The sequence below is a fragment of the Callionymus lyra genome, chromosome 1, assembly GCF_982586985.1.
Source record: "Callionymus lyra chromosome 1, fCalLyr1.hap1.1, whole genome shotgun sequence".
Lineage (NCBI taxonomy): Eukaryota > Metazoa > Chordata > Actinopteri > Syngnathiformes > Callionymidae > Callionymus > Callionymus lyra.
Window position 1 is genome coordinate 11,774,035 of NC_141818.1, and position 268,351 is coordinate 12,042,385.

Here is a 268,351-nt window from a genome sequence, read left to right on the forward strand (position 1 = left end):
TATTTACCCGTATTTAAAAAAGTTGGTATCATTGGGAAGCTTACTTAACAAAGAAACTGGAAAAATAATTCATAATTATGTCAATCAATTGGTTCACGTTGAATTTGAAAATGTGGCACTCAAAATGCATAGAATAAAACAAACTAATAATCCAGATTGAACAAATACACCATAGGTTGTTTAAATATACAGTTGAGGAAACATAAAGCACAGTTATGGTGTATTATTGATTTAATTGGTGATATTATTTAGAAATTTTAGTAAACATGGCTTGACCGTGCATTTGGCGGGTCCAAAAAACGATGTTCATGTATTTAAAATTGTATTAAAGCAAAAGCACATTTATGCCTGAAATATTACGTTTTAAAAAACAACACTTTTATTATCTTATTCTGAACATCACAAGGGACTTTCCCAGATGAAAGTTCTTAGATTTAGAGAGTTGTGAGTAATTCTAACTATTTTGCAACTCTGCTGTCCAAAGATCTTTTTGTAATGATACGACAGTTTCTCTGTGTTTTAAGTTTTATGAGCTTCATGATACTTTAAGGATGTTATTACAAGTGTAAACAACCATACACTGTACAAGTAGAGCTTTAAAGAGAGAGTTATTGAATTGGAATTGATGTGTGAGGTTTCTTAAGTGACATATTTGAAGATTGATGCAGACCACAGTATATGTACTATTACTATAAGTGTGACGCATTTATTAAATAAGAATTAAGATCTTGTTTTTGAGACAAATTACAAAAATAGCAGTATTTTCTTCTGTAAAAATATACAAGAGCACTACCTTTTATCTTCCCTTCCTTCACGGTACATTCTGGTGTGATTGTTGCGTGAATCAATTGCCGGTGTGACTCATCCCACAGGCCAAGTATTTTTGGAACATAGCTGTAAAAAGGTTCTGTACTTTCTACCTGCAATTACAAACGGTCTCTCAGTGATTCGGCCGTTTATATAAAGTTAAAAAACGTTACCACTATGTCTTGTAGCAGTTTGTTTATGAACGCGTCGTTTGTATTGACCTTGTAAAACAAACCAATTAATCATGAACTCTGGAGATAAAATTCATGAAGGCTATTTAACCGTTGTTGTACTTTGCAGGACAACCCATGAGTTCTTATTTGGAGCTCTGGCAGAGCTTGTGGACAATTCTAGGTAAATCATTGCAACAATTGAAATCAGTTATGCTTATTTAAAACTTCTCTAAATGATGGCAGCCTTCTCTTTCTTTCACAGGGATGCCAACGCCACACGTATTGACATTTACACAGGTGAGCTGTCCCACTGAAACCATGTTCCCAAGTAACCATTTTCCACATCCAAAAAATGTCTTGTCTTTCTGATAGAAAAAAGGCCCGAGCTGAGGGGCGGATACATGCTCTGTTTTCTTGATGATGGCACAGGAATGGACCCCAGTGAGTAACAGCCACATCTCAGTATAATAAGCCTTACGTTATCCCAAATTTCTAATGCTAATATGCTTATTTTAGATGAGGCAACCCATGTAATTCAATTTGGAAAGTCGAGCAAACGATCACACGAGTCGACCCAAATCGGCCAGTACGGGAATGGATTAAAATCGTAAGTTTATATTACCAAACTCTACATCGTTTCCCTTTTTTGGTTGATTTTTAAAAACGGTGTGTTTCCACAGCGGCTCCATGCGTATTGGAAAAGACTTCATCCTGTTCACGAAAAAAGACAACACGCTAACTTGCCTTTTTCTGTCAAGAACTTTCCATGAGGAGGAAGGACTGGATGAGGTGAGATTCAAAATATCACAATAACATTTTTCTATTTATCAAGGAAAGTTCATATTTTGTTGATTGTCCAACTTTACATTAAACAATGTTCTTCTGTTGCTCCTGGTGGAAAAAACAAGTGTTCATTGCATTAACTCACTATTTCTCTTCAGGTAATTGTGCCTTTACCTTCCTGGGATTTGAAAACCAAGGAACCACTGACGTCTGATCCAGAAAAATACGCCATTGAGACAGAGCTGATCTTCAAATACTCTCCCTTCAAAAATGAACAGCAGTTGATGGATCAGTTTAAAAAGATTGAGAGCAACAGTGGTGAGTGTTCCCACGTTACTTCTTGGGATGAAGCTGGAATTGGTTGTGATGCTCACAAGTTTGTTGTCTGTGCATGGCAGGCACGCTGGTGATCGTCTACAACCTGAAGCTGATGGACAACAGAGAACCAGAACTTGACGCTGAGACGGATCACCAGGACATTCTGATGGCTGGGACTCCTGCCGAAGGCGTGTAAGTAGAGCTGCGTAAAAGAATAATGAATTATTACTGAAGCAACTTCTTTTATCACTTTGCTGTGTCCTCCTAGGAAACCTGAAAGAAGGTCGTTCAGAGCCTACGCGGCTGTTTTGTACATCGACCCACGCATGAGGATTTTTATTCAGGGTCATAAAGTTCGAACCAAGAGACTTTCCTGCTGTCTTTATAAACCAAGGTGAGCATTCTGCGAGTGCTTGCACTGCTTCAGATTCTCATCGTCTAATGTGTTTGGCTAGAGTTTACAAGTATTCATCGACGCGTTTCAAAACACGGGCTGAACAAGAGGTTAAGAAAGCGGATCACCTCGCCAAGATTGGTAAGAAATTATTGTAAATGTCAATTCTGAGACTTTATTTCAATTTTTACATGAGGTTTTTAAACACATTTTTCAGCGGGGGAAAAGGCCAGAGAAGCAGACAGTAAGAGAGTAGCACTGGAGGCCAAGTTAGGAGATGATATTTCTAAAGAGTCACGGGTAAGACCTCATTTTTACTTTTGTAAAGTCGCGCTTTGATTCTTGTTCTGACATTTCTTGCACATCAGACATTATGAAACTGTTCATGGACGTACAATAATGGGAAACCATCCTCAGTCACATGCGTGAAGTGTTTTAAAGTTTTCTTTGGAATTTTAGGCAATTCTCAGAAAAGTCCAGGATTCAGCAATGATGCTTCGACGAGATGCTGAAATGAAGAAAAGGATATTGGAAGCTAAACAAAAGTATGACTCTCTTTATCAATGTTTAATGTGTTGTAAATATCCATTATTATTTCACAGTATATCCTCATCATTAAGCATTGTATTTCTAACACATGTCTTTGTTTTTTTAGAGCATTAAAGGAGCCAAAAGAGCTGAACTTTATATTCGGTGTAAACATTGAGCAGAGGGACCTGGACGGCATGTTTGTATACAACTGTTCTCGTCTCATCAAGATGTATGAAAAGACGGGGCCTCAGCTGGAGGGCGGCATGTGAGTATCTTGAACATTTGATTCAAACAATAATTATGTACTAAAGTTAAACATGAACGTCTTGTGTGTGTGTGTGGGGTTCAGGGCCTGTGGAGGTGTGGTAGGAGTAGTGGATGTTCCTTATTTAGTTTTGGAGCCGACGCACAACAAACAGGACTTTGCAGACGCTAAGGAGTACAGACACTTGCTGAAGTCGATGGGCGAGCATCTCGCACAGTATTGGAAAGACGGCAACATCGGTAAGTCCACATCCTTTTATATAAATGTGTTCGTTTTTTCTTACTTATATGTTTTTCTATTTACCCTCTGTGCACAAAAATGCAAATTCCTTTAAGAGACACCAACAATATTGTTGATTTACTTGGCGAATAAAGCTTTTTCTGATTTCTAATTATTTACTATATCCAACTTTATTGACAAACAGATTAAGACACCCGATTTAAGTATTAATCCATTTTAAGTCTCTAAACAACTGTTTTGTTTATATTAGATCTCTTCATTTTACTGACATTTTCAAATGAAAATACAGTTAAAGATTCTTGATTTTTTATATATATATATATATATATATATTTTTTTTTTTTCTTTTTTAATTTATCATAACCTCACTGATGGATACTGGCTGAAATTAAATCTTCATCCTGCTTCATCATAATTTGGTTTATTTGATTAATAATTAGTTTAAAATGTAAAATAATCTAGATGATTTCAGATGTGTTGTTGTTTTATGTGTCCATTCATGATGGTATTGGTGAAGAAAAACTAATCGTATGATCTCTTTTGAAATCTCTGTGGTGCAGCTCAGAAAGGCATTGTCAAGTTTTGGGACGAGTTTGGATATCTGTCGGCCAGCTGGTCTGCTCCTCCGTCGGCAGAGATGAGATACAAACGACGCCGTGCCATGGAAATCCCGCTCACGATTCAGTGTGGTCAGTTCACATTTTCATCCACGACTTTCTTAAATTAGGTTACGTTAGGTAGAACTTTATTGATTTGAAATTGTTTTTTTCCAATTAGCCACAGCAATACAGCAATTATTCATAAAAATAAAATAAGAACAAGAACAAAGAGAAATAAAGAGAAATAACAAGATGATACAATCCAATTCTAAAGATAAAGAACATAGATCAAAGAAAAATAACAAAGACAAAGGATACAAAGATTAACATAAAACAGAATGTCATGATACTTTCTCTCCACTCCTGCCCCCAAACTCAGAATTGTACAATCTAATAGCCAGAGGAATGAATGAGTCCTTGAGTCTATTTGTTTTGCATCTGGGAAGGAGCATCCGTGCTCCATCTGCTTCTCTCTGCTTGATTGATTTCTGATTGAAGGTCAATTTTTTTTTTCTTTCCTCCAGACAAATGTTTAAAGTGGAGGACGCTGCCGTTCCAGATGGATGCTGTAGACAAGCGTTACCCAGACAGTTGGGTTTGTCTCATGAACCCTGACAGTGGCCAGGACAGGTACTCGCACCTATAATCACATTTGGTTGAAGCAATCCTTCATTCTGGCTCTGATTGTTTGGTTTTTGCCTAGATGTGACGCTCCTGAGCAGAAACAAAACTTCCCCAGTGGTGTTCTAAAGAAGGAAAAACAGTCGAGTGAAGACAAACAGAAAGAACTATCGGAGAAAATAAAGCAGCAGCAGGAGAAACTCGAATCTCTGCAGGTATGTTTCCATTACGATTGTCTTCCTTCTTCTGTTTGATTTTAACACTATTGTTCCTCTTCAATAGAAAACCACGACTGTCAAATCAGCAGCGGACATAAAAAAGTTACCACTAGATGTCAGCACCAGACCATCGGAAAGCTCGTCCTCTCAGGTTCGAACCCTTTTTTCAGTCTTGGTGATGGTTTTTATGATCTCGTCTTTCATGGGTCATCTTAATTGATTCTGATTCGTCTGTGGCTGTAGGCACCAAGGTCCTCTGTGAGGTCCACGACACGCCCACGCTCGCCTCCTCTACCCGCCCACTTGAAAAATGCGCCCGCCGCTCCCCCGCCTCGCACTGCTTCTCAACGTCCCTCGCGGACCCCTGCCACTCCACCCGCCAAGGCTGAACCCTCCAAGTCCAGAAGTGCCGGCAAGCCGACTCCATCTTCAGCCAAAACAGCATCGAAGCCTTCGGCCAAAGCGGCACCGCCAACCCGGAGCTCACGCGTGAGTTGACCTCCCGACCATCAGCACCTCCAGTGGATATGTTTGTATGTTTAACTTCCATGTTTGTCTGCAGGCGTCCGCTAAAGCCTCGTCTGCTAAATCACCCTCTTCCTCACGACTCCACAAGAGATCGATTATAGAAGACAGTGATGAAGACGAGGATGAAGAGGAGGAGGAGGAGGAAGAGGAAGAAGAAGAGAAGACGGGAGACAGCGAGCGAAGTGAAGATGAGGAGCCTCAAACTAAGAAGTCCAAGATGGCTTCAGCTGCAAGTAGTCGTGGGAAAGTAACAGAAAAGGTCAACGCTGCCAAACGTGGACGACTGGAAGAGGTATTGCACCGACGACTCTTTGACTTGTTGAAACGAAATCCTCGTGTCTGCTCAATGAATTAACCTTTAAAGAGTTTAATTTCTAAAATCAAAACATGTTTTATACACGTCCAACAGATTCCATACCACCTCGTAACACTAGCGGCTTTTACAATGACTCGGTTTCTTTTAAGATTCCAGACATTTTATATTTTACTTTAACTTTATATTTTTATTGTACTTTTTTCTCCAACCATAACGTTGAGTCAAGTCCATTCTAAACTGAATGGTATATTTTGATAACTGCAGTCCTTCTCTTCTTGTATATGTTGGGGCTTTAGAATGTAAATTAAATGCCAAATGTGCAATAATATATATATAAAAGAATATGAAACTGAGGACAATTTTCTTGAGAATAAAATGACAAACCAGAACATTGAAAATATTCTATGGTACGATCGAGAAAATATGTTTATTCAATAAAGTCTAAAGAACATTATTTTCCTTTTGGGTGGAAAAAGGATCCAGTTCTGTAAACGGACTCAACCTTTTTTGCTTGTGAATGTTATGATTATTTCTATCAAGGTCTTGTGAAAGTTTCTCTTCTCTCCTGCTTGTTGCTCTCACCTGCCTTCCCCGTCTAAAACCAAACGAAGCCAACAGAGATCTAAGAAAAGTAATGAAAACCTCATCAAATGATAACGATGGATTCAGCTTAACTCAATGGTGTCATTGATTGAACTGATAATTCAAACTTCACTCGTTTTCTACTCGCCCTCATGCGACTAATGGTTGGGATTATTATCAGAGTAATTGTTGTGTTTTTTCTTTAAAAAGTAATTTCTTCTCTAAACTGCATCAACAATCTTGCAACATGTGTCTTTGAACTCATTGAATCAGTTTCCCCTCACTAGAGAACACAAATCATTTATCGTAAACGTGAACATTTTAAGAACCTCAGTTGACCTCGCAGGTTAACAAACTCTCCCCGGCCCAGAAGAAAGTTGTCCCTGCTCCCGCAGGACCGTCCCCGTCTCTTCCTCAACCCAAGGTAGCTTCATCCACCGTTACGTCTGCTGTCCTCTCACGGTCGCTCTGCAGCGACACCTAGAGTTTTCACAGGTGTGGTGTCAAACTTCTGCCTCTCGGGTTTCTAAGGATTTGTGGAAGAACTCTCCTGTCAGACTTTTTCTTTCCCTTCACTCGTCTTTTGTCTAAATGATCAGAAACTGATGAAGAATAAAATGATGTTGTTGTTGCAGGCGTCTGAGAAGCAAGATGCAGAGAGTGACGGCAAAAATGCCCAGAAAGGTAAATGATTTGTAATGTATTTAAAAGCATAGGAATCACTCCAACCTCGAATTCCACAGAAAAAGGGTTGCTGGTTGAAGTCCGTGTTAACAAGGAATGGTTCACTGGAAAGGTTATCGCCGTGGAGGCCAACAATCAGTCGGTCCGCTGGAAAGTGAAGTTCGACTACGTCCCTCGAGCGACGCCTAAAGACCGCTGGTGAGACACGAGTGTGTGGATCTCGCCGCTCTCGTCCGTCTCCGCTCTTAAACTCTCGTTTCTCTTCAAGGGTCGTGAAGGGAGGCGACGATGTCCGGTTGATGCGTCCGCCGTCTCCAAACTCTCCAGACACGCAGGAGACGGACAAGAGAGCCGCCCCGATGGAGCCGGACACGACGCAACCGGGCACCAGTCGAGAGGTGACGGACAGCCTGGTGACCATGCTGAGGTGAGTGGAGCCCAACTGTAAAACTCTTCATGAAGGATTCTACTATTCTACTATTCATTACTAGCTTCACTCTACTTGTATTTAGGTCTTATTTTATCATGATTCTATTTTTAGTCAGTTTTTCTTACTTTAAATCAAATTATGTTCATAGTTATTTTGTAATTTTGATTTAGATATAATGTAGACATCAAGTAATAGTCAATTGTTTACACTAATATATACAGTATACTTGTTTTTTCATGTATTCTTATTAAATTTAGCTTGACGGCCCCTCACACCAGTCTATGTAATGTAGCCCCCTGTAGAATTGTCATTGCCCACCCAGGGATGGTGTATTGTGTGTTCCCTTATTTTAATGTTTTTTTAATGTTTCTTCTCAGGACGATGCTTCGGTACTTCTTTCCACCAGCTTTTCGGATTCAGAAGGATGACGTCAACGGCATGACGGCAGAGGAATTGGTGTCTTTTCCTCTGGTAAATACTCTTCGGTTTAATTTGACACGAAGCTGGTGTTGTAGAAGAATTAGGAGAAAGTTTTAACACTGTCGTTTGATTTTTATTTTGTGTGTGTTTTTCCAACTCTCCAGAAAGAGTATTTCCAGCAGTACGAGTCGGGCCTGCAGTCGCTGTGTAACTCGTACCAGAGCAGAGCCGACGCCAGAGCCAAAGCGGTGGAAGAGAAGAGCAACAACAACGAGCTCAAGCTGAAGGAGGCGGACGAGAAGCTGCAAAAGCTGCGCACGAACATTGTTGCTCTTCTGCAGAAAGTACAGGAGGTGAGACGACAAGAAGCAGCGACACTGATGCATGCTCCTGGTCTAACTATCATAACTTTAGCTGATCAGCCCTTGTTATCTCAGGGTCAAGGTGACCCAAAGGCCCCGAAAACAAATGTTATATTAGGGGCCTCCACCACTGCATATGTATTTATGGCCAGGGAGGTCCTTCACCTAGACCCAGAAACGACACAAGGGATACCACAAACACATTTGTTTTCGGCCTCCGGGTCACCTTACCCTGAGATGACACAACGGGTAGTCATTAAAATGTAGGAGTCTCCCAAAGAGAAGCATCATTTTCGATTTTTTTCAGTTTAAAATGTAAAAAGTATTGAGAAGAACACTTGGAGGTTTGTTAAATTTGTGTTGAACAAATAGAACGACATTAACAACACGTTGTCTCTGAGAATTAACTTCCACTCCTCGCTCTCAGGACATCGACATCAACACGGACGACGAGCTGGACGCCTACATCGAGGACCTCCTCACGAAAGGAGATTAAAGAGAGTTGAGGACGGAGGACGGAAGTTTCTTGTGGTTTCTAAACGACTCACTTTACATCTTTAGTCTTTCTTAAAGGATCTGTTTTTTCTAGTTCATGATGTTCTCCCAGCTTTAGCTCTGAGACGCCTCTGGCCGCCTCTCCGTGTAGTTATTCTGGTACATTGTCAGCTAGTTTTTGTTTTTAGTTGTTTTTATATACATGCTTATATATGATTATCCGTGTTTATCTTCGCATACTACTGGACTTCTGTCGGCTCCATATTCGACGCCTTCAGCTGATGATACCGAGGCTGTGTTGAGTCAGTATTGACTTTTATTTTTGTACACTAAAACACTTCAGTGTTGACCTTCGTCCCATCGGCTCCGGAACCAACAAGTCTATGGATTCACCTCGCGTCTGGTGTCGAGAACTTCTGTTCTGATCTTCTCCATGCTTCAGTGCAGAAACGAATGTTCTGATTTTAGTGTTACGAGACAAACCAAGTGTGTGTGATGCCAGTTGAGTAAGTGTCGCCACATCCTTCTGTTTGAAAAAGAGCTTTTATCAAGTCCTGGAATTGTTTTATGAAACTGTTGCATGCCTTCTGTTTTAATTAGAACCGAGCTTTCTGTATTTTTGACTAAATCATTACTTGGAACAATAAACCTGGTTCAGCAACACTTTAAATAATGTGTATTGACTCCAGCACACCAGTAACTCCGTCACTTGAAACTAAAAATCACATTTATTGTTCTAAAATTGGTATAAAAACCGATGTGGTTTTGTGAATTAAGTATGTTTATATCAATTTTGCGATACATTCCTCTTGATATCTTCCCAAACACACTTTCCAGAATGAAGAGTGAAATCCAGCTTTGATATTTGTATTTGTTTAAGCTGTAAAAAGGATGAAGAGACAGCAGAGGGTTGAATACACTTTTCTTTAAGAATATGAATGAATAAGAAGAAAACGTAACATCACAAGTTACCGTCTCTTCTCACGTGTTACTTGTACTCACTGTGTACTGCCATCTAGTGGCATAAAGTAGAAGTGCTTCACTGAGCGACCAACATGAACGGAAATGGATCTTTCGATAATTCTCCATTGCAACGTTAAAAAAAAGATGACGATAAAACCACACACAAGCACGCACAGTTAGCTAAGCATCCCCGGCCTGGCGACTGAATGTTGCCTCGACAACTATTTAACTGTTTTCGAGACCTTTTTAATAAAGACGCCTTTATTTTGAAAGTCCCGTTATTCTTTGCAGAACAACAACCACCGCTTGCAGATCCGTCTGGCTGGTCAGTTGTTGTCGTAAACAAAAGAGAAAAACCTTAATATAACCCTTTAAAAATGATTTTTCTTAGGTTTCTTAACTGTCGCAAACGTTTAGCAGCTAGCCGCCTAGCTAGTTATCTGATAGTGACGACTTTTCTGTTACTTTTCCAAATCAAAATAAGCTGCAGATCCTTTTTCAATTCACCGTAATATACATTTGATCTTAGCGAGTCCGATTGAAAAACAACTAAAAATGTTTTTTGAAATTTGGTGAAAACATCGACATTGGCCTCAACTGAACTTTAACCTACTTCCATGTTCGAGACGCCATTATCACTTAAAACTCCCCTTTTTACACGTTTATGAATCGAGTTTGAATTGCATTTATTTATTATATAATTTATATAACTGTGTAGCGTTTACATTTCTCTAATGTACTTGTTTTTAAGAATAAATAGTTAAAATATTTTCATATTTGTTTAGGTATTGTAGCTTAATTTAGTTTACATATCTGTTTTATTTAAAGCAAAACAAACTTAATTCACAACTTAAATCTTTGCTATTTGTTTTTATTCAAAGATAATGTATCTTGTCTTCAAAGTATAAATAACAAAATTGCTCTGAGGAAATATACATTGTTTGTGTGTGTTTTTCATCTGTTCCTCCTGGTCTTGTGTCAGCCATGAAGCGTGGTGCAGCAGGAGGATGCGTCCAGATGCTGCGAGGAGCCTTCAAACCATGGACCTCCATCAGACCATGGACCTCCATCAGAGCAGCGAGCACCGCCGAGCTCGGCTCGCGAGAAGACCACGTGACGGAACCTTCAGCTCCTCCACCTTTCTCCGGGGCCAAGATAGGGACCTTCTTTCAGGATCGCCCCGTACTGAAGAACCCGTTTCTGGAGGACGGTCTGCTGAGAGGATACCTGAGGAGGCACCTGCCCGAGGAGGTGAGGACAGAAAAGTGAGTCTTCCACCTTCTCGTTCCTTCATGTTCGATGATGGTGTTTCAGGCAGCGATCTCAGACCTGCGGGCCTTCGGGGAGCGAGTGGCCAAGGAAGTGGACGCGTGGGGGAGAGAGTGCGAGCTTTCCCCGCCGCGTCTGGTGCACTTTGACCCCTGGGGCTGCAGAGTGGATCGCATTGAGACGTCTCCGGCTTGGAAGCGCATGAAAGATCTGTCGGCTCAGGAAGGACTGGTCGCCATTGGCTACGAGCGACAGTTTGGAGAATGGAGGTCATTGGATTTCTCTTTTCTTCACTGATTATGTACATGAAATCCATATTATTAATTATTATTCATAATTATTATATATTATTAATGTTCCAGTCGCGTCTACCAGATGATGAAACTCTATCTCTACTCTCCGTCCTCCGGTCTCTACACGTGTCCTCTGGCCATGACGGATGGAGCTGCCAAGGTCATTGAGGTGTGTTTACTTTCAGATGCTCTTCTCTCTTGTTTCGACAAGTACATCAAACAAAGAACAACAGTACATTATTAAACACATTCTAGCTGTCACGAAAAGCTATTGATTACTAGTTATTATTTTAAAACGACATGCACACATTTCTAGTTACATATGATAAATTGACAGCTTCTAAATTAGCTTAGAACAATTGTTATGACCTTCTTTTTAACTCAAGTTTCATCACTGGAAACTGTCAGCACTTTGCACTGCTGTGATCTTGAATAAACAGGTGTGTGAAAAGATGTTTCCGTGTGTGAAGGCTGAGAAATACTCTCTAATTACTGTTATTATTACCTACTCCGAGCAGGTCATGTGATCACCAGCGTCGGCCAGATGATTCAAAAATGAAATCCATAAACTTTCCGTTAATGTTGAAAGTATAACAAAGAACAGATTTTGGTTGTGTTCTGAAGTACCATCTGGATCCTCGAATAAGTTGAAGATTTGTCACTCTAATATTTGGGGCTGCTTGGCTGAGGTCTGCACTCCCTTTGTGCTTCTTTAGTGGATATTTTAAAGGCATTGAATTGATCAATGCGAGTGTTTTTGTTGATTAGTAACACATGGATTGTACTTGTATTTGTGTTTGCAGTCTCTAGGTATTTCGTGGCCAGTCGATGAAGCCTTCAGTCGTCTGACCTCCCGTCTTCCAGAGAGGTTCTGGACCTCTGGACAGTGGATGACCGAGCGTCAGGGCGGCTCAGATGTGGGTCAGTAAGAGGAAGTGACACTTTGATGCTCGAAGAGACGCACAAGACGGTCTTTTGATTCCAGGAAGTGGCACCGAGACGGTCGCCGTCCCTCAGTCCGATGGATCGTACGCACTTCACGGCTTCAAGTGGTTCACGTCGGCGACGGATGCCGACGTGACGCTCACGCTGGCTCGGGTTCAGGATGAAAACGGGGCGACGGCACCGGTACTGCCGCCTCCTCAAACTCGTACAAACTCTCCTCCCGCCTGACCCCGGGTTGTCGTCTTGGGCTCCACAGGGCAGCAGAGGTCTGTCCCTGTTCTACGCCGAAGTGGGTCGCGGCGAGGACGGCCGGCTCAGAGGCATCGAGGTCCAGAGGCTGAAGGACAAACTGGGGACGAGACAGATGCCGACGGCGGAGCTACTGCTTGACGGGCTTCCGGCGCACAAGGTTCGGTGCAACGTTTTCTTTCCATTTTTTTGTGAGCGTTTGAAGGACTCTCTGTGTACAGCTGTCGGTGGAGGGCAGAGGCGTGGCCTCCATCGCCAACATGCTGACCATCACCAGGATCCACAACAGCGTCGCAGCCGCGGCGGCCATGAGAAGGCGAGTCTCACTCTTACGACACCGGCGTCTCCGTACTGACGTGTGTTCTCCAGGGTGATCCAGCTCGCTCGGGATTACGCTTCCCGCCGCTCCGCCTTCGGAAAGCTCCTCAAAGACCACCCCTTACACATGCAGACTCTGGCCAGAATGGAGGTAACTTGGACATTTCCCAGCATGCCTCACTCTTATGCTGTGTCTCAAATCGCATACTAGCATACTCAAAGTTAGTATTTTTAGTGCGTAAGTGCATCTCAATTCATAGCATGCGATATTTAGTGCGCCATGCACACTAAATTGTCGTACTAACACGCCCACAAAATGAGTATGGTTCGATGGACACTATCCACCCTAAACGGCTGCCATCTTAGTGACGTTGTAAACGGAAGTTACATCATATATATGCATATATATATATATATATATACAGTATATATATACTTACAGGTGCATTTTCCGCAGCAGTAGAAGGATGACACGTCTTCGGTGCTGATACCGGTGTAAATATCTCGCGAATATTTAGTTTCTCATATTTTTTCTTTATTTCTTCTTCCAAACTAACAAAACGTGCTGCCAGCAGGTGGCGATAGTGTTCCAACAGCTGGTTGCAACCATCATTAAATAGTAGTAGAAGAAGAAGCTGTCACGTCATTTCCTGTTAGTGCGTAGCGGCAGTTTTTGATTTGAGACATACTATCTGTTGAGAATTTGCGTACTAGTTAGTATGTACACTATCCTGATGCATACTAACTTCTAGTGTACTAAGAGAAGTATGCGATTTGAGACACAGCATTAGTCTCATCCGCTTCCCCTCAGGTGGAGACTCGCGGAGCTTTCCTGCTGCTGATGGACGTCTGCAGACTGCTGGGTCGAGAGGAAGTGGGCGTGGCAACCCAGGTCGAGCAACACCTGTTACGTCTGCTCACCCCCGTGCTCAAGCTGTACACTGGGAAACAGGTGCGCGGACACACACCTGGAGGGTCATGTGGGGGTCTCACTCTGATTTGACGTCAGGCGGTCGCTGTGGTGTCCGAGGGCCTGGAGAGCTTTGGAGGTCAAGGCTACATCGAGGACACTGGCCTTCCTGGACTCCTGCGGGACGCACAAGTGAGACCTCTTGTTGGGGGGGCGGGGGACGGGGGGGGGGGATCCACCCAAATACCCAGAATCCAATCAAATGTTCTCTCAGGTGCTCAGCATTTGGGAAGGAACGACTAATGTTCTCTCGCTGGACGTGCTGCGTTCTGTTGCTCGAAGCTCCGGACTGGTTCTTCACGCTTACTTCAGTCACGTCCAGGTAAGAGGTTAAGAATCTTACGATGAGCATCAGAATACAGGGGAAAAAATTGTGTGATATATTAGGATACTGGACATATTTTTAATATTGTTGAGTACTTGACTCTAGTGTTGCAGAATTTATAGACCACATGACTTTTGACAAAGTCGTAACTGATTTATTTCATATTTCATTCATATTTCATGATATTTATTTTCAAACCAAAATATGTCCAAATATCAACTTACGTTGACTGTATCCTCTCGTCCTCAGACATCGCTGGGATCTTGCGGGATTTTATTGTTCCTTTACATTCGTAGGACATAATGACTGTCTAGTGACCAGAAGTTAAATTGCAACACAAAATGAACAAATGCCATGAATATTTGCATCTTAATTGTAAAATAAAAATCTAATTATTTGATTTTATAAACACTGTATTGAAGTACGATAAATATTGATATAATATTGAGAAAAATATGTCGGGATATTTAAGTATATCAATATGTTTTTACAACCCTACCCCCTACAGTTGTAAAGAGTTAAATCCCTTTGTGTTTCAAATTGATCTTAAATTAATATTTAATAAAGTATTTACATTATTATGGCTCTAGAAAAGAGTAACCTATGGTTTATTTTGTTAAATAAAAAAACAAAAATTAACATTTTTTAATCTCTGGTAGATTTTTTAACCGGATTGTGTGTTTGGGATTTTCTAGTTGCTAGTACATTGCTGCTTAATGAACGTGCACCACTTTAGACGTGATCTATCATTTCCTCTCTCAGGCTCTCCTGGCAGCAGCTGCAGATGTTCCTGCTCTGACTCCGGCTGTCAAAGCCGTGGAAGCTTCTCTCACGGACCTGGAGAGCTTCATGAAGACAGCAGCAACTAGATCACCTGGTTATCTTCAACTAGCTGCCCGAGACTTGGCTTACAGCCTGGCCCGTGTTTACACCGGTGGGTCCCGCACTAACTCAAGCACAACAAAAGTAAAACTCTTATCTTGTGTGTCGACAGGAGCTCTTCTGATCGACCACGCATGTTGGAATAAATCCTCTGAAAGCGACGCCTACGCAGCGCTCAGGTTAGCATCACCAGATGAGACACGCAGCCTCTGAATAAACCCTCATAGGTTTGATCTCCTGTGCAGGTGGGTTGAACAAGATCTGTGCCCTGTAGCAACACAACAGTCGAGAGGCAGCTACGACGACGACACTCCTGGACTAGACGCTGCTCTGTTGTACTCGCGGGAACATTGAAGACGACCTCCTATAGACTCTCTGACTGCGCCGTCATGATTGTTATTGGTGCTGAAGCGATGATGTCGGCTCTGAGCGTGATGACGCACGAAGGACAAAAATTATGATTGAGTTCTGTTTAAGTTCAACTAAACACCAACACTTTTTAAAATGAGATTTTGATTCAATCAAATGAAAATATTACGATGTGAAGATAGAAACTGTATTTGTTTTGTTTTTTAGTATTGATGTAATTAATGGTTACATCAATACTTGGTTGTTGTGACTGACTAGGCTTTTGGTGTCTTTCATCAGTTTTTTTATGAACGTCTTTGACAAATGTTATTTATGTTTTGTCATTTAACGTTTCATATTAGTGTAATTTCACTGTGAATCCGGTCTTTTTTTAATCAATTGGAATCTTTTCCATCGTAACTGTATAATAAAAGCTGCTAATCATTTACGTTCCTTATAGTCTTATCACAAGAAACATGTAGTCATGCTTGCTGCGGCTCAATGAGCTGGAAGGAATGTGCCCAGTTAAGAATTTAGTTTCCCGAGAAATGATAGTTCGTGCATTAAGATCTCCCCAAAGATAAGCAAGTTAGTCTGCCCAAGCAGGATCTTATGCCAGAAAACCAGTCTTTGTTGGTTGTGTCCATTAACAAATGAACACAGTGTTTGTATTCAAGTGTGTCATCCTCTGAGCTATGGAATAAAAAGCCAGCAAGGAGAGAGGAACATCAGTGGTTTGGGACGAGCCGTGAGAAGCGCCTCCACTCCTTGCTGGTGGTAAAAACTGGACACAATGATTAAATGGAATCTGTTGATCTTTATCTCTTGACCACACTCTTATAACTTTAAATGGAGGGCCGCAGAATAGCATGTCAATGGCCACAATTCAGAACTCTGCAGCGAGAATTCTGACCCGCTCCACTAGAGGAACTCACATTTCTCTGATCCTTAAAACTCTTCACTGGCTTCCAGTTTCTTTCAGGATCAACTTTAAAATTCTGGTTCTTACTTTCAGATCTATTCATGGTCAGACTCCTCCTTACATCAGTGATCTGATCCAGACTTACACCCCAGCTCGGGCTCTGAGGTCTGTGGATCAGAATCTACTGATGGTTCCTGGACACGCTTCAGGACCAGAGGAGAGAAATCCTTCCAGACTGTTGCTCCTAAGCTTTGGAACGATCTAAGAAACATCTTAAGATATTTTAATTTGTTCAGGCTTTTCCTTGATTTTCTGGAACTAAAAGTATAAAGTATATACTTTATTGAATATTGTTTTGATTGTTTAAGCGCTTTGTGACCCTGGTCTGGAAAAGCGCTATATAAATAAATATTACTTAGTTACTTACAACTGGTCCGCGGACCCCAAGTCTAAGGTGTACAGAAAGTCGGTGGAACCATCATAATAATTAAAATGGAGTATTTCATCTCTGTATTTTTTTTATTTATTATTATTAATATATTTAAAATTAAATAATAATCGAAATAATTTCTCGTTTACTTTTTTTTTATTCTTGACCATTTCCCATGTTATGAATTCTCTCGTATTTATTTTATTTAATATAAAATATTATAAATAATTAAAAAAGTCTTCTGTAACATTTAGTAAACGAGTTTATATGTATTTAATGATTTATTAATTATTATTTAAGATTCGATATAAGTATTTGTAACATAAAACAGACGGATTGTCCCTCAACGCAGCACGTGTTTGTAAAGCAGTGGGCGGGGCTTCGACTGTCAGTAGCTTCAAGTCCAGCTTCACGTTCTGTTGCTTCTCGTCGTCAGTTCGACCCAAAAAATGTTCCTCCAGCCACTGGACCCCGAGGCGTCTCCGTGCTGAGCCCCGGCATGGACGCCGCCGTTGCGGGTTCGACTCTGACATGACTTCCGCCGCGGTCCTCTCGACGGTTCTCCTCCTACTTCTCCCGCCACTCACCGCCGCCGTCGGGTCACTGGTCCTCGGAACCGGGACAGGTGTCGTCATGGCGGCCGGCGTGGACCCGAACTCCTCGCTGACTACCATGACGTACCGGAGCAGCAGCGACGCGGTGAGTGAAGCCAGAACCTGATCTAAGACCAGCAGGTTGTTTACTGGTGTCTACAGGTGTGTTCATGGACCCTCGTTTCGTAATGAGCTCAAAAGTTACTTGATCACATGATCGATTCCTTTTTAACTTCCACATTGTCTTGGATCAATACTCTGTCGTTCCCAGTAATGTGACAATATGTCTCAAATAATCCTGCTATAATTCAAGATTAATTTAATATAATATTTATTTTTTATTTGAATTGTTTTATTCTCCAGTGCGACACCGTGATGAGCCTGAACGCCTCTTCTCGCTGTGACTTCGTGAAGACCACCCCTGACTGTCAGATGGAGGACAGCTTCATCAACTACCTGTGCCAGGCCTTCTGCCTGCTGCCGCCCCGGTACACCCCCCTGACCATCACCCTGAGCGTGAGTCCGTCATCATCATCATCATCCTCCTCCTGGGGTCACCCTCCCACATGACCCCTGACCCCTGGCTCTTCCTTCCCTCAGATCATCTGGCTGCTCGTTCTCTTCATGCTCCTCGGACTCACCGCCTCCAAGTTGTAAGTTTTATCTGAACATGCATGATCCAGGCGTGACTAGTCGAGCTCATGTGTCCGTCATATTGAGCGTCGAGTGAAAGTTTAGTTCCGCTTTTCTATTCTAGCCCACATGCGACGATGAAGATAAGTTCCGTTCAGAGACGAAGAACATAACAAGAAATGAGGAACAATAGAAAAAAGTTCTCAGCTCAGAGCTTGATTATATTCTTATAAAGAATCTTCGACGCATCAGACATGACTAATGGATCTGATCCAAGAGCCTGAGATGCTACAATAAATGATCATCTTTATAATGTCGTTATAATAATAAGTATGTTTTAATTGTAATGTATAATAAAATAATTAAAGTTAAAGTAAAGTAAATGTTACCACCTTCTCATATTATTTAAGTCATACTTAAGATCTAATGATTAGACGACGACAAAATAGACCACAATATCGGGCGAATACAATCTAATGCTTGGCAGAGGTCTGCGCTCGCTGAGTGCTCACCTCGTGTTTTGAGTCGATGTTCACGTCGTACTTTTTCCTTGATTTTCTGGAACTCCTGTTGTGTTATCAGTTTTATCTTGACCTTTAAAGTATATATTTTATTGAATATTGTTTTGATTGTTTAAGCGCTTTGAGACCCTGGTCTGGAAAAGTGCTATAAAAATAAGAATGACTTACTTACTTAATTAAAATTTTTTGTTTTTTCAGTTTCTGTCCGAACCTGTCGGCCATCTCCACCAGCCTGCGCCTCACGCACAACGTGGCCGTATCCTTATTATTATTATTATTATTATTATTATTATTATTATCCTTTCGCCCGCGTCGCTTCGCTCTTTGACCCCCGTCGCTGTTGTCGCTCTTTGACCCCCGTCGATTCCAGGGCGTGACCTTCCTGGCGCTCGGCAACGGGGCCCCGGACATCTTCAGCGCCATGGTGGCGTTCTCTCGCCCGCACACCGCCGGCCTGGCCGTGGGCGCTCTCTTCGGTACTAAACCACGTGAAGAAGGTAAAAAACGTTTTAATTATTTAACGTATTCGTCGTCCCTCCAGGCGCCGGGATCTTCGTGACCACGGTGGTGGCGGGCAGCGTGGCGCTGGTCCAGCCGTTCACCGTGGCCTCGCGCCCGTTTCTGCGAGACCTCGTCTTCTACATGGCGGCCGTGTTTTGGACCTTCGTCATCCTGTACCGAGGAACCGTGACGCTCGCGGAGACGCTGGGTTTGTAGACTTGAGTCGTACACGGGGGTCAGGGTTGGTGGTGGTGGGCCCACAGATCCAGGCGAGTCCTGGATGGTCTGATTCTGTCGTGGTCTGAGGCAGATCTGGTGTTTCTCAGATGGTTGACCAGGTTTAGATGATACTAGTAAGGAAGTGGAATACCTTTTGAAATGCTGACTGAACGACCTTTGACTCTGATTATGTCATCACTATATAAAAGTATATGATTTTTTATTATCTATATTTTTTATTCAAATGTTGTTGTTTTACATTGAATATATTTTTTAATAACCAAATTCAAAAATGTCTATGAATAAATAGTTTTTTAAAATAATTAAATTAAAAAATATATGTTTTATAAATTTCCTTTTTTTTTTATACACAGTTTAATATTGTCATTCAAAATTATTCATAACATGTTTTCAAAATACAATAGTTTTTTTTATAGTTTTAAATCCATTTCAATTCAATATATAGTGTTGATACAGTTAAAGGTCGCACAATTGTATCAACATTTTTATGTTGAATTTAAAAGGCTACAAAATAAAAACTAATGAACTTAGAAAACTAATTTTTGAATTATTGAAATTATAATATTAAACACTACGTGTAAAATGAATAACATTAATTTTGAAAATATTTGAATTTTATAATTTGATCACAAAAGTCAACCTGTCTGTATCAAAATGATGGAATTTAATAATTAAAAAGAAAATGTAATTCTTAAAAACCAACAGCATTAAATCCTTGAGTCACAGCTGTTACACCTGCAGCACCTGTACCTTCAGGTTACCTGGGTCTGTACGTGGTCTACGTGTTGACCGTCATCATCAGCGCCTACATCTACCGCTGCCAGAAGAACTCCCGCCTGAACACGGCAGACGTTTCAGGTGAGTGTTGCTCAAAGGTGGACCTTAAGACTCGACTAATGACTCGTCTCCTCAGGAGTGTCTCACGCCGGCGAAGAAGAGGACGAGGACGTGGCCTGCCTGATCCCAGGGACCATCTCAGAAGAGTACGGTACGTATGGATCAGAACCTTCGGCGAGCGTCGGGTCCAAACGTGCGGCGTGTTCTAGAGACAGAATACCAGCCGCTGACCTCCGTGTCCACCAGTCACATCCTGCTCAGCTCCCTCAACCCTGTGGACAGCATGAAGTGGAGGAGGAAGTCCTGGAGCTGGAGGCTCCTGAAGGTGGTGAAGGTGAGACGCTTGGAAGTCGTGGTCGTCTCCGGAGGCTGTTTTAAGTGACGGTGACCCCTCGCCTGCTATTCTGGGGAGACTTTATTGGAAAAACTTTGATTCATAGTCACTCCCAGATTCAGACAAAGTAAAAAAACATGTGTCCGGTGAGTCACTGATTTTGCTTAAACTTATGCAACGACATTTCAGAAGAAATGTGTGGCAAGAACTTTACTGTTCGACGAGCGATCGGGAAATACTGAGAAAATGTATTATAATTTATATTTATGCTTTATCTATAATACAAATACAACCAGACCTTGAACAATATAGTTTTTATATACCTGCTATTAACATTAACACAAAGAGTGAAATTGTTTAAAAAAACCTTAGGATTTATAATGATATATAGAATAATATACTTTCCTCAGATGGTCGACTGGGTCAAGAATATATCAGTGATGACCTTGATGCTGACTGAACAACCTTTGACTCTGACAACGTCATCAATTTATAGAAGTTTATGATTAAAAAAAACAAAAACTTTATTGTTTATTAAAAGGTTTTTATTTTTGATTATGTATTGATTTTTTAAAAATTATTTTGTTTAATTTTTATAAATGAATGATTTTCTTTACACATAGTTTGATCATGTGATTCAAATTATTAAAAAAAATGCAATAGTTTTTCATACAAAGCCATTTCAATTAAAAAATAAAAAAGGCTCCAAAATAAAAACTGATGAACTTCAAATTTAAAATTAACTTTTAATTTATTGAAATTATAATTCCAACCTTTATTTGTAAAATAATAAAAATAAAAAAAAGATTTTGATTTGAAACTATTACAAAAGAAAATAACCCTGTCGTTATTAAAGTTATTATTAAAAAGAAAATTTCCTTAAACTTCACAAATATACTTGCATAAAAGTTCGGGCGTCACCAGTAGGATGCTGAAGAGTTTGATGGGAATCAGGGTTCAAACCACATGAAGGACAACAATGACCTCATTGGTCTTTTTTTTCTCCTGGAAAGTTCTCCACATGATGGGAAGGTTCTGTTGTCCTCAGACTCCTCTGGAGGTCCTGCTGCTGCTCACCGTCCCCGTCGTGGACCTGGACAAGAGCGACAGGAACTGGAGACGTCCTCTCAACTGCCTGCACCTGGTCACGACTCCGCTGCTGTGTGTGTTGTGCTTCCAGTCCGGAGCCTGTGAGTGTTGTCACGACATCGATCCTCGTCCTGGTTCTGGTTCTGATCCGTGTCCTGGTGGTCCAGATGCCACCTACATGATCCACCAGCAGTTCCCCGTCTGGCTGCTGACGCTGCTGCTGGGACTCTTCCTCTCCGCCATCGTCTTCTTCTCCACCACCAACGAGCAGCCGCCCAGATATCACCCGGTGCGTTCTTCGAGGTCCATCAAGACTTGAGGTCATCAAGTTTTTCCCCCTCTCTCTCTGTCCAGATCTTCTCCGTCCTGGGCTTCCTGGTGAGCGCGGTGGTCATCAGCGCGGCCGCCACGGAGGTGGTGGGTCTGCTGCACATGCTGGGGGTGGTGCTGAGCCTCAGCAACACGGTGCTGGGTCTCACCCTGCTGGCCTGGGGCAACAGCATCGGAGGTGAGGCTCCGCCGGGAGGTTCTTGAACGTGTCGTGAAGGGCGACTACAGGAGTTTTACCGAGGCCCTGAACGCAACACGACCTCCGTTTTAAAACTGTGCCACCAGAATATTGAATGGTTGAATTGAACTTTTCAAATGTTGAAACTTGAGCATTTTATTATTTATTCTAATAATTAAATCAATTCTACAGTAAAAAGTAATATATATTTTTTAAACAATTGACTATAAAAATGTAACTAAATTTTTTTTTTTTTTTACACAAAGTTTGATATTTTAATTAGAATAATTAAAAAGTTTTTTTTTTTTTTACCGAGCTACTTAATCTTGTGTTTCTACATCATCACATGGTCGTCTGCGCGTCTCATGATTGGCTGGAAGTTTGCTCATGTAGCTCAGTGGTATTTATACAGTATTTTCTGGAGCCAAAATTATACCAACAGTTTTATATTAAATGTAAAAGGCTACTAATTAAAAATTATACTGAATTTGGAACATTTATTTGTTTTATTATTGGATTTATTATGGAATTAGAAAATTAAAAAAAAACGTAATTTATATAAAAAATATACACATTTTTATATTAAAAAAAAACTAAATTTTTCGGAAAAAATATTTCAAAGTTCTTAAATTTGAAATGACAATATTCTGGTTGCACTGACAAAGAAAAAAAAGGCTTAAATATTCCTCTAACCACTCATACCAGGACCCACAATGCACTACAAGCTGAATACAAAGAGTTTTCCTGATCAGTCACAAAATAAACCATATTCTCTGTGGAAAATAAGGTGAAGATATTCTGACTCTGTTGTAAAATGTTCAACTTCCTTTCTCAGATTGTTTCTCCGACATCACGATCGCACGCCAGGGTTACCCTCAGATGGCCATCTCCGCCTGCTTCGGAGGAATCATCTTCAGTATCCTTAGAAAACCCAGTTTGAATGAGAAGTCTTCAGTTTCATGAAGATCCAAAAGCAGCTCAACCATGGAACCATCCTTGACCCGCGGGTCAGACATGCTGCTGGGCGTAGGTCTGGGGTGTTTGACGCAGATGATCAAGACTCAGTCGGGGGTGGAGGTGACTCTCGATGCTGCACTTGACCTTCTTACCGCAGCAGCTTCAACGTGTTCTTCGTTCCTCCTCAGTTCCAGACCGAGGGACAGATCACCTGGATCCTGGCGGGCGCTCTGGGTTCTTCTCTGGTTCTGTCCTTCGTGGTGGTCCCGCTCTGTCGCTTCAAGATGACCAAGGTCTACGGGTCGTTCCTGCTGGTCTTCTACGCCGTCTTCCTCCTGGTGGCCATGTTGAACGAGTTTGTGTTGGACAGATGACGCCGAAGCAAGAACCAGGTTTCATGGTTTACGTCCACAAAAGACTCATTTTTAACCTTCTCAGGACGAGATCTGGACTCGCGTGCCTTTCTTTGTTTGAATCCAAGTTTAAACAGAATCATGTAAATAAAATTCTCTAAACCAATCCTTGTTTGGACATGAAATCAGAAAGAGTTCCAGTCGTGAAGCAACAGATCAAAGATGATGTATAAAAGAAACTCAACGGTTTATTAAAACTCCTTCAAGTTGTTAAATACGGAATATAAAAGTAGAATATTCAGAGACGTGAGGAGCTACAGGAAGAGAAGACGTTACGCTGATGAGTGTCTACACTAAGGCCTCTGGTTTCATTTACAAATGTACAGCAACTGTGCTCGTGAGCAGCTTCACACTCTGGTTTGGTCCCCGTGACATCAGCTGACGAGGCTCGGTCCCGTCTGAGAGCCCAGCTGAGGCACCGAGGTGGGGCTGTCCGGGTCCAGACCCATGCTCTGGTCCAGCTGGTTCTCCCTGGAGTACTCGGAGTACCACTCCTGAGCACACAGTTGATGATTTAAAAATCAAAACAACACAACTTTCCTCCAGATATCAGGGTCACGCTCGTACCTCCATCTCCTCCTCGTACATCTTCATGCTGAGGTCACCCTTCGTCCTTGACCTCCGACCCTGATAGACCATCGACAAGTGCTGGACAGAAAGACAGGATGAAGACTGGAATATATCAATAAAATAAAGTTTTAAATGCAGATAAATAAGATAAACTAGTAAAATATCTTTTTTTTTTGTGGTTTTGACTACAGAATACAGTGAAATAAATACACATAAATTAATTAAATTCAATGGATAAAATACAATAAATGATTTGTAGATTAAAGTGAAAAAATAAAAAATGTATAATAAAAACAAAAGTTAATGATTAAAAATAAGATACAAAAGCATTAAGAAAAAAACATTATTTCGAACACAAGTACAGAATAATTGTGTTATTTGGCATTTTAGGGTTTTACTTTGACCTCATGGGGGCCGCATTAATAGTCTTGACAGTTCCAGGTCTAGATCTGTAGTACCTGACTTCGGTCCATGGCCAGCAGGACTTTGTGCAGAGAGCTGACGGAGGACGGACTGCTCTGCTTGTAGAAGTCCAGCGTGGCCAGGACGTCCTCTCGACTCACCTCCACCTCGTAGATGATGCCGTTCTCCTCTGGGGGAGCGAAGAACCGTGAGAACACGTGGAGTCCGCTGACCTTGACCTTCACTCACCCTCGGACTTCTCTAGAGCTTCACGGTTCTTGCGGCTGTAGTTCATGCGGAAGACGAATGCGTCCAAGATGAAGGCCACGATGATGGTCATCACCACCTGCGCGGGTGAAAGACAGAAAATTTCGAATTACTTGTTTGAATAATTTAATTCCATTTATTTATTTTATATTAATTATTCGTATATTGAGAGGTTACATTATGTTTTATTGAATAATTTCATTAAAAAATTAAAGTAAAGTGAATTAATTTTTCCTGAAAACAAAACGTGTTTGTCATATCCCTTGTGTTGTCTCTGGGTCAAGGTGACCCGAAGTCCTGGAAACAAATGTGTTGTGGTATCCCTTGTGTGTTGTCTCTGGGTCAATATGACCCAAAGTTCTAAAAGTAAATGTGTTGGTTGTGACCCGAAGTGCAGAAAAACGCACATGTTGTGGTATCCCTTTGTTTGTTGTCCCTGGGTCAAGGTGACCCGATGTCCTAAAAGTAAATGTGTTTGTTGTGACCCGAAGTGCAGAAAAATGCACGTGTTTAATGTATCCTTTGTGTTGTCTCTGGGTCAAGGTGACCCGAAGTCCTGGAAACAAATGTGTTTGTGGTATCCCTTGTGTGTTGTCTCTGGGTCAAGATGACCCAAAGTCCTAAAAATAGATGCGTTTGTTGTATCCCTTGTGTTGTCTCTGGGTCAAGGTGACCCAAAGGAGTGAAAATAAATGTGTGTTATCACCTTGATCCTGAGATAACAAAAGGGTTAAAAACATTTGCAATGTTCAGTCAATCAATAATCCTGATGGTTCTGATCTACTCAACTCACCATGGTGACGATGTAGAAGGTCATGAAGTAAAGTCGGCTCCAGTGGCTGGTCATGGAGGTCACGCCCTCCTGCAGCAGAGAGAGCAGATGAAGCACAGGAGGACACATGACGGTGGAGATGGTCTCACCATGGTGATGTACCAGTTGTTGACCACCGTCAGCTCGAACAGCGTCACTGCAGGACGGAGAGAAAGAACATGAACGTGGAGGCGGAGGAGAGAGCAGGGAGCAGACGTACCGAAGCTGCGGAGGATGTTGTTGAAGTTGTTGAGATAGTAGTAACCCTCCTCCAGCACCGTCGTGTTGCCATAGGTGACGTTGATCTGCCTGTAGGAGTCGGCCACCGTGCTGGTGCTGAGGAGAGACGCCACGTTTAACACGAGGACGGATGGAAGGGGCGCAGGAGAGCTCACTTGCAGCAGTTGGGGTACAACACGTCTGCGAAGAACTCCATCCCCACGATGGCGAAGGAGTAGTAGAAGATGATGAGGGTCAGGCCCAGACTGGCCATTCTAGGGAAGAGCTCGAACATGGTGTCCAGGACGTTCCTGTATCTCTGCTTGATCTTGAACAACCTGCAGAGTCAAGCGGGTGTCAGATGTCGCACGTGAAGGTGGAGGAGCACGATATATCACCGCAGCAGCTGGAGCGGCCGCAGCACCACGATGAAGTAGAACGGCTTCATGTCGATGGCCAGAGCGATCAGACCCAGGAAGGCGAACACGGTCACGGAGAAGTCGAACCTGGACACACGAGCACAGCTTCAGTATCAAAGTACATCAGTGTCTTTGGAATATTGTATGTTTGAATTGACATTTCAAATGTTGAAACTTACATTCCCATAGTTTGCAAATGAAAAGGCAGATTTATTTTTTAATAATATAATATTTTCAAAGATAAAATATATATATATATATATATATACACGTAGAGTTTGATATTCTAATTCCAATAATGCAAATAAATGTTTTCTTTAATCCATAGCTTCTCAAATTCAACATAAAAATGTTGGTATAATTTAGAAAATGTATTTTTAGATTATCAAACTTCTAAATGTAAATTTATATATATATATATATATATATATATATATATATATATATATATATACACTGTATATATATGTATATTAAAGAAAAATCATCATTTCAAAATACAAATGATTGAATTACCTAAAATTCTAAACCATAATTCAATGCTTTTAAAAAATTAAATGAAACATTGAAGATCCTGATGGCACAGATATACTTTCATACTCCTTGAGACGTTTTATAAGTCAATAAAAAAGGAATCACTCACAGATTCCAGCCCGAGCTGAAATATGCCACTGGTCCTAATCCGCCCAACTTCAGCAAGACCTCCACTCCATAAACTAGAGGTGACACAGAAACACTTTGTAAGAGATGTGACCATGAACACAGAAGTCATATGATCACCACAGAAAGTAAAATAATTCTCGACTCAAACTCGACTCAGATGAAGTTATTATGCTAACACCTTTCAAATATAAGAATATTTAGATGTTATCTTTAAATACCTGTAATCTAGAAATGATAGATTTCTGAATAGTTGAAGCATCTTCGATCAACTCAACCAGAGGCCTTTTTTTTCTTTAAAAAAAGAAAGAAACATGTGGAAAACATGTTCCTCTCTTGATGTCCTTGTTGTTGGTTTGATTTCTTGTTTAAATGTGTAAACCAGCTGCAACAATGAAGAAGCAAAGGGGGATTTTCTTATACAAGACACATTTGCTTTAGCTCAAAAGTCTTTCAACTTGAATTGAAAACGTTTTTTAAAACATGCTTGGATGACAGTTTGAACAAGTCAAACCTTGCGAAATGTTCTTGTCTGGACTATAGGACCTGTAGTCAACACAGTGTTTTTTAACAATCATTGTACTTTATAAATCATCAACTTGGCTTCTATGACATAATCAGGAGAAGATTCTTGATGGATCTACTGACTCCTTTAAGAAACATCTTAAGACGTTTCTATTTGTTCGGGCTTTTCCTTGATTTCTGGAACTCCTGTGTTGTTCTCAGTATTATCTTGATCTTTAAAGTATATACTTTTTTGAGTATTGTTTTGATTGTTTAAGCGCTTTGTGACCCTGGTCTGGAAAAGCGCTATATAAATAAATATTACTTACTTACTTACTTACTTATAGCTCAGTAGAAAAGAAACAGATTCTACTGACGAATGAGCAGGAAACCAATTAGAGACTTGGAATATGAAGTAAAGTCGCAATACATTAATTTAAATTATCTTACAAGGTTACACCAATATTCTTTGTGTTCAACAAAATGAAGCAACTCACTGGTGAGGAAGACGATGTAACTCCAAGGGACAAACTTGGACTCGGAGAATCCTCCTGTGTGAGCAAAGGCATGAGAACTAGTTCAACGGTCTGAGCAGTGATGGAGGATCATACCGCTGAGCGTGTACGTCTCGACGAGGATCCACACTCCGTTGACGGCGACCACGACATCTGGACAAACAGGAAGTTAGTGTGAGGTCTCTGTGAGCCTCTCTGAGCCGCGTCACCTACACATGGTGTACTGGAAGGCCTTGGATTTCACCAGCAGGTTGATGCCTGGAAGATGTAGAACTTTGAGTCACTTTAAGAGGTTGAAGATTTTATCGTCAATGTATTTTTTTTTTACCTTTGAAAATGATCAATGTTGTGTGAGGAAGCTCGTCGAACCAGTGCTCTCCACTGCGGCGCGCCTGAGAACACACGTGTGTGTGTGTGTGAGGAGCAGTAAAGATGCACAAGATGAGTGTGTGTTAAAAGTTACCTTCCATTTCAGGCCGGTCACCTCGTAGAACTTGTAGAAGTCCTGCAGACTGCAGCACGAAGTTAAAAAACACTTCATATCAAACCATCTTCACTTGACTTGACTCACCTGAGCATGGCAGCCCCCGACGTGTTCAGAGCCTTGTAGGTGAGGAAGCGGTCTCTGGCCGACATGCGCGGGCGATAGAATCTCATCAGGCCGTCGAACTGCTTCAGTGACACGCCCGTCGGTCTCTGAGGAACAGTTCACAGGAGTCATGGTGGACCCGAAGACAGTGCAGGAACATCCACCTACCTGTCGGCTGACCAGCAGCTGGAAGGCGTGGTCGACGGCACAGCGCTTGTGAAGCAGGAGGGATTTGAACTTGACCTTCTCCACGCCGTTGAATGTGTCAAACACCACAGCCAGAAGCTGCAGAGGAGAGAGATTCAAGGACGAAGAAAAGACAGAAAATGATCAATAAATTTAATCAGATTAATCTAACAATCTGCTCTTTGTCTGGTCAGATCTTAACTTATCAGTGTTAACTTTTTTTTTTAAACCAGACAAGTTTATGAGAGTCAAAGTCGTCCAGAACTCAAAGAAGGTTACATGTCTAAATGTCAAAATTGTGGCCCACGAGCCATTTGCAGAATGTGAAATTACACTTTGGTCCTTTCATTCATAGGTTTATACGTTTTTATGAGTGCAGGCAGAGAGAGGGACTTTATTTTTGTTCAGACGGCTAAGAAATAAAGGTCATAACGGCAAAAACTTTCAAGTTTGGTTATATAGTAAAGATTAAACAGATTTATAAAACAACACGTAACAGTAAACAAAAATATCTGCAAATTTACATTGAAAATCCATATAAATAAACAAGAAAATGACTGCTGCTCACTATTTCATCTGTGCACAGACAAAGGGTTAATTTAAAAATGTATACATTTACTTAGCTCATCCTTAGTTTAATATTCATTAGAATCAAATACTTATCCACATGCATAAATTGTAGCTTCAGCGCTGCACTGTACTCTTGTGACTGAAACTGATATGAAATGTCCTTCAATGTCAGCTAAATTTAAACTGTTATGTAACTTTAGAGTCACTTGTCCGGAGCTTGTGACCTTCTGATGCTTCAGTTTACCGATTGTAACCCTAACCCCCCCCCAAAAATGATAATTATACATATATTATTATTATATTATTATATTTTTATTCCTTAAATATATCCAAAACATTTTAATTTCATTTTAATTTGAATTCAACGTATTATAAACATAACCATAACCCTTACTCTTACCCACAAAAAACATTATTATTTATTCATATACACATATTTGAAAAGTATTTATTTGTTATTTGTAATTCTGTCTCTGTTATTAATTTTTTTTATTTCATGTGTTTGTACTTTTGAATTAAAATGTTGTTTGCTTTACTCATCCTAACCTGTTCTTCCACATTTATCCTGCTGACACTGATGCTTGTTCATAAATTGTCTAATTCAAATCTTCAGTCAAACATAAAACAAGGTTGTACCAGGTTCATGATGAAGTAGAGCTCGATGGAGAGGTACACGATGAAGAACACGCAGGACCAGCTGTTCTTGGAGTAGGACGGCATCATGACATCGGGAAAACTAGAGAGAAAGTTTTTGCACTCATGTAGGACATTTATTCAACTCATCAGTTTTAAAAAGTTTAACAATAAATCAGTCGGCATGAGAAGAGGCTTCACTGAAGGAAGTGCACGTTCATGTCATGTGATCAGAGATAAGTGGAGAACCTACTTTGCTGTGGTCAGCAGAACAAACAGACTGACGATGCTGTTCTCTAGAGTGTTGAAGTACTGCGGTCGGAAGACAAAACCCTTGTTAACTTTTATACCTCACACTGACTAGTCATCATTAGGGGAACTTACAGGGTCCAGTTTGTTTGAGGAGAAGAGACAGAAACCTGCAGAGAAGAAAGGGTGAAAGTTTAAAAGGACAAATCAATATAAATATATATTTTATTTAGTAACAAGAGGTACCCAATATAGCAAAGATAACCATGAAGAAGAGAAGCAGCAGGAGGATGTCGATGAACGAAGGGAGCGACTGGAAGATCTGACGCAAGTTTCTGTCCAACAGAAAACACAACTGTTTACATTGAGAGAAACGATGCCTCCTAGCGGTGGAAATAAAAATAGCCTAAAAGAAAAACGTACCTTCGTACAGCACCACAGTACCGACAGTCGACTAGAAATATTGGCCGAAGTGCTCTGGTGACTCTCATGTGCGACGTCTGCCGGATCAGTACAACGATAGCTTCAACAAACTGGAGCAACAACACGGACGTCTGTTGAGAAACAGAAGTAGGAATGAGATCATGTGTATGTAGCGACATCAAAACGCCTTGATACCTTGACCATGGTCCTCTTGTGTTGGATGAAGGTGTGGAAGCCGAGCCAGCGGAGTTTCATGCACAGCTCGAACGCCACCATCAACAAAGCGAACAGCTCCAGTGTGGCGTGAATCTGAGGAAGTTCAGACATTGTTGAGGAAACTGCAGCAAAAGTTTACTTGAGGCTTAAAGAAGCTTCACTCACGTAGACGTCCAGACGCAGTGAAGGCACGGCGGGAGCTTCACACAGAGACAGCATCAGCAGCATCAAGCCGGTCAGCAGCTCCATCATGTAGAACACATGGTTGTGGGCAAACAAATAAGCCGCCAGGGCCTTTGGGTTCCTCGGGTGAGAAAAGAACTTGTCGTTGTTTTCACCTTCCTGTGCGAGAGTTTGGACAGAATTGTTTTGAGGCAACTCAGGAGCGGCAAGAATGAAAGGATGTTGAGGAGACCTGATGATAAAAACTGGGGTTGGGACTGTTTATTAAAGCAGCACATCAAAATATTTAGACGTTTCAAAAAATAAATATTTTCTGCAATGATTCGCTTCATTTTTAAACAGGCACGTTGGCAGTTGAACTCTTTACAACTCTAGTTTAAAGAGGCTTTTCACTGTACAACTCATCAGTATGTCTGATTATTTCAAGTTACTAGGAAGAGCAAATGGAAAAGTGACCCAACAACAGACTTTTGTAACTAATTTTGTTGACAAAAAATGCACATAAAGAGCAACAACATAGCAGTTACACTGTTCTGACATTTGGGGGAGCCAGAAACAAATCTGTTCAATCTTACATATTCAAATTAAAATATTTAAATCACTAGAAAATGCTTTTTTTGTGAAAGAGTAATTGTTTGAATAAACTGTGTTATTTTATCAACACTATAATCATACACAAGAAAGTATTATCCTGCTGTGATAATATGTGTGGACCAGGCACTTATTTGTCATTTTCAACACATGGATGCAACATCATAACCTATGGTCACATGTTTGGTACTTTCACCAATAATCTGCTATAACTAATGACATGTCATTCAACAATGTACTTATGGATGACAGAGCTATGCGACATATTTCTACAGAACTGGGAAAACAGTCGCCAATAAAGTCCCGTTCTTTCCACTTATGAAACAAGTTGCAAAAGGTAGATTTCGGCATGAGGCACTTGTGTTTGTGTGTTCTGCTTGTGTGTACCTGCAGGTAGATGGCGGCCTCTTGGTAATTCATCTCCCAGCTTTGACGTAAAGAAACATTCTGCGACCTTTGGTTTTGAGGTCCAGGTGTTGAGATCACAGCACTGTTTACTATGTCATAGTTTCCTGCACCTCCATCTAAAGAAGAAGAAGAAACACACCCTCTTAGATATGAACGTTTGGACGATTGTTAGGAGTGAGGATCTCGTACCAGTGGAGTCGAGTTCTACCTCGAACACATATGAGGAGAACACCACTGGGGTCTCTTGACAGCTCCCAACTTCAGAAAAAGTTGTGCGTTTATATAAACCATCCATTGAAAGCTTTGGACTGTCCTCGTTTTATAAGAAAGAATGCCTTTTTTTTTGTCACAGCAAAGACGCCAGTGTCATTCGCTGCTTCCAATCACGCCCAGCTTATGCAGCTGCACACACATCTGGAGATACAGACATCCAAACATTCCAATGGCCGGAAGTAGAAAGACTTAGTTGGTGTCGAACACAACAGAAATCATTGTGCACTGAAGAAAACGCTGGAGATTCTCCATAAAGGCTGAAGTCCACTGCAAAATAAATGATGAATGCGTCTGATGTTCCACAACCTTTGGACGTCTTTTACAGTCATGTGATGTGTCGAGGATTGTTATAGCTCACCAAACTGCCTCAGCACAGTCCATGCAGAGCATTTGGCTTGAGTGTACAGTTCAGATCTTTTCCATATAATTCTAGGATTGAAGATTCAAGAATCAGCTCATAGAACTTTCAGATAGGGCAGCATCTCTGAGGGACATTCCATTAGGTCACCCCTCTTCAAGCAGGACATCAAAAGGCTGCAAGGGCACCGGATCAAATTCCATCTTGGCTGAACAATATCCTGACACAAGGACACCATGTGACGAGCCATGCGAGTGGAAAACGGCAACACATTTCAAAGGTCTGTTCTCAAATATATAAATCCAGTTTACAGGCGTTCGATAACATCCCAGCCATGAATGACGTGAGTGATGATCTTCTTCTTGAATCCAGGAAAACGTATTATTCCTTAGCCGTCCTCCAGAACTCTTCCTCTTTTCCGACAGCACCAGATATACTGATTAAAGCCCCTCTCCTCTTCCTGCTCAACCTTGGGGCCAGAGATCCGGGAAGGTTCACAAACACACCCACACACTACAGCGCCCCACCAGGGAGGGGCAGAGGCGTGCACGTTACAATCCGCAGATGCAGCACTTTCTGGGATCCGTCAGTGAAGGAATTTCAAGTATATACTTTAACTGTGTATTGTTTTTGATTGTTTAAAGCCCTTTGTGACCCTGGTCTGGAAAAGCGCTATACAAATAAAAATGACTTACTTACTTACTTAATTATATTCATATCAGTTTTATCTTGCCCTTTAAAGTATATAATTTATTGAGTATTGTTTTGATTGTTTAAGCGCTTTGTGACCCTGGTCTGGAAAAGCGTTATACAAATAAAAATTACTTACTTACTTAATTATATTCTTAAAACTGCACTTTCATCTCAGTTCAATTTATTTCAGTCCTATTACACACTTCAAAGTAACACACCCCCATTTTGTAGTGAGTTTGTGCTTTAAAGATGATTTGCATCGTTCTAGAATAAAACAATTCTCGTAACTTCCGAACTATTAATAATGGATCAATATGATCACGATATATGCCGGCTTTGTTTACGATGCAAATGGATCATTTTTCATGTACGTTTCATTAGCTGTGGTTTTAAATGTAGATTCCCTATAATTCTACACAGTATGTTAAAACCTTATCTCTCTCTAATGCTTAACATACATTTTTACCTTTTGATGGCAAATTTTGAATCATGCATTTATTCATTTTAACGTTTTGTATGCATTTATGCACGTATATATGGATGGATGCGTTATTGCTGCTGGATATAATTTCTCCTTCGAGGGATCAATAGAATCCATCTATATATATTAAGTATCAGTGATCACTAAACGTATACGTTGACATGTCTTTGGTATGATATAGGTTTGCTATTGATTTTGCTTTATTTGTACTACATGTTCCCTGATAACATTTGACAGGTGACATGGAAAAACAAATACTTTGGCCGGACATCCTATCCTAAACCACTATAGACATATAACAGATGTTTTACTGACAACTGGAGCTTTAAGGACTTTAGCGTGTGACCCAATAATCTCCCATTATGGCAGTTTAGAAGAGATTGAACTTTTCTCTCTGGATCAGGTCATAGTTTTTAAATCAAATTTTCTCATTTAGAAGCAACTTGTCAAATCAAAGTCATAGTCAAATGTTACACTCATTATGTATTTCAAGTTTTCTTTAGTCAGTTATTTTACTGTGTCGAATCTCCGTTTGTACTAGAGTATTATCTATACATGTCGTTCATGGCCATGTATGTATATATCGAGACCTTTCAAGTGACAAATAGTCTGTGCAATATCCGGTAAAATGGGGAAGTTAGGAATATTACAAGCAGTTTGGTGGTAATATTCAAGATGTAATGGAGTTAAACATCAAAATAGTGGTGTCCATCTTCATAAGGGAGCAAAAAGGGTGATAAATACCAAGCAGTTTAGAAATGGATGAGGATTAAAAGTACTTGACATTCTACTACCCTTATCTTTGAATATGACTTCAAAACCAACACCCAGACTCTCTACGAACCAGACATTGATATTCTCTGTACGAATAAAAGGAGTTATTGCACTAAATTCATTGCAAAATGAAAAAAACGTGATTCTCTCCCAACAATAACATGATAAACACCAGCAAGCTAGTAGTACTTACTCTCGTCTGTCCTCTCTGGTTCCTCGCTGAACAAACCGCTATTTGCCTCGTCCCAGGTCAAAATAAAAGGCACGTCGTCGTCCACATCCATTTTTATCTAAAAAATAAAAACAGTTCCCTTCTTTCCGAGACTAAACGATTCCCCTTTTTCTTCGGTGAGCTCCGGCTAACTGTCAGATGACATAGCTGCTCATCCCATTAGCTCGCAAGCTAACACCCGTTAGCCAACACGTCGTGAACATTTAGGGAAGGAGTTTTCCTGCAAATAACCATTACAACGAAATGAATGCTAAGTGTTCGCAACCTTTAAAACATTTTTTAAAACGCCTCTAATAAAAAAAAAACACTGGACGCTGCTGGAGAACAAACTTCTTCACGACAGTCTGGGTCGCATGACGGCAGGCGGAGTGACGCACATTTCAAAATAAAATTGAACGAATATTATTTACCCTATATTTAAAAAAAAAATTAATGTAAGAAAATTCAAAATTTCACCGGGAAACAGAAGACAATTTTTAATTGTCTAAACCGTTACACTTTTCTTAAGACGTATTATAATTGTGTGCCGTTATTTGTTGTATCCTAGCAACATGCAACAACAAGTTGCCAAGTCGTCTTGGAAGAACATAAGAGGACAGAGAAGTAAGTTTCATTCTTCGTTATTAACTAAAAAAAAAATAGATGCTATTGAACAGAACAAACTGGTTAATATTTGTGCTTTTTAGTGTTTCACTCTTTTTTACATGCAATAAAAAAACATTAAATTGCTTGGATTTAATGATATAAATTAAAAAAAAAGGTAATTTTATGCAAGGGAATATTGATCGGGGTAAATTCTGGACACAATGGACTAAAAATAATAAATAAGGATAATAATGATAACATAGAAATAACCATTACTTACTTACTATCAATCAATCGCATACTCACAATATGCATCTCTGACGTTGCAACACACATTTGTGTTTGTTTAAAAATGACACAGGAGAGTTATTTGTGATTCTTTTTGTGTGTTATGAGCTCTTAAAAGTGGCTTTCACATGGATTAAACACACACGTCTCACTTTAGATTCATATTTGCAGGGGTTTTTTTTACACCTAGAAGTGCCTAGGTAGGATAAAACGTAAGGATGCAGCATCCCATCAACAAAATGAATAAAATACATGTTTTTATGTTATTATACGTGTATTTTAAAAACGTTTAACTTGCCATTAAAACTCTAATTCAATTTTATTTGGAATATCATTTTTGTTTTTTTCAGTATGAATGTGTCTACGGAGCAAATCCAAGTTGCAGCAGAGAAGATTTCTCGCCAGGTTGTCCTTCTGCGGAAGAGAAATGATCAACAAGGGGATGACAGCAACAAACTTCCATGCAGTTTCCTGCTCTCAGTGGAGGCTCAGCAGATCTCCGACACACTGCAAAGCTTCATCACTGACATTGAGTTAGCAGTGAGTCGTTTTGCTTTCTTACATGCAGATGATGCTCTGAAAATGGACGATGAAGAAATGAAAAAATCCCTTCAAGAGCATCAGGTGTTGGTTAAAAGACTAGATTTAGAAAGAACACAGAGAGACGTTGGAAAAGAAGCTCAGCTGGAGAAAGACTTGATGAAATCCGTTAGGACTTTGTTCAAGCATTTCAGAGCTAATCCAGGAGATATTTTTGATTTGAAAAGAACAGAAGGTAGTCTCGTGTTAGGGAGAGGGGAAGTGCTGACTGGAGCGCTCAAAAGTTTTCACAAGCACACTGTTGAGAGATTGAAGACCAACCCGGACGAAGGACTTCATCAGTTGCTGCATGTGCCGCAACCGTCGTCCACAGCACAGAAGCTCAGAGATGTCAACAAACTTGAAGAAGAGATGTCTGCTCTTATCAAGACGGTGGACTTGAAGGTGAGAAATCCACTGCTGCAGGGCGTCAATGAAAAGTTCAACATGTCAACATGTCATGTGCAATTAAAATGTTGTATCACAGGCCGAAGAAACAAATGAAGAGATCAATATCCTGGAGAGTCAACTGCAGGAGGACGACACAAAGGAACTGCCCGTGATATCAGACGATCATTGCCAGTCACACATCAAGTCTTCAGACATACGGCGAGCGGCGACACAGAAGGAAACAGACGAGCTCGGCGTTCAGCTCAAGAGTTTGATCCTCAAAAACAAAGATGAAGAAAGAGAACTTCAAGAGGTAAATCTTTTCTTACAGACATTCAAATAAACTCACACATTTTTTTAACTGTTTTATATACATATAGTCTTATATAGTTGATGAATTGTGATGTTGATATGGTCGTGGGAGGTGAAGACGTGTGACAAGAGAGGTTTGGAGCGTCAACAGCTTAAAGGATGTGGCAGATTCATCACAGTGAGGCAAGCAGGGAATTATATTTAAAATAGAGACAAAAGAAACACACATCAAACACAAAAATATGATGTTATATAGGAACTATTTCATATTTAATCACACAGGGGCCCAAATTCTTTTCACAAACTAGGGCCGAATTTTTTAAAACTAACTATAAGCATGATCTCTGAAGAGTAGCTTATCTTTAACACTAGCATATATAACATTTATCTACTTTGATTTTGAGAAACTCATCTTGTGGGCCATATATAATGACTTTGACATATTGTCAAATGCTCTTTAGTGTGTGTTTACAAAGCCACTATTAAAAGCGTTAATCTCTTTCAGAAAAATGAAAGAATTGAACTGGAAATAGAAGAATTTCTTCATGACTTTGATGAGAAGATTGAAGAAAATCAGGTAACCATCTATTATTTTCTATTTTTTATGAATATTTATTTACTATGGATGAGCAATTTGAGCATTTTTAACCCAGACTTTCAGATGCTGCTATCATCTTGGGTCATTAGCTAACTGTAAACCGTTTCTATAACAGTATTCTGATATAGTTTACCAACGTAAAAGTATATTATCTCGCTGGTTTCTCAGCTCTGGACTTAAAGCTTTTTCTTAAAAGTGTTAATCGCCTTCTTAACTCTCTCAGGCTAAACTGGAGAAAGTTCAAACTCTGTTGAGACAAGAGGAAGGAGAGATCCAGCGGCTGGAGAAACCGTACGCTGTCCTGGAGAAAGAGTACGATCTGGTGATGGAGCGCCGTCGACAGTCGGAACAACGGCGACAGGAGGAATTGAAGGAGCTGAAGTTGAAGTCAAAGGCAGCGGTTGTGATCCAGGCCCACTGGAGAGGACTCTCCACGCGCAACACGTTGAAGAGGAAGTCAAAAGTCAAAAAGAGCAAGACGAAAAAGAAAGAAAGGAAGACCAGGGTGTTGCACAAACAAAGATAAGATTTTAAAAAGTAAGCAGAAAAATGGACATTTAGTAAAAACCCTTTAATTCTCATCCACCCTAACTGCACTCTTTTCTTCACCTTCCCATCTTTACTCTTCTCTAGCTCACCTCCACCATACTGTACAGATTACTATCTCATCGGCAAACATCATGGTCCACTTCTTGTGACTAACCTCATCTCTCAGTCTGTCAATCAATAATAACAAAAAGGGCCGAGAGCTACCTTTATCATTTGCTCTCTACTGTACACAAAAGTAATAAAATCAGATGCTTAAGAGCCCTCTTATGACTCTCACTGACTTCTATTTCAAATAAATTGTGTCTGTAACTAATACAGGTTGTGCCAGTTGTTCACTTTAATTATGTAAGAATAAAGCTTTATTGTGTCTTAATTACTCCTGACTAGTTGACTTTACCCTTTGTTTGGTTTCATAGACGAGCTCTTTGTTGCTCCATTCTCCAGATTTCAATAATAGCTCAACATCAGTCACCGCGAGTCAATATACAGTTGTGTCAATAAACATGTTTAACTCTGTAACTGTAGAAATATCAGCACATTGATACAATGTTGGCAGTGAGCAGGAAGAAATACAATTGTTAAAAAAACATTCACACTACTTCACTGAAAAGGACTTAATCCAGCGATCATGCCAACAAATAAAAAGAAGAAGCCCAAGAAGAAAGGCGAACTAGAGACACAAGATGAAGAGAAGAAGGAGGAGATGTAAGTGTGACATTGTCAATCAAACCTAAACATCTCTTATTTTATTTACCAATAATTGAACATTTGTGTTTGTTTCTCCCACCATCAGCATGGTTCTGTCCATGGAGGAGATCGAGATGCTCTCCGAGAAGATGACCCGTCAGGTGTCCCTCCTGCAGAAGTCAAGGAGTAACTTCAAGGACGGTGGGAGCAAGTTACCGCGCAACCTTCTGCTCTCAGTGGAGGCCCAACAAATCTCAAACACGCTCCATAGCTTCATCACCAACATTGAGATCGCCGTGACTCGTGTGTCTTTCATGCACCTGGACACTGTTCCGAGCGTGGACGACAAAGATTTAATGGCGTTGCTTGACTCGCATCAGACGGTGGCGGAAAGACTTGAAGCCCAGGATGGATTCAAGGGATATTCTGGGGTGGAGATATTTGAAGGATATGGGGAAGGAGACGGCATCAGGCTGGACAGAGACTTCATGGACTCCATCAGAAATATCTTTAAATGTTTCCAAGCTAATCCTGAAGCCATTTTTGGTTTAAAAACAAAGACATGTACGGGACAGGAAGGCCTGTTCCTCGCGGGGCTCAGGAAGTTTCACAAGCAGATGATCGAAAGATTGAAGAACAGCCCAGATGAAGAGCTTCAGTTCCTTTTACGCAAACAAGCGCCCTCGTGCACACTTAAAGCCATGGAGGACATTGTTAAGCTGGAGTCAGAGATGACCGATATCATCAAAAAAGTAGACTCACAGGTGAGGATTCAAACCAAAGCTTCTGCTGGTCTAACTTGTAAAATCTGGAATTTTCATTGTGTTTTCAGATTTCCGAAAAAAGTGATGAAATCAAACTTTTGGACAGTCGACTCCAGGATGATGGCAAAAAGGACATGGGTCTGCCGCCTCCATCCGACGAGCATTGTCAGACGTGCATTAAAACATCGGAAGTAAAGCAGGCGGGAACGAAGAAGGAAAACGACGGGCTCACCGTGCAGCTCAACAAATTGATTGCTGAGAACAAAAAGACCATAAAGGAACTTCAAGAGGTCACTAGATCAAATTAAATATTGATTCAAATGTTGTTAATATCAAAACAATATTTCCCCCATTCTTTTTTATAGAACATTGAAAGAAAAGAGGTGGAAATTGAAGAATTCCTCAATGATTTTGATGAAAGAATGGAGGAGAATCAGGTAAAAACTACATTTCTTGATACTATGAGATTTCCTTTACACTTAATTCATATCGTGTCTAAAGATTACAGACCTTCTGGACATGGTCCAGGTGACAGGACTTTACATGTACCTATTCCAACATTAATCCTATCCTATCATAATAGCTCAGAAGTGGGAAAAGTGTGGCCTTTTGTCTGTATTTATATGGCCCAGATATCAGAGTAAAACTGATCCTCGTAGAACATGTAGTTTATAGATAATGTTTCTGACAGTGATACCTAAAAAAAAATCCACTTTGTATTTATTATCATAATTAACTCTTAATACAACTTGCTTACGTTTTTTGTTCCCCATTTGTTCTTTGTCCTTTTGGTGAATATTTCTTGCCTCTCAGAAAACTTTTTGAAAAATATTGAGATTATATTGAAATAAAAAAGTAATGATGTTGCACGGTTATATTGTATTTAAATGGCATAGTTATTTTAGTTTTTTTTTCAATGCATTTAATTTTGGACGGACGGACAGACAGACAGATGGATTATAAATCCCTCTGTTGCCCACTTCTGTAACAGCCACAAAAAGCACCTAAAAACTACATTTCAATTCTAATTTTTTAATTTTTATATGAGGAAATTCAATAAAATTCAAAACACTTGTGGTTTTTTACCATTAGCTGTATACATGGGTGTCAATGATATATGGCTTTTTCCTGTCTATTTACCACCTAATTATGACGCTCCTGGCATTCCACCCCTGCCATATCCAGCCACACCACTAGGAGACAGCATTTCCCCTTTTAACAAGAAGTCACTCGACTGTAGAGGACAATGTTGTTTGACTCATAAATAAATAAATCAAATCCCTATAACTGACCAAACTTGAGTTGAAGCACGTGGACTTAACTTGTCTTTCGATGCCTCTTGCTCTGACCTCAAGCCTTCCAATGGTAAAGTCTCCTGCCAACCAATGTGCCATCTTTCAAAACAGGCCGAACTGGAAAAATGTGAAAAACAGTATCAAAACGAGGAAGAGGAGCTGGGGATGCTGGCGGAGCCGTTCGCGGTCCTGGAGGTGGAGTACAACATGATCATGGAGAGGAAGCGACAGTTGGAAGAGAAGCGACAGGCGGAGCTGAAGGAGCTGGAGAGGAAGACGAAGGCTGCTCTCTTGATCCAGGCCTACTGGAGAGACTACCGCGCTCGCCATGCTGCGAAGAACCCCAAACAGAAGGGGAAGGGGAAAGGCAAGGGGAAAGGGAAGAAAGGAAAGAAATGATAACTTAAGCAGATGTTTTTTCTTTTCGATGTTTCATTACAACGTGATTTTCAGTTGTGTTGTTGAGGACAAATAAGTGTACAGGTTTCCAACTACACCAGAGCGGATAATAAAATGTGTGGATTAACAAAACTGTTGCTTTCGTACATAAAAAGATGATGTCAAAGTGAAAGTTTGTTTGGTTTCAATCAAGCAAAAGGCACCAAATCAAGACGTACTGTATCAACAGACAATTTGAGGTCATAATGAACATGTTTTAGGAAGGAAACACTCACGATCAGTGTGAGAAAATCCAAACTCCACAAAGACAAATTCAGATTTGTCTTAAATTGGATTACAACACAGCCCTTTTTGACTATGGTCCCTACAAAGAAGAATTAAAACCTCTATATCTGGCAGGTGCTGTATTTATTAAGTATATCCAGGGAATCACAAAGGATCAATCTATAAATAAAATAAACTAGCAGTTATCATGTGCAATTCTTTTCCCGCTTCACAATGTCATCATGGTCCTGGATGAAAATGCTAATCTGTGAAAGAGAAACAGAAGTTTTTCTTCATTTTCAGTCACTTTTCTAATGGCTGTAATGCTCCCAAACCTTGTCCAGCTGTGACCCGGTGTCGCTCATGGCTACAGCTCCGTCTCCTCCGACCTCCACTACTCCATACGTCAACTCGTAAAGATTCAAGGTCGCCATTTTAATTTGACCCAGTAGAAGTGTTTCATTTGTCGCACTTTCCTGGATACGACTCCACTCCCGGTCCTGTGTATGAAAGACACAATTGTTCGACTAACGTTCCAACGCGTGATCTCAACGGTGGCGTCTCGTACCCAGGATTCCGCCTCGGCAAACGTCTTCTCTAGTTCGGTCTGGAGCTGCAACAGCTGGTTGTTCCTGCTCAGAACGGTCAGGCGATGCTGCTCCTCTTGCATCAGGAGAACTTTTCTCTGCTGGTTCACCTGCTCGTCCGCCTCACTGAACCTCACACTGAAGTGCTCTCTGGTGTGAAGAAGATTCTCGAGACAATCCGTGACGGCCTGGACATTTTCAAACTTAAAAAAGAAAACAGGTACATATTAACTTCATGTCTTTTTGTGTAATTATAACAATTTATTTGAAATATTCATTGAAATTCGAGGTCAAATTGATTTTAAGGGTTTTAGGTTAACCTACATTTTGCAAATCATCAGAAAATAAACTTTGCGAATTAACATTTTTTTTTTTTTAGTTGGAAAAAATGAAGTAAATGTAACCTTTGTTGTTTGGATGACCTGTTGCAGAAAGTCATGAAACAGAGAATATCTCTGGAGCTCACGCAGCTGCTGCTCGATTCTCTTCTCCAGTTCAGTTCGCTCTTCCTGAAGGTTCTCCAGCTCTGCCTCCAAGCCGACCAGCTCCCTCCTCTGCTTCTCCACTTTTACAACCGTACGCTTCGTCTCATTATCCTTGTTGAGGAAAACATGCTTTAGTTTTTTTAACAGCGCCTTTAAATGTGGAAAAAGGAAACATTTTCCTCGATACTTTGATATGGGTCATTAGTTTGTATTTTTTTTCTTCATTAATCTAAACAAAATAAAAAATAACTTATTGTCTTGGGGCAGGAGCCTGTCCCAGCTACACAGGGTGAGACCTAGGGACACCCTGGAGAGGCCACAAAATACCTTCACACTCATGAACATTTTAGTCAACAATACATATAAATTATCTAAATAAAGTATCTAATTTATAATCAACTTAAAATATAAGTATTTAAAAACAATAAATAGAATGAAGATAAATCAAACTAACAATACTTATTCACTCTTTTTTTTTTTGCTTATTACCATTATGTTATCATAAGTGCAGGAGCCTGTCCCAGCTACATAGGGTAAGACCTGGGGAGAAAGTTATTCAACTACAAACTTTTCTTTTAATTTTTTTATTCATCGATAAATACTTTTTTATTCTTTAAATAAAACAATGTATTAAATAAAGTATATAAAAAAATAATACATGTATTCTATTTCCAAGTAATAAAAAATTATAACTATGAATCAATTAAGGGAGAATTTGTAACTCGAAATTTGGATGGTACAAAATTAAGCCTCATTTGTAAACCTAGCAAGGAAAGGGTAGTAAGTAAACTTACTTTTTGTGATATATCTCTGCTCAGGCTCAATCCTTTTGTTCTCCCAGCATCTCTTCGCAGCTCATCTTTGAGACGTCCCAAACGTTCTGTTTTCTGACAAAGAAACAAGAGAGAGAGAAACTGTATATTTAACTTCTAAAACGAACTTTTCCCATGTTTAGTGGATTATAAACAGTTATAATCACAAGTGAACCAAAAAAAAAACAACCATCTTGTGGTGCTGTAGTCTTTTGGCCTCTTTAAAAGAACCAGCTCTGAGTCTACTCTCGTAAAGACAGGCCGACACAGCTGGAGAAAAACACTCATTAAACATGAAGGAAATATGATGTTTTTTCATAAGCAAAGTCCACCGCTTTGTAATGAACAACAATTAAAAATAAAGCTAGTTTTTCTTTAAAAGTGCAATAGTTATTAAAAGAAAACAATATCTCGAGTCTATTATTTTAAAGCTAATGTCCTCTGGTGTAGCTATATTAGAATTAAAACCAAATTTAGAGTAACTTTAAATCAAAAATATATAAGGAAAAGAGCAGTGTCAATAAAAAACAGGCCTCCAGCATATGTGCAGTTATGTAACAAGTGTGTATGCTAACTTGAGACCCCTAAAGGCTACATTTAGCCTCCCAGACATATTAAAACACCCACTATGTAAGACGAGAAGCATTTGAAATAATATTTAAACACATTTTTTCCTCGTTGGAGACTCAAACGTCAATCATTTGTGGTGTTAGCCCGTTAGCATATGTTAGCATATGTTAGCATGAGTTAGCTCGTCACCTGTCTGCTCGCCTCAATCACCGCTGACAGGCTCTCCTGCTCGCGGCGCTTCCTCCGTGAATGAATCAAAGCATCGGTCCAGTCGCACATCCAGCTTCCGGTCATCGCGAAGCTGCCAAAACACAGACAGAACAAGTTTAAATTAACACACTTTCAAGTTTACAACATTAATTGCTAGGATTGGATTGGATTTTTTTTTTTTTTTTTTACGAACTCACTGGGAAGTCTCGGGCTGTCTGGAGTCCATGTCTGGAGGACGTCTCCAGCTTTCACACGCTATATATTTCAAGGTCCAGCTTTTCGGTCCGAGTTTATTTCAGAAACTTTTTTTTTTTTGCTCTCTCTTTGTGCAGCTCTGGTTACCATGGAAACGGACGCGTTCGGAGGCAGCGCCACCAGCAGCTATAAAATAAATCTGTCCTGGTTACCACGACACGTGATGTTCAGCGTTTTATTCCTAGACATCTTGTGTCTTCTGCATCCGATTGTTGATTTATTCCTGCTGTTTTCACCAGTTTAAAATGTAAAAAATAATAAAATAAAGTCTAATATGCATAATTCTATAGAGAATATTTACTTCCGGGTTTCTAGTGTCCATATATTTTTGGAAGAATCTTGCGTTAATATGCGTATCACGATACAGGGTCAACGTTACGATGTATTGCGATATATTGCAAATTGGTAAAAATAATCCCTTATGTGTGATTCCTGAATTTTCAAAATTAAGCGTATCATTACTAATGGTGTGAATTGACAACACGATATGTATCACGATACGATATATTGTGATACAGTATGAACAAGTATATATTTGTAGTATTATCCAAGTACTCTGGTGTTGCAGAATTTACAGACCACGTGGCTCTTGACAAATTCGTAACTGCTTTGATTCGTTTTGAAACCAAAAATTGTTTTCAATCAGCTTGAAAGGCTGCTGGAGTCGACTGTATCCACTCGTCCTCAGTCATCTCGGGCATCTTGCAAGATTTCATTGATTCTTTAGCTGGGAAGAAAGTGACTGCTGCCATCTAGCGGCGAGAGATTTAATTGCGACACTAAAATGAACAAAAGCTGAGAATATTTGCATGTTAATTGTTAAATAAAAAATAAATAAAAATGATACAAATGCTTATACTGTATGATATCATGAAATATCGCGATATTTAAGTGTATCAATATTTTCTTACATCCCCAATTTGTAGTACTATCTTTTTTTTCTAAACTCAGTTTGACTTTTTGATTGTAGATAAATGCACCATAACATTATGACCACTTGCTTTATCAGAGGGAGAAATAATTCCACAATAATAAATGTAAAATGATTATTTAACTAACAATAACCAGTACAGTGTAATTTATCTGTTCTTGAGGCGACCTCAACCTATACTCAGTTCCATAGTACCAACATATATCAATATATATCACTATAAAATTATATTTTGTTTTACTATAAGGAAGCTCTTTCGCTCTTGGCGGTTCAATATTTTAACAGTCGTCTCCAGAACGCCACTAGGAACCACCGGAGAGCCCAGGCGTGTTATTTCTTTTCCCCAGGAATGTGTGATGTTTTCTCGTCGAGCACAAAAGTCACAGTGTATCACACCTCGCCCTCGCTGATGTTCAGAGCGCACGAGCCTCACACACATCACGTTGCCCGGCGTGAACCATGGCCGACACACGGTGACACTCGCAGACATCCCGGATAAAGGACGTGTGAAATCATTGCGACTGGTTATGAATCTCTTCCTTATCCATCATGATATGTGACTCGCGCGTTTTTCTTGCAAGATATTATTGGTAGTAAACTTATCCTAGGAAGTACATTCAAGTGTATTCATTTATTGGAGAGGGGAGAAGATGATGGACATGAGGTGATGATGATAAGTATCCAGAAACATGAGTGAAAGAAGGAGGAGGAGGAAATGAGTCATCGGTGTAACTCTGTAGAGAGAAAAATTGCATCCAAATGTCTCTGATGATGATGGTATTCAATAGTCCATCCGTCAGGTTATGGAAAAACATTAGGAGAAGCGGGTTTTTTAATGTGGTGGCGATGATTACGTCCCTCTAGAACAGACCTGGGCAAATTGCGGCCCGGGGGCCACATGCGGCCCTTTGACTTTATTAATGCGGCCCTCGTAATGTCAAAGTATGATCATGTATAAATGGTTCTAATGCATTAACAAATGAATTTTGTATTTATTATTAATTTACATTTTCACATAACTCTTCCCTCCTTATTATGTGTAATTTTTTTGTGTATATATTAATCCCTCAAAACATTTGTTTCAAGTTAATTGAAGAAATGTTTTGAAAAAAACAAATCTATACAAGAATAAAATAGCAGCTAATTTAGCTTAATAAATGTCACGGCCTAATGACGAATGTCCTTTTTGGGGGGGGATTTTTTCGTCTTTTCTTTTTGCTTGACGGCCCCTAACAACAATCACAGAATTTAATGTGGCCCCTTGAAGAATTTTAATTGCCCACCCCTGCTCTAGAATGAAGGGCAATACAGCCTCCATGATCACTTGGATATAGATGACAGTGTGTCCCGAGACACCACCACAAAACTTGTTATCACCTTTGAGCGGCAGGTGTGTCCACAGACATCACATGTTTATGTAATAGCCGACGAAGGAAGGATGAGAGGAGGTTGGAAAGGAAAGGTGACATTAGCGTAGATAATGGAATTATTATGTGCTGTTATTTTTTTTGAATAATCATCTCCAGGTGGGGGCAAAGAGGTGACACCAGATCAGGAGAGTGCATAAGTGTGTTTCCTCAAGAATCCCCCCCCCCCACACACACACACACCGACACACAAATAGACTAATACAAGCAGAAAATGATTGGGAGAAGTGGAAGCTTAACCTAAATGCAGTGAAGGGGAAAACAACAACACCGATGACTGCAGGCAGAGATGCAGCTGTATTCATTTTTGATGAATGAAGGACTTGACACACACACATACACACACACACACAGCCAGTACTCTATTAATACTAATGCAAGGATGCTATTATAATAAAAGCATGTTGTGTCAGTTGGCAGCTGCAGTGTGAGGCTGAGGATATGGGGACATCACACCCATGTAAACACCAGCAGACCTTTTAACAGCCAAGAAGGTGGTGGGTGAATATGTCAGGATCTGCTGCACACATGCAAAGAGCAGCGAGCAGCCCAACTATTACCTGGTTCAGTGGCTTTCTATTTAAAAAAAGTTTATTTTCAGCTCATTTAATAAAACCGGCTATGACTTGCTAAAGAGCACAAGGAATAGGTGGATAGAGAGATATTAAGAGAGGCATTATAGGAGGTAAAGAAGAGAGTGCAGGCAGGTTGGGATGGATATTGAGAATGTGCAATACCAAGAAAGGAACATATTACCATTTCTACTGCTATGGAAAGCCTTATGAAGGCACTAGAACGCATTTTAACCTGTCGGTACTTATTGCCTTCCAGTACTTACTGACCCGCTTAAATCTATATACTAAAATGAAGTGAAAGTGCAAATTATGAAAATGCTAATCACACCAACCTTGAATTATGTTTTTTGTATCTGACATAGCTCAGACTGTAGAGCAAAGCTATTAAGTATGACCCTATAGAAATATCTCTGATAGCTAAGTAAATATATATATATATATTTTGTTTGGTTATTCCTTTTTAAAATCAATAAACACCATAAAACAAGTCAAGGCCTTTTTTCCTCCTTTTTATTTGTCATTTTTGCGAGTACTTATTTTACGTGAAGTACATTTTGAAGTACATTGAATAAATGTTTAGAAAGGAAAATTCCTATGGCGACATCTTTTTAATTTGAAATCTTTAGGTTTTGTTCCTTTCTATAGGCATGCTGGCCCCTGAGAACAGTCACTGTATATAATGTGGCCCAAGAGGAAATTGAATTGCACACCTCTGCTGTAGAGTTATTGGCTTGTGGCCGAAGAAGTTGCGGGTTCGATCCCAACTCTGGATATTAATTTGTCATTGTGTTCCTGATCAAGACACTTGACCACGATTGCTCCTGAGAGAAATAATAATAATCATTTTATTTATATATCACTTTTTAACGGTAGTTACAAAGTGCTTTACATAAAAGCAAACAACTACAGTGAAAAATGACACAATACATTAAAACAGAACAGTAATAAAACAAGATAAAACAACACACGTTCCATTAAATAAAATGATAAAAACACTGAAAATAAAGGAGAGTAAAAGCCCATTGATGAAACCAGTTAAGCGTTAAAAGGCGACATTACAGAAAAGCCAGTCTGTTAAAGTGTGTTTTTAAAAGAGATTTTAAAAGAAGGCACAGACTCAGCCAGTCTTATCTCCTTTGCGTCACAGCCTACTGCCATCAGTGAGTGAATGTGTGTAAATGGACAAAAAATAAGTAAGTGGTAAGTTGCTTTGAAGAATGCCTTCTCATGCATAAATATCTCACATAAACATATGTATATGGCCATAGTTGAGCTCTGACAGGAGGCTGAGTTTTTTTTAATAGTTTATGTATACATCATACAGACCAAATCTATAAAAAGGGATGGAATATTTTACTATAGACATGTCTATTTTACTATCTTTTCGTCATATTTTCATTTGACTGAATCAAAATCTCATTTTAAAAAGTGCTAGTTTAAATTTTTAAATGCTTTTGAGTTAATAGTTGTAACTTGATTGGTTTCATATGAAACAGCCAATATCGTTGGCAATCGAGGTAGCAGAAAATAATAGTATATAAATAAATAAATAAAATGTTTTAATTCAAGTTAATGGATCATCTAAATATAGAATATTTGCTTTGATAATAAGCAAAATGTGAGTTAATGTCTTAACCAAGATTCATTGAGACATTAAGACAATTTTCCCTTTCCACACACACCAACACACACACACACACACACACACACACACACACACACACACACACACACACACACACCGCACACTAGAGTGGTGCAGTAACAAACATTTTGGTATCCATAATTAAAGGTCAACATTGTGGTGCAAACCGATATTGAGAGGAAGTCTGTGTAAATGCAAATGCCTTGTCAGACGGAGAGGACGGCGACTCTCTGACACCATCCATTAATAATGAGACACGATCACAAAATTGCGGCGAGCATGAAGCAAACAATGCTGCTGCCGCCGCCAAACAAAGGGCTCTGACAGGAGGCTGACTGAGTGCTTCATGTGGGCGCAGTGTTTAGAGCAACTGATGTGTATGAAAGGATTTGTTTATGTATTGATGTTTGTGTTTGTCTCACAGCAGTGGTCTTGTCGGGACTGTTTGCAGACATGACGGTACACGGCGAGCTACATGCCTCCAGAGAGTGCAGGGTAACAAACAGGAGAGAGGCTGACAGAGGATGCTGAGCTCCAGGGGACTTTGAAAATGAATAAAATTAATTAGACCTCATTTCTCACGCACGCTATAATGAGCCGTGGTGGAGCATTTGTTGCATTTTAATCCAACTTTAAAAGTCAAAACATATATTTAACAGCATTACATACGAGGTCGAGTACTGGGAACCTAAGTTAAATAAAAATTAAATACATTTGTTAAAGAAAATCATTCAAAAAAAGACAATATATCAATATCTAAAATGTGTTTGGAAAGTAGTTGTTCCAAGTAATGGAAAGGATCATTAAAGGTCATTCAAATCTTGTGGATTAGAAAAACAGGTTTTCACTATCAATATCTCTTTGTTACTTGAAGTGTATCAATAAAAACTTGCTGAGGCTTGTTTTTGGAAACATTTGATGGACAAAGCCATGAGAGCAGCTATCGGGTTAAATAAGTGATAAACATTTACTACTTACTGTATACTCACTTGTGTTTGCCAGTGAAGGAATACTTTGGTTTTGCAATTATTGATTTTCTTTTAAAATTATTCCGATGAAAAGAAAAATCATTATCTTAAAGCATTGAAAAGTTTTTTTGGGCTCCCCCCAGTGTGAGGAAAGTGTAACTTCAACGTTGTGGCTCCTTCATTGGACTGTTGCCCAGCACCACATGTGAATCTGTGTACAAAACAAGACAAAAGCTCTTTTTGCATCACTTTTTTGTTTTATCTTTTCCTGTAACTCATTCATTCATATGAAAATGTGTCTAATCCACTTATGACTAATGCGTAATTCATGAATTTTCAAAATGTATCGTATCAATACTACGGGTATGTTTTGGCAAAAATCTGGCGATACGATATGCATCACGGTACCGGGGCATCGATACGTTATATTGCGATACTGCAGGAACAAGGATATGTTTATAGTATTGTCGAGTACTTAACTCTGGTGTTGCAGAATTAACAGACCACATGACTGTTGATAGAAGTCGTAACTGCTTTGATTCGCTTTGTAACCAAAAATTGTCCACACATCAGGTTGAAAAGCTGCTGGAGTCGACTGTATCCTCTCGTCCTCAGTCATAGCGGGCATCTTGCAGGATTCAATCGATTCTTTAGCTGGGAAGGAAGTGGTGACTTCTGCCATCTAGCAGCCAGAGATATAATTGCGACACACAAATGAACAAAGCTCAGAATATTTGAATGTTGCGATACTGTGGGAACAAGAATATATTTGTGGTATATTCAAGTACTTGATTCTAGGGTATTCGGTATCCCCTAGTCCTAAATCACCGCCGCGTTCTCGTGGTTAATAAAGTTAATTATGTTAATTTTAGACTATATATCATTATTTTATTTATTACACACTATTGCGATCTATCTATATAAAGTGGTAACACATGAAATATAATTGTGAAGCCAAAATTAAAAAAAATCGATACAGAGTTGTCGAATATCGATACAGCAAAAGAACATCGCAATATATCGCCATATTGATATTTTTATAATCCCTAATCATTAAAGAAAAGATGTATTCTAAACCAAAAATATGTTACATTGCACTTCTTTAATATAAATAAAGCAAAGAGAACAATTCTCGCTCTGGAAAAGAAAATCAAGTTTATCCTAATATTTCTGTTAAGTAGTTTTTCTTGTCCAATAAGAAACTGTGTGTGTGTTTCTGCTGGTGTGCAGTCAGTGCTGGCAGCGATATCATTATGTTGTGAGTCGTGCCTGAGCGAGGGGTCCGGACTGAGGTCAGGGACCCGGGATGTAATCTTTTCATTGAACAGGACTTTCCAGAATGCATGTGTGTGTGTGTGTGTGTGTGTGTGTGTGTGTGTGTTTCTACGGTAGCGCTTCTTTGTCCCTTGAAGGTTTTTCCTGCGACCCCCCGCCCCGCCTCCCTCTCTCTCTCCCTGTGTTTCGGGGTTGAGATTAGCGTGCCTCTCTGGTCCTCCGGCTGTAATCGGACGGGACATTGGCTCCATGACGGCCCGCTGCCCCCACCACCACCCACTGAGGGAGCGCCTCTACCCCTTTTCACCCAGTCATGTGTGTGTGGCGGCCGGTCGTGGGACCATCGCGGCGTGTGAGGAGTTAAAACAATTATTCTGGCTCACATCACAAACATTTTGCGTGGAAGGGGGCGGCGAAGGAGATGGTCCTCACGTTACCAAAATACCTTCCTCGTGAGTTTCCCTGAAAGTGAAAGTCAGAGATAAGCTCGATGGGGGATCGGGGTGCTCTCGGATAAACAGAGACCGCTGATCAGGTTAGTCTGAGCCCTCTGACCCGGGACTGGCCTGTCTGCTGTTAGTTTGACCTTTGCCCCCGTCCCTTTGTCTTTAAGATAGAGCCCACAAACTAACCGCACACACAAGTACACACTCTCCTCTTTGGCCTCTTATCTTTGACAGCACTCATCCTCATATTAAGATCTACATCAGTGATTTCAGGGCGGTTTCGGCCATAAACTCTCATTTAGGGGCGAATTAGCCCCGGTCGCGCTCTTGTTACTTCACTGTGCTTAACAACATTAGCTTGTTCTCGTGGCTTTTAAATAACAGCAAGGATGGATCGTATTGTGTAAATAAACCTCGGTTTCCTCCTATCATATGTAACGGTCCTCGCAGCTGTGATGTCATAGTGTTATTGATCCTCGCTGGAGCGATATAAAGCATCCATCCCACTCATAAGCTTAACAACGGCTCAGACAAACGTGTGTGGAGAGGCAGAGGAACAAAGAAATACTCTGACTTTAATGCCTCTCTCCAACATTGAAACATGATCACAGCCCGGGTGGAAATATTCCTGCCTCGAATGACACAAGCTGTCGGCTTTTACTGCCACGGAGATAAAGCACCGTCGGCCCAATAGACATGAACCATAATCAACTTTTCCCAATTACACTCCATCTCGGACCACTTATTCCACACGAAATGGCATCACTAATGATGGACATCTCGCAAGCATTTCTCAGTGTCTCGCCACAATCTCCAAATACACATTTATATGTTCAAATCAATGTTTTAGTCCGTGGTAAGAGAAGCTTTATATACGTCTTTGTCTCTTAATAATGCTCGTCCTGATGAGAGAAATGGTTTTGTGTTGCTGGGCAGAGCAGGGCCGGATCTACCGTGCTGCCACCCTAAAAAGAAAGCCTTGCCACCCCTGCTTAATACCCAATTCGAAGCGACTAATAGAACAATTTACGATCTTGCGACTCAAATGTCCGACTGCAGTGAATGCAGCACGACCCTTTGGCTGTGTTTGACCACATTGAGGTCAAAGATCATGTAGAAACTAACAATTTTATCTTGTGTTTACTTCAATTATTTAATACTAGTCCCTATGATTTCATATTTTGTTTTTCTTGGCATGTTTGTTAGAATGTATTGCCCCTTAAAAAGCATTAAAGTGAATATAAAAATTAATGACATCAAAAATAAATAAAAGTTATGAAATATATCTCTTTTTTACGTCTTTTTAAGATTAGACGTGTTTTAGACGCATCTATTATGGAGTGCGAACATACAATTGCTCATCAAACTGATTACATTCAGTTTATATATACACAATTTAGAAATATAAGTTAAAAGGCCAAGAAAACATAAGATAAACACAGAAGTCCCAGAAAATCAGGGAAAAGCCTGCACAAATAAGAATGTCTTAAGATGTTTGACCCCCACCATCGAAGGTTTCTGGCCCCTCATGACACCCCATAAATATTTTTCTAGACCCGGCCATGGGGCAGAGGATAAAGAACAATTCCTGAGACCCGGTTGTTTCTTACTTTGATCTTACATTACAATAAACAGGCAAAAACATTACGACAAATGGAACATTCTGTGATATTTTAATCCATTTTCCTTGGCCTCCACCCAAGACTGGTGCCTATCCTAGCCACTTAGATTGAGAAGTGGACACAATCTAACCAGGCAGATTAAGTATAGATCTACTAATCCGAAACAATTTCAGACTTTATAGCTGTTTTAAGAATGTGGGAGGAAGCCTGAGGTACTCAGCCCACCAGTAAATGGGGATTGTAAGAGACCATAAGAGTACAACGTGGTAGAAAAAAACTAGGATGGCCATTAACACTTTTGTTAAAGAGGAACATCCACAGTTAAACTTGCAATACAAATGAAAGAATATTCACAGGTCAGGACTGAGAATATGTGAAATATTCTTGTTTTGCATGCATATCCCTGGTTGTTTAAAGGCGAAACCTATGCATAGACTTGGATATTATTGTTATTTACATTATCTGGTTAAAAGATACAGTATATGAAAAGCCTGTGGAACACATGAAATCTGATTAAGGGCCGCAAATGGCCCCTAGGCTGCACTAAGCGTGTGCTATCACGTCTTCTGACCCTTCAGATCACATGACACAGGACATCGTTAGGACTTCCTCATACTGGACATTCAATAAATCTCCTGGTTCCCCCATCCAAGCTCACACACACCTAATGACCATCCTACCTCTAACCCCATTTGTCTGACACCTTTCCCTCATGTCATGCTTAAAGCTGTGATGATGGTTTGCCAGAAAGTAGAATTAAACATACCTTTATTCGCTTGCAGTTAATACAAAACTCTGCAGTGAGAATTCTGACCTGCTCTAGTAGAAGAACTCACATTTCTCCGATCCTTAAAACTCTTCACTGGCTTCCAGTTTCTTTCAGGATCAAATTTAAAATTCTGGTTCTTACTTTCAGATCTATTCATGGTCAGACTCCTCCTTACATCACTGATCTGATCCAGCCTTAGACCCCAGCTTGGGCTCTGAGGTCGATCAGAATCTACTGATGGTTCCTGAACACGGTTCAGGACCAGAGGAGAGAAATCCTTCCAGACTGTTGCTCCTAAGCTTTGAAACTATCTTCCTCTCTCTGTGTGTTTGATGATCTACTGACTCCTTTAAGAAACATCTTAAGACATTTTTAGTGGTGCAGGCTTTTCCCTGATATTCTAGGACTCCTGTGTTTGTCTTATGTGTCTTGACCTTTTAAAGTATATATTTTAACTGTGTATTGTTTTTGATTGTTCAAGCGCTTTGTGACCCTGGTCTAGAAACCTGCTTATATGTTAAGCAATAAATATTTGAAGGATTAAAATGTGACAGATAAAACAAAACAGTTGAAAGAACTTAATTGAAACTGTGTGTATGTGTGTGTGTGGGGGTGGGTGGTACGCACGTGTGTGTGTGTGTGTGTGTGTGTGTGTGTGTGTGTGCGAGTTCTCAGGCATATATGTTGAGATAACGATAAGCACCACTTAAGCCCTTTGATCATCAACGTTCCATCAATTCACTGGTCAACCAGTGTGTCTGAGACAGAGTGTATAGATCACACACACACACAGATACACACACACAGACACAAGTAAACACACACACGGTCGTGGCGATGTTATATAATTGGGTATAATCAGGGGCTTCGTACAGCCCAGTTCGAAACCTCAAAGGATTCAAGCGAGAGCCTCAACTGTCGTGAAGACTGAGGAGGGACAGACCATTCGTCAGAGCCGGGGGGCCCCTTCTGACACCCACCGCCCCCCTCGCCTTGGCCTGATTTAGTCTAGTGATGTGGGGTTAAGCAGGAACAGTACCTCTGAAGAGCTGCCTGCTTAACCTCTGACCCCCGGCAAAAGAAAGAGAGAGCGGGACCGATGTACTGTACAAGAGCCGCTGGAACAACAGATACCTGTCGCTGCAGCAAGTGAAGCCGTGAAGCTCAGTGAGCAGGTGTAGCCGTGACACGTATCCGTCTGCACCCCCACACTTTCACAGTCCGACGGCCGCGGAGACCCCCTTCCACACCGCCGGTCAGCGCGTTGTCAGTGAGGCGGTCCAGCTGCTGGAGACTCGTGATGCCAAACAACCTGTCAGAGATAAGAAGAGGAGGACGAGGTATGCTCAGCACCCTCGGCGCATGGGGGGCAGGGTGGAGTGGAAACGTGGGGAGGGTCTCGCACTCGAAACCTCTTACGCGTGATAAGGAAACATGGTAACGCTGTTGCATTGTTGCACTCACTTCATGGCTGTCAGCTGCTTCCACTTATGACATGCTGGACGACTTAAAATATCTCGACCTTCTTTTTCCCTTCTTGAAAAGCATCCGAGAAAATAAAAGCACCTGATGGATTGTTTTGACAATTAGAATAAAGCTATAAAATATGACACAAAGCACCTTCAAAAAACATAAAATGACTTTTTATCGTCTTGGTCCTTCTCAGTGAACTCATAACTGAGTCTGTGTGTATTGAGGGGATTTCTGCCGTCGTCATTCATGTACTTGCCTCCTTTGAGAACTTGTTCTCTGCCTCCTGGATCTATAAGAATTGACTAAATGGATTCTGATCTTTAAGGAGTAGCAGTGAGAAGCCTGCGCGACTCTTGACTCACGTGCATGATGACCCTGTTCCAGGTTTAGGTCGGCAAACAAAAGAAGTTGTAGGAGTTACCTAGTGCATCAACTCGTTGACATCGGTGTCAAAGTAAATCCCGTGAAGGGGCCAAAATCCTTGAACTATCCAAGCCACAAGTACTAACAAACTCTAACAAACGTAACCAAATGTAACAAGAAGTATGAGTTAAATTGAAATATTGACTTTGGATTTTGAAGGCTTGAACACCCATAACTACTTGGATTTAGAACCAATCATCCAGGGGCCACAGATAATGACTTGGCGGACAGAATTTTGAGTTTGACACATAAACGTTAAGGTAAATTAAAATGTGCAAGTCAAATTCTGTCAGCAGAAAGGGTAGTCTGGTAAAAGTACTAACAGTAAATAGGAAGTTTCTTTCTTCTTTACTGCAAATTCTCTTGCTCAACTTTGTAAGCATTGACATTTCAGTGCATGTTTTTATATTTGTGGTCCCCAACCATGGGATCAGAGGTCCAGGATCAGACTCTAAGCCATTTCCTGGCCTCATATGAGGAAAGTATTATAATTTGATAAATGTTGTATTTATTATTAGTGTCTAAAAAAAAGTATTTTATTTTGAATAAAGACCAGAATTCTTCTAAAGGAAACATACATCTGTGACTCTTGAAGATCCATTACTCTTAAAATACAGCTGTAAACTAGCAAAAAAGAGAAAAAACTATTATTTATAAAATTATATATGGGATCATTAACTTGCAGACGTATTACGAGTATTATATTGTTTGACATTTAATTTTTATGATCTGAAGTTTGGCCTTTTTTTTGGGGGGGGGAGGGGTGGTTGGGTCCTAGTTTTAAATGATGTGGTTAAATATTCTTGCTAGCCTCCAGCATATCATCTTATGATAAAGGCAAGTAAGCAATTAAATAACGGGATGTTTCTTGACCCTCATCTGGACCTTTGGCAATCCTGACCTGACATTTAGTGGCAGAGACTTGGGTTTTCATCTGCTTAAAGCACCAAGTTTAAATAAAGCAAGAGTGTTACCCACATAGAGAGAAGTGAGAATTAAGATAAAAATGATAAAATTCCAGTCTACGCGTGAGAAAGAACATGTTTAATAAACCTTATAATCTGATTTAAAATCGTTGTATCAACAGATTAATACTGGAGTTATAACACAAATGTTACCATCTATGGCAGCGTTCACACAAATAAAGTGATTCTCTATGAAAATCCTCTGAAATTTATTCCATATTTCATATATACATCTGTCTTTATTTTTCCATAGAACAGAACAGTTTCGATGCCACGACTATGTATCACCGGATGAAAATCGGGGGCTGAAGACAAACTGGGAACAATAGCGTCTTGTTTCACAAGTTACCACCAACTAGTCTTTTTACAAATCTAGAGTCATAAATACTATGAGCAGGGACAATTCTATAAAACACAATTAAAAAAAAAAGAAAACTCTCACAGGCACACACTGATATTCACACACACACACACACACACAAACAAATGCATATTAGGGAATCAAACAGTTGGGTTAAATTGACTTGTTACTGCATATAAAACATTTTCAACCAAATACAAAAACTAAAAAAAATCTCACAATGCTTTTTTAAAAATTTTAAGTCACACACTTTCGCTGGATCAAACATCCTTTACTTGCCCTTTTTTTTCTCACAATTTTTGCTGAGCAACCCTCGCATGTCGACTCGTACGCCGGACTCATGAATTATTCATGGCCGACACGCACACGCTATACATGTGGCCGGTCAGCTGGGACTAAATGAAAGTCAGGTGCTCATTCGCCGGCCCTTCCGCGGACGGGTCGAGCCGATTGGTCGAACGTGGGGGGGGTGACCGAGAGGACAACGGTGACAGATGCGTGACGCTGAGTTGAGCATTTACCCAGAATGCAGTTGAATCAGTGTTTACAGGTCCTTCAGCCTGTAGCGTGGTCTAAACAAACTGTTTATCTCGACGCTCCAGCGCCTGCAGCTACTACCGTCTCAGTGGAAATTAACTCATAGCGTTCTTGAGCCGAGCTGACGTGGGCCACTCACACACATTCACAAGAGCGCACACAAACTCATGCTTTAATTCGGAGCTGAGACTCAGCTTAGTTTCCCTAAAGAGAGAGGGGAAAAAAAAAAACGTCTCCCAAGGGGTCCTCTCGGAGAGATTATTTTTGGGCATCAAATGTGAGCTGTGTGACTTTACATCCTTCATAATTCTGGAGTCACAGAGAGAGAAAAATAAATTCTCAGCTGGTCAGATGGAAGTGCAAAGAAAACAAGGATCATCTCGCGATTGTGCAGTTTTTTTTTTTTAAATCTTTTGATTTCCATGTTCAGTTTTTTTTTTCTGCAGAAGGGAGGGACGTTAAAAAGAGAGGAGACCACTTGACCGCACAAATGGATCACATATACTGTATGAAAGTCTGCGTCTCAGTCGTGTCCGGTTAAGACGCCGCGCTCCATTCGGGGACCCCGCATCTGATCTGGGTGTGCGACTCTAGCGTGTGGTACAGAGGCGGAGACACGTTGGAGGCGAACCGAGGAAACTCCCGGACGGGTGGGCTCAGCTGTCGGCCGTGGACCTGTTCGGAGCTCTGGCTCTGGTAGGGGTCGTGAGCGACGGGCTCCCCCAGAGGTGACGGACTCTGGTGGGCGATGGTGCTGAGACGTGAGCCCTGGGGGCTGGAGCTGTAGGCCGGGTGGGTGGCGAAGGCCGGGTAAGGCTCCATGGGGGTCATGGCGGAGGGGAGCGGGCAGGAGTATGACCAGGACGCGCAGCTGAGTTCCTCCAGTCGGCTCTCCGACGCGGCAAACATGCAGGCCTGCCGCTGTCCCATGTCTGAGCTGTAGGGGGAGTCAGAGAGGCCCAGGGCTGGATTGTTGAGGCTGGGCGGTGGTGGGGGAGGATAGTGGGAGGGATGGTAGTACGGTTCGCCTTCACTCGGAGAACTTCCAGAGAAGGCTTTCTTGTAAGGATGCTGCTGGTTCACTGACGGACAGTTGTCTGACACTGAGGAGCAGAGAGGAGGAATCTGGTTAATCCTTATTTTCAATTTGACTAACAGAAAGTTGTAAAACCACGAGGCTTCGTTCTTAATGTTAAAATGCATTTTAAATGTTTTTTAAAGAATCAAAATGGTTTAAACAAAAATATTATTTTGGCCTGGAACCATTATTTCCTATACAGTGGTCCCTCAATCATTGCAGGGGTTAAGTTATGAAATCCCCCCACAGTAAATGAAATAAGGTAGTAGTGACAATTACATTTTTCACTTCTTTTTAAATAACAAAATGGACTAATTTGAATGTACAAACTCAACATTGCCTATGAGGCACCATTCCTCTCAACAAACCTCTTAGTAACATTGAACGGATAGCTCCGGTAATGCTTTGCCGCCCAGCCAACCAATCACAGCTGTCGATCACTTTTAACGAAGCAACATAGACGTGTCATTTAAATACAGCACTGAAGGGACCGATGAGCCGTCACTCAATAGAGCGTTGTGTAGAAAGGTTTTATGGGAGTTCACTGTTTTGTCGGCACCATGAGTAAAGTTGTTATGGTAATTACTGCATTCCATTGTTTGTGGTTATGTTTAATATGATCTGTTGGTAACATATACACAACTTTATAATAGAAGTCATATAATGGCGAGGGTTCACTGTGCTGCTAAAAATCCCTTCTTGCCTCGATGACTTCCAATCTCAATCAGATTATGGCAAAATTATGAATAGACAGGGCTGGATTAAAAATGCAACGTTTTGAAGATCACCTACCACAAATTGAATTGTTTTTGTTACGAAAATCCATATGTCAATGTAAATGTAAATCTACACTTTTAACCTATATTCAAAATTACTATCACTTTTATTAAAATGATGCCTGTGATAAAATACATTTTCTTTCAAAAATAAAAGTATTTTTTCTTAGTTAAAAGAAAAATAACGAATTATACCCATCCCTGTTCTGACTATTATCAGCTATTTTTAAATCCTTATAGGGTTTAAATGGGTTGACATCTGACCCCTGAGTCACAATAAAAAGGTGAAAAATCTGTATTGAACTCAAGTTTTATTATTTTTAATGCAATGCAGGAATATTAGTGCGTCCTTAAAATGACATGGTTGTCATATTTGTTTCTAGATACGAATTTGAATATGAATATGATATTTCTTGTGACAGTTTTTAATTTAGAATTGTTTTCACCAAACAATCCAAGCTTTGATGTTTTCAACTCATTTCAACTTTTGCATGCGCACGGCAAACTAAACACATTAGCGTTGACGACCGTCGTACATATTTACAGCTCTTTAATTACATTTATTACACTCATGACAGTGCGACTAAATCGTGGCTACGCTTCTCACGTTTGCGAGCCAAGATTTTAGCTCAACGCTGCATCTTAATGAAAAAATTGTCACGGAGAAACTTTTGTGACCTAGAACCCTTGAACAATAACTTAGACGCACACAAGAGTCGTACCTTTCCTCCTGCTGCAGTGGTAGAGCTGTGGCTGCTGGCCGTGCTGCAGGTGAAGCGAGGGAAGGTTGTAGTGGACCGAGGCGCCCAGGACCTCCTGAGGGCTGCTCAGACCATTATCGCAGCTGTAGGGTGACCCGGCGGTCTCGGGGGATCCCTGAAGGCCGTGAATCTCGCTGTTAAACGGACTCCCGGTGGAGCAGGTTCTCTGGCGGACGTTGCTCCGGGGCACCACCGGATAATCCTTACTGCAGAAAAGGGTTGTTTACAAATAATACCACCGGCTCGAGTACGAGCGACGTAAACAGACGCGTTTAACTAAATAGCTCGTGTTTTTTCGTCGGCCCTCGTTTCAAGTGTGCCCGCCCGCCCTCCATGCCTTCAGCTCTGATCTAGCTCTGTGCACACTGGCCTCTTGGTGAACTCTTTGCTAGTGCAGGGGACAGCAGGCCACATCTCCCCAGCTCGCGCCGAGATGGTGACACACACATGCGGCCGCACACACACACACACAAGCGCGGTGGCTGTGAGATAATTTGCCTCTCTAAAAATAAACATCTATCCATGTGTCACTTTGGATCCACTCCTCTCCTTTTCTCTCCTGTCTACAAGCACAATAACACAAGGCTGCTGTGTTCATATCTCCCCCCTCTCCCTCCTCGCTCGCCGCCTCGTCTTCTTCTGTACGATTTACAGTGAGAGAGAAAAAATGATGTACGACCACTTTTCGCGACTACAGTGCCACACTTTTCACGACACCGTCAGATCGACGGATGATGAGCGGTTATTGCAACGACTTTGAAAAGCTCCAGTGATTCTTCAACCATATTTCTATCTACAGTAAAACAATGATAGTTTTTATTAGTAGGTAGATAATAACAATTTAAATATCCAAATGACCACTTCCTGACACTATTATTATGAGTTTAAATACAAATATCTTATGTAAAACTTAAGTGCTAAAAAAAAAAAATTGGATTAAAATTAAGAAAAAAAATTGTTTTAATTGTTAGCAAATACATGATAAACCTAAAGTTATAAATGTAATGATTAAAAAAAAAATTGTGAATTTATGGAATTTAAATTTGACAAAAAATATATACGTATAAACACAAACAATATTTGAAAAATGTTTAAAACACACCAATCAGGAATAATATATAGTTTTAAACAAGTACGAGATATAAGCTTTAATATTTATATTTTAATGTATTCCCCTCATTTTATTCCATTTATATTTATTGAATTTCACTTTACTTTACACTGTCAAAGAACCAGATATGGCCCACAAGCCAGTTCATGAAAATCTAACACTAGTGAAGGAACTTTTTGAAAGAACATTCATTTTTAGATGGTTTTATCTTGAAGTTGGACGTCACATTTAAAGTAAACCCATCTTTTTATTTATACTCTTTTAAATATTATGATTGAACTCAACGTGGGAAAAAAGACCACCAGTATTTTTATTTTTAAGTAAAAACAAGCTGGACAAACATAGCTAGCTTAAAATTAGCTTTAACTGCTTTGCTATTAAGATTTTCAAGTTTAAAATGTAAAAGGGAAACTATATTAAAAATTTAATTTGATTATTATTTGATATTTACATGATTTTTCTACACATTCCCATGCATTTTAAATCTGTAAAAATCAACATCAAGAAATGGCTTTAATTTGAAAAACTGTGACCACATGAACACTTCTTGAGTGAAAAAAATGTCCAAATAAAGTCTTGAAATGTCATATTTAACTCAACAAATAGCCAAAGTCCAAATGGTGCAGATGGTGACAGATGATGATGAGAGGGGACTGAGACGTAGTTTGGGGGGATGCTCAGCTTGTATGCTTCAGGTGACAGTGTCTGAGACCCTTCAGCACTTGTCTCACACACACACACATGTGCACGCTCATGGACACGCACACACTTGGCCATGTCGTCTACCATATGCGCACCATCATAGAGTGGAAGGAGACACTAGGGGCAGCAGCGAGTAGGTTTTATAAAGGGGCTCACCTTTGTAACTTGGCCATTCGATGAAGCTCATTATCGTCGCTGCCTCTGAAGCCTTTGGCGAACGGGTTGTTCTCGATCTTCAGCTGCGTGATCTGGAAAAGATTGAACGCAACGGTCACGCTTTCACATTCACTGACAGAGTGGAGTGTCTTCTCGCCAGCTGACTCCAAGTAAACTGTTTACCCAAACAGTCACCAGGTTTAAGGGTTCCAGGCCAAAGCTTTTAGAAGTCTGGCTTTGATCTCCGGGTTCCCAAGTTCTTCCCGGTGATGTCATGGAGAGGGAAACCTTTTGTGTGTTTTGAAAGAATTAACATTCTGCTTAAGGGCGTGTCCATCACACAGCTGGTGAGGAGACTGCAGATGTGACATCGGGTCAGGATTAAACAAACTTTGAAGAGCCGGCCCCGAGACCGATAACGTCCACAGTGAACATGCGTTATTGCTCCTTATAAACAAGCGGACATCTTTTATTAACATCACTTTGACTAATATTTCTCTCTCTAGTGACTGATTTACTAGTTCTAGTACTTTTAGTGTATTTCGGTACACAGATGTTAGTTGCAATCCTGGCTCTAAACAAATTGTTTTAACTTTAATTGGTTGTGCTGCTAAGCTAAAAAGCTAGCTAAATTGCTAATAGCTAAAGCTAGCTAGTTTAAATGATGATACAGTACATATTTTTTGCAATTGATTTTAAATTTTAAAACAATTTAAATCCCAGGCGATATGGCAAAGTGGTTAAAACTATCAAATAAAATGTATCAATTGCATCAAAGCAACATGATTTAATTTTTAATCTTCTAACCTAAAATGTAAAGGTTTCTCACAAGGATCGACTTTCATATTAAATATGTAAAAGACGATTGAAAAATGAAGTGAGACGTCACTACATTTCAGGGGGGGCTGAGCCTGCATTATTGATCACACACTGAATGAGAAGATCTCTAGTTCTCTGTGACAGTTTCACCAGCTTTAAGTCATGTCTCCCTTTTTTTTTTACAGCCAAATAACCAGTGGCAACACATGCATCCACGCGTGTCATTAAACACAACCTCGGTGATCCCGAAAGCTGTATTTTAAACTGTCAACTCAAAACATTTCAATCTTTGCTTTGCTCAGGGAAAAAATAAATTAGCCTAAAGATCTGTCGCTTTAATCAAGCACTTGAGAAAAAAATCCCCAATTTTCATTTTGTTAGAAATTACGTTAACAGCTACTTTTTTTTAGTAAATAATCTGATGTTTATCTTTACATTAGTTACACCTTTGAAACTTTTTTTTTAAATTTGAATACACTTTCAAGTTGTTAAACGATATCTTGATCTTCTCGTATAAACAAACATTTAGTCTGTTTCTTATTTGATGCACCAAAAAAAAAAACTCGGAACATTCCGGCAGTCATCCTTCTTGGGTGTCATCAACAAGATCAAGGGAAGGAGACAGATCATTACACACAGATGCACATTCACCCCCGAAAAACACCCACGTTGATTCTCTCATTGCAAACTGGGATTTGTAACCCGAAAAAAAGGCCAATTTGCATCTTATTTGCTTTTCGTGTCCTTCGCCCCAATGAACCAAATATTTGTAAACATGTCAAATATTATAAAAACTGCAGGCTTTTCCTTGATTTTCTGGAACTCCTGTTGTGTTATCAGTTTTATCTTGATCTTTAAAATGTATACTTTATTGAATATTGTTTTGATTGTTTGAGCGCTTTGTGACCCTGGTCTGGAAAAGCGCTATACAAATAAAAATGACTTACTAAATTACTTACACGTTTTTTAAGGGTGTGCATGTGCAACTAAAGGCATCTCTTAACACGTTAGCAATTATAGAGTAATTGAATCAAGGGGGGGGTCGTCCTTCAACATGAACATCTCAGGATACTTCAGGGTGTCCATGACAATGTGTAATTGTCACCTTGTGGTTCTGGTAGGACGTGACGGCGATGAAGGCCGTCTCCGGGAAGACGTGAGTGCAGAAGGCCGTGTTCTTGGAGCCGAACCCGTTGTTCTCGTCCGCCTTGACGATGTGGAGTCGGGGTTGGTATTTGTGCATGGAGTTCAGTATTATCTGTTGCGAGAGGGGAGGGAGGGGGAGGACGGGGGAGATTGAGAGGGTGAGACTGACAGACCTGTCATGTTCCCACCAGCGGAGCTGATCTGGACTGGAGGTCAGACTCTTGAGAGGGTTTTGAGAAAGATGTGCGATCTACACATGAGAAAGATTTTAAATGATTTATGTCATGCGAAGAAGTAACGATGGCGATAACACCTGGTATTACTTGTTTTTACTCAAGCCCTGTTCAGGGATATATATTCACGTGTGGTCACAGATAATGAGTCGGCCATGTTGCTTCGTATTTCCTCAGATATTATGGAACATTCATGAGATCTTTGAGTTAATGTTGAATTTTAGAAAAAAAAAATCTTCCCTATAAAGTCTTGAGCTTGTAATTAAATCACTGACCTTTCTAGAGAAAACACTAGTTTATCCACGGGGGGGATGAGTTTTTAAATGTGACCACTGTTGATATCCTTCAGTGTCTGGAGTGTCGTGTGGGTTGATGTTTGGCCGGAGACAACAGTGGTGCAGTGTGGAGGCTGTTATGGTGATTTAGAGGGACTTTTAATTCAGGACAGTGAGCTTTATGAGCTCCAGGGTTTTCCTCTCTCTCTTTGAACCTGTGGCTATGGTGAGTGTGATCACTCTTGTTGAATTAAAAACAACCACTCAAAATTCGCCCACTTTGTATTTTAAACGACCAAAAGAGGACAGTTTGATGGGGTTTCATACTTTACAGTCAGTCAAGAGTTATGACAAACAATCCGACATTATATAGGAGTTTAAGGAGTAGGGTGGTGTAGTCTTACATGTCCGAATGGATCCAGGTGGTTATTGGTGAGTTTGAGCTTCTGGAAAGAGACGAGCTGGCGGCTCCAGTGAGCGCCGGTGGCCGGTGAGTCCGGGTGAACGTAGAGCCTGCCGGGCATCGCTGGTTCCGCTTTCCCCGTCACCGACCTGGACCACAAGAGAGGAAGAATAGGTGATATTTCTGATGGACTACGTTAACATTTCGTGGCTCTTCTGTGTCGAATTGTAGTTTTAGGGTTCTCCCAAAAGTTTGTGTCGCTCGATATTTATATATATATAATATAATAATAAACCGGAAGTCAAAAGTGCAGCGAGATCACACACATGCTAGGTTTCATGCTAGCGACCGGATGACAAGTTTTATTTATTTATTTATTTTTTGCCGATTTTAGTGCTCTTGTTTTTTTGTTTTTAATGCTTATCAATATTTACTTATGTTTACCCTATATTTATTCGATCCTAATATTCGTGAATTGATTCATTTTTGTTTCGATATCAAATTTAAATCCGTGTTTTCCACCAATAAATTATATTTAACTGAAAAGAAAAACAAAACAATTATCCAATCGTTTAAACAACGTTTTTAAACGTTTGAGTTTAAAAGCTATGATGTAATTATAGCAAAACAAACACGTTCCAAATTTGCATAATAAAAGTATGACTCAAATTAAAAACGTTTAAGAGATCTTTAAGTTTTGAGTGGAGGTGCGTTCAAAGTTCTTTGTAAAAAAAAAAAGAAAATGTTTCCTAAACTTTATTTTATAATTACGAAAACGCAATTCAGCCGGATTTTTCTAATTAATAGTATGTTTGTTTAGATTCTTAAGTAAAATATATTTATTGATTTATGATTTGGAAATAGTTCATAGCAACAGTTTACTTGTTACGTTAATATTGGGTTGTTTACGCTTTTTATTTTAAATCCAAATAATTCAAAATAGTCACTAGTAGAGATAGTAGTACGGGTTAGTGAAATATTATAGAACCGAGAGGATTTAAAATAATGACTATAAATGTCAGTATAGCGCATGCGCGTGTTACTTTCCCAAAACATTTACATTGAGTTTTTGTCTAACTTTGTCCCAACAGAAACGTCAGCGTTATAATGGTGTCTATATCTATCACGTTGTGTTATTTTAGAAATGTATTTTAACTAATTTGTTGACATTCTAACAAGAAATAAAAGATTCTCGATTTTTTTTTAACTGAAATTGATAATGTTTTCTTATATATAATCCAAGTAGTTTTTTTCTTTACTAATGATTCTCTTGAATTTGAATCGGAAAAACAAGATGACAGCAGCGTTATAGCTTTGTGGACGATAATAAAATGTATTGGTTACCATTTTAATAAATTATTAAGAGTGGACCATCCATGCGAATATTATGTTTCTTTTACACTTTAAAATACTCATTAATGTATATTAAATTTAAAAAAAATCAACTCATTATTCATATCTTATAAAACATAATGTTATCTAGTAACAACAAATAATAAGCGTATAACAACAATACTTAATTATTGAATTATCGATAAAATCGAGCGTTTAAGATCAATATTCTAGTGTTATTTTTAGTTTAAAATCTATTTCTGATCTTTGTGAATTATATTATATATTTCATGTATATATTATATTTCAGTTTTAGGTGCATACGTGGCAGCTACACGTCTCTATGTCACTCCACACACACACACACACACACACACACAGATCGTCGTGAATCGGTGCACAGATTTGTAATCGTCGTGTGTTCGGATCCCCCCCCCCACCCCCCTGTAGCACAACATGGAGCTGAATGAAAGACTCTAATCCGCTCTGTCCGCCCGGTGAACCCTTCATTCTGAGATGTAACCGGCGGGCAGACACGGGGGGAAACACGGGGAAGTAGGCCAGCCGTCTACACGAGGGACGCGACCTTTCCGCGCAGCAGCGCGGAGGCTTGACCGCCATCATGACCCGCGATAGCTTTGTTTGGATCCGCAGCTTGTTTTTCACAATCATATTGAAAATCTTTTTTCTGTTCGTATGTTCGGATTGAGGCCTTCCGATGGATTTGTGGAACGCGATGTATCAATATAGCTATTATTCCCCCTTTATTCCATCTTTACAATTCAATCAGTTTGTTTGAGAATAACGAATGCCACTTTTAATATATAATATTTTAATTAAAACTTCAATGTTAATGTGTTGTTATTTTTTTTTACAAACGCCTTGAACATCGGAAATTAACAATGCAAAAATATAATTAGAACCTAAATGGTATTTCATAATTTAAATAATAAATGAACAAACTATGCACTCGCTGTTTACCGTTAATACTGCTGGCGTTAAAAATAGTTGGTTAATTAAACAGAATGTGGCAATTTTCTTGATATTCAAATGTATATTGTTATGGTGTGAATAAATGTATTATTTGAATTGTAATTTTAATAAAATATTATTCAATATCTTTCAAATGAATGGAGAAAAATACATTCAAGGGGAGTTATTTTATTTTTTAATTAAAAAAAACGACATTACAAAATATATGATGAACGAAAAGGTCGCACTGCTAAATGATCCAACCCTGAAACAGATCCCATCTCTAATGATAAAAATGACATTTATTTAGCTGTATTTTATTAGCAAACATTTTAGTTAATAAAAATGAAATACCGACCATTTGTTGTCCGCAAATTTGTAACGGTGGTCATCTGCAGGCACAATATCCATCAACAGGATGTATTTTGTTTTGGGGTTGAGTCCTGTCACCTTCACTTTATAACTGGGGAACATCCTCCTGCACAATAAAAAGTCAATCCGAGTTATGATCAAAAGCATTTCATCCAAAATAAATTATATTACATAGCTTGGGACCATTAAACAATGAATATTAAATTGTTATTTTTGGCTTTTACCTTCCAGCTTTTGTGATAATCATCTCAGTCCCCACTTCGTCAAACTTGGTCCAAAGTTCTCTATCGTGGAGAAAAACTTTAATTCCTTCCATCCCCTACAGCAGAAACACAAGCATGAAGAACACACAAAATGACAACAACAATCTCATCAATCACCTAAAAAAAAAGCTTCCACCATTCAAAACTGCGCTTCGGGAACGAGACAAAATGTCAAATTTGGGGAGCAGATGATCCTCCAATCATTCCCAATAACGTCATATATTCTGCGTTTCCTTTTGATACCAGTGTAATCTTTTTCAATTCTTCAATTTGTTTGTACAATTTAAAATGATTAAGTACACATTGATACATAAAAAATAATGCATGTAATGTATTCAACCAACTTATATATATTGTCTCTATTTAATAAAACATACAATGAATTGTAGATTGAATACGTTTGGATTGAAAATAAGTCCCCTGGGGCTGTGATGTGGCAACAATTACCCGGATTTACTCACTTTTTACATTTAAAAATATAAAACCGAGTGAAGCTCTGACCTGGTGTGTGGAGCCAGCCTGGGCAGAAGAGGGTGAGTTAAGAGCAAAGGCGTTGATCTCCTGTTTCTCTTTTGGGGAATCCACACAGTCCGAGTCTGGACGATCTGGAAGACCGAACTGGTCTCCACCGTTAGCCATGTTCCACTGACGGACACAAACACACACATTTTAAGACACGATTTTAAAATGTGTATCTGCTCTATTTTTCGAAATAAAATACACAATTTAATTTAGTTAAATTACAAATAATTAATATCACTTGTGGCAATATTCAAATTGTCTTTTTCTATGGTTTTAAGATATTTTCTTTTGCTTTATAAAAAAATGATTCTCGTGTTAAAGATTGTTTGGAACCAAATGCGTTCAACAGTTCAAATGACAGCAAGAGTGTTGTCCTCATGGCCTTTACCTCAAGCGCACTGCTCTGCCCTCCTCGCAGAAAACTCGCACATCCTGCAACCAGATCACGAAATTGTGGAGCTTTTTTTTTCAGCCTCCTCTGATGACAGGAATATCCACGCGATCCCACGCAACAAAAAAACAAAAACAAGAAGGTATCAAAATCCCAGCATGTGTCCAGATGAGGTGAGTTACTCCTCTTCTAAGATCAGATCAGAGATGCGCTGATGTCTCCCTCGTTTATCTCGCTGCTCTTCTTCGTGCCCTCTCGGTCCCAGAGACAGCCCCGATTTGAACCCACACATCACATCCTTCATTACAAATGGAGTCAGCGCTTAGACCCGCCCACTCCTGCCTCTCCTGCTCTGCCATTGGTTGGTTCTCAGCATCGGTATCTGCTGCACACAAACCATCACCGTGGCTCTGGTCCTTCGTTCTTACACACACTTATTCATAGGAAATAGATTTATCTTCAATCAATGCCACAATATGATCCCTGCTTTTTTTTGAAAAATGTTGTCTGAATGGATAACGTTTCCCAATAATGACGCAATAGTTGATTAATAAAAAAAGAGGGGGAATAAGCGAATAAATACATTGGTATATCCCAATCTACAAAACAGAGACAGATTATAATTCATTTAAAAAAATACATATTCTCAAATTTTCAAAATATGCAATATAACTCAAAAATAATGAATGGATACAGAAAATCAGATTATAAATTGTTTCAATTACATTATTGTGACTCGTAATAATTTCATCAACAGTGCACTCGAATCCACGATCTAAAACATTGAATTTGCCAGGATTTACACGCGCATTTTGACACTCCGAATTATCGTAAAATCAGTCAAAAACGCGCAACATAACAGTGAAACTATTGCAAGTTTGTCAAATTTTTTGTCAGCTAGGAACGTTCTTTGATTTTATGTTTCTGATGGGACATTTTATTTATGTAACCTTTCATAACTATTTAGCGGCAAAGGCGCTGTTTTTCATAATATGTGAAAAGCGTATTTCACGAATAAATGCAGGAATTACGGTTTTATTATGAAGCGATAATAAAGTATTTTTGTATATTTCGAATATGTGCAACAGTTTTTGAAGCGCGCGTGGATCTTATCAGGTACTGATAAAAAGATGACTTCTTAAAACACACATTTAGAGATAAACTGTTTTAAAAAATCATGCTCGGAAAAAATATGGACGGGGGATTGCTAATCTACAGGCCCTAATCTCGCAGACGTCATCTGATCGTGGAGATTATGGTCTGGCCGGAGGAGTGTGTGTCCAGCGGGGCAGCAGCGTCCCCCTGAGTGGATTAGTCCTGATGAGGGACCGGGACTGAGGGTGAGTGGGAGGTCAGTGTTTCCACGGGAATGACGCAAAAAAAACATGTGATCGTGGGTGATAGTAAAACAAAATATATATATATTTGCAACAGTGTTTGGACGTAAATTTCAACACCATGACGAGATGAGCAGCGCGTGGGTGTCTGCGCATGCGCAGGGCGCCCAGAACGCGGCAATCAACTTTCTCACATTAGCTAATTAATTGAATCACATGTCGCGCTCTGTAAACGTCATCATTTATGTGACTCATCCATTCCGTCTGCTTCAACACGTCAGTCCCGTGTCAACTTCTCAGAGCAATATGATCCTGATTCTCTGTGATTTACCACCAACGCTCGTGTTAATGCTGTTTGTGGATGTTTCGAGTTGGTTTTTAATTTAGATCGTTTTAGTGTTTGCTTTGATACTTTCACTTTTTCAGACTTTAAATAATTAATCTGTCATATTTGAGTGAGTGCGTTGTTTTCTTCTTTTGCGTATACTACACAAATATTTGCAAGGTCATTGTTATTATTATTATTATTATTATGAATCCTCCAGATTTGACCACGTAACAAATAAATACATTTTTAATAATAGTTTAAATGAAAAACGTGTTTTTGAATAAGATTGATTGACAACCAAGCAAAAGTTTGCACCAAAAAGTGTTAATAAATAAATAAAATATTAAAAATTCACGCAAAGTTGAACAATTATTAGCATAACTTAAATTTAGTTTTATCTACTTATATGCAGTTGAGATAATATATTTAAAAACACATATAAACCTTTGCAAATATTACCTGAAGCAAAAATAAAATGTAAAAAATAAATCAACAAATTGACATAATTTGTAGGAAACAATTTAAATGTTAATATACTGTCATATTGTTTTAATGTCCTTCACAAAAACTCGTGCAAATTTCTACTGAAAAAAAAAGTTGTTTTAATTTTTAAAAACTAGGAATACTACTTGAAATAATGCAAATAAGAATTATTTGCATTATGTTATATTTAATTATTATTAACTAGTAGCAGTAGAAGTAATAGTAGCATTTAAAGTATTTTATTAAGTCAAAGTTTATTTTTTATTTAAGTTTTGATCTTGTCATGTTTTAATAGTAATAATTATCTGAAGATGCATCTGCATAGAAAAGTAGTTTGATTTGATTGTATGTATTTTATATTTGGTTTAAAATGAGAAGTGGCCTGACAAATGTGAGAAACGCATCTGGAATAAGACTTAATAACACTTGACTTCTTTCGCTGTGTTGCAACTTTTGATGTCAATAAATCAGAAACAGGATCTTTTGCAAATATTGAACATCTTCTCAGAATGAATTACCCCGACACTCCGACTGCACCAAGTTTGAGAGTCGATATTTATCACGGTCGGAGCGTGCAGCTGCAAACTTCAGGATGTTTTCACAGCGAGCGAGGAATAATATCAAATCTGTGCTGAGCAGCTGTCAGGCCTGTGAGCAGGAGTGAGACGAGAGGGTTTCAATAATTCCTGAAATGAGGTGACGCTGGCGGCTGCGCTGCTCATTATTGTCCCATCCTGCCTTCAGCTGACTGGGCCCTCTGTTCTCTGTCTGGAGGAAGTGGTGAGGGGGTCCCAGACCTCCTGCACTCAGCAGGTCTGTCTCACACACCTTGGGCCTGGCCATTGTGTGCGTGTGTGTGTGGCATAAGAGGGCAAGGTCAACCCATTCCTCTGCAAACAATCACATCACACAGGGCAAAATACATTCCAACCCCCCTGACTTTGGTGTGTAAGGTGGTCTGATGTGGGAACTGCAGTGGATGGGGGTTTGGCCCTGGTCCAGATGGGGCCTCGGGGTCCAGATGAAGGAAAAACCTGGTCCATATTAATAAGTCTTCATAATCCACATGTTAGCTTTGACTTTGTTTGCCACAGGCTGACTTGACTCACGTTTCTATTTTAATGGCTCAAAAAAAATCATAATAATGTATTAATAAATAAATGACAACGGTTAACTGACGTGATGCTTTAGTTGTCATTAATTCACCGCAACCCATGCACCCTAAACTGCAGTGAACCTATAGACAGCATGGTGTTCCAGGTCTGCAGTGGTCAGTAGTATCACATGTGTGGAGGGAAGACAGAAACACAAGCTGGCCCTGTGAGGAGATGAATGATACAATCCTAACCATTACAAAGAGGTCAAGAGTGTGGACTTAAGTGAGAGTTAACACACATGGAGGAGCAAGTTTAAGTGTATATTTACTTAAATATCTTGTTCGCTCAACACTACAGTCCATGCACTGACACCAGACCTGGTCAAAGTTACCACATATGGCCCTTCAACTGTATTTATGTATTGTATGGAAGCTAACAATTGTATTTTATCATCAGTTTTTTGTCCATTTTGTGAATATTATCTGACCCCCAAAATATTTCAGTAAATATTTAAAATGATACGTAAATAATTTAAATATAACAAAATGTAATAATGTAAATAATGTACTTAAATATCAGATTTATTTTGAATGGAAAAAATATTTATATAATAATATTTGTAGCATATTAAGCCTGGTTAGTAACAGTTTTTCCCCTATTATATTAAGGATCTTTGCTCCTTTATTTATTTATTTATTTGCTTAATGGCCCCTCACAACAGTCTGTATAAAATGTGGCCCCTGAGGAAATTGCCCGCCACTGACCCTAAACCCTACATGAGTTGCTCACAGCGACTGTAATTATTCCATGTGGTGTTTGAGGAGATAAACGCTGATGAGTTTTGTCTCATGATGACTATTCTGACAAATAAAAGTGGAGAGTTGTTTGTGTTGTCACTTGTCACTATGTTGTTGTGATGACCTGGCGACCTGCCATGTTGAACCAGTTCCCCCCAATGTCAAAGCTGCCTGCCGGAACCACGAGCCTGCTCAAAACCACCTCGGAAGTCCCGTAAAAAAACCTCCGAGTCCAGGTCTAAACTTGAGTTCTGTACCTTCGAGCATCGGTTGAGGATGTGTGTGTGTATGTGGTTGAAGCGCGCCGAGGATAAGCGGGTTTATCCTGTGGCGCCCTCTGGTGGCGTTTAACGTCACAAAACAGCTGTCACGGAAAACAAAAAGGAAAACAAAATAAATCATTTTTGACAGAAACAAAACAAACAAAGCACTCTGACCTCATCATACACTCTGAGAGAGTCTAGCGCGGCAGCAGCAACACAAACATCTCATCTCTGCAGTTTGTAAGTCACTTCTAAAGTCAGCCACTGTGAAAACATCCAAAAAGTGTGGAGTTAGTCAAGTGGGAAGATTAACATTTAAAATAGTAAAGTGTTTGTCTGCCCTGAGTCACGTCTGTCAATCACATGTGGGACCAAAGTGCCAAGTGACCTTTACGTCACGCTTGAGTCCAAAAACTCTGCCCCGAGGCTTCTACTCTTTTGATTCGATGTCAAGATGTTTGCCTTCTTCCCAGAGTATGCATTGAGGTGAGACATGAAAGTGGCTACACAATGGCTTTAGAAGCATATAAGAGAAGGTAGAGGAATCTCACTGACATCCAGTGGTACAACTATATACAGTATAGTAGCAAGTTGTATTAAAACCTATAGCAGTTACTGGTTTAAAGATACTAGCAGCAGCTTCACTGGTTAGTGTATCAGACGTGGAATCGTAGGTTGTATCAGGAGTCCATGAGCGTGTCTTCCGGCTTTTAGATTTAAGAAGTGTAACTAGGCACAGACAAGACTGTATATTTGCTAAATAATATTACAGTATTTGTCGTAACACACCTCACAACAAAAATAATCAAATAATAATTTAAATCAGGTTCTGGAGTAAACATTTCCTCTTTCCTTTGCTTACCTGCTTATTCTACAATCCAGAAACATACAGAGGTTAAACTCTGTGAAGGATTGTTGACATAGGTGTCTCCAGCCTTTCTGGGCTGGATGGGAATGATTAGTAGATTAAAAAGAATAATAAAAAAAATATGGGATGTGATTTTAGGACGAGACCATTAAACATATTGTCTGTGTGTTTGGAGTGACCCTTGGCTTATTCAGTCAATTACAATTCATGGTTTAATCAACAAGCCCATGAAACTTTAGTTTTGCAGTTCGCACCACTTTTCGCCAAAAGCCACATTTTTGGCAAAGCAGTGTAGATGAAACTACATGGCTCCTCTCAAAGAAACAAAGTTGACAAAGAAAAAAGATTTAACAACGACTAGACAGAAAAAGATCTCCTCAAAGCAAAAGACAGAGCCATCCCCATGTGCCTTAATGTCTAGTATATTTCTGGACTGAGGGAGGAAAGTGGAGTGCCAAGAAGAAACCCATGAAAGCATTAAATAAACATAGAAGGGAGGACCCAGGTTCTTGCTGTGAGGTAACCATGCTAGGAAATGTTGATGACAAGTAACTAATACTGACTTCTCACTTTAGCAATTCAAACACATTTTCCTAAATGAATAAAATGTTGAGTTTGTCAGAGAACTAGATATAAATTCAAGTCCCCACACCTTAAGAATGGTTACATTTTTTAAGGTTTAATTCAAGATTTTTTATTAATGAAATTAAATTAAAGACCAACTTGATGATATTCCGAAACTTGTTTCTTTCTTACATTTAAAGTATAATTTAACCCAAATTTCTATCGTGACATAAAACTTTACTCGACCGTGCTGATTAAAAGAAAACACTATACAAAACCATAGTGCTTTCAGCCTTGAACGGTCAATTGTCTTTTAATTAATTTAGCTCAAGAAAACATCCCTTCTCAGAAGTTGCTTCATGAACCACGTTGTAGAAGTAGAAACGTGACATGCATTTGCCGTTTATTAGTTCTGTTGTAATTGAGCTTCAATCTATAAAGTATTCCTCTTAATCTTTGTGTTATAATTAGATTCAAGGTGGCCAAAAACAAATGTGTTTGTGGTATCCCTTGTGTCTCTACGTCGAGGTGAACAACCTTCCTGGCTTCCAGAAATACATATGCAGTGGTGGAGGCTGCAAACACATGTTTTTGGACCCTTTGATAACACAATAAATAAATGGTAACAAATACTTTGAGATTTGAAACCAACTTTATTAATGCAGACACAGGTCTTAGCTTAAGATGGACTGCCTTTAAAACAAAAATGTGAAGGGTGAGTGATGCCTTTTATCATTACAATCCTCCGACGGCAGAAGACCGGTAGAGGTTGCTGGTTTCAGCACTTCCTCTCATTCAAAGTAAATAGAAATTAGACTTAAACTCATTTTGTCTTGAACTTGTTGTGCATCAACTCTCACATCAGTTAGCAGCTTTATCTAAGGAGCTTAACTGATCGTCTTCCTGAACAGTTATCAATGTTCAGCATAACCAGCCAGTGACGCATGTGCACGTTTCTGCTTGAATCTCCTCGCATCACCTGCAGGACTTCCCAAATCACTTTAACACAGTTGACATTTCACAGAGTCTGCAGGCTTCACGACTGAGTTTGAACTGTTTTTGGCGGAGGAAGAGGAGAAGAGAGGTCAGGACACTGTTTGGGGCGTTCCACCCAACGGACTCGAGCGCTGGACGTGTGAAACTCATCATTTATCACGACCCCTGGACATGTTTGCAGCCGCAGCTGTGTTGGAATAGACGGTGGAAAAGGGCAAGTGATTGACCTCTCCATGACCCGACCTTTCAAAAGCAAACGTGGACATGTGCGCTCTGGAAACTTTAGTAGACGATGTGTAGAACATGGACCAACACTAAAAAATCCTGAACTTAAATCACTCATCAGGGACAAGAAAAATAAAAAAAACGTTATTTTTAATGAACAGGAAATCAAATTAAGAGCATGTTCAGGCAGACAGGTGAACAAAACAAAATATTATGAAAGAGTTGTAACATTTACAGATACCTTTTGTAAGTTACAAGACATGTTAAAATGATTAGGAGAGTGCAAAGTTTTTTTTAACAGAAGGTGAAACACATTTTAGGTTAAATTAATTAACCAGCTTAAAAAAGTACCGATACAAGAGCTTTTGTGTTATAAAAATTAGCATTTGCTGTATAATTAATCATTTTAAAAATAACTTGAAATTGAAATCTTAACCAACACAAGTACTGTGCCAAAAAAAGCTCCATAGTTTGTACCTTTTAACACCTGAAAGCCACCGAATAATTTCACTGGATAAGACTGGTGGTGAAATGCTTGTTAATAAAAGCAAATGCAAGCTGGAAAACATTTTTAAATACTGTGAATAGTTTTTAAATGAATGGAAAAGTGCAAAAGATTAAAAGATGTGCCATACATTTTAAGATTACCTTCAAAATGATTCAAGTTTCTTAAGGAGGCGACGCTAAAAAAAAACAAAACAACAACAACTATTCCTCCATCATCCTCATTCACAGTGACGTGAACGTCTAATACTGGTCCCATTTCATCCATTCAATACTGCCTCACGACCTGCAGGGGGCGCCAAAAAACAGGCACTTGTACTAGAAGGCGATCACAGTATTAGTTCACTAGTTGACGACTATCTTAAAACAAGTACCGACCGGTCGAACGACCCGGAGTCAGACGTCGGTCGTCCGGATGCCGTCGTCGTCCAGGCTGAAGGGGAAAGTGTGAGGCTGCGGCTGCGAGCGGTGCCGACGCCGCGCTCTGGCCGCGTCGCTGGCGCCCGACAGCATCCCCAGTCCGGCGGGCGACGTGATAGGAGGCGCGCTGACAGGAGCCGACAGGGAGTTGGAGGAGGAGGAGGTGGAGGAGGAGGTGGAAGAGGAGGAGTGGGAAGGTGCGGGAGCGCAGCTGAAAGCGCAGTCGTCGTCGTCTCCGTCCAGGATGAACGTGTCGGCCGGAGGCACCGGCGTCCACGGCTGCCAGCCCGGCGCCACGGACACGGACTTGCTCAGAGTGGGTCGTCGGTCCTCGCCCTGGTGACCACGGTGGTCGGAGGAAGCGTTTTGGCTTCCATAGGCAGACGGCGCTCTCTTGAATGGATGGCCCTGCAAAATGTGGGAACACAAATTCTCGGTTAAACAGCCTGAAGTCAGAGGAAAATGTTCTGATCTTACCTTCGGTGGACCTCTGAAGTCCTGAATCTTCAGCTCAATGTCTCTGATCCAGGCGTGCATCTCTTCAGGAGAGTCGGTCTGTGGAGAAACACCATCAGCCTCCAACTTTAGATCCTCCATTCTACCTCCACAATGCTAGCTAGATTCTAAACCATCAGATCCCCCGTTTTACACCAAAGAAGGAGAAGATATACATTTACCAAATTAAAGTTTGAGCTGTACTGTTATAATACTGTAGAATCCTTGGATGTGTAGTTAAATATCAACTACTTAATATACAAATAAAAACTATTAAAACTGTGCAGTGTTACACATCAACAACAATCCATCTCCATCTATCTCCTTGGTTCATTTATGTAAATAAAGTGGTCCAGATTAGGTTATTCTTCTATCAAGACTAAGCATCATATTTTAAATAACCAGCTGTTCTCCCATGGGCAAGAACATAGTGCTGCTGTTGTTGTTGTTGTTCAGGTAGCAGATGGCCCGGTCCACAAAAACAAATGTGTTCTTAAATTAATAAAGAGTGTCACACATCAGCAGCAGAGCATTTAGAGAGAATGTTGCATACAGTACAATTTTTCAACAAAAAAACAACCTGTGTAAGTGCAGAAATTGACCCATCATTAAATATTCTTTGATAACACAACGTACTTTGTTACGTTTCCATGTTACAACTTATGAACCTACATTTAGTTCTTCATTGTAAACATTCTGGGATAAAGCCAAACTATTATGTTCTAGCTCTTGGCTAAATACTTGATTTGTGTTCCAAATATATTCAAATAATGTAAATATATACTATGTAATTACCTGGATGTAGAACGTTCTCGAGCCTGTGATGATTTCAAACAGGTTGTCTCTGAGCAGCAGATCACTGAGGGACACAATTGAACAACAAAACCCTTTAACAAAAGCAAAATATGTTGTCAAATATAATTGTTGCATATTTAGAATTATTGTACAAGATTCAAAACACCAAAATGACATCCAAACTAATTAAGTTATTTGCTACGAACTGCACAGCAACGTGGGTCAGAGACCAGCTAGCCTGGAGTTTGAAAGCAAGGTTAGCGAACAGTTAGCTCGCTGGCTAACTGAGTAGCTAGTCAGGTAAACGCTTCCTAACTAGCTTTCCAGCTAGAGTTGTATTTGACATATTTGTGTAAATTTACTTATTCTTTTTTTGTTTCCCCCCCAATCATATCAACTGTAGAAGTTAGAGGTTTGCGATCTACGAGAAGTTGGTTAGCATTGTTTAGTATTCTGAGAAGTCTAGTGTGTCGAGATGTTAAATAAGCCTTTTGTCAGCAACATTTGTTACATCAATATCACCAACACACTGCGAACAAAAAGACGATCAAAGTAAATGAAGAACATTGTTATTAAAACTTAACTTAAAACAATATGAACCAACATTAGTATTTAAATATGAACGACTCAAACAGTAATTTTAAACTAAAATAGATTTGCTATATACATTTTTTAACGTTACAATATTAAGAATGTGACAAAAAAAAAGTAATTTTTTCTACCTAATCTTTTTTTTTTTTAGCGTGTGTTTCTCGATGATTCTTCTTCTACTAAACAAGTAAATCATGAATGTCTCTGACAAGCTAACTCACCCTGACTTGACCAGACATTCGTGCGCCTTCAGAATCTCTCTCAGAGGGATGGATCGGAGCGGGTCCTTCTCCTGAAACAAAAAAAATCACCCAATTCTAACAAACGTTGACAAACAAAAGGTCTCTGAAGACAAATATTCGCCCACCGTCTCAGTTTTGTAGTAACAGACGGAGGTGTGGTCCAAAGTGAAGAACCGTCTCTTCCAGCTTTTTCTCTGAAGCGAAAACAAGGAATTTGTAAGAGTTAGTTCCAGGTTCTCTCGTGATTGCCGAGGAGCACATCAGGTAGAGGTTCTTACCACGTTCCCTTGCTTGACACAGTAGCCACACTTCAGCACACCTGGTCTGGCTCTCCCTTCCGCCTCTTCCCCTTCGTTCTGGATGGGCGTGTGCACCACCACCCCCCCCACGATCTCCGCCTTGTAGGCATGCTGCCGCTGTTGGTCGCTGTTGGTTGAGCTCACGTTGGGACGTGAACAACCAGATTTTGGAACCTGGCAGAGTAGAAATAAATGAATGACTTGGACTTCAATCTTATGAAAAATAAACATTTTAACTAATTTGCTAGTGTCTTGTGTCCATTTTTTTTTCACTTTCACAAATCCATCCCGTTTATTCTGCCACAAACCCTCTTTAACTTGAAATTCCTGTTTTTCTTTTCTGACCAGGACTGAAATGAACTCTTGAGTCGACAAGAAGTTATGCTTCCAAAATCCTGTCAAACACACTCAGCAGATTAATTTTTCCATTTTCTTTCTGCATAAATCTCTCAAACAACTTTATTACAAACCAAAAACCACAGGGTTTTTCTCTTTTTTTGAAAACATAACAAATATTTTAACCCTTAAATCACAACTCGAAGCCTGGGGGGGACCAAATCCAGCCAATATTTAAGTGACCCAAAATGATAGTAAACTTAAACAAATCTATATTTAAAGCTTATTTGTAGCAGAAGCTTAAAGGCTAACATGCTACATAGACAGTCACCATCAGACGCTCATCGCAAGCTAGTCTACCATCTGCGCTAGGAGCATGTTAGCCTTTAAGCTTTTGCTACAAACAAGATTCAAATATAGACGTGTTTAAGTTTTTCCAGAAATATTTCTCTTGTTGAGGTGTCACATGCGAACAGTATTTGGAAGTTTTTAAGTTTGTTTTTATGGGATGACGATCACTGAGCACTAGTCACTACATTAAAATGGACATACATTTTTACCTGTAAATACACAGATTACAAAATAATCCCAACCCCAACTTTCCGGTGAGTAAAAAATGAGTGAAATTGGAATATTGCTAGACTACCCCTTTTAGTTGCCCGCACATAATTTAGTCAAAAATGTAAGTATACTGACTAGCAGTATAGTTCATGAGAACAAAGTATCATGGGTGAGACGCACACCAATTGAAAGTATCACCAATTTATAGCAACCAGTGAAAGAAAAGATAAAGAATTAATCTGGAAATTTGAGAAAACAAGAGTTTAGAATTCAATAAAAATAAAAGCCTGTAGTGACCTGCGTATATGTACAGTATATTATTTAATTATTATAAGAGGACGGCCAGTTATTGACAACCAATGTACAGCATTATTTGTTCAGCCTGTGACCCAACGTTCTGGACCAGTTTGCTGCCCTTGAAATGTCAATTTCAATCTGCTTAGTTCCCTTTATTTACATTAAGTTTTTTCACATCTGTCATGTTCATTTCAATATTGCAACAAAAATAAAATCTTCTTTTCATTCATTTATAGTTTTGTACACAATCTTCTATTTGCATTGCGGTCGTTCACTTAATAAACGACAATATCTATTTAAGTCGAGCGGAAACGCTGCAGGGTTTCAACACTTATTAGACTGTTGGAAGGAGAATAGACTCTGTCTTCAGAGACTCTCACAATCAAGAGGAAGTGAAAGCAGAGATGCTTCCTGTCGCAGAGAGCAGGTGAGAGAAGGATGACTTCTGCCACTGATGCAGACGCAAACTGCCTCCACACAGTTCGACCAAAGATGGCCGACACATGGGCGACATGGACAGATGGATCAGTCATGAACTAAAGTGCATGTGTTTGCTGAACTCACCGTGATCTTGCTGGCCTTGTTGAGAGCAGCGACCCAGTCCTTCATGTCCATTACATCGTTGGCCTGCAGGAAGTATCTCCGGGACACGGCGTTGATTACTGGGAACACAGGCCGACATGAGTTCTACGAATTCCCACAATGGCCGCCCTGTCTTATCACCCCACCATGAAAACAATCCTGAACCATGATCCGAGCAAACTGATGTCATTTAGCGAAACACAAGCCCACTGTTCCATGGCTAACGTTTGTTTTTGTTATCCAAGATTACAACTTGATATTAAATATGCGTTTAATCAATGAGTAGAGCATAATAATCTCTCGTACTCCGGACGGTTCAAGCAAGTTATTTTATTATTGTTTTCCTACCAAAGAGCTGGTCATTACTTCTGCTAAGGAGGTCATTTTTGGTTCCACTTATACATATGTCAGTGTTCAGATTTACCACTGATGGTGACAATCTTTACATTTCATTGTTTTCCGAGGTTCTAAATACTGTGCACAAGCTCAAACAACTCTTCTAAATCCGCGTTTAGCAGTGCAAAACTTGGTCAAACTCAGTGACACAGGGGGCGGGAATGTTTTGACAATGCAAGTTAAAAACAAATTGTATATTTACTGCAACAAGAGATACGAGTAAGTGAGCTCTGTCTGATGATTTTGTCTTCATGTTTTCCGATTTATTCTAATCATCTTCCTTTAGCAAACAAATGCATTTTCTCTAACATAGGTTTTATTGCGAAGTCTCTATGTAATTTTAGACCTCAATGATCTCCAATCATCTTTATAGGTCATGAAATTAAAAGCAACCATCTGGCGAACCAGATTTGGAGCCCAAAGAGTTGAGACAATCCATGAGCTAATAGAAGGACAGAAATAAACAAATGTTTTTTTTCTTTGCAAAGGACGGATCCTACAGATTAGATCATGTGAACCACAAGACACACTAAACTTACATTTGATGTGAAGTAAAAGGATGACGCCCTTGAACTGTAGACTGAAGTATAGTCACGGACTAATCCTCTTAATAGTTCAGTTTTAAATGTGGTTTTTATGGGCAAAGTGGTCATGAATAAAGAACGTTCCATGCTTTTGAAAAACAAAACCATAATCTAGTTCAATGTGTCACTTGAAAGCACAAATAATGTCGTATAAAAAACAGTTAAATGTCTCGACTCACCGAAGCAGAACTCCGTCTTGGGTTTTTGCTTCGCGGTCGCCTCGCTCACCTGAAGACAGGCGTGAGGAAAAAAAGAAAGATAACGTTTGTGACTCAGTGTGTCCAGCGAGGAGCAGCTGAGCTCCAGATGTGACCGTCTCAGAGACGCATCTGGAAAAACCTCGCTCAGCATCACATGACACGTAAGGAGATATCTTACCTTGGAGATGTATGTGAGTCTCAGGCTGCCCACATGGCTGGCTCCGCTGGGCAGGTTCTGCATGGAGAAGAAAAAAAACAAACACAACTTGTCATCTATCCAGAGTCCAAGGTCGAAAGATTGGTCCATTGGTTCGTGCAAAGTGTGTGCTGCACCTGTGGGTTGTCCATGTACCACAGCAGCACATTTCCCTGCGTGTCCAGGATGAAGTATCGCCTCTGAAAACGACTGCTGTTCTCCTTCTCCTCGATGTCCAGGAAGCCACAAACCCGGTTCAGCCGGTCCACGTACGGCATCCTGCTGCTGCTGCTGCTGCTGCTGCTGTTAGCGCATATCACTGACACACACAGGAGCTCAGATTAGACGCTAGTTAAAACAGTGAGGAGCAGCAGCTCATGTTAATAAAACGCATTTTCCATTAAAGAGGAAGAAAGAGTGGCGCTCGCACTCAGCAGTTTTTTCATGTGACGTGAGAGGCCGTGCAGCAAAACCCCGAAGCCAGAGGCCTCCACCACAGCCAAAAATTACAGGCTGCACTCAAGATTTGCAAACACGCACATTTCCACTGGCCAGAGAAGATAGAGATGGTGGTGAAGGAGGGAGGGAGGGAGGGAGAGGGAGAAGAATTGAGGAGGAGGTCAAGATGTTGCGGTCATTAGAAGACGGTGCAGCACATGAGCTGCTGGCCAACTGACTCACTGGAGTCAGCTGCTGCCATTCATCCGTTCATTTATCATCTACCGACTGCTGGAGGACATGTGGAGTTGAAGGACATCTGGTTTAGGTTGAGCTCCGAAAAAAAAAAAAGATTAGTATGAATCTCTGGAGGATTTTAAAATCCTAAGATTTGTTCCTTAAGCTACAGATGAAATATAAAGATTGGAGCCAAAAGCGTTTTCCACAACGTGAATTTCAGGGCGAAAGATAATGTTGCGTCAAGTTCAGTAAGGACAAGAACTGCAGAGGAGAAATAATAGGACTTGAAAATATCAACATTCCTGGATTGTTTGAGATGCAAATGCTTAAGATCCTGTTGACAGGCAAGATAATAAAAAGCAGGAAATTAGTTTTCAGAAAGATAATCCTTTATTTTTACTTTCCAATGTGTCATTTCCTTTTCAAGATTTTTTTTTAATGTTAAAAAATATTTCTACAGTGTAAAATGAGACACAAGTGTGTAAGTTTAGGTTTAAAATAACTTGTGTGAAAATGTTTATACTGTTAAAAAAGCTGGATGATGTTTGACAAATATGTCATGACCAGTGGGAGGTTCCAGGGTGTAGTTCTGATCAACTCAATCTGGAATGTGATTTGGTATAATAAAAAAGCTAATAGGAGGCGGTGCCGTTAAGGGTTACATATTATTTGTTTTTTTGTCCGAAAATTCCTACCAGTTTTGTTTTGGTGGCTGGCTTTTGTACTCCGACAAATAAGGGTCGTCATGTTGTGTAATCAAGACAAGATTGTATGGGTTTGAAGTATAATATTTACACACACAAATGATCCTTTCCTCAGTCGCTTTCATTTTGAGAAGACGAACAAAACAACAGATGCTCTATGAATATCATGACATCACCACTTCTCGTGGAGTTTAGATAAGATTACTTCTAAATCTTCTAGGAATGTTTCCCCAACTGCTGCAGAGCTATTTGACACACTTGTCCAGAATCAAGGTTCGAAATAGGCCATCTCTAGACTTATAGCAAATTCCATCTGGAGAGAAATCCCATAAACAAAAAGCACAGCTAGTACTTTAATACGTTTGGTAATGGTTCTCTATGTGCCTATTAAAAATCTTCATATCCTGAAAACTTCCAGATGCAGCGAGAATTGTTGGACGTTAAATGGCATTAATTTCATTCAGAATTTCAATTAAATAATCTACGAACCAGTTCATTCTCAATAGAAAAGTAATAATGACTAGAATAATAACCATTCCAAATTATCAAAGGGTTAGTTCACCCAAAATACAAACTCGTCAATTCAAAATGTACGTCCATTTTAAAGTATCTCCAGGTTCAAGACACTTAAAAACAGCCAAATGCCTCAGTGGTTCTCAAGTGTAACGTCCCTCGTGTATTGAAGCCTCCAAATAAACACAATAATAAATAAAATAATTAAAAATATACATTTGTTAGAATTATAAAATGAAATATGTCTATATGTTGTGCTGTGGCAGATGTTTAAATGATATACTTTTAATGCAAGTTTTGATATATTCCGTCCGTTTCTCAAACACATTCTCACACCAACAACTATCAATCAGAAACAGTCAAAAGAGTGTTTTGTTTACCGACGACCGAGATGAAATGAATGATTGACCTCTCGGTTTGTCTAGAGCGGGTCAGTTGATGGTGTTGCTAGGTAACACAGACCTCCATTTTCTTCCTGCATATATCCCGGGTCAGGTTGTGGGGCAGCTGTCCAAGCAAACTAGCGTCTCCCCAGAAACCTGCTCTTATAAGGGGGGTGTATGTGGGGGTCACTGAGCCATGAAACATTAACTCAACAACTAGAACCAGAACCAGAACCAGACCTCACAAACCCATATCAAACTCCCCAAAAACAATGACATTAATTATTAAAGCAGAAGAGGTTCCTTTAGACATGTTACGCTAAAGTTAGCCTTCAATTATTAACAAGGAGGTTAATGTTGCATTCTGGGAGATAAAACTTGAGAGGTTCACAAATGATGGACTTCCGGCCAGAAAGTTAAACATTTTTAAAACTTATGTTACTAACATTTTGTATAATTCTATGTCACTGAATTCGTATCTTTACCTCCGCATATAAAAGTCACGACAATTTACGTCAAACCAAAAAAAACGCGACACTTGTGGCATCAGGCTGATGACGTCACAAATACAAACTTGTGTTTAAACAACTTGAGGTGCAGAGAAATAACTCACGTGCGTTTCAGAAGAATATACTGTACATGTAAATAAATATATACAATATTTATATACATGTACGAGCAGAATGGCGGTCGTGACAGATGCACGACGGTGACACCGACAGTTACTCAGCAGCACCTGACAGACTGACACACGAGACACGACCTGCCACACCTACACGCACACGCACGCGCGCGCGCACGCACGCACGGACGCACTCACCCGCACGAGTCTGTCGAACATCGCTGACGCTGAGTTTCCGCGACTTTTCTCGCAACTTTTCCGTGACTTCCAGTGGAGTTTTTGGAGCTGAAGCGACCGCGCCGTGTTTTCCGGGGTCGGTTATGAACACAAACACACACACACACACACACACACACAGGGAGAGACACACACCAGCCCCGGATGTGATCTGCGGGTTCCTCCTCTTCCTCGCCTGCCGTGACGTCACAGGAGGAAGCGCCACTGGCCTGCAGCAGCTGACAACAGACAGACTGACAACAGACTGACTGACAGACTGACGACAGACTGACAGCTGCGACCACGTTTGTCTAGCAGTTGCTTCATCATACAAAAAAAAAACAACAACACAAAAACACACATAGTTCATCTACACACTGGAGGAGACCTGGGCAAAGTCTAAAGTCTAAAATGATAGACTATGTAACTAAGTATTTATTTATTTTAACATACACCATAACATGTTTTTATGACCTTTCACCCCTTTTTCTTTTTGTAGTATTTATTTTTCCTCACAATAATCTGAAGGTCAATTGAAATATTTAAACATAAAAAAACATTAATTTACATTAATTAAGTAATTAAGTAATTTTTATTTATATAGCGCTTTTCCAGACCAGGGTCACAAAGCGCTTAAACTATCCAAACAATACTCAATAAAGTATATACTTTAAAGGTAAAGATAAAACTGATAACACAACAGGAGTTCCAGAAAATCAAGGAAAATAACAATTATTTAGCTTAAGTTATAAAAAGTCCTGGTCTAATGACATTTTCTCTCTTTTTTTTCAAGGTTTTTATTCATTATTACTGTTGCCTTGACGACTTATCAAGGTTAGAAAAAGAGTGTTGGGAGTATTTTACTAGGATTTCAGCTTGAAGTTCTGAGAACACCTCAGACAGCGAACACATGTGCGGAACCTTTTGTTGACCAGGAAATATTGAGATCCTCCTTCGTCACACTTTTCTGAGAATACCGTCCATAAAGTCACGCGCCTTTGTGTGAGTGTGACGGTGCAGTTGTACGTGGAGTGTGTGTTTTCACGACCACACACTCAATAAAAAAAATTAAAAACTGAATGAAGTTGGTCACAGACCTGCTTCCCAGGAGGAGTACACAGGACACACCTAAGCAGAGACTCTGCCCTGCATGAATAATGTACCGATACTAACTAAGTTATAGTATTGAACATATGTCATCACTTCTTCTGTTGCAGTGACACATTTAAACGTCGCTCCATGTTCTCTCAAATGTTCTGCTGTCATTATGTCCTTATAAGGCTTCGCTCAGCTCTTCATGAAAACTGTCCTCTGTGCACAGAAGCTCCATAACTTTACTCTTTATTGTTAGATTTGTCATTTTCTAACTGCTTTACCTACTTTTAAAACTGATATTACTTTAGTATTTATCTTGTAATCTCAGAGAGTTAAATTCATAATTGCTTATTTTCATTTGTTCTATGTGTTTGTATTTGTTTTTTGTTGTATTTAAAATCAAAATGTTTATTTATTTAAAATAAATGATCAAATAAATCCTCTCCTGATTAAACTCATTTTATTTATCAATTTTATTTTAAGATGTGTTGTTGTCGGGTTAGAAACATGTCTTCCTCATTGGGGGAATTTAAATTAAATATATATATATATATATATATATATATATATATATATATATATATATATATATATATATATAAATAAATAAAATAATAAAAGTTTGTCTTAATCTTAATGTTTATTGTATTATCATTAATATTATTATTAATGTTTTAATTATTTTTATTTTTATAATTTAATTGTTATTTGACTTTTAAGAAGTTTACTGCATGTCTTAATATAATGTGTATATATGTATATATAGATATAAAAAGTCATGCAGTATATAATCTTCCTCTCTCTTTGCGCTTGATGGAGTCTACTGACTCCTTTAAGAAACATCTTAAGACGTTTCTATTTGTTCAGGCTTTTCCTTGAATTTCTCGAACTCCTGTGTTGTTCTCGGTGTTGTCTTGATCTTTGAAGTATGTACTGTTTTGAGTATTGTTTTGATTGTTAAAGCGCTTTGTGACCCTGGTCTCGAAAAGCGCTATATAAATAAATATTACTTACTTACTTACTTACTTACTTACTTATATATATACTGCATGTCTTAATATAATGTGTATATATAAATGTATATATATACATATATATATAAAAAGTCACATTATATTAAGACTGCATGTCTTAATATAATGTGTGTATATATATATATATATATATATACCTATTTTAAAATAAGGAAAACAATTTAAAAAAAGTAATAAAATAATAATAATAATAATTATGATAATAAAATAAACACAATAATGAATAAAATAATAAAAACCACAATTGACATTTAATCAATATATTCCCATCAAAACTATTTCTATATGTTTACTGTTTTTATCGTCAGTGCTTCTATTCCGTCGTGCTGCGACCAGACCTGATCGTCCCTCGTGAGCGTCACTTGTGACAGGCGTCTCGTTCACGACCTCTGACCCCGTCCCTCCTCTGTGCGGCGGAGAGCAGCTGTCAGTCCTGTGAGGCGCCCGAGGACCTACCTCAGTGACTTCACTTCCTGTGTCTGCAAAGTCATGTCACACACTCGCAGGAGGAGGAAGTCGTGAAGTTTCCACAGACCCTTCCTCTCTGCGCTGGACTTCTCTGTCTCGTCTTCAAAACGCTTCTTTACTTCACGTTCAAAACATAAACGATGCTTTAGCGACGAGGATATAATCTTTAAGAAGCTGTTACAGGCCACAAATGTGTTGCAACAGAGTGACCCAGTGTTGCCACGGTGATATGGTAAACAATGTTCTGCATCAAGTGATTTGCATTCAAACCGCCTACTGTAGCTTTTTTCCGAACCCACATCACAGACCTGAAGCCTGAACCACAACTGACATCGTAGGTGTCGCTTCACCTCTTTTTCCACTGATGGTTACACCAGACAAATACATTAATGTTTAAATGTATTTGTTGTGAGGACAAACGCCAGCTAACATGCTAATCTGCTAAAGTTAGCATGAAACAAGTGCAACTTTATCCAAAACATTTTACCTCATTTTTTATCTTGCCCTTTAAAGTATATACTTTATTGAATATTGTTTTGAATGTTTAAGCTCTTTGTGACCCTTGTCTGGAAAAGCGCTATAAAAATGACTTACATCATAATTTCGAGAACAACATTGCAAACACCATTGTAGTGTTTCTATTGTAAAAGACTAACTTCTGTCAGTATTATTTTGGGGCTAAAAAGGGTGTTCGGCTATGGAGGTAGATTTGTTTCTTTATCATAGAAAAAATGATTCAAGAAAAAAGAAAACTTGCTTCAATTCCCCCAAAGAAATTCTATTAAACACTAGTGTTTAATCCCATTTTAAAAAATATTTTTTATTTTCACATTTTTTCAAATGAAAACATTTTTCTTGGATTGACGTCATCTTTAATCTTAAATATTTAATCCCCAAAAAGCTGCTCCAATCAAACATTTAATTCAAATCTTTTTCATTTTGTTTTATTAAAGTAAAAAAACGTTTTTTGAAGTTGTTTATCTTTAATTGAAGTGAAAATAGTTTTGATTTTAAAGCTTTTTTCTTCCCTGAAAGAAAGAATTTGACCTTCAACTGTTGCGTTCTCTTCTGTTTCCAAACGTTAAATAAAAATGTTAATTTTGTGAAATGAAAAGTAAATAAAGCACAGACGTTTATTCGTTTCTAACATTCACAAAAAAATATATAAATAAATACAAGTGAGATTGAAACATCTTGTTAAATAACACTTTGACTGTTGCCGTGCACTATGAGTCGTCTAACCCTGTGTTTAATCTCAATCTGGACGAACATCCTCGTGCTTCACACCTGGCTGCAGGTGAGCAGTAGCACAGCTGCCACCAGCAGGGCGGGGCTAGAGAGCAGCGGCCCTGCGCTGTTGTGCCGATGGTCCCAGTGGCTGTGGCTCTTGTGGGGTCCGTTGCAGTTCTCCCCGAAACAACACTCCATCTTCGCCGCCGAGCTGCTGCCGTGCACTTTCTCACAGAACGCCTTGTACGTGCACGACTTCAGCACCGCGTCTGGAAGAAGACGACCACGGACGGTTCAGTGTGGACCCGGTGACCCCGCGCACACACACACACACACACACACACACACACACACACACACACACACACACACACACACACACACACACACACACAGATGTGTAAAAATATAGAATGATGAGAGGATGATGAGGAGCTGGAGGTTGTAACTAAACACTCTCAGACAGAATAATGAAAAGGCTGAATAATCTGCTGACTCGGCAGCTGCCGAAGGAAGATTCTGGACCGACCAGCGATTCTCACAAAAAAGTGTGCGATAAACTGACGACAATCATGTGATCTTGAGCGGACTCCATCGTAGAACTTTGGGCGTGTATCGGCAAGAATCTGGAGAGACGATACGGTGGCGTATTGCGATACTATAGCGGTATTGTATTGTAGTATTGTCCGAGTACTCAAGGTTGGCATTGACAGATTAACACACCACGTGACTCTTGACAACGATGTTACTGCTTTTCATTTGTTATTTTAAACCAAAATATGTCCAAACATCTACTTTAAAAGCTGCTGGAGTCCACTGTATCCTCTCATGCTCAGTCATAGCAAGGATCTTTGCATTGGACGTAACAGCTACTGCCATCTAGCGGGCCGGAATATAAATTGCAACACAAAAATGAAATTCAATGAAAATAAAATAATATAAAAATAAATAAAAAACAATTCTTTATTGAAATATTAAATCATAAAATAAAATAAAAATATTAAAAAAAAATATTGGCATCTTTTTAATTCCTAATAAATTGAAAAAAATATGTGTAAAAAACTGTTGGCATCTTTTTAATTACTAATAAATTGAAAAAAATATTTGTAAAAACATGTTGGCATCTTTTTAATTCCTAATAAATTGAAAAAAATATGTGTAAAAAAATGTTGGCATCTTTTTAATTCCTAAGAAATTGAAAAAAAATAAATGGTTGTTGCTGAATATCAATATGATATTCTGGGGGAAAAAAATGTGTATTTAAATGTATCAATATTTTCTTACACCGAGTGCATCACCGTCTGGTTCTCTGCTGCAACTATTAATAACTGAGATGGTTGAGCTCTACTAAGGTTACGAGGTCAGAGGGTGAAGGTGCTTCGTACTCACTGGTGCCGGTGATGGTGGCGCAGGCGTCGGCGTACTGCGGACACACCGTGGAACCCTGTTTGTTGCATTCGTCCTCGCTGGACGCGGCGCACGTGTGACACTTGAGGGCGCGGCCTTCACAGGAAGAACAACACAGAACAGCTGAGTCGACACTAAGTATGTTCACGGCGACCATGACGCACACAAACCTCACTCGGCCCTCGAATCTATATTTCTTTAGATTTTCCAACATTTAAATGGGTTCTATTTTAAAATAAACGTTCTTGACGTGTTTGTTTCTATGATATGGTTTTAATATTGTGATTTACCAACAAGCAGGTGCAGGTTGACAATCAACATGTGGCTCAACTTGACTCAGTTAATAATATAATAGTTATATTTACACGTCCATTTGTTCTTATTGCGTATTTATGAGTCACATCTTCAGGCCAATATGTCCGTTCTTAAGTTGTTATTTTTGCTTAATAGCAGTATTTAATCAAGATTTTAAAGTTACCTTAATTTTATAGCAAATAGCTTTATTTTTTATTTATATTTATATATATTTTTTTATATTTAGGTTATTTATTTAATAAATAAATAAATATGAATAAGTTATTTATATTTAACCTTGAATTTCTAAATTTCTAAATACAACCCCCATGGGTTATAAACATATTTTCAGAGTTTTATTTTATTTTTAATTAAAAAATCTAACATTATTAAATTGAATTATTATTTTATTTTACAAAGAGTTTGATATTCTAACTGTAACCATTCCAAAAAAAATATTCAAAATCAATATTTATTATTCATAGCTTTTCAAATTCAATATAAAAATGCTAGTGCGAATATTTCAATGAAAAATATTGAAAGTTTTGATGTAACAGTTCAATATTCTGTCACTAACACACTTGCATATATTTTTAGCAGCAGATTAAAAACACTATAATCTTGTATTGTTCTTATAGATGAGTCATAATCCTGGGGTCAGTGGGTTAACAGATAAAAAAAAGTAGTTACGATGATCATTTTAGATACATTTAAAATGATATAATCTAATTTTTGCGTCTTCAAAATATGTCCTTTTCACTGAGGAAGGTAGAAACCCTGAACTTACTGTCGCAGGCCAGAGAGAGGAGCAGCAGCGGCAGCAGAAGCGTCTTCATCGCAGCAGAGGACGAGTGACGGACGAGTCACTGGTGCATCAGAGGGAGCTTTGAACAGTGGAAGGTGTCTCCAGAGTTCTTATCCTTAATGGGTGTAATCTGATCTGACGCTGCACATCAATGTAACCCGGCGAGCTTTAACTCACTTACCAGCTCCTCGTTTCCAGAGAATAAACTTTATTGAGATGTTCAGGAAAACAATAAACGCAGGAACAAACGTCAAACTTTGATGGAAGTACATCAGTGCCATGAGAATAATGATAATGATAAAGATGTTGAAAATGTATTGACATTTTTAATTATTTTTCTGAAATAATTTAATTCCATTAATAGTAAATTAATATATAAATATATGTACAGTATATTGATTTGTATATGAAGTTTAATTTGTTATTCTAAAATAATTTGATTTAAACATTAAAATATTTAATAAATACATTTAAACATAGATTAAATATTCAAATTTCAATAATTAAAAAACAGATTTTCTCAATTCGATATTTTTTAATTTGTAGCCTTTTTAATTCAATATAACACCGTTATATAAAAATATATATTTATATAATAGTGCAACCAGACAATACAAAAACTATTTGACATAACTATTAGCCAATCATGCGACACCTGATGATCATGTGACGAGGTAGAAGCTCAACGTCTGCTCGCACTGAAAGTTAAAACGCTACAATTAAAAAAACAACAACAACAAAGAACATTGAATTAATTTTAGAAACATTTTAAATAAATTATATTTAAACGCCACTGATAAACTTCTATAAACTTCAGTGCTGTGTCTCAAATCGCATACTAGCGTACTAAAAGTTAGTATTTTTAGTACGTTAGTGTGTCTCAATTCTTAGTATGCGAAATTTAGTGCGCCATGCATACTAAATTGGCGTACTAACACACCCACAAAACTAGCATGGTTCGATGGACACTAACCATACTAAACAGCCGCCATTTTAGTGACGTTTTAAACGGAAGTTACGTCATATATAAATGCATATATATGCATATACTTAAATGTGTATTTTCAGCAGCAGTAGGAGGATAAACACGTCTTCGCTGCTGATACCAGCTTAAATATCTCGCGATTATTTAGATTCTCATATTTTTTCTTTATTTCTTTTTCCAAAGTTGCAATACGTGCTGCCAGCAGGTGTCGGCGATAGCGTTCAAACAGCTGGTTGAAACATCGTTAAATAGAAGTAGAAGAAGAAGCTGTCATGTGATTTCCGGTTAGTGTGTAGCTTCAGGGTTTGATTTGAGACATACTATCTGCGGAGAATTTGCGTACTAGTTAGTATGCATACTAAACTGATGCATACTAACTTCTAGCATACTAAGATAAGTATGCGATTTGAGACACAGCACAGGTCTCCTCGACTTCCATGTTAGAAACAATAAATACAATGAAACATCTCTTCATGATCTATTTATTATTCCAGACACGGTGCAGGACTGAAAGTAAAAAAAAAAAGATAAACTTTCATGTGACATTTCAACAGTGGCACATCAGAGGGTGTGTGTGGTTACAAGGTGCTAACATGGGAACATCGACGCTTCCTGTGCAGGTTTGCTTTGTGGCCTTCGCTATGATTTCTTCACACGAGCGTCACACGAGTGCAGACCCTCGTCAGGGGATTCATCCGGAAAATATAACTTTCTTCCAAATCCACTCGTATGAACGTTTGTGTTGTAACTTGTAGCTGATGCAGCTCGATTTAAGCCACGCCCACGTGACCCCCCTCAACACGCCCTCTAGAGGACCTCCTCGTGTACTTCACGGGGAACAAAACTCCATCAGTGTTTTTCCTAAACTGGATCCGCCTCGACTCGGGACACGTCTGGAAACAAGGCTCGGTCAGACGCGGAGCTGATGTCACCGGTGGTGAGTCATGAGCCGCGTGTTGCTCATGGGCACGACGGACAGAAGCTGGTCCAACATGATCATGTGACGGCACACAACCCCGGGGTTAGCAAGCATGTTTAGTGGTTCTCGCACAGGAAGTTACTTTAGAGTCCTCATGATGCAGGACGGGCGGGGTTGAGGGGGAGGGGGGGGCGACAGCGCCCCCTCTTGGATGGAGGCGGGACAGCATCTGTAGAGTCAGTCGACCTTCCCCATCTTGGCGATGAGCTCGTCACAGATCTTGGTGAGCTCTTCAATCTCTTGGTTCTGAAGCAGAAACACATGTTAACATGTTTGTCCGCAGCGAGGCATGATGGGATACGACTGACCTTCTGCAGCATGGCTTGTTCCAAGGACTCGTTCTTCATCTGCTCCTTCCTCAGACTGGCCGTCAGCGCCACGCTCTCCGAGCTGGCCTTGGTGCGCACCTGAGCGATCTCCTCGTTGGCCCTGAAGAAGAGGAGACACCGGAGTTGAACCTGAGACCGAGGCTTTATTGATGAGTCGGCAGCTTCTCCACGCACTTGTCCAGCTTCTCCTCGGCGTGAAGTTTGAGCGTCTGATAACGCTGCTCCTCCTGCTTGACCCGCGCCAGGTACTCCTGAGCACACTTCTTCAGCACCTCCTCGTTCTGGAACAACATGCTTTTTTTATTAACTTCATATGTATTTATATATATAGTAGTATTCCTATAAGTATCATTCCTCCATCCATCCACCTCTCCATCCATTAATTTCTCCATCCATCCATCCACCTCTACCTTCCATCTATTCCTCCATCCATCCACCTCTACCTTCAATCTATTCCTCCATCCATCCATCTATTCCTCCATCCATCCACCTCTACCTTCCATCTATTCCTCCATCCATCCATCTATTCCTCCATCCATCCGTTTACTCCTCCATCCATCTGTCTATTACTCTATCCATTCATCTATCTATTCCTCCATCCATTTATCTATTCCTCCTTCCATCTATCCATTCCTTCATCCATCCGTCTACTCCTCTATCCATCCGTCTACTACTCCATCCATCTATTCATCCATCTATTCCACCAGCCATCGATCTAATACTCCACCCATCTATCCATCCATCTATGCCTCTATCCATCCATCTATCTATTCCTCATTCCCATTCATCCATCTTTTCATCCACTGTCCATCCATCTATCTAAAACTAAAAACTATGGCAGCTCTATGAAGATAATGACCTTCTTAAATCCTTCAAGTGTGTTCTTCATGGTCTCATAGCGACGAAACACGTCAGACAGCGAACGTTCCACTGAGTTCAAGTCAGCCAGGGCGGAGTCTCGCTCCTTCGTCAATGTGAGCAATGCCTTCTGGGAGCCCATGTTGTTGCGTTGTTCATCTTCTGAGAGAAGTAAATAAGGACATGAGTGTCTAAGTGTTTAACTCTTCCCAGACTCACGCACCGATCATCTGAGAGATCGTCTTCTCGTATTCAGCGACGATCTTCCTGCAAAGATAAGACATCTTTTAGTGATTGAAGAAAATCATTGTATCAATATGGTCTTCAATTGCATCCGTGCTGACCTCATCTCGCCGACTTCCTGTCTGCTCTCCTCGTACTTCTTCCTCCAGTCGCTGACCTCCACCTCTTTGGTGATGATCTGAGAGCACAAACACAGCGTGAAGAGGACCCGCCATCCAGGACGGTCGCCCCACTTGACAAATAGTCTGCACCTCCTCCCGGATCAGAGCCAGAACGGCTTGTTTCTCCGCCTCGCTGATGCAGATGGAGTCCAGCACCTGACTTCCTGTTTTCTGGATCTCACTTCCTGCTGCGTTGTTCTTTAATTTGCACGAGTCCTGCTTCTGCGGGAGGAAATATGTACGAAAATAGAAAATGAGTCTACATTTATAGGCAGACGCGGTTCAGAGTCTCACCGTGAAGACGTGACTCACACCGCAGGTACACAAACATTCAGGCGGGAAGTTTAATTCTCTGACACCAAGTTATAAACATGTGCACCATCTGGGCCCAACTACACTGTCTGACATATTTTTAACCCAGAGACACAAGCGGTCGACACATGATAGTTCATTCACTTCTAATTTGTGCGTCCCTTCCCCCCCCGTCCTCGCTTCTCTCTACTGTCCTTGCTGGGATTGTAACGGTCATAATGTAATCTCCCAAATAATCATCCTAATCCATCGGCCACCTGAGCAGAGGAACATCGTGTCAGTCACATCCTCCAGTCAACGTGGATCAGACTTTGTGGAAGAATTTTGAAGTGCTTTATGCAGATTTTTGTATGCGAGTCCGTCACTATGGTTACCAAACAATCTGAGCATCAAAAGATTTGAAGCAATAATAAAGGATCTTATTACAGAAACAAAGCAACAGCCAGGATTGGATTATCGCAACAATGGAAATATTGCACCATCTAGTGGACACTGGATGTATAAGAAAGACGTCAACTCACCACCGAGCAGCAGTCTGGCTCGTCAGGCATGACGTCACTCACTGTCAAAACACAAAACGTGTGGTTAGAGATAATATAATATTTAAAGCAAATTAAAAAATAATAACCGAACTTTTGATTTTATATTAAATCTATCAGTTATAAACATTAAGATTTTTTTTTTTATAGCTGCACTTGTTCTCTATCTTGAGATTGAGGACATTCTAGTGCAGCTGGTTACGCAACGTTTGCTGTGTGGGCTTCAGATCACTGAGGAGCCGCGGTCACAAGCCGCCCGAAAGCTTCGAGTGTTCGCCGATGATGTCATGGTGTCTGTTGCTCGCCCAGTCACATGACAACGACGGCTACGGTTCATGATTAACAGTGTGTGACACAGAAAGACCACAAAGTCCTTCCCGCTCCACGATATTGATCCGCGTCTGATTGTTCTTTTTACCAGAGTCAAACAATGACTCACAATGACTCATGTTGACTCAGAGACACACAATAACAATTAAATATATTATAGAGAGACGAGAAAGTGTCCTGATCCTTGATCACCCTGATATTATTAAGTTCTATTTTATCCACATGTGTGAGTGTATGCGTGTATATGAACAATGATTTGGAAAATGAAAAAAAAACATTTTGACTTGTTGTTTTTTTTATATTATGTGATGATCTTTTATAATTTTGAACATCACTTGGACAGAAGAACTCTGCAGCTGTTATTTAAACCATGTGTACTTATTAAAGCTTCCAAGAAGAGATAAAAAAAAAGGTATTTTTTCTTTTGGTTTCTATACAAAAGCACGTGCTTACTCTGGTTCCAAAACGCCAATTTCACAACAATGACTACACTACACTTTTCTGCCAGCAGGGGGCGACAGAAACAACCAAGTATTCCGAGGAAAGCCGGTCATATTATTAACTCACTGCTCTGGTCCTTGTCAGGTTTCACACACACGCTACTGGCCAACTTCTCCTCGTCCGTGGCGTGGCCCCCATGCAGGTCGTCCTGCAGGTGGATGTGATTGGTCAAGGGTCGTGTCATCGTTCTCAATGCAAACACAAGCAGAAACTCTCACCTGTGTGCTAAAGTCCGCCTGCACCGGCAGGTTCGTCTTCACCGTGCAGGAGTTCCTGAAGATGTGTCAGATTTCTTCATCATTTAAACTGTAGTGATTAATTTTAATCTGTAGAAATGAAGTAATGTTTGCTGTCTGAGCGTGTGAGCCGGGTGAGAGATGATCAGAGAATACAGCAGACGAATGAAGGCAGCAACGAAAGATCAGCTGCAAATAAGATTTAAAAACATGTTTCTGCTCAGTTTACTACGACCATCTCCTCCTCAAGTCAAATGTAGCGGTTGATGTGGCAACAGCACAGACGCTCGCTCACTCTGCTGTACAAGTACTTACAAAAGAACACACAGGAAATGGACTTGTTCAGAAGTCCTGACAACACATAGAGAGGAAGAGTGAAGACCGACACCTCCGTAAGTGACATGAAGAGTGAGAAATGGGTGAGCGGGAACTTAAACGATTACAATTAGATTTTCATTTTTGTACATCAAAGTTATACCTCTCCCTGCCTTACTACAGAAACATACTTTTATCATAATGATTTTATAAGAACATCTTTTGCTGAAATGCTAAATGAAAGTATGAATTTATAACTGAACCTGCTAATACACTGTAAGCTGTTAAATGTATTTGATTGCGAAACGTAATAATTCAGCAACATATCAAATGAGAAACATTTTGTTTAGATTTTGTTACAACTGTTTTTAGTTAAAAAAAAGTCACAGCTCAACCCTGTTACAAGTGTAGTTTTTTCTGTGCTTTTCACTGGTGGGTTCACGGCCAAAATAACAAGCCAGCATCATAATATTATTCATAAACATTTATATGAAATTATGTCTCTGGTCCCTGACACACACACACAGCATGGTACAGTCCTCAAATGAAATAATACTTATAACATTATGTTAATATAAATAAATATAACCAAAAACCTGCGGCCAGTTTTTTTTTTAAGTGTTATTAAAAATTATTCATCATTTGCTTTTTTTTCTTCCTGCCACACGATGGCGGTGTTTCGTCACTATAGTCATGAATAAAGCAGACGTCAACAAGCATCAATATCAGATCTAGAAAGTCGAGTGTTTGTCAGAAAGACATGAGTCAGAAATAAAAAGTAGCAGTGATTGTCAGTTCAGTTTTCTGAGTGTGACTCACGTGATGATGCTGCCGATGACCTCACTTCCTTCCTCTGTGCAGGCGATTTTAGTTTTCATCTGACTTGGGTCGGCGTCCGTGTTGCCGTTGAGCAGGTCAGGGTCGGGAGCTTCATCGTCCACCTCTGAGGGGTCGGGGGTGTTCAGCGCGGAGTGGACCTGGAGTGTCGGGGGTCGCGGCAGCAAGAGCACCGGGCTGACCTCTGGTTCGGTGCTCAGGGTCAGATTCAGGTTCTGGTCCAAACGGAAGCCGCTGTTGTCCAGGACTCGGACGTCTCTTGGTGAAGCTTCTTGGTTGGAATTCTTGTCAAGGAAGTGATTTGTGGTCCCTGAATGAAGAAGAGATTTATGGGACACTTTAGTGAAGAACATAATTTAATTAAAGTTTCAAATCTCTTGATGTAAACATCATCAAGACACTATTTATAACACATTTGTGAGCATTAATTCCTCATTTTCCCAAACTTCCTCTGAGAACATTCACATCCTGTGTTGTGAGTCACACTGCTGCACTGGATAAAATACCCCCACACACACACACACACACACACAGACACACACACACACAGTAAAACTCACACAACCACACAACAAACAAAACTGCAGAATCCCACGTTGAAACCTCCACAAAAATAGCTCTTTAACTTCATTAGTCTTCTAATACTAATGACTTATGACACAAGTGAGGATGATGCAACTGCGCCCCCAACTTTGGTTGGATTCTGAGACTTTCTGGAGACACACCCTGCTGAGAGACGGCGCAGATGCAGAGGAACCACACCCGGCCACGAATGTAAAAACCACCAAGTCTCCTAGCAACAAGAACAACATCATTATTCTTTTACAGCTCCTCGAAAAAAGAGGAAACTGCCAGATCCACTGATGGAGAAGCAGATGGTTTACAACAAGCGCTGCGGCTGGAAGAGAATAACATGTTTGTTCCTTCTCATGTGAGCGGAAAGTGATTCCCCTTCAGCCAAACAAGTCTGATGATCACTTTGATCGCCTTCAACCATACATATCAACAACAACATACTTCTGACTTCCTGCAGCGTCTACACAACTGAAATAATGTTTGATATTATGGCAACAATTTTAACTAAAAACTCTTACAACTTAAATAAATATAAAGATAGTATTGACTACGGCTCTAAATTTGACACACATAATATTACATAAAATAATTTATAAAAAATCTAAATAAAGAATTCTATTGAAAAAGTATGTATTTTGTTCAATAAAAACAATATGTGAAGTTAAAAAGCCCAGTTTAAAATAAATAAAATAGTTTTTATCTTATCGTTGAAGTTTGTATCCATCCTGAGAATTCATGAAACAAAAACATGGTTACGTAACCGAGACCTCACACCTAAACAAGATACAAAATAAGATTTGGCGTCAGTGAAATGACTCAGATCCAAAACTGTTTTCATTACTGAACAGGATGTTATGCAAGAGGAGTACAGAGGAGATGAACCGTTTCATTTCTAATTTGAATTAGGACTTTATTTGTACTTGGCTCATTTTACCAGGCATGATTTATTTTACTTAAAACTGACTTTGGGAAGCAACTGTGCTTGTGTTCGTCTGTTCACTGAGAGCTCATGTCACTCACTGTAATGGTTGGTTAGCAACAGAAAGAGCACAAATGATTCTTATAGAAACAGTCTTGATGAGACTTAAGATGAATAAACAAGTCTATTCATAGCTTTAATGATAAACAAAAGTGGTACTTAATAGATATATTGTTGTTTTGCTTGTTTGTTCTTCAAAGGGAAGGAGAATTTTAAAAAGAAGAATTTCTAATTAAAAAAAGTAGTTTTCTCACCAGTTTTCCAAGAACACCTACCCCACCTTTAGGAGTTTCTGTTTACTTAGTTAAAACAGATGCTGATCTTCATGTTTTTTAATTGGAAAGCAGGTTTTATGATTCCACAGGTTCTCGGTTTCACTTGGTAAACAAACTGTTGAATTTTCCAGGCTAGCATGCGTCTTGAAATTGGAGGTTGAGGTAAATGTATTTTGATGTGGTTAAGAAAAATGAAACACAAACAATGATTACCTAAGAACACGATCTCCTCTTTACTGTTGCCACATGTGTGGATCAATTTCAGTATCGTTTTACTAGAGTCAACCTTCAGGCCAATTTATCATCATACGTTTGCACTTGAAATTCCTCCACTGGAATAAAAACACACAACATGTACCATACAAAGATACAACTGATCATTTTCCTTATTCCTAGACGCACATTGCGCTGGAGTAAAAGTTATTTTTAGGATTACGTACAGTATATCATTTGCAAATATAATTTTATTTCAAGAAATTGCTAATTTTGTTTCTGGTTCCCCCCAGTGTCAGAACAGTGGAACTGTACTGTCGTTGCTTCTCTGTAAGGCTTTTATCGAACACAGTATATACGTTTTTTTAAAAATTAAATAAAGAATCTTGTTTATTTTTTTCCGCTTTATCTTCCTTGTAACTTCAAAAAGTATCACAGTTATTCGTAGGAAAACATGTGAAGAATTGATAATTCAAGTGAATATGTTTTGAGACGAGTGAGAAAAAAAAAGTATGTAATGTTTGATCTTTACAATTCTCTCTGGTAACCATTTCCGTGCAGTGTACTTAAAAAACAACATTTCTGTGGTTGACCTTGACACCAGGAATCTCAGGGCCGCCTTAAACTGCTTCTGTTCGTGTCTACAAATGAGTTGAAAGTGCTCTTGTCCGCACTGTGGAATTTGAGACGGAGGGGGGGGGAATAAAAGTTGCAGACATGATTGACAGACGAAAATCTTCTTACCTGTGTTTTCACAGTTGTTGAGCTGATCGAGCAGCTTCACGACACCCGGGGACTCGGCTTCTGGAGTCTCGAAGGTTCCCTCCGAGTCCGAGCTGTGGAGTGAGCAAAGAAAAGATTTAGAAAAGTCAACTTGACATTGATGACATTTAGGAATGAACGTTTAGGTTCTGTTGATCGATCAATAGTATCTTTAACAGCGTATAGATTACGTGTATATCCCTGTAAGATAAGACATGAGATAAGAAGAGCAAAAAGCCGTTGGGTGATAAAAAGAAACAACTGATTAGATTCACTTTTAGTTTCCTTCATGAGTTGTAATTATCTTGGACACCTTGAGTTTCTTAACAAGAGAATCATAAAGTCTTATCTTACAGACGTCGACTATTCCAACTGTCATGTTGATGAAGTATCGTTGACTGACATTCTTGGATGCGAGAGCCTCTTATTATTGGTAACCCGGCACCAGCACCAGTCAGAACCTCAAACGTCGCTAGGACTTTGTTCAAGAGGTGGTCTGGGAAGGAGAGGTTCGTGAAGCAGGCCCAGCTGAGCGTAAACAAAGGAGCAGCCTAATACTTCATGGTGAAGTCGGGACAAAGAGGTTATTGAGTTGAGTTGTTCCACGGAACCTTGGCGCAGACGGTGACAGCGAGGCTGTAGAACACATCTGTTTAAATGATCCAGGAGTCCCACAGTATTGTTGTGCGTGCCTGCGCGGGATATTTGTGTTACCGACGATGTCGTGCCAGGTGACCACAGAAACATATTGGTCGTTTTCTCACTTCAAACAAAACAGTTTCTATAAACAAAGTCCTTTACTGGATTAAATTGACGACTATTTACTTGAATCGTCTTAATGATGAGGGAAATATTGAATGTATCATTTTTGTTAATTATTTAATTCTGAGGGTTTATTTAACGTGGACAAGATCATTTTTTATTTTATTTTTACACAATACTTAAAAGCATTACTGGTTACCTATGTCTACTTTATAACCTCAAAAGTGTAAAATATAAATACATTTACAAAAAAGTATACAAATAGATTTTTAATTTTTAAGTTTTAATATGGTTTCCTTCTAAAATCAACCTTGTAATACAACCTTTTATTAGGATCAGGATTATCTATTTTTTGCATCATAGTTATCCAGATCCTAGTGAAAAGTATTGAATAACACAAACGTTTGGTCAAGATTTATACCAGGAATATATTATTCTGATACAATTTCAGAATCTTCCTGCTCCTTTTAAACCAATGGATTGATCCAATACAATCATCAAAATCTGATCAAATTACCTTCAAACAATTGGCCCTTTATGATTTATATTCATGGTTCTTCTCTGAAGGTCGTTCTGTGAATATAATGCTGGTTCAGAACCCTAGACTTGTCTCTACTCATTCATTGTTTCTCGTAAATCACTCCTTGTTAAAGCTAAACCAGAGTGAACATAACGTTCTGTGACTGTATTTCTGAGGATCACTTTGTTTTGAAGTGCAGAAATAGAGCAAAGAATGCGGTTATAACTGTCTTTCTTGAAGTGTTGAGGAAACAATGGAGCTGGAGTTCGATGCACATAAACAAGGCTAATTTATTGTCTCGCAAGTCAGAGGAAGAGGGAGGGAAGGAAATGAAGCCTGGGTTCAAATCTCCCACACCTGCATCCTTTCGCCTCTCGAGGAGGACACACTTCGTCCCAAAAAGACAGACACAAACACACACAGTGCGTCTTTTAGTCGGCTGCCTCAGCTGCCTGGGCGCCTAAATTTAACTCCTTTCCGTGGAAAGATGAGAAGAAGGGGGTGTGTGTTTAAAACAGTCGGCAACTTTAATAGAAACCAACACAAAGCTCAGCAACTCGGGAGACTTTAGCTCCCACTAGCTGGTAACACATTCACGTCTAATCCTAATGTACACACACACACACCCCCCCCTCCTCGCCTCCCTCTTTCACACAACACACACACATTGGATCACATCCCAGTGATGGCCCCACTGGCTGCAATCTTGGATGGTTACTTAGAAACTAGAAATGGGCCTGAATAAAAAGAAGTCTCTTGAAAGTGAGTGTGTGTGTGGGGGGATGTGACATAAAAACACAACGAAGACGTTCAAAACAGTAGCAACAAAATGAGGATTTAACTCTATGGTGAAGGTTGTTTTTCCTTCAGTGACGCACACGACACAGCACCTGTCAGTCGCTCCTCTCCTCCACCTGTAAACAACCATCCCGGTTCAACTTTCTCCCGCAAAGTGTCGACTCTTACTTGTCGTCATGTTGCCCGTCTGCCCCCGTCACCGCTGACCACGTCCACTTAGCCCACTGGACCGGCGACAACCAAGACATCCTTGCAATATTGTGAGTCCAAAAAAATTCTGGGGTCGTCCTTCTCGGCTCAAGAATTTATCCCCCCGGAAAAAAAACAAAAAATCCCGTCCCGGTTCACTTCCTCTTCATGGTGTCAGTGTTTTGGAAGGAAGGAGGACGGAGTCGTGCTGCAGCTGCGTCGCTCTCAAACCTTCTGACTCAGACAGTGCAGAGCATCAGCGATCACTCCCCCCTCCTTCGCTCTCACGGTCTGGGCGGGGGAACCATCAGCTGGTGAGCAGACGGCAGCTCACGCTGCTGCTGCTTCATGTTTGTGAACTTCAGAAGTTTGCCTTTTCCCCTCCTTTGTGAGGAGACGCTTCCTGTTTTAAGAGGCGGAAGAGTGAGGTTACTCCCGGGCGGTGCACTTCAAAGGGAGCGAGTAGGCAAATATTATTCAAATAAAGGAGTGGTGTTACTCGTGCCAAAGGCTTCTTTTGTTGGTTCCCTACATTAATAATGCAGCCTTACATCGACCATCTGTTGTCATGACGATCACGGTTTGTATGACTCTGATGAATAGAAGTGATGACTTTCCTCCTTCTTCCCATAATAGTTGTTGGGTTTCTGATCCACCGCAACTGTTTAACAATTGCATGCCAAAGGAAACAAGGTCACACACATTTGGGAGGATGTATCATAGATGCTGATCCTCTTCTCATGACAGTGAGATCACGAGAGAAGAAAGATGACTCAGTGGGTCACGATACTGATCTGAACAGGTCAACAAATTCAGTATCGCTTCTCACCTAAACAATTTCCCAAAGGAGACCTCCTGAGGGATCAATAAAGTTTTACCTTACCTTACCTTTTTAGATCTCAGGTGCTTCTCAAATGAGCCACACCTTAAGTCAGAAGCCCCTTGAAGGTGTTTGCACAAAATTATAATTAACATATACGTGATTAAATTTTGCATTAATTCAAAAGTACCTTTCAAAATGTACTATACTGTCCCCTATCCCAGAATATTGAATAAATATATTCATATTTTTTCGTTTAGCAGCTTTAATCCAAAGCGTCCATTCAGCCGGTCAGACAGTGATGGGAGTAGGCTGCGACGCAGCACACAAGCTCACCATCAGGAGCCATCATGGTTAAGTGTCTTGCTCTTGGACTCGACAACACAATATTATCAATAGTAATGAACCTGCAGGTTCCACCCTAGCGTCTGAGCAATGTCACCATACGGTATTTTTATGGGTCGGTGGTTGAATTGTTTATTTATCATGTCAATAATTATAAAATTAAAAAATCATGTTGATCCAACTGTTTTTATCTTCATTTACTATGCATTTAAATGAAGATAAAACACATAACTTAACTTAACTCAACTTAAGTTAACTTTGACTCAAGGTAGACTGTGTCCTGGTACTCTAATCTTATTGACAAGAATAGATCTTTAGAAAAGGTTTCTTGAAGAAAGATCAGTTAATCTACTCCGGAAAAACAAGCATCAGCAGATACATTTCATCAAGATGGATGGAATTAAATGTTAATTTGGGATTTAAACTGTGGTCACGTGCACAGGGGCTATCGTATTGATGGATGATCGAGGTCATGTATTAATCAATACAGAAAACTCATAGAGTTAAGACTGACGCCGCATCAAACAGTCACGACTGCGTTCACCCCGCGCTCACATGACAAGCTTCTGTTGCTATTTGTGGAACTTATATAACCTATACATCTCCGTCAGATGGAAGGCGTTCTATTAATAAAGGCCAACACAGCGTGACTCAGGCAACACAAAGAGATGCTGATGAAGATGTTCTACTTCGTATCTGCCCTCTAATACATTAAAAATGCATGAAAAACAGTAGGTCTTGCAGGGAAGGATTCGGCCCGTCGATGAATTCATGCAGCAGCTCACGAATGATGTCACAGCCTGGTGCACACGGAGAAAGGATCTGTGTTCCCTGATCACTGAGAGGAAAAGTGGAGCACAATTCAGGGGCGGCAAAGACCGTCAGCAACCGGGCCAGAGATTAGGATCAAACAAAAGGTAGAGAGTGATGTGGGAGTTTCGTTCGACATTCCCGACATTGTCTCCTTGTTCCTCTCCTTGTTACGTGACGGCGGACGAACCTGTCCTTCTGCAAAACAAAGAGCCTCCAGCGGCAGCAACTTCCTGTGTCGTCTCACACATGTTTACCTCGTCTGGATGCTGTCAACATGCCGCTGAACACTCAAACACATGTTGGAACTCAAGCTCCCGTATATAAGAGTGGATGCAGAGAGGCGAGGATTCAACTCTTATGTAATAGCATCAAACCACACACGACTCAAACAGTAGCGAAAAAAACTCCCCGTGTGGGTTCTGATGCTGCAACCGCTCGGCAGCGACTCACATGCCAGACCCAGACGTGGTACCGACAGTGAACCCAGCGGGAACAAGCTCTCCGGAGCACCAATTACATTTTGATGGATGGCAGCATGTGTGGGTTATTAGCCAAGAATACATCAGCGACGATGAACACGTCTGATAGCAGCGACAGCAGGGACGGGCGCTGGATGTTAGAACAGTGCGTCACTCACAAGAGGCCAATTCATTAGGCCTTCAGGGTGTCATCTAGCGCCACCATCAGGACAACAAGGCCTTGATAATCTGGATTTAAGAGGCGGAAAAATGCATGAAAAGCCTATTTAGTATTTTTTAACGATCCTTCAAGTGAATTTATGAGTGGCATATTAAATAAAAATAATGAGTGAAAAGTGAGTTCTAGTCACACAATAGTCCGTCTGTGAGGGATTATAAAAAAAAAAGTTTTTAAATGGGATGAAGTCATTTTAAACTTGAGATAGGGCAATAGCTGTATTTTATTCTGTACTGCTAACACAAAAACGACACGGGCAACACAAGTTTCTGATCATGAAATAAGAAAATAATTTCCTTTGGTTAGTATAGCCATCTAAACGTGACAAAAAATCTGGAAATACGGAATCTTCTGCATCCCAATATATTCTGTGAAATAAATTTTGAGAGTGTTTCAGCAGATATTTTTTTAAGGAAATGATATTAATACTTTTGACTAAGATTAATATATGCCAAGGGGGGCAAAACAAAATGGAAACCACCGGGATAGTTAATACAATCTAGTCGTCAAGGCTGAAAACTACAGAGGGGAAAACCAATGATTCGTGGCAGATGTAATTAATATCAATAAACCTGAGGCACAATTCTCAAATCATGATGAAGCCCACCAGACACACGTTCAGTGCGCACACACCAAACAAGAAAGACCAGCCGCATAAAGGATTAAGTTGAGTCGACGGACATGTGTAGATCTTTAAAAGGATCAAACTAAAGGAGGGTTCATGTCAGGACATTCTGGCTTAACATCAAAATTATACCATCTGGCAAACCAGAACTGCAATATTAGATAATATTTACTGACCAACTGATCCCTTTCCGGATTTTAAGCAGGACATGTCCTTATCACAAGAAGCTTTAACAGCTTCTAATGATAAGACCAAAGTTAAACATACTTACTGGTTCTCCTGGAAATTGTTTGTCTTTTTACTTAACATTAACACTTGCATCATGTGAGCAATGCTAGTCTCTGGAATCAACACAATATATTAAGCATTGAGCTTGAGGTTTTGCATCAAATCTAACTAATGAAAGCATAATAATAATAATAATAATAAGCACACTATAATAATATAAGCAGTATAATAAAAAATAATTAATATAAATATTAATTCAAAGCCTTGGAAGCACCAAAGTCTAAAGCAGGCAATTTATTTACTTTGTATTTAGTTTTGGACTTATTTCTAAATAAATGTGTGTTTTTATGATGATTTTTTTCCTGTTATATTCATCGAGTGTTGCAACATTAAAGCGATATTTGGTAAAAGTAAAAGTGACAGTTGGATTGAGCTACAGCGCCATCTAGTGTCAGTGTTGTATTAACGGTGGTATTCAAATTAAAAATATATATTATTTCAGCATCAGCAACTAGTATTGCCAGTGTTGTAAACACATAAGATTTTTTTTGTGGTGTCATCACAGAATAAAAGAATGAAATAAGATTTTTTTTTAAATAAGCAACAGAAAGACAGAACGAAGCACCAAGGCTGCCGTTCTGCAGCACCTAAATTGAAATATACTTTTATAATTCTATGGAAGACATTAAACAACATAATAAAATAAAGGTTTTTGCATATTTTCAAGGCTTCAGCAGCTTCGGACTCATACTCTTGTTTCTGTTTCCACGTATTTAATGAGCACTGAGAACAAACAAGTTGAAAAAAGACAGACAGAAGCAGAAAAGTTGTACAGTATCCAGAACTCTTAAAGGTCATTCACGTGTGTTACTCCCTTCAATGAAACATAAATGATCGGCGAAGACAGAAGAAGCCGATCAAGAGTTATTAACACAAAGAGACATGACAAAGCAGGAGGATTAAGAGTGACTGAACAAAAAGGAAAGAAAGGGCCGGGTCCTCGGAGAGACACCAGCTGAGCTTTTGTTCACGTCTTCTCCAGAGGGACAAGTTGTCAAGACAATAGTGCGACACACACATGTAAACACCAGCTCTGCTGCTCTACCATCTCAGTCTTCTCCACCATGAATCAGACTTTTGCTCCACATTAGCAGAGGCGACTCGCTGACTTGTGTGTGGAAATAAAAGATTCAAATCTAGGTCACTATAGACGAGTATCTGGGAAGCATCCTGGAGTTGAAAGACGTCAGCTACTCATTTCCATTTTTTACACACGAAAGGATGATGAACCAAAATTAGAACAGCAGCCAGAGCGGTGAACCCAGAAGACCACTTGTGTTGTTCCTTGGGGGGGAACTTTAACCTCTAATTGCACTTTTAATCACAGTGGAGGGAGAGTGACTAAATGCGTCTTGTGTTGAATTCGTAACTGAAGAGCAGTGGCCCAGATCTGTCTTCCTGCCCCGAGTCAAAATGTTCAAGTTAAATAACAAACAAAAAAAAGAGACTATTGTGGCATCATTTAGAAACTAATGATGGCTTCAGCCGGGTGTAGTACGGACATGGACCCAACACCAGTGGGATTAGAGGAGGGGGCAAAGTGGAAAAGAACTCTGTTGAAAAGGATTAGGAAATGAAGAAGAGGCAGGATGGCGCTTAAGTGCTTTTACATAACCTTCATCTTAATGGCTCACACTGATGCATCCGGTGGGACTTTTGAGTCGACTGTACATCTAGTGTGGAGCAGCAAACATTCTCCGTCTATGGTTATTACAGTGTGATCTGGGTCGGAGCTGCATCATCAAAGTTACAACTGAGAGGAAGGTTTTGACTTCATGGCCCTTGATCACATTAGCCTCTCCTGGTTTAATCTAATTAAGTGTTCTTGCTTTGTTTTGTTTGCGTAAACAACAACAACAACCTAAACGTTGACCCGACACACACACACACACACACCCTTGCGCGCCGACGTTACTCCACCTTCTTCAACACGAGCCAAAGAGTTGTGACACTTACATGCTGTACTTCTTCCGAGGAGAGCCCCTCCTCTGCTGGCTGAGCGAGCCCCCCATGATGTCTTCTCGCCTCTGGGCAGTCAGAACCTTCCCTGATCCTCACGTTATAGTCCTGCTCATGTTTCGAGTCTCACTACTGTTGCTGATGATGCTGACGCTGTGTGAGGAACCGTTGATGCTCAACCATGAATGGCTCCACCTCCTCGCTCTACTCACTCACATCCCTCTCTCTCTCTCTCTTGATGTTCACACACAAGCAGATTATGCTCACATGTCAGGGACACTAATAGTTCAAGTATTTAACATCCAGTGGCAGATTGCAATGGCATTAACTACCCCCCCAGCCACGTGATGGAGTCATAATAACACTTGCTCTGACTCATTTTATACATCTTATGGTACTTCTTAACTCGGATATTAAGTTGGTCTGATCCTCCTGATCTGTTTGACTCATCATTACTGGAGGATTTGTAACACATTTGTGACAAAAGAAAACCCTGCATATGAAATAAAATTGATATCATCTTCTGGGTTATTTCAAGTATGCCATGAAGAAACGTCCTTTTACAGCATGATGGAGGGAATAAAAAGATGTGTGTGTGTGAGAGGGATCTGTGGAGGGGGGTGGGAGTATTGTTCGGGGAAAGAAAGAATCTCTACAGTCGTGGGGGAGATGCAGACCAGATCAGAGAGAAAGGGGGAGGATGGATGGAGGGACAGTGGTGGCATTTAAACAGACCCACTAGTGTTCGGATGAGTTCTCACTACCTGCTGTGACATCAGAACAGACAGTCAAACCAGATACTGGTGACTTTCACTGAGAAAGAGTAACAAGATAACAAATAGAAATTCAGTGGGTTGTTAGCATGAGAATAAAAGTCAATGAAATGTAATGTAATTCGATATTTTGATGTAGTATCTTTGGTAAGAACAACATATAAGACTGTAATAGTCTTTAAACCAGGCTTTAAAAATGCATGTTTTTTCCCCAAACATACCTGCATTCACAAGAGTAGTCACATGTTGATGGTAAACCCTGTTAACTCCAGGACTTACTGAGAGGATTTACAAATAACTTTCTTCCACAGATTAAAATCACGAGGGTTTTATTAACGACATTTACGTAAACTCGTTATTTTGTTAGAAAAAAACAATTGGAAACCTGCGCAAAGGTATAAACAACACGGAACCAACAGGAAATGTAACTTATATCTGTTTATGTTAGCTGTTAGCTTGATGCAAAATATGTCAAGTTAAATGGCGTGAAATACATAAAGGCAAACACTTAAGCAAAAACAAATTTAAATAAATATATTATTTTTTGAATAATGGATGCTATTGTTTTAAAAAATACTTACATGTTTCAGAGAATCTTTTTGTGCGGAAAAAGTTGCTTGTAGTCGTTCAACGTTATCGTGATGTTGATGTTCCTCCATTGCGCATGCGTATAACATTTACGCTTAAAAAAAACCCCCGTTAAAAACCAAAATGTTCTTTGAAACCATTTTAGTTTAATCTTGGTTAACTTCCTCCACTCTTCTGTATTAAATTATGCTCTTTTTCTTTTTTTTAAATGATGTCATTATCATTCAATGCGTTTAATAAAAAAGGTTTATTGTAGTTACTCACCACTGTCTGTAGGTGGCGCTCCTGGCCGTGAGTGAGCTCAGAATGTTGCCCACGTGAACAAACGAAAAAAATGTCAAAATTGAACGAACATGAAGAAACTGATAACAGAATACATAATTTATTGTGGCACACACACAACATTTTTTTATAAAGTCAGATTTTGGTAAAGTTTACAGTGCATTTTCTTTGTCAAATTTTTAAACAATGACTTATTTACATGATACTGAGATAAACTGAAATTAATTTAGCGTAGATAGATATTTTCTCATACATATAAATGAATGCATAGAATTGCAGGACAAACACAGCTAAACAAAGATATTTGCACAATCAAGCCATACGAGGAATACTTTGGTACAAAAGTGGGGTTTGGACCTTCTTCAGCTGCATGTAGCTGCCATGAAAACCATACCAATACAAACCTTCATTGCAAGATGCTAAATAAGTGCTATTTGGGGCAAGAGAACATTAAAACAATCCAACAATTTTAATTCTCCAAACAATTTGAAAGGGTTTGTATGAAGGATTAAAATGTATTATTAGCTAAAGAGCAAACCACAGCATAATAAAAGTCAGTCTCATATATGTAAAAGTGTTTGGATTTTGTGAGATGTGGATACAATTGTGCGCATCATTCAACTAAAAGTCATCGACATTTTTCGTACAGAAAGTGCAGAATAAAAAAAACATTTCAGAAAAACTTCAAAGTGCATCAAGCAGTGTGATGGAGGTATGAAGTTGGACACCAGACGAGGTCTGAAATTGTAACGGATCATTAGACAGAGGTTCGGGAATACGACTCCAACAATAAGGCTTTTTGGAATCGTACTCAGTCTCTTGGTGTTTTGTCAATCTTGTCCGTCATGTCCGTCCTTTCTTACATGAATGTTTGTGTTACTTCCTGAATCACTGTTGATCAAAAGCCACGTCGAGCTTGTCGTAGATTTCCTTTAGCAAAAGCAGAGCCGCGTCCTCAGATTCCCTGGTTGACCGAAAGAAAACCAATAAACAACATGACAACAAGATACTTTTTTTTTTTTTTTTTAAATCAGGAGCTCACCAGTAGCAAAGATGTGACTGAATAGCAAATAGATATTCATTAAAGCTCTCGATGGGTTTTTCCTGAAGTACGTAGTCGATCCTCCTCCCTCCGTTTAACATTCCGACTTTGATCTGGGACTGGTCTTTCTCATCGGCTGATCCAGTCATGTCCGGTTCCTCACACACACCTGTCGGGGGAGAAGACACGAAACCATGAGTTATTATCGGATCATTAGATCACTCATGACATGGTTTCACGGAAAAACTAGTTTCTATAATCCAAGTCATCAGTTAATCAAAGTAATATTTAAGCAGCCATTAGATCTTTTAAACAAAGTCAATCAATGATTTATTTATGCATAAATAATTGAGTTGAAAATATTCCAAAAGCTAAGTGCAAGTTTTTTTGTTTTTTTCTATTTAAAATGTCAGGCAGCTGCTCCATTCTCATCAACCTCTTCATGTTACAAAGAATGTGCAAGTATTAACATGTAGTTGAACTCTCTCCAGCAAATGATTTCACCTTAATTCTCATTTGTTAGTATAAATCAAATTGGCTCCCACAGAAAATTTGCTGAAGGCTTTTTACTTCGGAAACTTGTTTCATGAATCAGAAGTGAATGAACTGGCAGCGGGAATAGGAGTGGAGAAAAAAAACAGGGTGTGATTAAGAATCAAGAAGGAACATGAGAGGTTTCCCCTGAAGCACAAAGTGTATATTAAACACAAGAACTGACGCCCATAATCGTGACTGACGTGAACTTTTCAACAACCTCAAAGGCTATTACCACTTCTTCTGTGACAAAATAAGGTCAGATTTCTCACCAAATATTGTATTTAAAACTGTGTGCTGAACAATTCCAAGACACAGTTTAAGAGTTCTTGACACAACCATATTGATCTGTAAATGATTTAACATTAACCACTGAATATTCCTCCAAGAAATGCACAAAAAAACGATAAAAAAAATATCCATTGACCTTGAGTTACTTGGAGACTTTCCACTACTGCAGTTTCTTCTGCTTCCACTAGAGGCAGTGCAGCAACAGGTAGTCTTGAAAGAGATTGCCACGCCGTTCTTAGTGATCCCAGGACGTTATTTTTCAAATCCATACCCATCCGAGTCAAGCTGTCCTTCAGTTCTAGGAGGATAATGGCAAAGATTAGTTAGTGATCGGCCTCAAATCTAATATCTGTGTCACAATGTGTCGTACCCAAGTGCATTCTCTTGCGGCCTTTATGGTGAGGAATGAGCATTGGTTCCAAGTCCTCTTCGGGGACAATCATGGGTTCAATTCGGTAAGCAACAGGGTCAAACTGCAGCCAAAATAATAAACAGAGTTGACTCAAATAAAAACATGCAGAAACCATTCTAAAAATGATGTCAAACTCAATCACAAAAAAAACCTTTTGGCTATACATCTGTATATTTTTGGTTTCTAATAGAAACATTTTATTTGTATTCTTTAAGGGTCGATATATTTTAATTATCTCTTATGTCTTCAACACTTCCATCAAGTAGCCTTTTGTTTGTCAATCCATTATTGGACATCTCTGTAAAATCAACATAAATAATCCTTATTCTTTTTATCTTATCTTAAACATAAATGTACTTCAATTTTGAGCCAACCTATTAGCCAGCCAAATGACCAGCAGGCCAAATAATGTGACATAAAATAAGATTTTTATGTCTCAGACTGAAAAGCTGTGTCTGTTTAAACCCTCTGAATTCATATAACCCTGGTCAGGTCAAACGTGTTTGTGTCTCAGGAGAAAAGAAAGAGTGACTCACAGGGTGATAGATGTTGTAGAAGCTCTTGCAGGTCGGAAAGGTGTAGTTGGGATCGATGCGTTTCAGTCCACGCACCGTCAGGAACATCCCGATGGGGGAACCAAACGCGAAAAACGTCTGTGGGTGGAATGCTAACTGCGGGTAATCTACAGACACCTGGAGGACGTAGTAATTAAACAGTCAATAGTGTGTTTAAAAATTCATGAGTTCGTGACGTAAGCTGAGATGAAAAGGATTGACATGTTGATATGATTTTAGAGACTAAATCAGAGCAGGCGTTGCAACAAAAATAATGAAATGTGCTTAATGTGACGGAAACAACACTCGAGAATGAACAAAATGGATGAGCAAAAAAAAGGACCCTGAGAAGACTGGGGCATGCTCTGAGACACACCTGTCCCTTGGCAATGCCTCCATTGGTCTGTCCAGGCAAGCAAGGGAGGCAGGGAGGCAATGCATTAAAGCAGCAAGCTTTCCATACGGTTTTAAGTTCCATGCTTTGTGTGTGTGTGTGAGGTCCTTACCTGACCGATGCCCACGTTGAAGTATTCGTAGTCTACGGCGCTGGTGATGGACTGAGTTCTGAGCAACTGGCTCGGCTGCTTCGCAGATGCTGGCAGGTGGTCGCCAACAACTTCACTTTCAGACGAGTCTTGGGCTGGACTCTGTAGACCAGATCCCAACCGAGTGGCTGCTACTTTAAAATCCTGAGACAGTGGGGAGTAAAGATATTAAACAGCAGCTGTTGCTCTTCAAAGAACAGGGAATTGACGAACCGACAACCAAGTTTTTGATCGTTCAGCCAAGAATTAAACAAGTCTAACCTCTGAAGGACATTTCCTCTTCGCATAGTTCAGAATCTTTTTCCTTGGTCCAAGAGGAATCCCCAAATCTTTCAAATCGTTGTCTTGGCAAAGTGCCTACCAAGACAGAAACAGTTGGACGTCTTAAGCAAGCGGTGTCAGACTCAATCACACAAGAGGCCAAAATATTTGAGCGTGAAAAGGTTTACTTGGAAAACTGCCTTTGTACGAGTCTGACAGTAACATTGCCTCTTCTTGGAGGTTCAATCTGTCTTTATTATTTCTGTGTTTGGACAGCTCCCTCAAACATTCTTATCAAATTCCTTTCCTTTGACATCAGTTTAACTATAATTAGATGTTTCTGAGGAATGGTTTATCAGTTTCTGTGTTTAAAAAGTATTATCTTCATTAATACAAAATGACCATTAGTCATTCAGTGGGGCCACATACAATGACTTGGCGGGTTGGTTGTGGCCCCCGGGCCTTAAATACATCTTAAAGTAAGTGATTATTATTTGTTAAGCAATATTACCAGCGAGTCCAAATCCAGATTCTCCGACTGCAGTGCAGGCAAGAAGTGCTGCAAGCCAAGTTTGGTCAGAGCTTGGTGGAGTGTGTCGCAATTGTGATGAATGGAAGCGTTTAATAGAGGCTGAAGAACAGGAAAAAATGTTGAGTTTAAGACATGACTTCAGCTATTTATGAACCAATATAATGGCAATGTACCACCTCCTTTGTGGAGTCCACACTGATCCTCTGATTGGTTAACATGTCGAACAGAATCAGTGAACCTGATGAGGGGGAAAAAAAAGTCAACAATTGGACACAAAACTGACTGGACGACTTGTCTCACCAAGACTGTGGCCAACTACTGAAACCTCCCCCCCGAACTCTGGGTGTCTCTGTTTGAAGAGGGTGTGAAGTCTGTTGATCTCTGAAGCCACCGTGTCCACAATGGTTTGACAGTAGGTGGGGCTATTGTAGAAAAACAGGTCCAGCAGTGTGTCGTTGGTGAAATGTCTGAGCCTGCTGATGCTCGGCAAAGTGATCCTCTGGATGTCCCTGTGTGGACGGACGGACCCGATAAAGAAGCGAAAACACACATAATCAGGGAACATGATCTACTCACTCGTCCACACCGGTAGCGTCCCCATGCAAAGCGCTATGCCAGTTGACAGGAAGGAACTCAACACGTCCCACCTTGCCATCCTGCTGAGATTGCTTGTAATGAGTGGACAGGAGGGACAGCGTAGCACTCCTGAAGTCATTAACTGTCAACAGACACACGTGTTGTTATCTCTTTTTGTTGTGATATTGGTGGTTTCGTTTTACTTTTTCTGTGCAGAAAAACATACCACACTGTATGATGGATCTGAAGCGCAGGTCACATGCAGGACCAATCCCATGGACCATAAAAACTAGATGGTCCACCTTTTCCGGTTCACCTGAAGACAATATTGTATGTTTAAGGCAATTCAAGGGGAACTAGCAAACGTGAAATACATATAAATCAATCTGATAATCACCATCTGGAATTTCTGCGAAGGTGTTTTGGACTCCCCGCTTGACTGTCCGCGGACGTGTGTGCTCGGAGGGGGACGACGCCCACTCCTCCTGAAACCCCATAGGCTGGTACTGCATGATCAGCTGAGGCAAGAACCGGCACACGCATCAATGTCAGCATAAATCAGTGAGCCGTAAAGACGTCTCACTTTTGGATTATGGAGAATGATGGTCTCTCCTGTGGGAAACTCCAGTTTCTTCTTCCACTCATCATCCGTCACCGCCTTCATGTAGGCTTCCTTGAAATGACGAGACACAGCAGTGAGAAACTTTTCAAATGTTGAGCGTTCAAGGGTGATGAGTTCAATGCCACCTCCAAACTGTCGCTGAAGTGCTCAGAGTACGGCAGGAATCTGGTGTCTTTATCTCCTCTGTAGAACCAGGTGCAGCGGCGGACTTCAGCGGGAGCCTGTTCCCAGTAAACAGCGTAACGCTTTCTCTCTTTAACATGGACATCATAACGCTCGCCATCCACTGCAACTACCACCTCCTCTTTTTCTGATGCACAGAAGCCAAACAATAGATACATATTCAGTGTGAATTCAACATTACTCAGTTGTCGCTTTCTGTTAGAAAAAAAATGTTGAACAGGACAGGTGGTCCCCACCCCTTTGTTGCAAATGGTATCGTTATTTGGATTGTCACCAATGGTTTTTAATCCCTTCATGAGTGATTCAGGGAGTAGAAGTTCAAGTATCTAAAGGACATGGTTGTGAAATGTGGATAGAGGTGAGGAAATATGACAAGAAATCCACAAAAAGTCAGTTAACCATACAAAAGGCCAGGCTGTGACAGGTGCTCCCCATTCATTAATATAATTATATAAATATAATAATTCCTATTTTGTTGCCGACAATCTGACATTACAGAATCTCATTGAAAGTTCCAGATTCCAAAAAATGCAAGATAAAATCTGCAAAATAATGCAATATTATTAATTATTATATTGTTAATACAGATATACAAGGGTGATGTGAAGATACACAATATCAAAAGCCACATGAATGTGGAAAGACCAGTTTCAACACTTGTCGTGCTAATTACCTGCTTTGGTGACAGACTGATGTATTCCAAGGAATGAATTCCTTCCTAAAACTGTCACACTCCACTTGGCATCCACGCCCCCAAAATCCACCCATAGTTTATTTTAAGCTTTTATTTGAGCACTTTTTTAACCGTCTTGAATAATAATAATACAGCTACTACAGGATAACTAAAGTGTTATAAAACATTTTATATTTATTTTGTCTGTTGTATTTTACCAATGCAAAACTTTACATTTCATTCAACAAAGTTAAAAATATCTGAGCAACTGTATTAAAAAAACAACACAGCAAATGAAAGACCCTTTACGTTCCCTCTACTCCTTCTCCCATTACGAGGTAAATAGCAAAGCTACGCCGCCCTTCAAGTTCCTTTAAATATCCTGAAGTCAAATACCAACCTTGGAGAGCTTATAAAAAACAAAAACAGCCCAACAAGTCAAGTTACAGGTCACCATTCTTCTAAAAACAACACTTACAGCATAACAACATTTTGTGTTATATGAGATTAAAATGATTTAAGATTAAAACAAGAGGCCAACATTCCTTGAGCAATGTTAGCATTTAGATGAAATATATTTTGTAAAATACACAAACAACTTTTCTTAACTTCACAATACTACATTGTGAAGAGATCAGTCATAAGACGACCAACTGTTACCAAACCAACTTTAACATCTCAAACAGGAATAAAAACAAATTTCACACATAGCGTGGAATGTTGTGGGGGGAAGCTTACCACTGTTGCAGGCAGTCTCCAGTTTCTCAGAGTCTTCCCTACTAAAAGGAAACCAGTGGGCATTATCGTCCACTTGTCTGCAGAAGAACCAGTGCGGCTGTACTTTCTGGTACGGAGCTGGGACGGGCTCCATGTCCACCATTTCAAAGGACGAGGCAGAAGACGGAGACGCCTCGTCCACTCCAGGCGACCCCTGCAAGAAAACAACAGGACAGTGCTGCATAAAGCCTTTATTTAGACAGCAAATCCCTGCTTGGTCAACAAAAAACAAAAGCCGTTTTGTTACTTCCTCATGTTAGCACAATGGACAAAGGCAACGTTGCATTTTATCACTGAAAATTTGACTGTTTACCCTGAAAATAAAGACAGCATTTTAAAGTGATAGTTCAACCCCAAAATTAAAAAATGTCTCATTTTCTATACACCCTCGAGTCAACTGTAGTAATCTGTTCCTCTTGGAGTTACATCCTAATACCTCCATACTGCTTGTCTGTAACGTACATCTTGTAAACCGATTAAATACATGCATATCTTAATATTGTTTGAAGCAGAAGCACCCGGTGTCTCAGGTTAAATCTCATGCATGTGAACTGATACTGCAGTGTGTGTCAGTGTGGAGACACTGTGCTGTTCTGCTACAAACAAGCTTAAAATACTTTTTTTTTTCAGAACAATCCATCATGTCAAAACAAGAAGGACATTATAGCTGAGAAATACAGTATAGAGGGTTTTTTTGGATTCTATGTGGTGTGTCTTTTCGGACTCTAAAAGACACAGATTTTTCTGAAAATTCTACCCAAATTCATGAGGGAGATTAGTAAATCAGTATAATTTGAATTCTGGGTGAACTATCCCGTTGAGTATGGTTCCCCCAAAGGTCAAAGAAAGAAAGAAACATGTAAGATTTAATTTAAAGTGATATATTCTAGTCTCGTTTAAGACCAAATATTAATAAATGCCAAGTTTCTTTTTATATTTGCTAATCAGTAAAACGAATGTGAGGAATTTCTCATGTGTGACAATACATAGTATTAGAAATAGTTCTTTTTTTGTTCTTCATAGAAAGTTGCTTCAATCTCAAATGTGAGATTAAAAACACTTGACGTTCAATACTAAACAAAAAAAAGAGATAACAACACAATATAGAAGCCAACCTGAACTTCTGCAGTGTTCTCTGTTGCAAGAGTGTGACTCGGGTTCTGGACCTGCTCATGTGAGGACGGATCACATGGAGACGAACCTCCTTGTTCACCCCGACTTTCTGACATTTGCTCAACAACTGAACCCTACACCCCAGATGACACCAGGAGGACAGGAAAACATCACCTGCAACAAAAACACGTTTACATCACAGACTAATACAACGGTTAATAATTTAACCAACACACGACTTTAATACTAGATTATACTATATGTGTAGTTGTTATATACCATATATTTATGTTTAAACAACGTGAAATTGAAGTTTAAGTTACAACATCCTCGAAGACGTTGTTCTGAACTCATGCTAGCTTAGCAAGCACACAGATAAATAAGTGCAGGGTTATATAATATGGATTATAGGTCGAGAGAAAGCTATAATTCTTCACTTACCGTGAACAAGCCCGTTTATGAAATGGATACTTAACCATTTGTTGTTGTTGTGCTTAGCTAAGCTAGCAAGGACAGCCAGCTGTCAATCCCGCTGTACGGATGCTACATTAGGGGCTACAGGAAATCCGAGCACTGTCTGAAGAACGCCAACATATATTGGATATAATCACAAGAACACTCGATTTTTTAATACAAAATAACAAAGTAGAAAAGTATCCACTAGATTGTGCATATGGTTTAATATTTAAAATGACCTTAAACAACTGTGAACACTTGTTTGTTCTTAAAATTTTAAAAAAACAGTCAATATAATTAAGATATTACTTGGTTACTTATTTAAAATATACGATTCAATAGTATGTGTTCTATTAAAGTTAATAAGTCCTTAAATGTTACGATACGCGCGACAACTAAATAAAACAACGACGTCTTTGAAGTGGGTTTCAAGAATTACGAGGTGTAATTGAACGCAGCATACTCAAACGAAAGACTACGCCCCCAAAATATAACAACAGTGCCTGAACTACGGTGGCTGAGAGGTGCAAAATAAAATAACAAATTCACGGAACAAAACACAAAATTACTGAAATTAAATAATAAAATCCCAAAACAAACGGAAACATGAATGAAACATTAAAACAAATTCACAAAACACACAATCGCTGAAACAACTTTACAAATAACAAAACCAATGAAACTAAAATAATTCACAAAACAAAACACACAATCGCTGAAAAAACCTAACAAATTCATTAAACAAAACACACAATCGCTGAAAACACTTGAAGTTTTAGGTCACGTTTAAAGTGTGTTTATTAGTGTCTTACGAAGCTACACAATGATGTCATTAGGAAGTGAAGGATCAGTGAAATTCCGTACATATGTACTGATGTTGTGTGTATATACAGTATGCGTATAATGGAACTGACACATAGATGTAAACACATCCCGCGGCCAGTCCTCTGATCAAGTTTTGCATCGTCTTCAGAAGTGCAGCGGACGCAGATGCAGCTGATTTGAGTGATGATCTGGAAAAATATAAATAAATAAATCATGTTGCCATTTTAGAGCCAACATTATGAACATACAAACAAACTATCCAATAATATGCAAAAAGCCTATGTTTTGAAAAAAAAAAAAAAAAAAATTAAAAGATTGTTACAACTTGGGAGTTGAGTTCGCACTTCATTTTGTTTTGTCAGACAGAAAAAATAAAAATTGCTTCACTTAATTAATAATTTCAGTAAAATGATCTCAAACTCTTCTGAGGCCGCTCTGGTTGGCGTTCAATTTTTACCTGCTTCAAGTCACGTTCACTGAGCTTTAAACCAGCATCCCATAAATCTGTCACCACATATTGGAGGACAAGACTGTGGTGTTGACATCAGGCATAGGTTGATTCATGCAATACATTGTTCTTGATCTCACCACATCCGTTTCAAGGCTGGAAACAACAGGACGGTTGATTGAGATGCAGATCATCAGCAGGTTGGGTGATAGTGTTATGCAGCATTTGAAAGGCAAGAGTTCTTCCTCTGCACTCCTCAAGAAAATAAAATAAAAACATGTTAACATCAGTGTCAACGTTCATCAAATAAAGTCACGTTAAATGTAAAAAAACAACACAGTCATTGCACTATCAGGAGTAAAGTTGCTGTTGTAACTGCTGTAAACATGGAGAAAGCTGGTGGCTCTTTTGTTTTAGATCAGGGGTCTCCAAACCGGTCCTCAAAGGGCCGGGGTGGTGCAGGTTTTTGTTCCAACCAATCAAGAGCACCCCCTTTAAACCATTCAGGGGTCTTCAAAGTGTAATCAGTTGATTGTCAGTCTGGTGTTGCTTGTTTAAGCTGAAACCTCATTGGTTAAACTGTACATGCTCGATCGAATGGAACAAAAACCTGCAGCCCCGTTTTAGATTACCTTCACATATGTTTACATCCATGTGTCAGTTCCATCATCAGCATATACACACAACATCTGTACATATGTACGATATTTCACTGATCCTTCACTTCCTGATGACAACGTTATGCAGTTTCATCTGAGACTTATAAACTCTGTACATCCCAACATACCACCAGGACATCTTCTCTGTTAAAACTGCCACCACCTGCGGAGCTACGGTGATCTTCAGTGAGAAGAAGAATGTTCTGCTACATAAAGACGGTACCAAATCTCCCATACATGCACACAACAAACTGTATTAGGTAGGTTAGGTAGAACTTTATTGAAATTGTTTTTTTTTTCCCAATTTGACACAGCAATACAGCAATTACTCATAACAATAAAATAAGAACAAAGACAAATAAAAAGAAAGAACAAGATGATACAATCTAAGTCTAAATATAAAGAACATGTATCAAAGACAAATAACAGACAAAGACAAAGGATACAACGATTAACATAGAACAGAATGTCAACATACTTTCACTCCACTCCTGCCCCCAAACTCAGAATTGTACAATCTAATAGCCTGAGGAATTAATGAGTCCTTGAATCTATTAGTGTTGCATTATGGGAGGAGCATTCGTGCTCCATCTGCTTCTCTGCTCACTGATGACAGTGTTGAGAGGATGACTGTCATCATCATGATGGACGGTAGTTTTTTCCAGTGATCTCCTCTCAGCAACTCTCACCAGTGAGTCCAGCTTCATGCCAACCACAGAGCCAGCCCTCCTGATCAACCTGTCCAACCTGTTGACACTCCTCCTGGACACATTCCCAACACACCACATCATAAAACACTGGCCACCACAGACTGGTAGAACATGCAGAGGAGCTTCCTGCAGATGTTAAATGATCGAAGCCTCCTCAGAAAGTACAGTCTACTCTGAACTTTCTTATATACATGGTCTGTGTTGCAGGACCAGTCCAGTTTACTGTCCAGCCACACACCGAGGTACTTATAGTTGTGAACTATCTCCACCTTGTCACCTCTGATGGACACTGGACGTGGCTTTGACCTGGACCTCCCGAAGTCCAAGACCAGCTCCTTGGTCTTTGAGGTGTTCAGCTGCAAGTGGTTCCTCTCACTCCAGTCCACAAAGTCACGTATCAGACTCCTATACTCGTCTTCGCTGTTGTCCCTGATGCATCCAACAATGGCAGTGTCGTCACTTCTGGACGAGACTCAGCTCTGAGTTGTAGCAGAAGTCTGAAGTATAGATGGTGAAGAGGAGAGGGGCCAGTACTGTCCCCTGAGGTGCTCCTGTACTGCACACCACAGTGTCAGACGTGATGTCCTTCAGCCTGACATACTGTGGTCGATCAGTAAGATAGTCCGAAATCCAGGAGACTAGATCAGGGTCCACATGCATCTGTGCCAATTTGTCCTGCAGCAGAGTGGGCTGGATAGTGTTGAAGGCACTAAAAGTACAGGAACAGGATCCTCAATGAACCGCTTCCTTTATCCAGGTTGGAATAGGTCCGATGCAGGAGGTGAAGGAATCTTGAGGAAAAATGAGGGAATCAAAAATGTACCACACTGTGATCATTGACAGATGGTTATTCTAGTGCAGTGTTTGTGTACTTTCTGAAAAACAAGAGTTATACAGTGCAAGCTACTGAGAAGTTTCTAGCAGACATAGCTCCTTATGGGCATGTGAAATGCATGAGGGCTGATAATGGCACGGAATATACAGGCAACGAGTACCAGGCATTAATGTGTCGGGGTGGTATTAGGCATTAGACCTCCGACCCATACTCTTTACACCAAAATGGTACTGCTCGATGTATGCTTCTCCAGGGTGGACTGCCTAAGATTCTGTGGTCCTATGCTGTCCAAACAGCTGAAGTTTGGAAAAGGTGCTTCAGCAACCGTACTAAACAGACTCCCTACTACATTCCAACTGGCAGAAACCAAAATATCTCCAGAATGCAGAAGTTTTGGCAACTGTGTTATGCATACAAACAAGAAAGGGAGAGTTAAGACTCAAGGTGCAACAGTGGGATCTGTGTTGGATATGATAAGAGCCTGCCTATTTGGTGTACTACCCCAGCAAGAGAAAGGTACAAAAGCACAGACTTGTAGAGTTTGTATCAAAGTCAAATGCAGAAGTGCTGGACGGAGATGATTTTGTGGTGAACAGACAGAGCATTAAAACAGTCACACGAGTCACGGTAAAGAGTGACAATGAAACGCAAACAGTGAATAAAGAGACTGAACAATCACACAAAAAGGGAAAGAAAACACATCTGACCAGAGGCGATACGCTACTACAGCGAGGAAGAGGCCCGGTTATTTTGGATGACTATGTATGTAGTTTTGAGAATGAGACAAATATTGACTACTGTTCCAGACTTTTATGTAACTTACCTAAAACATACGTCTTTAAAAGACAATGAGACCTTTACCTTGAGGGCAAAGATGTAGTGGGGGGTAAATGGGTCTATGCACTCAAAGAGAGCCAAGATGGAACTGTATAATAATAACAATAAAGAGTGATATTTACATTGAACAACCTTAAGGTTATGATGATACATCTAATGAAAAAGACAGGCTGGTGTGTAAACTGCAAAAATCACTATATGGACTTTGTGTTGTGATGCTCTGGTTGCTTTGGATGTGATGACAACATGACGAAAGAAGTGAAGTAGCATTAGCAGTGGCTAATATACCGTCTTCATGGCGACACTTCGTTCTGTGTTCTTCTGAGGCTTTGGACTGTTTTCGGATGAATTCTTCAGACTCCAACGACTGTTACTGAAGTCAAATCGAGTCGCATCAACTCCAGCATCAGCTGTTTGGTGACGTTTTGTAGTCGTTTCCGGTGGTCCGTCCTACTTGTAGTCCGTTTGATTTAGTTTTGGTCAGCGATTGTTTTTTGTTCCGTGAAGATCGTATGTTTTTTGTTTTGTGAATTTGCTTTATTTTTTTAATTGATTTTGTGTTTTGTAAATATTTCAAGTTGTTTCAGCGTTTGTATTTTTTATTTTTAAATGTTGTATTGATTTTGTGAATTTGCTTTATTTTTTTAATTGATTTTGTGTTTTGTTTTGTTCATTTTTTAAGTTGTTTCAGCGTTTGTGTGGTTTTTTTTTTTAATAACTTTTTTCAATGTTTCATTGATTTTGTGTTTTGTTTTGTAACTTTATTAAGCTGTTTCAGTGCTTGTCTGTTTTTTATTTTCAATATTGCATTGATTTTGTGCTTTATTTTGTGATTTTTTAATTTTTTTTCCGTGATTTCTTTTGCACCTCTCGGCCACTGTTTGTTAAGTGAAAGTCGGATTTTAACATCAGCAATATAAAGTAAATATATAAAATAAAAGTGTCATAAAAGGTTCCACATCTGGTTAGAACTTGAAAAACGAAGCATGTCATTTTTTGGGTTCAATTCTTGGAGGTCTTACGTCGCAAAATCTGACACAAACATGTGGTTGTGGTAAGAGCTTTAATAAAGAATCGCTAAACAACAAACGCAGCTTGTCTGTAGGTGTGAAGTTGGCTTGTGTAAAGCGTCACGTTTTCTCCAACAGCAGCCTCCATCAAAAGCGTCAGAATGGCTCCAGGGTCATGGGTGAGGAGCAACATACCAGGGCCGACTGAGTGAGACTTGAACACGTAGACACACCCAGTTCAACAAAGTGTGAGAGACATGCAGAGCGATGAGTGTGTGGAGCAATAGGAGGGTGTGGCTTTTACACACAGAGAATAGATAAGTTGAGCCTTGGCTAGTAGAAAAGGGGCAGGAGCTAAAAATCCTGAAGAGACTTTCACTCTTGACTGCACTTACCCCAGTCACTCTGCTCCAGCTGTTTTTCCCAAAAACTCTAGCATTAAAAAAGAAAGGATCAGTTGAAAGAACAAGGAAATCCTCTGGACGCAGACATGAAGGACAAAGTGAGACGAGGAGGAAGGAATCAAGCAAAAGCTGGTGAGCATTCTTTTGTAAAAAAAAAAGTTTCTATGTAGACTTTCTCTTCCTTCTTCCCTACTACGGTGCCTCCCTCGCAGTAAAAATGTGAAGAGGGTGGGGTATTTAGCATGCGTCTGCTGTGCTCAAGACACTGTTTCCAGCTGCTATTGCCAAGACATTATAAATGAACTTTACCTTCTCCACATGACCAGATGAAGTTGTATTAACCGGCTGTTCTGCACACAAGTGTAAATGCACTGTTGTGTCCATTCAAACAAGTGATATCTGTCAAACCTCTGACAATAAGGAAGCAAGTCGTAGATCAAATGTTCATTTTTTTTCATTGTCGTATGAGTTTATACAGGGAAGCCAACTTGTAATTTGCACTTAGTTAACAATGCAGGATTATGCTTCAGTATTTGTTGTTCAGTTCGGTTGTGGACTATTAACTTACAAGGCGAGTCACAGTAGTTTGTTTATAGCTAATCTTGGATGAAAGAGTGTATGGACCTGATCTCGTTCATACCTCCTCCTGTCACAGAGCCCATTGTTACCCTGCAACTCATTCTCCAGACCTAATGATTGAATTATGACTTCAGAAAGTCTTGAGTCCAGGAGCTTTCAGTCCTCTCAGTGACGGAAGCTATAAACTGTAGAACACCAAGCAGAGGTTTCTCAGGTTCACTGTTTTCAGTGGCAGAAACTGCAGCTCCAGAAGTGAAGAACGTCCTGGATTCAAGCCCACGGAGAGGAGGAACATGACTTTAGCCAATCACAAACAAAGAATCGCTTTTTTTTCCTCTGGGTTCCTTCCAGTAGCAAAGTAGTCCCAGCTTGAAAGCATGGAAGTGAACAGTACAGTCTTACATTTGCTTGAAGGCTTTATGAGAAGGTGCTATATAGCACCTTTGTTTGCAAACATGCGGCAAAGCTTTAGCTTTGTTGGTTTTAGCATTCTGCTGAGTTTACATGCCAACACTGGGTGTGGCTGTCCCTTCACCCTGAGATGACATAAAGACCAGTAGGCAAATTGAACAGGTTTGGTCACAATACGGGTTAAGGAACATGTTTAGTCCTGCTCTCCCCGTGGATTTACATGTGTGAGAGTAAAACTGTGACACACCCACTTTTACTTTCTACTCATCTCAGGCATGTTCACTGCTCAGGGCCAAACTGCCCTCAAGATCTCCACGCAAGATCAAATGTAACCGGTGTTTCAAATGAGAAATGTGATACATATTTTAATGCCAACGTGTACTGACTGGACTCCCTCGTCATCCTCTGTGTTCAGATGTCGTCGGCGGGACGGAGGCGGCGGCTTTCAAGCGAGACGACGACACGTCGTTCCCGGTGAAGATCCAGGGAGCCGGAGTCGAGCAGTTTGAGCTGCAGGTTGGAATTCCACTGGACAATTCAAATGTGTTTACGAAGGGTCTTCATGCTCAAGCATGTTTGTGACGTGGGTTATCACACATAAAGATTTTCTATTCTATTCTATTCTATTCTAAAAATATAAGCTAATCAACCAGGAATATATATATTTTCCAACACCTGTCCAGAGAGAGTGCCGTTTCTTTTTTTACTTTTACATCTGGATGAGAGAAATTTGGATGTTCCTCAGCCAGAATGGAATTAAATCTCTCTCAAAGTAAGACGTCTTCGTGCCAGTCTTGGAGGAAGAACAAAATCAGACTTTTAAAAGAGGTTCCTGCAAATGACTGTTGAGAAATGAAACACAAGGAATTAAACAAGATGTGCTGTAATACTCTGAACATTTTAAACACTTGCATACACTCTTGTATGTCATTTAAATAAAGATAAAGCTATGATTCTTCTTGTGTTGATAATAAATCATATACATTTTTTTTAATACACATTAATTTGTTATTTATTTGAACTTGTTTTTCTTACTGTGCAGGTTCATGGATTTTGGTCAGTTCAGGATGCAATTGTAAATCTACTGGCCAGAGATGAGGTCTGTCCACGTTCCAATTTCACACTCAGCCACGCTGGGGCGGCTCTGGACCCTCTCGCACACATGCAAAGCGTCAAGGCTCTCAAACCAGGAGCCATTGTACGTCTGGTGGAAGGTAATGTCAACCTGCTCTCTTTTTTTTCGGTGTTATTTATCTTGTCTTTAACATCTATACTGCTTCTGGCTCCTTAGCTGCAAATATATATCCAATTATAACTTCATGAATAATAATGTGTGAGACTATTTGATCATCGTGTTTGTGTCAAAAAAGTTTACTTAAGGTAAAGGAATCTATTTTAAGGTCATAAATGGAAGCTTGTAAATGATTGATTCATACACATGTATTCTTCCCAAAGGGAGGTTTTTACAAAAAAATAAATATTTAAGACATACAGTACACATTGAAAAAAGGCCCAAATTATAAAATTATTATTAATAATAATAATAGAATATTAATTACTTAAATTAATACATTAATGAGCAACAACAATAAACGGAGAGAGATAAACTTGAAACAATGGATGAGTTCCCGCTGTTTCATTGGCATTAGCTATGATTGATGCCAAACTCACACACTTATCACACATTCCTACACAGTCGGCGCTCGTTACAAAGCGCTGACTCATCGCTCCTCCTTGTCCGTAAGAAAACCGAAGAGATTTATGAAGAGCGAGATTAGAAAATGTGTGTCAACCAATGACCGCGTCGCAGCTATAAAATGCTATCTGCACAGTGTGAACCAAACACTGAACTCGACTGCTCGACGGTCTCATGATCGTGTTTGTTTCGGTGAAGATCATTGAGTTCAAAGACACGTGTTCTCAGAGATGGCCATTAGTGTGTAAAGAAAGGATCTAACGCAGAGGTGTTCTGAGGTTTAGCAAACATTGAACAGTAGTTTATTGTTTGGGTGGTTGTTCATTTATATGTGCTGGTGAAATGACTGGGATAGGCTTCCGACGTGTGAAATCTTGTTAAGGAATAAGATGAAGAGATTAAATAATGGTGACATCGGTTTATTCTAACTGAAGTGTACAGAAAATTGATTATTAAAACTTTGAAAATAAATGTTTTTAACCCTTAAAAAAAAGTAATTTCCTAGTTGTTTTTTAGCAGATCCACTCATTAAATTGTGCTCAACGATATAAGACCAAATATTTTGTTTCCCCTGCAGAGCCGTACACTTCCCGCTCGGCTCGGCTTCATCTGGCCCGAGTCCTGGAGCTGTTGAGAGCTTCTGGACCTCGTGATGCACTCAGAGATGGACGCTCACCCAGCATTCTGGAGACACTGACACACACTCAAACCCAAGGTGTGCCCCTTTTTTCCCATCAAGACAATGTGACCGATAGAAAGTTTTCACTCATGGTTGTTTGACTATTTCAGAGCCGAACGGAAAGAACCTTAAACGATCCTTGAGCAACACCAAAACAGAAGCGACCAACCAGGACGGAGCTCCCCCGGACTACCTGCTTCCCGGCTCATCCGACCGTCCACTGATGCCTCTGTTGCCTCACAGCTCTCAGGCCGAGGTGCCCACATTTGTAAAGGACCTGTCTCTCAGCTGCTGGAATCCACCTCCAGGCCACAGGAAGCTGCAGGGAGACTTCCTTTACATCACCGTTACAACAATAGAGGGACGAAGATGTGACATCACATCCTCTCCAAAGGGGTTTTTCCTTAATAGGTAAAAAGCTCTATCAATGAATAGCATGAATGTAGTTTTATTCAGATATAATTGACGTATTCAACGATGTTTCTCTCCCACGCAGATCCACTGAAGGAGTTTTCGATTCCCGTCCTGCACAATCTACACCAGTTGACCACTGTTTTACTGACCTGCTGTGTCACATTAGCCCCGCCTTCAAACAGAGCTTCACCACTCACAGAAACAGGTAAATACTCCTGGTGAAATGAGGTTTGGTTTCGAGGGATTCCCTCGAGTTTGTTTCGACCATTAGTGAGAAATCTATAATGAATATAATGTGTTAATTGTGTGGACATAAGACTATATGATGGGCATGAAGTACATGGAAATACATCACAACTATAAAGCTGAGTCAGCAGGATCCTTGGGATGGTTTTAATTCAGTGAAATTAAATTACATTCAAATTAAAGTGTCATATCATAACAATGTTATCTCAAGACGCTTTACAGTTCAAGAAAGACTATTTTGGAGAAAATAAAAACGGATCCCAGCAAATAAATGAGGGAATCACAGTGTGACAAACATTAATTTATAATGAAGAAACCTTAAGCAGAACCAGACTACCCAATGGGTAGACAAATGAATGAAGAAACGATGGCCCATATAGAGTTTGTGTTTTACCTTGTTTATGATAGTTTACAAGCTTATCTTTTGAGTAAATCTGACTTAAACAAGCGTCTTGACGTGTTAAAAGTCACAGGTAATTTTAAAATAAATAATACAACTTACAGTTATACTCAATACAACAGAAATTAAGTCAATTATTTTCTTTGTGCGGCCTACAAAACTCTGAGGACTTTTTTCTTAAATATGCAATTCAACTTTTAGATATATCCAAATACATTTCCTGATGAGAGAAGATCTCACACCTCATGTGTTAAAATACAAAAATACTAAATCAAATATGTTCTGTTTGGTAAGAACTGGTTCTCGATGATGATTAATTAAGAAAACATTAACTAAATTCTAACTACATTCTATTCCTCAGACAGAATAAGGAGATTCAAACCAATCGTAGTATATAATAATAAGTATGAGTCACCACAAAAAGAGGAACCAAAAACCATCTGGCGAGCGGGATAATCCGTTTCAGGTGGCGATTGTGCCGACATTAAAGTGGGTCATATGATGTGACACGACAGTGACTCATCCTCGGTTGTAATAAATGCCACTAAATCTGTTTATAGAAAGAGTTAACCTCTGTTGTCTGCTTAATTATTTCACAAATAACCGACTCACTAGACTCACTATGACGCATCATTTTATTGTCTTTTGTTTTCAATATATTTTGTTATTACAGATAATTTTGCACCAACAAGGTGCTTCAGCCATTTTTTTTAGTTTGATCGCTCACTTTTATATTCACCTAAAGGCATCAGCAACTCCCAGTGGAGATGACACCGACACCCTACCAGACCTTGTGCTGGTTGGGACCTCCATGTGCCTCACGCACCCACAGGAACACCTTCAACGGTCTGGTGGTGGACGAACATCCAGCAAATCAGGTAATTTTAACAATAACTTTTTCTAAATTTTACTCTCAAATGCATGGTTTATTAGAGTTATTAGATGAGCGGATGTTTGACTTGCAGGGCACAGACTGGAACGAGGAGATGCAAGCCGCCCGAGATCTTCCTCAGAGGACTCTGGAGGAGCGGCTGCAGAGAGAGCGAGCTCTGCTGCAGGTGCAGACCCGACTGACTCTTCAAGAATTCAGATGCATAAACAAACAACGTTAAAACCGTTTTTCTGGCTCACAGGTAAACAGTGCGTTTGTGAAGACTCTGGTTCAGGCGGCGGAGCCGGTCGTGGAAGGATTGGTGGAGCCCATCAACGGCAATCCAGATGACCCTGCTTTCATGTGGGGGGGGCTGTTCATGAGTCAGGGGGCTGCAAACCCTGAGTTCGGGGGCGAAAAAGGCAGAAAGTGAGTTTTATCTTTTCAGAATACTTATCAAACACTTTTATTTTTATTTATTCTCATGCAAAGAAATTCAGATTAACCCTTGTGTAATCTCAGGGTCATAACCAATGTGTTTGTGTTATCCCTTGTGTTGTTCAGGCCTTCGGGTCACCTTGACCCAGAGATAACACAAGGCTTAAGAACATTCTCATAACCACATTTGTTTTGGATTAAAGAAACAAACAATTCATACAATATCATGTCATCACGTTTGTGAATCAGATAAACTAGAAAGGCACTTAAGGGGTGCAGAACTCTGCCTGCATATTTAGTATCACATGGTTGTCAAAGTCAATCATACAAGGAGCCAAAATCATTGAGCTGTTGAGTCACAGGCTGATTTTTTTTTACCAAACTGTCTTTGACAGGAAGTGTGAGTGTGATGCAATATTGTCAATCTTAGAGGCTTAATCTTTATTATCTGGTTGTTCCTTTTTCTTTTTACATCAGTTTTACTAATTGGAAGTCAGTGTAATTATTGATATCTCTGCTCATTATCTCCTCCTAAATACTTGCAGACTTATCACTAATGTCACTTGTTTTCTACTCACCCTCATGGTGACTAAGGGTTGGGATATTTCCAGAGTAATCTGTTCCTTTTAAGAGTTAGAGGCAAAAATGTATGTTTATTTTATCCAAATACCTCCATGGTGCTCTGTAATGTCTGGAACGTCCTTCTTGTATCGGAGCCTGGACATGAGGAATTGTTTCGAAAAACGTAAATGAGTCTGAGTTTATGTTTTATAATCCCAACCGACAAGAGGGCGAGTAGTTAATTTATGAACAAACCCTTTAATCTTATTTTGTCCAAACCATCCGGCAGGCCACATAAAATGACTTCATGGCTCCATGATTTGTGTTTGACACAGATGATCTATATACTGTATTTCTTTCTTTTAAAAAAAAATTAAAATGGGGGTAGCGTTACAGGACCCTTCCTGCACAGCACACAGTAGGCGAAGAAGAGTTGCTTGAGCTTCAACTACAACTTACTATTTGAAAAGTTTGAAGAAACCATTAAAATCTTACTTAATCCAGAACAGTGCAGTATTTGAGTCATCTTTTCCTGGTTAGAGATGTACATAAATCTCATCGAATCTGTTGCAGGACTGCTCAGAGGTTGGAGCTCCGAGGGGTTCAGGCCTACAGTGAACTAGAGAACCTCCAGGAGCTACACACTCTTCCCACAGCCATCGTGGACTACAGGGGGGTCCGTCTGTCGGCACAAGGTCTGGCTCCTGGATTAGGAGGCTCCGAGACTGACCAGGAAAATTCCCCAGCATCAAGGTACTGGTCTTAGATCACTGGTGGTCCTCATGAGTACGGTATGATTCTCCTGATATCTTCCTCCAGAGGGCTGCTGTACGGACTCAACGCCGGGCCTCAGGAATCTCCGCACCGCAGGAAGCTTCTGGAACTCCTGGCTCACTCGGCCAAAGCTCTGTCCGTCCAGAGGCACGCAGTGGTGGCCCCCAGCGGTCACCAGGTGCCCTTGTTCACGTCGGTGGACTCCCAGGGACTGTTGGGTGCCGACGGGAGGTTCTACGTGCTGGATGTATTCAGGACTTTCCCGACCGATGCCAACTTCTGTCCGGAGAGCGAGACAGCAGCTAAGGATAGTTCGGAGAACGGCGAAGAAGAAACGAGCGTCGCCGTGAACCAAGGCTGGCCGGAGAACTACAAGACAGAATACGGGCTTCCACGGAATTTCACCCACAACCTGTGCAGACTGAAGCCGGAGCTGATCAAGGCCTTCATCCAGCACAAGTGAGTTCTTCTTCCGCTAAACACTCTTTTCATTTTTAACGTCGTCTTCCGTCGACTAAGCTCTTAATCTCCGGCAGACATGCCCAGTTCTCACAGTGCGTCCGGGACAAGTTGGACGAGAATGGAGGCTTTGAAGAATGTGCCACAGCTTGTAAGAAGTGATTCATGATATCTGAATGAAGAATTCGCATCATCGCCTCCATGATTTATGATCCTTCACACGATTACTCCTCAGCAGGCGACTCCAGAGCCAAGGAGGCCGTCAGAGCCGCCTGCCGGGAGGTGGGCTCCATCAGTGACATCATATTTGAGATGAAGTTCTGTCCGAGCACCTTCTCTCCAGGTAAATATTTACAACGTTTGCTGCAAACACAAGCATTTTTTTAAACTTGTGTCTATGTGTTTAGGAGTGTCCATCCCTCCTGCCGAGAGTTCCCAGAACCAGTTGCAGGAGAGATTACTGAGGGAGGCAGCAGCTTTTATCGTCACACACCAGATACCAGCATTTGTAAGTTCTACAGCCGACCCGTGTTTGGCCCGTGGGCCACATGTTGACCTTCAACTGTATTGATGTAGCCCTCGTGCAAACAAAACTATTACTGCATTAGTTTGTTCTAAGTTTTATATAACTTTTTGTGTTTATATTTAAGGATTATTATCTCTTTATTTTTGTCTTCTCATGCCTTTAAAATCATTTAATTAAGTATTTGATTATTAGATGTCTTTGTTATATTTTAAATTAACTTAATGTAGTTCAAATTATAAAATAAATAAAATGGACACTGATAAAAATGATTTGTTTTGTTATGATTGTCATTGTTATTGTATTTATTTTTCATTTGAACTACATTAAGTTTTAAAATATAAAATTTATATATTTTATTCCAAAATGTATATATTAATCAAATATTCAACCATAATCTCCTACACTTCCATTGACCCTTGGTGACATATAATGTTCTAGAGGTTAATATAGCATCACATTCACCCTCATCCTTTTATAATGGTATTTTCTTCTTTTTTTTTATTATTATTTTCACTATTTTGGAGGGGAAAAATAAACATATTAACATATATTTACACACACATATATATATACAGTATATATGTATATATATATATAAATATATATATATATATATATATATATATATATATATATATATTTACACACACATATATATATACAGTATATATGTATATATATATATATATATTTATATATTTATATGTGTGTGTGTGTGTAAATAAATATATATATATATATATATATATATATATATATATATATATATATATACACACACCATATAGTAGGTGAAGTATACAACATGACCCCTGAGGAAATGTACAGAATCCTTCTGGTGCATTTACTAAGTAAATGTTTGTTTTTAAAGCTGGAGTTTTGCTCTCAAAGCAACGAAGCACCGATGGATGGAGCTTCTCTGAAACAAGCGTTGCACCAGAAAGGCGTTAACCTTCGATATCTGGGTCACGTTATGAAAGCCATCAAGAACTCGGAGCACAAGGACCACCTGAGGCACATTAAGGTGTGTGACTTTCAAAAAAGTGTCCTTAATTTGCAGAGGAAACGGCTCTTAACTGTCATCTGCTCTACTCTTCCAGAGATTAGTCACCGGTGAGATTCTGATGCGATCGGCAAGAAGGGTGTTCAACAGTTTCCTCCAGGTACTCCACATTCATGTTTGGAGGTTATTAAAGGCTGACATTCTACACAATCCAACCCGTGCTGATGTGTTCGCAGGGCGTGGACGTCGCAAGTCTGGCGACAGCTGTCAGTCACTTCCTCTGCTGCCTATTGGCTCCTCAGAACGCGACCCCGCCCACAGGCGAGGACTCCAAGAAGAAGTCCAGGAGGCGTGGCCGAGGACCGGGGGCTTCCGAGAGCACCCCCTGGAGCATGATGACCGGCTCCGAGCTGTGGAACCTGGTTTGCCAAGATGCTGCTGAGACATACAACATCTCAGACCAGCTCGGGTAGTTAACCCTTCCACTGCTCACCTCACTTTTATGAATGCAACTCAACTAGACACCGATGTGTTCGCGACAGGTCTGGTGTGGCACAGCTGGTCGAGCTTCATGGACTACAGAAGATCTCTCTGCTCAGAGAGTTCTGCTTGAAGACCGGGGTTCAGGTAACATAAACATTAGATTGATTTAACTTCTAATGTATCTTGAATCTTTCATCTCGTATGTTGTATTATTGTGTTTCCATCTGATCATTATGAGGCTGTAGTTGTGAAAGTTCATTGTCGGTTGTGACTCACAGGTGCGACTAAGGGACTACAGCTTCGACAGCCAGAGCAAACCTGCCATCGGCCCTGACGACATCGTCAACATCTTCCCTGTCGTCAAACATCTCGACATGCTGCCTGTTGAGGCTTCCAAAGCTCTGGAGGCCGCACAGACTTCCATTCATAAAGGTGACTCACTCTGACCTTTTCCTGCAGAAAGTCAGCAAACTTCAATCCACTTCTGGACCCCGAGTGGGAAGTGGAAAAGTGGTGCATTTTGCACATTGTCCCTTTTATTAAGTGCTATTAAGCACTCAGCATACAGGAAATAAAGTAGGAATATTCAATATGCTGTATATAAAATGTCACCATGTTACATGTGTGTATTTGGAGATTTGTAATATAAATGTGAAGTTATTTAAAATATCAAAAAACGTAACTAGAACTCAAGTGGCAAAAGGCAAAAATATTAGGGGGAAAAAGTTGCTACTTTAATGTTAAAATGAAATTCAAAATAAAAGAATATACAGGCACCAAAGAGAGGGTGAAAAAACAAAAAACATATATTATCATCTCGATTATGTGCATTGTTTTACAGTGTATTTATTTTGAATGAATTTATAAGTTTTATAAAATCAAAATATTTTTTTGTTTTGTATGCATTATAAACACGCAATCATGGACTTCTTTTTTACTTTATTCAAATATTTAAACAGATTTATGGATACATTATGAAATCCATTTATTTTAAATCAAAACCTTTTGTCGGAAAACATTTGTACATTATCATTTATTTTGCCTTTGTAAAAAGACCCACATCTTTAAACCTGATTCAGTAGTTTAAATATTCCAAGGTCCGATATTACTTACCTCACCAACATTTTCAAGTTTTATTAAGTAAGTATTTTAATTTAACAACAAAACATGTTTATTAATAATCACACTCTCTGTTTAAGAACAAAGCAAAACAAATTAAGTTAAAACGGATCTTAAAATATATACAACTAGACAAACATTTACTTTTGTGTTCTCTAATTAAACTGTTAAACCCTCACCTTGTTCGCAAACTTTATAAATGGTTGCTAACTGCAAACAGTGTATTATTAGTTTGGAGAATAAAAGCAATGATGTCACTGTGAGCTTTGCTCAGGTTTAATCCACAAAGTTCTCCAATAACTCGACTAATCTGGATCATTCGTTGCTGGCAGGACTGCTGGATCAGGCCAAGGAGCCCCTGAAAGAAGCGGGGTACCTGTTCAGTCGGGTGTGTGACGACCTGCACCCGGACGCCGCCTACTGTAGCAGCCAGCTGGCAAAGGTCAACTTCCTGCAGGGCAAGACCGCTGAGGTGAGTCGACTCAAACGTTAGTGTCGACCGGAGGTGTTTTACTTGAAGGCGTGAGACTCGAACACAAGTGGACGTGATGTCTAAGCAAGGCTGGGTCAAAGAATTCAAGCAAAGACTTTGAAATATTCCACAAATGTCGATGAACTGTACACCGCTCAGACTGTTTACAAGAGGCTCAAGTTGTAAATTGACTTACAGTCAACACCTTTGTCAGGTGAGCATACCCTTCAGGCATTTCCAGAGAAAGGCCTTGGGGCAAACCGCTTAGCAGATCTTGTATTTTCCTCAGAAGAAGGTGTGGCTTCTCGGTCCCTTTAACTTCATCTGCACCAGCATGATTTTTCTGCCGTCGCTCCTTCAGCATTATTCACTACAGTTGTTGATTCACTTTCGTTTGATATTATTCCTGCAGGCCCGCGGTGCCCAACTGAGATCCGTGGTCATCAGCGAGAGGGTCCTCGGCTTCGACCACCCTAACACCATCCAGCAATACGTAAGAGAAATGATGACAATTTGATTGTCAAGTTCATGCTATGCTAGCATAAGAATGATGACATAATGCAGGGGTGGGCAATTAAATTTCTTCAAGGGCCACATTAAATTCTGTGAATGTTGTTAGGGGGCCGTCGTGAAAAAGAAAGACGAGAAAATCCCTAAATAAAGGACAAGCGTCATTAGGCCGTGACATTTATTAAGCTAAATAAGCTGCAATTTTATTCTTGTATGAGTTTTTTTCAAAAAATTTCTTCAACTAACTTTAAATATTTTGAGGGATTAATATATATTCAAAAAAGTATACACAAAAAGCAGGGGGAAAGTAAATAAGTGTTGTAAATGAATAATAAATACAAAGTACACCTTTTAATGCATTAGAACCATTTATACATGATCATACTTTGACATTACAAGGGCCGCATAAATACAGTCAAAGGGCCGCATGTGGCCCCCGGGCCGCACTTTGCCCAGGTCTGACATAATGTATAGATTATGATATCAAGAAATAGTTAGCGACTGGTTGATAAAGAAAAGAAAACAGTGTTGCTACTTTTTATAACCCTTGTGTTAACTCAGGGGTCAAGGTGATCCGAAGAAAACAAATGTGTTTGTGGTATCCCTTGTGTTCTCTCTCGGTCAGGGGGAACGACCAGAAATGCATATGCAGTGGTAGAGGTCACCGTCACCGAGAGACAACGCCATGCATTTGTTTTCGGATCACCGGGTCACATTGACCCTGATAAAACACAAGGGTCAAGAGGATTTAATTCAATGTTATTCTGGTGGTTGACAGGCCTTCCTAGCCGTGTATCTGTACGCTGGTGGAGAAACCGTTTTGGCCCAGAAGTGCCTGCAGAGAGCTCGCCTGCTGCTGCTCACCATCCACGGAGAAGACCATCCCTACATAGCGACACTGGACGTACGTGGCACATGGACCGCTCACCGTGTAGACATGATGGTACAAAGAGTTTCATGATGGTGTTCTGCTGCAGAGCTGCCTGGGGTTGATGATAAGCGGACCTCTGGCCGGAAAGTTCCTGAAAAATGCCGTCCGACTCAACATGTCCCTCTTAGGGCCCTCAAACATCCACACCGCACTCAGGTTGGCGTTTTTTTTTCTTGCTATTATAGTTTTGTGTTTTGTTGAGGTCAATTCTTATTTCCTGCATCTGTGATGTACAGCCAACATCTGCTGGCGCAGTGGATGTGCAGTCAGGGCGACTATCGATCCGCCATGAGCCACGAGAAAGAAGCTCTCACCGCTTTCACTCTGATGGTAAACATTTATGACTTCCTGAATCTATGCACATGATACTTAATCGTTGACCTCTGTTCAGTTCGGGCCGGATCACGCTCAGACCCGCTTCAGCACAGAGTTTCTGTCCACCATCACTAAACAGGCAGTGAACGTTGAACGTTCTCTGAGACAAGCAGCAGCTGAAGCCATCGAACATCCAGTGGAGGTACGACCTTGACCTTTATATCTGAAGTAAACCATCTTTAAAGTACTGACACTGTAAAGTTACTCATAATTGAATCATTGAACATTTACACATTTGTTATACTATTAGTAATTATTTTATTAAGACATTTATTATTCACTTAAGCATTTAGTATTCATCCAACATTGATAAAATATTGTCAAAACGAATAAAACAAAAGCTTTTTTCCAACCTTGGTTTGAGACCCATATGTTCAAAAGATTTCAATTGTTTTTAAAAATATATATTTGTTTCTTACTTGTGTCGTATTCATTAAATAAAACATCATCTTTCAGTTTTGTCAAAGTTGGATATAAATATTCTTAGATATTCAGACCAATATTAATAGTTGTGTTTTCTATGACACAAACCACACCCTGTATGGATAGTATAATGTACTGCTTGTTGTCTATTATATGATATAACTTTTAATAAATATGTTTTCCAAAACCTGAATTAACACAACATAACAATTAAATAAATTATATATATATATATATATATATATATATATATATATATATATATATATATATATATATATGTATTCTTGATTATTGTGATTTACTCTGTACTTTTTAGGCTTTACTAAAATATACTTACTACCCATTTTAATTTACAATTTTGAATGGTACAAAAGACAAAACGGACACATTTCAGACATTAAACGATTTAAAATAATACAAATCATTCTTATAAAACACCTCATCTAAAATAATTGCTTCCTTAGTGCTTGCGTGTTTTTTTTTCTTTTGCTTACTTTGTGTCTTATTTCATTCTTTTATTCTGAACTGATGCCACACAAACAAAATCACAAGACTGGCAATACATTTTCTCATTATGTCTTTATTTTCAGTTTCTTTCTATAATGACTTCTTCATAAACTCTTAATCTATTCACATTTTTCAATAGTCAGATTAAAAAAGAGATTTTCCTTCTCTGCTTGTGTGTTATATGGTACAAACTCTGTTTTCCTCCCAGTTATTAGTGTCTCTAAATCAGAGGTGGTCGTCTGTGTATTTCTTTGGGAACAATCTGAAGACATGAACATGTTTCTAAAATAAACCAAGTTGCTGTTTCCCTCTTGTAGTGCATCACACCTTCCACTGAAGCCATTCAAGAGCAGATGCTTCTGGTCACTGGAATTAAAAGAATTGCCTACAGGTGAGAGCCATAGATCATTTTCTTTTACCTGTTAACTTTTCTTTCAAAGTAAAGCTGAGGATAATATACTAGCATACATAGAATCAGTGGCTTTCCAACATCAATGTTCTTCTCTAAGAAAGATGTTTATAAAGAAACCTGTAACCTTTTGTCTTTTGTCACAAGTGGAAAATTCCGTTTTTAATTCACCCATTTTTCCTCTGTAGAAAATATTAACATTAGAAATATTTGCTTTCCTTCGAAAAAAAAATTACTTTGTGTGAACGATAGAAAATCTGAAAAGTTGTAAGTAAGTCAGTGTTATTAATGTGCGACATGACATTAGTATTTTAGACATAATTTCCTCTGTTCTTCTCTGCAGCAACAAGTTCCTTGAGTTCAAAAAGAGGCACAAAGAAATCAAAGCAGCGGTGACCAAAGAACTGCTGAGCGAGTTGGCGAAGGAAGCCCTCTTCCCCGAGTTTCTGAAGGAAGCAGAGAAAAACGAAAACAAGGAAGCAGGAAACGAGTGCGAAGCTGAAAAGGGAGAAAACACTGCAGTCAGTGCGACTAAGAACCAGCCTGAGAAGGAAACTGAGGAGACGTCCACGTGTGTTCTGGCCAACGGTCACGCCTCAGATCCAGAAGGAAAAACACAAGTGGACGATCCATCAGGAGCAGATGCTAAAACATCTCCTGCAGTTAAAAGTGAAGCTAAAATTGTGAGCAAACCCTTGAATAAAGGGACCTGGGCTGATGTGGTTTCCAAATCTCCGGTGGCCAACGGGACGGAGAACAAACTCGCAGCTGTGAACGGTGTTCACGGTGTGAGCGGAGAAACCGAGGAGTAAAGAAACGCACACATCTCACTGTATTAACAAATAACTGCTGTAAGATCGTGACCTCATGACCCCTGAGATCAATTTTATACCATTAACATGAAGTCTAACTGACATAAGTATTACTGTGTGCTCAAGTTGGGAAGTGGCTGGTTTTTTCTTTTCCAATAAAGTTTTTACTAAGTAACAAGTTCAAAGGTTTTTCTCCTCACAGACTAAATCATTTATCACAGAAATTTAATTTCAGATGAAGTTGTACAAAATAAGGGCATTTATTAAAATATTGACGTTCAAAAGACACTCAAAAAAAAAAAATGTCAAAGTTAGATTAATTTAGTAGATTTTTCTCTCTTTATATAAAAAAATAATAATAATATGGAACCAAATAAAAGGTTGTGATGGATTATTTTCTAATGCGAAACATATTTTATAAAATGTTGGTGTATTAAATAACATATGTGTTGAAAATGTAATTTAAAAACCTTCAAATACATCCTAGAATAGGCAATAAAGAAAAGGTTTATTTAGTTTCCAAAAATATTTTTTAACAAAATATATTTTCGAGTGTCATGCCATTGACATACAAGAAAGGAACATGGTAAAAAATAAAAAAAGGAAATAGTTTGTGTAGATTTAGATAGATAGATTGTGTTAAAGAAAATGTGTGCACATACACACTTTTATTATTATAAAATGAAATATTCACATGAAGTCAATCAAATCAAATCAGTTCTTGGCTTCCTTCAGTATGATCTCCAGGTCTTCACAGTTCTCATACTGTGGCTCCACAGGATCTTTCCAAGTAGATCCAGGAAGTTCGGTCAGGCTACTGGAGCAAAAACTGGTAATGGCCGTGTTCCCAAAGACATCAATCATTCTGGAAGGACAGCTCAGCGATTTCTCTTCAGACATGACGGCCGCCTGGCTGATGTAGCTGTATTCACGGGTGAATTCTTTCTCCACCGACCTGTTCCGAGGACGGCGTTAGACATCCGCTCAAGTCTCCTGCCGTGCACACGCTCACCTGTCCCGCATGCCTGTGAAGCTGTTTCCAATGATGGTGATCAGAGACAACTGGTCAATACTCCAGTTCCTCCACAGCAGGTTGTTGTAAAGGGCCTTCCCACAATGCATCAGGTAAAAGAGGGAAGGTTTGGTCACCGGTCGCTTCCCCTCCTGTGACATGAAGGTGGACAGAATGGGATATGAAAGAATTGTTCAAATATTATATTCACAATCAGTCTTTAAGCAATTCAATGTTATAAGTGAGTAAGAGACACTTGGAAATGTGCAACATTCAATTTGCCTGTATTTAGGAGGTCAAGATAAAACCTGATATAAACAAACATAATATCAAATGAATCATGTTGAAATTTTAATTCTCCTTTTTTCATTACAATATCTGGTATGAGAGTTAAATTTCCTTTTGTTTTCCTTAACCAGACCACTGGCTTTACTTTAAATTTAGAATGTTGGATTCAATAATGTACATTTGTCTTTGCATCTTGACTTTGTGAAGCTCAAAATATATTGAAAATAATATTTTAATAGTATTGCATTTGATTTGTTATTGCAGAACCAGATACACACTGTATTATTCACATATGGGAAATTGCTCTTTATTTTCAGTTACTCTGTTCAGAAGGTTAGAAGTCAGTGGGTGTAAGTGAAAAGTTTACTTGTTTTTAAGTAAATACTCAGTAATTACTGTGAGATATTAAAAATGAAAAAGTAATAATATCAAAATAAAAACGGTGTAAAATACTATACATTTTAAATGTGACGGAATGTATGTTAAGAATGAAAAAAACAATAATATGACAACATACTGATCATTAGGAAGAAAGTCATATTTTAAAATGTAACTTTAAAAATGTAAATATAATGGTTTATCATTGTTTTATGCATTACATGTATGAATGTTGAAACTTTTGGCAATTTTGCTCTTCAACTGACCTCGTTTTCTGTGAGAACAGTGAGACCCAACTGTCTTAATACATCCTTTTCACCGGAGGAGAATAAAGGATCAAAGACAAAGCAGTCTTCCAGGGGAATCTGTCAAATGGAGAGTTCAGATTATGAAGTGTGTATACTTTATGGGGTCAGTATTCTAAACGTCTTGCCTTGAGTATCTGGTCTATTATTTCCAGTAAAAAGGTCCACCCACCTGCGCTGCCTCCAGCAGCAGGAGCATCATGGCAAGTTGGTAACGTGAAGACACGAAGGATGAAAAGGGGCCTAATCCATAGCAGACACACTGAAGCTGTGTTGGGACAGTGTTTTCTCTTTCCCCTGCAGATCCATCAGGGACGACTGACCTCGCAGCCTCCAACAGCTTCTCTGAGGAGACAATAGTTCAAGTTTAATTCATATTTAAAAACAGACCGACTCACCTTTCCAGTCCATATAGAAGTCCTCGCATCTCAACTCAGCCCTGTGGAGAGATGAGTGTAAAGTTTAAAAGTAGCCATGAGCTAAATGTATTTTGATTGTGATTGACTATAATCAAAGATGAGTCACAGGAACTTTCTTTCACTCATTTTGAGCTCATCACAATACAAATGTGTATACAATAGATGAAAGGAAGATCATACACAGTTTCTTTTACTCTTTTGACAGTTTTCATAACATCCAGCTCGTCCTCACAGCATGTTGTTACTTCTGATGGTTTTTGACGTTTATTTGGTTTACGAGCTGCTCCTGTGCGTCCCCGGGCGACCTGCCACTCTCCCCCGGAGTCCGTCATTTTATAAACCTCATGAACACGCGGTATTACCAATACCTTGAGAACCGCCTGAATGTTTTGAGACTACAACCCAAGGGAGGGCATTAAATGTGACACTATCTGGTTCTCTTCCGGTATGTGTGTCAGAAAACGAAAACGTTAAACAGCAAGAAAAACTCTTATTAAAATGAAGCAACAATAACCTAAATTAATACACGATTTCAAAGAGTTGAAAAAAAAATTGATTTCCATTTTAATATAGATATATTATTTGGCATTTACATTTTGTTTCAGGCGAACAGAGTTTGGGCAAACACAAACCCGGAAGTTATTGTTTGACGCTCCGCGGTGTGTTTATCAGTGTGCTAGTTAGCTTTTATGCGCTAAATAATGCCGCTGTAATCCAGTTTTGAGTAGTAGACGCGTAAGGTGAGTTTATAAATATATTTTACCTTTATATATATATACGTTTACTTTAACTCCAATATAGAGTAGGCAACATTTGGTGGAGTAATACCCCGACGTTAGACGTTCGTTAAAACTTACTGTAAATAAATAATGTTAATTTTACCGCTTCAGTTGTGAACATAGTTTACTTTATAAAACTGCAATTAACAAGTGAAATGTTTAAACATGTGTCTAGTAGTTGCTTTATAAACTGCATGAACAAGTAAAGTCAGAAGACAACATAATGTATTTTTCCTAGGTATCGATTGATTATACTTGAGTCTGAGTTTAATGTTAGATTTTGATGTCAAAGGATGCACTGATAGGTGTTTTTCCAAGTAAAATACATGCTTCTTTCCGCTGTCTTACAGGGGCCACTATATTCAGGATGTCTATGTCCCACTTGTATGGGCGAAGAGGAGGAGAGGAGGAGGAAGAAGGTGTGGAAGTTGAGAGTTTTGAGGTGACAGAATGGGATTTGGCAAATGAGTTCAACCCGGAGCGACGCAGACACAGACAAACCAAGGAGCAAGCAACTTACGGAATCTGGGCGGATCGAGACTCGGATGATGACGATCGGCCGAGTTTTGGAGGAAAGAGGTAAGTGTTGTTTTGTTGTTAAATCAATATATTACATTTCATAGATGTGAATACAGTTTGAGATCTACATTTTTCTCTTTTTATTAGGGCTAAAGACTACTCTGCGCCAGTGAATTTTATTAGTGCTGGTTTAAAAAAGACGGCGGAAGAAGAAGGTCAGAAGGACAAAGAAGCAGGGTCGGACGAATACGATGACGATGAAGCGCCATCGGCACCATCGGCACCATTGCCTCCACAAAGGGCTGCACCTAAGAAACCGCAGTTGGTAAATTGAATTGAATTGAATTAAGTTTAATATATTCCTATATGTTGAATTATTTTGAGTGAGCTGTCTAAAACAAATTCCTTCGACCAGGGTAATGACCGTGGATACCAGAAACAGAGATTTGCCGGCGGTATACAGTCCGGGCAGGGTATTGGCACATGGGAGAAGCACACTAAGGGAATTGGAAAGAAACTACTTGAGAAAATGGGCTACCAACTAGGCAGAGGGCTGGGAAAGAACGCTCAAGGTGAGTAGGTTTTTGAGGTTTGTTTTGGGTTTTTTGTTTAGTTCACCTGCAGTTTTCTGAACATGACAACTGCTTGTTTTAGGAATCATTACCCCAATTGAAGCCAAGCTTCGAAAAGGAAAGGGAGCTGTTGGTGCTTACGGCAACGAAAGAACTCAACAGAGTCTTAAAGATTTTCCTGTGGTTGACTCTGAAGAAGAGGAGGAGAAGGTAGTTTGTTTGTTTTCATCCACATTTGTAAGCATTAACACTTAAAATATTGTTATTATTATGGTTTTGTAAGGAGTTTCAAAAGGAGCTCGGTCAGTGGCGGAAGGATCCGGCAGGGACCGCAGCAAAGAAGAAACCCAAATACTCGCACCGAACTGTAGATGAGCTAAAAGCTAAAGGCAAGTTGGCAGGACGCAGCACCACAGTGTCTGCGGGAGAGTTGGCTCAAGTTAAGGTATGTTTGATCAAACTATGTTACTCGTGCCTTCGTTTTGATGGTGTTTATAAAAAAAGGTTTATCTGAAGTTGCTTGACTATGGCATTGAGATGAGGAACATTTTACTTAGGTTCATGATTTGATTGACATTTGTGCGTTTTTTTTTTTAAGGTAATAGATATGACTGGACGAGAGCAGAGAGTTTACAACAGCTACAGTCAGATGTCCAACAAGCACAGTATGCCAGATGAAGGACCTCCAAGCTTGGCCACCAGAGATCAGAAGGGTTCTGGTTTTTCCCTTCCAGAACTGGAGCATAACCTGCAGCTCCTGATTGATCTGACAGAGCAGGACATATTGCAGGTATGAGATTAACTCAATGTATTATCAGTGCCTTTAGAAAATGGAATGGTTGAATTTACATTTTAAATGTTGAAACTTTGTTGTTGTTTGTTGTTTTTTTAAATGAAATTATGTTTATTCTTAAGCATTGATTTCTTTCTATATAAATAATGGAATTAAATAATTTATATGTTCAAAGGGTTGAATTTTTTATTTTTTTTAAATAATTACATATTATAAAAAGGTAAGTTTTAAAATGAATTATTACTCTTTTTACACATTTTTACTGCAAGTTTTGTACTCTCCACACTCCAGTTTTCCGATACATTTCTTAATTCCATTATTTTTATTTAATATAAACAGTGGCCAACATTTTCATACTGAATTTAAAAGGCTACGGATATTTTTAAGGTTAATGTTTTTTTTTTTTTTACAAATAGATTTAAAAAGAATATTTCTCTAAAATCAATTTTTTTTTTTATCTTTAGCCTTGTGTCAACATTTCAAAGTGAAATCCAACCATCCAATATTCTGATGTTACCGATATACTATCGTATACGAGCCCCAGTAATGAATGCATGAATCATCTCGAGGGTTGTTTATTCTTTTTTGTAGTCTGCCAGGCGTCTGCAGCATGAGAAGGACGTGGTCGTCTCTCTGAGCCACGAGTCACTGACTCTGCAGACTCGCCTAGAATCAGAGCAAAGTGCCATCCAGAGAGTGGAGGCTGTGCTGGCGCTGGTGGATCGCTTTCCGACCGGAGAAACTGCACCTGGGGACGGACCAACTTTGCAGGTACATGAACCAGTGTCGGGATTCTGATACTGTCCTCAGTTTCTGCACAATGTTCTGCTCTGACATACGTTTTGTTTTTGATGTGTGTTTTATATGTTCAGGAGTGTGCAACGATCTTTGAAAAGCTACAGACAGACTATTATGAGGAATATAAAACGATGGGCTTGGCAGACTTGGCAGTTGCGGTTATTCATCCCTTACTCAAAGAGAAGCTGCATTCCTGGGACCCGCTGAAGGTCAGTCTTCACTTCACGTGTTCATTAGATTGTTGGTTCTAACGATGGCATTTATGTTTCAGGACAGTTCGTACTGTTTTGAGGATGTCGGACAGTGGAAAGGGATCCTTGAGTCGCGGAACCTCATTTCTGCCGACCCTGGTTCAAATATGGATCCTTATCACCGGTAACTGATTTTGTCATTTGGATACTTTATTCAAGAAGAATCAAGAGCAGCTTTATTTGCCAGTACACATGCATGGAATGTATACATACAAGGATTTTTTTGTGGCCGTGGACATTCCGGAATAGGTTCAATAAAATTAGATGAGAAAAAATAAATAAATAAACAAAATAGATAAATGTATATGCTATATATTCAAAAATACAAATGATAGTAAACACAGTGCAATAAATGGAGTATAAGTAAATGGCATGGTGGAAATTATCTGTTGATTAGTGAGAGTAAGAAAATGATTTGAGTGACGCTGACCCTTTGATCTTGGTTTTTATTTCCCGAAGACTGCTGTGGGAAGCCTGGATGCCAGTGATGCGAATCTGTGTCACAGGTTGGCAGCCTCGTGCCGTCGGCCCAATGGTGGACTGTCTGGATTTATGGCGCCCTCTTCTGCCTGTTTGGATCATGGACCACCTTATGGAGCAGCTTATTATGCCCCGACTCCAGCGAGAGGTCAGAATTAAAGCTAATTCTTTATTTATTGTAATATAATGGACCTTCCTTTGTCGCAGAGGATACATTCTGAACTCCTGCATTAGTCACAATCTGTAAGGAAGTGACCATTTAATTTTCATTTGTTAAATGAACATTTATTTAATTAAATGTATTTCACATTCACGCCACTAAGTTATTTGGTTGTGTTTGTTTATTTGTGTGGAGGAACCGCTTTAGTTCTTCTATTTTATCTGACTTTTGGTCCCATCTTTTATCAGGTTGATAGTTGGAACCCTTTAACAGACACGGTGCCCATCCACTCCTGGATCCATCCTTGGCTGCCTCTGCTGCAGTCACGACTTGAGCCTCTTTACGCTCCGATCAGAAGTAAACTAGCCAACGCTCTGCAGAGATGGCATCCCAGCGACGCCTCGGCTCGGCTCATCCTGCAGCCATGGAAGGACGTTTTCACACCAGGGGCCTGGGAGGCCTTCATGGTGAAAAACATCATCCCAAAACTAGGTAAACTAACAATTAGTCAATCATAATGAGGTTTTCTTTTATTTTAAGTAATGCTACCAAAATAATATTTTTCTTTTATTTACATTAGGTAAGCTGTCACCAAGGCCAGCCTTTAAAACAAATGTTTAATAGTAATATCTTCCTAACTTGTTTATAAAAGCAATAAGTAGATCTTTAAGTCTTACACATCAACCTTTTACAACTACTATACTCAAATTCAGGAGTTAAAAATGTAAAATTTAAAATTCAAGTGTATTTTTATCATATCTCTTGTTTGATTTTATAAAGATAAAACTACATTTTCCTTAACTGTATTGAACCTAAAGTCAGGAAAAAATGAAACTTGTTTTGCATCAACAAGTCTTGAACATGTTGCAGCTCTTTGTCTGGAAGAACTGGTCATCAACCCGCACCAGCAGCAGATGGAGCCGTTTAACTGGGTGATGGACTGGGAGGCGATGTTGTCTCCATCCAGCATGATGTCCCTCATGGACAAGAACTTCTTCCCAAAGTGGTTAGAGGTGAGGGAGTAATTGAGTAGCTATAGTTAAACTGCTCATCAAGAATGAAAACAATTTAAATAATTGTTGTAAAATACAATAAAAGTAAGTTATACGGTTGTGTTTGTGGTTTCAGGTCCTGTTCTCATGGTTGAATAGTAGCCCGAACTATGAGGAAGTAACCAACTGGTACCTCGGCTGGAAAGGCATGTTCAGCGATGCCTTGTTGGCTCAGACGATAATAAAGGAGAAATTCAACGAAGCACTTAGCATCATGAACCGAGCTGTGACTACGGGAGTTGGTAAGTTTTCAAGACACTGTACGAACATGTTTTATTAATTAAAGTATATTAAGGAAGGTAATATTTTACAACCTTTTGTCGCCTGCAGGTGGATATGTCCAGCCAGGTGCCAGAGAGAACATCGCATACCTGACACAGACGGAGAGGAGGAAGGAGTTCCAGTACGAGGCGATGCAGGAGCGCAGGGACGCCGAGAGCGTCGCTCACAGGGTCCCCACCGGCGGCATCCCCACAAACTTCATCGATCTCATCAGGACCAAGGCGGACGAGAACAACATTGTCTTCATGCCATTGGTGGCCAAACGCTACGAGGGCAAGCAGCTGTACACGTTTGGACGGATCGTGATCTACATGGACAGAGGAGTCGTGTTCGTGCAGGGGGAGAAGACCTGGGTGCCCACGTCGCTGCAGAGTCTCATCGACATGGCCAAATGAGTCGATCAGCATCAAGTTTTGATAAAATCCAGGAATTATGTACTTTAGCTGGCTTCTTTTTAGATTTTGTTTCGTATTATGCATATCTGAATATTGTACATTTTGAAATGAAAATACAATTAAGGAGTAATAAACATTTTGTTGTAATAGAACTGGTGTTTTATTTCTCCTTTTTTTTTTTGTAAAATGGCAAATCTTACACTCGTTTGGGACACTTTGAATGGGGCAGTTTTATACATTTAAATCGTTGCAATAAACGTTGAAGGGGCTCACGACTTCTCGCCAAAGCGGCTTCCGTCCAGTCAGCGACTTCTTCGTATATACCGTGTTGTCTATCAGCAATAGTTGTCTATCCTGCGTGAATACTTGGCTTATTACGGTAATGCCGTCTCCAGTAGGATCTTCGAGAATTATTTTAAAATAAAGGTTCTTTATATTATCATTAGAATTGAAATTATTTATATCTTTTTGTGGAAAAAAAAAACAAGTTTGACAATAATGAAACTCATATAAATGACAATAGACTGATAATCTCAAGAATATAATTGGGAAGTATGAAATTCTATCGTTTACTTTCACAATAAAAGTCATTTGAAAAGCCCATTAGATCCTACTTTGTGATGTAATTTAATGATTTTATTAAAATAACCATAGATTAACAGCTACAAAATTGATATAGACTAATGCAAACATAATTACTCATTATCTCATCGTTATTTCTCTAATTTCTAAAGCAAATCTACAGGGAGAGCTTTATTTTGAAGTTACACTTGAGGATCCGGCTTGATCTGACATTACCGTAAAAAGCAAAGTATGCGCTCACGATGAATTTCTCCAATACCAACTGCGCGCGGTTCAGGATTCTCTCGGTCACGACTTCTTTCCCAACCCGGCTTCCGTCCTCTCAGCGCCTCCTTCGATTACGACGTGTGCTAAAAACGTCGGATATTTTTCGCTTTCTTTTATATCTCGAAAGCCTGTGAGTACTTTTGGACACCACAACTATCTCATAAGTATTTCACGTCGCCTTTTTTACTAAGGAATGGCTATAGTTACATGTGGCTAATTGTTGTTAGCAAATAAGCTAGCTAGTGTTTAGCGTCCATAATGCTACTATTGTCTGTGATGCTAATACGACGTTTTCCTATAACGAAACTGTAACCGTTGTGTTTGCAGAGGATCATGTCGTCGGAGACTATAAGAAAAAGAAAGTCAAAGGTTCTTCGAAGTGAAGGAACAACACAAGAGGTGAAGCAAAGGCGTTCGGAAGGAGAGCAGCAGGTACGAAACCACTCAACTGTTGAATTGTATGTTTTAACTTGACATTTAAAGGATGAATCATGAAATGGTTTCAACCGTTTACTTGTTAATTAAAATAGCTTATCCAACCTACAATCTAATTTAAATGAACATTATTTGACACATTGTGCATCATTGACACACGTTACTGTAAAGATTTGTGTTAGAGAGCTATAGCTCAAACCAAGGAGCCTTTATAAAAGCGATAAGCAGATCTATATACTAAAACAACTATACTAAAATCCAGGAGTTAAAAAACGACATGTTTATAACTCAAGTGTATTTTGATCACGTCTCGTATTTGATTTTGGAAAGATGGATATAACTCTTCATAAACCTTAAGTCAAGAAAAAAAGTGAAAGGAGAAATGAAACTAGTTTCGCATCAACTCTTTGTCTAGAAGAACTAGTCATCAACACACCAGCCTGCAGACTAAAACTATAATGATAATGGACATAACAAATTTCTTACTGTAAATCTTTCTCTATGGCAAAACATGTATTTGTGGACGTCAAAGAAATTACTCTAACCGATATATCCAAAAGCAATAATGAAGTATAAAACTCACTTTTAAACATATATTTTCTTATGGTAAAGCATAAGTACTTAAATTTCAATAGGATTTTACTTGTACATGTTGGATAAGATACCTTGAAGACGAAGAGGTTGCTAGTTTGTGTTCTTCCGGTACATACATCTTCAATAGCTTCAGATTGTTTTTGTTCTATGGAGTTAAAAAATGTACAATGAATGGAAAATGGACTAATTCATGCAGGAGGTGCCAGTGTATAATGAGGAAGTGGAGTTGGATTTGAGGGAGCCTGAGCAGGACTGCCAGCACTTCAAAGAGACATGTGAAGGTTTGTCTACGCTGATGAATGAGATTCAGCAACTGAAAGCCAACGGCGCCAAAGAAGGGGTGAGATTATGAGTCCACTTGTACAGCACGGATTTAGAAATGAAGCAATGCTGACTTTCTTTGTCTCTAGAGTGTTGAGGTTGAACAAAAACGCATGCAAGGCTGCATCTACTTCATGAATCTAAAAAAGCTCAACCGTCTGGCACACATGCGACTTAAGCGAGGCAGAGACCAGACACATGAGGTGAGATTCTACTCTCAGTCTCTAGTCTCATGATTGGCTATACTGCACTTAATATGATTTTGTACTCTTGTACTTCTATATATATATTTTGCTTTTATCAAACCAACATGTCATTGTACACAGGCGAAGCAGAAAGTGGATGTGCTGCATCTTCAGCTCCAGAATCTTCTCTATGAGGTCATGCATCTTCAGAAGGAGATCAGCAAGTGCCTGGAGTTCAAGTTAGTATGACATTTGCATCGTGTTTGCTAGCTTTGATTGTTTGAAGAGTATGGTCTTCAAATGTGTCTAAATTGAAAGTGTTTTAGACTTGTGTGAAACATTTAATTTTTTGCCGTAGCTCACTTGTTATTGGCTGGATAAGATTCAGTTACAATACAGTCTATACTTCACTCTTTAAAACATTGTGAAAATGTATAATTTAATCATTAAGTGAAATACTGAAGGTCCATTATGCCAAAATAATCTAAATAATATTTGTACCATCAAAACACAAATATTCATATGAAAAAATATGCTCAGAGGATTATATGTCAAGACCACTCAAATTATTTTCTATTCTCCTCAGATCCAAGCATGAAGACATCGACCTTGTGAGCGTTGAAGAGTTCTATAAGGAAGCACCAGAGGAGATCTCCAGACCTCAGCTCACAAAAACTGATTCACACCAGCTCACACTGGCAAGACTGGATTGGGAGCTGGAACAGAGGAAGAGGTGTGTTGACCCTTAGTCTGATACAGTACATTTACAATAAGTAAATCGTCTCGGCTAAAAATCCATGTTAAAATGCAGGTTGGCAGAAAAATACAAAGACTCTCTGACTTCTGAGGAGAAGATTCAGAAGAGTATTGAGGTGAAGAAGGAGCATCTCAGGAGCTTACAGCCAGGACTGAAGGCCATTATGCAGGTGCGATTATCCGATGTTATCTTTGTAAAACCCTCTTATATTCATGCGGTTTTCTGTCTCCACAGGCCTCTATTCCCGTTCAGCAATATCTCTCTATGCCGTATGAAAAAATTCAGAAGCAGACCGAAATTGCTCGTCATCTTCCACCACCGCTCTATGTTGTCTTCGTACAAGCCAATGCTTACGGGCAAGCCTGCGGTAGGTGCCGTGTGTGAAGCTAAAAATCACAGCTCATTCTTGATGAGCCACTTGTTGAAACGGCTGTTTGAATTTCAGACAAGAACCTGGTGGTGACCATCATCGGTGATGTTGAGGAAGCTAAAGCTTTATCCAAACCTCCAGAGGATTCTCAGGGTATGAAGAGATCTTTTCTCTTAAGGATCTGGTGTTTTATTATTATTTACTTGGCACTGGTCTCATTCCTTTCTGGTTCTGCAGATGATGAGAGTGATTCTGATGCCGAGGAGGAGCAGGAGAAAACGGTGAGTCCTTGTTGTTGTTTAACTTTAAGTTCACGGAGTTCAACCAGTTTTTAGTTCCTCCATTCTCTCCCTGGTGTCCAAGCTGCTTCTCTTCCGAGTAGCTTTAGTATCAATTTCATGTTACAGCTGGACAGCAAACGAGAAAGGGCTTTTAAAATCCCAGACTTGACTGAAATCCTGTAACTTAAGCTCAAAGTTCACTTTAATATTTAAAGATTGAAAGACTGTCCTTCCACCGGTCAAATGAATCCAGTAAAGCACTTCAAAATCATGTCCCGGGGGCCAAATCTGGTCCTCTGAGACGTTTTATGTGGCCCGCCATATGGTTGAATAACATTTATATTGTGACCTAGAGAGATGGTTGTGTTTAAGATGAGGCAGAGAGAATATGGACGTCAACATTCATACCAGGAGTTCTGTTAAGATTTAAACTTGTGATGAAGGATTGGATTGGAGCGTTCGTTGAACTAAAAGATTATTAAGCATAGATTGAGCCTCTAAGAATGAAAAGATAATATCAAAATCACACTTGTACTTTTAGTTAAACGCAGATTGGTCAATAAAGTTTTTCTCTCCTTGTGTGATTTAGTTGAAAGATTTGTGAATGATGTTGACAATTCTTATTCGTATTATTTAAACATTTTCATCCAATTTAATGAGAATTAACAGATGAAACACAGTTGTTGTAAAGACCTAAATTAAATTAAGTTTGAACTACTGATGGTCCAGAATCAGGATCTTGCTTTTGCTGCTGGTGACAATGCAGCATTCTAAAAAAAACAAAAAAAACCTGTGACAATACCGCAGACACTCACACTGGAGCTTAACGACTCAGCATTATTTATTATAAGTGCAAACTGCTGAGTCGACGAAGCTCTATGGAGGTTTATTAGAAAGGTTTATTTGCTACAAAAATCTAATGGTTTGCTTATAATTGGATTGGATTGAATCTGTCGCTCAACAGAAAAGGAGGCGTCTGACTACAGCTGCCCAGCTGGAAGAGAAAAGAAGAGAAACGCTGAAGCGTCACCCTCTGTCCCTCTGCTTTGACCTCAAATGTAAAGGTGAGTCACTCAAGGACGCTCACACGAGTCGGGTTGCTGGAGAAAAAACGTATTGTTATGGCCCAAATTATTGATGAATTTTATGATTAAAATTAATAAATTTATCTTGACCCTTTGAGAGCGTCTCTTACTCTGACCTCTGCTGGTGACTGAAGGAACTGTGACTTAGAAGGGGAGCTCTGCATTGCAGGCGTGACTCTACCTGACGGGGAGGGGTGTTGAGAGGGGTGCTTGCAGCATCGTCATTATGCAGCAGGTTTAGTCGGCTGAAGGCTTTTCTCTTCCTTCTCCGTTGTTTTAATCTGCCTTACCATAGATCTCTACACCTTCTCTTTGCATCCTAATGTTGTGTGGCGTAGAAGTGTCAAACTCACTCATGCGTCACCGGGTTCACTGCAGAGAGTGCAGGCGGAGTGATGACCGTGAGCAGCACATGTCCCCTGAGGCTCGCTAGCATCCTTCACCAGCACGCCATTTGTTGGTGCTATCAAACCAGTCCACGGTGTGTCCGTGAAACGTATGGGTATTGATTTGAGCTGTGAAATGATTCTCCCACAGATGGCAGCGTCCTCCACCTCTACTTCTACTACTTGATGAACCTGCACATCCTGACAGTCAAGACCAAAGTTTCTGCCTCCACAGACCTGAACACGGCTGTCAGCGCAGGGTGAGATGAACCACCTGATTTGTCATTTACTTTCGTCCCTGACCCGTGATGTTGTCCGAGTGCATCAACATCACGCCCTTGTTTTAACCTCCTATTACCCTCCACATATGACCCCCTGCCTCTATAAACACGTTGCTGCTCCTTTTAAACTCAAATGCATCACGTGCAAGATCAACATGAATGAATATATGCACACGATGAATTTAAAATTTCATATGAGTGGATATTTTGAAATTAAATGTTCTCTGATACTCTTGGGTCAGATTGGATGGATAGATACTTCCCTGATAAAGTTATAATTAATTTAAAGTTGAACTAATGTGTAGATTTAAATGTGTATTAAATAGATATTGGACTCTATTTTACTCCTACTTCTTTATGAAAACTTGTTTACTGTAACCACACCTATTCTGATGTGATTGGTCAAGCTTTGAGGTTTGTCACGCGGCGTTATCAACCCCAGAAGTCTCCACCTCCATGGGACTTGTTGTATTAACAAAGCAGGGCGTGATTACAGCTGGCTGGAGGAAGAGAGAAGGCATTATTACATCATAATGCTCTTGTAACCTCTTGTTCGCTGAGGTTTCAGACTGGGGAGAACTTTATAAAGTAATAACTTCCAAACATCGTCATGATAAGGGACTTACTGCATCTTGCAGAGGAAGACTTTAACATTTGGAACATGATTGTTGTCTCAAAATTAAAGTATATTCATTATGATGTTGATGCCAGTGTTAAGATCTAAGTTTAAACAAATGAATCAATTAGTTTAATGGTCAAAAGATTTAAAACTTCGTAGATCTTAAAATAAATTACCATAAGAAGTCTATTTTGTTACTTTCTTCAACCAAATCTGCTTCTCTCTTCTGTTTCTGCTGATCTAACGAGGATTGTGTTTTTCCTGCAGCGATCTTTTAAAGTCAGACACTCTCCTCAGCTGCCTGTACTCGGCAGATAACGGATACGAAACTCCAAATCCTGCTAACCGCTATCAGTTCGACAAGGTTGGGTAAGTAGTCTGGATCATTAGATGGGATTTTATATATTAAGGTTTGTTGATGGACGAATCTCTTTCAGGATCCTTTCTTACGCCGACTATGTGGACGAGCTGGGTCACCCGTACTTGTGGGTTCAGAATCTGGGAGGGATTCATTTTCCCTCTGAGAGTTCCGAGGTGGGTTAACACACTCGGCGAGTTCCACCTCGGTCCAGTACCTGACGTGCGTTTGTGGTTCTGCAGGCTGTGAACGTGGGCAGCTCTTTGTCCGCCAGCCACATGGAGAGCACCATCAAGCTGCTGAGAGGACGACTCCAGTCCCGTCTGGCTCTGCACAAGCAGTTCACGTCTCTGGGTAACATCCACTAGGACATCCATTTATCTGTGGAATGTTTCTGATGTGTTGTGGTTTGTGATCAGAACACAACATCCTCCCGGTCATCACTGAATGTCAGCACATCTTCCCCACCAAGATCATCTCACGTTTAGCTCGCTGGACCGCCGTCACCCACCAGGACTACATGGTATGTAGAGGTCAGCGGGATGTATGGAAGTACATCAGTGCCATCAAGTTTATTAAATGGTTTTAATTGAAATCTTGTGTATTTATAAGCATTCTTTGAAAGTTTAAATTTAGCTTCTATAGAATTTAATAAAAAAATTGGAATATTTTCAAAATGAATGCATTTTTTTTTGGTCTCAAATAATAAAAAAATAAACATTTTTATCCAATACTTTTGCCACCTGACAATATTAAAAGAGCTACTTTGGAACTTTCAGCCAATCAAGTGACGTCGTAAAAGCATGCCAACATTTAAAAAATAATTTTACAGGACGGTTACAAATATATTGAATTTAGAAAAAAATATGTATGATTTATTATAGCATCAAACTGAAAGATTTATTAATTTTGAAAATATTACATTATTTCTATTCGGTTATTTTAAAAAATGATTCAACCTTTCAATACAAAAAAAGATTGAATTCAATTATTCTATAGAAACAAATTCAACATTTCAATGATGACGTTCAAAACTTCAGTTGTTAAATTCAACCTTTCTACGTTCTCATGGTAGGGAAATTTTTCCATGTGGATGTTTTTCCTTCAAAACACATCGTCTTCTTCTGCAGGCTCTTCCTTTCGCAAGACATGTGGTGGACGCTGGTCTGGCCAAGGACACGGATCTCTACTTCATGGCTGTTCTGGAGCGAGGAACTGGTAAACTGGATGTTCAAAACTCCTTTATCGTTACCGTGTCGTGACGTCCTCCTCTCTCAGCGTGTCTGAAGGCCGCTGTGGTGATGAGCCCTCGCTACCCAGAAGTCTCTCCTCTCTTCTCCATCCTGCTCAGCTGGAAAGGCGAGCGCAGCGGTCGCACCGACGACAACCTGCGAGTGAGTCCCTCGTCTCTCTCTCTCTTTTTAGTTTGAAAAGACTCACCTGTTCCGTCTTCAGGCCATGGAGAGCGAAGTGAACGTGTTCAGACACGAACTGCAGGGCCCTAAACCAGGACACCAGCTCCTGACCAATCAGATCGCTCGCCTGTGCGTCTGCCTGGACGTGTACCTGGAGACCGAGGGTCAGGACGACGGCGTGGAGGGGCCTCGAGAGTTCCCCCGCGAGAAGATGTGCCTTCGCACCGTCAGGTACGAGCCTCGATATAAAGGAAAAAGAGTGTTGAACTGCAGTTTAAATCTCCTCTTTCTTTCTTCCAGGGGCCCCAATCGACTGAAGCCCTTCAAATACAACCACCCGCAGGGGTTTTTCAGTCATCGCTGAATCAGCAAAAATAATCTTTTAGACCCATCGCAGGAGAACAAGACTTTCCTTGGAACATTTTTGTTTTAAGTTTTTTTTAGACGAATTTCAAAATAAAACTTGAAATGTACTCATGAGTCTTGGTTTTTATTTCTGTCTGCATCTTGAATTTAGGACATTTTTCTTCACATAAATCTTTTAAAAATGATCATTTGAGATGTTTGTGTGGAACTGAGAAAGGCACACTCTTCCACTGTTTGTGGCAATGCTCCAAAATAGAAACATTTTGGAAGGAAGTACAACTAAGTCTCGAAGGAATGTTGGGAATTAAATTAAATCTGGAACCTAAACTTTTCCTATTAGGTTTGTACCCTGTTGGTTGTCCAATCCTAAAGAAACACAGAATATTCATTGATATTGCTTTATTGTTGGCAAAAAGAGTGATTGCAGTAGCATGGAAGGAGGTGGACAAGCCAAATATTGGAAGATGGTTGTTAGAATTAACATCAACTCTGCCACTGGAAAAAATCACATGCACCAATAAGGGTAAACAGCAATGTTTTGAAGATGTGTGGGGCCCCTTCTGTAATTTACTTATTAATAAAGACATTTCTCACATGATGGAAGTACCTGAGCAAGAGGTATCGTGACCTGGGATAGTTCAGATGGACAGCATCCATTTTCTTTTTTATGTTAATTGGGACAAAAGTTATGGATACATCATATTCTGGGGCTTGAATCAATCCATGTAAATGTTATTTCACCCTCATTTTATTTTATTTTTGATATATGTGTTTATTTTTTACTTTTTGTAAATCTTTTGTTTTGTATTTTAATTTTTCGTTTGTGACTTTATTGTGAACCTGTATGTGTTTGTATATTGTTGTTTGAAAATAATAAAAGAAATTGATGGAAAAAAAAAGATCATTTGTATGACATGATTAAAGATGTAGAAGGTGTGGTAAGATCAGAGGCTGAAGGTGTTGCGTGAGACTGCACTGCTCCTGATTTATGAACCAAGTGCTCCGAGATGAAGGTGCAAACGCTGCCTCTCTGCAATGCAGTGAAGCTCAACTGACGCTTTCTCACAAGAAAAAAACCAGCAGAATCATCCACAAGCTTCATGTTTATTTCATGTTTCATTCTCTGGGAAGCTTGTACATCAGAGCACAGTCCTAGCTAACTAACAAGGCCAAGCTGCTTTAAAGTGCACGAGAAGCAACATATCTGAAGCGTCATATAAGTAAATATACATTTGTATCTTCCTGAATATATATTTTGTTACTCAATATCTTGTCGATGAAGGCGTGTGGTTGGATGGGGTTTAAATGCACTTGTTGACATTCAGGTGGAGAGCGTTCCTGCATTCACTGGAGTCGAACATCAGAAGCTTCAGGGGGTTCACGGTCATGTCGGGGCGGGTTGATGCTACACTATTGCTTGCATACATCGTCACCTTCGTGGATCTATCATTGTTCTTGCATCTCCACCTCCTCTTTTCTAGATCATCCCTTCTATTTCTTCTTCTCATCTTTGCTCTCCTTCTTCTCCGTGCTGGAGGACTTCTCAGTCTTCTCTTCCTCCTTCACAGTATTCTTATCGTTTTTCTCCTTTTTCTCCTCTGGTTTCTCTTCTTTCTTGCTGGCTGACTCATCAGGTTTGTCTTTAGCAACAGGTTTCTCCTCCTTACTCTCAGGTTCTACTTTAGGCTTCTCCTCCTTTTTACTCACTGGCTCCACTTTAGGAGTTTCCTCCTTTTTACTTGCAGGCTCCACTTTAGGAGTCTCCTCCTTCTTACTAGAAGGCTCCACTTTAGGAGTCTCCTCCTTCTTACTCACGGGCTCCACTTTAGGAGTCTCCTCCTTCTTACTAGAAGGCTCCACTTTAGGAGTTTCCTCCTTCTTACTAACGGGCTCCACTTTAGGAGTCTCCTCCTTCTTACTCACAGGCTCTACTTGAGGTTTCTTCTCCTCCTTTTGAGCCTCAGCTTTAGGTGCAGGCTTGGACTCGGGTTCTGACTTCTCATCTTTAGGAGGAGAGGGCTTCTCCTCCTCCTTTTTCTCCGGCTTGGAAGCAGGTTTCTCCTCTTTCTCCTTCTCTGGAGCTGCAGGCTTAGACGCCTCTTCTTTCTTGGCTGGCTCTTCTGCTTTACTCTCTTTCTTTTCATCATCTTTCTCCTTCACCTCTTCTTCCTTCACATCCTTCACCTGCTCTTCCTTCTTGTCCTCCTTGTCAGGAGTCTCCTCCTCCTTTTCTTCTGGTGGAGTGATTTGCTCTTTCTCTGGAGACTTTGGTTCTGGGGTCTTAGCAGGAGATTTGGACTTTGGAGAGTTGGCGACGGGAGATTTGGACTCCTCTCCTGCTGGAGACTTCTGTGGAGATTTAGAATCGGTTGCTTTGTCTTCAGGTAGTTTTAAAAGAGGAGTCTTCTCCTCCTCTGGAGATTTGGACTCTTCCTCCTCAGCAGCAGCATCTTCTTCTTCTTCTACCTCTTCTTCTTTTTGTTCACTCTCCGGTTCCTCTTCCTCCTCTTTGGCTTCTTCTTCTTCCTCCTTCTCATCCTTCTCGTCCTCACCTTCTTTCTCCTCTTCTTCTTCTTCTTCATCCTCGGCCTCCTCCGTCACCTCGGTCACCTGTGTCTCGTCGGTCTGCTCCTCCACGATGACCGTGTCATCACCCTTCGCTTTGAAGAGTCTGCTCTCCAGGTAGGAGTATGGACTCCCTCCTGACACGAAGCGACTCTCCTCTCCCTCCAGCAACTTCCTGTGATGACAACAACGACGAGATGTTTGATTCATCCTGGTTTCATCTGCAGTCGGTACCAACCTGTAAGCCGCGATCTCGATATCGAGCGCCATCTTCACGTTCAGCAGGTCCTGATAGTCCCTCAGCTGACTCGCCATCTCCCACTTTGTGGTCTTCAGCTCATTGTCCAGCTGATTGATGGACTCCTGCGTGTAGAAGGAAAAAGTTTAAAGGGCATGTTGTGACAAAACAACGGTGTATATCTCTCGCCTGTAAGGAGTTGAGGTCATCGTGGTGTCGGTCCTCGCACTCCAAACGCTGCCTTTCCAGCGACTCCTTGGTTCCCCGGAGAGTCTCCAGCTCGATGGTGCGGCTCTGCAGCTGCCGGCGGAACTCTACGATCTCGCCCTGGGACCCTCGGAGGGCGTCTTGGTTGGACCTGGCGGCGTCTGCCAGACGATCCATACGCACTGTTGGAAGAGCTCGGTGAGTGAAGAGGAAATAGTTTGGAAGTGTATCAGTGACATCAGAATATTGAGGGATTGAATTTAAGATTTTAAATGTCTTTTTTTTATATTTGAATTTATTTTAACTGTGTTAGCTCAGGGTCAAGGTGACCCGAAGGCCTGAAAACCAATGTGTATGAGGTATCCCTTGTGTTTTTTCTGGGTCATCTGGGTATTGGGCTTTCGGGTCACCTTGACCCCTAGATAACACAAGGTTTAAATAATTAAATTTAAAAATGTCTATATTTAAAAGTTGACTTTGTTTTTATAGAACCATTAAATTTAAAAATCAACAATTTCAAAATAATCTTTTTTTCACAAATAGTTGATATTCTAATTCCAATATATTCTTTCTAAATTCAATATAAATGATGGGTATAATGGAGCCACAAGTCTATACCAAAAGAAAACTGCAGCTACTAAATCAACCTTCAAAATATAATTCAAAATATATAAAAAAAAGTTTAGAAATATTATTTCTGAATAATTCAATGTGTAATTCTATTAAATATGTTATTTAATACGGAAAACAATCCAACCTTTAAATATAAAAATGATTTAATTAAATGATTAAACGTTCATTTAAACATTCATTATTCTGATGTCCCTGATATCCTTCCATATAATCGATCCAGCGAATGAAAAATGATTAAATAAAATGGACTCTGACACTGAAACTAGATTCCTCCAACAAGTGAAGAACCTTCATCAGACTTCTGTGCTGAATAGATCATCATCTCCAGGATGAATCAGCCAGTTTTTTCTTTCATTCTTAGACAGATGAGTCCATGAATAGAAATAGCTTCTCTGTCTACGTCGACGCATAAATGTATAATAACCCAGAGTGTGGTGACCTTGACCGTCCTGTGGCCATCGGTCTGACTCAGCTCTTCTTCCTCCTCTCAGCATGACTGCAGCCAAACACTGAGAAGGTCACGGTGTTGGCAGCATCATCTCGTAACTCCAGGTGGACGTGCTGCGACTGAGCCATCATGGATAGTTCAGACCAGCAGAGATATTGACATAGTGTTTCTATCTTATACACGATATTCTGAAAATTGAATTATTAGTATTTCTATATTACATTACATATATATATTAACAAACAAAGGCTCATATTTGCGACAATTTAACAACCTTTTTAGGTGAATTTAAATCCTAAAAAGATTTTTTGAATTAATTTTACAATATTTTTTTTTCTAATCTGTATGTTATGTTTTTATATAATCAAAGTGCAACATGAAATATATATTATTTTAAGGCTGCGTTGATAAAAAAAAAAACCAACATGTTCATTTAACAAATGTCACTTCAAAAAGTCTATATTTGATCATTTTTACCTGCATTATCAAGAGTTTTACAAGTGAATACATTTTTATTTGTATCTACTATGAGCCAAAACTGATGTATGTTGGTTTTGCGAATCTTTCAAGTTATTCCATTTGATTTAATTGTATTGTTTTTATTATGAATATCTTAATTGACTATTTGTTTTATTGTTTATTATTATCTCGGATTTCACAATATTTTAGTATTAGTTAATCAAAGTGGTTCTTAATTTAGATGTTTAGATTCTTCCTCTTTTATATTTTCATATATATATTTTTTAATTATTTATTTTGGTAATTGCTTCTTTACCTATTATTATTATTTTTAGCATTAATATTAATATTATTATTCATTTGTTCTATTCATTCGATAAGGACGATAATGTATGTGTAGTAATCGCTATTATTATATTTAAAATTTAAACTGTATTGGTTTGATTTATTTAAAATGTTGAGTCATAATTAAAGAGTGAATTAAAAGTTGCTGATTCATGTTTCACCCTCGCGGACAGAGACTGTGTAGGGGGGTCGTGATGGGGGGGGGGGTCCCCTCCAGGTGAGTGCTACCTGCCTTGGAACCAGCCCTCCGCCTGCGTGGAGCTCCTGGTCGCGTGCGTGTCCAGCTGTGCGCGGATCTCCCTCAGGGCTCCGGTCACGTCCGCCTTCAGCACCGGCGCGTCGTAGCTCAGCTGCGCGCCGTGGATCTGCACCAGCAGCTCCGCCACCTCCTCCTCGTGGTTCCTCCTCAGGAACTCCGCCTCCTCCTCCAGAGCTCCCAACTTCTTGTCCAGCTCCGTGCGCGCGCGCCGACACTCCTCCACGTACTTCTTCATGGCGCGCGCCGCCGCCTCCGCCTCCTCGCGGCCGCGCGCCTCTTCCTCCAGGCGGCCGCGCAGCCGCTGGACGTCCTCCTGCAGGCGCTCCTGCTCCAGCGCGGTGCCGGCTCTCTCCCCGGTGAGCTGCTGCAGGAGCCCCCGCAGGTCCCCCAGCTCCCGCTCGTACTGCTCGCCCACCGACGCCCGGCCCGCCTGGCTCTGCCGCAGCGCCGCCGCCTCCGCCTCCAAGTTGCGGTTGTGCATCTCCAAGTTGCGCACTTTGTCGATGTAACCGGCGAAGCGGTCGTTGAGCGCCTGCAGGACCTCCTTCTCGCTCCTGCGGGGGGACGACATCTCTCCCCCGCCGAGGGTCTCCAGGCTGTCCGCGGGCTGGCTGTAGGTGACGCGCCGGCGCTGGGAGTGGAAGCCGCCGCCGGGGGTGACGGGGGCCGGCCGAGCCTTGCGGAGCCCCCCGGGGTTGAAGTAGTGGTGGTCCACAGAGAAACTCATCCTTGGTCCGGGACTGGAGGAGAGACTGCAGCAGGAGGGGGAGCTGCGTGGTTTATATAGGGGTGCAGGAGCCCACTCAGCACCAGCAGGCGTTTTTTAAAGGGACAACCCTGCACTGCTGAGTTTCATCTGAGACGAAGAATACATTCAATCCGAATGGAATGAAATCCAAAACTTTTATTCAATTAAATTCAATTTTATTTATACATTGAGATACAAAGTTATCTCAAGACACTTTACAGTTTAAGTAAGAAAAAGAAAATCAGATCCCTGCAACTCAACAATGAATCACTGAGGGATCAATAAAGTTTTACCTTACCTTACCTTGCCTTAATGGCGAGGAAAAATCTCCTTTAAGAATGCAGAAACCTAGAGCAGAACCAGACTCAGTGTTGATGGCTTACTGCTGCGACCAGTTTGGAGGGTGGTTTTGGGGGGTGATGACTGTTTTACGCATCATAAAACCACCTAGAACAAGGAATACATAACAGTTCATAATAACCTGTAATAAAATGACAAAAATCAGATTGCAGGGGTGAACAATTACATTTAATCAGGGGCCACATTTTATAGTGACTGCTGTGAGGGGCAGTCAACCAAAGATAAAGGATTAAAAAATGGTAAAACCCCCCAAAATGTCTTTTACAAAGGCATCTAATAAAATTAAGCTAAAATTAGTAAATTATTATTTGATATAACTTTTATTTTTTTAATCAGATATAAAAGCAGCCCACACCCCAAATATATGTATATTTGTTTTTAATTCACTTAAATCTTCCTGAGGGTCACTAAATAATCAAAACATTGACAAAAACTATACTCATATATAACCACTATTAATGAATAATATAATGCAGCATAATGGCTGCCTTGTTGCTAGGTTCTATTTTTCTATTGCTTATATTTTTGTGTGTCATCTTATTTTAATATGTTGTGTTTACAGCACTGGCCATATAAGTGTCTGCTTTCTGCTAATTACGAAATAAAATAGTTAATTTCTTCAGGATCTTTGACCTCATGAGCGCCACATAAATATGGAATACCGAGAGTGACATGTTGACATCCAGGGGAAAAGACAGTCCTTCAAATTGCTATTTTGAAATAAAGAAAAGCATAAAATGTGTATATAAATATCAAAATATGTGCATAGTGTATTTCAAAAAAGCAAATTCCATTGAATTTTTACAAAATGGTCTATTTGCTCATCTTTTTTTACTTTAGGGTTTTCCACAAAACTACATTTCATCTTTTGAAACAGTTAATTCTGCATTTGAATCTGTGTTATTTACATATAATAACTTAAGAAAACAGAACCTTTGTTTTTTTGTTTTAAATAACCACATATACACTTTATAGGTGTAAGAAATCAACCATATTGTGTCATCTTCTAACATCCAAGACATATTGTGATGTGTCGAATATTGTTTTTTTTTATTATGTTTGGAAATGACAGAAATTACAAAGATTTACCTCACCATGCAAAACTATTTGAAGGGGATTTATCTAAAATAATGTATTGTGTGCCCAAGTAAAGACAACCAGGCCAGGAGGATGACTGTCTTCTTTTAAATAATACAAACGTTGATTTGTCTATTTATTCATTTTAATTTGTCTTTTTATTTTCATTTCATTCTTTATTTAGTTATTGTTCCACTTTTACATGCAATTACGTCCCTTTGAATAAGAAGAAAGACATCAAACAAGTGCGTTCGCTGCGATGATACAGCAGTTACAACAAAACTGTGTGTGCAGGTCTGCCTGCTGTCCGGTGCTGAAGCGCACGAGCAGCATCTATTGATTTCTCAAGTTTAGGGTGAGTGAGTTTAGCCAAAACGCCCCGAGAGCCCAGACGTTTCTGTCTCTGAAAGAAATGCATCAGCAGCAGCTGCTGGTGAAGTCTTTGTTTAATACCAAAAAAGTCATTACCTGATGTTAAATATGTCATGTAATGAATGGTGGAATAATGGACCCGCAGGTCTGCGAGGGTTCTATTTCTGCTCCGTCTTCATGATTTATGAATGAGAATCACGCTCTGAGCAGAAGTCTCTGAGGACCCAAGACTCCTGTTTCTCATCCTCCCGTCATTTGAACCAGCTGAACTGCTGAGTGTCAGAGAAATACAAGAGAGTTTATTCTTTTTTGCCAAAAAACCTTTTTGAAGCAGGCTGGTGGACAATACCTTGTCCTTGAGGTAACAGATGGACAGAGACAGAAACTATCAGCATCCTTTTCATCCATCCAAGTCTTTAGTGTGAGCAGCACTCGTGTGTTACACTGAGACTCTCTGTGATTAAAGACGTTTCCATATCAGGCACGAGACTGGAGATAAGGGTGTGATGGATCAGATGTGTGAGGAGGGATGAGGGAGGGAGCGGGTGAGAAAACGACAGTCACCTTCCAGTGGCTGGTGGTTGTTGCAGTCTCTGGGGTGAGTCAGCTATAAGACAACCTACGTGTTTCCACTGCATTTGTATGGATGTGGTCACGCCTGAGGTGGAATTGTGACGACGCTGCTGGTTTGAAATGAGCTGAAATAATTCAATGTTTTAGTGTCGATGACAAAGCAATCCAGTCTCAATTCTATTTTTAGCCCAAATCCAATACATCAGCCATTTTACCCATACCCCCCCCTGCCCTCCCCACAACCATGTGGAGGGTATAACAATAAACCTTTAAGCACTTAGTTATTATGAAATTAAATTGATAATATGGTTTTCAAATACTTAATTTGGCATTCAATTAATTCAGTATTCAATATTTAATAGCAGTGAATTTGGTTCAACCATTGACTCACCAAGAGAAAAACTATTTGAAAATATAAAATCATATTTATGTGTTATTCTATTTCATGGTTAACATAATCCCACTATTAAGGTATAAGTCACTCCATTGGGTTAAAAGTTAAAGTGGTCAAATAAGACAGTTTTCAGCAAACAAAAGAAAAGAAAAACAGTCACAGAAGATCCCAGTAAGAGAGATGAACTGAATTGTTATTATAAGTGTGACAAAGTGACTTCCATGCCACCACAGTCCTCCCAAAAAGTTTAAAATTAAAAAACATTTTGTAGTTATAGAAAATATTCATAGACATTCCATTATCAGTATTATTTTTTTTATATTTACTGCTAATTATCAGAAATATTTGATATTCTCAAAGTAATTCGAAACGAAATTTGCCACAAAAGAACACAATATTAAGTGAAAACTAACAAACGCATTTATTTTTAGAGTAACTGAAACAACTTTAAATGTTAAATCCTACTTTGTAATTATCTAAAACAATGTCTTACAGCGCTATCTTGTGGCTTTTCGTGTCTTCATTTGTAGCTGCAACTCTTACTCCGTCCACGCGGGGCAGTACCGTTTATTAAATGGTGAAACTTACTTCCTGTTTTGAGTCATTAGATTCCCCTCACATCCCTTGCTGTCAGTACCGAGGGAAAATTCGAATTAAATACTAGAACGTATCAAACATGTTCAAGTCAGAAACTAGATTGTTAGATCAGTGGACTAAAGAAAATAAGGCTTTAGTGGATAAATTAAACGTAAGTCGATGCTTCTATTTGTTTGTGTTTTACAATGATTTTCTATGTAAAATAATCAAAATCCTTGTTTTCTGACAATATCATGATCTTTTTAAAGTAGAACAACTCGAGAGCAACGAGTGTGCTGTATGTTTATGGCTTATAGACTGTGTATATAGTGGTGTTTATGTGTTTATGTACACAGTCAACAGACCAACAGAGTAAACTGTCAGTAAAAGTCAAAATACTACCTGTGTTTGTTCTTTATTTAAGGAGCTGAAGGGGGAAAATGACTTGAGTCAAGACCTGAACCAGAGCCATTTGAAATTGTTGTCCTCAGACTTCCACAAACTTTTAAGAACCATTCAAGGTGAACTATTTTATAAGGAACATGTATTGGTGTCCTTGTTTTAAACATCTCTACTCTGATGATCTGCAGGTCTTCCTCCTCTTGCAGAACACACACAGCTGGAGCTGTCTGTCGTTTATAATGTCTGTATTCTGTCCATCCGCCAGTCCTTGGTGTCTGATGCCCAGTTGATCCTCACTCAAACCATGGAGAGAGGTTGCTCTTTTTTTTTATGAATTATTGTTCTAAAAAAAGGTTAAGTGTTGATTTTTTTATTTCTCTTGCAGTTTTACAGCTTAAAGGACATTTCCACCTACCATCAAATCCTGTTGAGTTTTGGCAAACCATCCTGTCATTGGAAAACCCTGAATTCAAATCTGGTGTTACACAATTGTTTTGTGTTCAGTGGGCAATTTGGCTTAATACGTGCAAGATGGAAATCCTGCACGACTATCAAGTAAAAATGACTTTATTTTCTACTTGTTATTGCACCATTTAATTTATTTGTCTTGTTCTTTCACTTGTGAAACTGTAACTAAATACTAGAGCTGGATAATTGATGTATTGGTGAAGAAGTAACCACTAGTTAAGTGTGTCTGCTTAACTAAGATACAGATTTATTTTTATTAATACATATAATCCTCATAGCAAGAGAGTTTCATGTTCCATCCAACTCAAAGCAACTCTGTGTTTGAAGCAGGCCTTGGTTTTTGGGTATTCTCCTTCCACGGTCGCCACCTTTCTAGCACTTTTAATTGATGACCCTAAATTGTTGGTGTGTGAGAGTGCTTGTCTATAAATGTACTGTGATGGATTGGTGATCTGCCACGATGTCCCTGGCCTCTACATAGCCGAGATAATCTCCATACCTCTACAGCCAAATCAATAAACCATCACTAATACAAATCAATTTTCTAGTTTGCTGATTCAGTACAATTTATGTTTAACGGTACCTTTTAATATTCACGGCGTATCCAGAACAAAAACATTTGTCATCACTAATCAAAGTCTTCCCTGTATGCAGGACCAGCTGATTAATGTCCAGGAGACATGTTCTAAAGCTATAGGACCTGGTGTCTCCTTAAAATCTCCTGATCATGTGATTGAACCCAGAAGGCTGGCTGAATTATTGCAGATAAGCACAATCATTGTGCAAGGTCAGCAGCATTTACTTGTCTGTTTACAAAACACCTCCATCGGGATGGAATCACACAGGTGTGTCTATGCAGTCTGATATTAAAATGTCAACAACTTCTCTGTTCTTTAAGGTGCTGAAGCTGCAAAAAAGGGTCAAAGTTCGGAAGCTCTTAATCACCTGCAGGCAGTGCTCTCCCTCTCAGCTCCAAGAAGTCTTCTTGCTTACACGCACTTCCTCTCTGGCTACTGTCTCTACAAAATGGTACAAACTCTGCCCAAGTTAGCGTGGTTACAAATCGACAAGTGAAGTTTGAATCTGTTTCTCTCAGGGTCGACCTCAGATGGCGCTACATTGCTACGCGGAGGCACTGGAGACCGACTTCCGTTGTCTGAGCGCTCTCTACCAGAGCGTTGTGATTTACAGAGAACTGGGGAACACAGAGGCTGAGATAAAAGCTCTCCGCTTGCTGCACTCGGTCAGTATCAACGTGTGAAGTGTATCAGTGCCATCAGAATATTGAAGCATTTAATTTGTTTGAATTATTTGATTAAATCATTTCTATATTGAATTTGTTTTTATTGAATAATATAATTCAATAACTTGTATGTTCCTACTAAGTTCTATATATTGATTTAATTCATATCCTTTTAAATTCACTATTAAAATCGCCATGCGTTGCATGTATGGCTGAAAAAGTTTGCTTTTGAAGCAGGCTGGTGGCACTAATATGCATTGGAATCTTTACCATTACATTATTGGAATTACAATATCAAACTACATGTGTTTTTAAAATGCATTTATTTCAGTAAATAAATTAAAAGTTTTAAATTTGAAATGTTAAATTCAACCTGATATACTTCCATAGAGAACATTTAGGTATTGACCCGGGCTTAATTGAAGCTGATATTTAGCAGGTATTCTAGAAAGAAAAAAAAAAAAAAGATTAAGTGTTGGATAAGTGTTCAAACAAAGAGCTCCTGAATCTTCTACATACCTGATCAAAAAGTCATGCCTTATCTTACAGGCCCTCATGTTGCCCAAAGAAACGGTGAGATCCGGTGTTCTCCCGCCATCTTTACTTTTGCGGAGCCTGGCTCTGACTAGTCTGTTGTCCGTGCCCTCTGCCCTCACTGTCCTTCACTGGCTGGCACGGAAGAGTTTAGAATGTGGAAGGTAAGAAGGTGCACTGCTTCCTTTTTTTGACGCTACTGGTGGCGAGAGTGCTGCATTTATGTTCTACATCTATGTTGTTATGTCAAAAGAGATCGACAGCTGTGACTCATTGGCTGGGCGGCAAAGCATTGCAGTAGCTGTTCAGGTGCTAGTGAGAGGGTTTGTACCTCATAAGTGGTGCTGAATTTTAATGTTCAAGCAAATGTCAAATTAAATGTTCACTACTTCACATATATTGTTTAAATCAGGGGATTTTCAGGACGTAACCACCGTAATAAACAAGGGACCACTGTAATAGAGGATGTAACAATTGATTTTTAATAACTGCATGACTCAACAGGGTTTCAGAGGCTGTTGAATCTTACCTGGACCTACTAGCTTCTCTTCACTCGGATCAAACCCAGCAGGTAAATATTGTTATTTTCTTTATTTTTAAACCTCAGAATTCAAACTGTATGTTTTCAACTCAGCGTCCTGTTGAGGAGGCTGAGTTGCCGAGGGTACCGGTGCTGTACCTGGAGGCTGCTTCGGCACTGCTGATGGCTCAGCGGCCTCTGGACTGCGTCACACTCTGCGAGGAGGTCGTCAACTCCACCACCGAGCTGCTGCCAGACAAAGTGTTGCTGGAGGAGGACGAGGACAGCAGCGAAGATGCAGGTGTGTGGGAGAGGTCTGCAGACAGAGCTGCATTAGTGCTCTGGACCGGTGCTGCCCACCTGCTGCAGGGTCACTGCTACTCTCAGCTGAAGGATTGGAAACAAGCTGTGACTCTTTACACAAGGTAGCAGTCGTTATTTCTTACTTTAACGTGAAAACAAGGATCAACCCTCTTCTCTGCAGGTGTATAAATCTAGTGTTCAATGTCCATTATAAACCAAAAGGTATGTTTTGTTCTTTTTTCTTAATTAGTGTTTCAAATCTCTCCATTTAAAGCACATCTTTGCTCTCACGCTCAGGCTCGAAACCACAGACTCTCACCGCAGCCGTGCTGGACACGAAGCAGACTCATCTGTGTGACCTACAGAGGCTGAAGGGTCTCTCGCTGGCGAGGAGGGGCATTATCTTCAGCCAGACAGACAAACTTAAGGAGGCTCTCAGAGACCTCCAGCTCAGCCTGCATGCTTACCCAGGTAGTCTTGACGCACCGTTCTGAACTGACCGTTGTAACATCCAGCACTCAAGGCACGATCTGGTTGTTTCAGCGTGTGTCAGTGCAGGACTGTGGTGCGGTGAAGTTTTGTGGAGACTAGAGAGACGAGAAGAAGCAGCAGCCTCCTGGAAACACACTGGATTTGCTACACAAACCACATCAGAGTAAGATACAAGATCTCAGCATACAGTCCTGTGTCTAATGCCATTTCTTAAACTTTACCTATTGTAGTGTGTATCCTGCTTCTGTGTGAGGAGATTAATTGTAACATCACATAATGATAATAATAAGTTGACTTTGTGTTGCAGGAATGTTCCTGTTTACCTGCAGGAACCTCAGTCCGGTCCTTCTTTGGACATCGAGGAGCTTCAGCGCCGAGTCCAAGAGTTTGATGCAAGACTATGAAATAACAAGCATTTGTTTATATTAAACATATACCTTTATGGTTTTGTCCTGGTAAAGGAGCACCTTAATCACCTTTTGTCAATAACTAAAAATGTTCCATACATGGAAACGATTGAGTTGAATTTTTCTTCATGTCGTCCATTAACGTGTATATAAGGAGAACACTACATACTCAGGTCACTACATACCTTTAGACTAATACTAAAGGCATATTTGAGAAATCTGTTTGAAACTACAAAGCACTTTTCTTTTAAGCACGATTGCATTACTAAGTGGGATTAAAAAAAAGCCATCAAAGATGATGAAGGCAATAAAGATGCTTATAAGTTGTGTAGCCTTATACATATTACTCCTTATTGTTGGATGTTTTAAAAGAAAAAAGTATTCTACTGAAGTTAACTACCTCGTGAGATAAAACTTGTTATGCAAATGGAGAGTATGTCAACAGAGTGAGTAGAAGTTTTTTTCAATCATTAATGTAGTGTTTTATTTTGTTTTAAAGATGAGCATTTGAAGAGGGAGTTTTTTAGGGTACTGAAAAAATGTCTACAGGACCTCTTGTTATATTTAGAAGTTAGGATACTGTCATGTTCCAGAGAACGATTGTCCATATCATTTGGCAAGGGCGATACATTTTTTTTGTAACCATTATTTTTAAATTTGAAGTTTTTCAAAAATATATGATCTATGTCATGAAAGTTGTGGTGTCACAAGTGTATATCTATTTGCTGACAAGGCAGAGGTGTCATAATACATTGTATTCCTTCACAACTGATACTAAATTGATAAACGAATTTCCTGATATAATCATCATCTTAAAAAATAAACTTATTCACATTTTTCTATCACATCCCGTTCCTTCATCAATATCTCGATTTTTTTGTCTGTTGAAGAAAGATGTCTTTAAATTATATATATTGCTTTAAAAAATATTTTTAATTCAACTTTGTACCACGAATGCTCACTGGTCACATAAAACGACTTGGTTGGCAGAAGTTATTAAACAAGATTTCTATCAGTAGGTCATGAAACAGTAATCGCTTTGAGAAATTTATATTTAAAAAAAAGAAAACCAACTGTAAAGTTTGGTTTTAACAAATAGATGGTGCTTTAATTGACGAGTTACCTCGCTATATACGCAGTAACCGGTTGACGTTTAGTTTCGTTTGATTAATGTCACCCTTCTGTCCATTACAACGCGGTAGCTGCTCATTGGTCCACCGTAATTGAGTGACAGACGTATGGCCCAATGACAAAACGGTTTGTAGAACACGGCACCACCGACTCCAACAATATCCTTAGTGACGTCTGAGGGAGCGTTTCGATTGGACGTCCCGTGCCCCATGATTGACGTCTGGCCAATCCGCGACGAGCATGCATCAAGGACCTGTTATAATCGTAAAGAGACGAACGGAAGCTGCTGGCCATTCGTGTCGATAACACTGCGAACGTAGTAGGATCAGAAGGAACAGTTGAGCCTCTCGAACATAGTTAGACTTATCTAATTTATTTGTAGTCTGTCAGGAGGAGCACCATGGCATCGGGAGGGGAGTGAGTACAAATACGTTTTTAATGACACTGTGTTCTTTCTTTTCCAACTAATGAGGTCACTTACTTCATCAACCCTAGTTGTTTCACTTTTGGAATCGAACCTCTTTATAAAAGTCTATTATCAATGTATTCTCGGGACTTGTGGTTAAAGTCGTTGGTCTGCGCTGCGTATCGCAAACGTGTTAGCCGGCCGTAACAAAGCGCAGTCATCGCTGTCGTGATGCTAGCGTTAGCTTAGCAACGGTGTCAAGGCCAAAGCCGTCCGGCGTCATCTATAGAAGACGAGTCTTTTGTCGGCCTTTCATCCACGTCTTCGTCTCAGAATCCGAACAACAATGGACCGTTTAATATTTTCACGCACCGACAGTAACGTGTTTACGGGTCAAGCCGTGGCGACACTTTTGACTTGGACTAGCTAGCGTATTAGCCGGTTGGCTAACCGGCTAGCATGGCTGACAATTCATTCCCAACGAATCGTTCTCCCCTTTTCTGCCACTAGCCAACACACAAATACGCTGTTATTATGTAAGGCCGTATACATTAGAACATATTAAGGGTGAATACTTTTCAATTGTGGCGGTGACCATCTTGTTTAACTGACCGTGAGCTAGCAAAGTTTTTTTTTTTTTCCGTGTTCCGTTTCTTTTGCTGTGTCATCTGGACTCAGGCTAGCGTTAGCATGCTAACGTCACAAGAGAAACAACAAAGCTAGTTTTCCAGACGGTTCTCACCTGTCTTTTCATGGCTGGGAAGTGTTCGGTGGCATTTTATTGGAATCCGACCTACAATATAAACATATGTACAATAACACAAAAGAGGGTTTGCACTTTATAACCATGTACTTTATGTATAGATCAATTCAAATCATCGCATGTGAGATTTTATTCATATGAGCATAAACCATTAACACCAATATGAGGAAAGCAAGTCCTTTAATTTAAATCCTCAATGTGTTGCTTGTGTAGCTGAATTAATAATGAACCAAACATGACTAAGTTATGCCTTCTATTTTGTTTACATTAATAATGATAATAATTTGAAACGTCATGGATATTTGTTCTATGCAACTAATGTAATTCATTACATAAATTGTCTTTAACACTTTCTTTTAACTAACCATTTCTCTGTCTGACTTGCATAGAGCGAAAAATGATGACTTGGCCACGGCAATTCTGAAACAGAAGAACAGACCCAACAGACTGATTGTTGATGAGTCCATCAATGAAGACAACAGTGTGGTGTCTCTGTCTCAGGTAACTTGCCTTTTGTTATTTTCATATAAGTTAAACAGGTGTGTGTGTATTAACCATGGAATGTTTGATAACCAGAATAAGATGGATGAGCTCCAGCTCTTCCGTGGAGACACCGTACTGATGAAGGGAAAGAAAAGACGAGAGACTGTGTGCATCGTGCTCTCAGATGACACCTGCTCAGATGAAAAGGTCCGCATGAATAGGGTGGTTCGCAACAATCTGAGGGTTCGTCTTGGAGATGTTATAAGGTATATAAACTTTTTTTTTTTAAACCTATTTGACAAAATGTTTCTTTGAAACCTTATAAAACACAATCCATCACTTTACAGTATTCAGCCATGTCCTGATGTGAAATATGGAAAGAGGATCCATGTTCTTCCAATCGATGACACAGTGGAAGGAATAACTGGAAATCTCTTCGAGGTCTACCTAAAGCCTTACTTCCTTGAAGCATACAGGCCAATTCGCAAAGGTACTTTGACCAGTTGATTACAATAGTCTACTTGTGCCTTTCAACTTGGAAATCTAACTTTTTATTTCTCAAAGGTGACATTTTCCTGGTCAGGGGTGGCATGCGTGCTGTAGAGTTCAAAGTTGTTGAAACCGACCCGTCCCCCTACTGCATTGTTGCACCCGATACCGTCATCCATTGTGAGGGCGAGCCGATCAGGAGAGAGGTAAGTGGCACCTTGTCTAACTGGCATTCATTGCTGCAGCACACTAAATCTCCACCCTACAGGATGAAGAGGAGTCCCTGAATGAGGTGGGTTATGATGACATCGGAGGTGTCAGGAAGCAGTTGGCTCAGATCAAAGAAATGGTTGAGCTGCCTCTTCGACATCCAGCATTGTTCAAAGCCATTGGTGTGAAGGTACGGCTTCTTTCTTTGCGTTGATTGAAATTAATGTTAAAGAAATAATTAAATCCACGAAATCTAATGCAACATTTATTTCAGCCCCCACGTGGAATTCTGCTGTACGGACCCCCTGGAACAGGAAAGACTTTGATTGCTCGGGCTGTTGCGAATGAAACTGGCGCTTTCTTCTTCCTTATCAATGGTGAGGGCGACTGTAACAACATTGTTGGTTTCATTTCTGAGTTACTTTCAGTGTTGGATCACAAATAACCTAATTGTATTCATTGTGGTAATGATTACATTTTTTTTGCTTTAAGGTCCTGAAATCATGAGTAAACTGGCTGGAGAGAGTGAAAGTAACCTGAGAAAAGCCTTCGAGGAGGCAGAGAAGAACGCTCCTGCTATCATCTTCATTGATGAACTTGACGCAATTGCTCCCAAGAGGGAGAAGGTAAGTAGAAATAATGAATGTGCAACAAATGATACTATTATTTTTCTGCATGCAAAATCTTAATGTGCCAACTTTGACCTTGTAGACTCATGGGGAGGTGGAACGCCGTATCGTGTCTCAGCTGCTGACTCTGATGGACGGCCTGAAACAGAGAGCTCATGTTATTGTCATGGCTGCCACCAACAGACCCAACAGCATCGACCCAGCCCTCAGGAGATTTGGTAACTATTTTTACTTGAACCTCTGTTTCTGAATCTCAACATGACAAACATGTGCTGTTTAAATGTTATTTAGACAAATTACTAGCAGTAAATGTCAGATTTCACATTTTTATAAAATTCCTTTAGAAACAAGAATTGGTTACAGTAACTAAGTACTTTGATCTAGCAGCCATCTTATAATTGTATGCAGCATTGGCAGGCCACTACTGCCACAGTTGTTGAATTATTCAACTCTCTCACTTTCTGTTGCGAGTATGTCAACAAGTCAGTTGATTTTTATCTGGTCTAACAAGAGTTTGAACTTCCTCAGGGCGTTTTGACAGGGAAGTGGACATCGGTATCCCAGATGCCACCGGCAGACTTGAGATTCTCCAAATTCACACCAAAAACATGAAGCTGGCTGACGATGTTGACCTGGAGCAGGTATGAGAACTTAAACTTTTGTCGAACTTAAAATGATTAATTTGGTTTTAAATGGCAGGAAGTGTGGACATTTGTCTTTAACCTCAAATTGAACTCTGTCAATGTTGGCTTCATATGTCCAGGCTTTCAATAATTGTTGTTTTTAATCCTGGCTCAGGTCGCCAATGAGACCCACGGGCATGTTGGTGCCGATCTGGCGGCTCTTTGCTCAGAAGCTGCCCTGCAAGCCATCAGGAAGAAGATGGACCTGATCGATCTGGAGGATGAGACCATTGATGCTGAAGTCATGAACTCTCTTGCTGTCACCATGGATGACTTCAAGGTAAAGTCCTCTACCACGTGCCATGAGTGATCTTTACTTCTTGATACTAATCTCAAACTGAATGTTTCAGTGGGCTCTGAGCCAGAGCAACCCATCAGCTCTCAGAGAGACTGTTGTTGAGGTGCCCAACATCACCTGGGAGGACATCGGAGGTCTGGAGGACGTCAAGAGAGAGCTGCAGGAGCTGGTTCAGGTAAGGACAACAAAGTGCATCTTGACATGGATCTTGTTGAGGTCAATTTAATAAATTATAATTGTTTTCAAATCAGTATCCAGTGGAGCATCCAGACAAGTTCCTCAAGTTCGGCATGACCCCTTCCAAGGGAGTGCTCTTCTACGGGCCCCCTGGTTGTGGTAAAACTCTGCTGGCTAAAGCTATTGCCAACGAGTGCCAAGCAAATTTCATCTCAATCAAGGGACCTGAGCTGCTCACCATGTGGTTCGGAGAGTCCGAGGCCAACGTCCGAGAGATCTTTGACAAGGTAACGTCGCTGCATCTCAGTTGGCTCATGGGTTCGGTTCTCACCGACGGTTCTGCCCGCAGGCTCGTCAAGCTGCCCCCTGCGTGCTCTTCTTTGATGAGCTGGACTCCATAGCAAAGGCCCGCGGCGGAAACGTGGGAGACGGTGGCGGAGCTGCAGATCGTGTCATCAACCAGATCCTCACGGAGATGGATGGCATGTCCAGCAAGAAAAACGTCTTCATCATCGGAGCCACAAACAGACCAGACATCATCGACCCGGCCATCCTGCGACCCGGTCGCCTGGACCAGCTCATCTACATCCCTCTGCCCGACGAGAAGAGCAGGATGAGCATCCTTAAGGCCAATCTCCGCAAGAGTCCCATCAGCAAGGTAGTTTATTACCTCATTTTAAAATTCTTAACTTTACATTTTGGGGTTTAATAAAGATGATTCTTCAGCTGGCATGTTGGTGGATGTGTCTCAATTTCTTCATGTATTTCTTAAGCTCATGTTTGTCAATTTGCTGGCAGGATGTGGACCTGGACTTCTTGGCTAAGATGACCAACGGCTTCTCAGGAGCTGATCTGACAGAGATCTGCCAGCGGGCGTGTAAACTGGCCATCAGGGAGAGCATCGAGAACGAAATCCGCAGAGAGCGAGAAAGACAGACCAACCCTTCTGCCATGGTCAGTGTCGTTGTGACGTTGATCTCTTAAGTCGCATTTTAGTGTTGGTACATTTACTTGACGTTCTTTGAACATCCTCTTCCTTCAGGAAGTGGAGGAGGATGATCCCGTACCAGAGATCAGAAAGGACCACTTTGAAGAGGCGATGCGATTCGCCCGGCGATCAGTCAGCGACAACGACATTCGCAAATATGAGATGTTTGCTCAGACGCTCCAGCAGAGTCGTGGATTCGGCAGCTTCAGGTCGGTTTTATCTCCACGCCTCCGTTTCTGCTCGTCATCCTTCAACAAGTCCGTTAATCCCTCCGCTCGCGTCCCACAGGTTTCCATCCAGCACAACAGGCGGCACCGGTCCGAGTCACGGATCCGGAGGGACCGGCACCGACCCCGTTTACAACGAAGATGCCGACGATGACCTTTACGGATAACTGTTCACTGCCCGACTGTGGTCAGTACTGGGATCACATCTGTAAATTCCTACCAGATTCCACATTTTTAGGACTTTGTGCTTCTTTCTTGTGTTCCCTGTTTTTGTATGACTTCCCTCGGAGAAGCATGTTGCCGCTTGGTTTGCTCCGGCTTTGTCGTGGGTGGGGATAAAGGGACAAAGGAAGAGGAAATAAATGTGGCTGTAGGATTTTTATCCCAGTGACGGAGGGGGGAGGGAGGGTTTATTGAGTGGCCTCATTTTCATTATATAAAAAACATGAATGGCTTTAGTGACGGGATTCTATGCTAGACTATATGAAAGAGGAAAAAACATGTTGCTTAATGACTTCCTTTTTTTTAAAGAAAAAAAATGGTAGCATCTAATGTATTCCAAAATTTGTCAAAATGATGTTGTTGGAAAAATAAAATCTCACGAAATGGAGGTGTTGTTGTTTTCTGTTCTGATTTCCAAATACTCCTACTTTTTCAATTGGGATTCTGGAGTATTATTCAAGTGAGTTTTGAACAGTAAACCGTTATATTCATACATCTATGAAAGTTAAGGGGGAACAATCGAAAATGAAATGCTCAACTTTGAGTGTGAATGATTTATGAAATCCAGAGCGACTAACTGTGTGCTGGAAGAACATTTCATTTAATAATTAAACTTGGCATTACATTCTTCAGGATCTCAAAACAATTGATTTACCCTTGACCAGTTATTTGCATCACGGAACGACCTACAGATAACATGACAAAAATAAATTTCCTAGATCTGCAAAAACAAAAAGGGGGTGTATATATACTGTATGAGTTTGGTACAAATCCTTTTATTTTCCCTAAGAAAATACATTTCAGACAGTTGTAATATATTTAAAAAATATATACATATATTTCACCTTTCTTTGCGACCCGATTATTGAAATTGTCTAAAATGTAGAAGGCAGTGTTTTAATTCGCTGTGACACTTTCCTCTTTGACCACACGGTGTCACAGTTGAATTAGGAATGTTTCATTCCTCACCGCTGCTGAGAGTAGCTCGCAAAAAATTGCATTTAGTGGACAAACGTTTGCCTACTGCTGAGATCTAACTGTCCTTAATGTTTGTCACTGATCAACTAAACTTCTCAGCCATATATCGTGCTCAAGTTGATTCTATTTTATTTTATTTTTTAATATACAGCTTATTAAATCAGTGGTCTTGTCAAAGACTTTCCTGTCTCTGTCACCTTCGCTTTTATATACATGTAAGCAAGATGGCCTCCTGGCTTGCATGTAAGACGAGAACAAACTGAAAGACTCGTTGAATGAATTGGTTTCAATCTTGTTTTATTCATCAGTTTATTGTCCACTACTTTTACCAGGTCACCCGAGCAGTCGGTGTGAAGAGAAGGGATGGGAGTAGAGTAGATATTTTAAGATGGTGGCTACAAGGAAGTTATTTCAAAAATAATTAAGAATTAATAAGTAGAATCCGGACTCTCCTCCCCTCAGTAGGAATCATGGAACGGGAAGTGAGGATGTTCAGCATCCCTCCACACAGTCGTCCCACCTCTCTGCAGGAAAGAAGAGATGATACGATTATAAATGTATCGTTCCAAAGAGGTCCGACCCATTTACGCGTATGGCTGAACCGAGTTAGAGCGAAGCCACGTGTGACTCACCTGGACAGCTGGGACGATGAACCGTCTCTCTTGGTTCAGGGAGTCGATCCGCTCCATGTCCTCGCTCGATAGAGAAAAGTCAAACAGCTGCAGATTCTCCTGGATCCTGGACTCGGTCACACTTTTAGGGATACAGACCACCCCTCTCTGGAGGTGCCACCTGGACGCACCGAAGGATGCTGGGGTTCAGTTCAGATATTGATGCGAGATGATGAGAATGGCCTCCACACCTGAGTATGACCTGGGCAGCACTCCTCTGGCATCGCTTCGCGATCGCCTCCAGTCTGGGATCCTCCAGCAGACGAGGCTCCTGGGCAGACGCCCAGGGTCTGTCTCCGCTGCCCAGTGGACTGTAGGCCGTCACGCAAACCCCCACGGACCTGAGTGGACAGCATCGGCGTGAGCGGGTCATCGACACAAGTGTGTGTGGACGGTTGTGATACTGACCGACAGTGAGCCAGCAGCTCGGTCTGGGATAGGTAGGGATGACACTCCACCTTGAGGGCAACAAAATGTCAAATGTTGAGGGTCGGAAGTTACACGATAGGGGTGTGTATTGGAAAGAACTTGGGCGATTAGATGCGTATCACGATACAGGTGCAATAATACAATGTATTTTGATACTGTACGAAGTTCAACCTTTATTTGTTTTGAACAGAAAATGTGTCCAAACATCAGCTTTACAAGTTGCTAGAGTCGACTGTATCCTCTCGCCCTCAGTTATACCCAGGATTTGCATGACTTTATTGTCCTTTAGCAGGTGACTTAGTGACTGCTGCCATCTTCAGGCGGGAGGTTTAATTGCAACACTAAAATCATCAAACACTAAATATTAGCCGTCCTATAATATATATATATTTTTGATTTTTGATTTTTTTTTTAAGCAATACATTGCTTTGGTGGTTTTTTTAAACTTCAAAATATTTTCTTACCCTCCTTACGTTAATCAACATCACAGTTAGTTACAATTATTACCATTGGTTGATGAACAATTAAACACAGCCTTAGCCTTAAAAAGCAAGTTATGGAAAGAGCAATTGTCCGAAGGTACTTTCTATCCAACACTAACCTGTAATTTTATGGTAAAGTATACTTTTATTACCTACACCATGGAGATTATGTGATCTTCTTTCTACTCCTGATAGTGCTTGAATTCTCAGGAAGCATTCACGGGACAACTATATGATTAAGTTTTAGATTCTGGATCCAGTAAAGCTAGTGTATCACAAAGTATATGTCACTATTGTACATTGTACTCATGTGCCTGTAATCCAAAAAAATAACATCATAAATCACAAAATATAATTAAATAACTTGAATAAATCTACTTTAATTTTTCACTAAATAATGGTTACACATCAAAGCATTGTTAGAATCATCTTTATGTAGTCGCCTCATTACTGAATAAGCTACTAGTTAACATTTTAACAATAAATGCCACTAAATTCTTCCTATAAGAGGTTTCCAGTTTGACTGGTAGAGGTTGACGAGTGAAACATACCTGGTTAACCACAGGTTTGTGTCTACAATTGTTGAGGACGTCATCAGTTTGTCTGGCGTTGAAGTTCGAGAGTCCAATTGCCTTGACCAGGCCTTTGTCCACGAGGGTCTCCATGGCGGTCCAGGTGTCTCTGTAGTGCGTGTGAGAGTAACAGATGCTGCCGTCCTCTCGACGAGGCATCAACTCCTTCCCTCGCCTGAGAAGGTGAAACGTTACTTCTGATATTGAATGATCCCGTACTGCTAGTCACTGACTGGAAGGCCATGGGCCAGTGCATCAGGTACAAGTCCAGATAGGCGAGACCCAGGTGAGACAGGGTGGTCCTGCACGCGTCCTCCACGTCCTCGGGCTCGTGTTTGGTGTTCCACAGTTTGGACGTCACAAAGAGTTCGCCACGTTGTAAATCCTGAATTTAATGAAACATGTGTTGTTGTCGTCAGACGCATAAGAGATCTACTCAACTTCACCTGCTGATGGATATAAATCTGATCCTGACATAGTCTAGGGTAACCACTTGGGGGGGGGGGTCATATTGTGCTCTCAAAGACTGCAAGAATATTGTCTAGTGATGGCACCTGTACTGGAGTGAGAACATCATCTAGCGAAGTCAAAACCGCATGTGCCATAATGAGAACGGCATCTTCTGTTATTAGAATTTACTTAGAAATGTGAATAATCTACCTATGTCACAACAGCAAATACCTATGTAAGAACAGAACGTTTGTACCGGGTAAACGACACACGTACCACAGTCAGAAAGGTATCTGCCATTTGTGAAAATTGCACCTTAGAATTTGGTATCTATCAATAGTGGGACGGACAAGTGGTGATGGTGGTAGATGCCTCTCCCACTGTGGTATGTGACGTACAAAAGAAACACTATCAATACGTTACATACCACAGTGGGAAACGCATGTTGTTCTGATAGTAGTAGGGCATCTACCACTATCACTACTACTAGTGGTAGATGTCCTACTACAAGTAATAGGGAATCTACCACTATCAGAACAGAACACACCACAGTTAGAATGGTATTGGCCACTATCAAAGTGGCGTATACCATAGTGACAATGGTATCTTCTACCTGTGAAAACAGTCCCTAAAACAATAAAATCAGCATCTACCACTATCACAACGGCAAAAAACCACAGTGAGAATGATCTCTTACACTATCCCAAAGACACTAACCACAGTCAGAACTGTATCTGCCACTATCAAAGTGGCTAATACCACAGAGAGAATGGTATCTTCTACTTATGAAAACAGCCCCTAAAACAATAAAATCGGCTTCTACCACTATCACAACGGCAAATAACACCGTGAGAATGGCCTCCACTCTACACAAAAGGCAGATACCACAGTGAGAACAGTATCTAACCCTATCAAAATGGCACTGAACACAGTCAGAACGTTATCTGCCACTATCAAAGTGGCTTATACCACAGTGAGAACAGTATCTAACACTATTAAATGGCAGAAACCACAGTGAGAATGGCATCTTCAACTTGTGAAAACGGCAACTACAACAACAAAATCGGCGTCTACCACTATCACAGCGTCCAGCACCACAGTGAGAATGGTGTCTGACACTATGGATTGGATCAGGGGTCTCCAAACTGGTCCTCAAAGGGCAGGTTTTTGTTCCAACCGATCAAGCAAGTACAGTTTAACCAATTAGCTTTAAGCTGAAACAAGCAACAAATGAATGACAATCTACTGATTCACTCTGAAGACTCCTGATTGGTTTAAAAGGTGCTCTTGATTGGTTGGAACAAAAACCTGCACCACCCTTTGAGGACCGGTTTGGAGACCACTGGATTCGACAATCAATACTGTAAAAATGGCACCTACTAATGTTCATGACCACAATTTAATGTATGCAATATGTCTCAATACATGCATATTTGACAATTAAATAACTTGACTTGACTTTAAATTGTTTTCACTACTGCGATAAAAGTCACCAAAATAAAACCCGTTGATCACACCAGCGATGTGAACTGCTTAGACTACCTTGCCAGGACCGACCCGGAGAGCCAGGGCTTCTCCGACCTCCTCTTCGTTACCGTAAGCGGCCGCACAGTCGACGTGTCGGTATCCACAGTCTAGAGCGGCCAGAACCGCCTGCTTCACCTGCCGACACACACAGACGTTCTGAATGGTTCTGGCCGGTCAAGGGGTTCTGGCGCGTGTGTGGTCCTCCCACCTGACCCGGGGCGCTCTTCCATGTGCCCAGTCCGATCACGGGCATCCGCTGCCCAGTGGCGAGGGTCACAAAGCTGCTCATGTTTCCTGAATGAGGACCGACATCGAGGGATTTAAGAGTGAACGGCGACACAAGTCACCATGACTGAGTCCTAATAGTTACTGATTACTTCTATTAACTCCGGAGCTGAACTCTGGCCCACATGTGTGTGTGAATCCAGCTGAAAGATTGGAAACCCGAGCACCAGTGGAGTGTGTGTGTGTCGCCGGATACAAAGGCCTCGATGCTGGAAAGTGTGAACTCGGTGTGAACCTGCGGTAATGTGGCCACAAATAGCCGATGGAGCCAGATGTCATTCGTCACAGCGGTGCTGGTTCTCGACATCCCAGCTCGTCCTCCTGCCTGACCATGTGACGCACACTATCCCCGTGAAGTTCACATGCTTGTAGATTCAATAAAGTTGGACAGAAGACTTCTTTCTTACCTGAACCGGCACCGCGGAGCTCCAAAAAACTCTCTGAACATGTGAAGGTCAAAGTCCTAGTTATGTTGTTTATCTCTAACCTAAAATGGTTTCCAAACTCTCCTCATGACCCCAGCTGAAGGTTCAACCGTGTTGGAGAGCATTGAGGCCACGAATATATCACTGTTTATGTGGAGTTGAAGGAGCTGATGTGATTCATCTAACATTCCAGACTTATTAGACATATTAAACTAGTAGGTCAAGATGGTCACTGGGGTACAATGCAGAGTTTTTTTCTTCTGCTTGTTAAAAAAGAAAAAACACAGTAAGGCTAGATACTGGAGATAGTGAATATATCAACAATACAAACAAAGGACCTGGATTTTTAGATATATTGTATTAAGGGCATTTATTATATGTAAAAAATTAAAGTAGTTGACACAATAATTTGTCAATTTTAATTTAAAAAAAGTGGAAAATAGAGAGGGAGTAATATCCAAACAGGTTAGGAGAAAGTTACTAAACTATCTCTAGATAAATAAATTGAATAACAACATTTTAAATGTGATGTTTATTAAAGCTTGTCTGTGTTGGTGAAATATCTAATTTTAACATATACTTTTCTGAAATATTTTAACTTATTATTACCTTTTATTACTATTATTTGTATATATTATTATAATTTATATATTACATTATTATTGTTTGAATATATATTTTGTTAACATTTTCACTCTGTTTGGAATGTAAATTTAAAATAAACAGTTATGTCTTTGATAAAGAAAAATACTCTTCTTAGACTTGTTTAATTTTCTTGAAGATCAACTTATGTCAAACTAACTCTTTCAAATATTAAAGTCTTTCTCTCCAAGATGCAGTAAGTCCCTGACCATGTTATGAACTTATTACTTTATAAAGTTCTCCCCCGTCTGAAGTCTTGTCGAACAAGAGGTTACGAGAGTGAAGTCCATTATGACGTAATAATGGCTTCACTCCTCCTCCAGCCAGCTTTAATCACGCCCCGCTTTGTTTATACAACGAGTCCCTTGGACGGGGTTGATGACGTAGGGTGGCAAATCTCAGTGCTTGACCAATCACAGCCGAGTGGGTGTGGTTTATCTCCAGTTTTTTCAGTGGGCGGGGCTTAAGCACATTTTCTAATGTAGATATTGCAATAAAAAGAGAGTTTTGTAATAAACAGACTCATACTGATGATACAATAGAGTCCAAGATAAATTTAAGAAACACAATTGGTTAAACTTTAAGTGATATAAGTTAAATAAAAATAATAATATAATTAATAGTATAATTGAACACGTCTTCTCACCCTCTCATATTATAATTAACTTCAAATGTAAATTTTAACACTTGTGGTGTTGTCTCAGAGTCAAAGTCAACGACCTTCCTTGCTTCCAGAAATATATATATAGTGGTGGAGGTCGGTCATTTTGCCTGGAAACAAAAAAGGGATACAACAAACACATTTGTTTTTGGGCCTGTGGGTCACTGAGATAACACAAGGGTTAAACCTCTGGTCCAGGTGAGATAAGAAAAGTTTTAAAACATTATTTAAATGTGTGGAATCAACGATGAGGTCAGACAGGAAATGATTTTCTCGATGGAATCTGTAGAAACAACGATTAAATCTCGGAGCACGAACTCGCCAGCGGACATCGAACTGATCCAGGAAGTCTCACTTTTAGTTTTATTCATCGTCACTTTTCAAATATAAACATCAGCAAAGAACTCCAGCGGTGAGTCTCAGCAGCAGCAGCAGCAGATGTGCACCGTCACACTCCACTGACCCACACACACGCACACACACACACACACACACACACACACACATACACACACACAATCACAACCGAAGTCCTTGCAGAGCTGTGACATTGAAATATGCTCCCATGAAACACCAGTGTGGAGCGTCTATGGCTGCGAGTACAAACATCATGGTAAGAAACAGAGCTGTACAAAGTCATCATCCAGCTGTGGCAACATCTGCTGAATTACAAAACGTTTTGTTGTGTCTCCGTGCTCACGACCTTGCAATGGCTGGAGCAGCATCGAGATCTCGGTGGAGACGCACATGGTCCAGTGTTGGTTGGCACTGCTCACTGTAGCACCAGGAGATGGCACACTAGAGAGGCCACGGAGGAGTCCAAGAGATGAGGGTCAGATTGACGTGGATCACCAGCGCCTGACGTTCCACTGGTTCGTCTGTTGTGCTGGTTTTTTAAGGGTGTGTGTGGAGGTTTGATACCGTAGTAAGGCACCGAGTTACCCCCCAGAAAAAAGAGAGGACACCTCGGCTCAGAGGGTCCAGCACCGGCTTTGATCTGTGCTCTGGATCCCAGACGTCAGTGTTGATTGTCAACTCCAATGAGAGAAAAACCTTTTGTTGTTGTTGGTCGCTGAGATTAACAAACACAAAGGCAAGGATCTTAATTTAGGATTATGAATTTTCAACATCTGGAACTGACTAAGATTTTTAAGAAAAAAAAGTGTATAGTTATGAAAACAATGCTAGAATGAAAATAACAAGGCAACTCAAGATATATTTGAGGTTCTGATAATATATATATATGTATATATATGATGGCTATATGGCTCGGTGGCCATATGTGGCATAACCAGGTGGTCTGCCTTTTTATTTGGCTTGACCCAGTTTTACTGTAAAGTATAAAACAATTATTAAATGGTAATCAGTTGATACTCTGAACACTGTCATCAGTGAGCAGAGAAGCAGATGGAGTGCACGAATGTTCCTCCCATGATGCAACACTAATAGATTCAGGAACTCATTCATTCCTCGTGCTATTAGACTGTTTAATTCTGAGTTTGGAGGCAGGAGTGGAGTGAAAGGATGATGTTATTCTATTCTATATTAATCTTTTCATCCCTTTCCCTGTATTATTTTTCTTTTTGTTATTTTCTTTTGATCTATGTTCTTTATTTTGATCTATGTTCTTTATACTTGCACTTTGTTTGGCACTTGGTTCTTGTTTTTAATGATGTCTGTTGTGAACTAGAAACCTAATTTCCCGAAGGAGATCTCCGGAGGGATTAATAAAGTCTATCTATCAATCTATCTATTGTTGGATTTTCTTTTACTAGATGTGTTACTGGCATTTCTTGCTGGGAGGAGGCCCCGGGACAGACCAAGGACACTACAGACAGATTAGGTCTCTTTGTTTAAATGGGAATGCCTCCGTTTTACACAATATTGCAAATAGTTAGACATATATTTTGTGCACATTTATCTTTCATTTGAGAACCGAAAACACATTTTTTTATGATCATTAATCAGCATTTATTATTTGAACTACCTGAAACACTGCTTTAAATTGACTTTACAAATACTATTTTTGTGTTTTAACAATGTTGGAAACAACTTATTAAACGTTTTAACTTTGATTATTAAAAAAAGACAAGTATTAAGGGAAAAAGCTTATTAATGTGGTGACATTGTGCAACTGATAAATAATAAAAATCTTTGAACAAGAATATAAAAGGACTCGATAATCCAGAAACACTGAGTGGACTGTAACGGATGTCATTGAAAATGTCTAGTTAGATAAATGCTAGTTTATAAAAGCAGAAAAAAAGGTTTAGAAAACAGGAGTCCTGGATGAGCCATGAAACATCTGTGACTGTTGCACATCCTGTCCGTGTGAAGTCTCCACACACATGGCTCCTCACAAGCGTTAGGTAAAAGGTGGCATGGGGGTCCGATGGTGGGTTCTGGTGTGTGTGTGTGTGCAGGCCGAGGCGAGTCCTCCTTCCTTACGACGGCGGCAGATGCTGTCTGATGATCTCTTTGGACTGAGGCGGGATCCTGTCGGGGAAACGCACCGAGAACTCCACGATGAGGTCGCCGCGCTGCGACGGGCTCTTGGGAAACGGCAGCCCCTCGCCTCGGACTCGCTTCATGGTCCCGGGCTTGATGATGTCATGGCAGGGCAGCGTGATGACCCGGTTCTCCAGGGTGGGGATGCTGACCGTGCAGCCGCACAGAGCCTGCAGGTGGAGCACAGGGTTAATGGGACATTCCCGAGCCAGAGTGTCATCATGATGTCAACGTTATATTGATCTTAAATAAGGTTGATATCAGTGAGTTTTTAGTGATAGAAAATCATCGTCTTCACCACTAGTGGGTCCTTTTACTGAAGTGGACACAAAATAATCTGTTGTGCCAGAAAATGACAGAAATAATCATCCAGGCCACAGAACTGGGTTTGGAAGTGGGACGAGGCTTTCATGTTTGTTGTCTCCTCATTGTGTGTGTGTGTGTGTGTGTGTGTGTGTGTGTGTGTGGGGGTGTGTGTGTGTGTGTGTGTGTGTGTGTGTGTGTGTGTGTGTGTGTGTGTGTGTGAGAGAGTGATGAGTGGCTCGGTCCCTCACTGAAGACTAATTTTAGAAAGCGTCTCATAGCCGAGGCTAATGAACTGCGGCAGGAATCGGCTGAGCTCGTAAATAGTTGGGAGGCTTGTCAGACGGACGAGTGCGACACACACACACACACACACACACACCCCCACACACACACATACACACACACACACATTTTATTATCGCAAAGTCTGATGGATCCAGTCACAATGCAGAAAGCACCCAACAGACCAGTCCGACAGAAGCTTATCACGACTTCACAGACCTCCCTGTGAGCGCCGCTCGCCAAGTTGGGCCCAAGAGCAGTAAAAACACTAGACTTCTATCACATATACTTATTTGTATTTATCTTATTTATGTTTCGGCCTGTCACACAAGTTCAACCTTAATCTGAACTGTGCGCAGGATGGACATAAAATGTTTTGTTAGTCATTGGATCGTGCTAGCATTGCTATGGAGCTAACATTCTTTAGCTATTTAATATTTAATATTGTTATACATTTTATGCGTATGTTATTTATCCCAGCTGTTTAAGAAAATGTAACCAACATTTTGACCACCGGGGGCGCTGCAGCTCACTGTCACAATTAGTGTAAGTAAGTTAATAAGTAAATGTTATTTGTAAAGCCTTTCTAGACCAGGGTCACGAAGCGCTTTAACAAACAAAAACAATACACAGTTAAAATATATACTTTAAAAGGCAGAGACAACATAAGACAAACAAGGCAGCCCCAAGAAAATTAAGAAAAAGCCTGAACAAACAAAAAGATCTTAAGATGTTTCTTGAAGGAGTCAGTAAATCATCAAACACAGAGGGAGAGGAAGATCGTTCCAAAGCTTAGGAGCAACAGTCTGGAAGGATTTCTCTCCTCTGGTCCTGAAGCGTGTTCAGGAACCATCAGTAGATTCTGATCCACAGACCTCAGAGCCCGAGCTGGGGTGTAAGGCTGGATCAGATCACTGATGTAAGGAGGAGTCTGACCATGAATAGATCTGAAAGTAAGAACCAGAATTTTAAAGATGATCCTGAAAGAAACTGGCAGCCAGTGAAGAGATTTAAGGATCGGGTGAATGTGAGTTCTTCTACTAGAGCAAGTCAGGATTCTTGCTGCAAAGTTTTGTAAACATACATTGTTGCCTGTAACTCTAAGTTGTGTTTGGAGTTATCTAAAGTTGTTGGGGATGTTGGCGGCTGCCATTGAGCGTGCAACCATCACATCAGCGCGCTCTCTCAGAATGTTCATTTGACAGGAAACCTTGTGATGGCGGCGCAGAGCGGCGTCTCATCCGTGTGTCACGAACACTTAAGGAACTACACACAGACAGGTTGCCATGACGCTTCCCCACCAGCTGATTGAAGAGCCCACAGATTACATAACCTTTCGCTGAGACGCTGAAGACGCCAACACACATTGTTCTTGTTCTGAGCACCGAGTTTTTTTGTATTACAATAATCTTAGGTGACATTAACATCTATTTTCAAATGAATATATTAAGCTTCACAGGTGGAACATTTTCATTTACATGCCTTTTACTTTCTGATGACTGAATGCTTATCAAAGACATTATTAGGCTTCTCTATGAGTTAAAAAAAACATTCAAGTTTTCAATATCTGGTAGTTATTCAACATTTCTAAGATTGTTTGACTGTGTATTAAAGGTTAAAATGGGGGAAAAAACACCAGAAATGTTCTTGGAATTTAAACTTTGAACATGCTTTGAATTCCAAATCACTAAAAATATGTGTTTTTTTTTACTATATTTACATTTTTCATGGAACTGAAACGCCAAGAAACAACACTATTTTTTATTAATAATGTAAGATTCAAGATTCGAGATGTTCATTGTCACGTGCAGAGCAGGAAGGACTTCCCTGTGCTACGCAATTGTTGCTCACAGTAAATGCCAGTACAACAGTAATCTGAGCACTAGATTAAATCCTTCACTAGAATAGTATCTGGATATTTTGGAGTCACATCTTTAATCTTTTGAGACATTATTTCCAATGTTTGGTGAGTTATCAGCTACGACAAGGCTAAGGTACATACATTACAAATGTCAGGACACAAGCCCTCCCAGCATGTCATCAACCTCTGCAAGCTTCTCATGCTGAGCATGTCAAACCTATCATCTCAACCTCTAGTATCAGTAGAACCGTACCGACCAAACAAAACATTCTTACTTCCGCAGTATAATGAAACCCACTACCAGGTTATGGTAGGTAGGTAGGTAGGTAGAACTTTATTGATTTCTCAGGAGGTCTCCTTCGGGAAATAGTTTTTTTCCAATTAGCTACAGCAATACAGCAATTATTTATAAAAATAAAATAAAATAAAATAAAAAATAAAATAAGAACAAGAACAAAGAGAAATGAAGAGAAAGAACAAGATGATACAATCTAATTCTAAAGATAAAGAACATCAGATCAAAGAAAAATAACATAGACAAAGGATACAAAGATTAACATAGAACAGAACATCATGATGGGACGATCTTCCAACTATATATGTCAAGGGTATAAAACTCAAGTCACACAACGGGCCACGTGTCTGATTGTGTTATTGTCAATATTGGAAGCTTGATCTATCAAAACCACCCTTTCATTCAACTCCATCTTTTTCATATTGGAAGTATCTTGGCATCTTTAAAGGTTACAACATACACATTCATTTTCTTTGCTTTGATTACAGATCAGGTCAGATTTAGCCCCCTGTCTTTGAGTTTGAAACATGTAATATAGAGCAGGGGTCACCAACCTTCTTTGCACCACTGACCGGTTTAATGTCGGCATAATATTTACAGACCGACCTTCATATAAAAGCATTTTTACACTGGTTTACAGGTTTATTTTTAAATAAGTAAACTTGACTGAAACAAGCTTTTTGACGTGTCAATGTTACTTCACAGAAAATACAATATATATATATATATATATATATATTTTTAAAAAAAACACCAACACCTTTTTGACAATAATAATCAATAAAAAAGAAATAATATAAATACTTTTTTCTTTATGTGCGGCCAGGTAAGTAAAAGTACCTCCCTTTTTCCCTTTTTCGTCGAGTTATTTAAGAATATTTATATGAACATAGGATGTAGAAGTCTAGGAGTCTTTCAACGCTAAACTTTTTATAAACAAATCACGCTAATGGTTAATTGATGTTAACTTAAAGAGTTCCTGAGTATAATCATCATTATAGAATTATGTTGTAGGACATGCATAGACATTCCAGATCACCGACCTCATATCATCGCCTTCAGAGCACAGCTACCTTCCCGTTTCCCAAGAAAGTTTTGGCAAACACGTGCCTGGACGATATGATGAAAATAAGCAAGAATTCCTTTTTTAAAAGGAGAACCAACATGTCCTTCCACGTGAGACAAGACACTTTGCTTTTGTCTGCTGGGGTTTGCTTCCCTGTTATCTGTGAATTTGGCATCGGATGGTTATGGCAGGAGAGAACTGCAGAGCAACACGATCTCGTATTTGCTTTGGATACTGAGTCATCTGACCCACTTCCCTAAACATCCCCTAAGACTCTCCTAACCCCCCGCTGCTGTTTCCCCGCCGTTCTCCCTCCGTCTTCCTCAGCCTCTGACGCGAGGCTCTTATCAGCTGCTGTGTGAGCTCTAGCTGTGGGGGTGCTGCAGTGCAACTTCATCAGTATGCAGGTCCTTGTGTACCGTCGCTATCATTGTGAGCTTTTTAGAAAAGCAGAACATGAGATTGGAACGGCAACACACACCTTCTCCGAACTCTTTCAGAACACCTGGCATTACGGCAACATTTTTTTCGGAGGCGAGTAAGTGGCGGCGCTATTAGACACATTAGAGCTTGTGTTACTCACTGTGCTGGACTCCTGCAGGAGCAGAAGTAATGGTCCCGTCACTTATCCTAGCACTCAAAGTCCCCAACATACATGTGATCTGATATAATCACACGTGTGAGCAGACGTCCGTGACAGTGTGTTGGTGTTTTTATGCACATTTATTAACACGGTTGAATGAGCGAGAGGAGGGGTCCGGTTCAAGCCGGTCACGGAGGGACACAACATTCTCGCTGCCGTTCACGCTGCATTGACAGAAACGCTTCCCTGTTGAGCGAACGCACCTCCACATGACTAGCCACGGAGTCAGAATCCAAATATCAAATCAAGACTTAAGAGGCTTAAGAAACTCTCACTAGCATTTGACACTTTTTTAGAAAACGGAAGTTCAAGCGTTTTGTCTATTTTACTCCTTCACAGTAGAGAAGTCACTTCAGATCATTCAGAGAAACAAATAGAGATAAAAGGACGATCAAGACGGAAGAAGACAAGCAGGAGTTTAAGTTGAAAAGTCTGGAGACGAAGTCAGAGAGGCCGGGCCTGGATGGTCTGAAAAAGTGGAGAAGAAGCAGGAGAACGGGCCGAAGAATTATGTTAGCGATGGTGTTAAATTCAAGGCCTGGACGCTAAATCTGGCCCGACAAGTCATTAGATTTCAGGTTGATGTTTCCTTGTCTTACACATGGACATATGGACTTTCTTCAAGGGCCACAGATTGTCCCCGAAACTGGACTTTAAAGACGCCTAGTATACTGTTACAAAGACCTTCTTAACCATTATTTATTTGGACAGACTTTTTCTTAGTTTTCTAGGGGCTGCTTTGTTTGTCACTTTGTTGTCTTGGCCTGTTAAAGTTTTGTATTTTGAACTGTGTATTGTTCTGTTGTTTAAGCGCTTTGTGACCCACGTCTGAGAAAAGCGCTTTACAAATATAACTTACTTACTTACTAGAATTGTGTGGTCTCTGGGTCAACGTGACCCAATGTCCTTCGGGTCAGCTTGACCCTGAGATAACACAAGGGCTAAAGTGCTAAATAAAGCCAATAAGATCATGTGTTGTGCGACACCAACATCCTGTATTTACTCGACCAAAGTGTTCGACTGTATGAATCAAATGAGCTGCTGCTGTCACAGCTCGAGTCACCAGCCGCATGAATGGATGTTTTGGTCTGTGGGAGGAATCTGAAGAGCCCTGAGAAAACCCACGCACCAACAAAATGCATTAAGAGGACACAGATGCTTCCTGGGCAGTCTTCACCCCACAACCTCTTCCCTCTTCAACACATCAATGCCAATTTCCAGACTCTTTCAAAAGGTCCTTGTCATCTGAATGTTTTCACGCTAACACAACTACACACGGTTACATAAGCGAGCCCACTCAATGACGCAATTACACTGATGTATAGAGCTTTATGTATAGACCTTCCTCCTGGGTCTGAGTCAGAGGTGTATAAGGGTGTACTAGCTATTTAGATGTTTGGAAGAATTCATCTCTACTTCAATGTAGCTGTCGAGGATTGAGTTGAGTATGATCAACGAAATAGATTACAGAAGTGTATTCATCCATTTATTGGCTGACAGTCCTTGCATGAATGAAGGACAAACTTTGGTTTGCACAAAGGTTTGTACAAAACTTGATTTTCATTGAATATTTACAAAAAAATATCCACTAAAAACACTGTGATTGGAAAGCATCAAGGTTTGTCACCACATGTCATCAATCACAGAAGCCTCCATCTCCAAGGGACTTGTTGTGTATACAAAGCAGGACATGATTACAGCTGGCTGGAGGAGTGAAGACCATTATAACGTCATAATGGACTCTGCTTTCGTAACCTCTCGTTCGCTGAGATTTCAGACGGGGGAGAACATTATAAAGTTATATCTTCAAAACATGGTCAAGATGAGGGACTTACTGCATCTTGGAACATGTGATTGAGTCAGGAGAGGATTTAACATTAGTTTCCCTTTAAGTCCAATAAAGTTTCTTGTTGAATTCTGGTTTGATGAAATACATTTTTGCATGTATTGAATGTTGTTAGTCCAACAACTGTGGCCGGTGTTTTAAAATGTATCCACTTAGGGTCTGTAAACAAACATCTCTGTCTTTGTTGTGACCTTTAAAAACTTGTTGTTAAAAAACACCCACAAACACACACCTTCTTCTCTTCATTCAACTGGAGTTGGACAAGTACTTGAGCCACTAACTCAGGGGTGTCAAACTCAATCACACAAGAGGCCAAAAACTTCTAGCAAACAAGGTCCCCAAACAAAATGTATATTTACCAAAGTAAATAACCAGGAGTACAAGTGTGATTTTGTCTTTTCATTCTTTGATGCCCTGTCAGAACACAATCTGGGAAATCGGCACGATACAGGAACGCATGCACAATGGCCTGTTTTGATTCGCCATGTTTTTATGGCAAACCGATTAGGACAATAAAAAGGACTGTATAATAGTGTGACTTCATGATTTGGGAAATAATCTATTTGTGTGCATGTTTGTTGCATCCAAAAACATAATCTTATTCATATACCCAACAATGTCCTTTCTCTTCGAGTATCAAAGCATCGATTTAATGAAAGATGAATAGGAAAATGAATAATGGAGTCTGTGAACATTTACTCTTGGTTAAAACATGACACAATTATTTTAATTCATTTTAAACTGAGAGCTTCTGAAACGAACCAGCGTTTTGCAGGACCTTTTACTACGATCCTTGACACAAACAAACAACTGCGGAGCTCATGTCATGTTTTCTTAAACTTAAACAAACATGCTGGCCCACAAAAACTTTCCCTGGAACGTAGATTATTTATCTTGAATCGCTTTTCTCTTTCTTGAGTTTGACCTTGAGTTTGACACATTCACTAACCCCTTATTAGACATATTCATATAATCCACACGAAGTGATCAGCGTCTGAGAATTAAGGCCGGACCTCAAATGAACCTCACGGCTCAGCAGCTGCTCTGAAGTGGACGAGAGCCGTTTTTTTTCTCCGGCATAAAGAGTCAGCGTGACTTAATGAAATGAGGCAGCGAGTATTAAATCACACTATGAAGTCACTGCCTTGTTAGCACAGAGCCTCTGGGCCTCTGGAGCGAAACCTTCTTGACATTAGCCGTTTCCACAGCTTTTAAGAGCCCGTTCAAACTAAAACAACTTGAGGTGACAGTGAAGCAAACGTACCTCCTTGAGGGTGATCTTGCAGTTATAGATGATGTTGGACCCGTCTCTCTTGAAGTGGACGTGACCTTTGTCCCTCAGAACGAAGGCGATATCAGCAGGAATGTTCTCGGGGGTTTCGTCCCCCTCTTTGGGAAAGGTGATCTTGGTCCCCTCCTTCCAGCCCTTCTTGATGACAATGTTGAGGATCTTGTCTTCCGTCCTCATGCTCCTCCCGTCCGGGTTCAGCCGCCTGCGGGTGATCTTCATCCTCTTGGTGCATCCGTGGAAGATCTCCTCCAGCGTGACCTTCAGCTCGTGGACCACGGGCGGATCCTGGTGCCGTCGGCTGTTACCCAGACATTCCGACGGCGCCCCCCTTCTCCTCCGACCTTCGCCCGGAAAGCCGTTGTTCACCCCACCGGGGAAACCGAACTGTCGCCCGAAGTGAGCGAAGGGGTCTTCCTCCTCCAGGTCCAGCTCCTGCTCCGAGTCTTTGTTGTGGTCGTTGTTGAAGGAGAAACCGTTGGAGCGGCTGTGACCCCGGTTCGAGCCGAAGAACATGTCGAAGGGGTTGGAGCCTCCGAAGAAGGACGCAAAGGTGGCATGAGGGTCTCCATGGAAGGTGTAGTGGTACGTGGAGCTACCAGGGGCCCCTGAAGAGCTGCTGCCTCCCGTCTTCAAACCTGAAGAAGACGAAGAAGATAAACCATCACAGAACCAATAAACAGCATCATCTCCATTATTAAGATCCTTCATACCTTCTTCTCCTAGTTGGTCGTACACGGCCCTCTTCTTGGGGTCACTCAGGACCTCGTAGGCCTCCGCGATCTCCTTGAATTTCTCTTCAGCGTTAGCGTCCTTGTTTTTGTCCGGGTGGAAGCGCAGGGCCATGCGGCGGTACGCCTTCTTGATCTCGTCCTCGTTGGATCCCTTGGGGATCCCCAGGGTCTTGTAATAGTCCTTTCCCATGGTGGTCCACGCTCAGGAGAAGACCCCAACCCCCTCTTCCTGTGCTCAAACTCTGTGGACAAATATAGAAACAACAGATTCATGTACTCATAGAGTTAAAGTCTGTAACGACTACCTGGAGCTTCTCTGAAATTAAAGGTTAGTCCAGACGGTTTGAATGTTGAAACATCTCAAAGCTGCTCATCTAGCGAACCAAGTCTTACAATTAGACCCTCTTGACTAAATAAGATTATATTGTATATATAACTGTCAACAAATGCTAGAAACAGGAAGAAGATATGTCATATTTTAGACAACAGTATGAAAGGGATTCGTATCGAGATCAGGACGAAATGGGATGAAACATTTAAATTTGTGTAGTTGAATCAGCATCACTCCCTGTACATCTTTTTTCCTTCATGTTCTATCAAATAACCTTTAGCATTAAGCTAGGCTACTTTAAAACTAGAATACTTCCCACTCACAGCAGGAAACCACATGTCACAACGGGTCAAGGTATTTGTTACCTGAATTTAAAGCTGTACAGTATTGTATTTATGTTCCACGAAGCAAACGTCTAGCAGACGAACAAACCAACTTTTAATAATGTTGGTGTATTTTAACCGTGTTAGATCATGTTTCAAACTCAAGGCATGGATTCATTTTCTTGACGGACAAGTTATTTTATGTGGGCATCAAAAGCAATGAAAACTTAGAGTTGGCTTTAATACTTAAATACTTCTCTCCACCTTTCCTGTTGTTGTATTCATCAAATGCTGCTTTTTTATTGTGTTTAATGCTGTTTTAAAAACTTTTTTTAATTTTTAAATGTGCTCTATATGGTGACCTTGAGGGTGCAGAAAAGGCACATTTACATAAAAAAAAATGTATTAATAACATTATGGATGTATTATAACGATAGGTGATAACAAACACGGTCTCCTGAAATACGTGCAGATATCATTACCCAAGATGCCTTACTGATCAACAATGTTCCTCAAAGATATTTAAATTTGAGCAGATTTTGGGTGTGCTTTAACCCTTGCGTTATCCCAGGGTCAAGGTGACCCGAAGGCCCCAAAACAAAAGTGTTTTTGGTATTCCTTGTGTTGTCTCTGGGTCAAGAACACCGGGTCACCTTGACCCAGGGACCACACAAGAGTTAAGGGAGTGAAAAAGAACATGTATTTCGACACGAATAACACAGAAGCTCGATGCTGAAATTACCTTTTAATAATTAAAAACAAAGGCTTAAGGATAATTAATTATTAAACATATTTCTCTGGCCTGCTATTTGGACTGTGCTTAAAACGGTGGTCCCTTGTGGCATTACGAGTTTTATACCCCTGTGTAAGATGATGAATACTTTGGAAGCACAATAGTGGCATAACAACAAAATCCACTTGTTTTCGTGTCTTTTCTAATGAATTCTCAGGCGACAGCTAAACTTCAGAAGAATGAGAAAGTTAGACACAGTTTTATTTCTGTTAATTTCAGAACATTTAACTGTGAAAACATTGTTATAATTGGGCATCAAATACAACACCTGTTTCTAATGTTATCAATAAAAACGTTTATGATCAAATAAATAGTCTTATCTCGATAACATTGTATTTATTCTTAGTTCATATCGCAGCATTATTTCTGGTGTTTTACTAGAGTCTTTTTTTATTCACATAATATGTCAGGCTGATGAATGGCTTTTAGTAAATGGATTATTTTGTTGTTGAAGGTCCTTTTATAAAATCTAGTTTAGTGTCTTAAGAGAGGAAAGCTTTCAGTCTTCTCTAGGAAACGCTCTAATGATATCAAAAAGGATTGTAATAACAAGAGCATCCCTCTTGGGATCAGCAGGTGACTTAATTCTGAATTAAATCCCAGTATAATACACACACAATGTATCAGTAAAACACTACAAAACAAAAGCTTCACTGCCAGATGACAAAGAACACAATAGGCGGATGTCTAGATGAAGTTAACCCACTGTAACAAATAGCTCTGGATCTATATTCCGGGCAGACTGCAGGTCTGAGAGATGGAGAGATCAGAAAGTTAAAAAAGGGGTTGCCATGGTGATGGTGCTGATGTAGTCAGGTAGGAATCCCATCCTCAGCAGGGCTTCTCCAGTCCGCTCGGTCCACCTAAGATTCCCTCATTTTTTTCTATTTATTCCCGGCAGATAAGACGCTAGAATTAAATATCAATGATATATATTTATTTATTTATCGTATCTCCGGGTACATGTCGGGTAAAAACCCTACTAGGGTCGCGGTTAAACATATTTTATTCTACCGTAAATACTGTAAATGGGCACCGGGTTATTCCATTTCTAACTCCTAAATACACCGGCGCGACCACAATTCTTTTACTGGACCGATGGAACAATAGAAATACAAGTAGAAATGACCACAAAAGTGGGGGGTTTTCCTACCGGGTGGTGGGCGACGGCGGCTTCAGACCCTCATGCTCCTCCGGCTGCTCCTCGCTCTCCTCCGCGGTCTCCGCGCCCGCCGGACCCTTATAGACTGACGTCAGCACAGGAGGTTCTAAAATAACCGAATGACCAAACACCGATCTGACATTTCACTGGAAACCCTCGGACGGCTGCCCACGCACGCCGAGCCAGCTGTGTGTTTTTTTTTTTCTTTTCACCAGAGTGGACCTGGTTCCGCCCACTCCCCATCACAGAGTCAGAACAGAAGTGTCTGGTCCTGTCAGGAGGGTGGACTCCTCAGAGGTCCCTCGACGTCAGGGATCACACTTCAGCCCGATTTAGAGTCACTGGTCATGTGATCACAAGTGAAAATAAATGGCTGCTTTGATTTCCCAGAAGCCTAAAAATACAGCTCAAGGTCTGATATGTGATTTTTTCATGGAGTCGTGTTGTGACTCATCTGTTCACCGTCTATTCTTGTCTCATGAGCAGTTTTTCCATCCTTTTTATTCACCGTTATCTGAGGTCTGGTCGCGGGGGCAGCAGCCATTGTCAAGACATCCAACCCTATATACCTTGAAACATCTGAACCAGCTCTTGTAGGTTTTTGATTCTCCTCTTCTTCCCACCCAAGGTTTCTTAAAAACTCATTATTGATGGTCAGGCTGATGGAGGAAGACACAGTGCAGACCCAACATTCCACACATCCATCCTCCGTGTGGCGGGAGAACATTCCCGTGTCCAGCTGAGAATGTGGCTGTGAGGCATGAGGAGGGATCTCAGGACGAGTCAGCTGTCGATGAGCAGCAACTGTTGACGGTGGAAACGCAGACACTCCACATACCAGCCTCGATCACAAACACACTCATTGATGTGCTTTATATACGTCATTACCACATGATTGTGGAGCATTTTTATATCACTTTATGGACGTATTTAATAAAAACAAAGCTCCATGTTTAAGTATCACCTCCTATAATAATTCCAAATAATATACTTTAACCTCACTTCTATTAATTCAATGATAAAGAATGACCTTGATATTACATTTTATTTGTATGTTTTTTAATAATAAAAGCAACTCCTTTTCTCACATCTTGAATTAAACCCATCTCCAAGGTTTACAAGCTCCCAGAGCCAAGATCACAAGTAGCTAAGCTCCCACACAATTTGATGTTTTTGCGTACTTTTTGGCAATTCTATTTTGCGATAATGTCCCATTAAAACATTTTTACAAATTTCAACGTCAAATTTTACGCGACAAAGTCATTCAAATATACTTTTTTTAAACTCATATTATGATTAAAAATATGACCTTGACATAACATTGTATTGTACATCTCTAAGAACTAAAAGCAACCCCTTTTTCACACATCTCGAATTGAACCCATTTCCAAGATTTACAAACCCTCAGAGCCAAGGTCACAAGCAGGTAAGCTCCCACACAACTTAATTTTTTTTTTGGTACTTTTTGAAACAAGTGATAAAATGAATGATGGTCACGTCCTATTAAGACATTTTTTTTTACAAATATCAACATTAATTTTTTACTCGACATTATCATTCAAACTATAATTTTTAAAACTATTTCATGATTAAAAGTATGACCTTCACATCATATTTTATGTCTTGCCATTAAAAAAAAGCATTTTCTTTTCATTGACATTTATGCTCTGCCTATCATTACACTGTCTCTTTAAGAAACATTACTCAAACATTAGCAGGAGCCAAGGTCACAAACAGGGAAGTTCCCGCACATTTTGATTTTTTTTGGGGGGGTGGGTGGCGGGGGGGAAGCTAGGCTCTCTTCATCTAAGCTACCCCCCGGTAAAATAGCTTACGGTATAGAGCTAATGCAATATTGAACTAAATTATATACTTGCTAGCTTAGCTAGTCAAAATCAGAGGTATTGTCTGTCTATTAATAAAAATGTATTTTTTATTAGTAGGTATTTCGAGGTCACTTCCACGGTCGAGAAATAAACAGCTATTCCATGAAAAAAAAAAATTCTGCCGGGGTCATCCTTCCTTCATCCTTTAAAAGTTGTGTAGATGTTTAGTTGTGTAGTTGTGTGTGTCATGCTGCTCTAGACGATCACCGTCTCATGTCTCATCACATGACAAACCAAAAAGTGCACGTGAGGCCGACTTATGTGCCGAGAGAGACGTCTGGGAAAAAGAGTGCTGATGCTGGGTTTCCATGGCGACATGGGAATCTGCCAGACGTGTCTGCCTGGACTCGTGTGTAACAGCAGCACGTGTCGCGGCGTAGCTTCCGTGTGATAGTAGATTCCGTGTCTCTCGTGTTTCATTTCAACACGGCGTCTCCTGAGGTGACAGACGGGAGGCAGACGGCGGCGGAGACGACAGACAAGAGGGCTGCAGACATCACCGTGGGGGGGGCATCCTGTCCTCATATACCATTGGTACACCTCGTCCTCGACTCACCTACACTATAGCAGTAACCATAGCGACCGGCCTGATGTGAACTGACGTGAGGTGATGCGAGGACTCGGGATGTAAACTTCCATATACTAGTGAAGGTCTGAACCACTCCCACGGTCGCTCACTCACTTCCTTCCTTCTCTTGGTGCAGTTCTTTCTCTGCAGAAGGTCCCGCAGAGCTCTGCAGACTCGCTGCTCCTGCTTGACTTATGAACACAGAGATTCTTTCTGACACGCCGGCAGTAATCCTGGAAGCTCCGGGCGGCAGCGGAGTCGTTAGTGAAGGAGGAAGACTCGAGTCGTGAGGATCCACTTCTATAATCTGTCCTTAAAGTCGTCCTCACCTGCGGCTCTGAGTCCTGCTGGAAAAACACTTTAAGAGAAAGATCTGTAGGATGAAAGTAAAGGGAGGATTAAGTTGATATTCCTTTCTCTGTCTCCTGCTGTGTCTTTGAGTCTCGGGGTGTCAGAAAATACTGATACATCTGAATATGGCTTAAGATGTTTTCTACGATATTCAACAGTACATTATACATTTTTTTAAATTACAATTAACATGATTTTTTTGCTTGTATATATTTTGTTTAAACTTAGTTAACTTAGTTGAATGTAACATTGTGTGTTTACGATACTACGACAGTTGTTACTACAGTATTGCAATTAATCGTATCATACCAGGGGTGTGTATTGGAAAAAATATGCTGATACGATACATATCACAATATAGTAGCAACAATACAATATATCACGATGTATTGTGATAGTGTACGAAACATATATTTGTAGTATGGTCTGAGTAATTGACTCGGGTGTTCCATCGTTTACAGGTCACATGACTTGATGAAGTCGTAACTGCTTTCATTTGCTTTAAACTGTATCCTCTCATCCTCAGTCAGCACAGAAATCTGGTGAAATTTCATTGTCAACGTATCGATATTCAACCGTACATTATACATTAAAAAAAATACAATTAAGATGCTCAAGATGATTAAAATGTTCACATCATTTGGTTGATATTTGGTTGATATTTCTTCTTTTGTGAAATACAACTATAGATCCCTCTGTTTAAACTTAAAGTTAACTAATGCTAAAAATATAGCATTGTGTGTTTACGATTCTACGACAGTTTTTCCGTCTAAAAAGCTTTATATCATTGTTATTACAATATTGCAATTAATCGTATCATGAAGCCAGGGGTGTGAATTTGAAAAAAATATGGTGATACGATACATATCACGATACAGTAGCAACAGTACAATATAACGCGATATATTGTGATACTGTACGAACAAAGATATATTTGTAGTATAGTCCTAGTAATCGGGTGTTCCATCATTTACAGATCACATGACTTGATGTAGTCGTAACCGTTTTCATTTGCTTTAAACTGTATCCTCTCGTCCTCAGTCAGCTCAGAAATCTGGCGACATCTCCTAGTTTGTTTTCTACGATAACGTATCGATAACAGTACATTATACATTTTTTAAAATTACAATTAAGATGATAATATTCACATTATTTTGCTTGCATTTCTTTTTGTGAAATACAATGTAGGGGGGTGTGCATGGCGCAGCGAGTGACACAGCCACAAGTACTGTAGAGTACTGTGAAATTTTGTAATTTGTAACAATCTGAAACACTATTCCCTGCATTCTGAGGGCCACATTTTTCCTGAAATAAAGGCAAAAACAACAGGAAAACAAAAGAAAACCCTCCTACACCGCTTAAGACACAGCATCGGGGCCACAATTCACACCACAGGGGATCAAAATCACAGCATAGGGGACCCCTTCGCTGAATGGCACTGGCGAGAACCCTGGAATCGTGGAGTACTTGACTCTGGTGTTGCAGAACTAACGATCACATGACCCTTGACTAAGTCGTAACTGCTTTTATCTGTTTTTAAACCAATATATGTCCAAATAATCTAATTTAAACTGTATCTTCTCGTCCTCAATCAGCTCTAAGTTTTTGTGAAAATTCCATTGTTTCTTTAGATTCGGAGGACGTAATGACTGCTGCCATCTAGTGGTTGGAAGTTTGATTGCAACACAAAAATGTACAAACGCTCTAAATATTTGAATGTCATTTTAAAAAACACAAATACAATTTGACAACTAAAGTTTTTTCTTTGATGTTCTTTACTTCCACAGCATCCGCACACATGTCACTTTCTGTCCTACAGTTGCTTTATCAACCAGGGAAGCACATTAAGGGTCGAGTGTCTCTAATGTCAACAGAACCAAACAAACAAGGCATAACATCTTCAAATGAAATGATCAAATACACATTTTTGATAGAAACGTGTCACGAAAAGGTTTCTGTAGGGAAGTATATTAGTGCCATCAAAACATTTAAAATGTACTTCAATAATCTAATTCAATAATTTGTATATTGAAAGTTGTTTTTTATGAGAGTTTGATATTCTAATTATTAAAAAATAAAATGTCTAAATTCAATATTTTTTTTAAGTGATTGCCTTTAAAATTCAACACAAAAATGCTGGCACTATTTTAAATTGAATTAAAAAAGTTACAAATGAAATAATTAATTAAATTTAAACATTTATTAAAAATATTCCAAAAACCAAAACAAACTTTCAATATAGAACATATTGAAATTAATTATTTAAGAAAAAAAAACCCATTTAAATACAAGAAAGTTTCATCATTAAAACAGTGGCACTGATATACTTCCGTACTATTGCGACACATCTTCAACACACCGTTGGCTCCGACACTACTGTAGCAAGTAGTGTCGTTATAAGCGCACTAAGAGTGTGTGATTGTGCGTTTTTGTTCGAGGATGAGAAGAAAACATGTGTTGGCCGATGAGCTTGAAACGCATCTTTTCTTTGGCAAAAAACAAGGAAAGCACTTGAGGGCGAACATGATATAATACTGACGACCATGACGAGCATCCATGACTTGAGAGGCAGTTGTGTCATCAAAGTTCAACCACAGACGGCTAAACTACGAGATCCTGCTCCAGGTTTCACAGGTCGGCTCTGATCATGAATTAAAAAGTGCAAGAATACCACAGGCATCACTGGTCTACAAGTCTGGACCTCTTCATCATGAGTTCTAATGTGCAGGACCTTCAGACCGTGAGATCCACTTGAGGGTTGGATCCAGGTGTCGGTCAGTGCATGATGTGAAGGTAGCGCAGGTCCGGGTACAGCAGGTTGGCCAGCAGCGCCAGCAGCCGCGGGCCGTCCTTCAGGCAGTGTCCAGGGTAGCGGATGAACTGGACCGCTTTGCTCAGAGACTCCTCCAGCTCGGCGTAGGGTTTGCTACCGGACATGGTCTCCAGGACCCCCAGACTCTGTTGTCGGGGACACGTCAGACACTCAGTTACACTCGTCAACAGTTGAGTTCATGTCGTTCCACGTACTTGTTGTGCTTTGGCCGAGAGTTCCAAGTCGGTGCCGGGTTGAAGTCGTACCTCAGTTTCTGACGGAATCTGCACCGAGAGGAAGGCGGCCAGACTTCGGACCACCACTCGGAACCTGAGGAGAACAAAAACACAGACGTTGTTGTTAGCATTAGCATTAGCATCACAGTGACTTGGACCCACTTGTTGGAGACCGGAGACTTCTTCCCGAGGCCGATGGCTCCCAACAGTCCTGAGTTGAGTCTCTCCTCGCCGAGCTGCTGCAGCCGAGTCTGCAGCCTCAGCAGACCCAGGACCAGTGCGGCGGTCTCTCCCTGGCTCAGCTGCAACTGTTCCGCCGACAGCTTCAGAGCCTTGTGCCACCAGAGGAAGAGCTTGGCTTCATGTTCCGGACCACTGGCATGAAGAACGTCAAGATGTCAACAGGTCCAGCAGTTTAGAGCAGTAGATAATATGTTAATACTGTTGGTCGAACCTCAGTTTTATTGTTATTAATATGGAAGTTAATATCAGTTCCATCAGAATATTGACTTAATTAACACGATTTGTTTTTCTTTTTAATAATTGAATTCAATAATTGTATCTTGAAATATTGAATTTTTCTTGAAAAAAAAGGTGGAGTTGTTTTTATTTATAAATACAGTAAAATGACATGAGATTCCAATTCCAACGATTTAATTGCATTTATTTTAAATTCTATTTTTATTTTTTTTATTTATAGCTTTTAAATTCTATATAAATGGAAACTTCACAATTTTCTTAGTGACCCTAATATACCAATATTTTTATTTTAAATTTAAAAAGCCACAAATGAAAACAATGAATAAAATCTAATTTTAAATGGTTTGAAATTAAATATTCAAATTATTTAATTCAATTATATATATATATATTACCTACACAAAGTACACAACTTCAATTGGAAATGTTAAATTCAACTTTTCAATATCCCGATGGCTCTAATATAATGTGTTATATGTCTCTGTGTGTTAATATCCAAAATCTCTGTCACTCATCTAAACCACTGGCATCTTTATAAATCATCAAATCCACAACGATCTACGTTGTTTTTGATCAAACCATCAGGTGACGACATCTAATGACTTCAACAGACCAACCTGGGGAAGACTTGGTTGGTCCAGGTGTTGATCAGAGCCAGAGTTCTTCTCTCATTGGCTGCCGTGTGCTCCGAGTTAAGGCGCTGGAGGATGAAGGCGTACAGCGTCAGGAAGCTGCTCCCTGATTGGCTCTCCGACAGGAAGTCGTCCATGGTGAGCTCGGGCACCTGAAGCGAGGCCAACACGGGACCCCAACCGACGCTCTCCTCCTCCGCTGGAACACAAAATCACTCAGTTCAACTTTTCTACCTCGGCTGCTCGACGAACAGGAAGCGAGGAAGTCACCATGATGGAAGTATGCGGTGATGCAGGCCTCCATGATGCGGGTCATGTGACGCACCGAGGCCAGGCAGCGGGAACAGGCGGTGAGAAGAGGCAGGATGGGGAACCCCCGACCCTTCTTGTCCAGCCAGGTGATCACACGAGCGGCCAGAGCCTCGCCCGAGGACACGCCCACGCCGTTGAGCAGAGCGAGGGCGTCGCTGAAGAGGTCGCAGAACGCCATGTGCCTCTGCTCCAAACCCGTCTCTGCAGGGCAGAACCGGATTAGAAGGGTCGGCTGAGGAAACACGGGTCACTGAAGCCGCTCACCTGACGGGTTGTGAGTCACGATGCTGTCCAGAAGCGACTCCAGCTGCGTCTGCAGGCTGCTCAGGTTGATGCTGCCGCCTTGCTCGAGGGTCACCAGGCACTGGACGCTCCAGCACATGTAGGCTCTGGCTTTTGGCGTGGCCTCCTAGTGGTGAAAAATAAATGAAAACTCAAACAGGAAAAGTTCTTAGGAACGCAGACCTCTGCCAAGCAGCTCATTTCTACCATTTATTTTCAACTGATTTTCCTTCATTATGCCATCCACATAATTAAATACTGCTTTTTAAGCATTTGAAATATGAAGCTCACTTGCATTATACACATGTACAAGAGTTGAGCAATATTACCTTTTACTGAAGGTGAAAAAACAAATCCAAATGAAACTACAGAAGTATCTTCAAATCTAAATCATCTGAACCATTTTCTATTATCAGAATTTCTTGATTCATTTCAACTATTTGTTTACAGACAAGCAGACAATCTCCTTGGCAGATGTAATGATGTTTTCTTTGTACACAGTACTTTATATTTGTACACATTATGTTATCAAGTTGCAGTCACAAACCACACAATTCATTGTCATTATTGACACTTTTACAAACAGATTATATGACGGCAGAGTTTTTATTTGTTCAGGCTTTTCCTTGATTTTCTGGAACTCCTGTTGTGTTATCAGTTTTATCTTGACCTTTAAAGTATATACTTTATTGAATATTGTTTTGATTGTTTAAGCGCTTTGTGACCCTGGTCTGGAAAAGCGCTATATAAATAAAAATTACTTACTTACTTGCTTACTTACAAATACGGTCGCTACAATACTGTATTTGAATCGTGTCTAATGTTGTTATGACAAAAGTGATCGACCGCTGTGATTGGTTGGCTGGGCGGCAAAGCCTTATGGGAGCTCTTCAGGTCAACGTTACTAAGAGGGTTGTTGAGCGGGACGAGACCTCATATGCAATTTTGATTTTGCATGTTCATAACTATTGAGTGTCAAACTAAAACCCGGCGGCTCGTCTGGTTCTGACTCACCCGGTGAGGAGCCTCGTGGACCCGGGGCTGGAGTCCAGCAGCAGATCGCAGCAGCTTCAGCATCAGCTGCGGCGCCGACTCAGCGCTCAGCATCAGGGACGGGGGGTAGTGTGTGCTGACGTAACCCAGGACGCCCCTGTAGGAGGACAGGTCCAGCTCGTGACAGGGCAGGGTCGTGCACTGGACCAGCAGACTGAGGAGCGGGGAGTCCTGGAGAAGGATCCGTGAGGGAAAACAAAATACACAACTGTGATCTTTTTGACAATACCTGCTGACTCAGCAGCTGCTCCTCTTTAGCCAGGAACACCAGCATGTACAGCAGGTAGACCAGCATGGTGTGCGACTCCGACTGGACCGGGTTCAGCAGGGTGGGGTACAGGGTCGCCGCCGGAGACGAGTGCAAGTGGTCGCTCAGAACGCTGACCCAGTTGACGTCGCACAACACCTCGCCCATGAACAGGAAGCAGCTCTTGGGACTTCCTCTCTCCACCTGCAGACGGACCATGAAAACCTTTGAATATAAATCTAGGAAAACAGCTAAAGTAAACAAATAATATTGCGATTCAGTGTGTAGTTGTGTGGTCAAACGTCGTGTTGGTCTTACTACACAATGACTTGTATAGCATGACCAACACAACAGTTTAACATGCAACACTTCTTCGCTGTAACCAGGCCTGCATATCATGATGACATGAATTGATTTATACAAAAATATTTTTAAATATAACATATTTTAACTCATACTTAATTAATGTTTAACTTTTGACCTCTTAAAATAGCGCGCCAGAAATGTATGCAACACATAATTATCACACACATTTCAGTGCAAAAGTCTATACAATAATAAATGATGATAATTACATTAACATTTCAAAGAAATTGTGTTGGAAAAACAAGAAAAAAGTTTTGGCTACATTTTTTTCACTTTCAAAGAAGAAAAATCATCTCATTCCTTTTTTGTTTCTGCTGCCACCTGCTGTAGATTCAGTGTAAGCTTTTTTTCCTCAAATCGTAGATATTTTTGATGTATTTATTGCATCGATTTGAATTGAAAGAAACAAGGTTCAGCCCTTTTTTCAATCTCTGATGGTCTTAGATTAGATGGAATTTATTAATTCTCTGGAGATCTCCTTCGGGAAATTAGGTTTCCAGTTCACAACAGACGATAGTTTCATAAAAACAAGAACAAGTATCAAAGTGCAAATAAAAAGAACAAAGTGCAAATATAAATAACATAGATCAAAGGAAATAATGCAAAGAAAAGGATACAAAGATCGTAAAGAAAGAAAGTGTCTTGAGGGACACTGTAAAGACTCACGTTAAACAGCTGCTCCATGAGGTGGGTGTCGGGCTGCAGGTACCTCCAGGGAAGTGTGCGCAGGTGTGTGTGGTACATGTACAGCAGGTACTCCGGCGTGCGCGCCGACGTGCAGCTCTGGCAGTACTGCATCATGCACAGCCACAGGGCTCCCCTCTGACCCGGGAGCAGGCGTTCTGTGGGAGTTTGGTCGGAGTCAGACCGGATCACGAGGAGACGTTGGTGTTGAACTCGCCTCTGAACTTGTGGTGCAGCGTCTCCGACAGTTGAGTGTAAAGTCCCATCAGACTTCCTGCTGCGCCGGCGTCGCTCTCCAGCCACGGGTAGCACTTGAGGTTACTGAGGCGAAGTTGAAATGAAGGATGGTTTAACGTTGTAGATAAAGAATTATATAGTAGAAAACAAACTAGTTTAGCAGAGTACACCAGTGTCATCACAACATTGAACAGTTTAATTTAACATTTGACATTTTGAAACGTTTTTATATTGAATTTTAATTTAAAAAAAAAAATTCTCATGATATTTTCATTCCAAAAATAATAAAAAAATAAATAAAAAAAGGCCTTCTAAATGTAATATTTTTTTAAATGTAGCTTTTTAAATTTAACATAATGGTTTTATAACAGTGCCGGCAGACAACACCAATAGAGCACAAAAGGACTTGATCAGGTGCGTATACTTTGTAAGTAAGTAAGTAAGTAATTTATATTTATATAGCGCAATTCAAATAGTTAAAGAAAGGACACAAATTCAACTTTAAACACAAAATATATTGAATTTCATTATTTCAATGCAAAATATTCAACATTTTGGTAAAGTTTCAAAATGTAAAATGTTAAATTCAACCATTAAATATTCTGACGGCACTGATTTAATTCCATATTGAAACCACCAGCTCTAGAGTCCAACACTTACCTGCCATCGTCAGAGTCCAGAGGGAAGATCCAGGGTCGGAACAGCCGCACAATCCTGCCGTGTAAATCCTGCAGCGCTGTAGAGCAAACGTGACAAGAGTGAAGTGACGTCATCAGAACTCTCCTTTCACTGGTGAATCGTTTACCTTTAATGGTTTTCCCGCTGCCCATGGACTCCCTGACGCAGCTGCTCAGAGACGCGCTGATCAAAACCCCGGCCAGGTGGTCGAAGAAAGAGACCACGTGAGTGAAGTAGGGGGTCCAGACGGAGTAGAGGCCGAAGCTGCGCAGCTCGGGCTTGCTGAGGCGGCTTTTGAGGAAGAAGTCGCTCAGCCAATCCAGTGTCTCCTCCGCCTGTCCAGACACCGGAACACTTAAAACTGAGATCGCAGACAAAGCAGCATCAACTCACCTGCTGAGGTGAGAGGGTGATGGTGGATCTGTGAGCAGAGGCGGTCCGAGGGTCGGCGGGGTTGTGACTCTGCTCCGCTTTGTGCTTGCTGCCCCGTGCCTGAGGCAGACATCCCAGAACCTGCAGAGTCGCTCTCCAGCATTCCGGGCTCAGCAGCTGGTCCGAGGAACCGGTCATGAGCAGGCGCAGGCAGTCGCTGTAGTGGTCGGGGAAGCGGTGGCGCAGCAGGATGGTCCAGTGTTTGTTGAAGAGGTGGAAGGGTGTCAGGAACTCCGGCTCGGGGTCTCGGCTGCAGACGCAGAGAGCTCCGTGGACCAGCTCCAGCAGGCGCGTCCTCTCCGAGAACACAGGCTGGGCTTCGGCCAGCCAGTGTGTCAGGTCGAACTACGAAACCAACAAACAAACCTACATGTTAGCGCCGTTACTTTTCCCGCAGAGAGACTGTGTCGGATCTCACCTTCGTGAGGAGCATGAAGATCACGTCGGCTCGGTCCAGCTGGAGCGACGTCACCACGTCCTGGTAGAGGAAGACGAGGTGACCCGGGGCGGCGTTGGGGGTGAAGAAGGGGGAGATGAGGGGGCAGAGACGTCTCTGCTCCAGGATCGTCTTCAGGACGCGACCGCACTCCTCAGGGTTTCCCTGGATAAACACCTGTTCAAGGAGGAAAATTTAACATTTGATCAAAAAATCTTGTTAGTTTAACCCTTTAAGCTTCGATCATGAGTGAGTTAATTCGTATTGAACATATTGAGCATTAGACAAAATCAAGGAAGTAGCTACTTTTTCAATTGTTCATTTTAACAACATTTATTTAACTTTTATAATAAATTGAAAACTCAACATTGCACTTGACCCGTAGTTCCAGTACTGCTTTGCCGCCCAGCAAACCAATCACAACTGATGATTTTTGACAAGGCAACATAGACGTAGAATTTAATTTTGGTATTACAGCAACCAATTATGGGAGTACACTGTTATGTTGGCACCATAGGTAAGGCAGGTGAAGGGCCTCCTCCTAACTTCTGATGTCAAGTCGCTGGCTTTGACAATCCTGAATGAGTTTGCTACGATATATTTAAATATGTAGTACCCTGTGGAAAACAGCGAGCTCAAGAACTGCAATATAGCAGGGGACCACTGTAGTTTGAATTAATTTTGGATTATAATTCTTACATTTTTTTCACTAGACAACTTTTCTAGGTGGCCACCAAACTGTTTCACTGCAGCGGGGCAGGGACGGCAGTTGCATTTATTTCTTTACTAAAGCCCAAGTACTGAGATTAATTTTTGGAAGCTTTTATGGAGAGAGGAAAAAAAAAGCTCTCATTTTGTTAACAAATGCACATGTGGGCGTGGCAGCAGGGCTCGAGACGCTTCAGTTTTCACATTCATCATTCATTTACGATCTTCTACAGGTGGGGGACGCCAGACTCATGTTCAATCTTCTGTAGTGATGTTTAACATTAGGGTGTACAAATATCATAGATACTCGTTTAAGACTTTCCACGTGTTCTACGACTACACACCTGACCCAGGATCTCCACGCACGACGACAGGTACTGGCGTGTTGGTGGATGTCTCAGTGTGTCCTCGCACACGTAAGACACCACCTGGTAGAACGCCGACACTCCGACTTGCTGCACGACCGGTAACTTGCGTTCTTTGTAGACGTTCACCAGAGCCCTGAGGAACAAAAGGAGTCACATGATGACAAGAGCAAGTGTCGAGATTTGATTTGTGTGTTTTTTTGTACTGACGTGATGAAGTTCTCGGTGTGAACAGCAGCCTGGGCCAGACTCTGAGGAGGGGGCGCCATCGCATCGGTCTGAAGCTTCTTGATGTCCCTGTGCAGTGACGTGATCTGTGTCTGCACCGCCTCCTGCCTCTGGACGCACTCACACTACACACACACACACACACACAAAACTACTTCAACACAACTACAAACTTGACAGGAGTAAACGAGAGTGTGTGTGTGCTCGTACTGTGACGGTGATGTTAGCCGGGCCCTGGCACGGTTGACCTCCCTTCCCTTTGCACTCCAGAGCCATGGTCACCTGCTCCGGCATGTTCTTGTACAGCTGAGGAAGACTCTCCAGGAGCTCCTGCTCCATCGCCACCTGCTGGGCCTCACGTGAAACTGCAATCCTAAGAGCAGAGAATCGAAATGAAAACTAGAGTTAAAAACAAATAATTATCCAAGGGATGTGTATTGTCAAGAATCTGGTGATACAACAATACAATATATTGTGATACTGTAGGAACAAGTATATACATTTGAAGTATTGTCGAGTACTTGACTCTGGTGTTGCAGAATTTACAGACCACATGACTCTTGACAAAGTCGCAACTGCTTTCATTTGTTTTGAAACCAAAATATGTCAAAACATCAGCTTTAAAAGCTGCTGGAGTAGACAGTAACCTCTCGTCCTCAGCCATCGCAGGGATCTCGCTTTATTTCATAGTTAATTTAGCTGCAGAGATCATAATGATTGCTGCCATCTAGCGGCACAAAATTTAATTTCAACACTTAAACACCAAACACTGAATATTTGATTTCAAAGATCATTATAGAGACTTTAATGAAATATAAGTGAAAGAAAAAAGTGACAAAGTATTGTCAATATCTATACATAATCATGATATTCAAGTGTTAAAATGTTTTCTTAAACCTCTATTATGACCACATCCCTTTGACCTCTAAAACTGCTTTTTTCCTGTCACACTGATATGGTTTCAGGCTGGGCGGCAAAGCATTATGGGAACCGTAAAGGGTTGGTGAAAGGCTGTCACTATGACAATACAATACAATATAACAATGATATATTTTTTAAAAAGTTGGTACCTGGCCTGCTCCTGCAGAAGACTGAGATCCCGCTGGAGCAACACAGCAGCAGCTTTAGAGTCAGTCAGACAAACACCAGGGACGTCGGCCACAGGAGCTCTGTGCTGCTGAAGCTCCGGAGCCGGGCGAGGAGCCGGATGCTTCTGCAGGTTGGTCACGATACGTTCCTTTGCTGTGGAAACCAATAGTGAAGGGGAAGTTATAAATCAAAGTAGATAAAGGTTCATGTTGATGTGGTGAGTTATAAAGATGCCAGTGTTTAAGATAATATAAGGAACAAACATTATGGATGTCAACAATTATACAACGACTTCCAATAACAGTAAAACTGTTGAAGGAGAATGGTTTAGGAATTTGATTCTCCTGGTTAGAGACAATTGTTCAAGGGGGATAAAAGATGTTGGCCCCTCGTCAGAGTGTGACGTCACAGCTCTCAAAGAGCCTTTTTCTAAACAACCGAGTGAAGGTTTTCTTTGTTAGGAATCTTGAGAAGAGAAGCCGACATCGTAAAAGAATCCATTTGTTTCAAGACTTGGCTGCGTACCGTTGCTAAGGCTGGCGTAGTCGGTGAGGCCGGGGTTTTGGCTCTGGAGAAACGTTGGCTCGCTCTGCACTTTCTCCCACAGAGACAACACTTCCCTCGCATCGTGATGAAGACGCTCCAGGTCCAGGAACTCCAGCCAAAGCTCCTGCAGGAGACACAGTTGTAGATGCTGGGATGTCGACAATCGCTGGTGTCAGACGATGACGCTCACCTGCTGCCACTGCATGACTTGGGCCAGTCGGTGAGGTTCGTACTCGGGCGGGAGAGAGGGGAGGTAGACTTCTCGTTTCTGAAGAGTCTCGTCGTCCAGCCACAGAGAAAATACTCCACACAGCCTGAGACCAATCATTTTTAAAACACACACACACACACGTCTTGATTATCTCACATTACTGACTCACCTGACCAGCTCTGTGTGCAGGAGAGGCGAGGTGAGGTAAGGCGGGCGAGCGTTGTCTGGACTTTCATCAGACGCAGGGTCTGATGTCGGGGTGTTCAGTGGGGGGGCCCTGAGGGCCTGGCTGGCGGCGTGGTGGAAGTCACAGATCTCTTGTATTTTCTGTCTTATATCTCGGAGCAAAGCGGCATGAGATCCCTGGAAGAACCTTCGACCGATACATCCGCCTGCAGCCAGTCTGGAAGCAAAACTCCAACCTCACACACCATTTTTTTGGTTCCAAAAAGTTCATATGAATAATTTAACAAGTTATGTCAAATGTCCTGATTAAAGAATAAATGTTTAGTGCTATGGAAGCTTATCAGTGCCGAATATTGAATGCATAATCTATTTAACGTTTCCAATGTTTAAACGTTTTTGAATATTTAAATTCAGAAACTCCTATGTTGAAAGGTTCAAGGTTTCTTTTTTATATTTAAAGAAAATTTAAAAAAATGTGAATATTTACAAAACGATTCGAAAAATAATAACACAGAGTGATATTGTCTTGTAGGACAATTACAGCAACAATTTTAGATTAATTTAAAAGTTGATGTTAATATCAATTAAAAAATACTACATTTTGATCATTTTCTGTTGTATTATTGGAATTAGAATATAAAACTTGAAAATTAAATTAAATAGAAATGAGTGGATTCAATAATTCAATAAAAACAAATTAAACGTTGTTATATAGAAATGATCGATTACAATTATTAAGACAAAAACATCTTAAAAAAAACAAGAATATTAAGAAACCCTCAAGTTTCCACATTTAAAATGCTAAATTCAACCGTTCAGAAGAACATACTTATGATCATCGTGTAAAGATGTTGTGATTCTCACCCAAACTCTGGCCCAGGCTGCCTCAGATAAAGCTGTAGAAACTTCTGCCAGACCAGAGGAAGCAGGGGATGATCAGGGGGGGTGACTAAAGCCTGACAGGCCCAGCGGTAAACTTGAAGTCGCTGCAGCGACGGAGCTACTGGTAGTTTCAGCCTCTGCTGTGCCTTCTGTGTGATATAAACAGACGTTAAGTTTCACACTTGGGTTTCAACGTTTTGTCATGATTCCACCTTTATAGCTTGTTCTGGGGAGATGTTAGAATCCGACAGCAGCTCATTTTCAACGCATCGTCTGAGCTGAGAATCCTCCTCAAACGCTCCCTCCATGTTGAGCACCAGCCAGGCGAACCAAACCTGTGGGAAATCATCGAATTGCGTGATCAGCTCAGACACATAATCCATAACATCGAGCGCTTTTTATGAGCTTTTACCTCCGCACTCAGGGATTGGCCCTCAATGAAGGAGGGCGTGGCGTTGCCGGCAATCCAGCCAACCAGAGTGGAGAGCAGTCCTCGGTCACTGTGGCAACCCAGAGCATTCTGCAGATGGAAAGATAGTCACTCACTGGAGACCAGAAGGAATCTCCACGTGAAGTTTCACCTCGACTGCATCTTAAATGTATTGATCTAGTGGCAAACTAACTTGTGTGGTCACCAAAAAATGTACAAAGAAGTGACCATTTAATATCTCACTTGTCTCAACAACCCTCTCAGTAACGTTAACTTGAACAGTTCCCATAATGCTTTGCCGCCCAGCCAACTAAAACGATCAAAACACAGAGTCCGTTCCGGTCGCTCCAACACGCCGCCACTTCCCGTTCCGGTTCTGAATACTTCGCTTTGTGGAGAAAGATGCTCAATTCAGAGTGTGTCACGGGTCGTTTCTTCGCCGCTCCAAGTCAAACAAAATACAAGCTTTACGATCGATCGTATACACTTTCTACCGGCGACTTTACAGGTCAATAGCCTTGGGCAGAAAAGGTCCCGATCTGTAGAAACATCGCTATGTTTACGCTATATTTAAGGCAAATTTCTCGCCCAGGGGGTCATCCTTTCTGGCCAAATGGTTCTTTCAAGTTCCCTGTGTCCCGATCCCCCGTAGAGAAGACAACCTGATTTATTTTCTTGTAATCTTATCATTCAAATGTTCTCGGGTGGGGGTTTCCGTTTTTACCCGGATGTGTCTTGCTTCGTTCTGTGATCTACGATTTAAGGTGTGATTGGCAGATAAACAGATGTTTTAATTTACTGTTGTCATATCTCTAATTCTGTTTCAAGCTTGTCGTGTGATCAGTCTGGAGTGAAATGTTGATGGTGAATGTGTATTCAAACATTTAAGCTCTTAGATGAAGCGAGTAATTTATACTTCATATTTTGATTGTCTTTTAGCATTAATTTAAGTATGGCGTATACGTATAGTGTATAATAATTTTAATCTAACACAACCAATTACAGTTGCAGATCACTTTTGACATAGCAACACAGACGTTGAATTAAAATACAGTATATAAGCGTAGACGTCACTAAATAGTGCAGTGGTGGGAAAGGCATCATGGGAGCTTATGAAATAACAATGAACAGGAGTAAACATGTCGATATTTGATGTATTATGTATTTTTACAATATTCTTTCACTTTATTTGAGAACCAAGAAAGACTCATAAAGGGACTACAAAAAATAACACACGGTAATAAGAAAAATAAGTGGAAATTAAGGGTTATGCAGCTGTCAGAATCAACTTAATAAAACAGTTCAATTGTTTGACCTTTGAGTGTCTAAGGACCAGACTTTGACAGGGTCTGAAAATGAATGGATCTAATGCCCTTGAGCCTCTGGTGTGTTAATCTTACCTTATGTTGCTGGTATAGATGTTTCTGCAAACATTCTTCCTGGTGGTGAGTGAACGCTGCACAGCAGATCTGGTCCATCAGGAACAACACGGTTTTGTCTCGGTACCACAGGTTCTGCTGGGTCAAGATGCCGACCCAGAACTCTAAAACTGCAGCTGCACCGACACGACCGGGCAGGGAACTCTCCACCACATGGCCCTAAACCGTAGACGGGCAATTCAATTTACAAACACGGCCACAAAGTATTCTTTGATTGCTGATTTTATAATCATATATTATTTCGAGTTTTCCTGCTGTACCTGAATGACGCTGTTCAACAGTCGGACGTTGTCGCCGTAGTTCGTTCCCGTGAGCAGAGGCGCGACTCGATGCGTGACCTGCTGAGTCACGCCTTGAGGACACACGCTGTCATACTGCAGGAACAACTGGATACAACTCACAAACCTGCGGGTGGAACAGGTGAGAGGTTCAGAACCTGAAACTGGACCTGAACTGTCGCTGAACTTACTGAGCATTATTGAGCAGGTAGAAGCTCAGCGGGTACGTCGGCGGCAGGATGTTGTCCAGCAGGTGCACGGCGGCTCTCAGGTGGTGAGACTGAATCAGACTCTTCAACAAACCAACTCCTTCGGTGCAGAAGTGCTCCAAGCTGACGACATCAAACATGTGATCAACATATTAACCTTATAAATGTGACCTTGTGTTATGCTTCATACTTATGTCCCACTGTCGTCATGGCAATCGTCAAGTAGCAGCGGATAGGGAGTCCTGATTTGACCGCCCGGAGGACAGAGTGCATGCTGGGAGTGTGCGTCAGCTCCGGAGGCGGGCAGGACGTCAGGGCAGGGACGGACCAGGCTCCTTTGTAGCTCTGAGCGTTCCCGTGAAGCTTCAGCCTGAGGAGCAGCTGCCACGCCCACTGACTGAAGGACGCCTCGGGCGAGCCGCCCAGTCGCAGGACGCTGGCGAGATACGACACCTGACGGACGGGCGAGAGAAAGAAGAGTCAAGAATTGTGGATCGGCAACAATTTGACCTGCCAATTCACCTGTTTAATTCCCTCTGATATGAGGCCGCTATAAGGTTTGTCCGTCAGATACTTCTGATACGCCTCAGCCACCAGCAGCGCCACCTTGCTGTGGAAAGACGAAGAAAGGACGAGCCCTCCTTCCTAAAAAAAAATGTAATAAATTTAGTCTAGAAATTTGTGACAAGAGAATCAGTCTCAACTTACGGGTCCATAACCCCAGTTTAGACCTTCAAGTATGACACAGGCCAGGCGGTTCTCCACGGCGGAGAGAGGATGCTGCAGAAGCCACGAGCTGATCACACACAGCTCCTCTGGACGCAGCTGCCACAAGCTCAGGGGCAGCTCTTTGCACAAGTAGAGCGCCACCTATAGCACAGACATCACAGCGATTGAGTTGACGACGAGCGACTCCGATCAAGCACCAGCTGAACTGACCATGCCCACGGACTGAATGGTTTCCCTCAGCCTCTCCAGAAGCACAGATATGATGTAGGGATGGGCCGTTGCTATGGCGGCCAGCAACTCCCTGCCGACTTTAGAGTAGATTTCTCTGGTTGAAACGCTCACGTACGCCACCTGGAGCGGGAGATCAGAGATCAGGCGTGAGCCTTAAACAAGCTTAACTTAGAAGGAAAGAAGTTATATTTTAAGTTTAAAAAGAAATGATAACGATGTTGTAAGTTAGCTGAAACTAATAAATACACATTTGCTGCACTTTCTGTATCAAACTACAGCACTACCAATACACAAAATGTGTCAAACTCAGCTAGTCTAGGTCTAAATTAAAGTAGATTACGGTAATATTTATGTTGATATGGTAACGTTCAAAGATGCCAGTGTTTAAGATAAGAGACAGAGATTCTAGATGTCATCATTACAAGTAAAACTGAATTTTCTTTGGTAAAGAAGGCAAAAAGAGATATAATTATTATAAGTGGAGTCTAAAAAAATGACCTTAACGGAGAAAAGAAGTTTGCCCCTTGTATGATTGAGTTTACACCCTTGGGCTACAGGATTTGGTGCGTGGGAAAATTATGTTGCATCATTTCTACCCACAGTTTTCGGATTTAAAACTGATGCCTTTGATGTGAGCTCGCCTGGCATCTCTAGCGCGCACAATTTAGCCACAAATAAATACTGACAGAACACAACACAAAGCCTTTTACAATAAAGACATAATAAAGATCCAAATATAATTTCTTATTTGTTCAAAATTAACCTAAGCAATACAGAATCCTCTTTTAAACATGACATTGTTTATCGTTTGGAATACCTGGTAAATGAGGAGTGTGATGGTGGTGATGAAGGTGGGGTCCGAGTACTGAGTGGGCGTGGCCATGTGTGCCAGAGCGGTGAGGAGGGAGATGCCATCAGAGCTGTTGACTTCACACAGCCACTGCTCAAACCTCTCTTGGTGGCCAGGATCTACAATAGTGAGTAAGAAACAGCCCGACAATCATGACATCCTCATACAGGTGGCAGCAGACAAAAGTGTATTTCATTGTTAGTTCTGCTTAAAATATGCCCACTATTAAACTATTATACTAACAAAATTCTCATTGTTCAAGACTTATAAGATACATTTGAACACTGATATCATGTTAAATAGTAAGTATTTCACACTTAAAATATCATTGAAGTAAGAACACAATGAACACCATAATATATCAGTCATTGGAAAAATGAATTTGAATGTATTTGAAATGCTAAAACTTTCAATTTTTTTATTGTTATTTTTTTTTTTCAAGGAATTAAGTTGTTCTTCTAAATAATTAAAATCAGTAGTTTCTATATTAAAGGGGTTTAAGATGTTTTTTTTAAATAATATAATTTAATTATTTGTAAAATGGGTTGAATTCAAAGGTTGAATTGAAACATATAATTTAATAAAAAATGTGAATATTTAAATTTTTACTAGTAGAGTTTGATATTCAAATTCCAATAATAAAAAAAAAAATACACTTTGTAAATCCAATATTTTTCTAATTAGTAGCTTTTTAAATTCAATATTTAAACTGTTGACAATACGTTTAACTAATTCAACATTTCATTACACAAATTATGATTACAACATTTAATTTTTTTTTCCAAGTTTCCAAATGTGTAATGTCACATTCAAGTATTCATTTTTCTGATGGCACTGATGTACTATGACCAACATTTCACCTAATAAAATAAATACCTCTGAGGGCTGTGATGCACGATCGCGTGTCGTTCACGGAGCTCAGATCTTCCAGTTGTGTAGTTTCAGCACACTGCATGAAGTACAGGACCCTCCACAGCATGGAGCTGGACAAGGTTCCGTAAGGCATCTCGGTCATAAACAGCCAGATTCCCAACCTGAGAGACACGAGCGCTGGATGAACGAAGACTTCCAGGTGTGACGCGGCAGATGAAAAAAACCTCACCTTTTGTTCCGGAGTACGTGCAGGACAGCTCGGAGGAACAGGTGGTCATATTCCACCTGCAGTTTGTCCACGGACAACGAATGCGCCTGAGAGCCGGCGGCACCGGTCGTGCTCACGTACTGGGCCCAGTGATCGCTGACGTAACACAGAGTCATCCTGTAACACAAGTCGTTCAGATTTAAAAAAAAAAAGTTCTCTCTCAAAATACAGCGAGACTCTCGGACCTGATGATGCGTCCGATGCGTTTGACCAGCTGCCTGTAGCGAGCCCGGTTGTACGTCTGCAGGCCCAGAGCCAGGATCTCGATGAGGGAGGAGGCGAAGGCGAAGATGCGCATTATCTTCTGACTGGAGCAGGCCTGCGGCTCGTACACACCTGCACACACACACACAGGTTTACACTTAGTTCACATGTGTTAATCTGGCCCAACCAGTCATCTAATGCAAAGATAAGATAAGGAACAGATAATTATAGAATTATACAGCGACTTCCACTGTAAAATTAAAGTTAAAGAAAAATTCTTGCCTAGTTTGTTCATGCCCAGCATGTGTGAATAGAGCTGTTGGAAGGGGAACTGGGTCATGAGGGAGATCAGGTCCTCCTCACATAGCAGCAACCAACTGCTTTCTGGATCCTCGTCCTGCACAGCATCAAATCATACCAGACAGAAGAAGAAACACCAATAAATGAGAAGAGATTCAACAGCCAGTTCTAGACTCCAATATGTCTAATAAGAAACAGTGTTCATTAAAATGCTGACATTTGGGGTTTCGAGACAGCAGACGTGTGCGCTTAATGCTCGAGGGTGTTTGAGTCAGACAGTTATTGAATACATGCTGGTGGATGAATCATCTTTGATCCACTGAGATTACAGAAGAGTGTTTGACTGAACATGTGACTGGTGAAGAAAATAATACATGGTGTCCGTTTAGGTAGAACGACCTCTTTAAGTAAATAGTTGTACATGGGGAAAAAAAGCACTGAAACAGCTCATACTATCACCAAGGAGATAATCAACTCCACTTTAGGAGAATAAAAAATCTTCCATGATTTTTTTGCCAGGGAAAAAAACTAAGCTTTTTGTATTATAAACTTTTGTTAAGAGACATAAATACTCAACCATCACATGGATCAGATGCCTGAGTTTATCTGATTTTTTTCCCCCTTTATTAAATTACATTTATTCTCACACAGTATTCAAAATATAAGATTCACATAATTTTTCTATAAAATGTTGTATATATTTTAATGTATAAGTCTCTCCAGTGTCTCAATGGTTTCATTAGTGTAGTTGCTTCTTTAACCAGTTCTTAGATCTATAGTACAGCAAGAACTTCCATGAGATATTGTCTATATGTCGACTGATGGATTGGAAAAGAGTTAACAGGATTGGGACATAATAAGAATTATTTTAGGATGTCAAACCAGTATCGAAACAGAAGAAACAATATTCGAGATACCTCTTCTCCTCCTTCATCCACAAGAGTCCAGTTGCCTGATCCAGGACCTGGAGATGATGAGCTCTGACTCTCACATGGTTTCAAATGTGCCAGAAACTCTGCTCTGTGTCTACAGAGAACACACAAGGTCAGTTTAAAGTTTGTCACAACAAGAGATCATGTTTTTTAAAGTTGATCTAACCTGGCGGGCGACATCAGGATGGCGAGAGCCTGCATGAAGTTCTGGACTCCACCGGAGTTTCCCAAAACTTCAATCTGACCAGAGGGACATAAACGTGTCAACACCACACTATTCTCGTAGGATTCCCTCCAAACCGACCTGCAGAAAAGCTGCCGCCCATTTCCCAACTCCAGCAGGACAACACAGCAGATGACACAGCAGGTAGAGGTGCTCCCCGGACCCCCCGACATGCAGCAACACTGCCACCTAGAGACAAACACGGGTATTGAAGGACATGGAATGAAAATAAAGTTGGTTGTAAATGTACCAATCGCTCCAGCCAGTGATGGATGTCTGTCTGAAATTGTGTGTCGTCGAGGACTCGGCGGGTGAAGCTGAAGAGGACACTGATGGCTGCTTTGAGAGGCTGGTTTGAACGCGGCTGACCTTGACCTCCAGAATAATCTGATGAACGCAAACAAATATATTCATGATTAACACGTTAGTCCTCTTCGTATAAAAGCAACAATTGTTTCACCTTTTAACAAGCGATTCAAATAGGATTCCACCTGGAGGCGTGACAGCAGAGCAGTGTACGCGTGCAGCGCCACCTTCTGGTGGAGAAGCTCGCTGCGAACTTCCAGTTGCCTCTTTAATTCAGCCAAAACACTTTCATTGTACTCTGCCTGCTGGAAGCGATGGTAGCCACTGACCTTGGACTGATCCGCACACACACCCTGGAATAGAAAAAAACATGAGACGGGCAAAAATATTTTAGGCACGTTACGTTTCATTGGACATGAGGAGAACAAAAGGACAAGTTTAACCCTTTATTGGTTCATGTTGCCACAGACAGGATCTGCATTTTAAATTAAGAGAAGTCCTATAAGCTTGATTCTATCTTTTCTATCATCCATCTGAAAACAAAGACCTGACGCTATAGAGAAGATGTAAGGATGTAATGGTATTGAAAGTTTCAAGTTTCTCCAACCAAAAGTATCCTGGTTATCATTAATATTGTGGTGATGTTGCAACATTTTCAAAAAGTACTTTAACGCGGTAAATTAATTGAACATGATCTAATTCAGCAATAAAGGCACAATATGCAGGCGCTAAGAACAACACAAACTATGTAAACAGTCAAATAAAAGCACATTTATATTCTTTCCTGATTCAAAATAACTTTTTGTTTGCAAATAAATAAAAATACATGTTAAAAAAAACACACTCAAAAGTAAATATACGATATAGAAGGATAGCAATTGAAAATATTAATGAATAAATACAACAATAAATAAACAAATATAAGTATTATTTGATACATGAAACACTTTATGTAATCTAATAATTACATCAGTTGTGACAGAGTCTTGCTGGATACATTAAATATCGATGTGATTTTTTTGCCCTGGTTCTCAGACTTGATCAACAGGTTTTAAAGTTAGTTAGTAAATCATTTCAATACAAGTCGTTATGACTAAACCTAACTTGTGTCATGTATTTCCGTGACTCTGTGACTTATTTTTTTTGTCTGTTTTCATCATGTCAAAACAAATCTTCAATAAATATTTACATAAACTTCCTGCTAACAAGTTCATGATGGTCCAAACCTGAAGTGTTAGCTGTTGATCTCTGAAGCTCCAGAGACGAGTCTGTGTGCTCCTGCAGTCGGACGACTGCGTGTGCATCTGTGTGTGCGACTGGGTCAGTTGTCTTCGACAGCGCCAGTAGTTCTGGAGAAGTTCAGCCAATTCATGGTTGTCTTGTCGAGCCAGTGCCGAGAACTGAGCTGCACACGACTCGACTCCCTCCAGCCAAGTACGCAATCCTCCACCTGACTCCCACACACTCAGCTGCTCCTGTGTAAATGGCTGACGGAGAAATATGTTTTAGACGTGTATCCGATACTTGATAGTCAAGGTTAATGGACAGAACACACAAAATATTACTTTATTATTACTATATTTGTCCACCATGCTCACCTGAATTTGTGTTGTTATCCTGGGTAGTTCTGGGTATAGATTGGTCCGGGGAAGCTCTGACACCGACTCCACTGGTTCTAAACTGGGAGGAGAAGATTCCAGCTCGGCTAGTGCTAAAACTGCCGGCCCTGTTCCACAATGCTTTAGAGCAACTCCGGAGAGGTCTATGATGGAGCCTTCCTCCAGTGTTGGGAGAGCCGGGTACAGAGCAGGAGCGCTGGCCACGTTCTGGATCTCATACTGGGAAACGGTTGAAACACACAGAGGATTCTGGGAGTGTTTGTCTAAGTCCAAGTCGCTCTCATGTGATACATCAGTTAGCTCTGCCGATGGTTGTCTCCCCTCTTCCTCCTCCTCTTGTCTCTCAACTTTGAGCTCAGTCAGATGCTCAGTAACTTGTGACAAGGCTGGAGCCGGCTCTGAGGTCTCAGTTAACACTGATATGGTTTCAGCTGAGGTTGGCTGCAGAGTCCCACAATCTGGCCGTTCTGATGCTTTGTTGGTAGTTTCTTCAGTTTGGACCAATCCCTCTTGCTTTTTCTTTTCTTCCGTTTTCTCACACGGTAGACTGAGCGGGATGCTGCAGAAGTCAGCATCATGAGAGGCAGACGAAGGTGCAGCTTCCCTTTTGGGTTCAACTGTTGTCTTATGTTTCCTGGCCTGTGGAAAACAAGAAGCCACATTTCCCGTTGAGCAACTAACCATGATTATTAATAAACATTTTTAGGCTTGTAATTATTAATCGTAGTCCTTACTGACTGTAATGAACAGTGTATGAGAATCAAGTTTCAAAATATATACTTAGATCAATTAGAAAATGTTAAGGCAAGTGTAATTATAGAACAAAGTAAACATTTTTTGTGTAAAATGAACAAAAGCCTTTATGAATTTAAGGGTTATTTGGGCAATAACAATGTACCAAAGTTATGATGTGACTCTGAAGATGATTTAAAAGTTACCCTTTGAGATAGTTCAATGATTGTAAATGTGAGAATAACATTTTCACCAGTCTCTCTGGAATACATAAGGTAACAAAATATGACTTGTGTATTTACCTGCGACTTCCCACTTGACTTGGTCTTGCTCTTCTCCCGTCTTACAGCCTCCATGGCTGGCCTGTGGTTCCCTCAGCCTCCCCTGAACCTCAGATCACACTGGCAAACATGTGAGTTCAGTTCCTCCTCGAGGAAACGACCACTTGTTTGTATTATAGCAACATTTTCTGCCCCAAACGCTGCTGCTGCTGCTGCTACTGATACACAGCGCAGTCGTGGCTGAAAGTGCGGTCAAGATAAATCCAGCCACGGCTGGTAAACAAACTTATGCCTTCCAAAACCACCGGCCGGAATGAATTTAAAAGACTAAGCGTGACGTCATCACAGTAGAAGACACTGTGTCGTCATGTTCGTACCAGATGAAAGTCGAGAGCTCTGTTTCTCCATCTACAAGAATTCCATCTTATTTCAATTCCTTTTTCTCGGGTGAAGCTAAAGGTGACCCGTCACACAAACATCCTCACAACAGCTGGAACTATCTGTACAAAGTTAATCCTGTATTTTTAAAAAAAAACAACAGAATTATCGCTGGAACCGAAACAATAACATGACAGTCGGTGCTTTATAAAGCTAAGCTAAGTTAGCAAGTCGCGCAATGTTTGGGCGATAAATTCGAAACGCGTTGCCTTCTCTGACTCCGTCGTTTTTATTTTTGTTAGCGTTAAAAATAAGATTCCGCAAATAAGAATGATGGATGATCGCCTGCCGCGCTTTGCTTTTCTTCAGCTGTCATTTGTTTTGTTTATTCCAAGAAATCGGTGATCGCGATCTGTGATCACGTGTCCACACCACCTCTCTACGGAAGCCCCAGTAAATCAACTTTAGTTCTGGATGTAAACAGGTTGTTAAACTGATATGAATATGTTTTTATTTTACAGCTAAACATCTCGCATATTAATGTTACTCACCATAACAATAGAGTGGTTGCCGTTGGACTGTAATGTGACGTTTATATTTTTCTGCTAGATAATACTGTTTGCTTTATTAAAAAGAAATGGTGTTGACACGTTTAAAATGTCTATGAAATTTATTGCATGATTAATTTAGAAATTTCAAGACATTTCATGACTCACAGAAACTTATTTGGAAGCATGTATTTTATTGTCAGATACTACTTCTTATTTTTTAATACATTAGTTCAGAGAATGTTTTCCTATATATCCAGGCATGGAAGAAGTCACTAAATCAGCATTGTTTTCTTTAAACAATATTTATGCAAGTAGAAGTGACATCAGAAAAGAAAACATGGAACGCCTAAAAGTACTGTTTTTGTCAGTACAATATTATAGCTATTTTTGTTGTTATTTAAGACGTTATTAAACAAAAAAACATGGAACATGTCTAGATATTAGCTCTTAAATATAAACAATGTTGTTCTTAGGATTTTATTTGTCCAAACAAATGTACCTTTAGTGGTTTAAGGCATTAAACATGAACAATAATTTAACTAGTAAATCTTACTTTCTCCTGAGTTATAGTGTGCATTTAATAACTACTTGTGACTGTATCTATCTTCCCATCTTTATTACACAAATGCCACAAATATTCATGTTCTCATGTCTCTGTATTTCAAACAATCTTGTGACTAACTTTTTCCTTCCAAAACAAATATTAAGGTCATTTAAAAAACAGTGCTGACTTATTTCACTATAATACAGTTGTTTATTTCTAGCTTTTTTTTACTGGCTTACATATTCTTAAAGGTCTAAAATATGACTTGTTACACTTCTCATGAGACGATCCAGAACTCCTAGTGGTATTTGTGTGGCATTATTTTTGTATCTTTTTGTTAAATAAAAATACAATTAAACTACCATAAACAAAGTTTAGAAAAAACTTTAAACTATGTTTTGTTGAGATCTGCATTTTAAAGTCACAAATGCGTATCAAAAATGGTCATGAGTCAGATTCATTCTCACTCTTGTGTCATCCGTGTCAAATCAATCCCACGGCTGTAACTTCCACAGAGTCACAGGACGAGCGTCATCCTCTCGCTCATGTGTATCAGTCTATTCAGCGTGATCGAAGTACCCGTGTGTCCATGGCGAGCTGGACGAGGAAGTGGGTGAGGACCTGTTGGAGGCCTGAGAGAGCCTCATGTTCTCATGGATGCTCCCAGAGGGACTGCAGGGTGGAGTCCCTCGTGCTGCCCCCTGGCTGTAGAGTGTCTGCAGAGGCAGGTGTTCTTGCTTGTGCGTGAGGTCCGGGGCCTGCATGAGCGTCTCAGGTGTTCGGTGATAAGCTTGACTCAAGGCCAAACCCAGGATGGCCGTCTTTTCCTTGTAGAAGCGTAACTCTATCCCTCTCCGCCTCGCCAGCACCAGCTCCCTCTGAGCCACCTGCAGCTCCTCGCCCAGTCGTCCAGGTGACCTCTGCTCCCGTCCCAGCCAGTCCAGGGCCATGCTGCTGCGCATGGACTCGTCCAGTCCACGCTGGGAGTAGTAGTCGATCACGCTCTGAGGAGGACACGGTTTAAATCAGGGTGGATCTTGTAGTTCTGCAGAGGTGATGAAAGGTACCTGTCTGGAGCACCATCGGTCCCTCAGAGCCTTCAGGGTTCCGTTCCAGTGCAGCAGCTGGAACACCGTCATCATCTCCTGCACGGTTCAAAACAGTCTCAGTCACTCAAAGTTGTTTACAGGGAGAAAATGAGATTATGATCCCTTATGATCTCTCTTATGATCAATGTTTAAAACATTACAAATGTGAAATACAACAATTAATAAATGAATTGAAATGACAAATAAACAAGTTGTTAATTTTAATGAGGTTTTAAACATTTTATGGAAATGAAAAACATATTTTATCCCATTATTATCATCTTTATCGTTCAGCTGACAACTGCTTCACGGTCATGAAAGAGATCAAAGAAGATGAACCAAGTGAACCCTGAAGCACAACGTGACTTCTCTAGAGTCAAAGTCCACATTGTTCCATTTTTTACATAGTTTTTTTTAGCTTTAAACTAAACATGAGTGTGATAACTCATTTAAAACTTAAAGAATGAAGATCATAACTTGACGTAAACGTCGGTGCTTTCTTTCTCTTCTATTGCCATCTCTTATGATATTGTTTTGATTCTTAATTATTTAAAAATGTTTCAATTAATTTAGAAGATCATAAAAAGCACACCTGCCAGGTAAGCAGTGGTTTCTCCTTACAGGTCAAATAATTCATCATGACAAAATAGTAAGTAAGTAAATTGCCCATCCTGGATGATGACAGTCATCCTCTGAACACTGTCATCAGTGAGCAGAGAAGCAGAATGAGAGCACGAATGCTCCTACCCAGGTGCAAAACAAATAGACTCAGGGACTCATTCATTCCTCGGGCTATTAAATTGTACAATTCTGAGTTCGGGGGCAGGAGTGGAGTAAAAGTATCTGGATGTTCTGTTCTATGTTAGTCTTTGTATCCTTTGTCTTTGTTATTTTTCATTGATCTAAGTTCTTTATCTTATCTTTAGACTTAGATTGTATCATCTTGTTCTTTCTCTTTATTTCTCTTTGTTTTTGTTGGTTTAAGGATCGGGTTAATGTGAGATATTCTACTAGAGCGGGTCAGAATTCTCGCTGCAGAGTTTTGTATTAACGGCAGGCGAGACAGATCCTTCTTGTTTAGACACGAAAATAAACTGTTACAATAGTCCAGACGAGGGACAAAAACATATGGATTATAAGATCAATTTTAGAGATTTTTGCTCAGTTGAAGGAAACAGTTTCTGGTCAGTTTTCTGCAGTCTTGAACTAGAGACATGTCTTAATCAAATACAACACCCAGGTTTCTCAGGCTCAGTTTGACAGACTGACCTAAGTCACCCAAATACTGACTCAACCCTGGAACCTTATCACCAGGAGCAATCACCAGATGAGAAATTATACTTAATACGATCAATTAATTTGCTTTAAGATCTATATCCTAAGCAACAAGAAAAATAGTGTTTTTTAACCTGGAACTCCAGCATAGTTTTGCCAAGAAACGATCGTAGAAGCAGACTGTAGGTGCCGATGCTGGTGTTGGAGTCACTCGCGTCTTGTAGAGAAACCTGTGAAGACGTGTTACTTTTAAACCTCCAGATTATTTGCAGAAAGATTTCAAAGAGAAAAGACTCACAGCACTGTCAGTCGCCGCCTGCTGCAAACTCTGGGATATAAACTGAGAGGAGATCCGTCGGCACGGCAACTCATTCACCAGAGAGTTCATGAGAGCAACACGAGCAGCATCCCTGCGAGCCTCGGCCAGAGTCTCACACACCTGTCAACGAAACAAATCAAGTGTTACACAAATGACAGATAAACAAACTCACACGCCACGAAACAAAAGCTTTACACATCTCAGAACAATTGCATCTGAAAAGAAACATCACACAACTGTAAACCAAATGATCGCACCTGTTTTAAAAAAGTACTCATGTAGACAACAGTATCTCACATTCGCACACAACATACACCTTTGTAAAATATCTCGACGAGTGTTTAACATCTGCATCAAAACCATTTTCAAAATACTGTCACATTTGCAAACAAATGAAACAAAAATATTTTAAAAGTTTCACATGACTGAAAAAAAAGTGTAACAGGAATGTGTCATAGTGTTACATTTTCAAACAAATCTCCCCAATGTGTGAACAGAAAATTTCAAAAGGTTTCACAAAACTGTTAACAAATGCGTCACACATCTGTAATGTATTTTAAATAGTGGCACATTAAAAAAAAAAAAACTTTTTCAAGTGTGAAGAACAAATGTAGAAAAGAGTCACAACTGTCATTTTTAAAATAATAAATAAAATAATTTTCGTGTAGTTTTGTTTATAGTGTCACATTTGCAAATGAATGTCACGCAAGTGTCACACAACTGTAAACTAAAGTGTCACACACCTTTCTTGTACCCTAAATAGTGTCACATTTGCAAATAAATCTCTCACAAGTGTCACACAACTGTAAACTAAAGTGTCACACATTTGCATCATATCTTAAAGTAGTGTTACATTTGCAAATAAATGTCAGACAAGTGTCACACACCAGTAAACTCAAGTGTCACACATCTTTATCACCTCTTAAATAGAGTCACATTTGCAAATAAATGTCACACAAGTGTCACACAACTGTAAACTAAAGTGTCACACATCTTTATCACATCTTAAATCGTGTCAAATTTGCAAACAAATGTCAGACAAGTGTCACACAACTGTAAACAAACATGACAGAACATGTTAAAAATGTCATATGTGTACAGATTTTTTTTTTAAGTGACACAATTTTGAGCACAAAAGTTGCACACAGAAGGTAACAACTGGGTCAAACATCTATAAACAACAGTGTAGTACATCTAGACTCAAAGGTGTCACATACCAGTGAACAGAAATCACACAAAAGTTGATTTATCTTTCATCATCTCAGGGAAGTCTTCATCAAGACTCTCGTTGTTGGATCAGTTCTCTCACCTTGTAGTTGCCGAAGCAGCTTCCTCCAGGCAGGGTGACGTAGCAGACGTGCGGAGGACCAGGAGAAGGAGCCGACTCGTACAGCAACAGGCTCTCGCCGTGAGAAGCTTCTTCTCCGGCAGCAGAACTCCCGGACTCGGAGGAGGAACCGTCCAACAGACCTCGCTGCTTCTGCTCCCAGAAGTTGTGGAGCAAGGCCACGACGTTCACTGCGTCCGGTTGGAGAGAAGAAAACATTTTTTGTTTGTGTTTTAAGAAAAGTTTATCCTGATTCAACGGTGTCACTCACGGTCTGCAGGGCTGCTGCTGGTCTCACTCTGAGACAAGTAGGACATGATGCTGTCCTCAGCCTCCTCTCTGCTCATCCTCACCTGATGTTTATCCCACTAATGCTCATGAAATCATCCCAGCAGGTTCCAGTGATTGCAGCATGAGAAGTAAACCTCATGAGAAACAAACTCATACATCTCAGTAGCAGGACCTCCTCCTCCTCCCCTGAGTCCACCCAGTCCCTCACCAAGGGTCGTTCTTTTGAAGCCGGCCGACTTTGTCACCCCGGCTGCCAATTAGCCGAGCGGGCCCCTCACTCTTTCTGCACACACAGAGGTGCGGGCCTGGAATGCGGGGCCCCCTCCTCTCAGCCCTGCAGCTGCTTAATCCCTGAACATGTAAGAACTCAACAAGTTTGGACCTCGGGCAACTTCGTGAACCAAAACATCAGGCGTCAATTTGTAAATGTGTCGGAGAGAGATGATATTTTTACTGACGGTGGAGTCGTGTGGTGGCGACGTGTGTGGCATGACAGTCCTGACGCTTGATTGAGAGAATGAAGTCTGGCCTCCATTCATGCTCTTCGGTGAAAGGCTTTTGTTCGCCACTGAATTCAGCTGCTCTCTCCAATCTTCTTACCCAAATCTACAAATACTTCTCAGCGTCCTGCTCCGCTCGGCCATGTTTACCTTTCACAGACTTATGAAGCATTCAGTTTGAAATCTGGAAGACTATTTATTACACTGACTTTTTACATGGAATTCTTTCTAACGTTAATTTCCTTGTTTTGCATTTAATTAATTAAACTGCCTTTTAACATTTATTATTTTGACACATTGCATTTATTTATACATAGAAAAACATAATAACACTGCTTAAAAAGCTATTTTAAAATTCGAAGTTTGAGTGTGATTCTGCAAAAATTCACTGTTGAAAAATTCATAGTTCATTCAAAGAACGTTGGCACAAACGTACTTCCATAGTAAGAAGCTTCACAGAAGTCAGGTATCTATAATAGTGTATTAGTGCTATTAGTATGAATGGTTGAATTTAACATATCTGATGTTAAAACTTTATTATAAATGTTTTTTTTTCGCATTTAATGGAATAAATTCTATATTAAAAGTTTGAATATGTTTGATTTAAATGCATTATTTATCAAACGGTTAAAAACGTTTTTATAAATCATTGAATAAAAATACAAATATATATATATTAAAATGAATTCATTTTTTCAAATGTAGAATTGTGTTTTAATTCCAATAAATTTAAAAGAAATGTTCTAAATTCATTATTTTTCAGTATTATTCCTCCACACAATACCAAGAGTACAAAGCTTCTTGATTGAACTTTTAGCCAATCATGTAACAAAGTTTTTGCCACTAATAGTTTTACATCCTGGGGTGAATATAAAAGTTAGGAATGATTGGTTTATAGTGCTTAATTTTATTATTCTGCTAAGAGAGCACTATAACAGTTTCAATTGAAAATAATGGGCTTCAATTAAAAATAAATACAAATAGAAAATGATTTTAATTATTGGAATTATAATATCAAACTGTGTGTAAACAAACTAAACTAAACACAAAAAGTAAAAAAAAAAAATGCAACTTTTATATAGGGACATTATTGAATTCAATTACAATTACTAAAAATAATTATTGGATGCTTAAAAGAAAACATTTGAAATGTTATATTCAAGCATCAATCTTCTGAGGGCACTGATGAACCTCCATACATGTCTCTCATACGTCACTTTTTAACATGACCTTCATCTGAAACATATATCAGACTGTGAATGTAGGAAAATGCAAAACAATAGATTTTGTCTTTTTATTTGAAAGAGCAAACATGATTCATGTTAATATAACTGTTGAGCAAGTCAGGAGACAACGCTGTACAAAAGTGTCTGTAGTTCTGCTCAACCCCAGAAGGAGTCGCAGTCCATGCTGGATTTGATGTCGCTCTGATTCTCCCTCCTGGACTTGGTCACCAGGTTGGACTCTCCCTTCTGCAGACGCCTCCTCTGCGCCGCCTTCTGCTGCTTGGACAGCTGCCTGCGGATCTTCTGTCGAACAACCTCCTGCAGCACAAACACACAATCACGTCGCTGAAGAGAGGACGAGGTCTGAACTTAAGTCTTTCTTACAGGTGCAATAGTGGAGCAGCTGCCGTTGCTGCCGACAGTCGCCTCGCTGTCTGTTCTTCTCCTTCTGTGCTCAGCTAGACCGTCCGAGTCCCTGGAAACACATTAAGGATGAAGTCGTCACATAACTTAATAATAATAATACACATTATTCTGTATAATCGTCATGATGTGTAGACAGTTAATGGGATCATTGTTACCTGAAAGGTTTGAAGTCCTTGTTTAAGGCAGAAATACCCTCCAGTTCAGGGCACTCGTCCTCCGCCTCCTTAAGCTCTTCCTCTGCTTCATTCTGCGGCAGTTTCTCACTTTGAGTTTCTTCACCTTCTTTTTTCTCTTCATGCTGTGTGTCAGTGACTCTCAGTCCCTCCAGCTCCTGCACCGCATGTTTGTACTCATCCATGTCCAAACTAGCTTCCTCTTCATTAGGTTCCCCTTCGTCTTTGTCTTCGTCATCATCGTCCTCCTCCTCATCGTCATCGTCGCCCTCCTCCTCATCATCTGGACCGTCGGGATGAAGCAACGAAGCATCTTTTTCCATGTCTTTGGTGAATCCACTGGCCGACACCTCGATGTCTAGTGTGTGTGATCGTCTGCAGCACGAAACATTTACACGTTACATTCTATTCTTGTTTATATCATTCGTATGGAAGTAGATCAGTGTCACCAAAGTATTTAACATTTTAAATGTTGACACTTTTAAAAATGAATTGTTGTTTTGAGGCATAATTACTTTTTTTTTTTTTTTCAATAATTGAATTATATATTATTTGATATATATATATACACATTTCAAATTTTCCAATTTCGATCATTATTAAGTAAATGTTCTCAATTCAATATTTTTAGACATAAATATATACATTTTGACAGTCTTTGTATTTTCTAATGGCACTATTATATCAACATTTTTAGATTGAATTTAAAATGTTAATAATATTTAAGATAAAACTGTAAAATTCATTCACTTTGAATTTCTCTTTTTATAATAAATTAAAAAATGTAACCTTTCAATATATAAATGATTGAATTTAAATATTAACAAAAATGAATTAAATCTTTCAAAAGACTTAATTATCTTATTTAATTATTAATAAAAAATAGCAAATGCTTAAAAAGCATGGAAAGCATTCCAGTAAAGAGGTTTGTTATTCAAACATTCTATATTCTGACGGCACTAATATACGTCTGACCTCCAGTGAGAGTAACTTAAAAAACTACCTGATGTCTTTGAAAGTTGGGTAGAGCTCACTCTCGTAGTTGTACCGCCTGGCGAAGAACTCTCGAATACACCTGACATCTCGATCAAAATACCTAAATAACAGAGAAAATACACAGATGTTAAATATCTGCACAAACAAGGAAATAATGGCATCGGTGGAAAAACTCACCACTCGGCGTTGGCGTGAGAGGTGGACACCATTTGAGGAAAGTCGATCATGGTTATGTGGTCCTGGTCGTCCAGCATGAGGTTGAATTCGTTGAAATCTCCATGGATCAAGCCGTGGTTGGCCAGTTTGACTATGAGGTCCATGAATTCGCTGTAAAGAGCAGGTGGATCTTGCAGCTCGTGGACTTGGCACCTGAAATAAGAAAATGATCTTCCTTATTCCAATCCTCCACTAAACATGCCGTTACGTTTTTGTTCTTCATTTACTTAAAAACATGAACTTTTACAGTTGGTGTAAAACAGTCACAGAGTTTGATGATTGCAAACGTACAGTGGATATCCATTGATGAGTTCCATGACGACAGCGTGTCTGTTATAGTCCACTGGCTTGGGAACAGGAAAACCTCGGTCGTACAGAGCCTGGAGAGACCAAATCAAGATGAATTCATCAATATAAGCTTCACCTTGACCACACTTTTGTCCGTTACCTTCATGTAGGCGAACTCCTTCGTGGCAGACAGCCGAGACAGGTAGAGCCAGGACATGTTGTTTCTGTGTTTGTGGTAATCACGCTTGTTTTTCAGATTCCGAAAGGAGGTTCGACCCAATCTGTGCAGCTTGAGGGCATACTGCTCTCCATTTGGACCAGCAACAATATAGATATCTGTGCAAGTACATTGATCATTCTTCATTAGCTGAACTGTACCGAATCATCACCGTGTGTCCTTGTTGTGTCTTACCCGACTCCTTTCCCACTCCCATCTGATTCCCCACTGACACGAGAACTTCTCTGGAGCTAAAGGTTTTGAGAGCGAGGTAATCATATCCTCCGTTGTTCAACCTGTACCCCTGGACCGCTGCAAGAAACACAACAGATTGCTTTACAGTCAACGAAGATAAAACGGCAATGGCTTTATTTTAGCGTTTTAACTTACTTTTACTGCGCTCATATGCAACCAGCTTGTGTTTGACAAGCTCCCTGAGAATCTTGTTGCAACCACCATGTTTAAGACTGGCGATAGATGACAGGAGACTCACTGGGACAATTTCATGGTTCTTCATACCCATTTCCACCTAAAGGAGAGAATCAATACTTACATTTAAGTCCATGTTTAGGCAACGGTTGCGTTATAAAATCTTGTTTATCTTTGGGCAGTGACGTTTCAAGGAGGCACAAACAGTTACAAGCAATACGTTTGAATATATAGTTTTTGTTGACATAACGCAAGTTTTACTTTTAGCTCGATATACAATTATGTATTATTATTATTACGTATTAATACAATAATCGCCGTAAATGTCCATTAATCCGGACTTTTATATAGTTGGTTAAACAAAGACAACAAAGATAATCACATATAAATTCACTTGTAGAACCTTTCTATAACAAAATGTTTTGATGTTATAAAGGTCGATGAATTCTTTACCACAGCACGTTAATGTTGTCACAGAAGCACTTAGCTTAGCCGAGGCTAACTCCACCAACACAAACTTACCGCTGTCAGCACGCGGAAGTCATCTCGAGACAAATATCTCAACACCACAACGTTCAGCTTTCCCATGATTCCACAGAATAAATAAGATGATATTTAGAGTAAAATGATTAGTGTTTCATGATGCACGTCCACATCTCGTGTAAACACATGGGCAAAAGCGGAAGAAGGCGCTGGGATATGACGCGTCACTTCCGGTGGCGACGTCATCACGCAGTCTTCCCCTCCTGCACGTGTGCAGGTAATTTATTTATTTATTTAAAGTCGATGTTTTGAGTATAAACTTACAACGTATTTTTAATCGTTTGCCTCAAATCGGGATTAAATACACGTATATTTATCATATCACCACAACTTAGTTTGCAGCTGTCAACTAAATTCTGTATTTTGATATAAACACTGTTCAAACGTCTTCTTCGTCCTACTGTTTATTGTAGCATAAAATAAATGTTATTTAACTGGTTCTTCACGGTTGTCCTTCTTGGTAGCTGGGAAACTTCTAAGAAAGGTATAGAGTTTAAATTACTTTTTATTGTTTTCACGTAGAAAAATATACCACAGAAGATCAGGGTGTGTATGTAGGTATATATATATAGATAGATAGATAGATAGATATGTAATTATTTTTTTAATCTCGTTTTAAAACACACTTTTATTCCCTGGCTTTTAACACAGCATGAGCCTCGGTAGCTGTTCTTAGTGCCTTTTACTTGTTTTATTTGGTATTGCATTATCTTTGTGTTTTTAACTGTGCTTATTTTAGTGACATTTTTATGTTCTCGTACAGCACTAGTGCTGTATAAATAAAGTTGAGTTGAGTGAGATATATGTTTATAAATGGGAAGGAAATATTTGGCTCACTTGCTGTGGTAACTTCCTATGGAAAAAAAAAACAGAAAAAGGTGATTATGCCTCACATGTTAGAACCTAAACATTTATCTTATCGGCAAGAACTTAATCCCACTCAAATTTATAGGCCTCGGACCGAAATGACACGCACACACATTGACATAATTCATGAATTCCTTCACAGGTTTATTGAACATTCTGTGGTCAAGCATGTGCCTCCAAATCAAATACAGACTGGACTTGTTTGTGTGCGTCTGTCTACTTGTGTGTGAGTGCAAACAAACACGCCGGGTAGAGTTATGCGAGACTCCACCAGTACTTGTGTACTGTCAATTATAAGACGTCTGTTTTCTGTTTACTCCTTTGGCACATGTTCTCACCCTCGACACTTCAGGTCCAAGTCAGCTCTGGTTCCTGCGCTCGACTATCAACAAACGACTGATACACAGCAGAAGTGTGTGTGTCGGGAGCGATGAAAGATGTGTGTAGATACACATGTCACAAACCCTCAACTTCATGGATTTAAAATGTACACACCCCTTGTTGTAAGATGTTATTTATAACACATCATCCAGCCACAAGTCTGATCTGGTGTTAGGGAAGCACAGTTGTTTAATTTGACCTGTTTCAACTTCAACTTCAATTTGCGTAGTTCTACTAACAAACGATAGAGGGCGCCGTTTAACCGGAGACTTAACCTTGCCTTTGTTGTTTGGTTCCCTTACAATATTTGTTTTGTCTTTTGTTCCCCCACAAATGTATTGAGTCCAATATTTAAATAACTTTATTGACACTTAAGACCGACAGCGTTCTCTCCTCCAGTGTTTTCGATGGCGTTCCATAAGTTCAATGTAAAAACAACATGAGTTGAAAGAAACCAGGAGGTTTTTTTTGTTCTAATTATAATTTTATATTCGACGTTGAGCAGAGGCGGAAGTTCTGTACCAGATGCTTATTTATGTCTCGTGCCGGAGGCCAATCGAGGCACATGATGACACTTGAACATGATTGGACGCTGGTAATAACAGACCAGTGCTTGTTTTGATTGGATTACCATACCGACCCGTAATAGAAAATCACTCCATGTTCCGTTTGAAACAAAACAGAAGTTGTTTTAGAGGAGCAAATAATCAGCATTTTATCTTTTCACATGACGTTCCCGTCAATAAAATCTTTTTGGAATGAAATGTTAAGAAATCTTGCTGCCGAGCCGGAGGAGATATCATCGATTGGTATCATTTGCTGATAAAACGTTTGATTTAATAGCTGAATAAAGACTCAAAATAGTATTGACTGGTATAAAAATAAGTAAACGTGTGAACAGGGTTCTCTCTGTGTGCCGATTCCAGACCATCAACAGTAACGTAGTGTTGCGCTTCCAGATGTGTTGACACAGTATGACAACAAAAAACCTTTCTTTTTATGCCAGGCTGCAATGGTGAGCTGAAAATATTTGCCTTTGTAACCTCTGTCAAACATGGCAACCTTTCTACTCTCGCGGCTGCAAACAGCTCATTTGATGAATGTGCTGAGCGCCCCAGACCTGCCCTGTACCTCCTGCCCTCCGCTGTTGGGATTTCAGTGAATTTGAAAAGCTTGTTTTTTCATGTCAAAGTGCACCGGCGTGTCCTCTGATTCCAAACATAATGACCTCTCGCACATTCTTTGTCGAGCACAGAACAGCCTCAATGGGCCGCGGTCGTATCAACGGGCTTTGATTAGAAATTAATCCGCCCTCGTTAGCCGGAGATAAAAGAGAGTTTGATAGGTTACACTGATGAAAGGACCTTTGCAGTGGTGAGGGAGGTGAGATGATACCTCATTTGATGTGCACATGGAGTATCAAAGACCCTAACCCTTCCCCCTAATACAGCAGCAACATGAAGGCAGAAATGAGTACTGATAAGAAACCTTCACATCCTGTGCTCGATAGATAAAAGTGTGCTATGTGCGTAGTACGGTGTGTTCTATCCTATGTTCATCTTTGTATCCTTTTTACTCTGTATCCTATTCTTTGCATTTTTTACTTTGACCTATGTTCTGAATACTTGCACTTTGTCATCGTTTTCACTTTGTTCTTGTTCATGTTTTTATGAAACTTGCTGTAACTTCTATTGTCTGCTGTGATCTGGAGATCTCGAGAGGTATTAATAAATTCCATCCATGCATCCTGAATCCAACGGTTAAGAAAAAGGGGTTGAAACAAAAAAAATGTTGATGTTTTTATGTTAAAATGTATAATTTTTAGCTAAAGGTTCTTCACCAATGAGTCCATATCATCAGTGTCCTAAACTTGTACAGCTTTTTCTCTGACCTCCACGCTAAGCTAGTGTACAAGCCAAACGTTTTTTCAGGTGATTTATTTAAGCAGTTATTGCTGTGAATTCTGATTAAAATTCAATTCATTTGAAGGATTTCCTGGTGTGGCTAAATCCTACCCGACCACCCGAGGCAAGAGGTGGTCCCTGTGCATAGAACTCCACATGTATTGACCAACATAAAACTCTTGGGGGACAGAAATGTAGAAATATTTGTAAACATGCGTCACTCTGAGTACCATAGCACAAGCTACATTTCACTCACAAGCCATATTGAAAAATGCAAACACGTTCCAGTTGTGGTTTTAGGTACGTTTCGGTTAACTTATTTTCAAACAACAGTTTATCAAGAGGTCCATTAATTCGAGGGCCACAAATGGCCAGACTTAAGTCGACCTCGACATGGATATACAACCACTCACATGCTCAGACCTACAGACAATCTAGAGTCATTACAAACCTGTTTATCTCTGTGCCTGGAAGAAACCCCGGTGGAGAAAGTGTCATGGTCCACTCCAAAACTCAATCTGGCCTTTCACTGTACAAGGACCCTTTCTTTTTCTCAGACTCTCTCCACTACATCACTGTGTAGCCCTCCTGATTTACTTTTAATCTGCTGTCATTCCAATGCTTTAATTTGTTTTTGGATTGATATTTGTACTTGACCACATCCATAATTTGCTCTATCAATCATTCCCATCTTCCACCAGGGAGTCATTTCCAAGACAAAGGTATCAGTTTTATCATGAAGTCCCAAACTTCCTTCCCTGGATTCATCTAACAACGCTATCATCGCTTTTTGCTGGTTCCATATGACTTTTATTATAACCTTGCATGAATAGAAAAAATAAAGTATTGTTTTTTCCGAACAAAGATTATCTGATGTACATGAAGGCCTTGAGGACGGAGCAACAGGACTAATCACAATAAGTACTTTTATTTTTATATCCCTCAATCCACTGATGACCGCAGTGAAAGCTCTGGATTATGGTAGAGAAGAAGGAGTAAATAAAATAAATCTTCCTACTACTCCAACAGATCCCTGCCACTTCCTTTTTTAATATTTTTTATTTGATGGTAACGTAGATAAACGTGTGGTTGTCATCATATGACATCTGCTCCAACACAAAGCTCTCGCTCACTCACTCAATTTGACAGATGCACGGCTGATTTGGTTTTCTTGTTATTTCCCATGTTGAGGCTGAAGGAGAAAAACCCTTGATTGAGGCAGGAATAAGAGAAGCGTAAGCTAGCCTCAGAAAAAAACAAGGACAGGCTTTGTTCCTTGGTTTCCAGACAGCTGCTGTGTGTTTGGAAACATCACATTTAATGAGATAAAAACAAGGGCGCAGAGGAGGTATTTGTGAGATCTGTTGAGGGTGAATAATGATCTCCAAGGTGTCATGACAACTTAGGCTGCGAGAAAAGGTGCAACTAGTCCTCAAAGCCAACTAATATACTTCCTTAAAAACCCAAAATGTACTTTATAAATATGTCCACCTGCATTCACTCTGGGACATCAGTCTCTTTTTTTACTGAACCTTATCTTAGCACAAGTCAACTCGACAAATATTGGCTGTGCTGTTTGACAGTAGAGGAAGTGTGCACAGGCGTGAAAGATTTGGTACGTGTAGTCACGATTATAGAAAAGTGTATTTACTAACCAACCCACCTGGGTCAGGTGTTGTTTGAGGGTGGACCAAAATAAATCCCATTGAAGTACAGCAAGAACCCAGGCTTTGTTGCTGTGTGTCACTGGGAAAACAGTGTCTTTGTAATAGCCATAACATGTTATCTTCTCAGGATGATCGCTGATCTGACAGAATTCGTTATTTTTCTTCAAGAAACTGTACTTTTATAAAGATTAAAAATAGGTAACCATCAAGAGCTTTATTTTAAACAGTGAAATGATAGTGTTTTATTTAATAAATGTACTGCTTAGTCATGACAGACTTGAAGGACATCAGGAATTGTCAGTTTTTCTCGCAGTAAAAAGTGTTTATTTATATTTACAATTAAACTTTCAGTTTGTTTCGAGTTTTTGATGTTTTAAAGAAATGTAATATTTAAAAATGTTTGACCTGACATAAAATCACTGGTAGAAAAACCTTTTGCTTTAATCTCTTTTTTGGTTGTTTTCTTTTACTTTTTTTAACCTCTATATTTAATTGTTTTATCCCGTTATATGACTTAAATAAATGTATTCTTTGTATTTTTATTATAACATCATTGTTTATTTTGTGAAGAGATTGTTCTTATTTTATTGATTTCCTCCCTACCTTTTTTTCGGAACTTAAAATAAACAAAGTTTAGTGATTTCTACTGTTCGAGGGAAGGTCATTTTATTGTATTTTTCCCAAGGATTACACAGGATGGTCGTTTAATTTAAGTTTTTTTTAAATCAAACGAGCTTTTCTAACATATATTTTCCGTGTCTGTCTAAACTAGTATTTATGAGTCCGAGCATGACTTGACAATGAGTAAAAAGCGTATCCAGCTAACACACAGTTACACACTTCATTTAGACTCTTGTGATAGACCCTCAGAACGATTGGTCCTGCATCAATCCGAGCACACACACACTCACATAGGCATGTAACCGTGTCACACACACATCATATACAAGCAGAACATGGTTGTCCATCACGACAACACGAAAGCTGCTCTTTATCTCGTCGGCTGCCGTTGTCCAGGCCATCAGATAGCAACATCGTGTGTGTGTGTGTGTGTGTGTAGTTTAATAGCATTAACTCCTGCAAGCGTGAAATGAGACGGTCTCCTCCTATCTGTCTTTAAGAGAGTAGCTCAGTGAGAGAGCAGAGTGCCCGAGACCAACTGATGGATCGTGCCGTCGTCCACTCAGATGAGCCAGTTAGCTCTAATAGAAGTGATGGTGCACTGAGCTCTCTGACAGTCGGCTGCCCCAATCCCCCAAACCCCTGCACCCCCACCCGCTGCAAAATGCTTTCTTTAATGGCAATCTGTGTCTTAACGGGCTAAACAAGGCCTCGCCAGAAATGGAATTTGTTAGCTGATGAAATGAGAGTCGCAGAGACAGTTTCCCTATTACCGCCCGAATCACCGTAAACGGAATATGCAGAGGAGTTAAGTGCGAAAGGGAAGTTTGTGTGCGTGTTGGAAGGCGGGATGGTAATTGTCTCCTCACCCTGATATGAAACGCAAAATAAATCACAACAAACAAGTGTAACTGGAGTGTGTGTGTGTCAGTGTGAGCGAGTGTGTGGATGACTGGGTGTTTGTTCGAAGTTCTCCACTGATTTAAAGTTATAGACCAGAATGTTTCCTGCACTTCCTCCTCATTTGGAGTCATATTGTCAGGCCCGAGTACACAAGACGGATTCTCTATATACTGTATATTGACTCTATCCAGATGTTCAGCAAATGTTATGATAGCAAAAAGAATCAATTATGGCGATACATCGCGGTATTCTTTTAAACGAAACTGTATGGATAATCGACAGCACTGTATGGATTATTACTCGAATGCTAGATGGCAGCAGTCGTTCTGTCCTACATAGCCAAGGGAACATTAACAATGACTGAGGACGAGAGGATACAGTCGACTCCAGCAAAGTTTAAAGCTGATGTTTTTACATATTTTACTTTGAAAACAAATTAAAGCAGTAAAGACTTCGTCAAGAGTCATGTGGTTTGTAAATTCTGCAACACCAGAGTCAAGTACTTCGGACAATACTACAAATATATCCTTGTTTCTACAGTATTACAATATATTGTATCGTTGCTCCTGTATGGTGATACAAATCGTATTGCCAGATTCTTGCCAATGTACAGCCCAATTATCAAAACAGCCTTACTTTAAAAAAAAAATCCAAGAATTGACAGTATGTAATTTTAGCACTTCTTATTTTGGGTGTTAAAGCATCAATCCGTGTCAGAAAAGTTATACGGCAATGCCATGAAATACCACATACTGAATGTGCCTTTGTTTACCAAAACAAAATGGAAACTCTTGTTGAGTTTTGCGCTTGTATCAACTTCTGTTCTGCCAGTAAAATTTTGGGAAGTCACAGATCATTTCAGGGCTGAATTGCTTGTGCATGAGGTGCTTATGTAAATATTTAAAAAAAATATGTACAACGTTTTTATTTATGACCAAAAAATGTAATCAGATAAAATGGTAAAAAAGGAAAAAATGAGGCAACGAAATAAGGCACCGAACTGTTTCTATTGTCATATCAGAGAGTTATACTAGCATTTAACTCATGTCTTATATAAAAAAGATTGATATAAAATGTGAAAAAAGACTCAAAAAGTTATGTATTCTTGCTTGAAATTTAACTATTACCATTTATCTGGCAGCTTCTGATTTTAAAATGACCATTTCCAACTACAACGTAATCACAAGCCTGTGTGGTCTTTCAAATCACCCTTTGAAAAAGACTTTCATAAATTAGCTTTTATTGTTTGTTTGTCATCCCTCCATAAGATAATTTGACTTTAATATCTTCTTCACTCTGCTTTTCACCTGCTTTTATGAGAACTGCCGCTGTGATTTATAGTTGTGTCTCATGAGTCACTGTGTAATGTCTGTTTTTAATTGATAATATTTTTGGATTTTAGAATCAAAACACCTGGTGAACTGGGTCTAAACGGGGTTTGTTTTCGTGGATGTCATATAAATGAGTCATCTGTAACTTTATAGCCGTGATTTATTGAAAGCAGCTCATTTCAAGTTTATTTGTTTCATTATTTGGCCACTAATTTAACTGGTGTTGAGGCATCAACCCACTCAAGTAGTGAAAATCCACCTTCTTTTCTGATATTGAGTGTTTCTCGACCTACTCTTTAAAACATCTTTGTTTATATTGATTATGTTTCTGAATGTATGTTTTATTCCTTGTTATCACGGTTATGTTTAAACGTGTTCGTCGGTTAGATAAAGTGGGTTATTAGCAACATTACCGAGGTCATGACCCTGAGCCAGAGCGGCGGGTGAATCTCTCTCTTGCCGCGTCGTTTCAAAGTTTGTTCAATGTTCGAATCCATCCTCTTGATCTGCATTGGCTGTGGCCCGGAGACAAACGACACAACAAGCAGACTTTACTCCCGAGCGCCGAAGCTGTGCGTCCAAGTAATCACACCGCCAGGGATTCCTGGTAATTTGGTTAAAGATGTCAGGAACGTAAATCAACCCCAATCAGCTTCTGCTCTCTCTCTCCACTGGTCGATGCTTCCTGCTCCAGATGAACTTCGCAGCCATTTGTCCAGCAGGCTCTTGTTGCACTTCTTGTTAGGAGATGTTCACGAATAAGCTACAACAGCTCTGAACTTGTTATTATTATTAGTACATGATCATAGACCTGCATGCGTAATTGACAAGTGGAATACACAGGTTTTAATGTTAATGAGTTAAGTTTAACTCATTAGTTTAGTTCAAGAATTCTGTAAATGTAATTTATGAGTGGGGTACACGTCAAAAGGATTAAAGTATTTCATTGATACTGCTGCAGGGTTGCCAGATCTGACTAATACAGAGTGACCCCCCCTCCCCCCCAAAAAAAGAAATAAAACAGGCCCTGACTTTCAGTATGTCTCACTTCTTTATTATTTTATTTATTCTAGGTTTATATTTCATTTCAAGAATTGAATACAACTTTTGTTTTAACTGGTCTATCGTGGTGATAACCTCATATAAAAACTTGAAAGACCCTTTTCTTCATTTCTACAGTATATGTTTGAGATGCCCCCCATTTAGTTTGTGTATTTTAGCCTAATGGCTTCAGATAATTTGGCTACTAAACTCTGTAGAATGATTTTGGGGCTGCCTTAAACCCTCATGGAACTAAAGGAAGCCCAGCAATGTACAAAACTAAATGCAGGTCATCGTGAACATTAACTGTAGATTGAAGAAGAAAAATAAAGACTCGTTTTAATCGTGTTTTAAACACAATTAGACTAGTTCTGTTTTTCTATTACTTATTTCGTGTGTGATAATATTTCATTCTTTTATTCTGTACTGACACTACACAAGAAAAAACCCATGTTGTGTTTACGACACTGTCAATAAAAGTTTCAGATTCTGATTCTAAATAACCAAAGTTGCTTTTAATTCTTGAAGAAAATAAAGAAATGAGACCAATAAAGTTGGGGACATCCTATAGTTACCATTATTGAGAACAATAAATGAGGCAGCGCTAAATGTACCTCACTTCTTTTACCCTTGTGTTATCTCAGGGTCAAATTGACCATTCACCTTGACCTAGAGACAACACAAGGGATACCTCAAACACATGTCAAGCCTCTGGGTCACTTTGCCCCTGAGATAACATAAGCATTCAACTCTGCTCTTACTTTCCATATACCTCCCCTCTAAAAAGAAAGAGGTTCTGTACTTGGTGTGGACACTCAACAGGACCCGTTACTGAAGTACCCGAGGCAAACCTGCTCGGACCACTTAAGCCTGAAGCCTGAGACTAATACAAATTTGTCAAAAACTGCACACCAGCACCAGCGTGTACACACACGTGGATGTTATCAGTGTCCCATTTCCTCACAGCACTGACTGGTGATCAAGACCAGATACACAGGTTATTAAAAGGCAGAGAAGCGGGACCAAAATTCCACAGAAAGGCATCAAATGTTTACTCATATTGAGGGTGATGCCTTTGCCACCCACCAGGAAAATCACCCCACCTTGAATGTTTACCACACAGGGACAGCTCTTGTGTGGTTCTCACTAACTATTCCTGGTATGTGTGTGTGTGTGTGTGTGTGTTTGTTCCACCACCATGAAAAATATGAGTTTATGGAGTCAGGTGGATGTATTCTAGGTCAGACCAGATCGATGTGGCTCAGACTTGAAACGGGGTCACTTGATTGATCACCTCATATTCTAGGGTCCAGCTCACAGACCCCTCACACATAATGACGGACACAGTCCAGCCGAGACCGAAAAAGAAAAGATGATGAGAACGGAGCCGGATCATTGATTCTGTGTTGGTTTTTCTCTGTGAGTGAAAGAGCGAGCTAGACTAGTTTGAGGAACTCGTGCAGTCGCTAGTCTGAGTCACTGGCTCCCTCGATGTGTTTGCATAATTTCCCATGTTTCAAATGTTAATGACACCTGCAGGCTCCGCTGGATGTGAAAAATGAGAAACTGATTCTCCGTTCTGCTACGAGCTGGTGTTTGTGTGTGTGTGTGTGGGTTTGTTTATTCGCTCGGTTTGTGGGTGTGCAGCCTGTGTGGTTGTGTGTGATTCTGCTCAATTGGGCTTCAGTTTTCAACTCATGCACGGTGGTGTCAGGACCTCATTTGGGGAGCCGGTAATGGTTTTGCTGTGTTTGCCTGCTGGGCTGCGTTGCCTCGGAAAAAACGACAGTTGTTTTTTTAAAACTCAACACACCTTCAGATTCATTCTGGGGTTTGGGATTGACGTTGTCATCACTTGACACCGAAACTTTAGCGTCTCCTGATCATGCTGTGTATGTTTTCGTGCATATATCAATAAAGTTGTATAAGTCGCTATTGACATCATCAAAAACTACAACAACGAGGTAACACTTTAGAATGGGAAACACATATTATCTATTAATAAGCCTGTTTATATATGTATTAACAGAACTACTGAGATCAATACGGACCAAAACATCATGGTTCAAGAACTCTTTCTACCCGTCTGCTGTCCGGATCATGAATAAATTGAAATAAATCGAATGTTTTTTTTCATACTGTTTTCATTTTTGATATGAAATTTTAGGATACCACCACAAAAATTCCACGGTTTTGTTTAAAACACTGGGTATAAAAGTTTTCTGGTTCTGATTCTTAGTAACCATAATAAAGCAGTAACTCACACCTGGTTCACACTGAACTACACCTTAATTACTGGCTAATTACAGGAAATAAAGAAGAAATGATACAATAACTTTGATGACAATTAGCTTCACTATATTTACCCCTTATTAGGTGTAAGTACCAGTTAGTAATTCACTATACTGTTAATAATACTGTCTATTAAAGGAAGTATATGACATCTATAAAAGTATCAATATAATCCTAATTAGTCAAAATTAAATATTTGTAATTGTGTTCTTGACAGTCATGACGTCAAAAACGTTGAACAATAAACATTTTTTTCTCAAGAAAAACATTTAAAACACTCTTATCTTATCCTATTTATCTTCTTATCTTGTCCGTCCGTCCGTCTGTGAGTTAGTACTTTATAATGCTGAATAAGTTCTGTTCATACACATATAAATAGGTACTTTATGAGAAATTTATATGTGTTTACCATTCTAAACACATCTTTTAAAAAAGAAACATTTTCACAAAAAGACATTTGGAGCTCATTGACAACCTGATGGAAAAGTGCCCGACAAGAGAATTTCTTTTCTGTTTTATTGTGTTTCAGTAAATCCTCGGTTATCAATCTTCACAAATAGTTTTTTAATGCAGTTATTCGGCAAAATAAAATGTCGCCGATGTCTTCCTTACGTAAAGAGAACATGAATTTTGTTGTGTCTTGCTTTAGAAAGACTTGAGCAGAGGTAATTCTTCGCATCTTTCTTCACTTTGAATATTGAGCGAGTCACTCTTTTCTTCCTAAATGAACCGCGTGACTCTCTTTCGCTGAAAAGCAATTTTCTCCTGATTGCATCCAACGGTTTGTTTCAGTTTGTACCCGTTAGTGACAAGCTGTATCTACAGAAGACAGAATCTGTCCAGGTTTGCTTATAACACGAGCATGTGTGTCCCATCCTTCTCTCTTTGTCCCCCCATCCTTTCTCCTCCCCCTCTTATGCAGCCCGCCACCATTGCCCCATATTGTTGTTTTATCTTCCCCCCCCATTTATCCACATCCCATCCGTCACCATGACTCCCCTGGACCGTGGGGGGAGGAAGAAGACGTCGCTTCATGTCGTGCCCAGTTTCGTTCCTCAGAAGTCCTGTGTGATGGATTCTGGCCTTGATATAAGAAAAGGGAGATTTAGGAAACTGTGATGAGCAGGTGTCTCTCCATCTGTACGGATCACAGCTCTGCTCCGTCACTCTTTCTTTCGAGATTTTCTGGGCTGACCACGTCTGATAGTGGGCTCCGTGACATCACTTGGCAAGTTCCACAGAAGAGAAAACTTTCATGAACATGTTTCTGCAGTTTTGTCCTAAAAACCAAATGTTGAGTTCTTTCGACTTAAGGAAAGTTCACTAAACAGACTTTTAAATACCATTTTTAATTAAATGTCAGACTAAATCAGCCAGAATTGCAAAAACAAACAGAAATACCAACATAAATGATTGATGCAAACATGAGTCTCATCGAATTCAAATCTTTCCCTTCTCTTTTTTCCAAGTTGCTACATGAATCACGTTGAAGTTGCTGCTACTGTTTTGTTAGCTCTCCTATTGTGACAATGTGATATAAGACACTTTAATGGAGGTTTAAGTCATTATTTTTAGATTTATGAATGTAATGGCTTATAATATTTTTTTCTGTAGGAACCCTGTACGTTTTTAAAGTAAAGTATTCGATGTTCAAAACATAAAGTAGTATCATTAGCTTGTTGTTCAAAACTTGGCATCTTTGTATTTGTTTGACATAAATTGTCAAATAGTTTTTATCACGTCTAGAAAGATGATGTGTTGACTATTGAAATGTTTACATTTTTACATCCTCATTCTGAGTTGTTTTTTTCTAGCCCACTGCATTATTGAACAGTGAAATTGCAACATCGTTGCAAGTGAAAACTGAAGCGTCTCCTGCCTGGCTGCCACAGTCAGCGTGTGCATTTGTTTAAGGGTTATTTTTGGTTGGTTTTATCTTCCCGAAAGTAAAAAAAAAAAAGTTTCAGAACCTATGTTTTAAATGGATGGAACCATTGTCTATTACCCAGTGCAACAAAGCATAGGCAAATACATGTGTTTAGGATCATTATAATAGTTAGTGTTCAAATGTGAAGTCATGCAAGTGATAATAAAAAAACAAAAGGAATCCAAGAACACATGAATATATATTTAAAATAACCTTTATTTTCTAATATTTGTTTTTGGATTATGATGAAAAACATCAACCTTTATATTCTGTTGCTTATAGAAACTATAAGCGACACTTTCTATTTACTCAGTGAATGTTTGCATGAATAAATCAACTAGACTGATCGACCAGAACCAAGTTAATCAAACACAGTTGACTTAATATTTAGGTTGTTTGGTGCTGAATACACACACACACATTGAACAAAAAAAACGGTAAAAACAAAGAATTTTCTCATTGAATCAGCGGCACAAAAGCCAAAAAGAGAGAGAGAATACAATCGCACGATGAGGTCACCACTCTCAGTATTTTATTCAGGCGTGAGTATCTCAAGAGGACCCGGTTTGCCAGGGGTTGAGTCCCGACATTAAAAACGCGTCTGAAGGCTGCGGGAGGATGCAGGCGGCTCCCTGAGGAGAGCAGCTCACTATCCAATATTGGATTTTCATGAATGTTTTTAAAGTAGCACGAATGAGTGAGCAATGGATTGTTCAGATGAATGCACCAGACAGATGTTAAGATATTGATGCACAGCTGCACGCCAAAGGCTCCAGGCCCTTGTTTTTATGTATTATTAGATGAGTCAGTGTGTCTGTACCTTTATCTTTCTTCTTTACCTCCTGCAGGAGTTAAGATGTGAGGATATTATTATCGAACACATGTCTGTAGTTGTGTAAACAAAATACTTATTGCGTTGTAATGTATTTCTGCTGAGTTTTTCACAGGGTCTGACAACTTTATGTTCAGGGTAAATGAGGACAAGAAAAGGATTGGTTTGACTTTGAAGAGGTTTTGTACAATGCAGCTTAACGTAGGTGGACCAAAGGCTGCCTCTCGCTCGGCCTGGAGAGGATGTCCTTGTCGTGTCACGTATGAGGGTCTCCAGACGATTGAGGGACTGGATTTTAGAGGACAATCCAGTACGACCTGTAGATGAGTGTTTTCTGCAATATTTGTAATAAGTCAAACCTCTCACCGGAATATTGGTAATTACATGTCATTACATGTCATCATAGCTTCTAAACCCCAAACACAAGGGATACCACAAACACATTTTAATCTGGGCCTTGGGGTCAAGTTGACCCAGAGACAACACGAGGGATACCAAAAACACATTTGATTTCAGGCCTTCGGGTCATGTTGACCCAGATACAAAACAAGGGATTCCGTTGATACATTTGTTTTCAGGCCTTCGGGTCATGTAGACCCAGAGACAATACAAGGGATACCACAAACACATTTGTTTTCAGGCCTTCGGGTCATGTTGACCCAGAGACAATAAAAGGGATTCTATAAATACATTTGTTTCTGGGCCTTCGGGTCATGTTGACCCAGAGAAAACACAAGGGATACCACAAACACATTTGTTTTCAGGCCTTCGGGTCATGTTGACCCAGAGACAATACAAGGGATACCAAGAACACATTTGATTTCAGGCCTTCGGGTCATGTTGACCCAGAGAGAATACAAGGGATTCTATAACTACATTTGTTTCTGGGCCTTCGGGTCATGTTGACACAGAGACAACACAAGGGATACCACAAAAACATTTGTTTTCAGGCCTTCGGGTCATGTTGACCCAAAGACAACACAAGGGATACCACAAAAACATTTGTTTTCAGGCCTTTGGGTCATGTTGACCCAAAGACAACACAAGGGATACCACAAAAACATTTGTTTTCAGGCTTTCGGGTCATGTTGACCCAAAGACAACACAAGGGATACCACAAAAATATTTGTTTTCAGGCCTTCGGGTCACGTTGACCCAGAGACAACACAAGGGATACCAAAAACACATTTATTTTCAGGCCTTCGGGTCATGTTGACCCAGAGGCAACACAAAGGATACCACAAACACATTTGTTTGTCATGCTGGGATCCATAGAGTTATCCAAGAAAAGCTCTTAATTTGTGATCGAGAGATTGATCCGGAGCTTGTTCTACCAATATGCACCGTGGACTGGGCTATATTGCTGAACTATATCATGGATGTTCTCCTGATTCCTACCTCAAGTACTGCGATTGAAAAGCTGTCATGGGAGCAGTGTTGGGATGTATCGTGGGTGAAGTTGAGCAGGTCGAAGAGCAGACGACCTGCTGCATTCTGGGTGAGCATTAGAGGTCCGTGTCTGCACATGATCTGGGACTTCAGCTTTCATATGTGATGCTTTAAGACTAGAAGGCATTTCATTCCTCAGTTATAAAAATAAAGTTGTGTTTTTTGAACGAAAAGCACATGTTCAAACGGATTGGTGAGTGTGAGTTAGGCTGCAATAAAAAAGACATCAATGGCGAATCCGTACAGAGAGTAATACCGAGGGTCAGGTTGAATGTTGTCGTGCACTTCTGCACTTACACTTAGTATTTTAAGTGCGTACCAATTAGCAGTGTGCGAAAATATAGTGCGCAAAATTGGCGCACTCAAACGGCCAGAATTGAGTGTGGATCGATGGACACTTTCCACCCTCGACCGTCGCCATCTTGTTGACGTAGATGCCGCTAAATGGAAGCTACGTCAATGACAACACGTCTTCTGAGCAGATATCGGCGTAAATGTTTGAGAAAACACAAATGTTACCAAAAAAACAACACAACAACAATAATAATACAATGTAACACAACTTTGCAATTGGCGAAAAGAGCTTTCAAGTGTCGGAGATAGTGTTCCAACAACTGGTTAAAATCAGCATTAAAAAGTAGTAGAAGAAGAAGCTGTGGAGTCATTTCCTGTAAGTGTGTAGCGGCAGTGTTTGGTTTGAGACAGTACTACTTTTTGAAATTTGCGAATTGGGCAAGTACGTCTTATCGTGTACTGTGAACAAGTGCACTCTGAGAAGTGCGCGATTTGGGTTTTCTCCGATCTTGTCATGGGGAAGATGGACTGGCATCTTCAGCCAAGAAGACTCTGAGTCAGTCAGTCTGGAGGTGGTGGGTTCAACGAAGACTCAGATCGAAAGGAAACCATATCACGATACTTTCAACGAGCAAGTTTGTTCGAGAACACGGTTGAGTCTTAAAAAAAAATTAATGGAAGAATTTGGATGCGAGTGGAGCCACAAGGGAAGGGAAGAGTTTTTTGTTAAACCATAAAAGCCACTTGCCCCACTTTCTTTCTTTTGCGTGTGTGAAGTCGTGTAAAAAGTTTCCACCCAAAACCACTTCACGTGCAGCTTCTCATGTCTGGTTTCGTAGCAGCTCCAGGTCATCCAGAGGCCAACCAATGAGTGGCGCTGGTGGAGAGATCCTAGCCAGACCCCCCTGGCAGAGCTAAGCAGCATAACTGTGTATCATCCTAATCAGACAGACATCTGGAGGGTCCGCGGATCCGCACGGTCGCCCGTCCTCCTCGTGAAGTTCCAGGTATGCCGTGGATACCTGTGTCGTTGAGCTTCTTCCAGATCTATCACGACACCTGGAGTGGGTTCAAGCGTGACCTCGGACTCACGAGGTGATTCCAGGAAACAAGCGGCACTTGCAGGCTGTGATTCTTGCAGCCCGACGTCTGAGTCTATCAGTCCAGCCATGCATGTGTGTTGCATGTTGTGAGTGTGTGCACTTAGGAAGGAGTAATTCTGTGTGATGTAGTGTAACAAGCACCTGCCGGAGCACTTTAATGGCGGTGACCCCTCAGACACACTCGCTGTGGCTCGATTAGCTGCTGCCGTAGTTGTCTTGCAGAAATACTTAACCCTTTAAACGACCGACCTTAATTTGACGTTCGTGGAAAGGCGGGTCTTTGTTGGTCTTTCTGAACTCGTAATGAAGTTTAATTTTATATCCGTCCCATCTCTTCCATTGACCTGAATACTTCCATTCAAATCTACATTAAATACAAAATAGGTATCTTTGTATATTATACAATTTTACTTTTTTTTCCTTATAAAGATGTTTATTTGTTAATTTAAGATGATCGTAGTTTATTAATTGATTTAATCAATGCTGCATGTATACTATAATTAGAAACATTTGATTAATTAATTCTTGACTCTACTTAAAAGTACTCAAAACTTTTTTTTTTCTTTTAAGTCAATGTGTGTTTAATAGGAATGTGTATTTGCAAGAATCTGACCATACTTATGAAGATACAGGGGCAATAATACAATGTATTGCAGGAACAACAATATATTTAGGAACAACTTTATACTTTGTTGCTGAATTTACAGACCACATGACCAAGACCAAGTTTTTAATTTGTTTTGAAACCAAAGTATGATCAAATATCAACTTTAATAGCTACTGGAGTCAACGGTATCCTCTGGTCCTCAGTAATTACCTTGGTCTCACAGGAATTCATTGTTCTTTTAGCTGCAGAGGATGTAATGACTGCTGCCATCTAGTGTCTGGAAGATTCATTGAAACAGAAAAATGAACAATATGAATATGAATATCTGCATGTTAATCATAACAAAATTGAATACTTTTTTTTCCCCACACATATTTTTGAACTAAAATATGATTTGTAAGCCAAAAATTACATTTTTTATTTAGTGCAGTCCAACATCGAGACATTATCGGGGAAAATAATATCAAGATATATCGCAATATCGTTATTTTCTACCACCCTTAAACATTATGTTCAATATTTTTTAATTCAATTAATGGGATAATACCTGTCAGTGTAGTTCCAGAAAGTGGATATTTAAGCTCCCTCTTCTTCTATCTTCCTCTTCATCAGGTGTTAGCTTAAACATCTTTGTACAGATTAGTGAGGCCATTTATTTTAGCTCTGAACATATATTTGTTTTACTTGATTTTAATCACTTTCTGTATCGAACATGTCATGTGTTTGTACTTATATAATCAACATAAATATTACTCTAAGTGCTCCTGAGCGATCGAAATAAAACAAAATGTTCAATAAAATACAAATGAACTGATGTTTATGACGCATGTATTAATTCTAATATGTTTAGCTTTATCGAGTTAAACTGTTAATCCCCTTAAAATCCAGTAAAGAAACGTATCATAAAAATGTTTTCCATCATGATTCCTTCCCGTGTTTGAGGCGTCTCAGTGTCAACCTACAGACCTCTCTCTCTCCACCAGCTGAAACACAACAGACATCTGAATTCTGAAAGACCTCCAGCCCAAAAAAACAACAACAACAAAAACCTGCTGAGGGCACAATAGATGAAAGGAAGGCATTCCCTCTCTTCTCTTCCTCCCCCTGTTTCTTAACACAACTAGTGGTCCACTCCCCTCCAGTTAGAGCCGGAGCAAGACTGAGTGTTTGCCAGAGGCTTCTGCAACTCCAGCTATAAGAGCCACGAATAATAAAAATACAATACTTTAAAAACTATCTTTTATTCTTGTTGTTTTTTTTATATCGCGTCAATGTGTTCCGTAGGCTGGAGGTTTAAAGAGCGTCTCCTGTGCAAAAGCACAGATTGATACGCACTTGATGTTGATTTACTAAATCTAAATGAGCCGCAGATGAAGTCTGTAGATCACCGGCTCCCCAGACGCATGTACATCCTCCTCCGCCTGATCGCTGGGTTAACAATCCCCATATTTCCCCGTCTGATTTCCCCTGAAAGTACCCCTCCATCTCCCTGTCTTTGTGTTCCCCCCCGACGGCGTCGTGATCTATGTGACAGCCTCCGAGTGGAGACAAAGGTGAGACAAAAGATAGAAAGAGTTGAAGCTTCCTCCCGCAAAAAAAGAGTTGTCGTTCATGAATAATTCACCCGTATCCGCAGTGTTTGGGTTTCTTATCGTCAACAAACTATACAACCATGTTCTGGTCCAGGGTCATTTCCTCTAACTGGATTTGCACGTCTGCTTTTGTGCTGCTCCCAGATCAGTGCGCAGAGCCCTCGTCTTGATGATGTTCCTGCACAGCAGGACGTCCGTAATAGTCTCCGCGGTTAATAGGACATCAACCACCAAGTGACAGGACAATGTTTGGTTAATGTGCTTTAGTACATTATTCTATTACGACCTTTGCCGAGAAGAGATAATAGTGTTATTTCTCATTTTCGTCACTCTGTTCTCTCTCGTTCATAATGGCCATAAATCCCGGGCTGCATAAAACATAACCAGTTTTGTCGTCCGGACATGCGTTCATCTTTTTTCTGTACAGCTCCTGCTATTTTCTCTTTTCGTTACCATAAGAATTTTGAGGTAAAAAGTCAGATTCAGTGAAGTAACCTTCACCTGTTATGTGGCATTAACTAATAATGTGTTTTATTATTCATTTATTCGCCCCCAATGGTGCATTATTAGCCGCGGTTACGCTGTATACATATGTATAGTGGCCGTGTTAAATATTTAATCAAACATCTACCGTCTGCATTATTCAATCGATTTGATCCCATTGTCATTAAAGACGAGCAAGGGGTGCGGGAAGCTAGTGTTGCTAACAGCGGCGCTAATGGCTACGTTATTACTGCTTTATGAATTCTGATTTAAAGTCGTAAAGTTCTGTTCACTCTACAGACACATGGACCCCCTTAAATATATGATTCTCTTACTACCAAGAGTCCTTTTTCAAAGCTTCTTCAATTCATGGCTTTCATCCTCCGGCTCAATCCTCCAGCGTCGTTTCTTTGAGCTTCACCTCCTGCTCTCTCCCCCGGTGTCAGGACACAGGTGTTTATGGGCTGAAGAGTTCTGCCACGCCCTGTTCATGGAGCTCATCCACCACGCCTGAGCACACCCCGAATATCTAATAAACCAACACAATTGTAAAGCCATGAATTTAAAGATAATTTTTTTGGATTCCATCCCAGCTACAAAGGTTAAAATCTGGATTATTTTAGTTTCATTGATCATGGTTAAATGACATTCATTTTTCTATGTTTCATTAAATACATTTTGCAGTTACATATTAACAAATGGACAAGCATTTATCCACGATGATGTGTTTCTTATTCATTTTTCAACCACCTTCAAAGATATTGTCTCAGACAAAAGAGGCTGTTTGTATAAAACTCTCTTTTCATTTCAATATTTAAATTAGAAAATGCACTTAAGCTTGCTGGAGATTAATTTTGTTTGCCATGACCACGCCCACTCTGCTGTGATTGGTCAAACATCAAGGTTTGTTACCGAGGGTCATCTTCTGGCAAGGGACTCGTTGTATAAACAAAGCGGGGTGTGATTACAGCTGCCTGGAGGACGAGTCAAGACCATTATTATGTCATAATGGACTTGTAACCTCTCGTTTGCTAAGATTTCAGACGGGAAGAACTTTATAAAGTAATAAGTTCAAAACATGGTCATGATGAGGGACTTACTGCATCTTGGAGAGAACATTTAAAGCATGTGAGTGAGTCCGTAAATCTTCAAATTAGCTGCCCGTTAATACCTTTTTTTCACTCCTTTCTCACCTTGCATGCTGGGAAAAAAAAGCCAAACAAATGTACTACTTTCAAAAAGTCGACGTGCCTTGAATTTAAGTTAAGAAATGAAGCAACATTGCAGTCATTATTTTACAGTATTACATTTTAAACATGTAAGTAAGACAGGAAAGTTGGAGTTTGACATTATTTGCCCCGGTTGAGTATGTGGGACGAACAAAATACATATTTGCCATACATGAACTCCTGTGTTGTTCTCAGTATTATCTTGATCTTTAAAGTACGTACTTTTTTGAGTATTGTTTTGATTGTTTAAGCGCTTTGTTACCCTGGTCTCGATAAATAAATATTACTTACTTACTTACTAACTTACATGCAACAGGAAGTGAGATTGTCATGTTGTCTTTTTCAGTCTGGTAAGCCATCTTTTTAAACTCTCCTCCTTCAAAAATTCCTATTAATATTTCTTGAAAATGTGTTTTAACTCATTTTTGCAAGTCTCTGTTTAATAGAGAGATACACATATAATTTATCTTTCTTAGATAAGCATCTTATCTTAAACACTGTTGTATTTATAGTCTCAGAGTTTGACACATGTGGTCTAGGAGAAGCATCCTGTCTTTTGTTTGAATCTGAAGAGCAAAGACTATCGCTCAAAATATGTTGCAAATTCAAGAGTTCATGTGTGAACGAACCTTATGTTCAAGTCGCAAACATAAGGAGTCAAGAAAGACATCGGATTAAGGGACGACACAATGGCCTCCGCTGTCTTCATCTTCAACCGAAACCCAACGTCCCGGAGTCAATTTAGCTGCCGGTGAGCATGAATTTAGACGTCATCATTACAAACGGAGAACCCTTCTTATCAAATTTCTCACTTTTCCGCAGCCATTGTGAGCGCTGCATGTGTGTCAGGTGGCGGCGCGAGCAGTTCATCTCAAACTGATTAGTGTTTGTCCTCCGAGCACCTGCCGGAGCGCACAGAGGAAACCCGCGAGTGGATGAATTCCCAACTCTGTGTTTGAGCTTCATTACAAATGCATACATGGTGTTTAGAAGGGAACGCTGCTCCTTTCATATGGAGATGCGTCTACGCCGTGCAACCTTTTCTCTCGTCTCTCTCGTCGCCTCCTTTCGTTCGCTCCCAAATACAACGATAACCTTTTCGCAAATACAGAAACGTCTAATAAAGCTGATTACGCCAATGCCTTTTTTGTTCCGGAGACTAAATGAATGATCGTAAACTCAGATACTTTGAACATGATTGTCAGCTGCGAGATGAAAAGGACAAGAAAAGAGCTTTCAGGCGAGCAGACACCTTTTTCCTCGTCTGTCAGGAGATAAATATTGTGCATGAATGTCAGTCGGGATCATTGTTCCGCGTTCCATGGGGGGTGCGACTCATCGTGTGTGTGTGTGTGTGTGTGTGTAAGTTAATGATATGCATGCTGGGACTGCATCCTGATCCTCAGAGTGCAGAGCACAGAGAGAAAGCAGCGAGAGAGTAAAAATGACAAAGATTTGGATAAAGATACAACAGGAAGCTCTCATCTCGCCATTGTCTGATTTTTTTTGTTGTGTGTGTGAGTCTGTCAAAGGAAGCGATCGTGAGTTACTGTGTGTATGGCAATGTTCGTCACTCGGCCCGGTGTTGTCTGGGCTTCACCGGGACAATTTGCATATTTTCTTTTCCATCACGTCGGCACTTTGAGCCAAATGTACGAATGGGATTGAATTTGTATGAATATTTTTAACACAAACCCTTTTTTTTCTCAAAAACACACAATGAAAGTATAAATATTTATAAACGATTAATAATACCATTACCATAATATATATAAATAATATTATTAATGGTAAAAGCACAAAACTCCTCAACGTTCCAAAATGTACTGTGATATGTTTTTAAATCAAGTCTCAAGTCATGTTTTTTTCAGTTTCAGAAAATAAAACTGATACCTTTAGTTCTGTCTTGTCTGTGACAAAAGCTATGTGTACCTCTGCCAAGGAGGTTACGTTTTCACTGACATCATTGGACACATTGGTTTACTCAATAATCAACAGTTTTACTCATTGAAGATTGGAGTTTGAAATGAATCCAGATCACTGTTTGGATTTAAGAAGACTTTTAAGGATTTGTCATTCTGACTTGTATGGCTTCTAACCGCTGCTGCTCACGTCTCCATTCAGACTTCAAAACTGAAATAAACTAAAAACTTGACTTTATAAAAAGCAGTATAGAATCAACTCACTACAATAATTCCATTTTAATTTTTTGGACAAATTTAGTTGGTGTTCATTGAATATTGGGATCGTTGATACCAGTACAATTTGGACTATACTTGGAAATATTGGTCACACTTAATTTCAAACACAGGCCTTCAGTGGCGCTCGTTTGAATGAACCCGGCTCTCAACAAGTACTTTAAGGTTATTTATACAGCACGTAGATCTGATCGTTCACTGTTGTAGGTAGTCATATATATCGTTTAAAGCATTATCCAATGAGCCAGTCTGTGTGGTTTCCATGGCAACAATACACTCTTCCTGCATCGAAAGTTAGTAAAGAAGAAAAAACAAAACATGGAGGAACAAACACAGCCGGCGTTCAATCAACAGCTACATCACATTGAGATTATATCAACGAGCACAGACGGACCAGAATAAATGAATAAATAACATCGTAAAGCGCAACATTATTTAGGAAAATAGCATTTTACTTGAAGAGTTCATGGATTAAAATTGGCGAACAAGTCCTTTGACTGCTTGTGACAGACTCGCCTCGGAGTTGCCATAAGTTTCTTAACCATGTCCAGCCTTTCTTGAAAAGTCCTTCTTGAAAATGGCTTCCATAGTAAATCGACAACCAAGTTAATTATTCTCCTCTTCCAGCCATTGTGGGTTTAAAATAAACACACGTACGCTATATTTCAACTAAAGACAAGTTTGTTGCTGTAGCTAGCTAGCACGGGAATACTCTGACGTCACCTGCTAGAAGGACTTGGCGTCGTCAACTCACGATCTGATTGGTTGAAGCCTGAGACTAATCGACGTCCATGTTATGCTTCAGGGCCGCAGAACTGACTGTGAAGACCTTCAGGCAAACTGGCGACAAATGAAGGCTGAACTCTGATTGGATGAATTATGTTGTATGAATATTCATGTTTGGAAGCAGAGGGACCAGAGGAAAGCTATGAAAGGATAAACCAGTTGGAATTATTTATTAAGTAGCTATTCACGGTAAATATGATAAAACATTTACAATTATTATAATTAAAATAAGATGGATGTTTCTTAGGCCAGCAGAGAAGGCTCAGGAGGCCCCTGACGGCCCACCACTGCACTCTGGCACCACCTTCACTTACAAAAACAGGTTCAATACCCCTGCAGCAACCCATTATTTTACAAACTCTATGTTTTTTAAATGAACGTGAAATTAGGTCGTTGGCAGCGGTATGCACAGTTTCTGTGCTTTTCCATTTATTTACTTTATGTTAGCCCATTCATGCCTTTGCTCGTTGTTGTGTGGCTTCATTAGCATTTTTTACCAACTATGAATTACTGTATAAGTCGATTTCAAGACCGCCTCCTGCTGGTCCAAGGTGTTCCACGACATCTGCTTCCATCCTTGAAGCCAGCTCTCCCCTCTGGCTTCTCCTCCAATGGCCCTCTTTCCTGTGTACACCTGAATTATCACCACTATCACCACACTTTTTCAGAGATAACTGGGGTTGATCACAGATAATGAGGAGAAAGAAAGAGGTTTGAGGATTTACGTATGAGAAATGGACAGATATGAAGAAGAATTATATCATAGAACCAAAAAATCTCCAGAAATACTGTAGAATCAAGCAAACCTCAACTATTACCATTTCAATTGTCAGAGCAGGTTTTATGTATCACAACAGAGTGGTGGGCGGAGCCGCAGCGATCAACGCCCTCTTCGTTTCAAGCATTTGTAGAAACAAAAGTGAACACTCAGTCGATACAAATGTGTCTGACACCTCCCCCAACACACACACAAACACACACCAAACCCATCGATCTCCTCCTTCACCCCGGCCTCGGCAATTATCTCCCTAATTATTCAGAATCCATCTTGACTGTCAACCAGGAAGTGTGTCTGGGTCAGGTGGGACACATCAGGAAGTATATCAGTGTAATACAAGGATTTGGAATCGTTATTTCTAATGTTGAAACTTTGTTAAATTTTGTACTATTTTTATTGAAATGTTGTTTTTAATATAATTCAATTCAATCATTTCTATATGAATTTGTTTTTATTGAATAAATGAATTTGACAATTTGTATATTAAAAAGTTTTGTTTTTTTATTAACTGAAAACAAAAAATCTAATATTTTCAAAATGAATAAGATAGATGGATGGATAGATAGATAGATGGATGGATGGATGGATGGATGGATGGATGGATAGATGGATAGATAGATAGATAGATAGATAGATAGATAGATAGATAGATAGATAGATAGATAGATAGATAGATAGATAGATAGATAGATAGATAGATAGATGGAGTTTGATATTCTCATTCCAATCATTTAAAAATCCATTTTCTAAAGACAATATTTTTTTATTCGTAGCCTTTAGTGCCACCAGACAATGTACAAAGAGTACCAAGTTACTTGATCAAAGAGTCATGTGATCATCTCCGTGACGCATGATTGGCTGATAATTCGATATAAAAAATAAATGAATATAGAAAATGCAACCTTTAAATAGACAATTTTTTTAAAATATCAACTGTTAAAAACAAATTCAATCCTTAAATAAATCAATTAATCAAATTATTAAAGCAAATTCCACGCTTAAAAAGACAGATTTCAAAAGTTCAAACACACGACTTGTTAAAGTCAATATCCTGACGTCACAGAAATACCTTTTATAAACAAACAAGTCCTTATAAACTGCTTTAAAATACTGCCGCCTGCTCCGAGTGACATTTACAAGCACCCAGGACTCCACAAACATCCCAGCGTCGCTACCCTCACCAGCGTCTTTAATATTTACTGAGCTATTAAGGCCGGGGCCGGCACCCCGGCCCGCACTAATGATGTCACCGCCGACACTATGTTGTGTTGATGATGTCGCTGGAGGTAACTGGAGAGAAGTGAAGTAGGCCTGACCTTGGTGCTCGGGCGTGAATGATGGGGGAGGGAAGGGGAGGAGGATGCTGAGAGAGGTGTAGCATCTCTTTGTCATCGCTCCTCTCCTGTGGTTTTCCACTCGGCCCAGACGTTTGTGCTTATAGAAGCATAGCTTTGTGTGTGTGTGTGTGTGTGTTGGTATGTGTGCGTGCTGAGACACCAGAACAACACAAGAACATTCCACCGGTCTGAGTTTGGTCAGGCAGTCATGCAGCATAAGAGAATTATCAAACGTAAAAAAAAAAGAAAAAAGAGCGGGTCCAGGAATCACGAGTAGAATTTTGGGATTGGATGGTTTCATCAGAGCGGGGTGTCAAAGGTGCGAGGGGTGTAAAGGTGGGGGTGAAGAGGTGAGCGCTGGTGTGAGAGTGCACGGGGCAAAAGATGCTGACGACGGTTCTTGGACGACCTCAAGGTCGAGTTAAAGTGAACAAACATGATTTACGATGATTTATGTCACAACACAGGAGCACGAGGTTGTGGGGAGGGAAGAGTGCGACATAAATAATATTCTTCTCACCAGATGTGGATGTGATTTGGGTCATTTTTTTAAAAAACATTTTGTGTCATGAGCTCTAGAGAATGAAAAAATACAGCAGAATGAAGTCAAAACTTTTAACTACATTCTGCTGTATTATTTCAACTTAACTTTTAACTTAAAAGTATCAAATCTGTTAAAGAAAGTGTTTTGAATGACAAAATTCACGTTTCATTGTCATTGTAAATATCGCTCTACACTTTTTAATCAAGGACCATTTACTTGTTTTCAGATATAAGTAAAAAAAAATCATTTATTATTATTAAAATGATTCACTTTTTTTTTTAAACTGTAAAGTAACAAGTAAAGAGCTGGGCTGCCAAGTTTCAACGAATGACAAGAGTGAGATTTGAAGGGGGGGATCTAGGAAGTCTACATAATTGTTATGATATTTTGGGTTAAAATTCTACATGTTCTGGAAGAGATCTATGGCAGTCATTGATTGTAACTGATAATTATTGATTTGTAGCATCATAAACCATCTTTGACTATGACATGTATGAGTCACAGCTAAAACATCACGTTTGAATTATCGATTTCTGCAAAATTCTACATGAAATGTTTTGAAATTGATCACTATTCTTCTATTTAAATATTAAAACCTGCCATATTTAATGAGTTAAAACCTATTTATGGGGTTACAATCTTCATTAGTTTTAAACAATCAATATTTGGCAAAAATGATTCATCTAATGAATGATAAAAAAAAGAAGAATAAACGTTACAAATTTCAGAGAATCATTAGGATAATAAATATAGACAGTTGCGCTGATGCTCTTAATTTGAAAGCCGGTTCAGCAATAACTTTCCAAATTAAAGTGCAGCTCATGACAGGAGAAACCCGAACAAATAATAGATAAACAGCAGCATGACGTTGTTGGTTACGATGATTCCATCCCTCGCTGACGCTGTTGTTTCCATGTGTGAGTAGAGATGCTGAACTGACACAAAGACCCAAAGAAATGTCAATCAAGCAGACAGTGGTCAGTAGGTGGCGTTGTTTGGAACTTGCAGCACTTGTCATAGTTTATTGATGATTTTATCTGAAGTGTGTCGGATCCTTTTTAATTATTCAGTTGCGGGAGCAAACATGAGTTCTCGCACTTTTGCCCTTTGCCCAGTAACACTGAGGTCGGCTCTGACTCGCATCCAAAACATGGAAGAGATTTAGTTCTCGACTCGCAGGAGAGAACGAATCTGCTCCTATTGTTTTCCTCTGGAACACATAAAGAATACCAGCACATGTGTGTGTGTGTGTGTGTGTGTGTGTGTGTGGAGTGAACAGACAAAGAGTGTGTCAGTCTTTGACAGCTGCTACATGTCGAGGACTCTTCATTGAAATGCAGTGAAATTATTTGTGTCTGAAGAGGTGCTCCAAAAACATTCCACTCGATATAAAAGTGTGTGTGTCTTTGTGTGTACGTGTTCTCAGTACATGAAACAATATTGAGTTGTAATTTTCATAAGTGAGTGGAGGCGCATTTTTGGGTCATTATCTGGTGTCTTTTGTTCACACACAGGTGCTGTGTGCTGGGAGTGTCTGCTTGAGAGAATTACAATATGTTCATGTGCCGCTCGACTAAATAATGTTTAACAGTATCAACGTTTATGGATCCACAAGCTGGTCTTTATGAAATGTTTTTTGGATTTGAAATGGTTGCCAAATAACAATAGAATACATACCAAATTGATTTAATTAGCACAAATATACATGAGGTTTCGTACATTTTGACTTTTCATCTAGTCCCTAATTTCATTTATTGTGATACACTTTGGGAGCATTTACAGATTTAGGATGATAAAATAATGTGTTGACTCGACTGTAAGATGTTAAATGATCCTTGTTAATCTTTAATTCCACATTATAATTAAGATTTTATTCGTTTTTTTCTAGCCTGCTTTAAAAGCTTAGGTTCACACTAAAGTTGATCCTATTTCGCACTTACAAACGCCATGAAACACAATTGAAACACTAAGTTGGATAGTCGCCCACCAACTTATCTTCCCGAAAACTAAAGTGTTTTTGCCAAACTTGGAGCTGACCCGCTGGGACAAACAGAACACAGCCTCCAGTCACATGCTTGCCTGAGCTACATAGCAAACCCGTCGAAAAATGTATTAACGTTAGTATGAAATCAGTAACATATATCTCTTGAAATCCTTTAAGTAGTATTTCACCCATTCCCAATTCCAAACTTGTTAGCAGGAAGTCTCTCAAAATGTATGGCTTTGTTTAGGAAAGTTGTAGACCCCCGACTCCCATCACCCATGTGGGGTCTTGGTTGGCACGACCAGAACGCAGCCTGCGGTCACATGCTTTGCTGACGTTATAGCAAACCCTTCGAAAAATGTATAAATGTTAGTATGAAATCAGGAATATATATCTCTTTAAATCCTTGTGACAGCGCCCCCAGTGGGAAGTATTTCACCCATTCACAATTCCAAACTTGTTAACAGGAAGTCTCTCAAAATGTATGGCTTTGTATAGGGAACTCAGAGACCCCCAACTCCCATCACCCATGTGGGGTCTTGGTTGGCACGAACAGAACGCAGCCTCCGGTCACATGCCGCTTGGGACAGCCAAGCGGTTTCAGTGTGTCCAGAATCCCTGTTGAATAGACCAATAACCAAAAAAGATCTGATTTTTTGGCCAAGTATATCTTGACAACTAGTTGAAGTACCCGGCGTTGCCCTGCAATTTTTATGAAATTCGAAAATCGTGAAAAATACAGCAATGATTTTTTTTTATCATGGTTGGATAAACTTAAAATGGTGCTAGCGTTATCTTTGGGCAGATTGCGACAAGTTCCGAAAAATGACTGAAGCTGGTGAGATGTGAAAGGAGGCGTTGGAGAACTTAGTATTTGAGCTACGGAGCTCAAGAGTTAAGGTAAGGTAGAACTTTATTGATCCCTCAGGAGGTCTCCTTCGGGAAATTGTTTAATTGAATGGGTCAAAGAAAATTAGCCTATTTACTTCATTGTAGTAATAAGGCAGTAGTTAGCGTTCGCCTTTACGGGCAAGAAACGCCAAACAGGGAAAATCTGGCTTTAGTCCCGAAACAGAGAAGTTAATGGTGATCGTTTCTAGACCAAAAAGAACTCTGACTCTAATGCCTTTAAAAGCGACACTGAATTTGTTCTTCGGCTGTTAGTGACACTTTAGAAATTTGCATTTTTTACAAACAGGAGATGGAATAGAAATAAAATGGTAATAAAATGTAATACTGTACCAAAAATAAAGACAATCGTTCATCGGGGATGAAAGTGAAAGTAATGGCGGGGGACACTGGTGAGAATTGAATCGTTAAAAATGGAAGTGGAAGTGGGAAAGAATGTGTGAAAATGTGTTTTTCTCACTTGTTCATGACCATAGGGAGCATTTAGAGAGTCTCTTTGCTGTGACTTTATTTGGTTATGGCTTTGTATCGTTCTCCTCATGCTTGTGTGGGTTTCTCTGAGCACTCCGGTTTCTTCCCACCGTCCAAAAACTTGTGCATCAATGTTTTGTCTTTATGTTTGTTTTTCGCAAAAAGATAATAGTCATAGCTGTTGTCAAAGTCCTGCTTCTTTAGGGTCCGATGCTTGATCCAACCCATGTGGGACCAAAGGCTGCGATGTGGTTGTTTTTCCATCGTTGTGAGTCTGTGTGGACACGACGACACAATGTGTGTCTAAGCACCGGACCTCACCAACATGGAGGATTAGACAGGTTTAGGCTGACTCCGTTTTAACCGGCCACCAAACACACACTCTTGTCTACACTGCAGACTCACACTCAATGGACTGAACCAACTTGGACCTTTTGTTGGGTTGGAACCCGGGCGGCGACTTCCACACGCGTGTTTGGCTTCTGTTCGAACAACCGGGCTCTCTGGTAATTGGGACCGATGGAGCCGAAAGCGAAGGATGAACCGGGGGATAAAGGATGGATAAAGGAGAGGACGGTGCGGTGCACATCGCCTAAGGAGCTTTACTCTGATTGGCTCCCATCGACCGCATGTGTGTGTGCACATGCGTGTGCATATTTTTGAGTTTATTTCTGCAGATGTGAACAGCTTAGCCGTTTCTCTCGGCGGACCAATTACAAGACGGGAGTTCAGTCCCCAGGTGTGATCGGCTGCACCTGCTAATAGGATCTTGAGCAGTCGGGTTATTAATTTAAGCCCGTGAGAAACCGTGTGTGCAAAGATTACGTTTAAACCTCAGTGTTTCCTGCATATTTGTTTGCTCATGTCGGGGTACGCTTCACCGGGAAGACAAATCCCTCGGCCGATCGTTTCTCATGCAAATAGATTCTCCATAAGATCCGGCGTCATTGTCTCCCAACTAGGTCATGTGGATCAGTCGCGAGCGGGGGAAGACCTGCGGGCGGGGAACGGACGGGGACCCCCATATTTTTGAAGCAATGGCCTTTATCTTCAAAGCAAAAAGTATTAAACCAATAACCTCAGGATAAAAAAGCGTTATAAAAGTTGTAAGCGAGGGAGAAGATGGGATTGGACAAACCGGTGCGGATTTCTCTTTTAAATGCCTGCTCATGAGCAAACGGTGAATAATTCATCTTGTTACACACACACTCACACGTGCACACACACACACACACACATCATATTCATGTCACACATCGGCATTTTTACAGCACAGAGCCTCGACGGGCGCTGGGCTTGTATTATTCACCAGCTTATGAACTCCGAGGGACCCTTCACTTTTTGACTGTCTGAGTGTGTGTTCCAGCGAGTGTGTGTCTCGGCGTCTGTGTCGACGCCACTTCCTCTTTTTCTACATCCACGCAGGGGGGGGGGAAACCAGGACACGGGGAAGACACGCAACACCCACCAAGAAAGCGTCACAGCACATTAAAGCTGATTCATCAAATCATCGTCATTTTAAATGTTTGAATTTCGACATGAAGTATTCAGTTTTGTTACTGTGATATGTGCATAACATTAAGCTACTGTTGAACGTTTGTCAAGTGCAGTGTTTTAATGTGTGTAACTAAGTCTACTCAATTACTTTTTCTTATGCACGTTTTAGAAAGATTATCACCCGCAAGGAAGAAATCCTTGGGATTGGATCAATCTTTCCTAAAGAACAAAAATATTTCAAAAATATATTTACGTCACTAAAACTATCAGGTATTGAAATGTGTTATTGCTTCAATTGTTGCAGTGTATTTTGGGGGTTTGCCAAGCCGACCTTCAATACAGTAATTTAGAAAAGTAGTCGTTCCTGATGTCATTGATACATTCAGCGGTACAATTCTGACCAAAGTTCACGACCTGTGGAAGGAATATTTTATGACTTACTAGTAAATAGATTTGTCGTTATTATATTATTATTATCTTGACCTTTTAAGTATATATTTTATTGAGTATTGTTTTGATTGTTTAAGCGCTTTGTGACCCTGGTCTGGAAAGGCTTTCTATAAATATAAATTACTTACTTACTATAATTTTTATTTATAGAAAATGGGTGTTTCTTGAGGCATCATTGTCATTTACATTTTTGGACTCTGAAGTAATTCCTACATGCAAAAATGATTGAAAACATTCAATGTATTGATAATTGTGTATTGATTAATATAGAACATGTGCCAGACCGAGGGCCCGAGGGTCAGATCCAACAGCTCAAGTCATTTTGTGTCGCCCACGAGAGCTTGAAAATCATAATGTTGGCTGAAAATTCAGTAAAATTACACTTTAAGTCCATCAAAAATCTATCAATCTGAATTGATGTGTGAAGGAAAATGTGTGTCTGTTTTGCATCTGATTTATAACATTCAAGAAAAAAAATGAAATATTGATCCTAGTTAATTTTCTATTTATTCACCTTTAAGATTCTTAAGTCCATTAGGTTTTGTGGTTTCTTGAGATCCTGAGTTGCATCAACTTGAGGGGTTCTTTGAAGTTGCCTTCTTCTTCTTCTTTCATTTACTTAAACTCCTATAAATGTTCAACTTTTGCTCTTTCATCTGTGGCTTGTTGTTCTGTTATTGCAGCCATGTATGACTTTAACTGTCATGGGTGGAGCGTCACATGACCCAACAGCAGAAACGGTCTCAAACACAGGTCTGTCTCTCAAATGAGACCCTGGGTCTCAATGAGATTTTACCAGTATAAAGGTTAATAAGAATTAAAATAAAACATGATAGTTTACAAAAGTCACTGACTTCAATAAATAAAATCTTGAAGGTGAATTAAAAAATGTGCTTCAACTAACACTAAAACAGAATCCAAAATCCAGATCAAAGTCAACAAGGGCACGGCTGAAATGGAACTTAGACCGGCAACTTAAAATAAGAGAAAATGTTCTCTCGTCTCAGGAACATTCGAAAGTCAAGTTCTCTGAGCGAACAGAGTGGAGAAGAAACCTGGTCGGGAGATGCAATCACTTCCTTCATGGAGCTCCTTTAGAAAGGGGAGAACTTATGAAGCTCAGCCGTGCAAACCTGCCTCCTGCTAACAAGGTAGAAAAATGAACAACAGCAAATTAGAACATTAGACAAAATATACAAGGATCATGACACTTCTCAATAAACGACAAATATATTAATTGTATATATATTTAACATTTTACTTAAAGTGCACCTAATTTGCTGATTTAAGTGTGTCTTAAATTGTTCTAGGACCTGTATTATACTCACCAGTATGTTTCTTTTTGCACAAAACTCTCATTTAATAAAGATATTTACATTAGAAAATACCCTTAAGCCCCGCCCACTTAAAAGCGCTGTTATAGCTGAGAAGAAGTCTTGTCCAAGCAACCACGGCCACTCTGCTCTGATTGGTCACAAAAACACAAGTTGCATTCAAGGACTCACGTAAATTTCAAACTCACCCCTAAAACTCCCGTTTTGTGCATTAAAAACGAATAATAAAAATAAGGTTTGCTCCTTAATGTACACATTACAAAAACACCTAAAGGCAGAAGTAACTCTCACCATGTTTACATAAATATTTATTTTGTTTCACGACTAACATGAAGGTACTTAACTGATTTAGGGCTTCTAGGGGAGGACTGAGATTTCAGACGGAGAGGACTTTATTAAGTAATAACTTCAAAACTCGTCATGATGAATGAACTACTGCATTTTGAAGAGGACGACTTCAACATCTACAACATGTGAATAAGTCAGGAGAGTTGTGTTTTCACATTAGGTGCCCTTTAAGAAACAAAATAGCAAAAATATGAATGTGTTCTGAAAACATACAGAAGTTATTGAACTCTAAATTGTTAGTAGTTTCACCTGTTGCAGTGCATTTCGCCCCAAGACTTTCAACATCAACTCTACGTGTTTCCCAACTGCAGTTTTCACACAAGAAAATAAACCTCAGAAAAAACATTTTTCATTGGGGATTTGTCACGTAAAGAATGGCGCGTGTGGCGCAGAATAAACAAGTTGATTTCATTTCCATAACTCCGACTGAATAATCATTTTAATGCTAATGTTGTCGGGGCACGTTGCCATCCTGCGCTCAGACGCCTCGCTCGCTTCCTTAAAGAACCCCGAGTTGAAAGAGGAAGGACACGCCGACGCCGCTTTGAACTGATGTAAACTGCTCGCACAAGCGGCGCACGTTACTGAACCGTCTCACTCTGTGATCACGGCTTCATTTTTTGAATTTAAATATTTAGCGAGGACTTTGTCATGCTAATGAGGTGCAAGAAGAGTAAATGGGAATTTGTTTCTGGTCCATCTCCCTGTAAACATGTGTGTGTGTGTGTGTGTGTGTGTGATGTGGACACCTGTCTTTGCAGGATCCTTCAGACCTCCCTTCAGCACACACCTGATTTATTTGACCCCGAGGGCTCCCGCTCTCCCCTCCTCTCCGTC

General features: G+C 40.1%; 24 protein-coding genes across 33 annotated transcripts in view; 10 read left to right on the forward strand and 14 right to left on the reverse strand.

Moving 5' to 3' along the window:
- The window catches only part of morc2 (MORC family CW-type zinc finger 2), a 10,349-nt gene extending 910 nt beyond the window's left edge, over window positions 1-9,439 (forward strand). Inside the window, exons 3-28 of one of the 2 annotated variants that reach the window (XM_087793629.1) lie at window positions 1,108-1,161; window positions 1,243-1,277; window positions 1,353-1,421; window positions 1,497-1,587; window positions 1,661-1,769; window positions 1,922-2,081; window positions 2,162-2,273; window positions 2,350-2,475; window positions 2,537-2,616; window positions 2,693-2,775; window positions 2,935-3,020; window positions 3,131-3,271; window positions 3,356-3,510; window positions 4,072-4,200; window positions 4,635-4,740; window positions 4,814-4,946; window positions 5,014-5,100; window positions 5,193-5,438; window positions 5,512-5,769; window positions 6,722-6,799; window positions 7,011-7,059; window positions 7,119-7,257; window positions 7,328-7,486; window positions 7,867-7,960; window positions 8,074-8,262; window positions 8,699-9,439. In XM_087793629.1, the coding sequence (XP_087649755.1) occupies window positions 1,108-1,161; window positions 1,243-1,277; window positions 1,353-1,421; window positions 1,497-1,587; window positions 1,661-1,769; window positions 1,922-2,081; window positions 2,162-2,273; window positions 2,350-2,475; window positions 2,537-2,616; window positions 2,693-2,775; window positions 2,935-3,020; window positions 3,131-3,271; window positions 3,356-3,510; window positions 4,072-4,200; window positions 4,635-4,740; window positions 4,814-4,946; window positions 5,014-5,100; window positions 5,193-5,438; window positions 5,512-5,769; window positions 6,722-6,799; window positions 7,011-7,059; window positions 7,119-7,257; window positions 7,328-7,486; window positions 7,867-7,960; window positions 8,074-8,262; window positions 8,699-8,767 (3,037 nt within the window). In that variant the 3' untranslated portion in view covers window positions 8,768-9,439. The remainder of the gene's footprint in view (window positions 1-1,107; window positions 1,162-1,242; window positions 1,278-1,352; window positions 1,422-1,496; window positions 1,588-1,660; window positions 1,770-1,921; window positions 2,082-2,161; window positions 2,274-2,349; window positions 2,476-2,536; window positions 2,617-2,692; window positions 2,776-2,934; window positions 3,021-3,130; window positions 3,272-3,355; window positions 3,511-4,071; window positions 4,201-4,634; window positions 4,741-4,813; window positions 4,947-5,013; window positions 5,101-5,192; window positions 5,439-5,511; window positions 5,770-6,721; window positions 6,800-7,010; window positions 7,060-7,118; window positions 7,258-7,327; window positions 7,487-7,866; window positions 7,961-8,073; window positions 8,263-8,698) is intronic. The other variant, XM_087793637.1, reaches the window with a different exon arrangement.
- A 589-nt stretch (window positions 9,440-10,028) lies between these two features.
- LOC148087986 (acyl-CoA dehydrogenase family member 11) lies at window positions 10,029-15,774 on the forward strand. Its single transcript, XM_087800935.1, has 15 exons — window positions 10,029-10,054; window positions 10,712-10,980; window positions 11,044-11,267; window positions 11,361-11,460; window positions 12,095-12,212; window positions 12,277-12,419; window positions 12,493-12,645; window positions 12,707-12,801; window positions 12,855-12,954; window positions 13,615-13,755; window positions 13,813-13,905; window positions 13,988-14,095; window positions 14,861-15,032; window positions 15,093-15,159; window positions 15,226-15,774. The coding sequence occupies exons 2-15, from the start codon at window positions 10,714-10,716 to the stop codon at window positions 15,332-15,334; spliced, it is 1,890 nt and encodes a 629-aa protein (XP_087657061.1). The 5' UTR covers window positions 10,029-10,054; window positions 10,712-10,713; the 3' UTR covers window positions 15,335-15,774.
- A 1,306-nt stretch (window positions 15,775-17,080) lies between these two features.
- On the forward strand, window positions 17,081-23,412 carry slc8b1 (solute carrier family 8 member B1). The gene is made up of 15 exons (XM_087793649.1): window positions 17,081-17,379; window positions 17,637-17,789; window positions 17,874-17,926; window positions 18,626-18,683; window positions 18,798-18,903; window positions 18,969-19,136; window positions 19,925-20,026; window positions 20,082-20,156; window positions 20,215-20,339; window positions 21,388-21,529; window positions 21,596-21,717; window positions 21,783-21,936; window positions 22,772-22,852; window positions 22,949-23,013; window positions 23,082-23,412. The coding sequence occupies exons 1-15, from the start codon at window positions 17,212-17,214 to the stop codon at window positions 23,265-23,267; spliced, it is 1,758 nt and encodes a 585-aa protein (XP_087649775.1). The 5' UTR covers window positions 17,081-17,211; the 3' UTR covers window positions 23,268-23,412.
- Window positions 23,413-23,474: 62 nt separating this feature from the next.
- tpcn1 (two pore segment channel 1) lies at window positions 23,475-34,876 on the reverse strand. The gene is made up of 26 exons (XM_087793661.1): window positions 34,494-34,876; window positions 31,701-31,837; window positions 30,705-30,881; window positions 30,519-30,632; window positions 30,324-30,454; window positions 30,147-30,235; window positions 30,036-30,070; window positions 29,905-29,963; window positions 29,655-29,754; window positions 28,431-28,547; window positions 28,245-28,369; window positions 28,137-28,185; window positions 28,002-28,065; window positions 27,887-27,931; window positions 27,770-27,826; window positions 27,656-27,709; window positions 26,638-26,710; window positions 25,974-26,081; window positions 25,752-25,913; window positions 25,577-25,692; window positions 25,467-25,513; window positions 25,339-25,407; window positions 24,528-24,624; window positions 24,335-24,468; window positions 23,874-23,954; window positions 23,475-23,800 (listed from the first exon to the last, which is right to left on the reverse strand). Exons 1-26 carry the CDS (start codon window positions 34,582-34,584, stop codon window positions 23,681-23,683), a joined length of 2,451 nt encoding a protein of 816 aa, XP_087649787.1. The 5' UTR covers window positions 34,585-34,876; the 3' UTR covers window positions 23,475-23,680.
- Window positions 34,877-35,756: 880 nt separating this feature from the next.
- Window positions 35,757-37,857, forward strand: LOC148087989 (dynein regulatory complex subunit 10-like). Its single transcript, XM_087801052.1, has 4 exons — window positions 35,757-36,389; window positions 36,472-36,687; window positions 37,192-37,263; window positions 37,508-37,857. Exons 1-4 carry the CDS (start codon window positions 35,757-35,759, stop codon window positions 37,808-37,810), a joined length of 1,224 nt encoding a protein of 407 aa, XP_087657178.1. The 3' UTR covers window positions 37,811-37,857.
- Window positions 37,858-38,302: 445 nt separating this feature from the next.
- Window positions 38,303-41,030, forward strand: LOC148087990 (dynein regulatory complex subunit 10-like). The gene is made up of 5 exons (XM_087801166.1): window positions 38,303-38,538; window positions 38,627-39,284; window positions 39,353-39,574; window positions 39,650-39,721; window positions 40,691-41,030. Exons 1-5 carry the CDS (start codon window positions 38,462-38,464, stop codon window positions 40,976-40,978), a joined length of 1,317 nt encoding a protein of 438 aa, XP_087657292.1. The 5' UTR covers window positions 38,303-38,461; the 3' UTR covers window positions 40,979-41,030.
- Window positions 41,031-41,365: 335 nt separating this feature from the next.
- Window positions 41,366-44,350, reverse strand: LOC148087991 (coiled-coil domain-containing protein 42 homolog). Its single transcript, XM_087801284.1, has 7 exons — window positions 44,104-44,350; window positions 43,886-43,997; window positions 43,109-43,201; window positions 42,234-42,425; window positions 41,811-42,032; window positions 41,578-41,742; window positions 41,366-41,508 (listed from the first exon to the last, which is right to left on the reverse strand). Exons 1-7 carry the CDS (start codon window positions 44,130-44,132, stop codon window positions 41,449-41,451), a joined length of 873 nt encoding a protein of 290 aa, XP_087657410.1. The 5' UTR covers window positions 44,133-44,350; the 3' UTR covers window positions 41,366-41,448.
- A 13,543-nt stretch (window positions 44,351-57,893) lies between these two features.
- Window positions 57,894-68,946, reverse strand: LOC148087992 (T-box transcription factor TBX5-A-like). Its single transcript, XM_087793674.1, has 9 exons — window positions 68,888-68,946; window positions 68,479-68,622; window positions 67,939-68,033; window positions 67,701-67,820; window positions 65,040-65,187; window positions 64,087-64,239; window positions 62,163-62,254; window positions 60,155-60,399; window positions 57,894-58,681 (listed from the first exon to the last, which is right to left on the reverse strand). Exons 2-9 carry the CDS (start codon window positions 68,614-68,616, stop codon window positions 58,116-58,118), a joined length of 1,557 nt encoding a protein of 518 aa, XP_087649800.1. The 5' UTR covers window positions 68,617-68,622; window positions 68,888-68,946; the 3' UTR covers window positions 57,894-58,115.
- Window positions 68,947-75,981: 7,035 nt separating this feature from the next.
- On the reverse strand, window positions 75,982-85,623 carry plekha2 (pleckstrin homology domain containing A2). 3 transcript variants are annotated; one of them, XM_087793698.1, is made up of 11 exons: window positions 85,445-85,623; window positions 82,484-82,665; window positions 82,329-82,385; window positions 82,130-82,178; window positions 80,953-81,050; window positions 79,174-79,368; window positions 79,021-79,089; window positions 78,875-78,945; window positions 78,063-78,126; window positions 77,250-77,327; window positions 75,982-77,180 (listed from the first exon to the last, which is right to left on the reverse strand). In XM_087793698.1, the coding sequence occupies exons 2-11, from the start codon at window positions 82,622-82,624 to the stop codon at window positions 76,749-76,751; spliced, it is 1,254 nt and encodes a 417-aa protein (XP_087649824.1). In that variant the 5' UTR covers window positions 82,625-82,665; window positions 85,445-85,623; the 3' UTR covers window positions 75,982-76,748. The 3 variants fall into 3 exon arrangements, with proteins under 3 accessions (XP_087649824.1, XP_087649832.1, XP_087649814.1); XM_087793706.1 differs by lacking the exon at window positions 85,445-85,623 and adding an exon at window positions 85,238-85,380; XM_087793688.1 differs by lacking the exon at window positions 85,445-85,623 and adding an exon at window positions 83,028-84,998.
- A 3,717-nt stretch (window positions 85,624-89,340) lies between these two features.
- Window positions 89,341-91,826, reverse strand: LOC148087994 (uncharacterized). The gene is made up of 3 exons (XM_087801406.1): window positions 91,778-91,826; window positions 90,679-90,819; window positions 89,341-89,558 (listed from the first exon to the last, which is right to left on the reverse strand). Exons 1-3 carry the CDS (start codon window positions 91,824-91,826, stop codon window positions 89,341-89,343), a joined length of 408 nt encoding a protein of 135 aa, XP_087657532.1.
- Window positions 91,827-93,246: 1,420 nt separating this feature from the next.
- On the reverse strand, window positions 93,247-109,129 carry LOC148087995 (transforming acidic coiled-coil-containing protein 1-like). Of its 4 annotated transcripts, XM_087793746.1 has the most exons (14): window positions 103,474-103,745; window positions 101,208-101,299; window positions 98,403-98,730; window positions 97,584-97,619; window positions 97,251-97,305; window positions 97,099-97,180; window positions 96,184-96,224; window positions 95,441-95,572; window positions 95,291-95,367; window positions 95,170-95,213; window positions 94,948-95,108; window positions 94,263-94,369; window positions 94,068-94,188; window positions 93,247-94,005 (listed from the first exon to the last, which is right to left on the reverse strand). In XM_087793746.1, exons 1-14 carry the CDS (start codon window positions 103,551-103,553, stop codon window positions 93,937-93,939), a joined length of 1,425 nt encoding a protein of 474 aa, XP_087649872.1. In that variant the 5' UTR covers window positions 103,554-103,745; the 3' UTR covers window positions 93,247-93,936. The 4 variants fall into 4 exon arrangements, with proteins under 4 accessions (XP_087649872.1, XP_087649862.1, XP_087649853.1 ...); XM_087793736.1 differs by lacking the exons at window positions 97,584-97,619; window positions 103,474-103,745 and adding an exon at window positions 109,038-109,129; XM_087793727.1 differs by lacking the exon at window positions 97,584-97,619 and having other exon boundaries at window positions 94,948-95,105; window positions 103,474-103,744.
- A 1,658-nt stretch (window positions 109,130-110,787) lies between these two features.
- On the reverse strand, window positions 110,788-119,933 carry ddhd2 (DDHD domain containing 2). 2 transcript variants are annotated; one of them, XM_087793768.1, is made up of 19 exons: window positions 119,240-119,933; window positions 118,801-118,972; window positions 117,647-117,839; window positions 116,178-116,362; window positions 116,014-116,103; window positions 115,828-115,948; window positions 115,657-115,746; window positions 115,431-115,572; window positions 115,155-115,363; window positions 115,031-115,092; window positions 114,834-114,953; window positions 114,323-114,418; window positions 114,023-114,205; window positions 113,893-113,919; window positions 113,499-113,654; window positions 112,921-113,023; window positions 112,687-112,848; window positions 111,726-111,894; window positions 110,788-111,647 (listed from the first exon to the last, which is right to left on the reverse strand). In XM_087793768.1, the coding sequence occupies exons 2-19, from the start codon at window positions 118,912-118,914 to the stop codon at window positions 111,572-111,574; spliced, it is 2,298 nt and encodes a 765-aa protein (XP_087649894.1). In that variant the 5' UTR covers window positions 118,915-118,972; window positions 119,240-119,933; the 3' UTR covers window positions 110,788-111,571. The 2 variants fall into 2 exon arrangements, with proteins under 2 accessions (XP_087649894.1, XP_087649886.1); XM_087793760.1 differs by lacking the exon at window positions 113,893-113,919 and having other exon boundaries at window positions 119,240-119,930.
- A 4,980-nt stretch (window positions 119,934-124,913) lies between these two features.
- LOC148087997 (clustered mitochondria protein homolog) lies at window positions 124,914-140,261 on the forward strand. Of its 2 annotated transcripts, none has more exons than XM_087793781.1 (27): window positions 124,914-125,114; window positions 126,388-126,488; window positions 127,015-127,186; window positions 128,246-128,383; window positions 128,458-128,758; window positions 128,844-128,966; window positions 130,153-130,285; window positions 130,373-130,465; window positions 130,541-130,707; window positions 131,851-132,030; window positions 132,097-132,510; window positions 132,588-132,661; window positions 132,746-132,853; window positions 132,918-133,018; window positions 133,908-134,060; window positions 134,137-134,199; window positions 134,276-134,508; window positions 134,582-134,666; window positions 134,801-134,954; window positions 135,974-136,113; window positions 136,526-136,606; window positions 137,402-137,527; window positions 137,601-137,710; window positions 137,791-137,884; window positions 137,946-138,071; window positions 139,180-139,253; window positions 139,615-140,261. In XM_087793781.1, the coding sequence occupies exons 1-27, from the start codon at window positions 125,069-125,071 to the stop codon at window positions 140,081-140,083; spliced, it is 4,059 nt and encodes a 1,352-aa protein (XP_087649907.1). In that variant the 5' UTR covers window positions 124,914-125,068; the 3' UTR covers window positions 140,084-140,261. The 2 variants fall into 2 exon arrangements, with proteins under 2 accessions (XP_087649907.1, XP_087649915.1); XM_087793789.1 differs by having other exon boundaries at window positions 132,749-132,853.
- A 311-nt stretch (window positions 140,262-140,572) lies between these two features.
- On the reverse strand, window positions 140,573-142,871 carry srrd (SRR1 domain containing). Of its 2 annotated transcripts, none has more exons than XM_087793802.1 (6): window positions 142,666-142,871; window positions 142,465-142,505; window positions 142,239-142,411; window positions 142,028-142,126; window positions 141,096-141,247; window positions 140,573-141,038 (listed from the first exon to the last, which is right to left on the reverse strand). In XM_087793802.1, exons 1-6 carry the CDS (start codon window positions 142,815-142,817, stop codon window positions 140,798-140,800), a joined length of 858 nt encoding a protein of 285 aa, XP_087649928.1. In that variant the 5' UTR covers window positions 142,818-142,871; the 3' UTR covers window positions 140,573-140,797. The 2 variants fall into 2 exon arrangements, with proteins under 2 accessions (XP_087649928.1, XP_087649937.1); XM_087793811.1 differs by having other exon boundaries at window positions 142,718-142,805.
- Window positions 142,872-143,125: 254 nt separating this feature from the next.
- tfip11 (tuftelin interacting protein 11) lies at window positions 143,126-148,703 on the forward strand. Its single transcript, XM_087793822.1, has 15 exons — window positions 143,126-143,225; window positions 143,615-143,843; window positions 143,931-144,108; window positions 144,199-144,355; window positions 144,438-144,565; window positions 144,639-144,800; window positions 144,954-145,145; window positions 145,740-145,919; window positions 146,021-146,155; window positions 146,218-146,321; window positions 146,657-146,825; window positions 147,086-147,329; window positions 147,708-147,850; window positions 147,966-148,131; window positions 148,220-148,703. Exons 2-15 carry the CDS (start codon window positions 143,632-143,634, stop codon window positions 148,564-148,566), a joined length of 2,517 nt encoding a protein of 838 aa, XP_087649948.1. The 5' UTR covers window positions 143,126-143,225; window positions 143,615-143,631; the 3' UTR covers window positions 148,567-148,703.
- Window positions 148,704-149,435: 732 nt separating this feature from the next.
- On the forward strand, window positions 149,436-156,975 carry thoc5 (THO complex 5). Its single transcript, XM_087793833.1, has 20 exons — window positions 149,436-149,545; window positions 149,743-149,847; window positions 150,641-150,784; window positions 150,855-150,968; window positions 151,092-151,189; window positions 151,537-151,683; window positions 151,762-151,876; window positions 151,942-152,074; window positions 152,153-152,230; window positions 152,315-152,358; window positions 153,323-153,422; window positions 153,981-154,089; window positions 154,997-155,098; window positions 155,167-155,263; window positions 155,330-155,441; window positions 155,507-155,610; window positions 156,218-156,305; window positions 156,366-156,481; window positions 156,543-156,733; window positions 156,803-156,975. Exons 2-20 carry the CDS (start codon window positions 149,749-149,751, stop codon window positions 156,864-156,866), a joined length of 2,055 nt encoding a protein of 684 aa, XP_087649959.1. The 5' UTR covers window positions 149,436-149,545; window positions 149,743-149,748; the 3' UTR covers window positions 156,867-156,975.
- Window positions 156,976-157,958: 983 nt separating this feature from the next.
- On the reverse strand, window positions 157,959-162,749 carry LOC148088001 (uncharacterized). Its single transcript, XM_087793846.1, has 4 exons — window positions 161,996-162,749; window positions 159,861-160,060; window positions 159,672-159,796; window positions 157,959-159,608 (listed from the first exon to the last, which is right to left on the reverse strand). Exons 1-4 carry the CDS (start codon window positions 162,747-162,749, stop codon window positions 158,360-158,362), a joined length of 2,328 nt encoding a protein of 775 aa, XP_087649972.1. The 3' UTR covers window positions 157,959-158,359.
- Window positions 162,750-166,171: 3,422 nt separating this feature from the next.
- Window positions 166,172-170,526, forward strand: fancg (FA complementation group G). The gene is made up of 14 exons (XM_087793859.1): window positions 166,172-166,294; window positions 166,547-166,643; window positions 166,713-166,838; window positions 166,910-167,079; window positions 167,647-167,779; window positions 167,891-168,021; window positions 168,089-168,235; window positions 168,785-168,933; window positions 169,274-169,340; window positions 169,404-169,714; window positions 169,774-169,814; window positions 169,890-170,063; window positions 170,136-170,247; window positions 170,392-170,526. Exons 1-14 carry the CDS (start codon window positions 166,223-166,225, stop codon window positions 170,486-170,488), a joined length of 1,827 nt encoding a protein of 608 aa, XP_087649985.1. The 5' UTR covers window positions 166,172-166,222; the 3' UTR covers window positions 170,489-170,526.
- A 1,353-nt stretch (window positions 170,527-171,879) lies between these two features.
- Window positions 171,880-177,585, forward strand: vcp (valosin containing protein). The gene is made up of 17 exons (XM_087793872.1): window positions 171,880-172,039; window positions 173,181-173,292; window positions 173,368-173,540; window positions 173,622-173,764; window positions 173,839-173,969; window positions 174,032-174,163; window positions 174,248-174,350; window positions 174,466-174,599; window positions 174,685-174,820; window positions 175,131-175,243; window positions 175,401-175,565; window positions 175,636-175,758; window positions 175,835-176,047; window positions 176,110-176,418; window positions 176,559-176,714; window positions 176,803-176,957; window positions 177,037-177,585. Exons 1-17 carry the CDS (start codon window positions 172,023-172,025, stop codon window positions 177,140-177,142), a joined length of 2,421 nt encoding a protein of 806 aa, XP_087649998.1. The 5' UTR covers window positions 171,880-172,022; the 3' UTR covers window positions 177,143-177,585.
- Window positions 177,586-178,451: 866 nt separating this feature from the next.
- On the reverse strand, window positions 178,452-183,063 carry akr1a1a (aldo-keto reductase family 1, member A1a (aldehyde reductase)). Its single transcript, XM_087801526.1, has 9 exons — window positions 182,999-183,063; window positions 182,515-182,600; window positions 182,322-182,441; window positions 180,563-180,714; window positions 180,309-180,504; window positions 179,255-179,304; window positions 179,038-179,187; window positions 178,808-178,967; window positions 178,452-178,699 (listed from the first exon to the last, which is right to left on the reverse strand). Exons 2-9 carry the CDS (start codon window positions 182,593-182,595, stop codon window positions 178,634-178,636), a joined length of 975 nt encoding a protein of 324 aa, XP_087657652.1. The 5' UTR covers window positions 182,596-182,600; window positions 182,999-183,063; the 3' UTR covers window positions 178,452-178,633.
- Window positions 183,064-184,659: 1,596 nt separating this feature from the next.
- On the reverse strand, window positions 184,660-197,925 carry dnajb5 (DnaJ heat shock protein family (Hsp40) member B5). The gene is made up of 4 exons (XM_087793883.1): window positions 197,749-197,925; window positions 195,128-195,390; window positions 194,391-195,052; window positions 184,660-186,997 (listed from the first exon to the last, which is right to left on the reverse strand). The coding sequence occupies exons 2-4, from the start codon at window positions 195,336-195,338 to the stop codon at window positions 186,764-186,766; spliced, it is 1,107 nt and encodes a 368-aa protein (XP_087650009.1). The 5' UTR covers window positions 195,339-195,390; window positions 197,749-197,925; the 3' UTR covers window positions 184,660-186,763.
- Window positions 197,926-202,319: 4,394 nt separating this feature from the next.
- On the reverse strand, window positions 202,320-224,368 carry epg5 (ectopic P-granules autophagy protein 5 homolog (C. elegans)). Its single transcript, XM_087793896.1, has 44 exons — window positions 223,590-224,368; window positions 222,535-223,194; window positions 222,163-222,423; window positions 221,091-221,289; window positions 220,881-221,017; window positions 220,712-220,819; window positions 220,574-220,647; window positions 220,393-220,501; window positions 219,458-219,572; window positions 219,157-219,307; window positions 218,933-219,088; window positions 218,707-218,864; window positions 217,798-217,949; window positions 216,960-217,100; window positions 216,729-216,890; window positions 216,543-216,665; window positions 216,211-216,473; window positions 216,003-216,143; window positions 215,794-215,938; window positions 215,495-215,692; window positions 214,077-214,184; window positions 213,877-213,999; window positions 213,647-213,813; window positions 212,766-212,999; window positions 212,576-212,699; window positions 212,365-212,509; window positions 211,821-211,992; window positions 210,961-211,123; window positions 210,733-210,875; window positions 210,502-210,658; window positions 209,432-209,626; window positions 208,975-209,358; window positions 208,709-208,916; window positions 208,564-208,639; window positions 207,884-207,987; window positions 207,649-207,824; window positions 206,599-206,820; window positions 206,331-206,540; window positions 205,299-205,443; window positions 204,993-205,235; window positions 204,708-204,921; window positions 203,773-203,985; window positions 203,590-203,704; window positions 202,320-203,520 (listed from the first exon to the last, which is right to left on the reverse strand). The coding sequence occupies exons 1-44, from the start codon at window positions 223,641-223,643 to the stop codon at window positions 203,338-203,340; spliced, it is 7,731 nt and encodes a 2,576-aa protein (XP_087650022.1). The 5' UTR covers window positions 223,644-224,368; the 3' UTR covers window positions 202,320-203,337.
- Window positions 224,369-225,598: 1,230 nt separating this feature from the next.
- LOC148088007 (protein limb expression 1-like) lies at window positions 225,599-229,397 on the reverse strand. The gene is made up of 6 exons (XM_087779198.1): window positions 229,322-229,397; window positions 229,033-229,241; window positions 227,703-227,843; window positions 227,539-227,634; window positions 226,109-226,186; window positions 225,599-226,045 (listed from the first exon to the last, which is right to left on the reverse strand). The coding sequence occupies exons 1-6, from the start codon at window positions 229,395-229,397 to the stop codon at window positions 225,599-225,601; spliced, it is 1,047 nt and encodes a 348-aa protein (XP_087635324.1).
- A 1,724-nt stretch (window positions 229,398-231,121) lies between these two features.
- On the reverse strand, window positions 231,122-234,486 carry riok2 (RIO kinase 2 (yeast)). The gene is made up of 10 exons (XM_087801652.1): window positions 234,335-234,486; window positions 233,774-233,912; window positions 233,579-233,695; window positions 233,327-233,502; window positions 233,170-233,258; window positions 232,840-233,031; window positions 232,670-232,762; window positions 231,649-232,041; window positions 231,452-231,542; window positions 231,122-231,385 (listed from the first exon to the last, which is right to left on the reverse strand). Exons 1-10 carry the CDS (start codon window positions 234,398-234,400, stop codon window positions 231,224-231,226), a joined length of 1,518 nt encoding a protein of 505 aa, XP_087657778.1. The 5' UTR covers window positions 234,401-234,486; the 3' UTR covers window positions 231,122-231,223.
- Between the last annotated feature and the right edge of the window lie 33,865 nt (window positions 234,487-268,351).

Excerpts from the sequence above, each read along its gene's own strand:
- LOC148087986 (XM_087800935.1), top strand. The coding sequence starts at position 10,714 with ATGAAGCGTGGTGCAGCAGGAGGATGCGTCCAGATGCTGCGAGGAGCC. Across the intron at positions 12,213-12,276 it reads TCAGGGCGGCTCAGATGTGG|GAAGTGGCACCGAGACGGTC; the intron begins GTCAGTAAGAGG and ends TTTTGATTCCAG. Across the intron at positions 12,646-12,706 it reads ACGGGCTTCCGGCGCACAAG|CTGTCGGTGGAGGGCAGAGG; the intron begins GTTCGGTGCAAC and ends CTCTGTGTACAG.
- slc8b1 (XM_087793649.1), top strand. The coding sequence starts at position 17,212 with ATGACTTCCGCCGCGGTCCTCTCGACGGTTCTCCTCCTACTTCTCCCG. Across the intron at positions 21,530-21,595 it reads GTGCTTCCAGTCCGGAGCCT|ATGCCACCTACATGATCCAC; the intron begins GTGAGTGTTGTC and ends CTGGTGGTCCAG. Across the intron at positions 21,718-21,782 it reads AGCCGCCCAGATATCACCCG|ATCTTCTCCGTCCTGGGCTT; the intron begins GTGCGTTCTTCG and ends CTCTCTGTCCAG.
- tpcn1 (XM_087793661.1), bottom strand. The coding sequence starts at position 34,584 with ATGGATGTGGACGACGACGTGCCTTTTATTTTGACCTGGGACGAGGCA. Across the intron at positions 30,633-30,704 it reads CACTGCGTCTGGACGTCTAC|ATTCACGCCACACTGGAGCT; the intron begins GTGAGTGAAGCT and ends GAACTTCCTCAG. Across the intron at positions 25,408-25,466 it reads ACAACTGGTACATCACCATG|GAGGGCGTGACCTCCATGAC; the intron begins GTGAGACCATCT and ends TCTCTGCTGCAG.
- LOC148087989 (XM_087801052.1), top strand. The coding sequence starts at position 35,757 with ATGAATGTGTCTACGGAGCAAATCCAAGTTGCAGCAGAGAAGATTTCT. Across the intron at positions 36,688-37,191 it reads AAGAAAGAGAACTTCAAGAG|AAAAATGAAAGAATTGAACT; the intron begins GTAAATCTTTTC and ends AATCTCTTTCAG. Across the intron at positions 37,264-37,507 it reads AGAAGATTGAAGAAAATCAG|GCTAAACTGGAGAAAGTTCA; the intron begins GTAACCATCTAT and ends TAACTCTCTCAG.
- LOC148087990 (XM_087801166.1), top strand. The coding sequence starts at position 38,462 with ATGCCAACAAATAAAAAGAAGAAGCCCAAGAAGAAAGGCGAACTAGAG. Across the intron at positions 38,539-38,626 it reads GAAGAGAAGAAGGAGGAGAT|CATGGTTCTGTCCATGGAGG; the intron begins GTAAGTGTGACA and ends TCCCACCATCAG. Across the intron at positions 39,722-40,690 it reads AAAGAATGGAGGAGAATCAG|GCCGAACTGGAAAAATGTGA; the intron begins GTAAAAACTACA and ends CTTTCAAAACAG.
- LOC148087991 (XM_087801284.1), bottom strand. The coding sequence starts at position 44,132 with ATGGACTCCAGACAGCCCGAGACTTCCCA. Across the intron at positions 43,202-43,885 it reads TGATTGAGGCGAGCAGACAG|AAAACAGAACGTTTGGGACG; the intron begins GTGACGAGCTAA and ends TTTCTTTGTCAG. Across the intron at positions 42,033-42,233 it reads AGGTCATCCAAACAACAAAG|TTTGAAAATGTCCAGGCCGT; the intron begins GTTACATTTACT and ends TTCTTTTTTAAG.
- LOC148087992 (XM_087793674.1), bottom strand. The coding sequence starts at position 68,616 with ATGGCTAACGGTGGAGACCAGTTCGGTCTTCCAGATCGTCCAGACTCG. Across the intron at positions 68,034-68,478 it reads AGGCTGGCTCCACACACCAG|GGGATGGAAGGAATTAAAGT; the intron begins GTCAGAGCTTCA and ends TTTCTGCTGTAG. Across the intron at positions 60,400-62,162 it reads CGAATGGCCAAGTTACAAAG|TAAGGATTATCCGGTGGTGC; the intron begins GTGAGCCCCTTT and ends CCTTTTCTGCAG.
- plekha2 (XM_087793688.1), bottom strand. Across the intron at positions 78,946-79,020 it reads GTTACTACAAAACTGAGACG|GAGAAGGACCCGCTCCGATC; the intron begins GTGGGCGAATAT and ends TTTTTGTTTCAG. Across the intron at positions 78,127-78,874 it reads GAATGTCTGGTCAAGTCAGG|TGATCTGCTGCTCAGAGACA; the intron begins GTGAGTTAGCTT and ends TGTGTCCCTCAG.
- LOC148087994 (XM_087801406.1), bottom strand. The coding sequence starts at position 91,826 with ATGAAGACGCTTCTGCTGCCGCTGCTGCTCCTCTCTCTGGCCTGCGAC. Across the intron at positions 90,820-91,777 it reads CCTCTCTCTGGCCTGCGACA|CTGTTCTGTGTTGTTCTTCC; the intron begins GTAAGTTCAGGG and ends GTGTCGACTCAG. Across the intron at positions 89,559-90,678 it reads CGCCACCATCACCGGCACCA|ACGCGGTGCTGAAGTCGTGC; the intron begins GTGAGTACGAAG and ends GTCTTCTTCCAG.
- LOC148087995 (XM_087793746.1), bottom strand. The coding sequence starts at position 103,553 with ATGTCTTGGTTGTCGCCGGTCCAGTGGGCTAAGTGGACGTGGTCAGCG. Across the intron at positions 97,181-97,250 it reads AGGCGGACTTTAGCACACAG|GACGACCTGCATGGGGGCCA; the intron begins GTGAGAGTTTCT and ends ATCCACCTGCAG. Across the intron at positions 95,573-96,183 it reads AGCCAGACTGCTGCTCGGTG|AAGCAGGACTCGTGCAAATT; the intron begins GTGAGTTGACGT and ends TTCCTCCCGCAG.
- ddhd2 (XM_087793768.1), bottom strand. The coding sequence starts at position 118,914 with ATGTCAGAAAGTCGGGGTGAACAAGGAGGTTCGTCTCCATGTGATCCG. Across the intron at positions 116,104-116,177 it reads ACTTCAGCGACAGTTTGGAG|GAAGCCTACATGAAGGCGGT; the intron begins GTGGCATTGAAC and ends CGTCATTTCAAG. Across the intron at positions 114,954-115,030 it reads GTGTGGACTCCACAAAGGAG|CCTCTATTAAACGCTTCCAT; the intron begins GTGGTACATTGC and ends CCTGTTCTTCAG.
- LOC148087997 (XM_087793781.1), top strand. The coding sequence starts at position 125,069 with ATGAAGGACAAAGTGAGACGAGGAGGAAGGAATCAAGCAAAAGCTG. Across the intron at positions 128,759-128,843 it reads AAGGGGTTTTTCCTTAATAG|ATCCACTGAAGGAGTTTTCG; the intron begins GTAAAAAGCTCT and ends TCTCCCACGCAG. Across the intron at positions 130,708-131,850 it reads GGGGGCGAAAAAGGCAGAAA|GACTGCTCAGAGGTTGGAGC; the intron begins GTGAGTTTTATC and ends AATCTGTTGCAG.
- srrd (XM_087793802.1), bottom strand. The coding sequence starts at position 142,817 with ATGACGGACTCCGGGGGAGAGTGGCAGGTCGCCCGGGGACGCACAGGA. Across the intron at positions 142,127-142,238 it reads TGCTGCTGGAGGCAGCGCAG|ATTCCCCTGGAAGACTGCTT; the intron begins GTGGGTGGACCT and ends TCCATTTGACAG. Across the intron at positions 141,039-141,095 it reads TTCACAGGCATGCGGGACAG|GTCGGTGGAGAAAGAATTCA; the intron begins GTGAGCGTGTGC and ends TCCTCGGAACAG.
- tfip11 (XM_087793822.1), top strand. The coding sequence starts at position 143,632 with ATGTCTATGTCCCACTTGTATGGGCGAAGAGGAGGAGAGGAGGAGGAA. Across the intron at positions 143,844-143,930 it reads CCGAGTTTTGGAGGAAAGAG|GGCTAAAGACTACTCTGCGC; the intron begins GTAAGTGTTGTT and ends TCTTTTTATTAG. Across the intron at positions 147,330-147,707 it reads AAACATCATCCCAAAACTAG|CTCTTTGTCTGGAAGAACTG; the intron begins GTAAACTAACAA and ends AACATGTTGCAG.
- thoc5 (XM_087793833.1), top strand. The coding sequence starts at position 149,749 with ATGTCGTCGGAGACTATAAGAAAAAGAAAGTCAAAGGTTCTTCGAAGT. Across the intron at positions 150,969-151,091 it reads GCAGAGACCAGACACATGAG|GCGAAGCAGAAAGTGGATGT; the intron begins GTGAGATTCTAC and ends CATTGTACACAG. Across the intron at positions 156,306-156,365 it reads TGTTCTGGAGCGAGGAACTG|CGTGTCTGAAGGCCGCTGTG; the intron begins GTAAACTGGATG and ends CTCCTCTCTCAG.
- LOC148088001 (XM_087793846.1), bottom strand. The coding sequence starts at position 162,749 with ATGAGTTTCTCTGTGGACCACCACTACTTCAACCCCGGGGGGCTCCGC. Across the intron at positions 160,061-161,995 it reads GGCGGAGGGCTGGTTCCAAG|TGCGTATGGATCGTCTGGCA; the intron begins GCAGGTAGCACT and ends CTCTTCCAACAG. Across the intron at positions 159,797-159,860 it reads ATGACCTCAACTCCTTACAG|GAGTCCATCAATCAGCTGGA; the intron begins GCGAGAGATATA and ends TTCTACACGCAG.
- fancg (XM_087793859.1), top strand. The coding sequence starts at position 166,223 with ATGTTCAAGTCAGAAACTAGATTGTTAGATCAGTGGACTAAAGAAAAT. Across the intron at positions 166,295-166,546 it reads CTTTAGTGGATAAATTAAAC|GAGCTGAAGGGGGAAAATGA; the intron begins GTAAGTCGATGC and ends TCTTTATTTAAG. Across the intron at positions 169,715-169,773 it reads GCTGTGACTCTTTACACAAG|GTGTATAAATCTAGTGTTCA; the intron begins GTAGCAGTCGTT and ends TCTTCTCTGCAG.
- vcp (XM_087793872.1), top strand. Across the intron at positions 173,765-173,838 it reads ATACAGGCCAATTCGCAAAG|GTGACATTTTCCTGGTCAGG; the intron begins GTACTTTGACCA and ends TATTTCTCAAAG. Across the intron at positions 174,164-174,247 it reads TCAAAGCCATTGGTGTGAAG|CCCCCACGTGGAATTCTGCT; the intron begins GTACGGCTTCTT and ends CATTTATTTCAG.
- akr1a1a (XM_087801526.1), bottom strand. The coding sequence starts at position 182,595 with ATGAGCAGCTTTGTGACCCTCGCCACTGGGCAGCGGATGCCCGTGATC. Across the intron at positions 182,442-182,514 it reads GGAAGAGCGCCCCGGGTCAG|GTGAAGCAGGCGGTTCTGGC; the intron begins GTGGGAGGACCA and ends GTGTGTCGGCAG. Across the intron at positions 180,505-180,562 it reads CACTGGCCCATGGCCTTCCA|GCGAGGGAAGGAGTTGATGC; the intron begins GTCAGTGACTAG and ends TCACCTTCTCAG.
- dnajb5 (XM_087793883.1), bottom strand. The coding sequence starts at position 195,338 with ATGGGAAAGGACTATTACAAGACCCTGGGGATCCCCAAGGGATCCAAC. Across the intron at positions 195,053-195,127 it reads CGACCAACTAGGAGAAGAAG|GTTTGAAGACGGGAGGCAGC; the intron begins GTATGAAGGATC and ends CGTCTTCTTCAG. Across the intron at positions 186,998-194,390 it reads GCAAGATCACCCTCAAGGAG|GCTCTGTGCGGCTGCACGGT; the intron begins GTACGTTTGCTT and ends CTCCACCTGCAG.
- epg5 (XM_087793896.1), bottom strand. The coding sequence starts at position 223,643 with ATGGAGGCTGTAAGACGGGAGAAGAGCAAGACCAAGTCAAGTGGGAAG. Across the intron at positions 213,814-213,876 it reads CCCCAGAACAAGCTATAAAG|AAGGCACAGCAGAGGCTGAA; the intron begins GTGGAATCATGA and ends TATATCACACAG. Across the intron at positions 209,627-210,501 it reads GCGTGGAGATCCTGGGTCAG|GTGTTTATCCAGGGAAACCC; the intron begins GTGTGTAGTCGT and ends CTCCTTGAACAG.
- LOC148088007 (XM_087779198.1), bottom strand. The coding sequence starts at position 229,397 with ATGAGCAGAGAGGAGGCTGAGGACAGCATCATGTCCTACTTGTCTCAG. Across the intron at positions 226,187-227,538 it reads AAACTATGCTGGAGTTCCAG|GAGATGATGACGGTGTTCCA; the intron begins GTTAAAAAACAC and ends TGAACCGTGCAG. Across the intron at positions 226,046-226,108 it reads ACCGATGGTGCTCCAGACAG|AGCGTGATCGACTACTACTC; the intron begins GTACCTTTCATC and ends TGTCCTCCTCAG.
- riok2 (XM_087801652.1), bottom strand. The coding sequence starts at position 234,400 with ATGGGAAAGCTGAACGTTGTGGTGTTGAGATATTTGTCTCGAGATGAC. Across the intron at positions 233,259-233,326 it reads AGGAGTTCGCCTACATGAAG|GCTCTGTACGACCGAGGTTT; the intron begins GTAACGGACAAA and ends TGGTCTCTCCAG. Across the intron at positions 233,032-233,169 it reads CTCATCAATGGATATCCACT|GTGCCAAGTCCACGAGCTGC; the intron begins GTACGTTTGCAA and ends TTCTTATTTCAG.